General features: G+C 42.4%; 2 protein-coding genes and 1 non-coding gene across 9 annotated transcripts; 1 reads left to right on the top strand and 2 right to left on the bottom strand.

Moving 5' to 3' along the window:
• Positions 1–1281: 1281 nt before the first annotated feature.
• LYSMD4 (LysM domain containing 4) lies at positions 1282–10539 on the bottom strand. Of its 6 annotated transcripts, none has more exons than XM_049811727.1 (4): positions 10489–10539; positions 8853–9140; positions 4330–4678; positions 1282–3425 (listed from the first exon to the last, which is right to left on the bottom strand). In XM_049811727.1, exons 2-4 carry the CDS (start codon positions 9123–9125, stop codon positions 3214–3216), a joined length of 834 nt encoding a protein of 277 aa, XP_049667684.1. In that variant the 5' UTR covers positions 9126–9140; positions 10489–10539; the 3' UTR covers positions 1282–3213. The 6 variants fall into 6 exon arrangements, with proteins under 6 accessions (XP_049667684.1, XP_049667687.1, XP_049667686.1 ...); XM_049811730.1 differs by lacking the exon at positions 10489–10539 and adding an exon at positions 9963–10168; XM_049811729.1 differs by lacking the exon at positions 10489–10539 and adding an exon at positions 9440–9941.
• Positions 10540–31113: 20574 nt separating this feature from the next.
• ADAMTS17 (ADAM metallopeptidase with thrombospondin type 1 motif 17) lies at positions 31114–229598 on the bottom strand. Of its 2 annotated transcripts, XM_049811684.1 has the most exons (23): positions 229473–229598; positions 228378–228742; positions 218143–218308; positions 201872–202044; positions 190577–190660; positions 189819–189976; positions 183491–183534; positions 152951–153056; positions 132520–132660; positions 131056–131206; positions 116659–116760; positions 114833–114978; positions 109472–109638; positions 106632–106759; positions 95939–96059; positions 87727–87807; positions 79399–79556; positions 74981–75140; positions 72254–72389; positions 59065–59269; positions 54491–54643; positions 38630–38807; positions 31114–35416 (listed from the first exon to the last, which is right to left on the bottom strand). In XM_049811684.1, exons 1-23 carry the CDS (start codon positions 229540–229542, stop codon positions 35265–35267), a joined length of 3345 nt encoding a protein of 1114 aa, XP_049667641.1. In that variant the 5' UTR covers positions 229543–229598; the 3' UTR covers positions 31114–35264. The 2 variants fall into 2 exon arrangements, with proteins under 2 accessions (XP_049667641.1, XP_049667642.1); XM_049811685.1 differs by lacking the exons at positions 31114–35416; positions 38630–38807 and adding an exon at positions 41750–41936.
• On the top strand, positions 157209–157269 carry LOC126044167 (U6 spliceosomal RNA). The gene has a single exon (XR_007507602.1). It is a non-coding gene; the product is annotated as a U6 spliceosomal RNA (small nuclear RNA).
• Positions 229599–242872: the final 13274 nt, after the last annotated feature.

A 242872-nucleotide genomic window follows, 5' to 3' on the forward strand; every position in this document is an offset into this window, starting at 1 on the left:
CATTCACATTTACTGTCTATTTTCTTGTGTGCCTTATAAGATGGCTTTGCTGACTGTATCTCAATAGTCTTTATTTCTATGCAGGTTTTTAAACAGTACTATTACTGTTTTCTTTAAGAAAAAAGCTACGTAAGGGTTAGAGTTTGTATTGAAATTGCACCAATGAATTTTGAAAAAACCCAACAACTAATAATCAATCTGTTCTTGAGAACTGCTAGCGGGACTGTTCACGTGTTGCCCCAAACCCTGTAACAGACTTGGCAGAACCAGTCTTTCCACAGACCTCCCCTGTCAGGGTCAGAATCTCATGCCGTTCAATAAATGGGAATCCTGATTTTTAATAACAAGTAACTAACTTTGGAACATACTTTTTTAGGAATTGTAAAAATGTTTTATAAAAAAAAAAAAAAGACATAGCACAGATATTTCAACAGGTAAAAAATACTTTTTTTAATTAACTATACTGAATGAAGTTGCAAGGGGATCCAGTCCTCATCTGAACCCATTCAAGCCTGAATGATTTAAGATTTTTATCTTTGTTGTGACAAATCACCTATCCATCTTCGAGCTCTCACTATAGTATTTAAAAACACACGTTATCAGGGATTCGTCAGAGAAAAAATGCTTTAGCCTTTCCTTTCACTTAAAGGACACTAATGCATCAGAAACTTGCGAATTACTGTGCGCACAAGAAATACATAGTAAATAAGGAACAAAATAACTCCTAACAATTGATCATGGGAAGAAGTTAAATTAGAATGTGAAAGAAAGACTTAATAAATGTAAACATTTAAATCTTAGTAGAAACTTTCTTCACTTTGCTGTGCAAGAGAACACTGCTTTGCTATATTTAAAATGGCTTTTTTAAAAGAGATTTATGTATTTGGTAAATGTTTGTAGTCAACAGTTCACAAAGAAGCTGTTCACGGTTTAATGCTGATAAGCCGTTTGGCGGCACAAGCTGGACTTTGTTGCCATCCTTGAGACGAATCTTTTAAGAAAAAAATAAGTTAATCTCAATTTTTTTCCCTGAATGTGTTGTTTTTTCTTCAATATACAATAAATATTCTAGTGAACTTTTTATCAAATGGTTAAGAAAATGCTAGAGGTTGTTGTAAAATATTTGTATCCTGCATTCACTAAAGTAAAGATACTGGCTTTTACTGTGTACTCCAGCCTCTCTCGTGTTTGCAGAGCGAGTCTTCCGCTGTGGCACACCTTTGCCCCCCTCGCCGGCTACCCGATTCAGTTCTGAAGCATTGGTTTTAACCTGCAGCAATGATTCTTTTAATCAATATGGATTTTGGGGGGATACATATACCTGTTACTACTTCAAATTACAAACGGATGCCCTGTAAGAACCTTCAGAAGCTTGCAGGAAGACCTGGGTGAATTCTGACTGGTGAACTGAAGGCAAGCCCTTCCTTCCCTCCTCCTCCTCCTCCTCCTTCTGCCATTGCTCCTGTCCCTTGCTGCAGGTGCTGCCCTGAGCCAGGCAGGCAGGGTGCTGCTGGGAAGCTGGTGGGGCAGCTGCAGGCAGAGTTGCAGGGTGCAGCACTGCCCTGTTCCCCTCACTGCCCTGCCTGGCTGGCTGCAGTTCTGCATTGTGAAACGAGCCATAAGGAAATGGCATCACCCCACAGGCTCCCTGCAGCTGGAGGGGGCTCTGTGAAACAAACAGCTTTTGCAAAAGAAAAAACCTGGCAGAGAAAGGTGTTCCGAATTCTTACTTTTTCTAGGGTCAGGTGGAGATGCTGCAAGGCGCTTGTCTGTCCAAGGAACACGCTCAGCTGTGCAACACAGCATAGGCTAGTAGTGGAGACAACAAAAAGCACAAGCTGCCTGGGGTGGGTAGTGCCCCTTGTGCTTTTATTTCATTTTTCTTTCTTTGAAAATGTAATAATTCTTCCCCCCGCCCCCACCCCTGCACAAAGAAAGATACATTTTCTTCACAGAAGAAAAATACAAGTTGGGGGTTTTTTTCAGTAGAAGATAGAGTCCTTGTTTACAAAATTAGGTTCCCTTAGGCTTTCCTGAATACTTTGTTTTAAGGGCTGCAGGAAACACAGGTTATCATTGTAACATCCCAGGGTTCTGCTTGCTTGGTGTGGTGTTCCTCAGGTTGCTGGGAGGCCTCAGTCCTGCCTCCCCCCCCACCCCCTGACGCAGATGCTGTCAGGCTGCTCTTCCTCAGGGAGAAGCAGATCATGCCTGTACACCACAGCTCTTGCCCAGCTTCGCCTTCCCTCATAGAGCTGTAAGCAGCACTAAACCTTTAAAAAAAAAACAAACCAAAACCCACAACCCATAACAAAAACCAAAGCAGCAACTCATGAGTTCCCCTGCTGTGACGCCTTGCCATGGCAGGGTCAGCACCAGTCTGGCCTTGCAAAGGCTGCTGCCCCTGCTCCTACTCCAGCAGCTCTTGGTGGCAGCCGTGTCCACTGGTGAAAAGGCTCAGGCCAGGCTGCTGTCCCACCAACAGCTTAATGGAACCGATCCTGGGGCAAGGCAGGAGGGGAAGCCAAACAACAGCTTTTTCCACCCACCCACCAGCCCTGTGCCCCTCACCCTCAGCAATGACTGCAGCTGCCAGCTCAGCAGCAGGAGACCAGCCAAGCCCTGCACCAGTGGCCCAGGAAAGGGCCAGGACCCTTCCTGAAACAGAGCCAGCTGCTTACATCATACATCACCTCATCCCAGGCCAGGTTTCATGCAACTGCACTGCAAAATACCTCAGGGTTTGGTTCTAGGAGAGCATTTACCTCTGTGCACTGCCCCTGAATTTGCTGAATTAAAGTTTTGAGGCCAATTCTTCCCTGCAGCAAAGCTCCCCAAAGCCTCATTTCCTGGTCACTTCTAGCATGTAGTTTTTACTGATTTGTCCTAAACAGCACCAACCTAAGGCTTACCTACATCTCGGGACACCACCAGCAGTCTCCAAAGTGTCATTGTTTTTTCCTACCCACGCAGAAGCTTTTCCATGCAAATGTCAGCAGTTCACAGAAACCCTTAACAATCAGCAGCTTCACAGTCCCCATCCTACAAAGGATTTACACTTCCTTCTGTGACTGTCTAAGGTAACGCAGGGCTTTCCTCCCATATGTGGCAAATGAAATGGCAATGCTCGCTCACGTGAAGACTACACACAAGGACACTCAAGTCCATGACTGAAATGGGGTGTTTGAGGTGCGCCATTATGGATTATCTTTTTTAAAAAAAAAAAAAAAAAAAAAAGTAATACTGGCTAGACCTCCCCCCCAACAAACGAGCCTTTGAGCAGCATGTACTACGTACCACAGGCCTAATGCTACGCTCACGTCCTCCTCCAATACTCTTTGGCCACCTGCAGTCATGCTGAAGTACTGGCTCTGGACAAGCAGTAAGTACCCTGGCAACAGCAAGGATTCTGCAATGAGCTCCACCTGCAGAGACACTGGATTTCAAGAGAAGTCTCTAATGGATTTCATCAAGGGGAAGAGAAGAGATCTGGGCTCACCCTTCCCAGCAGTGGGCTTGAAGCATCCTAATAAACACAGCTTAAACATTTGCTCAAAAGGATAAAAAGCTGAGGTGCTGTCATTGTCCTTGTGCCATGGCACCCCCAGCTTAACATGCTAGAAGTCATCATTTTAAGGTTAAGTATGCCAAAACCACCATGGTGTGCAAGAGATAAAAAATGACAGTTCAGAGAAATAGAAGAGTCCCCGCTTCTACTCTAAGCAAAAAGTGTTTTCTTAAAATGCAAACCCCCAACTTTCCAATCACCACATTAATACTGCACTCTTTATCTCAGCAGCAAAGGATTCACTTCTTAGAGAAGGCATTAAGAAATACCTGAAGCAACCAAGATGAGTAAATTGCTACAAAATACTTTCTCTCAACAGAGTTCATGAGTGTTAAGCCAGCTGCCTGATGATCTATCTTTACAAGCAACAAAGCATCCTCATTTTTCCATAAAAATCGCATCACCTCACTTTCAGTCAAGTTCAGGATTACAATATCAGCTACTTAAAAAAATAAAAATAATCTGTATTGTTATCCCCCTGAACACACTTGAGGCAGAGTCACTGATGTACAGGCTCCTGCACCGGGAGGAGAGGCTGTATTTGGCTTTCTCTCCCCCTTAGGATTTTTTTTGTACAACTGAGCTTTGTGGCAATTTCCTTTCCAATCCATGTGTTGAAATATTTGAGGTTAGTGTTGTGTTAGATGTATGGGCCACTAGGCCTTGTGCTTTAAAATAGATGATATAAAATACTGGCAGGACAATTCCTATCAGAAGCATAATGAAAACTGCATTCCACCACTGGATTCCACAGTCCGCACCATTACTAGTCTCCTGCTTCCCTGACTCAGGCAGCGGCCTCTCCAGTGCTTCCATGCCATACTCTGCATTTAGCTGGACCTCCACCTGCACCGCATCCTGAATGCTCTTGTCAATCCCCTTGAAGTAGTCACTTAGGTGTCTGCCATCAGCAGAGCTGCTCGCACCTTCATCAGGCTCCGGTAAATCTACAAGCGTCAGGCCGGTCTGGGAGGGCACAGTTGAGAGTGGCCTTAGTTCTCTGCCCTTCTCTGTTAAGAGCCCGTGGGTCTTCACAGGGATCTTGATGGACTTCAGTGCATACAAGTCCTGGTCCTGGATGAAGTTGTTGACACGTTTGATATCTGCAACCTACAGAATCCAAAAGGGACACGAATATTAGTGTAGGACAACCCAGTACTGAAGCAGGAAGTAGCTACAAAACTAGTGTGCAAGCAGTGGTCAGAAAATAAAAGCAAACCCTGGCTACAAATGGCTTAGTGTTCTGCAGAGACTTCCCAGCTGTTCCAGGGACACTCCAGGTCCTGCAGGATAGAAAGTCCCCTATTAAACCAGTCTGTCTATTAAAACTCCTTTAGTGCTCTTGTATCTCTCATATGCTGTATTTTGCTTAATACTGTTTTTCCTTCCTTTTGCTTTCTTTAGACCCTTCTCTCACTTACTTTCTAATCCAAGTTAAGGCAAGCAGAGTCTTTGTAACAGATCCTTTTAAAAAGTTTTCATACCTTAAACAATGCATGAGTGTTTAAGGTGAGATGACAACATCAGTATGAGCAGGCAAAACCCTCCCTCTGCTCAGAAAGTGATTTCAGAGTGAACAGAGCTCCATCTTTGGAGCATACCACAGTTGTGAAAGCAATATCACAGCCTGGAAGAGAGCAGGCGAGCATCTCCCACATAGACATGGGCATCCTTTGCTCATGTTCCCAAGCACCACCCCTCTTCTGCACGACTACAGCTCCATACAGCTCATTTCTCCACAGTTGGTAAATGCTCCTGCTGAAGGTATGCTTGAGGCAATAATCTCTGTGCATCCATGACCACGTCTGGTCGTTTGTGTGTAGGGTTCCCATCTGTAACTGGTATTCCCACCCAGCTTGGTGATGCAAATAGCAGTAAGAAGAGCAAGAAAGAACAAACCATACATACAGCCTAAGTCACAAGGATAGCCAGTATCAAAGAAAAGACAAAGGCAAGACAGCATTTCTTCACTTAATGTTAAATAAAGAGAAGAGAGCTTAATACAGTGTCCACTCACAACCACCTAATAAGTACATGAACTTCTCAGTTGCCCTAAATCCTCTGTCAAAGAAAACAAACAGAACTGTCAATGTGTGCGTGGAGCTCTCCAAAGCAGCCAAGGAGATATAAAAGAACCTCAAGGGAAAGGTTGGAGGATGCAAACCAAAAAAAGCAGCAAGACCCCAAACCACAGAGAAAGGCAACACGAACAGGTTAACCACCCCCAATACATCATACAGAAGAGACACAGTACGAGGACTGCACTTTCAGAGAAAGTTTGATTTGTTCTTTTAGAAATCTAGTAATTCACTGTATGAACAGCATTCACTGCACCCTCACAAGCTTGAAGCTGCCAAAGAAACTGAGGAACTAAAACCAAGAAAGCACTTCCTAAGCAAATGTGCCAGTGCCATCAGCGCCAAAATCATTGACAGCTCAGGGCAAAGACCTCCTTTTAAAAGACAACACACGAATACACTAGAAGGGAGCTCAAACATCTCCTTTGCCGTTGCAAAAATGTTCAGGGATATCTGCAGGCTATGCTGCTGCCAGCTGGCTGCCAGAGGCAGGGAGGTACCACCCCCAGCAGCGAAGGAGGTGCCAACGGGAAGGCAGTCCTCCCTTCCCTGCGGGGAGGCCCCACAGGTTGGAGGGCCATGCAGCGGACCACAGGAGAGAGGAGCGGCAGCAGCTCTGCCTGCGGAGCTGCCTCTCTCCGCGGATCATCCCTCCTGCCTGTACAGGCTGTCAGGGCACCATGCGTCGAGCCCATCTACCGTCCAGTCCCTGAAAGGCCAAAAAGCAAGACTCTGCTGAAAGGCAGAGAGGAGATAACGCCTGAATCTCACGCTTATTCTGCAAAGCTTGAGAAATCTGAAAATGGGAAGCTTAATCTAGATCCTAATCTGGTGCCCCTGAGGTGAAAGGAATCCTCAGTTGCTGGTTCAGACTCCTCGCAGCTTGCCCCAGCGTAACATCAGGACTTAAGCCCTGCAAAATTATGTAGTTATGAAATAACAATCATCTCACCCAAAGCCTCCTAACTGAGGTGATGCTTTAATTTTTGGTTTTGTTCCAATGAAAGCAAATTATTGGGACAGCAAATATCCCCTGCAGTGTCTGCAATCACACACTGCAATGTTGTGCTAAGGCTCTAGAAACAGAAAGTGGAGCAGCACTCAGGCAGAAACAACAAACAAAGCTGATGGGAAGCCTGCAAGAGCACTCGGCTGCACAAGCCTTTTAGGCTTATTTTCTGTACTCATTTTTTTTGGCTGCAGCAAGCTCCTCTTGTCCCAGCTAAGAACAATGCCAAAAGCAGGCCAGGACTATAAATGGTCAAGAGTAAAAATGAGAATTTTGAAGTGCTTTGCATTTCTGCCACGTTATCTGTAGCACACACAAAGCTATTTGTTGCACTGTCTTAATACTCCCACCCCAAGCAGGCCCTCATGATTCTAAAACCAATTACAAGTTCTCATTGATTTCAAGAAGTTCATCCTGGATTTTTTTAAACACAGTCGCATATATTTGTGGCTACAAATCTTCCTCACTGATGTCCTGGTAGCCTTTCAGGAGCTGCTTAATTATGCAAGTAAAACAAAACACATGAAAATTGATCAGTGCCAGCCTGTAAACAGACAAATACACAATTCTCCAATAATAAGGATTTCTGTACCTCCTCAATTTAATTGGAGCAAGTCAAAAGTGCCCTTTCTGGAAGGAAGGGAAGCAGTGAGAAAGGTTTTTTTCCTGTGGGCAGAGAACACTGACTACCTGGTACCTCCCCACCAGCTTGGTTTCCCCACTGGACAAACCCAGCAGCCTTCAGCAGGGCAGGCAGGGTAGATCTACCTGCACCTGCTGGAGCTGAAAGGCTCCAGGAGCAGGGCAGCAGGGGAGGCAGATCAACAGTCATGGCAGGGATGGGACCGAGTCCTCCTGAGTTACAGTACAGGGGGCATGGCAGGTTTTTCCATGCCACAAAGCAGAAGAGTTGCTCAGAATCTTCCTCCTTTGAGTTCACCGAACTGCTGTGATTCTGCGTAAGTGGCAACAACAACGCAATTGCTGCTGCCTACAGATGAGCATATAGTCACAATTGCTGCAGCTCTGCAGTTCTCAGGCTCTACCGGTGCCAATCAAGGCCTATTCAAGTCCTACCAGACTCGCTTCTTCACACGCATCAGGCTCATCAGCAGAACCTAGAAGGGTTTCTTTTTTGTTTTGTTTTTGTTTCTAAGGGAATGGGAGGGGAGGAATTGTCGCAATTCCTCTAAACCCTCTTGCTTCAGCTGCACCACACAGCTGTTGTGTTGTTAAGCAAGACAGGCTGCAATAGTTTGGCAGCAGTTGAGCCAGTACTGTATCATTATCCTCATCCAGGTCACTGTCCAATTGTTCGCATCATGGAACTTTTTAATCACAGTCTAGCTCACAGATATACGAGGCTCTAAAAATACAGCTTTAACTGCTGAACAACGGGGTACATCTAATGTTCAGATCAGGTAATTAAACTTTTCAACAGTTTTTTCTATAAAGCGCTCTTCTTTTGAACAAAGAAAACGTATTTTGTAGTATGTTCCAACTCCAGAGAAAATGCACCATGCACATGCACTCTCTTCTGCCTGCAGATGGCTGAACGGCACACACTTCTGGGTACGACAGCCAACAATCAGAACCCACATGCACAGACAGCACCTGGACTCTGTGACCTGGACTTTGGCATCCCTCCTTCTCCAAACTGACCCGTGTTAGACTTAGACCTTCCTTGCAATATGTAAGCTTGTAACTTTCAAAAAATAAATGAAAAAAAAAAAAAACAACCACCAACCCCAAACTAAGACCCCATCAGAGTGGCATTTCCTTGTACTGTTCAGTTTGCTTCAAAAACTGTACGCTCCTTGAGAGCAGGGCTCTGATCCTCATTTCTGTACTCAGCTTCCTACTTTTTGCCCTCACTTAAATAACTAAGTACAAGTCACGACTGCTACACTGCACTTAGTCACCCAAATTAAACAGGAAAGCAGGTTATGCAGGGTGTGGGGTTGACAACATTTTCCTACGCTGTTAGCTGAAGAACTCTGTTTTTTTTTGTTTTCCATCTTTCTCCACCTGAGTTTTACCCAGATATTGACCATTCATGAAATACACAGGCAGGGCAAACACTTTTCAGTGTCAAAACTATTAGACAACAGCATGCCTTCCTGTAATTCTGGATACTAAGGTACATGTGCAATACCTCTAAAGTAATTAAAACCAAACAAACAGAGATAGCTCTTACTTTACAACCATACTGCAGGGCTAGCTTGTTAAGATTATCATCCTCTGTAATCTCTCGTTCAAGAAGTACCACATCTCCAACTCTGTCCCGAGAAGTGCTGCATCGCTGCTGTTCCTTGCCTCTTAGTCGCAATTCTGTAACATTGAGTTCCTCCTCTGATGACTCTTCCGAATCAGATCGGCCACTGGGAAACACATACACCTGCCTACCCGGGTAATTATGGATGGTGACAGGAGCCTGGAAGGATCTTGTCTGGCTCTCATTCAGCCTCATCTTTTATACCAGCACCTAGAACAAAAACCAGACATTTTGAATTTCCTTAATACCAGTATTTATGTCTTAGCATGTAACACTTGGGAGAATGGACAAAAGCGCACCACAGTTGCATATGTGCACACATGCCCAAAGCTTTCCTTCTACCCAGATCTTCTCAGGGGCAAATCCAAAAGATACCATTCTAACAACAATGACAAGAAATATCAGAAAGGTTAATGTACAGAAACTTCAACAATGGGTAGATTATTTTCAAACTGGTTTTTTTGTCTACCTGTGGACAAACCACTACATAATACTACTTTGCTACACACCTTAAATGCAACTTTCTGTAATTTCATTAAAAAAGCAGCAGAGTCACTTGATCCAAGTGTCTTTAATTATGGTAATAAAAAAAATCCATGGAACCACATCAGATGTCCTAGCAATACACAATAAAAACTGACCAAAATTATCCTTTATGTTACGTTTCCAGAAGTCCTTAATTCTCTACACTTTAAGAACCCACATTTTAATTTCATGGAAATTAATTTATTTTTTTTTTTTTAAATAAAGATAGCTCAAGCTACACTTAGCTTCAACCTGAATGACAAGGCCATTTTGTTGTATAAAGACAAGAACCTGCCTGAGCACTTTGTTTTAATTATTGCTAGGCCTACAGCGGCAAGTTACTAGGAAGCTACTTTCTTTTTTCCCGCCCCTCCCCCCCCTCCCCCCTTCAAAGAAGTAAGTTTTTTTTCCTTCGCGCAGGTAAGAAAACCGCACATTCTCACAGAACTCCATTGACCTTAATATCCTCAGTCTACCCATAAGGAATTCTTACGGTGAAACCACTACCATTTTATGGCATTTCATTAGCACCGAGCACGGCACCCACAGGCTGCAGGCAGGGTCACGGCTGCGCCAGCAGAGCTCCAAGATCTCACACACCCGGCGACCCGGGTGCCGGCACCACAGGGAGACAGGGGCCCGCCTCCCCGCCACCCTCCCCGCGGGACGGGCTCTCCGCTCCCGGCACCGCTGCGGGGCTCCCTCGGGCCCCGGGAAGCGGGAGCGGGGGGAGGGGGGGGTGGGGGGGGTCGGCGCGTCGCTCGCGCCAGCCCCGCGCGAGGGCCTCGCGCCGATCCCCTCAGCGGGGGCCCGATCCCCTCGGCGCCTCAGCGGGCCCCTCTCCCCTCACCGGGGACGGACACACACACACACACACACACACACCCCCACCCCCGATCCCCGCAGGGCCCGCCCCCCTCGGCGCCGGAGGGCCCCGGGCCCCTGACCCGCGGCGGGCGGGCGCTGCCCCTCTCCCCGCAGCCCCCGCTCCCCGAGGGGCGGCCGGGCCCTGCCCCGAGCCCCCGGCACTGACCCGCCGCTCGCCGGCCACCGGCCACTCGCACCAACTTGGCCCCGACTCTCGCCCAGCTCTCCTCCCATTGGCTAGCAGCGCCGGAAGGCGGGACCCTCAGCGCCGACTGGCCAATGGGCGGCGGGGAAGGGCGGCGCAGCGAGGTTGGTTGAGCGGTCAGCGCTGGAACCTGTTGGCCGGGAGGGCGGTCCCCACTTAAAGGGCCCGCGCCCCTCGCCCCAGTCCGGGCGAGAGCGGTGCCCGAGGCACTGGCAAGAGCGGGCAGAGAATATACATCTGTACAGCCCTACGTGCGGTATCATTGTGATAATATACATTGTACTGACTATGCACACAGTTCTAATAAAATTTCAGTTATCCCACGGTCAATACATTGATCATAGGCACGCTTATATCCCGCCTACAGCAAACTTGCCCTAATTTTGGGAACGGCGGGGCCCTGCTGGGAGGGTGGCGCGGTCAGTCCAGGCCTTGGACTGCCCTCCCTTGCTGGGCGAGGCTGGCGAGGGCGTGTGGACGCCGCTCCCTTCCAGCCGCGCCGCCCCACGGGCTCATGGCATTTGGCCGCAGCTGCGGCGAAGCCGGTGCTGGCAGAGAGGTCGGTGGGTCTGATGAGGTGTATTCTGCACTGGTATGTTTTCCTTGGCCCATCCTGCCTCGTGGCTTATGTTTAAAAAACAAGTTCAGGACAAATCTTTAACAAGTTCCACATGCAGAGCTTTTCTGGGCTGGGGCGGGGAGGAGAGGAGAAATATTTCCTCATAGCTGGTTGCAGGAATTAACCAGGCACCGCTCACCCCAAGGGCGAGCGTGAAGATCGCTTGCGAGGGACAGCCTCGGGGCTTTGCTCAGAAGCGTGAAGGGCTGCTGGATGCTCTTTACCCTAAAGGAGATGGACAAACCTACTTTTAAATTAAATTAAAGCTGAGCACGGTTGCTGACTATCCCTTTGCCTTCTCTCATGCAGTCTGGGTGCTGGAGGCAGGGAAGGCAAGAGGGGAGAGTATTTCCTCTCCAGCTCCTGCTACTACTAAGTTAGATGCAACACCAGCTGACAAATGTCACACACTGGAGAGGAAGGAAGGCTCCCCAAGCCTCAATGTTACTTTTTTTAAGGAACAGCCATTGCTTCCTCACCGCTCTTGCTTGCCCACACAGCTTTGTGGGGCTGAGTGATTTCAGGAGGGCTGGAAGGGCGGTGGGAGAGTAGCCAGGCAGGACTGTGGCTGAGCCCAGCTCCTCCGAGCAGCGAGCCATCATCCGAGCAGGTATTAGGATTTCCTTCTCTCCATCCCTGGGCCAGCTTGTCTCATGAGCAGAAGATTTTGGGGCTCGGCCAGCTTATGTACTCTTCTGACCCAACAGACGATGGATTTAGTGTGCTGGAGAGGGCTCTACAAGCCTGGGGACTAGATGAGACGTGCCAAAATGCCTTCGCTGAGACACTTGTAATCTCTCTGTGACAACTGGGGTTCAAAAGTTACAAGTAATAATCAGGCTTTGTCAAACAAATACAGGTTACTCAGGGTAACCTGCTCAATCCTGGAAAATACAACTGCTAAGGTGATCTGGAAATGCGGGGGAAACAACCAGACTTTGCTGGCAGAGCTAAGTCTGGGTTGGCTTACTTCTCCTTAACTGTCATTTACTGCTTCTTATTTTTCTAACTTTTAAAATATCATGAAGAATTATTCATTGATCTCATGGAAAGACACCAGGAAATGTAGATGGGAAATTGCTTCATCCTCCAGCTGAAAGATCCTTACAGAATCCTTGTGAAAAGGTGTTTTTCTGTTTTTCTCCCAACTGTTAGGATGAAACAGCTGTTAAGACTATCAAGCAAAAAAGCTTTTAATAGTTGGATTCAAAATCACTTCCCTTCTCGGATTTGTGTACACAAATCATAAACATGGAAGCACAGAAGTACTCAACTGGCGTCAACTGATTGCAAATAATTCAAGCTCATTTGTCCATTTGTACAGGCTGAGCTGGACATTTGCTTGCAGTCCTGTCCTGGAAGAAATGTGTGCAGTGTCCAGAGTACCATGCACAATGTAATGGGTAATCTATTACTGAGATTTAAACATCCCTGCACAGACAAATCTGCAGGTTTCTCTACTGTCTCTGATGCATACTGACCTCTTTTCTGTCTGTCCAGAAAGTCTTCCAGCAGTGCTAATGGAGAAAGAATTAAAGCCTGAGAACAAAACCCGCCAATTTAGTGCCTTTCAGGCCTTCATTATCAAGTGGAAAGGACAGAAGAAAGGCCCATTTCAGTTCTTTTTTTGCCTTCATAGGCACTTGAACTGTCAAGTTGCTTCCTGCCTTTTATGGGAAATTCAAACAGCTCAGGAATTTTTTTTTTTCTAACTGTCTGTGGAGGACTCTGCAGCAGATCATGGAAAGGTCCTTCACCTTTCTTACTTCCAGGAACCTGACATACAACTCTAGTGGTGCCTAAATAGGACCTTGATGAATCTCTGCAAATTCAGTTCAGGCAGGACACGGAGAAGCTCCCAGCCTGTTTTCTGGTGGTTCCTAGACCTACAGACATTACACAAACATAAAACACCCCAGCACTGTGGCAGCACTGTTTGCCTGTAGCAGCAGGACCCCAGTTACCTGCTGCTGTTGTGGTCCTGTGAAATGACTCTGCTCTCCCTCCCAGCAGTCTGCAATAAATCTATGCTGCAAAAGGATCACAGTCCCTTGTGAGAATTTACTGCTTTAAATATGTAGCGTTCTTGAGTTATAGGGCGTTACAAGATTCCTTTTATCTTGGCCTAAAATTCAAATGGCAGATGTGATATGTTTTACCAGGCCTGAGTAGGGAAATGACAGGGAATTAGTGACCATTCGCTGAGTGCAGCCCTGCCCCTTCTGCCCTCTGGGACCTTCAAACTATCATATTTTACCTTAAAATATTATAATTGTTCTCACTTCAGCAAGGAATCTGCCTCTAGCAGAGTGGGATAATTTCACTATTGGGTAATTAATCCAGCAAGGATTTATTACACTGAAAAAAAGCACCACGACTGGATGCCTTTCAAAATGTTTTAGATACCTATCTGCTTTTTCCAGGCTTTTTCAGTGTGAGCATCCTCCGCTAATCTTTCCATTTGCAATAGTTGAAATTCAGCCTTGTGTCATTTCCCAGCAGCTTTTGCTGACTCCCTGGCCTTTCTTGAGCCATTTCACTTCGCAGCAGAAGAGCTCAACTCTGCACCTCAGAACAGCTTATCCTTCCTGGTTCTCTGAGCTCGACTGCTGCCCACCTCATTTTGTGTAAGCCAGGTTTGTTCAAACCAAAGTAGAGAGATGAGGTGGCATGTGAGCAATCCACAGATACATCATTTCAGACCCTCAGCCAAGTGAACTGAGGGATGCGTCTGCTCAGTGGCTTTATTGCTGCCAATGTTACTGCTTCCCAGAGGCCTTGCCATGCTGAAGCTCAATTGATGCAAACTGTGGTCAGTATGAAGAATATGATAATGCTTAACAAGAAATAACTGTCTGTTTTGTAGGAGTGCTGATGTTGGCTCTGGGCCAATTGCATGGATGATGTCATCATTCCAAATAATTGGAAAAGTTTTGTTGTTAGCAGATGGATTGTGAGAGCTGCAAAGTCACAAACAAGTGAAGTCTGTCTCAGAGCTGAATGGTTCAGTCATTATACACATTCAACCAACATAAGGGTCATATGTCCCCTGCATTTCAGGAAGAAATCCTCCTACCTCTGACTTATGTCAATGTGGAGGGCAACAGAACTGAGAAAGTCTGCTCATGTTCGCTTAATCCAACGTAGCAATGTGTCCATGACGCTGGGCACCAGCCAGCATTCACATCGATGCAAGCTCCTTCCCAGGGAACATCAGAGTTAATTACTTCATGATAAAGAATCAAAGCTTTAATTAAGGTCTTGGCTGGGGCTTTCCAAAGACAGCATAATCTAGAATAGGGCTCTCCTCTTTTGTCCCTGAGATTCCTCTATGATCTTGCTCAGATCCGGAATTGCTGTTCTCTTCATCAGTTTGGTTTTGCCCCTCTTTTTTCAGGCTCACTTCAGAAGTGTCGCAAGTGTCAGACACGTATTCCTTGTGTCTCTCTTTGCTTCTCTTTAAGCAGCCTTCTAAGCTCTGCAGTAAAATCTATTATTTGGATTTCCGATCACTCAGCGATAGTCTGCTTTCCACCCTTGGGAAACTAATAACTTAACTTGCAAATCGCAGAAAGCAGCTCCAGTCTCTCTTGCACTGGTATTCAATGAAGTCGCATGCCCAGAGATGGGCCATTTCACACGTCCATGCACACGTTGCTCATCGGTGCTAACTGATGCTCAGGCTACAGCTGCTCAGGCTGGCATCTGATGGCTTCCAACTGTTCAGGACTAGTCGGAGTAAAAATTGCAATTAATAAATCACCAGGACCATCATTAATTGTGACTTGATCCATAATTTGGGATTAATAAAAGCAAGACAGAGTGAAATCATTCACCCGTTTCCTTTGCCATCTTGGCTATTAACAATAAAAAAGTAGAATATACAACCAATAAAAGAGGAAGGAGGGGAGCCTCACAAGTACTGAACTACCATCCTAACACTATGTACAGCACGAGTTAAAGAAATACTTTTTGAGCATCTGCCTCTTAATATCAACCAATTACTCCTGTTTAGCATATACAGGGGAAGGCTCCTATACAGCACTGTGAGGCAGCAGGAATCTGCTGATCGTTCTAATATTGCTGAATTATTAAAAAAATAAAAACAACAACAACAAACAACAGAAAAGATGAGTATTCCTTTCTATCTTTATTTCATTGTTTCCTAGTGGGAGACTTGGAAGGCAGCTGTAGCAAACCACACCGGCGTTCAGGACATGGCATTATAGAAATTGTGATGCCTCTATTGCAAGTAATTTATAAATGCTGGGCTTTGCTCTAGTTTTGGACTAATGTAGCATAACCAATTTCAGTGAAGTTGTCCCCTGTGCTAAGGCAGAAGTATGAGCCAAATACAACAAAGTAATACTCTCCCTGGTGTCCGGAGTGACTAGGCTTATGTGGGTACTGTATGTACATTTGACTGAATTATATATATACACAGCAGTAAGTTTAAGAGGTTGATGCAGTAGGCACACAACGTGGGGAAGAAAACCTCAGTTAAATTAAATCAATTATAGGTATATATTTAGTATAGTTAATTGAGCTATGGAGGTTAATCTTGAGTGCACGTTTGTAGCATCGGGTTACACCTTGCCTCTTTTAATGGTTTCTCCTGTTGGAAGAGCTTGTCTCCCTCAGCAGGTTCCAAGCTTAGCCATGGGCAACTCCGCATAGGAGCGCTACTCCTGTCATTGACTGCCCTGGAACTTGACACTCTCAGGAACAAGCTGATGGTTTATGTATGTGGTCGCATCTGGAAAGAAGCACAAAGCCTGTGTCTGTGCTGCTGCGCAGGAGCAGCCCTATGACCGGGCTGACAGCCAGCTTCACACCTTATCTGCAGGGGCATCCCTGGCTCAGGGGTGACCCAACCTGCATACAGCCTACACCTTCCTTATTCAAGGGTACACCCAGCAGCAATGTGACACCCAACCCAGCAGCCCCCACCCAGCCCAGCCCTCCAAATGGGGGCAGCATGTGGCAGACACTGTGGCCTGTGCCTCTCCTCAGGTAGGACCCTGCTGTTGCCAGCAATGAGAAGAGGGATTCGTCATCCCTCCGAGTCAGGGTGTGAGGTGCTGGGTACCCTGTACCTCTGACTTCTTCCAGGGCAGAAGCACAGCTCTTGCCTCCACCCTCACAAGCTTTTTCTCCTGTTTGTAACATAGCAGGTGTTATAATAAAGACCCAGCTTCATCATTCATCTCCAGCTCAGACATCATATTACTCCCACCTACAACGACTACATTTGCAACTCTCTCACGTGACTCTTAGGAATAAGACTTTTATCTTGGGAACCAGAATGCAGATCTAAACAGCACTGCTGTCTCCTGGAGGAGATAACGTGTCTTTGCTCAGAGACCTAGTTCTGTGCTTGCTCTCTATCACGCAGCACCATTTGGCAGGGGCTGCCTGGTTTATGTGAGAGCAGACGCTGAATTACTTCAGAAAAACAGAGACTTATTCTTTATATAAAAACAAATGACTAATTAAAAGTGGTTTTAATTTTGTAGTTCATATTTTCTTGGGATTGTGCCAAATTCTGGAGTCCATACTCCACACCCTGTCCTTCTGGAGGAATTTGGCTAGGGAAAGCACTGTAAGATTTGTTCCCTTTCCTCTCCCTTACTCTTCAAATCCCTCCCCCTCGCTTCTCCCTTCCTGCAACTGGTAAATTGTGAAGAACAGGAATGTTCCTGGGAAGAAACCCAGGCAGAATCGCATTCAGAACAAGTCAAAGATTTCTTACATAGCTGAAGCATGTGTTTGCAATCCCCAATTGCCGGAGCACGTAAGCCCTGCCAGCGTGTGTTGTTCCCTTCAGATGTTCTCAGAGAGCTCTAGGCAGTGTCCAGGGTAGTCTGTGGACAATCTTTAGCTGAGGCATTGCTCCTTGGCCCACCTGTTAATGGTGCCAGGGCCAAAAAGGCTCTCGATGAAAGGACGGCAAACAGCCAAGCCTACCTTTCCAAGAAGCTGTGTTAGTGGTGGTCAGAACCACTGGTCTACATGACCCCCCTGAGCCACAAACTGGCTCCATTTGGGCCAGTGAGAGTTTGGCTGCTGCTACCAACCTATCACCCCCAGGCTTCAGGCAGCTTCTGGGATTGATGCTCTCTACAATAATTAGCATGTGCAGCCCTGACAAGTACTGCTCAACAGAGAAGGACAAAACCATGAGATCCCTAATGGATGTCCAAAAGGTAAATTATGACTGTTGGGAAGCAGCAGATAGGTAGCCAGTAACTACAGCCTGTTCTCCCTTCTGCTTGAGAGGTGCCACTGATCCAGAAGGAATGTAACTCTTCCAAGAGGTGCCATTTAATGGTTCAAAACTGGAACCTGACAGGGCCAAGAAGGATGGCAGTGGGGAGCTGAGACACTGGTTGGAAAAACACAGCTTCAATGAATTTGCGAGGAAGATTTTGTCCTTGGCACCATGCGGAGCACTGTATATTACAGGAGCACAAATTGAGACCTTGCTCAAACTGGTGCTGATACTGGGGAAAGGCAGGTTGATGAAAGCATCAATTGTCTTTTCAATGACCTTATCATGTGAGCTCAGCCTGCCAAGAGCTGTCTCTCGCTCTGCGCTCCTCGTGGTCTGAGCCAACAAGCCTGAACACGCTGTGCTGATATCTGATATCATTCAGCATTGCGTGGCAGTCTCAGTGTTGCACATGCATCCTTTCAGAATGGGATGATGACATCTCTGTGCTTTGCTGTGTATTGCATGCCTCCATGCTGTCTCCAGCTTGTCTCACTTCCAAACATGTCCAATCTAACTTTTCAGTTTTTTGAATATAAGGTGCCCCAGGGAAGGCCCTGAGCTTGCGGGAGGAACAGAAGAAACAGAAGAATCTTCCAAAGCAAGACCTTTGACCTCAGTAGCTGAGAGTCTGTACTGTGCTTAGCCTGGCTCTCCTTCATGCTTGCCAATAGGGTTCCCACGTCTTTACTGGTGTGTGGCAACAATAATGAACAAGTAACACGTGGGGGCAGCAGGACGCTTTGCTTTCTTGTCCATCTGTGGTTTTAGCATCCTTGCAAGGGTCTTGCAGAACTGAGGTGCTCCAAGATTTGAGGGTCGCTGTGCTGGGCACAAGCCCAGAGTGACAGCTACAGCTGATCAAACTATGGGAAAAGCATGTCGTAGGAGAGAGGGGCTTTATGGCCTCATGGGACAGGATGTCAGCACTGAAACCTGTGCTTTCGTCATTGCATCTGGTCCTTCTCAAGTTCCTGCAGTCCCAGCCTAAGCAGTTCTGCACTCATGTTACAAAGCACATTAAACCAGCAGACAGTTACAGCATTGTCTGCAATGGCAAATACGTCTGGAGTGAAAATCCCAGGTCTCAGTTCAGATCCCACTGCATCCCACTGGACAAGCCTTGCTGAGCTTGTTGCACTACAGGCAGGATGGAGCCCAGCATGTCCCTTTCAGCGAGGTGAAATGAAAAAATGATGCTCTCATCTGACTGCACTGTGAAGAAAGATGCAGGGTTCATCTGATACCATTTATTCTCTTGGAGACTCTGAATGTTCAGGTAATGGGAAAACGCCTTGATCTTGGCTGTGAAGGTCTTAAAAGCCAAGTTTTCAGAGTAGGAACATTTCAGTCAGGGAAGTAGCCACAATTTACATAGTAAGGCTCTGGGTTTTTCTGGCAGGGCTATTCCTGGAACAGGGTGTCTTTTTTCCTGCTCTGGGTGAGCAGAACTTCAGGAGTTGCTTATGCACCTGATATTTGTCTGATTGCTCACATCAGTGCTCCCCATTGTGTGAGTAATGTGGCGTCTGAGTGTTATTGGCCCAAGCTGATGCTGAAAATGGCAAGAAATAAAAAATCCAGCAAGAGCCAGCCCAGTCACCAGAAATTATGATGGATTAATTATAATAAGGGTTGGGAAACAAAACAGCCCTATGCTCCATCGGTAATTTAAAAAAAAAAATAAAAAATAAAAAATCAGATAAATGCCCAGTTAGGAAAAGCATTTTCTGTAGCTGAGGCTGCTACTTTAATTGGAAAGTGCTGTTAACACAACTGCCTGACCAAGGCGAGTGCAATAGCACAGCAGGGCTGTTGCAGATATGCAAGTAAACAGCTGAATTGCATCTCTCAGCTTCAATCCGCAAATTTCTGAAGCCAAAAGAACAGCTTTAAATTTAAAACTTCTGTTGGAGCTCATGCTTCAGTTGGGCTATGTGCCAGGACATGCAAAGACTTAGGGCATTAAGAGTCTCATGTAGATGAAAAGACAGTGGGGAGTCATTTGAGTTGGCTAGTAATGTACTAAGCTATAGCAGGATCTGCCTTCATTCCCTTTAAACCAACTTGTGGGAAGGAAAGTTGGGAAAACTGACATTTTATCACTTGTAATTGTTACAGCAAAAACTAAGGCTAAGCATGGCCCTGATAGAACTCCTCTGTCCTGCACACAGCCCAACAGAGGGGTCCCAGCCCCAAGCTGGCTCTGCCCTTCCAGCAATTGGGCTGTGAAGTAGCCCCTGAAAATGCCCGAAACCACAGACTGACTACCATTTTAAGCACATATGAGCTGCTCAGTTGGTTGTTGCTTTCTATTCACTTCAAACCATAATCTCAGGCAACCTTTAACCACAGAGTAACAGGACAGGTTTGTGTTTACCCTTGTTCTTCCAAGGAGCTCAAAGTGCTTCACAAAGCTGCAGCCAAGCAATGCTACAGTGGTACCTCTGCTATTGCACAGTGGTTCCCTGAGCTACAGGGAAGTAAACGGATTTACCCACGGCTGCACAACATGTTAGTATGTCAGCACAACGCAAATCCCAGCTTTCTGGGAAGCTGGGGCGAGCGTGCATTAAGCAATGAAAGATGTGTCTGGCTGTCAATAAAGACTTAGAAAAGCTGCAATTGGAAACTGTACAGCAACAAAGTGACACAAACATTAGCAGCATGACCACCAGGTACCAAACAAAGCACAGCTAACCAAACCAATTTCTTGTAAGGAAAAGGAAGAAGAGCAGAACAATGTATTTTACTATGTGGGCTGTGTCCCTGCTGGTTAATGCTGCAGCTCCCTGTGCAGGCAGGCCTTAGATGGACAGGCTGAGAATAATTACGAGGAGTCTATGCAATCCTTTGCTGGGACTCTTCGCTGCCAGAAGCTGCTTTACAATATTCTTAGCCGTTTCCCTAAGTATCCAACAGATTGGACAAAATTAAAGAAACATGGGTCTTGGGCTCCAAGGCTACTGGGAAGTCACTAATCGGGCTCCCAGCTGAGCTGAATGCAAGGAAGAACATTGTTAGCAATAAACACAGACAAATCTTCTCTAATTGGAGCCATGGAATGGGTATGTGCTTCTGGGGAAGCCTTCACCTTCCTTCTGGACCACGTTCCCTATGAGGAGCAGGGTGCCAGTTGTCAGTGGGGGCTTTTATCATAGTGCCAGGGATGTTCTCAGATGATAGGAGAAAAAAAAGACACACCAAAAGCTTCATAAGCAGAAAAATCCCACTCATAGCCCTTGTTCTGGCATAGGGTACTGGTCCAAAGGGGGAGGGCAGTGTTTCCACTTGTTTTGAGGCTAGCACTAGGAAAGTCTCCTAAAAGCCGAAGGCCAAATGCTGATCTTTCTCTTCAAGAAACAGTCCCAGGGAATGGGCCAAAGACAAAGCAATTGCCAGCTGCAAGCACAGCTCACATCTCATGTACAAGAGAAAGGCCCCATCCTGCAGCCATGCCTGCATACACCTCACTCTGCACAAGCAAGCAGCCCTCTGTACAGAGCTGAGCTGTGAGCTAAGGACTCTCCTGCCGTCAATCTCCAGCCCAGGCACAGTGCCCAGGCAGCCAGGAGACCAGGATGAAGGGCTCGAGGTGAGCTCGAGAGCCGACCCTTCATGGCTGCAGGAGCCCTCGCCCTTTGCATGCCCGCACAGCTGGTGGGCAGGCAGCCTGGGGACCTGTGGAGGTGGGGGCCGGGCTCACGGGCCCACAGTCCAGTCTCACCATGTAGACATCAACCTTGCAGGAAAGACTTTGTAGGTCCAAGGCCTGGATGCAAGAAGGGAGATTCACCATGGTCTCCTCCATGAGAACTTGGCTCCGGGGTCATGCCCATGAGAAGACTGTCAACATGGCATGTGGGTGCATGGGAGAATGTTGGCCATGATGCTTGGCCTTTAAATCTGCCAGGATCCTGGGGAAGCCATGCCAGGACCCTGTGCTGCCTCTTGGAGTGCTAAAATCAGAACAAATACAAAAGGAAAAAAAAAAAGAAGGAGGAAGATGAACTATTAGGAGAATTAAAGTGACAAATGAGCAGATGAAAGGTAAAGTGTCATCTTTCTTTTGTGCTCACAGGTGGGACTTTACCAGCAACAGAATGAATACTACAGAGAACCAGGCAGCAGTGGATCAGATACCACCCCCCCACTCCTTCCTTAAAATTCAAAACACACAAATGCTGAGGTCCTGCTAAAAGCAAAGCACTGTCCCCTCATCTCATCCTTATGTGTAACCCAGAGCCTGTGGATAGCAGCTACAGTGAATTAACATGAGTAAAAGTAGCTGGACTGAATTTGCTAACAGAGAAAAAAATTACAGGCATGTTGTTAAGAAAGAATGAGCACTAATTCTCTGTGTTTATTCTAATTCATTTTGATTGATTGTGCTTGCCCTAGAAAACATGAAAGCTGGTGGGGAACATATTAGCAAACAGAATAGAAGAGCAACAAGTTGATAGTTTAGAGTTCATGCAAACATGGTGCCAGTCACTGAACCAGAAAATAAAAAGTTGGGTCAGAGGCAGTCACTAAGTTGAGAAAGGATCTACTGATAAGATACTCTTGGGGAACAATCTCAGAATGATGTGAAAGATAGATGGGAAATGGTGCTGCAGAACTAGGCTAAGCCATCAGGAGATAATACTGCATCATTTGGGTTTTTTCTTTGCTTTCCTCCTCATTCTTCCCCATTTATTACTAGAAGAAAGAGTATTTTTGCCTGTAAAAATCTTTGTGCCTAAAGAGGTAACACTGGTGTGCACTCCTGCACAGTGCTGAACTTCTGGGTTCAGCTTTGCTGAAGCTTTGCTTCAACTTGCTGGAGAAAATCATAGTAAAACTATTAGCTATGGACCTCTATATGATCCATATTACCTCGACTTTAAGTGTCAACACTTACAAACTCCTTGCTTGTGGGAAAAAAATATTTCACAATGGTTTCCACTCACCAGAAAGCTGCTCTCTCCAGCTACTCTTCATGCCTTTTTTTATAGATGTGATGCGTTTACAGATGTTCCCAGAAAGGGGCAGTAGAGACCAAACCCACACGATTAATAGAAAGAGACGAAGAGACGTCCTGATCAGGGAGAAATATAAATAAAGAGTGAGAATTATTTGCAATGTTTCTTTTTCTTGGCATACAGAGGCTCCACCATGTGTCCATTCAAATAAAAACAACGGGATCTGTATAGGCCAAAATGGGGCTGCTTGTTATAACACAACAATCTCAATCTACTCTGAGATCCCTTCCTTCACCTGTTTTTTGGAGAAGGGCACTAATCCTGCCCAAACATGGATGCTGTGTGGGTTGCAAGAGCTAAAACAAGGGTGTGTAATGCCCTATATGCCTAATAATGCCCTAATGCACTATATAATGCACTATTTAACACTTATGTCACTACAGCAACATGGCAACCTTTGAGTTGGCTTAGTAGCAGGGGGAACAATAATAATTTGGGAAAGGTTTATTATCAGGCTTACGAGTACTTATACCACAGCTTGTCATTAACGCAATTTGGCTTCCACCTAACCTTGAAAGAGAGGAGACAAGAGAAAAAGGGGTGCTTATAATATCAAGATTCCCAACAGTTCATGTTGGTGTGAAGGTATGAAGCAGGGAAGCCCATCCCTGGACAACCTTTACAATCCCTTCAGACTCCCTTGAACCACTCAGAGTTAATTCTAGAGCTGATTCAAGCCACTGCCTGAAGCAAAAGGCAGTTATTTACTTGGAGCAAATCCTTTATGTTTTACTTCATTTAAGCCACCTATCCCAGCCCTGTGCTATTGCTTTATGCCATTTTCTTGCACTGTCTGTAATCCACAATGGAGGGGATGATTTAGCTGGTGGGGATGTCCAGGAGCTCTGGTTATGGAACAACACGACAGGCATAAACCATGCAGCCAGTCTCTTCCTCAAAGAGTTTCTGACCTAAGAATAAGATTTGAAAACATGAAAGCAAGCAGGGGGCAACGTGAGGTGTGAAACCAGCTATTTGCAGCAGAGGAGCTGAGGCACTAACAGCTTTATCAGGAAACCAAGAACCCTTTCTGGTTCTGCTCTCAGCATAGCTCTACACACCAGCAAACCTGGCTGCAGACTGAAATTTTGGCTTCCCCTGAAGCCAATGGCAAACATCCCACTGGCTTCAATGGGAGCAGGACTTCATGCCAGATCTCGTGCTTCCCATTCCTTTGCCGTAGCCGTGAGAGCAAGCTTCCCTTCCAAGGCTGTGTCTGCAGCTAGGGCCTTCAGGAGCAGAAGTATGGCTCTCCTTGCAACCTGAGAAGTATCAATGGGAAACAAAAGACTTCTTTTTAACAGAAGTGGTGATTGCCCTAGAGAACAACTTGCTCAGAGTTATGGGGCTCTCTGGAGTGCCATTTCTTTCTCTCTGAAATGTTTCCCTTAGTCTTTAACTGCCTATTTTCCCCTAGGCTTTAACTGCCCACAGGGTGCACAGCAGCTCAAGCACACAGCTTTTGGCTGTGAGGAAATCACTAGTGGGAGAAAAGGTATGAGCTGGGTTATGTAGCTAGCAACACTCACCTCTCCCAGTCTTAACATCCCTCATTCCATATCTGCTCACATAGCAGTACCTATACATAGTGTGCATACAGCAACACAGCAAACAGGCAGGAGAAGACTAAGTTGGCCCATTTCTGCTTTTATCATGACAGAGTTAATGCCTATTGGAGGAGGTAAAGAAAAGGATGCTGGAAGAGCTGTGTGCTGACCACACAGCGCTCTACGTTTGTTCTGGCACAAGCATCTCTCTGCTGAGATGAGCATCGTGAAATCTCCAAGCTATTTGTGAGGTGGCAAGGTCACAGCTCTCATTTCCTGCAAATCTTTGCTTTCCTTGGCAAAAATCAAGAATTTTGTTAGGGAAATCTTGGTGGGTGTTTTGTGATCAGTCAAGCACAGCAGATTACGTTACTGGAGGGTGTATACAGGACCTCCCATCTTCTAGACATACTAAAATGAGTCTGTTTGCTCCAGAAATTCAGGAGTCACCAGCATGGTGCTGACCACCTGTATTATTTCTTAGGCCATGCAGCATGTCTACTGGACAGATTGATGTCTGTACAGCTGACTGTTTGCATATCAATTCTAGAGGCAAAGGAAATTCTTCAAATCCCAGAGCACAAATGTGCACTGCTACAGAAAAGCAGGTGGAGATGTGCCAAGTTACAGCTCCTCAGTTGCTACCCCCGTGAAGAATGCCCTGCAAGGAAAACCGGAAAATATTTCATGAAAGAGTAAAGATAACACAAGGCTATCTGGCAAAGGGTAGAATTTAATATTAATGGCTTTCCTTTAGTCACTGTATTTCCTGTTCCTAACTTAACCCTCTAAAATCAGCAATGGTCAGAGAAGAGCTATAAATTTTTGCACATCTAAAAGGTCTTTCAGTGAAAGATCTCAGAGCACTTTGCAAATATTAGGGACTGCTGAGGGATGGCTAACCCCTGATGAGACTGCCCATGTAGCCAGTGGGCAGATGCTCCCTTGGCTGCAGAGGCCAAACACTGAAATTTGGCTTCTGCCCCACTCTGCAAGAACATCTTCCTTCTTTGTCTCCCAGTTCATCACAGGAATCCAGGAAACGAGATGAGCTGGGCTCCCCTTGAATCCATGCTCCAGATTCAGTGTGAAAAATGCCTTCCCCATGGACAGATGGGGAATAGATACACAGCAGTGATGTGACTGGTGTCATTTCAGCCCATCAGCCGCTTTAAGATCTTGTTCTTTGGAGGTCCTCAGTGTTACATGGAGACTGCTCATGGCTGTGCATGGCTCAGTTGCTGGTGTATCTAAACACGTCCGTGAAACAACAGTGCACTGAAGCTTGCTTTTAAAGTGAGCTGGACTAGCCCCATCTCCCCACCCTTCCCTGTGAACTGGTACTTGCCTGGAGCGATCCAAATATTAGTCAACACAGGGTAAGAGATGCACAACATGGCTCCTCTGAGTCCTGTGCTCCTTCGGTCAGAGGAGAACCTTCTGTGCCACCCACATCTTCCTTTAACCTGGCAGAGTACCTGAATTACTGAGCTGACTTGCCAAGAGAGATTTAGGCTGGAAACATCTCTAGAAAGATGGCTCTCATTAAGAGCTGAGGCCTGCAAAAGAGCACAATGCTGGCTGGGGCACAGAGCTGGGGAGAGAAGCGTTAGTCATCGCCTGCCTCATGTTTGGCCCTTTGGACAGTCTCCTCTCTTGCAAGATGCACTGTTTTGCCTGTATGACTGTTGGCAGAAGCTAATGAACAGAGATGGTTGAAAATTTTCCATCAAAACAATATTTCTGTTTTGCCAGAAGATAGTTTAAAAATTAAGTGGAAAAATTAGAGAAAGGACCCTGGGTTTTGGCTGACATTGTTGGTCAAAAAAATCCCAAACTTAAGATTTTTTAGTCAAAAATGGAAGTATTTGGGGTAAGGCAGGGGAGGAAAGGGGAGGAGACTGGCAGGTCTTAGCAATACTCTGAAAAACATCTGAGAAAATTTTGACAAATAAGAGGATGTTTTTGTCAATTTTTTCCACAGTGAAAGTTAATTCTGCTTTTAGAACCATTCTACGGGGAGGCTGGAAAACAAGCAAGCATATATGCTTTTTCTCTCTTATACATATGGCTACAGATACTCCACAGTTTATAGTATAAGCATAGGCAGCAGTTCCTCTAGAAGAGATACATAAGAGAGACCAGATCTCTCATAGGAGCTGCCCAAGAGCCTATTACCCAAAAGCTGTAATTCTCAGAAAGACACACACACACAGCTGATTCTGTTGTGAGTTTGTACAGCTGATGGAAAGCCTTGATAACCTCACAGTTGCCTTGCATACAAATAAACTGAGCCATGGGGACAGCAAGGGAAAAGGCACTGCTTGCAAAGGAAGGTCCTGTGCCCACAGCTGTTGCAAAACCATCCGTACTTAATAGTCTGCCAGCCACAGGCAATGTTGTTGCTAATAACATTGCAGAGAGAATGGCACATAAATACCTGCAAACACACAGAAAGCTGTTTTCGATCTTGCTTACACAATAATGTGGTTTTTCGTTTCCCCCTTTAAAATTGTTTCTTCAGCAAAACATGGTTGGGAAAAAACCCCCATCTGGAACCTTCCTTACCCTCTGGGAAATGTGACTAACAGCATTTCTTGGTCTCAGTGTCACAGTCCTGTCCTCAAGGTATTGTTGGCCACTGTTGTGAAACGATGAGGGGATGAAGCCATGAGCGAAAGCGGCTGAAGACGCCAGCGGTCTGGTAGTTCAGCAGGACCCTCCTTCCTTGACACAAACCTGGGCATAAAGCAGAGGTGATGGTGCTGAAGCCAACACAGTGCAAGTGGCACAGAAGGTGAATCAGCTCTGTGAGAAAATCAAGATGTGATATGTTGTTACTAGGCAGCAGGGAGCAGGGGAGGTTCAATTTATAGTGATTTCCTAAGGAATTAGACCATGATTGTGGACAGGATTTATATTTTAAACAACACTTAATTTTTTTAAAGGACTAATTCAATCTAGATGTGGATTTCATACCTTTTCTTTAATGAGAGCAGCACTGGGGGAAGCACGGTCAGAAGTACTGACGTGTCCTGGCAGGGGCTCCAACTGCTGCAACTCGCCTTGCTGACAGCCCAAGCTTGACTCTTGTCCCACGACAGCCCAGGGTTACAGTCCCGGCGACTTCCACCACAAGCAGCTCTGGCTCAGAGCCGCCAAAGTGATAAAAGACTTCTTGTGCAATCATCTCGGGAGGAAAGTTTGGTGCCAAACAAAGCTGCAGTCTGGTTGGGTCTTTTTGCCATTAGAGACAAAATCAAGGGGAAAAATACAGAGCTGGGGAAATAAATGGAAGCTGCAAAATGTTCAAATAATGTCTTTTTCAAGAAAATGAACCCTCCCCCCCAAGAATGGCTTGTCTGGCTTTGCTGGACAAACCGTGGCTGCACTGATCTTTGTGCAACCTAAAGATCCTGTTAGAGGACACCCCTTTTTCGCCGATCCATCAACAGTCTGAATAGTTTCTCTGCCCGTCTCCAGGATGGCTGCACAATGATGTTGTAGTATGCAGTGACCTTACAGAAACTGTCGGTGATCTTTCAACAGCTGATGTTTTTTGGGGTAGCAGAGCCAGCCATACAGACTGGCATGCTACCAGCGCTCTCCTCCTGCTAAACAAATGAGCATTTCCCTCTCTGCCAGCCAACATTCTGAGCAGTATCCAGGCTTGGGGCTGGATCTTGCAGCCCAGTTTCTGTAAGGGGCATCTCTGAAGTGATGTGAATTTTACTCTTTGCTACTTCCAGTAACACAAAATGTGTCTGAGGATAGAAAACCAGTGGGGAACATCCCTTTCCCTCCCCTGCCAGTGCAGTAACTGCAGTACAGGCTCACTCACTCGATTCAGAAGCAGCCTATGCTCATCTCCATGCCTTGTCAGATTGCTGCTGCCAATAACCCCAGCTAGCTGCTTTGGGAATCTGCCTTTTCCCCAGGACCGCCTGTGGTCTGCAAGCTCTTGAGAGAAGGACCATTTCATTGGGCATGCCCTTCCAGCATCCACATGTCTGGGTGTAGATTCAAAGTGCCATTGCACAAAGAACATTGAATCATTATAAAAGGCCTCAGAATAAAAACCATCCAGAAAGCAACACTGAGGAGAGTCATAAGGCTACTGCAGGAGTACAATGAGAAAGATATTTTTCTTCAGAGGGCTGAGGGAGGAGATTAAATGCACTTGAGCAGATGAGGGAAGGTATTTAGACAGCAAAGGTGGTGAATTTTCTAGTGGGTGCAAAGCAAGTTTGTGGGGGACAAAGCAGCTGCAAGCAGAACAGGAGGGGAATGATCATGCAGAGAGGGCAAAGCCACAAAGTGTGTCTGTGGGAAATGGAGGAGGAAGGACAAAGCAAGCATCTATGGAGTTACACTGAGACTGCTACTCCCCTGAGGCTCGGGAGAGGCTGGAGACACTGAGGATGCAAGGGCTCACCTGAAGACTGAGTTGTGCCAGGAGCTGGCCCCACATGCCGATGTCCTGTAGGTTCCACCATGGTGAGCATGCAGAGTTGCTCTCTCTCGAGTGGATACCAAGGCCTGTGACATGGCCCAAACAAGTCACACTGGAGGCTCCAGCTCCACCCTGGCCACAGAGGGATGAAAGGATGAAACACCCAAACAGGAGCCTTTCACAGTCAAACAAGAGGAGCCGAGGGAAACCACACATTTCAAGAAAGCCCAGCTGCTCCTCTCCAGCCCAGCGGCTGAGATGGATACCTACCCCAGGGCATGTGGACCCAGCCAGCATCTTAGCTGTGGTAACGTGCAGGAAACACATATGCAAGCCCCAGACATCAACTGCAGGACTCTGCTAATTGGGAAAGGCTGTCTGTCTGGCCACTATTTGGCAGACACGGCAGCTCTGACAAAATAATAAATGTGGTACAGTGCAGCCTCCAGGCATTCTTTGTGGGGTCTATCACATGAAAGTGGCATGAAAGGAGACGAGATGATGCAAGACACATGGAGGTCAGCTTTGGAGACTCTCCGATTACCTTCTGGGTAGTTACTGCTAAGGGGAGTTTGTGGTCCCTCTCTGCTTATATAGTCTCTCATTTAAACTCTCCTTTTATATACAGATAATTCTTCCCATCCAAAGTGAAGATGCTTCAGTCCTGCTTGTCCAAGGCAGTTACGCTGTTGGAAAGTCTCTCTCCAGGAAGACCAGCCCATTTCTAAAGACTGTGAAGAGAAGCCAGAGACATGATAAAAGGACAAAAAAAATGCATACAGAAAAGATAACTAGTCTTTGTGCATTAGCAGCATTTGAGGAACTCCTGTCTTCCTACTGACCTGCCTTCAAATCAAGATAAACAAAAGGATGCTGAAGTGCAAGTGTTATGGAGAAGTATTATCAGACATGTTCAGCGCAGGTCCAAAGTACCTGAAGAAGAAACACAGTTCAGGAGCAGCCTGCCCGTTTCTGGGTGCACTATATTCATACAGCAGCAGGACAACAAGTGAAGCCAGTAACTTGCCAGCAAGGAGGTTACCAGGGCTTCTTTTCTTACACCATCAGAAGTGTGAGTGCATTGAACATGACTGCATCCGGCACCGTTCTTCTCTGCTTGAAACTCCACAGCATATTGGTGTTTGTGCCAACACTCTTCAATAAGAAGAAAACATACCTTTCCCAATGGACCATGCAGAGTTGGAGAAAGCACAAAGGAACACGTGGTTTTCAGTCTACCAACAGAGCAAAGTCCTCCAACAGCAGTACTCTGGGTGATGCCTGGGGCTGATGCCAGGGTAAGGTGATCCATATTGAGATTTTTGGAAAGAAATGTCCTTCCAGAGAAAGCAGGGTCCTGCCAGCTTGCTGCAAGGGACCAAGAGGCAGCTAAGGCTGCCATGTATAGCAGGACTTGCAAGAGACTGAAGGAAACAGGTGGAGTTGGTGGAGGCAGAACTGAGCTCCAAGCAGCTGGGGAGAGATTATACTTTCTTCCTGGTACTTTTATGTCAGAGCACCAGAGCCATCTGACCCCACCTGCCTTTAATGATCTTGGCTGAGATGTCTTACATAAAAAGACAACTGAGATCACAGGGAAGGACAATGGCTTCAAATAATTTGGTTTCATGGTTAGAAGGTGGCGATTAGGAATAAGAGAAAAACAGCAAACTGCTACATGCAAAATAGGCAAACTAAGTATATAAGCCTATTGGATTTATAGAAGAGATATTGGCACATACCAGGAAAATTTCAAGCCAAATGTATGACAGCATTCCTTACACCCCTCCCACCCACTGCCATATCCCAGCTTAATGTGAAGCCTTTTGGCTTCCAAAGGCTTATAGCTATGTTTTATTGTTTAAACAGGTCAACAATTGCAATCATATGTTGACTCCAGGCAATACACAAACACGATGATGTGTTAATATACAGCAACACTTGGATGGAGTTTCTACAATTTTGCTGCTGTTAACAGTCATATCTATGATGGCAGCTGGGCTGGTATCTCTTCTGAAGACTAGGAAGCCTATCAGTGTTGTGCCATCACCAGGAAGCCAGCGTGAGATCAGTAAATGAGCTCTATTTTTAATATAAGTATAAACTCCATTCCTGGAAATCATTTTAGGAGGCGGACTCTCACATCAGCTGTACTTCGTTTTGTTTTTAAGGCTGCTTTAGAAATGTGCTGCTCCTATCTCCAAGAAGTGTCCTTTTATCAAGTATGGAATATGGATACCGGTGATGGCATCTTTGTACAACAGGATGGGAGAGGATCCTACAGGCTTATCTGTGTGCAGCTGTCTGCAAAAAACATCTTCACTATGCTGAGGGGGGAGTTAAATAGTACAAAGATTATGGCTAGTGCCTACAACAAAGACATCCAAAACACATGGCACTGAAGTAATTCTGTTTATTTCACACCAGGGAAGTGTGCAGCTAGGTTATGTAGATACCTTTCCAATGCATGGGACAGTTTTGCTCCAGTATAAATTTCCACATGCTCAGCAGTCTTCATTATCAGGTTGCGCCTGTGGAGCAGCCACCATTAAACATACAGCTAGTTGCCACTTCATCTCAGCTCCAACATACATTGAAAGCAACCTTTCTCAAAAGCACTTGCAAAATGTCCCCCCCTGCTCCCCCCCCCCCATGCTTTAGCTTCCCCACAGCCTGCTCAGGCATACACAGTGATACCCCAAACAGAGCCTGGCTCACTTTTTCCAGACAGGCATTTTCTACTGTTGTGTCACTGACCACAGACTTTGCAAGGCATTAATCAGGTATTAACATTCCCTGTGCTTTATTTTGCAATGTGACTGGGACAAGACCCATAATTTCTTGATTTGTTAGCACACTGGGAACTCTGAGATGCCAGAATTTTACTGACAAATGACCTTTTACACCTACCACAGCTATCAAACAGAAGGCCTATACTTAACCGAATCCTAGTCTCAGTCCAGTATTAGACAGATGCATAATGTACTACTTAGAGCTGCACTCCTTTCTTTTAATTTTCGTATTAGCTATTTGGTTTGCTTTGGTTTTTTTTTCAAGTTCAGAAACCTTATTAAAGTTGTTATGGAAAAAATAAATTTATTATTCAACATACTCAATTTTTTCAAAATGGAATGATCCTCTCTTCTTTTTTTTTTTCATTTACAACTGGTTCCATTCAGTTTGACTGTTTTTATCTTTTCTATTTATAACCAGCACCAAAAAGAAAATTACCATGGATACAGTACATATGCAAATTAGCTAATGGAAAAATATATACATTTCACTCTGTAATGAAAAACTTAAATGATATTATTGCCATGGAGAATATATCCCTGTATTATAATAAAATATCAAGCAATAATCGACTGCTAAGATTCTTTTCCACCAACAAAAAATAGCACCATACATGAGATAGTGAGAATCTACACTCAATAACACAATTGTGCAACTAGAAATGTACAGTACTTTAGTAACAGTACAGAGTATTGTTTACAATATGGAAATATCACCACTGTAATCAAAAGAGCGTCAATCTCTTACGAACAACTAAAAAAAGTATTGTCATAGATACACTGAAACAAACAGCTTGCTTTTCACCAGTATGTAGTAACAGAGGGCAGAGCATAGCTGTAAATTCATAGTTAAGCTCCTATAAAATGATACAAAACAGAAGTGCAGGAGTATTGAACAGAGTTAAACTTTTTTATTATTATTATTTTTCTGGCTATTATAAAATGGGAAGGTTGTCACCATATGAAGTAAGAGAATGTAATAAAACGGAGCTGTGTTGTGCCATCAGTTTTTAATTAATGTTGGTTTCTGATTATTAAAAAAAAAAAAAGGTTGATGCACGCTATTCTGTGGGCTGTGGGAGCAAGTGAGGTGTTTTTTTCAGTGCTCAGACATTCGAAAGAATTCCTTGTAAATTCATGTTTCCTTAGGTAGAACCCAGAACTTGGACCCAAGTGTTCTTTGAAGTCCAGGACCTAGCATACTGGGACAGGCCACAGGTCTAAGTAGCCTAGTATCCTGTTCTGGACAGGGGCCAGTAGTGAATTATTAGTGAAAAACATAAGAATTAAAATCCTTCCTCTCCGATGCACCTTTCTAGGAGCCTACCTTTCGCCTAGAGAGGATGACAGATCAGCACTGGAAGAAAAAATTATCCCTGCTAATTAAAAGCACCTTTGATTCCCATTCATAATAAATGCACCTGCTATTCTTCCAAGATAACAGAGAAGCCCGATGGCAAATCCTTCAGCAGCCCAACAGGACTGTTGGTAATGCCAAAAATGATCATCAAGGGGGTGGTGTTCATTGGGCCAGGCCACTTCATGTGCTAATGTTGTCCATTAAAAGAAAAATGGCAAACTCCAAACCAAGTGAAGGATGTAAGGGGACCTACCTCAACAAACTGCTGTTGGTGGCTGTGGTGGTAGGGAGGCAGCAAGGACGCCCACAGCCCTGCTGTACAGGCAGAGATGTGTTACTGCAGGGTATGACAGCAGGCAAGGAGGAAAACTACCACTGTGAATTACCAATATAAATCAGGTCCTCTGGGCTCTGTCTGATCTCTTGGAACTTTCTCATTAGCAGTTCATCTACCTATTAATTTGCCTAACTGAACATCACTGTGGTATTGCCTAAATCTTCCCTGTCGCCCCTGCCAGCAACATTTTCCATTGATTACTTGCTAAGTAGTTACACAACATCAGCGTTTGGGCTACAGGGTGGGGATAACAGAAGGAGGTCTGATACTGACTTTAAGATGCCAAAAGAACACCCAGTATAACAAAAACCAAGTTGGAATCATTTCCCTGATAGAGAAAATCATCTGAGGCATTGGAAAGCAGATCTGTTTGAGACAGGCACTTGAGAAAAAATCGTGTGCAAATGTGCCGTTGTGCATACAGGCCAGCTCTTGTGTGCACATACGCTCATTTGCACTAATAAGCACAGATGAGAATGTGAAGCCCACACAGGATTAGTCTGCTGATGAACATTAGCTCCCCGTGCTTGTAAAACTTAGCCCCTAATAAAATAACCAATGAGTTATTCCAGTGAGGTCCTGGATACTGAAAGGATTGTAATAAGGAAGAAAAAAGTTGGTTTAAAGATTTGTTAGGTACTAAGAGTCTTTATCCCTCCTTGCATCCAAAAAAATGAGACAACGGCAACAAAGACAACTTGAGGACAGGTGTGAGCTGCAGTTCAGACTGGCCCAGGGACTGGGGGTAGTAGCTGGGCTTAGTTCTGCACTCATCTCCAAAGAATAAAACAGTAACACGCAGTTCTAGAGCGAGTACAAAGCTGTAATTCATCCAAATGGCTCTGTTCATATCATGAAGAGTGGGCTGTAATTTAACCACTGCACAACTGACCTTGGACCCTGGCAAGGGAAATGATACATGTTGGAGCAAGATATGATAGGGAGACATTGATCTGTAGGACTAACGGAGGGGACAAACTCTGCCCAGGGTAGAGGTCCTGTTTCAAGTCTCACATCTCAGAGAGGAGTTTGGTTTAAAGTGCAGAGACATGGAAGATAGTATCATATATGCAGCACTTGCTAAGTGCTCTGATAGCACCAATGTGATAGCACCAAACCTGATAGCACCACAAAAGTAAGACAGGAAGCATTAAAATACAGTGAGCAAAATCCTAACCCTTACTGAAGGCAATGGAAGTCTTAGCCTGAGGGCTTCAACAAGCTCAAGATTACACTTTGAATGTCTTGGATCCCTGACTACTTTTGACTCAAAAGGCTACATAACCTCAGATGTATACAAGAGCCAAGAGATAGGAAACACCTCTTCTGCTCTCCACTCCATCCTTCACACAAAGGTTGTTCCAAATCCTGTTTCTGTACCAACCCTATCCAATTTCATGGTCCTCTTAAAAAAACCCAAACCATTCAGTCTCATTATCTGATTGACTTGTAAAAACTGGAGAGAGATTAGGCCAAGCAATCCCTCAGTGAGCTCTACTGGATGAAATGATATCTGGCTTCTCTCATCTCATGTAAATGGTACTTGCTTAAAAATAACTATCTACTGCTGTTAGTAAGCTTCCATTTCATTAAGCTCAGAGAAAAATTGTTTCATAAAAGAAACAATATTATTCTGGGGAAAAGGGAGAGAGGATTGTTTTTTAAAATTAGAAGGAAGAGCAGTCCCTATTAGTTGCTCTAAAAAATATGACTTGGAATGTTGGATATAATTGTACTGAGTTTTCTGCAGGAATTTCAGAGATGTCCATCCTCTGCTATCAGTTTTCGTAAGCTTTTATAGCAAATCCTCTCTTTAAGTTAAGCCTTTCATTTATGTGTGTGTCCCTCCAAGCCCACTCCACGGTGGGATAACTGTTGGGAATTGAAAACATTAGATGAAAGCCAAGATTAAAAGATTAAGTAATGTCTCTACCTTTGCTGAATTATTTTGCCAGAGGCCTTCCTTCATGGAGGTACCCATAGCCTTAGTCAATGTAATCACTTTGCAACTCTTGTCCTTTTCTTTAATGGTAGCAAGCCATCCAGTGGCTGGTGATTTAATATATTAAAGTAAAAAGTATTAATGAAAAATGTAAGGATATCAAAATACGATAAAATGATTGGCTCCTTGAGATGACTCTTTCTGTTTGTTTTTTTTAAGGTGGATGAGTGGATTACTTTGGTATCCAGTCTGTAGAATTAGTTTCAAGTCTTATTAGGTATGCTTTGGAATCCACCACATTGTAGCAACTCATGAAGTTCCAGTACTCAGACCTACTAGTCCGTGATTTACATACAAATAGCTGTAATACTCTAAGAAGTAGCACAGGTTCATTAACTCTTCTGCTGCATCTTGTTTGCATAAAAGTCTCTGCAAGTCTGGCAACAGCGCTGATACCACCGCATGTCTTGGCACAGATTCTTCTCCCGGATCACCCTGCAGTACACTGTCCACTGGTCGCCTGTACACTTGTACGTGAGAGCAGCTTTGGACAAGAAAAGAAAGGAGAAACTAGCAGATTAGCCAGAGAACAGCATTGCAGGTGTGATCAAAATCACTGCATATGAGGGAAGAAAGGACCGATCTTGCTGTTAGCACTGGAGATCAGATGATGATCTTTCTACCAAAATATCAGGCTCTTGGAAATGCTCGCTGCAAGGGTGCAGCTGGACATGACTGGGGAGCGCAAGCCTCCTCACATTGTACCTGTTTTGTCTCAGTGACAAATAGGCCTAGATGAACAAAATGCCCAAAGCACTGGCCTAGATTTAAGTCCATGAACACGGCACAGCAGTCAAGGGGAAGCTGTGTGCTCCCAGGGAGAGTGCTTTGCTAAGGCACATTTTCAGTAGTGGCCATCATCCTCTCGGTGGAAAACATTTTTACAGAGGAGCAAAATCAAACCCAATTTGATGGATGTAAAGATAAATTAATAGGAAGTAAAAAATAATACTTCTTAATGTAGTAAAACCAGTAGGACAACAATTAACTACTGCGAGGGGGGGGGGGGTGGGGGTGGACAGCAGAAGCTCCCTCAGACTGACAAAAGGTTTGTGCAGGGGGGAAAGACACTGTTGCTGAATCTGTTGACAATATCATTAAAGGCTCATACATGCTTTTATAAAAAAGTAATGGTAGCAAAACTGTACACTGGATAAAAATGCACACGTATAGTGAGTTCTTTTTATGGTATGTGATTTATAAATTGTATGTAGCATTCTTACAAATTCTGTGATAACTGGAAAATCTTCTAAACCAATATTGTGGCCTCTGAGCTTGGGAAAAAATGGTCTGATTAAAGAACATTAAAAGGTGCTGACCCAGCAGCATCTTGAGTCCCTTGTTCCTCATCTCTGCTGGATGAAACCAGGAAAGGGTCTTATCCTGTATTTAGCTGTGAGTCTCAGTGCCAAGCACCAGAAAACAATGGCAGCAAAACTGGTAGGAATGTTTCACTGAAACTTTGTTCAGTTGGACAAGAAACAAAAGTTTCACAGAATCTGATGAAATGAAGTTGCACTGTCCCAGAAAAAAAAAGGAACATGAAGCCAATTTAAAAAAACCTTATTGTGAGAAAAAAATTGAGTGGAAGTCACCATCCTAAACAGCGGGAAGGTAGAGCTATTTCTGAGTCTGTCAGCAGTGGAGGGGCTTTTTGGGAGGGTTAGATCTGCAGCACTCCCCACTAGCTATGGTTCCAACCAGGCATAGAAAATGTGATGTAGCTGAACAAATTACACATCTTCCAAGAACACCTGAGATAGACCTTATAAATCTGAGATAAGAGACTTTATGTAATAGAAAGACACTGAGCCACAAACAAAGCTAGGACTGTAATATTTTAGAGGTCCAAGGTCCCTCATAGGTTGTGAAGTAAGACAGAAAGCATGTTGAGGAAGTAATGTGGGTCAGGTACCTGGGGGACAGAACCCCCCCCCTCGAAATGTGTCTCCACTGAGGGACACTGGACACAGATGTAAAAGTCAGGTGAGGTGAATTCCACACTTAGATACTTCTGAAAATGTTAGCTGGGATGAAAAACATTCTGGAGTGGGGATAAAGCAGTGTGGGTTTTGTAGACTACTGGAAATTTTTTCTGTATAATTTCTTTTGGTGAGATTTCCATTTCAGGAAACAGAAAATCTTGTTTAAAGATAATCGAATGCAAATTGTGTATAAGCAGGAAGAGCAAAACACTCAATGATATATCTTTCTGCTAATATCAAATATCATTGTTTCTGGCCCTGGTGATTCCAAGCCCGGCTGAGAAACAAAAGCATCCCAAATTACTTGCAGATTACTTTCAGCAGGAACTTGAGCCGCCTCAGTCTTCTAAACATGTGAGTTTTTTATTGCTTTGTCCTAAAATGTGAATTAGGATGGATTTCTTGTCTCATCAGTGTATCAAGGGCTTACTTCTCAAATGAAATGTTTTCCTTTCACTATGCTCTTAGTGCTAAAATATCTGGGAAGTACTCTCATATGTTCTTAAACAAAAGAGGTTAGAAGCTCCTCAGTATGACTGCATTTGCAAGGATAAAATTTCCAATATTCTTTTAAACATCTGTTAAACTTTTGGGAAACAAATTTCAGTTCAGAAGCTTCAAGTCCAGTCCTAGTTTAAGTGTTATTTAATACTGGACAATGCTATTAGAAAATGGTTCTCTATTACTTAGCAGCTCTGCCTTTTCATATGTATTAGAGGCTTCTTAGCCTACAAGACTAGCTCTGCTGAGAGGGTGGAGGCTGTTCTTTCTGGTAAGCTCTTAGCAGCATTGTTTACATCCCAGCCTCTTGTACTGAAAGTAATGGGAGGCACAGATGAGGCTGTGTCAGTATAGCTGATGGCTCAGTTTAACTTCATCTTACTGGTGATGATGTGTGAAATGCAAAGAAACCAGCTTGGTTCTTGGAGCTGTGGCTGAATACACAGGGCTGAAGTTTGGAAAAATATATTTTTATCCCCTTATAAACAGAGCAAATATGACGTGGAAAATCATGGATTCCCACAATTTTGTATTAACAGAAGCATTCTTAACTAGAGACATTTCTTACATACAGTGTTAAGGTGTTTTGAGAGACAGATGGCTTATCACCATATTCGCATCTCAGCAAGGTACACAGGAGATGCAGGTGGGGTGAGAAGGACAGTGGCAGAAAATCAAAGGGTTCACGGAAAGAGGCTGGATGCTCTCTTGCCTCACTGGGCAAATCAATTCATCAAAACACATCCCTGTGGCAGCAAATGAAAAGGAAAAAAACCCCTGTGATGCTCTACTTTTCAAGGTCATGTACTTTTCTTGGGGCATGGATGAATAAATTATCATACTTTACACTCACTGTAGCAAAAGCAGGGTGTTGAAGGTGTTTGTGATGGAGAAAGATATGCCTGTCAGCTCCCCCACCTCTGTGATTAGTCAGTCAATCACCCACCATTTGTGTGGTCCTGTTGGTCTCAGTTCTATCCACTGCTGAGCACTCCAGCTTAGGCAAAGTCTGAGGCAGGGATCAATGGATACGAGAGGACCTATCCACACTAGACCTTCAGTCTAGAGCCTGACTGGGGGGGCCTTCTCCTAATTTCTGGTCCTGGGCAATCCTCTGAAGCCCCACTTTTATCACACTGGGCACACTGGGACCCTGGGCTTTGTCTGGTCCTTCACAGGTGGCATCTTTCCCCCAACACCTCTTCACTTACCAAGTCTGGGCGAGGTAATTGTGTTGACGTTTATCTTCTCATTGCAGACCTCTTGGTGGCACTGCCTGTAGGCGGCTGGCTTGGACAGGACAGGGCACTCATTGCCATGGCGCCCGGTGACTTTGTGCATACACTGGACCACACGTGACTGGAGGCCTTTCCCACAGGTTGAGGAGCACTGGAGAAGAGAAGGCAGTGAGATATGGTCCAAGCAGAGTGGCTTCCAAATCACATACACACATACACCAGAAAAATCACTGCCAGAGCTGAAGTGTGCAGCATACTGGCAGCTCACTATGGTGCTATGGACTCAACAACAGGTTCATTGTGTCAGCGAGGGACCCTTCATACAGCTGTTGCATTTGTCCATGACGATTTTGCAGCTTCAGGGAGTACTATGAGCAGAGGAACTGTCCTGGCACAGGGAAGGAAGCTGTTGTCTTTCTGTCTGAACTTGCTCTGAGTCCATCTACGCTGACTGCCCCTGTGGATGCCCATGACATTCAAGCAGGCAGAGATGCAATTCCTTCCACCAGCCACAAAGAGGCAAAGTTGGAAAACGTATACTGCTTAATTATGGATGAGCAGCTTCCACCTCCCTCTCCATGAGGGACCCAGTAGTACTGGTTGTCTTGGTTTAAAAGCCCTCTCCAAGGCTTGGATGGCCTAACAAGGCTTCCTCCACAGACAAGATGACCACTGCCAGGCACTGATATAAGATAAAACCAAGGATTACAGCAGAGGCAGGCAGCTCCTACTGCATGCCCAGACTTCTAGAGAAGCTCTGTTCCAGTATACGAGAGAACACATCAGGTATTCAAGTATGCACTCTCATCTATCCCTGCTAACCGTCTGGCACTTGTCTGTCCTCCTGGGAGCAATTGCAAATTGTACTCCACGAGTTTTGGCTTCTATTAGCCAGGAGGCCCAGCCTGTTTATACGCTCTCTTTGTTGTCATACAGTTGGAGTCCCTACCCCTCCCTCCCTCTTCCTCTGGCCCAGTCACTTGTGATTTACAATGTCCTACTTGCATGCTGTTCAATTTTAATAAAGCAAACACAGTGAGCACAGTGAGGTGCACCAGCTGGAGTTAATAAAAGAACCTTGTATTTAAAATAAAGAAACAATGGGTTGCAGGACTTTGGTAACATTCCTATTTCTGCTAAAGCCACACACAAGCAAACTATGGGGGAGAGGAGGAGGTGGGGGAAAACTCAGGAGATATAATTAGGATGATGTCAAAAAGATCATGTTTTCTGTCCTCTGCTGTTTCTGAACAAAGTCAGTGCAATGGAGCTCTCTCCCTCAAAAACACTATCGCCTCAGAGTGTTACTTCTTAAAAACAGCATGCCAATCATTGAAGAAGCTCAAAAGATGAGCACCATTGGGCTGGACTGAAGTCCAAGTATGAAGGATGTCTACGCAGTGTGGATGCTTGTAAGGCTAGGACCCAGGGGCAAAAGAACATATGTAATATATATAGGCCTCCACCTCCCCCACCTATGGGGGAGAGCAGAGCAAAGCTGTGGTCATTTTGTTCTGGAAGTATCACAAGAAACCCCTGCTGCTTCTCAAAGACCATCTGATACAAGAAGTATAGCTTTGTTCTGGGTAGAGCACAGGGAGCTTTTCCTTCCTGTGTGGATCACCAAAAGGCCTGAGAAAAAATGGCCTCAGATGAACAGGACCATGTAAAATAGGTCTGATGGAGTCCTGCTTCAGACAACCCAGTGCAGAAATACATTTACACAATGTGAACAATTTATTTCTGGGTAGGAGGACTTGTAGGATCAGTGAAGCCTATTGTAAAAAATAACATAGACTGTTTATCTAATTTTCTTCTTTAGTCAGTCACGTTAATGACTTTATTAAACAGGTTTCTTGTATGTGGTGTACTTACTGAATTTGTATTTGCTTTTCTCTTAATTTCCCCCCTATATTTCACCTGCTCTTTATTCCTATTAGCCTATTTATTCCTAGTGCCTTTCTCTAGGACTGAATTTCTCCATTCAGAACAATCTCTGGCTCAGATCCCTTCTGGACTTTGCCATTAAGCCATCCTGGTGTGCAGCTTACCTCTGTGTTTCCAGCTATGCAGCCCCCTTCATGACCTGATTATTGTATTCTGAAGGTAGCAGTTGTACTATATTAAAATTGTACATATATTTCAGAACTTTTTTCTTAAAATAAATAATTGTTGGGTTTTTTTCCCTTTACATCCTTCTTATTTCAATTTAGGGTCAACACACTAGTTTACAACAGATTTGTTTGCACTTAGATTTTCAAAGGTTGAATTTACATCAAAATTTGGTCACTGCCTATTAATACCTCAACCATGGTTATGCTATTTAGGATGATGCTGAATGAGCCCTTCCTTTGTATGCCCTACAGTGAGCTCTTCCAAAAAGGAATCATTTAAGTCCTTTATTTAAACCCCCTTTATAACTTGAGCTTCTGCAGTGAGATCTAGATTGCATTAGTCTTTGGTGTCCCTCTGCTCTTCCCCAGCACTGTGTGCCTTCAGTGATTTCTACCAGTCTGGAGGCCAGTCAGGCATGGCCATTACATTTGGATTTAAAGTTAACAATTTTTATCCTGATAAATGCAACTATTAGGTCCTTCCACTTCACTAGTCATATGCAACCTCTAATCCTCAGGATTTCAATGGCACTTTCAGTCTTCAGAGTGCTTTACTAATCTTAATCCTCACAAAATCCTTTGCAAGGGGAGTGAATTGTACATCCATTTTACAAACAGAATAGCTGTTACCACTCAGGCATAAAATAACTCATCCAGGCCATGGGGTTCCTTCACATGATTGTAACATAGTGAGTCTGAAACCTCTGTCTCTGGCTTTTAGGCACTCCCTGTGCTTATGAATGCTCTTAACGGAGGGGGGAGGGGGGAGTGGGGGGCACGGAAAGAAAGAAAGAAAAAAGCATTTTTTTCATAAGGTGAATAAGGTTTTCAGATACCAACATACAAACACTCACCTACCTTTGTCTGTGTTCCTGTCTCTGCGTTTGTTAACCAGCAAGGAGGGCAAGCAATGAAACTTTTTCCACAGACACTGCCAACTCCAATCCTTAGGCAAATAACAGCAGAGTTTTTGCCCGAAGCAGTTTTATTCCTTCTCCTGGGAGACTGGGATCATCACCTATGCTATGCAATTAGTTTTTCACAGCCAGGAAGACAGATTTTAACATCTTTCTTGAACTCTTTTGGGCTTGGCAGCTAAAGGAAGGTTGGACATCTGGCTTATTTTAAGACGAAATTTTCAACTCTGTACTTGGATAGTCTCTTTCCTAGGAATTTCAATAGGAAATAGGAATAGATACAAAATACATACAAAGGGGGAATTGTTACTCATGCTGCACTATGAAAAGAGGACATCATGAAAAGAGGCATAAAAATCAAACTCCAACTGAACAGCAAATTCCCATAAATACCTTCCCTCCTACTCTGGACAGCTAAATGCATTGCTACAGTCTCTCTGTTCCCAAATACTTACAGAGCAAGTGAGCATATCCACAGAACAGTTTTCAGGGCTAGATTCACTCTGTGCCCTCTGATACAGGATGCTCAGACTTGGACACAGGTCATGAGGAGTTTGAGTAAGGAAAAGTGCTGTGGCCTTCTGGCAAACAGAAGAATTTCCAGGCAGCCAACAGCTGCCAGAGAGAGTGTATCGCTTGTGGCGGTGTGTGCCCTGGGCTGCAGGCGTAAAAGTAGCATTACAGCCCAGCACTTGATCCAGCTTCTGTTAGAGCTGGTACATTTCCACTGTGCAGAACGCTGGGAGGCTCCAGTGCTGCACATTGTAACTGCGCTGATCATATTTAAAATGTGGTTGATTGGACACTGGACTTTTTGGGCAAATATTGAGTTCTAACACTGGTAGTAACAAATATACTGCCAAAATTGGAAAAGCCTTTACAAGTGTTGGTGTAACTCTCAAGAAACACAAATGTTTTGATCTATGATGGAGTAAAGTGATCTGTGAATGTGGAGGACTGCTTTTGGAACCTGGTTCGGAGGTGTGTCGATCTCTGCCTGCCACCTGAGCTACTATGCAAGTACTGAGAGAAAACCCACAAGCAACTTGCCTACTCTAGGAAGCTGGGGACTTCAACAAGTGGTTGAATAGAGATGCTGGTGTCAAACAAAGAAGTGTTTTTTTCCTTCCACCAGGCATTGCTGGTGATACCACTATCAGAAAAATGGATATGCAAAATTCATGTAGTTTAACCATAATGCACTAAACTGACAATATAGCCATCGTAAATTGGAAATCCACCCACATGCAAAGATCAAAGGATTGTTCAGCACTGTAAAAAAGAGGGGTTTAATGAACAGTTACAAAAAGCAAACCTAATGAGAGCCCTTGTAACTCCCAGTTCAAACACTGCTTGAGAAGGCAAAAGGAATACAAAAATGCCTCCATTGACATTCTTTGGCAGTAACATGCAAGCCAGTGGGGATATCCAGAAGGAAATAAACTCACAAATTGTCAAGGCAGCAGCTGCATTCATCAGCTTAAAGAAGATTTACTCACTGAAAAACTCCAACCTTAAGACCAAGCTATGATTTTTCAACTGGAATGCTATTTCCACCTTAGGATACTGATACGAAAGCTTGAAATCTACCAAAGGTGCTGACAGATGTCTAATTGCTTTGAAAGCAAATGCCTCAGGAGAATATTAGGTATTAAAATAGAATGAATTTACAGTAAGTGCTGAGATCAGTCGGGGACTTCAACTCCTGATCTGCAAAAGATATCCAGAGAAAGACAGAGGAGTAAGAATGAATGAAGCCAGGGCAGGGCTGCTGTTGGGCAGCTGGAGGAATGCATAAGACAGACCAGTCCAAAGAATCCCTGTGCTGAGGCTTAATGGCGACAGAAAAAGGTACAGGTTTACCACTACAGAGGACAGGCTGTGATCTGTTCAGGACTGAATGGGATATTGAAGCATTGTTTATGGCTTAGCTGAGGGCTGCCGACTAGGCAGGGATGCATTCAGACCACAGGTCACCTTTAAAAATGTCACTTTTCTAGCCTCTGAGAGATAGATGTTTGTCTTTTTTGTAAGAGACTTGTTTTTTCTAGCAGAAAGGTCATAGTATCCGTTCAGCCAATCCTGAACGTACTCCAATATTAGAAGGCTGATCTGTTGGAGGGAGATATAGTTCAAGATGACTGTTATAACTAAGCTGAAGGGAAGATTTTTTTTCTTTATTAATCAGACTGCAGTCATCTGATGTTTAAAAATACTGGTTTGTCCCCAATTTGCTGAAAGTTGCTGAAGCCAAGGATAACACGATGGCTAAAGCTCCAATATTCAGAGATAGAGTTGTGCTTTACTGACTTTAGAGTTCAAGTATTTCAAGGCGCTAGGATAGGGTAGAGTGTTTTTCCCCCCAGGGCTCTTATTTCTTGCCTCTATGAAAGTCAGAAAGAAAGCAAGACAAATTCCTATTAATAACATTCTAACACGGCATCAGAGATGAATGACAAATGTCCTGTGATTGCTCCATTCCTGAGACCTTAATAGTATACATGTGTGTGCTCTGAAAGTCAGTGCTCCGCACACCCTAACATCAGGCTTTTTCTGAGTATCACTAATTTAAACTCTATAGTTATAGCTGAAAAGCAGCATGAAATATGCTTTCATAAACACCAGGTCAACTTTGACCATGGCATCATGCTAAAGAAAGAAATCTCTGTCTTTTCACTGATAAGATCTAATTAGCCCAAAGCAAAATGTAAGCTGTTTTTCAAGCTTCCTTGTTCTTTTCTTTTCTTTCTTTTTTTCTTTTTTCTTCTTTTTGAACCCCAGATCTGTAAAGAGAACATATCTGGTCTTGCTTACAACCATCTTTCATTTGGAAACTTTTGTGAAATGACTGATTTGTTTCATTTAGTCAAGAAAAAATGCATACCCTTCAGTATGGGAAGAAACAATAAATTATAGCAGAAAATGCTCATGGTTGATGTGACAGTATCTTAGAAGGAAAAGAGAGAAGCAATCTTTGCAAACTGCCTACAGCTGTGCTTTCAAACTGCATGACCCTAAGGAACAAGACCTGACCAGTACATCCAGAATGTCTCACTGCATAATTAAGCTTGGCTTTGCAATTCTGAAAAGTTCCATTGTGTACAGAGAGTTCAGAGATTAAGAGCTGAATACATGAATATTCTGGATAGTGACAGTGCCCCTAAGTACTTGTACAATGCAGCCCAGGTGCATGCTAATGAGGAAATGTCATTTAATTCATTACACCAATCAGGCAGGATTTACTTCTCACAAGCTTTCAAACTGGATTTCAAGAACAGGATCAAGCAGAGATGTGAAAAGGTATGGTATTGCCTATAGAGTACCATATTCTAGCATGCCACCTATAGCGCGTGTGCAATGTTTTGACCTGTGGCAGGTACAACGTGGAAATATTCGCTAGCTTATTCCACCTGAAAAACTGCAAGGAAATGATGCTGAAAAACACCTTATGTAAAAGGCATAATCAAGCTAATTTTCAGTAAATTAGATAGTAATGGACAACTATGTAACCATGGGATCACATAACTCACCTCAGGCTGACTGCTTGAGACTTTACACTGCTTCTACAACACTGTGTGCTACTTATGCTGAGCAATGTTTTTATGGGCTACGTGAGCTATAGTCCTATACTGACTCTTGTTGCAGATGTTAGCCTGAAAGAATATCTTGGGAATGGAAGCTCCACTGAACACATATTTTAGTTCTTCATCAGTTAGTCATCAATGTTACCTAAATGCAATTTATTTAAAAAAGTAGTTAAACTAAGGACTCCATTAGGATTACTTAACTTCAGCAAGAGGCTGCTCATCTCTGTCATCTCAGTCCTGCCTGAGCATTCTCTAGGCAAGGAGCTACTCAGCTTTGAAGTGTATGATGCTGAACTAACACTGAATTTCACCTCTTTGCACAGTCAAACAAGGAATCACCAGCAGGCTGATACTAATTGCTCTTTAAAGATGTTCTGGAAGATTGTCACCTTAATGCCTCAGTAGTCATCATAAATCTCAAAAGGCTATTGAAAAGACTGCAAAATTATAGCAGTCCCTGCTAGCGATACATATTGCGTGCTGTAAGGATTCAAGGGGCAAAACTCTCTTCAGATGAGTAGTACAAACTTTAAATGGTGAATTACCTACTGTTCATATTTTTAAAAACATGATCCTAGACACTGTAACATCTGAGTAACTCAGAGAAAAAGAATGCCGATATTTGAACAGGCTTGTCTTTCATGCTTTCTTCTTTTTCACATTAAAAAAAGAGTAAAAAAGTCATGATGGAATTCTATTTCCAATCCACTGATCTTGGTGGGAGGCTTTAATTCTCCTTCAAAAAAAATGCACTTAATGAACTAGGCTTTTAAATAAAAAGTATCAAAAAGGAAAAGTTATTCTTCCAATTAATAGCATCACTGGAGGCTGCATTGGAACATGAGACAATAACACTGTGACAGAACGTGCTCCACTTCAAACAAAACTCTGATGAATATGGTCTTTTTGTAGTACATTCTCCTTCACTAAGGAACCATCAAAATAATTTGTACTATGGATGTTCCCAGAAACTCCAGCAGAGATGAGCTGTGCAAATAAGGAGCAGTCATTGCCTCAAAGGCATGAGAAGGACTTGGTTTCTGTAGCTTACAGTCCCCAGGGGAATGACATAGCCAGCCAGCATTGTAGTCGGCATCTCTTCACTTTCCATGCCTAGGTTTCTAACTACAGCTGCATCGACTGGGGCTGGCAGTTAGCACAAGTCTAGATAGAGGCTCAACCTTGTTTTAGTGCCATTATACAATATTTACACCTCTGACCTAAAGACGTTTCACAGATGGGGGGACAGAGAATCCAAGAGCAAAAGGGGTGGGATTCATCTTACTAAACTAGCTCTGTTTATGTTCTCTTTGTAGTTAGCAGAGAGACATCATGGCTTCAAAGGGCAATTCAGCCTTTACTAAGCAAAGGAGATAAAACTACTACCTGGAGCTGCCTGTCTTGCAATGACTAAACAGAGCCTAACAACTGGCTCAAACACAGCACCTATGTGTCAGATGGCTAGGACTCAGTGATGTGAATTCAATTAAGTGATGGACCCATGATCATACAGAAGTCTGTAGTTAATAATACGAGCTGAACTCATATGAACTTTCCTTTCTTTCCTAAACTGCATATTTCCAGTGGAGGTATGAAAACTATATTTCTAAGTTTGTCCACAACAGAGCGATCAGTTCTACTTGGTGGTACAAGGCAGTAGAAGGACCTTGGGCTGGGCTTTAAGCAGCCAAGGTGAGAGATTTGTGAAATGGCAGCAGGAACACAGAGATGTCTCCCCTCATGTCTCCTTGTAGAATAAAATCATAAAGAGAACAGAGAAACCTCCAGCACACCCTGCACTGACAGTGAAGATGACAAAAAAAATAACCAATAGCCTTGGAGCTCTGTCATATGTAAACTGCAAGCCATGTGCCAGAATTCTTCATTTTACGCTGAAATCTTTGGCTCACTGAAGTCACTGGGAGTTGGCCATTGATTTTGGTGCATCAGTGATTTGGCCCATAGTACTATAAACAAAATTGATTTCACTGCAGCAGAAGAGAGGAGTGTTTTCTCCTTTTTACAACAAACACTAGCTTTCTCTCACACAGAGATCTGTTCTATTCCATGCATTTTCTCAATGAAGGTTAAACTAAAAGTGATGGTTTTAACTCATCACAACTCAGAAGGGTACCATTCTACTTCAGAAATGCAGAGCAATGGCTTTCCATCTTCCTTTCTAAAGGGCTGCATGAATTTTTTACTAGGATACTGGCAACAACTTTCCCAAATTGAGGAGTGTCCCTGGATGATATAACCAATTTTGGGCCATTTGTTCTCATCCTCTGCAGCATGAGGTATTTTGAGATAAGCTGTTGGCAAGAAAGGCTGTGGTTTGCACATCAGTGATCACGCGCCAGAGGAACAAACCGTGGGGAACCACAACTAGCAGTACAACTTAGAGCAGTCCATAGGGGCAGTAGTTAGGTTTAGGACACTGATACTCTGGCTCCTGGTTCATGCCTAGGACCAAAGAAGCAGAATGTTTGAATACTGCAGCTTGTTGGGTCTTCTACTGTCACATCCAGCTGTATCACTTGCTGGAGAACAACTGATTTGCAACAGTGAGGCCTGTAGACAATCTTCTAACATTGGTTCCTAGGAATGGTGCTGAATGCACATGAGCAGCCATAAATCCTGAAGCTGTTTGCTGAGCCAAAGTGAATAAGCAGCACAAAAGGGTCTGTCAGTTGCAATGCGCGACTGCAGTTTTAAGCCACCATTCCTCCCATGGAGTTTTCTCTCAATTCAACAAGAAAAGTTATTTTCTCCAAGGTAGAAGAAGATTAACTTGGTTATGATCTTTATGAAGAATTAACAAGTTGTCCATAGTTTATCATAAACAGATGGCAGGTCAAGCCATGAATTTGTAATGAATGTTAGAACAAAGGACAGTTTTCTTCTATATTTATAACAGCTTTCAATATACCTCTCAAACCACAGCTGTCCTTGATTTACTCCTCTTATCATGTAATATGAATTAATCATTAAAAGTGAGGCATATAGAGGATTTTGTTGATGTTCACAAACATTTGGAACTCAGTAAACATGCCTTCCTGGCACTGGAAGATTGTAGAGTATTTTTTTGAAAAAACCCCAAACCAAACCCCAAACCCAACCCCAACGTGTTTTTTGGTATACTGCAAGGCTAGGGGTTTTATCTCTTAGAGAATACAACCTACATTATAGTAGGTTGCCAAAATAATTAATTTGCAATTACAAACTCCTTGTTACCACCCATTGTGATGAATGACTGCTGATCTTTGGTATGAAACACCTCAATGTCTGGCACAAACCCAGTATTTTTGTTATAGGAAATTAGATTTTTTTCCTCCCTATTGTTAATATTCTCCTGGGATGAGAACCCATAGCCAGCATTTCATAGGCTGAGCAACATACTGTAAAGAAATTGGCAACTCTTGATGTCCAGGGAGGGCAGGTGGCTATAGGTAATTTTTCAGATTTGCTTTATCGCAGCTGACACTATTTGGCAACAAGAATATTGTTTAACATCACACTTTGCCAAGCTGATCCTTACTAGTGTTTTCCAGTTTCTGGAGTGTACAATCTTTCTGAATTCATGAAAGTTGTACCAGGCGGTTATATGAGATGTAAAGTGGTAGAAAAAGATTTCTCCTCTACTTTCTCTCCTAGTTGAAACCCAGCTTGACATATCATATATTTCTGTTTTCACCTGAGAGCATGAATCTGTGATGGTTCCTACAGAAGACCCAAAGATCTTGCACTGTCTGTCAGGTCAGATGCTGATCTGCATGGCATTGACATAAGCCTGCATTAACTTAACTGGTCAATTAATCTGGATTTACACTAATGTAAGAGAGACTGATATCTAACACACTGTGCTGAGTAAGATCCTCGGCTTGTTGCCAATGGGGAAGAATGAAGGACAGTTACCCTGGATTTACATTGGGTTATCCGAGATTAATATAGGCCTTAGTATTTACAGAGAACCTACTGTAACTGTGAAAAAAAATATGGCAAAGCCAATATATTACAAGGCTTCTATGTATCTTTCTTCTTCTAAAAATCTTTTCATTGGGCTATGTAATATAATAGGTTAACAAGCTAAACTGTTGCCTGAGGGACAGAAGTTGCATGTTTAAACTTATACCCACAAAGCTGAAAATGCACCCTTGTGAATTTCAGCACTAATGATGGAGCTAGTGTATCTTGCTTGTAATTCTACCTTCCTTGATATAATACCAGTTAAAAGGAGAATAGTAAAAAAAATGAAACTGGGAACCATGAACCATTCTGTGCTATTGGCTCGAAATACAGTACTTCAGTCACAGGACAGAAATAGACTATGTTGAGGCACATAAAATAGTGAAACAATTAAGTAAAACTGTAAATGGAGAAAAATCCATAAAAATCTTGCAGAGAATTGCTCCTGCTATATAATCTTGCCTCTTCAGTTATACCCTAGAAGAGTCCAAAAGCCAACTGGAGAAAAGGAACTCAAAAAATACAGCCTTGGCCTGTACCTATGCACCTGAATGCATTCCCTGCTACATTATTACTAGAGCAGAAGGGGAGAGAGCTTAGGACATGGCGGGAGCCTTGGGTAGCTAAAAAGTAGTCCCTAGTGCTGTTCACCTTCAAGCACAACTGATCTTTGTCACCACCATAGCTAGCCAATACATTAAGCCTGTATCTCCCTGCAGCAGGCCAGCAGTGCAACCCCACATCATTTGGGACATATGTTTTCGACCAAATGAGTCAAGGTAGACTTCTACACAGAGTCCTGCAGCTGCTCCCTTCAAGTGCAGCCTAGAGCATGTGAACCGTACAGACTCAGGCTATGTGTCCTGCTAAGCTTTCCAGAGAGACACATACATAAAGACACATTCTGTTCACTAGCTGCCTGCATTCTTCACAGGAATGTAATCCTTGACATAAAGTTTGTCAGCAAAATACAATTCATCATGAAAGAATGAACTACTGTCTTGCTGAAGCATCAAAAGGCATATTTTCAGCAGCCTAGGAGTCTGAGGCAAGTATTGGGAAACTGAACAACTTATATTTGTTCTTTTGACTAGCACAACTACAACAAAAATGTAAAAAAGCTTTGAGTGCTAGAACATTTAACAGCTCAGATTTCAAACAAGGAGGAACTATTTCAAAGTAGAAAGAGTGTATGAGATATTTGTTTCCTTAACTGAATGCAAACTGGATGTGGAATTTCCTTTTGGAGGAAACGATTGAATGGGAGATGGTTTGGATTCCCATTTGTATATTGCATCATATATTAAAAAGGACGTTATAATGAATTGCAATTCTGAAGAATCCAGGCGAGGCGACAATAAAAAAATTATTTCAGGATAATACCTTCAGTGGTCTCTTACTGTGCCATCTATCTTTCAACTAGGTTCAAAGACTCTTGGGCCAGTAACAGTTTAGTTATGTAACTCATAATGCTGCATTGCTGTTAAATGCTAAAAATTATTATATCCCTTTAAGATAAGGGGTTTAAAAGAGAAGTTGCAGTAGTGCAGAGAAGTTTCAAGTTTAATAGCGGTGGTAATGGAGGTTACACATGGTTCCTAGTAACAGAACAATACTCTGTCTTTAGAATTATGGTACACAGTCTTAATCTCAAGCACTGGACTAACAAAGGTAACCTCAAAGACATTTAAAATAACCTTACAGACCTGGCCCTATGTGTTTGCAAAGTGAACTAGATATTCCCCATGCAACACTTGAAGTATGCTGCACGTACATTGCAAATACACAAATTTCACAGCCAAGACTGCTTGCTGAATCTGCTCAATTAGCTCCAAACGCTTTCCACAGCTATAATACGCAGTAAGGACCATCTGCAAATAAACCTGACAGAAAATGGAATAAAATTCCTCTTCTTCAGAGCATGGACAGGCAATGGCTGCAGAGCCATTACTAAGGCCAGTGGACAAGGTATTGGCTGGTAGGTCCAGGTTGAAGATCAGCATGGCCATGCCTCCAGCCCTCAACTCTTCTACACAGAAGTGGATCCAGGGTCTAAGAACATAAAACCACAACCTGCCTGGCATAGATTTGGAGATTTTACTGCTGCCCACCCCACTCTTGTACCTTCTGAATGCAACAGGATCCAAGATCTGATATAGGATAACCATAGTCATTGCTGTCAGACACAAGGTAAGTTGTTTATATAGGGCTGGGAGCTCCTTAGGGAAGTGATCTGTCTTCTCATGCAGAGTCCATGTATTCATGTATAAAAATAACAGTCTGTCATTACCACCCAAATGGCCTGTTCTATTTACAAGTTGTATCTGGACTTGACTTTTTAATGAGGTTTTGCCTCTTTCTTACATGGCTTCCTGGTATCTTCAAATGATCTTGGTTTGGGAAATTCAGGATTGGAGGCCAAGTCACCACGCAAGCTGTTTGCACATAAAGCATCAATGCCCCTTATTTTAATCTGTGATAATTACTACTGTTAGTTAAATCTTGCTTCCCTGATGACTCTTAACAATAAATAACAAATGCACAAGGCATTAATTGCAAAAATTTGTTGCTTGTTCTGAGATCAATTTGTAGTAATAGAAAAAGTTTCCATCTTAGTCAGCACAAAGCTCTCTCACAGCAATTTTTACAGCACCAGGAACAAATGTTTTACAATGGAATTTTGCCCTGGAAGTATGAATTTTAAAGAGTTCACTATAATCTAACTGCCACAGACTGTGTTTCTCCTTAAAAGAGGAACTGTTTTAAGCTGGAGAACACCAAAGAGGAGTTGTTGATAGCTGTAAAAGCTCTCCTCCTAAGTCTAAGCCCTGCAATAAAGCTTCTGGATCCTCATGATGAAAATACTTTGCTTAGGATTTGCGAAGAATTGAATTCCACACCAAACATTTCAGCTATCTGGGTTTCTGGGACAATACATTTTCTTCAAAGAATTGTATCTACCGTATCCTTTTCTAGCAATCCAGTGGTGTCTTCTGTTTACCCCTCTACTTAGAGAATAAGAATCTAATTGTGCGACCTAAGTGCCCAGTCAGAATTAACCAATATGTCTAGAATTTTAAATGCTCATTATAAACCAAATCTAAGTCCAAGAACATCCTGCTGGACTCACACAGGGTGAAATTCCTGGGAAGCAGAGAGTTGGCACAAGCTCTCTGCAGACAGAAGCAGGCCACATATGCAGCACATAAGCTTTTGTGCCCTTCTGCACAGGGAGGACCCTGATCCTGAGTTAAGAATTGCAAATAACAAGTGATTTTGCACTGATCCTGTCCTGCTCACATGCAAACAGTATATCCATCAACAACACTATTTACCAATGTATGATTGCAGCCTTTCTAGCAGTAAGCCAATATCTTTATCAGATTGGAACCATTCATACAATACTGAATTTCAATCCATATAATGTGATTACACAATTATTTCATATTCCTCCCTATAAAGAGAATCCGGGTCAATTTGCATGCCAAAATGTTTTAAAATTCCACAAATAAATAAATAATGTTATTTCACCTGTTAACACACGGGAACTGTTTGTTTTGGCCAGCTTGCATGGACTCTGTGTGCCAGGTATGAATAAAATAAAGTTCAATACTCTAAACATTCTGTGATACAAATTCCTGGCTCAGCACAAATACAGACTTTTTGTATGTGGCAGGTTCTTAATGCATTCTCCAGCACTGACACCATTAAATTCATGTATCTATAAGAGAGTATATCTATAAATATTTGTAATTCCTAATCACAATGTAAAAAAAAGTGATTGCAGATAAGCCAATTTGCCCATCATGGCCCTCTATTGCACTGGATTTTGCTTGTTGGAGTTTGGGTTTTTGGAAAGCAAAATGCAACTACTGTATCCCAGTGGTTTCTGCACATGCCGTACATTCCAGAACACAAAGTAGACTTTCTGTTTAAAGAACAGCACAGTTACAAAGATAAGATAAAACCAAACTGGAATATAATATTCCTGGGAAATTTTGGTTCTTTATGCAAACATGAAGTCAGTAATGTAAAGGATGCTTTATGAACAACACTGGCAAAGGCTGAGTTTCTCACACTGCCAGGCCTCCTTCCCAAGCAAAACTATCTATTCTTTAAGATCAGAATGTAAATACAGAGCAATCTCTGCTCTGGTTTAATCCACTGCATTCAGGAATTAATTCCACTGATGTCACTGGAGAAACTAAGTTCAGACAGGCCTAAGTGAAGGTAAAATCCAGCCCTGAGGAAGGGACTGATGGTTTTGGCTCTGCCTTTAAATTCATGGCTTTCTTTCATTTCAGGTGGTTGGAATAAGTCTAGGACTGGACTATGATGTGTAGGTCCCAGACTAGCATGAAATTCAGCTGCACAGCTCTAGTCTTGCATCTGTGGTAATAAGATAGTGTACTGTCTGACTCTGCATGCAGGACCTGCATGAGGCAGAGGAATAGAATTCAGCTGTGAGTGCTCAGTTAACCTCTGTTTCTATGTGAGCCTGCTAGGGCTTCCTCCCAATAGTATTCAGTTTAACAACAGCTCTGCCAAACCTTCATATTTATCACCTGTGAGGTAAGAAGACTAAGGTCCAGCTCTCTTCTCAGCTCCATACTGATGCTTTGAGGGAGACAAAACTCTCACCACAGCCCCCTTGTGAGATTTCCCTTTTTCTCAGTGACTAGCTTCCTAACTCAAAGTGCAAATTTTTAACACATATTTACACTCAAGGAAACCAACTTTCTGCTGTTTTCTTTTTAGCTTGCCCAGGCTGGGCATGGGACACATCCTTAGTTCCCTGCACTCCTGGAAGATACTGCTAATGAACTCTTTTCTGTAGAATTCAGTCTGCTAGCCAGAACTGTTCAGAGTTTGCTTTTTGAAATAGGAAAAGCAGTTTCAACATTGTTTATAAAGTAGGTTTTTGACAACAAGAGTCCACCTGTGGTGGGAATCTTGTGTAGGTTTTGCCTTTGGATGGTTAAGCTATCAATTAATACTCATTTCTATCCTGTTTGGAATACACTTCTCTAAAACTTGCTGGGTCATATCCACAAGACTGTGTTGCAATGTTTGGGATATAAATGGCATAAGGGGAAAGTTTAAATCCCAGCAAAACCTCCAATAAAAACCACTTAAACCGTTCCTTTCCAAATATTTAAAGTGCAAATTAACGGAGACAGCACATGGAAGCATAGCACTCTAAACACCTTTGCACTCAGAAAGAAAATACCATGTAGTGTTCACTGTTACCTTAGACCAATCGCCTGTTTTCCATTCGTAACAGCCTGTGTGATCCTCGCACTCTTCCTCATCTCTTGGCCTGGTGGCAGCATCACATTTTCCTTGAGAATTTGTGCATGTCACTGTTCTTTTCTGAATCCCCTTGCCACAGTCTGCCGAGCACTGCAAAAACCCAGGTATTTGTTTTCTGTTACATGATGCCTAGAAATGATAACTTTTATCTTAGTAGCATAGCTAAAAGGAAAAGCTGGTTTTATGAACACAGAGGAAAACAGATAACCCATAAGATTTTTCTCCCAATAATCTAAGGCCATCTCAAACATAAAAGAGTAATTTGAAAAGCATGATATCTGGTTGTGAAGTATTTTACTTACAAAAAATGGTAATTCTGAAAATCAACTTTCTTTGAAAAATACCAGCTGGCATTTTGCTAGAATTGGTGTTACAGATGAAAAAACCACTAAATCTTGTGTTTAAGAGCTCATCATTCATACTGAAAAGAGACACACTGAGATTTACAACACATAACTGCCATATCCCCTGATGTATCATGGGAGTAAAACGATGGTGATAAATGCATTTTTAAATCACCCTAGCATGAGACCACTGTTACAAACACATTTCTGCAGTAAAGTTTGTACATACCATGGCAAAGTCACAGTTCCCACACATGTTCTCATGTGAAACACATACATGACCTTCACTCTTTGATTTGCCATCTGCTCATCCTTACGTTAGTTCTGAAGAACTTCAAATGTACAAAGGGGATAGCTCAGGAGAGGCACTATTCAGTGAGCCACAGTGTTGTGATCGGCTTCCAACCATGGCCAGCAAGCTAGCCACAGACATTAGCAGGGATGAAAGACAGACTTCTCAACACCAAAGGCATCAGCAGGGACTGTTTGAAGTCCTCTGAGAAAGCAGCAGGCTACCAAAGCTGCTAGAATCAGTTGCTGCATTAAAATTTGATTCAAACATTTGGGCACTCTAACAAACATTCATGCAAGTGAGCACAAATTACCCACAAATGTTTTTGTGCCTGGGCACTATGAAGGTAGCTTCTAAAGAGCAGGGATATCTGGTCACCCATTTGTTATTTCTGCCAATGGTTGGCTGGAAATTCTGTTTTACTGAAGAATTCGCCTTGATCTCATTGACATACTAGGTGGGAAAAGGACACTGGCATGAACTGAAACAGAATTTGGTTTAAATAACCAGTTTGGCAATAGAGTAACAGATCTGCTGATGCTGTCACAGCCACGTAAGTGCATGCCACTACACAACAGCATAGCTAGTCTCTCAGCTCTTCATTTTCATGCCACTGCAGTGGTTAAGAGTGAGAAATTTTCTTGAAGAGCCACTGGGGACAGGTGGGTGGAAAAATGATATATATACCAACTGAGATAAAAACTAACCTCCTCTAGCATGTCAAGTTCTCCCCTTCAGGGGATCAGCATGGAAAAGACAGTTGATTTGACACTGAATAAATAGTGAAGATATGAGATATTCTGTGAGGTCTTTTGAACATATTCCAAGAAGCTTCTCCATCCAGGGGGTCTATGCTGGAAACAAGCGTCAGCTTGATATAAATTACATCAAATGGACAAATCTCAGCATGCCTGTCTAACCGTCTTAAAAACACAATCCAGGCAGTGCTGACCTGCTGGCCTTGTTAAGGACATGAATGACAAGCGTTTATGAGCTGGCAAGCAAACAGACATGCCTTTAAATACTTCAGAGCACTACAAAGTGACTTCTTGAAAATCTGGGAAACCTTCCACTTAATTTACTATGTGCTGCTCATGGCATGACCTCCTTACGGATGTAACATCTTTGTAACAAGCACAATTGTATAGTTCTGCTAGATACGGGGATTAATTCTTCCAGGCTTTGCAGAATTCCAGAAACTGCTTTGCTGGACTCCTCAGAGCGCAAGACTTGCCAGAGATCCCAGGCTGGAGCTCCCTAAATGGTACCTTAAAGCCATGAATTTGCCCCAAGTTGTATAGACTTTCCCAAATTATATATAATTTTCCACAGTCCTCAGGGTGGACTGCTCAGGGTTGCACTCGTTCATCTCAAACTACAAAGCACAATATATAAAATCTTTCAAATGGTCCAATTTACTCAAAGTAAATCAAACTGAAGTGGGAGTATTTTTCACAGTGGGAGAAATCTCTAGGTGGGTTTTACAAGCAAGTCTGGGAAAAACACCAACTGTTTGTTCTTCCCACAAGCTTTTAAGTCATTCACAGATTAATACTGCATATACTTTCCTAGACAAAACAGCATTTGCAAAAGGTTTCCAACGGATCTTTGGTGGTCACATATAAATCACCCTCCTCAAGAGTTTTTTTCTTTCCTCAAGTCCTCTGTTTTCATGAAGAATTTCTTAAAATATAGATTTTACAGAAATTCCACAACAGAGCAGTCTACAAATTAATATGTGCAGTCCCTGAGTGTCCAGCTGAGGTCGTACGGTCTTATTTTATTAACAAATTACTTAGTCAAATCAAGACAGGTTTTGTAAAGGAGCAGCACAACTTTGCATTTAAGACACAGCTCCTTTATTTGAAGGAAATCCATATTTTTTCGTACTCTAGTTCCCTAATAGTAGAAACATTCACCTTTTTCTGACAGTCTCTATTTTTGTCATTAAAAATGGGTTGAGCAGTACTTTGTCCAAAACAATCTCAAGTGTTTGGCAATAAAAGGGGAACGTAATTTTTTCCACAATGAAGATTGGATTGGAATTTGCTTTGAAAACACACATTTTTGATTGGGGACCAGACATCAATGTGGTCAACTGTTTTTTTGTTGTATAACCAAAAAGTTCAAAAACATACGTGAGAAAATTGATTTATAAAAGGATACCACTACTGTGATATTTAGACCACAACATCAGATTAAAATTTTAAGGATTAAAGTGATTACCACTAAAGAAAGTCCTAGTTATGAGAAGTGTTCAAACTGGCAGAGCATCAAATGTGTCCCGGAGTCAACTGTGCTACATAATAGCAGAAACGTGCCAGAACAAGAATGAATTTAAAATCATGAGTGGGCAATTACAGACACGGCAAAAGGTAAATAAATTTAACAAAGGAAAAGTAAATCAGTTATTGAAAAAATGATCTAAAAATATTATGTATTTGCAAATGAGTTACATGGTCACAAATACAGAAGATTTCCACTTTGGAAAAAGTCTTCTGTAACTTGACTTACTCCATTTCATAAAAAGGAGAGAGAACCTAGGACTGTTAACAAAAGGCCCAAGTAAAAACTCTGCATATAAAACAGGTAGGAACTGCATCATAAGAACAGTCTCAGCTATAAACAGTTCAGCTGGTTCAGCTGTAAGAAATAAAGAGGGCATAATCTGAAACGGTTACTTCTATAACACACAAATAAGACAACTTACTAAAACTTTGGTGTGTTTCTCCACATTTGAAATGAAAGAACTCAGAAAGCAAACAGATCTCATGCATTAGTGAACAGATACAGTGTCCTAATGAAAGCAAACACTACTCTCACTTAACTGTCATCTCACTTGCCAAAGATTTCCTGTTCAAAAGGTAGACAATGGAATCACATTGTGTTTGTTAAGAGACACTGTTCCTCAGTGCAAGATCCCTTGTATCCTGAGCTTCTGCAACTTTTAAGCACATTTCTAACAATAATATTTTGCAAAAGCTCTTTGACAATGTTTTAAACAGGAACTCACTGTTTCAAAATAGAGATGAATAACAAGGAAAGATCCTTTTCACAGAAATTACTGTTGCTGGACAGTCCCATAACACAGCCAGTCTGGAATGAGACTGGTAGAGCTGTAAGCACTACATCAAGAGTGAAAGGATCTTCTCATCATTCAGATGAGCCTAACACATATCATGTCAAAACCAACAGGGACATGCTATTAGGACTGTTACTCACAAGGTACAGACAAAGTTGCTCTGTATTAGCTGAGTCCTGGTCGTGAACTGTAGGCATACTCCCAGTTCACTCTTGCTAAACAAAACACAGGCTAACTGTCTAGACCACACATTATTTATATCTGAAATGCATTTATAATATCTGAGAATAATTTCTTAACTCTGCAACCATGTGAAGATGTACCTTTTATAGAAAGTATAACCAGCTTTTCCATGTTCTTGGAATTACATGAAAGAAAGGTGGATAAGGCCCAAAGATTGTACATTCTCTGTAACATGCAGATGCTTGATAAATCTGGTATTTGTTTCATACTGCATTTAAATGGAGGCAGAAGCCCTGGTGGGTTACTATACTTCTGGCCTCAGGTCAGTGAAATGTTTTTCCTTGCTGGTCAGAGTTTTCAGATGGAAAGATATAGTTAATATAGCACGGTATCTAAAACCTACCTTAATAACTCATCTGGTATGGAATACAAACTTCAGTTCCAAACTGATCATCTCAACAAAAGACAGTCCTACCCAGTGCCCCAACACCATGAGGCACTAGGTATGCTGACATGAGAACATGCTCAATTTTAAGCACTTAGCTGGATTAAGGGCCAGTGTATCCAGAGCTGCACGCAGTCTGGCTTCTTTCTTGAATCAAGTTCCTACCTTTGACCACTCTGATGCTTCCCAGATAGAAAGGCAGTCCCGTCCTTCACAGCTTTGTACTGTTGTTGGTTTATTGCCAAGGCAGTAGAGGTCTCTTGTGTTAACGTAGGTGCCATTTTGCAACTGATAAACACAAGTCACTTCCCGGTGCTGGACACCTTTCTCACAAGTAGCAGAGCAGGGACTCCAATGGCCCGTCACCCACCTGGGAAGGAGACAGAGAAAGAATGTTAAAAACCTGCTAGGATAAAACATTATGCTTCACTTAAAAACAGTGAGAAATGTGCAACTCTTCCTAGATTTGTGGGTTTTTCAGTGGTGCTGTATTGCCATCACACTGAGATCAGGTGCCTTTGGAAGCTGAAATGTGTAAAGCAGAAAAGGGTATGTATACAAGTGAATATTGGCTTCTGTTTCCACACTAGACAGAAACACAAACTCTGTATAGCTCCCTTTAACCCTCAGTCTCTACAGTGTGGGTGCATTTTTCGCCCAGGTAAAGACAGACTTGTCTGGAGACCATCCTATCCCACAAATATTGTTGCCTTTGAGAGGTACATGGGAAAACCACTGCTACGTCTGCACGCACATCTTCACTGTGCAGTGGAGCTGCGCAGAGAACCTATACTTACTGTGTACAAACTGGGATGGTGCTATGGCCAGATGCCTAGCCCAAAACAGCTTTCCTGCATCCAGCACCAGAGTCAGATTCTCTAGCCCTACATTCTATGACCTCAAAGCATACAAATCCTCTAGATCCCAGACTATTCGAATGCAAAGATATCTCCTGCCTCACTTTTAGTTCACCCTCTCAAAGCTGCTGGTGAGATTTCACTTTTCATAGTTGGGCTTTCCAGGTTGTTTAATTGGAATCTCATCTGTTTGAAGTTCATGGCAGTAGGGACCTCAAAAATGGAGAATAACTGGCCATGTTCATTCTTAGAAAATCTGAATTGCATTTAACTGCCAAGGCTCAAGAAGTACTTACAAAGACAAGATTTTTCCTATAGAAAGGATTCTACAATATTGTTTCAAAGCTCCTGTAGCTCACAAGGATGTGCCATAACCCAATCTGGATGGGGGCAGGGGCATTTCCCTATACCCATCGTTTCTGTGAGCCTTTGGGATTCATTTACTTTGTAAGCACATTTCAGTTGCCATTTCCTTCCCCTTTGATCAAAGTGTGCTGGAGACAAATACATGGCCTTTTTTTGTTGTTTGCTTTGTTATGTCTTTAAAGGCTATTTGGCAAACACGCAGCACAACATTGTGAGGTGTTCAGGTTCCTCCAAAGTAAGGAACGCATTGCTGCTGTGAGCAGTCTCCAGCTGTGGGCATGCAAGGGAAATGAGGCATCCTCACCCCTCTGTCTTCCAGCTCAGTGTAAGGCCAACTGAAAGGCTCCCACTGACTCCAGCAAGTGCTGGAAGGACCACTGTGGTTAGAGCCGGGCTACAAGGCAGTGAATAAAATGTCTAAGAAGAATGTCAATTAGGAGGTATGTAGGGAGAGACAATTTTTTCCTAAAGACAAGCAGCATCGATCTTTACACTTCCTGCAATCTGTCAATGAGGAACATGCTCTCTGTAATTACAGGCATTCCTATATGAAGTGAAAGACTGGAACAATAACTGTGTAGGTGCTGTGCACCGGAAGGCTATCATGCCTTTCTCACCAGGTAATTGACCTTCTAGCCTGTTATTTAGGACTGTCATGTAGATTAGTATCCTTATACCATGAATCTTTTACTTGTCACCAAATCCTGGGCTATCTATTATGACAAGTGGCTCAAATAAGACTTCTCAAAAACTAGTCTGCTCAGAAAAACTATTTCATTTTGCTGAAGGCTCCCATAGTCCGTGTAGAGCACCATACTTGACAACTTATTAACCACGTTTCTTTTCAAGTTGCCATGTAAGTTCTCCTAAATGAATCAAACAACTGTTTCCCATGTTCCCATTCCCAAACGGGGAAAAATCGGTTCAGCACAATTTGTAGAAACATCTTCACTTGGTGCAATTGTCATGAATCCATTTGTCAAATGCTATGACTGATGATCTGGTGTGAGCACTGATGACTGCATTGAGAGTGAAGACAGAAGCCATTTGGTTTGAGCAGGACAGGATTGGGCAGGCTGGCCACCTGTCTTTTGTGGAACAGGGCCCCAGTCAAATGTTTCTGTGTATTAAAGTAGTTGACACATCTGCGAATTTCCATTGGCTAAAACAGCTGGCAAGACACCAAACATGTTTCTCTAGACAGTAGTTCTGGTGCATCTCTATGGCTGAGTGCTTGGTATTTTGCTTACGAAATGGGAAAATGCCAGCTGGGTAATCGAATACTAGGGCTGAAAGACTGACAAAAATAGCCTTGAAGTGCAGAAATCAGTGTTCCTGAAAATTAATAGCCAGGCTCCCTTGATATCAGCTGGGTTCTGTCCTGTCAGAGCAAATGTGGAGGGAGTTATCTATCTGGGTGAAGGAACTGCTCAAGAAGGGCGTGGAGGGGGAAAGAGTGACTTTGCTTTATGAGATGAATGTGACTCACAATGCCAGCAACAGTTTCTGTACAGGCTCCACTGAACCAATATTCACTTCAGCACTGTACTCTCACTGTGATCTACAGCTACTGGCAAAAGAAGAAGGGAAAGGGACTGAAAGCAAAGGAGAAAGATAAAAACACATTCTTGGCAGAGGCTGTCTCGTGAGCTTGCATTTAGGATGGGCAGCACGCAGCGTGCCAACTATTTCCAAGATGCCTTAAGAAGTAAGGTTATAACTTTCCTTTCAGGAAGGAAAATTCCTTTCCTTTTTTTTTTTTTTTTTTTTTTGTTGTTGTTGTTGTTGCTCTTGTGGAGGGGAGAAATTACCTTGTTTCTATCTTGTTCACTGGTCGCTAGTTAGTGCCGCTGTAGCACAGATACTACAGAGCGTAACTGGAAAACTGGCACAGAAAAAACAAATATTATCATCATCATGAGAAGAATGATTGCATAGGGCATGAGCCAAAACCCAGGGAATCAATACAAAGCTGTGCCTGTGGTGAAAATGCAGTCTCCAGCTTTTTTGTCAGAGTGGCATCTGTATGGCAAGCTCCAGCTACCAATCTACTATATCGTTGATCCCTGATCTGAGGCCAATGGTTACAAATAAGGTAGGGCTATGCTGTAAGGGATCTCTGAAACTTCACAGCCCACTCCATCCTACTTGTGACAACTGCTGCTAACATGGAATCAAAATACTTAGAAATTAAAGGCTATTATAAAGTGGTGGTTTTAGTTTCATATCCAACAGACAAGTAACAGATTAAATGTTTTAATAATAATAATATCAGTAACGTAGGCTATTTTCAAAGGCATCAAGGGCATGATCACTTTGACCACAAAATTTCATCCTCTCAGTGAAATCTCTGCTTGGTTCAATGGCTTGCAAAAATAACCTGGCAAACAAGTAAATGTGAGTCCTACATGCAGTACTGGCAGTGCCCTGATCTTCCCCCACAGTTCTCCCAAAGCCCCCTTCACAGGCAGCTGAAAATATTACTCTAGTGCCTGTAAGACACAGAATCATGGCAACTATATTTCAACATCGTTCACAACCAAAGTGGAGAGACAAGGGATTTATGGATAAAGTGATTAAATACAAAAATTCCTGCGAGTTTCATATTTCGTAAAGGAATGCACAGCAAGGTATTAGCATAATTACTATCTGCAAGTAATATACACACAGGGAAGAAAAATGTGATGTACAAATAGTATCACATTATGGTTACTATTAAATTACACTACAGACAGACTTCCCTCTCTACACTGCCATTATACCTTTTGAACACACCTGGATGTGTTTAAGAATGAGACTTACTTTTCATTTTTTTAAAAAAATGGTATTTTCCTTATGACAATGTAAAAAATAATTCCAGTGTTCTAACTCAAAACACCAAGCTAGCTCTGTATTATTAACTAAGCCAATTAACTGTCGTACACTAAGCCCTGTGTACATCATATAGAGCATTTGGCTTCCAGTGATGTTTTAAGCCTGTAAACTGATTTAAGGATTGCTTGACACCACAGTTCTTTTCAGTTTGGTCTTTCCCTCCCAGGTTACAATCTATCTTCTGTTGGACCATGTGAGTACTCTAGCTGGAGTCCCTGGAGAGCCCCTCATGTTTCCAACAAGCACTGATTTATGTGACAAACACACTTATCTTTCTCACAATCACAGGGATGGCTTTATCCATGGTATTATTTTTTGTAATCTTACCTCTATAAACGAATCAAGAGCTAGATGATCCCTGCTGGTGGTTAGAATTAGGAAGAAAGTGATGAATTCTTAAGCACAGATTTTTTAACCTAGTCAGTGGCTGGCTTTCTAGTTAAAAAAAGCCCAGAAAGGTGTTTTTTTCTATAGCCTCAAAAAGCTGGGATGGGCATGACATGCAGTCTGTGAGGGCTGTTTTAAATCTTTGTCTTCTGAGTGTTCCTCAACCTCTGACCTCTCACTATCTCTGCTGAGGAATTGGGAGTTCTTCTTCTAATCTGCTTTGGCAACACTGATCTGGCAGGCCCCTGGAGCAAACTTGAAATATCTTTTGGAGGTTCAGTTCATCATTTGATCTTTCTATAGTCTGGATTAGTCATTAACCTTGAATTATCCACTCTACCTACTTGCCTAAGACTCACACATTTTCTAGGAAAAAAAATTGTCTACAGTGCTATGTACACAAACCCAGGGGAGATGAATGTCTGCAAATGAAGACTTGTAGCTGAGGATTTCGGAAAAAATACTATGAAGATAAAATGGGTCAAGGCTGAAGGATGGGGTGGAGGAGTACAATCAAAAGACATGAGGTCACTTTTAAGAGATTTATAGCCTCTTATAACATAAAGCCATTACATATTCTAGGGTAAATATTGCAGCCCATTAAACTTCCCCTGGTTATTTCTGTCTCGAGCCCTGCAGAAGACCTGTGCCTGCAAACATGGTTCTGTTCTGCTAACTAAACATCCATGACATATTCACACATGCACTCACTATCTACAGGGACTGTGATACTTTTGTTCTCTCCCCAATGGTACAGTGAAATTAATTTCCCTGCTTTCACAATAATAGCTTGGATGTGACCAAAGACACATTTGCAATAACACAAATTTTTCTATTTTTATTAAACCTGGCTCTTTACTACAACTGGTTAAGAGCCTGTACTACTGCTGAATAAAGTATCAGAGGAAATTTGCTACTAAACAAGACATAGCTAGTCTGAAAAAGCACTTGTGACAGAAACTGATCTAAAGCAGTGTAATCTGAGGGTTCTATTTCTAATAGATTTTATTGCATACCTTGTGGTTTAACATACATTGTTGCACTAATGTACAGCTGAGGATAACTCCATGTCTAGTTAGCACTGGTTGTCTTTAGCACCAGTTTGTGATGCAAAATCATGTCAAAGTCACTCTTCATTTTCTGAGGCACCTGGGTGAAACTGCGGCTCTACTGGTGTTAGGCAAAACTCAGACCAACTTGCAGTAGGACCAGGATTTCACACTGGATAATTTTAGCAGGGAGAATTGGAAAAGATTTCTGAGAATCAGTCACATGGAATTGACAGTCAGATATTTTTTGCTTACAGCTATCAAACTAAGTTCATGCTTGAATATGTAGAAGCAAGAAAACACTGTTTACAAATGGACTCATGGTTTCCATGAAATATGCATAGTCTGCTATTGTACCTTTCTCTCCCTACACACTTCTGAAACTCTCCACCATATCTCTGCATTACTGGGGTCAAAATGATCAGGTGAATCTTGACTTTTGGGAACAGGTTGTACCACACCCAGTCACTAGAAGGGGTTTTTTTGGGGGAAAAAGTACAAGGAATCTAGTAGAATAATACAGCTGCTGATGTCGAAAGTAGGACTCCAAGACTAACATTCCTGTCTGATTGCCTTTATAAACAGTGCTCAGTAATTTTCCAGTACAGTAGTCATTCTGCTAACAGACTTGCCAACTTTCACTCACACAGGTTTCTTTTTTTTCTTTAGTGATTATCATTTTGACAGCTTTATTTTTTTTAAATTTCCCACCAATTATAAGATCAGCCATCGGACAATGTTTTATAATTTACATGCATCTCGGGAAGTTTTTTAAATGGAAGACATTGTATTCTCTCTCCTCCCTTCCCCAAATTGAGCAGATCACTCAGTTTTGGAGGACTCAGTGTGGCATTGGTGTGAGTAGGTGTCCTTCTTGCTGGCAGCTGCCTCACTACACTAAGGCACAGAATATCAGCACTCTCAGAGCCCTTTTGTAGCAAGTGACCCCTACCCTGATCCATGGCTGGTGTATCTTTGATGGGGCAACCGGTGTCCAGCTCCATTCCCTGCCTTTCAAGGAAGGCAGTGCATTTTCCTCAGCTCACACCACAGGATGCAAACAGTGTGAAGAGCATTACAGCAGGCAGCAGTAGGACTGAATTTCACAATTAAATATTTTGCTAGATTACCTTGCTAATCCTTTTTTTGTGGGTAAAGAGTGCACTTGGCCTGAACAACCTCAAGCCAAAGAAGCACAGACCATTTAACATTTTAAAACAAGGCAATGTTCAACCATAAGGTTGTTGAGTCAAACATTATAAAGGAAAAAACTGTGATGTAAGCCAGCCTGGGTGTTTACATGAAAGGTAAGAAACCTGTCTCATGACTCCATGTGAAAATTTATGCCAAATTAACTTCTGTTCTAGCAAGTCATCTTGAATTATTTGATGTAAATGTGTTTAGCAGTAGCAAATAAGCCCTCCTCATTCTACTCTCTGTCTGTTCCCAAGCATTCTCTTACTTCTCTTCCAGAATTGCTTTCTTGAGTTGAGTTGCTGGATTTGCTTGAAAATCTCTTTTCTGTCTTTCAGTAGCTAATTAAGTACTAATTGCCTGTTGCTGTACTTCATGAACTGCCTACAACCTGGAAAGCATGTGATTTTGTCTCCTTCTAGTGGATGGTGATAACCAGATGTGCCCAGAACGGGACATCAGCTACCCACTCACAAAGGTGCCCAGAAGTGTCTCAGGCTTTCTGGTCTACAGCAATTGCCTTCTAGTGCTGCAACACCTGCCAGAGACCTACTACAGCTGCCCACCACAGAGGATGGTTTCCCTGAAGAGCAGCCACCAGGGCGCAGCATTGCCCGCTCACTCAGCCGCCTGCAGCCACCGTGTCTTGCACAGTGTCCAGCACAGTCCTGGCAAATTCATTAGGCTCAAACCGATTCTGGAGATCCCAACTCCAGTTTTGGGAAGTACTTCAAAATGAGCTCTTACGTGGTGCCTCCTTGGATCAGAGGGTGCTAACATTACTATTTATGCCAGATTTCCAGGCTAAAATGATTTGAAACCCTCCCCATGGCTGTTCCTTCTTTTCTTCTTTCATGTAACCAAATTCAAAACACACCAAAGGAGATGTTTCTTAGCACAAGGCACAGATAAGGTTTTGAACTTGTTGCCATTGACCATTACGGATGATAAACATTTGTACAGGTTCCAAAAGCGTCTGACTGCATTAATGAAAGAACATACCCATTTGGAACCATTAAATGTCTAGCTCAGTCCCTTCAGTTAACAGACACTCCCAATATGTCCCTCCAGTTTAGTGTAATTTCCATACAGCCCTGCAAGTAATTTGCTAACATTCTCAAGAAGTTTTCCATCACAGTGCTATCCCCCAAAATTCTACTATTTGCAAGACTTTCACCTCACAAAATAAATTCAAAACTGTTCTGCTCCCCATCTACCTGTGATGATAACACAAACAAACACGGTAAAACAGACCAGAATGAGGGAGACAGACTGAGTTCTGTATTCTTAGACTGTTAAAGAGAGCACTGTCACAGGTATATGGTGGAGTCTAAAGGGAGAGGTCGACTCTCAGACAGCAAGGGTCATACAGATAAGCACCATGAGCTTAAATCAGGCCAGGAATCAAAGTAATGGGGACTATCAACCATTGTGCACTGAAGCACTATGCTTTGAGTGGTCACTAGCCTTTTGGGCAGGTCGGCAAGGTGCTGAGCCAGCTGGGCCCTTGGCTGACTCTTATAACTGGCTTCATTTTTTCCTCAGCAGGCATCATTGTGTTGCGTGAGCCCTTGGAGAGCATGGTGTTGGATTCCAGTCCATGGATGGAAAAGCGAAAGGGGAACAGAAGAAAGAAAGAAGTGATCCATGTAACCACAGAACTGACCTCAGCAGCATGCCAGTTTTTAGAGTGGATTTGGAAGGAAACAATAATCAAGGACATAGTGGTAAATGGATGCAACATAGGTTTCCTCCAGGCAAAACTCACTGGCTATATTTCTTCAATTAAAATGCTGCTTTTCCAGACAAAGGAAATGTGGTAGATTTAATCTACTTGGTTACCAGTAAAGAACTCCTTTTTCTGCACTGGAAATGCTTATGTAAGTCGGAGAAACTGGTGATATGCTGGGAAACATGGATATCAATGCATAATTTGTATGGTAGGTCAAAGCTGGCCACAATGTAGTGCTGTAAATGAGTATCAGGTATGAAGGGAATTTAGATTAGTTACCAGTGGACTTCCTGAAAGATCTGTCCTGCATTTGATCTAATTCAGTATGTTCATTAATGACCTTGGCACAAAAAGAAGAAAACTGCTGAAAAATTGAGGAAAATGCTGACAATACAAAGTCTAGAAGCATTGTCAATGCAACAGAGGATTAGGATGTCATACAGGAAGAACTGAATAACCTTGAGTACTGCAATAACAGAGATAGAATGAAAATTAATAGCGTACAGTGCAAGGTTGTGTGCTTAGGGACTAATAACAAGCATTTCTGTGTTAAAGTAGGATTCATATGTTGACACAAATGAGGAGGAAAACATCTAGAATGCCTGTAAGCCATAAATATGATGCAGCCATGAAAAAAGCAAAGCATGTATCAGGAGAGTTACTGCCAATGAAGACAGGAGAGTATGAATGCAACTGTGTAAGGGCTAGATTGGACTGAGACTGGGATTCTCCATACAATCCTGGTCACTATGCACTCAAATTATGAATTTAAATAATGTAAATTAGAGCACTAGTAGAGAAGGTGACCAAGGGAATGAAGAATTGATACACAGTCTCTGATCCAATAAGAAGTTAAAGAAAAGTAATGGATTTAGCCCAGCAAAACAATGGAAGGAGGAGATCCACTGGTTTGCTGGATCATATGGCACTTGGCCCAAGGCAAAGAGCTGGGGAGGGAAAATACTGTATAAGCAAAGGAGCAGAGCTGATGCAAGAACAAATGGCTGAAAAATGACAATGAATAATTAAGGCTGGAAATAAAAGATCCTGACCCACATGAACAGCAAGGTCACGGTATAGCCTTCCAGTGACGGAAGGAGACTGTGGAGCAAAATCAGTTTATGGAAAGGAGTCTATGACAAGCTGCCAGTAGTAGCAGAAAACTAACCCTTGGACTCAGGAGATAATTTCAAGTCCTAAACAGTGAAAATAAGGGCTCAGGTCTCCTGTGGTTTTCTGTAGATGAATGCAGGGATTTCTGGCTTTTATGCTGCTGTTAAGCATCTGTGTAGGAACACCACATATTCAGCAGGTCCCTGAAAGAAATCAACCTCTATTAAAACCTATTACAGCAAAGAGGAGGAAAATTAACAGTGTTTGCATACAGGCCATTACAAGTCTAACAGTTGGGAAATTTCATGTGGTTTTGGTTCTTTTCCTGCATTAGAGGGGAGCAGTTTCATATTCATAGACCCAACCATGCATGTTGAAGTGTGTGGCCACTGGCCGACCTATGTTTTCAGTAATAACAGCTGATGTGATCTGTGATTTCTGAGTCTTGTGCCAACATGAGTGCTGGGTTTGCCTATATATTTGGGTTGGTGTTCAGTGTGCTGGAAACAACCCATATGCACCGCATGCAAGAATCCAGATTCCATCTGGTTACAGCAGGGTTTTGTAAAAAATATCTAAAGAGCTAGGCAAAGGATTAGAATAAAGAGGTGCTAATAGGGTGCAGTTGGGACAGGAAAGGAAGCTGTAAAGAATTTAATGGAAAAAGAGGGTCAAGGAACATAAAAAATAAAATAGGAAGAAAAAGAAGCATTTTTTTAAAAGGTGAAAGAGTAACAATAATAAAGAATGAAAGATTCTTTTATTTTTGCCAGTTTCAACAAAACCCTTAAGAAAATTCTCTTCTCTGACATTTAATTTTAAAACATGTCAGTGTATCCAATCCTTTTTTCAATCCTGCTTTGTTTTTTTCAGATGCTGTGTTGCAGTTGCAGAGCTCTAATCTTCTCCTTGGCCTCATGAAACTACTGTCCCCTGCCCCAGATTATTTGGCTCTCCCAAGAGGTGGCTGAAGTTCAAAGGGATATATAATTTGCAAAGCACTTTGGGATTGTGCTGGAAGAAAGACACTGTTATTAGTACCGTACCCTTTTTTTCTCTAGATCACTTTATATATATAACGTGGGTTATTATTTTTTTATTTTTATTACAATCTCAACAGCAATAGCCTCTTCTTCTTCCTCCATTTATACAACATGATCTCACCACATCCCAAAGAATTTGCAATCCAGATTATACATGGATTGAGAGAGGAAGCAAAGAGAGTGTGGGATAGTGAACTAAAGTCACACAGCATATCCAAAAGAGAAATAAGAGAGTGGGTGTCCTATGACCCAGTCCTGTGCTGGCCATAAGACCCTTCCCTAGAGATAAATTCTCAGTAAGGTGATTCTTTTAAATTTTGAGTAAAAGTGTAAATGCAGTTTAAAATGCACAAAACAGAACAGGTTTACTATAGAAAGGAAAGCATTGTTCCTTCTTCTGAACTCAGGTAAAGGGCTTAGGTCTGAGTGGAAAGGGAAAGGACCTTATTGTAACAAGATGCTACAATAATTTTAGTTGAAACCCTAAAACAAATTCAGGGCTCATAAAAAAAGCATTGACATGGTGAAAGAGAATGGTTTCTTTAAGATGTTCTTGGTTAGAGAATATGCTAAGCATGCATTTCTAATATCTGGGTGGGCAAACGCAAGTGGAAATTTAAATTCTACAGAGGCACAGGGAATGTGCTTCTGAAAATGTTTCCAGTTAAAAGCATGTTAAGTGTGAAAGTGTAGTCCACACGGAGGGAGTGAGGGAATGTGGTCTATCAGATCATCAGCAAGGATTTTGTGGCCTTTCCGGGTACTAAGCACATTTGGTGTTTGCTGTCATTGCTCTGAAAAAAATGGACCAATAAGAGTGTCACTGTGCCAGTGCTAATTGCTCCTGGGTATAACTGTGCTAAATTGGGGCTATAAATTGCCTGGTAAACCCACAAAGAAGAAGAGATACCTTGCGATAGCATTAAGGGCTGGACCTGAATCGCCAAAGGAACACTATCTGGATAAAGGAACAGATTTTCTCAGGACATTTTGTGTGATTTGACCTAACCCACTGTCACTGCCCTGGACAGGCAGCAATGCCATGGTGAAAGTGCACAACAAAGAGGAGACTTCACCAAGGGCTCAGTATCATGGAGATCCCCCTGAGAAACAGCACTGTGGGTCTTACAGCTCTAATAGAACTGATGGCCAAGACTTCCCTTTGTTGCTCTCAGCTAGTAGAGGCAGAAGCTCTCCACTTCTTCCAGAGCTTTCTAAGTTGCTTTTCTTCATCTCTACCAGCTGGAACCTCTCCATGTACCTGTCTAGGATCACTGCATTCTCCTCCCAATGGCTTCACAAAAAGTCTAGAAGAAATATTTCATGCCAGGGAAGAAACACAAGCAGGTGTTCCTTGTTTCTATCTTTCTGAGAGAATGACATGACAGAAATGCCAGCATCACTGAATTTAGGAAACTTCCTCATGGAAATGACAGTTTTTTCCTTGACGTCATTGGGAGTTTGGCTCTCCTTACACACCGAGAAGCACAAGGGGTATCTCATTATACCTTTCAGTACCACTGAAAGCGGCCACAATATTGTACAGCAGCAATAATAGGCAGTCCAGACAGAAAACGAATCCTGAAACAGCCTAGCCATATTGATGGATTACCTGACACTGGATTTCCCTGCTTCAGGGCACTTTAATCAGAGTGGAGGTCTAATTAGAAGGAAGTGTGCTATTTCTCATTTCCCCTATTGTTTCTGCCAGCAGGATTAGCTTTGTAGGCACATTTCCCTGGCTTGTCTGATTATACATGATGCAACAGCTAGCAGGTTGTTTTGAATATGCTTTTTTAGATATTGTTGAGCTTCATCCTAAATTGATTTTATGTTCTAACTACTATCAAAAGTGGAGCATCTACACTACTCCACAAAGCGAAACATTTTGGTAGAGCAAGAGTGAACTTTTTTGTTAGCAAATGAACAGAACAAATTAATTTGCCTTCCTGTATTTTGTCATTTTGGCCAGAAAGGTCTTTTTTATACAACACAGATCAAAATTAATTCAGCTGAAAGTGCTTGCCAAATTAAAAAGTGAGCTTTTTATTATTTTTAGAACTTTTATTATTAGATCTCTACTTACCCCTACTGATGCAGAAAAGCACCCTTACTGAGGAAAGCATCTAAAATGTGTTTCATCATAGTTTCTTGACTTCAGCAAGATTCAGGTATGTTTCCAAAACTATGCAGATATTGCTAGATGCTGTACAAACTTCACGTGAAGAATAGACACTCCTTGCCCAGAGACTCACAGTCTGAACTATGCTAATACAGATCAGGCATGCAACACAGCAGGTCAGATATAGTAGCTTAAAGACTGTGGTTGTTTCTGAGTTTTTTTGTAGCACTGTTTGACAATTAATCAGACCCTACTCAGTGCTTATTCAACAAAAAAAGGTTAGATATGCAGTCATTGCACTCTTGCCTAACTTTATACTGCAAGTTGCTCTGTCACCCAGGAGGCAGACAAGGGGAAAAGAAAACAATCCTCAAACAATGCATGAAGGCAGCTTGAATGGAATCTGGCCTTACTGGCCACAAATTAAATGGGGTCTGAGGTAATGAAAATCTGACCTGCTCAACAAAAGGAAATTAATATTACAGTGGGTTACTGTGGCTAACAATGTGTCCCACTACTTTTAGACATTTTCACCATGTTCACCATATGGAGGCTTTGGAAACGGGCAATTTGTGAAGGAAAAGGATACTGGGTTATATTATTTTTTAACTCCTTACCGTGATTGGCAGGGGTGTGTGTTACATTTCCTGACCTGGGGCTCAGGGCGATTCACTCGTTGGCAGTTGCTGTCATTCACCAGTGTCATGGTCTTGTTAATAATTCGAGTACAGGACACAATGGTTTTCCGTTCACCTACAATAAAACACAAATAAAAACCTACAAATAAAAAACAACTCTGAAAAAGGAAACCAGTGGCTAAGATCAAAACCATGTCAACTCGTTAACAAAACCTCAAAAGCTAGGAGCTCCCTGCTATCTCTACAAGATGTAACCTACACAGACCTACCATCTCTGCAAGCAATCTTATTTCCCACTTCTGTCTTACCTTTGTACTGTTCTGGGTTTTTTTGGAAAAGCTACAAATCTTTCCCCAATAATTGTGAAATTGCTTCATGGGAACAACATGTTGGGCTTTCTCTTTCTAGTGTTTAGGATGGAAACAATCTGGAAAACAATTTGCTTTCATTTCTGGTTCCTCCTCCATGTGTAGCTGTGCCCTGTAATCAGCTAGGACAGATGCTCCAGCTATGTAAGCTGAAGCCCCACAACCATCCACCCCTCAGTGACTGATAATGACAGGACAGCTGCCTCTTGCTGTTTCCCATTCAGGAAGAGTCAGTTTGAAAAGGAGTGGCCAGGTTCAAGAGTGATAAACTGGGCTCGTTCATATTTCACAAAGAGGTGAAATTAAGACACCAAAATAAAGTATTTCTATCTTCTGGTCTTCCAGATATACTACTTTAAAAACCCTGCCAGTGGGAGACATCTTAGTAGTCAGCTTTTCTGACATAAACTGTTTGTGCATCAGGAGTTTCACTGCAGCAGTGTGGTCCTCAGGGTTCAGCCTTCCACTGTGTGACATCAGGAAAGCTGTGCTGCAGGGTGGCATGACAATGACCAGATGTGACAAGGAAAATGCCATCCCTGCACCATGTGACTTTGCTTTACTGCTAACTATTTTGGTTTCTCAGATCCTCTTCTTAACGCTGAGTCTGCATCAACTTAAGTTTATTCATGATCTGCAGCAGATAATAAAAAATAACTCAAATTCTGTTAATAAAAAAAATGTAAAGGTCTGCATGGAAGGGAAAAGGCTCTTCATAGCTTGGATAAGTAGTAAAAGCATCTGACAACCAAAATATAAGAGATCAATTGCTATCCAAGCTACTACTGTTGGGAGCCATGTTGCCAGGTACTGATTTGATTCAAATATGTGGCAGGCTTGCAACACAAATCAAAAGAGCCACAAACAAATTTCATACTCATTCATGTGAGGGTTTAGTGGCTCTAAGAAATTACTGTTTTAAAACATGAGCAAAGTAAGTGTCCATTTTAAAATGAGTTCTATGTACAGAAAAAAAAAAATAATCCGTGAATTCAGTACACAGAAAGCAGTGAGCCTTCAAATATGAAGATGAGCACTCTTTCTTTGTGTCATACCATATGATAAATAATTGGGTCTGCTAGTGAAGAAAGACTGGCCAGAATGCATGGAAACGATCCATTTTCCTCAGGGAAAAACCTACATCTTCCAGCACTGAAAATTCAATGGACAGTGGCTGACAAACCAGTCTCTGGTTTCACAGGCATCAATTCCCCCCAGGGTTTCAGCAAATCCGCCTCAGCACATCCTAGGGATCATCTCAAAAGTGTGATTTGCAATGTGCTCATGTACTCCCAGAAAGTCCACCCCACATTAAGAGCGTCTGATGCAACCTCCAGGAGTTGTCACAGCAACACTGCCCCTGTTTCAACCATGGGTGTCCTGGTTTCAGCTGGGATAGAGTTAACTGTCTTCCTAGTAGCTGGTGCAGTGCTATGTTTTGAGTTCAGCATGCGAAGAATGTTGATAACACTGATGTTTTCAGTTGTTGCTCAGTAGTGTTTAGACTAAAGTCAAGGATTTTTCAGCTTCTCATGCCCAGCCAGGGCACAAGAAGTTGGCACAGGACACAGCCAGGGCAGCTGACCCAAACTGGCCAACAGTGTATTCCATACCATGGGACGTCCCATCTAGTTTAGGAACTGGGAAGTGGGGGGGGCAGTGAATCGCCGCTCGGGGACTGGCGAGGTGTTGGTCGGCGGGTGGTGAGCTATTGCCCTGCGCATCATTTGTACATTCCAATCCTTTTATTACTACTGTTGTCATTTTATTAGTGTTATCATTATCATTATTAGTTTCTTCTCTTCTGTTCTATTAAACCGTTCTTATCTCAACCCAGGAGTTTTACTTTTTTTTCCCGATTTCCTCCCCCATCCCATTGGACGGGGTGGGGGGAGTGAGTGAGCGGCTGCGTGGTGCTTAGTTGCTGGCTGGGGTTAAACCACGACAATGGGGAAGGAAGTATCTTTCAGTGAACATGCCTGAACACCTGCGAAAACTCTGCTCCAAGAATGTGACGGAGGCTTGAGATATGGGGCTGCACATGGCGCCTTGAGCCATCCATGGAGCACTAATCCAGGTGCAGTTCCAGCCTACGTTAATGAGCCGACAAAGCAGTGTCCCTGCCAAAACACGGGGTGAAAATTAACTGTGGGGATGTGGATGATAGCTGGGAGAGCTGGTGAGAATGAGCTCTCATTTGAGTTCATTATGGCAACATCCATTCCCATGGCCAGTTTCCTTCACGCTTTGGCAACACTGTCTTCTGCAGGCACCTCTCTAATGGCTGGTGTCAGCAAACACCATACAGCCAGTCCCACCAAGCTTCCAATGGCCTTACCTCCTCCGCACTGCACGCTACACCCTTCCCATCCACTGTGTGTCCAGATGTACAAAGAATCCTGCTGCTTTTCTGGCTCGCTTCTGTTTTCAGCAGTATAGTTTACAGGAATGGTGTATTCATAATGAATTCCATAATTCTGGTCATGAAATAACAGCACCTGGTTCAGCAGGAAAAGAAAGGCTGTTACAACACACTGTGTTCTGGAAAAGCCAACAGACTGCAGAGACAGTGATGCTGGAAATGCTGTCTCCAGCCAATACAAAGTACCTCATGAAAGGCAACCTAATCTTTATCTAGAAACCTGAAATTACAGTAGTATTGGTAAAACAGGGCATCTGTGGGAGCAATAACTGCTTATGATTTGTGAATATTTAAAACAGTCATGGAGATGTCTAAACCTGGAATTCGGTGCATAAATTTGTTTAAGCCTCAAATGTGATCAGCAGGCCACTGGCTATCTGAACAGAAAATAGTAAGACAACAGGAAGCATTAAATCAGCAGTTTTCATATAATAGCTATCTCGTTGAGCATCTAGAGTTAAAAAGTCACTCATCATACTTGTCCTACCTTTGTTTTCTAGAAAGCAAGTTGTCTGCAAGCCTCATGCAGACACTCAGGCTTATGGTTGGGGACCTTTGTAAAGAATGGGGAAGTTCTGGGTTAACACTGTACTGTTTATGGATCATGGTCCTGGGCAGCCTGCTCTATGCTACCCTGCTTGAGCCAGGGTTTTGGATGAGACAACCTCCAGAGGTCCCTTTCAACTCCAACCGTTCTGTAATTCTGTGAGCTGCAGCATTTACTGTTGCATTTGAGTTGGGCTGCAGCAGTCCATAGTTTGAAGGCAGAAAAGTTTATTAACACATCTGAAGGAACAAGGTGATCCTTCTCAATGCAAATACAACTAATGCAAAAAGAAGTTACATGCCTCCTGGGAAATGTGGCACTCAAAGTGAGCATGACTATTCCTGCTGACAAGCTGTAGGAGCAGGATTTTATTGTCTCAGAAACCTCAGGATGACAAGGAAAAGCCATATCATACAGTGGCTGGCTACATATATATTTTCATACCCGGCATAATGCTAGAGGAAGGTGAAACCTGCTTTCAACAGCAGGCTGATATTTCCCATGGAGTTACAGGTGATGTTTCTAGTGTTATTACTCCAAAATTCACTGACTATTAACAAAGACAGAGGAACAGAGAAAAATGCTTATTTTTTCACTACAGGCAGATGACAGTCTGGTCCTATTTTGATTTACATGTTGGGCTTCATTTGGCTCTCACTTCCACTGGCTTGAGTCAGAAGTGACTAGAAGATACCTAATGGAGTACAAGCTCCATGGAATCTGAGTTACCACACTATTAACAAATGACATAGAAGTACTACTGTAATGCTGATGGTGTGGCTTTAGACTTACTTATACTTATTATCCCATAATCTCAGCAACATTAGACAGGTGAATTCTGCTGGCTCTTGTCACCTACTGAAATAGGAGCAGCACATTATCAAATAAGATATTTTAAGTAGGGCTATCATAAGTGAAGCAAGCAGCTGCCCAATTAAAAAAAAAAAATTTGCAAATGCTATTTTCTCCCAACAATAATTGTTTCCCATTCAGATTTGCAGAAATCACTCCTACTTAACCAATAATCTCACTAAAGCTGTCATAAGCTCATTTAACCCCCAAAATAACCATATGTGCTAAAAGAAGGGGTCCAGCTTGCAGCCACCGACATCCTGGAGGTCTGTGCAGTGAATACTGTGGGGCTACACAAACTGAGCACCCATGAGTTGCTCTGCACAGTGCATAAACCTGGGCAGAAAACCATCTTCCAGAGGATGTGGGGAACAAAGATATGATTTTGCTTCAGCTACAGAAGAAGCCTTACTACCAGAGCTGAATACCAAGGTTGAAACTAGCCAGTCATCATTACAGTTTCAAAGATGAATGTTTTTTTTTTTCAAACACAATTCCAAATACCAGGCAGTCAGAGGCAGAGAACTCAAGTCCTCCTCTGGCTTTGTTTAAGTGCATGAGATACGAACAGCTTGTTCTACAGAATTGATCAATCAGTCTTGTCTAAAGCATCTTTATGCTCTGTAAGTGTTTGGTTGTCCTCTGTTGCTGAGAGGAGGTCTAGCACAGGCCTAGTTACACAAACATTAATTCCTCCAAGAAATACACTTACAGCAATGCACTTGGAGAAGTGCCTCAAGTATTAAAAACCAGCTCCTAAAAAGAAATCCTTATTATCTCAATATGGGTGCAAGACTAGTGAATCTAAAGACCCATATGAAACCAATTTAATGCAATTTTGTAGCCATATATAATTGGGGTGTGTGTGTATGTGTGTATAATTGGTTTCAAATGCAGGTCACAATGGACTGACTGAAGCTTCTGGCTCTTTGTCAGTCCAGTGTATTCCACCACTGTTTGAACAACAGTTTTCTATTTAGAGGTAACTGGTAACCATCCTGCCTTTCTTGCTTTGAAAGAATGAAACCCACTACCCTGTATCAAGGAAAAGATTAATATCTGATTTGAAGAAAAGACTTCACGTGTGCTTTGTTTATGACTGGCAGCGATTTTAAGCCACATGTTTTTTTAATGGTCTGGTAACTTTTACTTTCCTCCTTTTTAATCATTTGTGGGGGGAAAGGTAAAGAAGGAAAATTTTTTCTGCTCATATCTGCTTAAAATGCCAGTCTGTACCTAGAAAGGATACTCATGGAGAACCTAATAATCACTAGTTTCCTGTGTTAGTTAGTTACTGCTTAATGAAGGGAAAATGAGTATTTCTTTAAAACCAAAGCTCTACTGATGCTGAAGTTCACAAAATGCTGCTATCAGATTTTACTGCAGTACACCCCAAGTAATGCCCTGGGAGGTTCCAACAGCTGGCAAAGGAACCCTGCACAGCATCTTCACAAATGATACCTGTGCAACTCCTTTTTCTTACATGAGGTTAGGAAGACCTTGGCAGCACAAGATACTTTGTCAGAGTCCTGGTTTCAGGAGGGAAGGCTTGTGTTAAGGCCAAAGTCAAGCAGGAACTAATTTTTCTGATGATGAAGGTGGCTCCTGTATACACCTCCTTTGTGTGGGCAGAGCTTGAATTACACGGCTGAGTCCCAAACGTGCACCACTGACTATTTCAGCACTAACCTCTTTGAATCCAGCTTTATGCTGGTCTGTATGTGAACCTGGTAAACTCACTCATCTGTCTGAGAAAGCAGAGACAAAACACCTCATGTTCCTATGCAGTATATTTTGACACAGAGAAAGTACTGACAAAGTGGAGTAGTATTATTATCTTTTGTGTGTGTGTGAAAAGTTCAAGCAACTTTTGAGCTTTTCAGACTGGGCCATGAAATGTTGCACAATGAACACAAGCAAGCCAAAAAATTCAGGTGAGGAAAGGGAGAGACTTCGGATTTTTAACAGTGCTTATAGATAGCCTTCAGTGAACAAACGTGGCAAAAACAGCACACAGAAAAAATGTAACTGGATTAAAAAAATACAGGAAACAATGCATACATCTGTTTCTATGCAAACCTTACTATAGGAACTGTAAAGCTTCCTGCTGACTTTCAACTAGTAACACATATGAGACAGGCTTTATTACAGATATCTTACAGATAGAAACGTTAAGGTTACCACCAACATTAAGGGACTAGCCCATGAGTCACCCCATCACCTATTAGTGACAGGACCGTGACTACATTCCTGTTCTTCTCACCCCTGTGGACTTCTTACTCATGTTCTCATACAGCAGCCATATGACTGTTTATAAAATAACATGCCTGGTTAACAGAAGGACTCTGTTGAATATTAAGAAAAACTTTCAAGAAGACCTTAAAATACAGAAAATTGAAAAAACAATATAAAGAAAGCAAGGAAAATTTCTGTCTGTAACTAAGAAACTACAGAGGGTCAAATTCACATGTACCATCTGTACATGCCAAATCTGCAACTCTTCTTTTAGACCAACAGTGTATCTAAACACAGAATACATTCTGACATTAGCTGAGAAAATATTTCATCAAATATCCTTTCATGTGTGTGAGCGAGTATGTCCATGAAATAAAGAAGGCCCCTGGAAACCTACATCCTCATAGAATGGACCTGTCATATTGTCTGCAACAATTTACAGGAGTATGCAACAGTGTACAGGAGTGGACATGAGCTTACTAGGACACTGCATGTTCTCTGAGAATAGAGCATCATTTAAGTAGGAAGCTGGGTTTCTCCAGCCCTTGCAATGCTGCAAAAGAATGCAAAGACAGGCACTACAGCATACCTTTAAAAAACTCTGGTGAGGAAGCAAACAATCAAAATTATACTTTCAGCTAGGATATAAACCCTTTATGTTGCATCACTTAAGAAACACAAACAAAGGATATAAAGTTACCATCAAGTGCAGTGGTATTTTAGTTGGTCCTTTGGCAGAGATTTTCTCCCATAGACCCCTTCGCACGTACCGGACAGTAGTGCCTGCGATCTGAAACTCACCAGGAAGCTCAATTTTCCAGTCGCTGTTAATGGATCTCTTACTGGAATCTTTTAAAGCTGGAATGAATCAAACATCATGGAATGATATGTAAGTGAATTTGTAATTACAATATAGACTATTGAGCTTCTGTCTCAGCTCACCTGAAGTACAAGATGCAGTAATGTTGTAACAGACTTGAGTTTAAAGTATACTTTTAGCTGACTTGTCATAATGTTTCTAATTCAGGCATATTCTGTCTTTCAGGTGATGAAGGCATTTCTAATTATATTAACATTGCTATTAAGTAACAATAATGTCATATAAACTGGTGTTGCTAAGGTTTTACTACCTAAAGTTATTATGTTCTGCTTTCTGAATGAGCATCCAAAAATCACACATAGTCATGGCATATTGTTGAACTCAGTTAGGGACACAGCCCTGCTTTTGCAAAAGAAAGCTTGCAAACTGAAATGTTTTTCTTTGATTTTCAGTGAAGAGAGATTTAATTTGGATTTAAAATTAATACTAAAATACTACAGCATTGTGCTAACAAGCAAGAACCACAAAGTAGAAGTGACTGACTAGGAAAGTGCAAAACTTACTAGCCCATTTTCCTTATCCAAGCTGAGCAGAGTGCAGATTGTAAACAGAGAACATAATGTGAGAACAATCAGTTGCAGCCGTAATTCTTCCTGGAATAATCTCAAAATTATTTGTCAAGGGTTACATGGGAATCATGTAGGCATGTATGTAAAATTAACATGCCTGGAATATCTGGTATATTGGAAATCAACACTTAGATCACTTTAGGGATTATTCTCAAATCTAACTATTTAGATTTTGATCTTAGAAAAATGGATGGTACCATAAATTCGGACACATATACCAAATTGGCAGATGCGATGTAAGAATCTAATACACAGAGTAGCTGCTTGAGTATGACCTGAAGATACTTCTGGTAAAACACTTACACACTTACAGTGTTATACAGCTATTAAAACTGGTACTTGGGGTAAAAGAGTATGAGAGCACCAGTGGCTGTAAACCAAAGTCTGGTTTGCAAGGCAAGATCTGTATATTTTTATGTAGACTGCTGTCCTGGTTTCAGCTGGGATAGAGTTAATTTTCTCTCTAGTAGTTGGTATAGTGCTGTTTTGGGTTCAGTATGAGAAAAATGTTGATAACACACTGATGTTTTCAGTTGTTGCTAAGTATCATTTAGACTAAGTCAAGGATTTTTCAGCCTCTTGCACCCAGCCAGCAAGAAGGCTGGAGGGGCACAAGAAGTTGGGAGAGGACACAGCCAGGACACCTGACTCAAACTGGCCAAAGGGGTATTCCATACCATGTGATGTCATGTCTAGTATATAAATGGGGGGAGCTGGCTGGGGGGAAATTGCCGTTCAGGAACTAACTGGGCATTGGTTGGCAAGTGGTGAGCAATGGCATTGTGCACCACTTGTATATTCCAATGCTTTTGTTATTAGTATTGTCATTTTATTATTGTTATTATTATCATTATTATTTTCTTCCTTTCTGTTCTATTAAACTGTTCTTATCTCAACCCACAAGTTTTACCTTTTTCCTTCCAATTGTCTCACCCATCCCACTGGGTGGGGGGGAGTGAGTGAGTGGCTGTGTGGTGCATAGTTGCTGGCTGGGGTTAAACCACAACACTGCCCATCCTGATACCGACTAAAGTCTGGCAGCAGTTGGTTTCAGAGATTCTCATTCAGATAGTATGTAAGGAAACCTATTCTGATCTTCAAACATTAACATAAAATTCATAGATTATTCATCATTTTATCATTTATCTATTATTTAAACTCTCCTTTCAAATGTAGCAAGACAACTCTGCATTTTTTTTAGTTTCCAAACAGAACCACCTTTTGAAACTGTATTTTCCTAAATTTTCCTTGAGAAAAATATCAATCAAATCTCTGTGTTGATACACATGTGAAGATTTGCAAGTGCAAAATAAAGCTGCTCCTGAGTTTGTGTGTGGTCCACAATGCAAACATTGAACAAATTAACATTTAGCTGGCATAGTTGTAAAGAGAAGTCAAGTTACAAAGCAGAGACTGGTCAGTGGACAGAATGTGAACTTGGCAGATCAGCTTAATAGCCCCTTGTGCTCAAGCCTAGAGGGCAGAATATTCCAAAGTTGCAAGCACTAGCTACAAGCATAATTTAGAGTGGCCCTTAGGTTGTTCTACATTGCTCCAGAGGCTTTTTTGCAACTGGACAGGCATTATAAAGCTCCAGCATTGGAAATAAGCAGAACTTAGGGTCAGGACGCTTCCTGATGCCTTCTTTGCTCTCAAAAGGAAGAAGCGGGTGAGATACTATCTACCCTTGGGTTTGATGGAAACCAGGCCATAAATAAAAAACATCAGCAGACAAGGAACAGCCTGCCACAGCCACCCTCCTTTCAGAGTCCATGAGCTGGACACACATGTATAAGATCAGGTGCTGTAGGATCGCATCCATCCTGTCAGGAAGTACCTCTATGCATCAGTAAGGACAACGTAGAAAGCTCCACTGAAGAACGAAGTCCTGTAAGATGAATATTGAAAAAAGATACTTGGAGTAATATGTCCTTTCTTCCAGCATAACCTATTGCATTAGGATCACTGATATCCTTCAAACACTAAAAGACAACTCCAGCCGTAAGGACTCAACATTACTGTTGAGTCATCACTGCAAGTTGATTTAGGGGTTTATGTGTTTTCTGTGTTAGAATGGAAGCACAGTTATCCAGATGTTGATGTGATGCATTGAGGGAAGAGAAAATTGGCAGATCCTGTTCTAACAGAAAGTCCCAGGCCCCTTTGTGGAGATCCATGCACCATGATCAAATTTGCCCTGACGTCAGACAAACAGAATAGCCTGTGTGTTACTGGGCTTCCTTAGTTCAAGGTTAACTGTCTCTTTTGGCTAAGCCTTTAACAGGATGTTTTCTTAACCTCCAGCATTTCATGCTTATTTTATTCTCTTCCAGTAAAGAACACAACGTTGGCTTTCACTTAACTAAGTGTGTTGCAAGAAGGTAAGAGGAGCTGATTTAAAGCCTTTTCAAGTCAATAGGAAAATCTCCCATTGTCATCTCCTTGGATCAAGTCCCCATAGCCAGCAAACCCTTCTAGGTGTGCTTAGGTTATATATAATTATCTAATACGCTTACAAGACAAAGAACTGGGCTTCTGTCAACTGCACAACACAGCTGACTTACCAGTTGGGTCTAATTTACTGTGGGAGCATTTGTAGAGATACTGGACTATTCTACATAGACCTTCCTCTTATTCTAGTTGGCCCTGTCTAACACCTTTAATATAGCTATTACAATGAAGGTTCCCTCAAAAAATGAGGGGCCAGCAAACCTCTTACTCAAATGAGGTTTGAGAGGAAGGAAATCCCTGTTAGTTTTCTCTTTAGGGGGTTTCCTGAAGAACTGTTCTGCTTGGCTCAACAGGGAAAGTGCCTGGCTCCATAGATCCCAGAGGGTCTGCCAAAGGTAAGAGGAGATACCTGAAGTGATTCGAGCACAGGGCACTATCTCACAGCGGAAACTCATTTTTTAATTATTCCACATATAGTGCACAGACATGTTCCCAGGCACCTGGGAACCTCTGTGTTGTTAAAATGGTCCCTAGCATATCTTATGGCCCAGGTCAACTTGAGCTCTCCCAAACAATTCATAGTGTGGATCAGAATCCAGTACTATCCAGGGTGCCTTCTCAATAAGCAGTGTACAGGCAGCCCCTTCTCACTGGGGGCTGAGAGTCCATACACAAGACGGTCCATGACTGCTGGCCTCAGTGCCCAGGAATATTTCAGGGCACATTCAATTTGCCAACTGAGTATCATTTGTAGCATCTAACCTCTGGGGAAATCTGTGTGTGCCTGCATCTGTGTATGCCTTTCTGAGGATGTGCATTCTGGGGAGTTACTGGAGAAAGGTGGAATATCTTTCTGTCCTGCTGCACACAATCTTCCTGACAGCTCTCATGGGCCCATTAAAGGCTCCAAAATCAGGGTGAAGGGAAGCTGCAGGTATGGCTTCCCCAAGAGGAGTGGGGTGTATTTTGGGGGAACGTGTTTTCTGAGGAAAGCTCTCTTTGGCACATAGACTAGGGGTATGATGATGTCCTGGTATTAGCATGCTACAGCAATGTAACTCTGTCTGCGGCTTACTTCTCTTCCTGCTTTGTTCCTTGATCTACAAAGTACCTTCTGCAAACTTCAGACAAAATTCTGAAGCAGGATTGCTTTCCTCTGCCAAAGCCTAGCAGCTTCCAGGCAGATCAAAGCAACCATCACACTGGCCTTGAGGAGCCATGAACATGACTAATCAAAGCTGTGGATGAGATAAAACTATCTCCATGCAGTATGGCTGACTAGTAAAGATATGGCACATGCTCAAAACAGTGTACAAGAGCTTGAATGACTAACACTATGCTTTGGTTCCAGCTCGTCATCAGAGGAAGATAGCTTGCTGACGAAAACCGAAATGTTCATCTTTGTGGACCTCTTTTCTAGGTAAGATTTGATTTTGATTGCTGCAGGCACTGCTCCCTCAGTGACTGAGGAGACGGAGAGTTTGGAAACAGCCCTGTTCCTAAAGGTACTCCTTGAGGTTTGCAGGAATTGCACTGGAGACTCAGCAGAGTATTTGGGCCAAAGTGTTTTTGTCACTGTCTGTCTTCATTGCACCATCAGTAGGGATCAATGCTGCAGCTATAAAACCTCCACGTCTCTTAGACAGAGTACTGCTCTTACTCCAATGGCATTTGTCACACACAATTATTGCAGTCCTGGCTCTGCCTAACCCCAGAGGTGATAGTACTAAATTCAGTGGGCTGAATAGGGCCTTTTGCTCTTATTGAATGCTGTGCTTTTCATCCAAGCATTGCAGAAGCACTTTGCAAGACAGCAAGTATCTTTACTGCCATGTTAGAGCAAAAGCAAAGCATGCAACGAAGAACAGTTGACCAGCCTCCTTGAGAACTAAGTGGCAGAAGCTGAGGAGACCAGGATATACACAGTCTTCTCTGACAAAACTTGTCTGACTGGTGGAAAATCCCAAACAGGAAAGCAGCTGTGAGTCCTTTTTGCCAAGAAGTTTTCACTGATTTAAGCTAGCACCCACAGGATTTATTCTGCCTTGGACAGATGGCTGCAGTTCTCCTGGGACCCTATGCCTTAAATAGGGTAGCGAAGCACAGCTCTTTCTCTTCTCCCCACTGTGGGTGCATTTAGGTAGTAGCAAGAATCTACTGTTACATCTCTAAGCTTTTTCTGGCTCAAAGTTGTACAGAAGAGCAAAAGAAAAAGGAACCCCAGCGACAACCCATAACTTCTTTTTTTCTTGTTGGCTGGAAGACAGGAACTGACCAATCTATTTCTAAACCTGGCATCTAGTCAGATCTTTATTTCCACCTTGGGTCCCTCCAGCTTGCTTCCCAGCCTGTGGACACAAACTGCCGAGGCATTTCCTGTTCCAGGTAGTTTTTAACCATTACAGCCAGCCAAGGCAGCCAGCGTGGGTTGCCTGTAGGTGGAGGGAAATTCTTCAGGCACTGCTCCCAGCACATGCAAAAATGATTCCAAATTATGCTGGCTCATTTCCAAAGTGCTGTACCTGGTTCTGAGTAGAAATAGGACCTGATTGGACTCAACTTTGTCAGTGTAATTGAAATAGAAAATCCTTCCATACTCAGACCTGGATTTACCACGCATTATGAGGCCTATCAGAGTGACTGGATTTTATTTTCTTGGTTATCTTTTTTGTCCGACTGCTATTCTTCAGCTTAGGTTAGCAAGACTTTGGGTATCTTTTCTTTGTGTCCAGTGTTCCTTTGTGTCCTGGAAAGCTTCGAGAGGTTCTCCTGGCTCCTGACCATGAACCAAAGAGCTAAAAGGATTCAGAAGCTTTAAAACAGACAGATTTTTATCTACCTTTATGTGATGCACACAGGGCCAAGTCCTGCTTTCAAATACACACAGTCCTAATCTTCACCACCCAGTGGGGAAATACCTGCTTTAGTCAAGGTTATGTGGTCACAATGAAGGACAGTTGCTAGCTCCACATAAGACTGCAGCTATCTGCCAAAGCCCAAGCCCCGGACAAATACCCTTTGCAAATCCCACCAAGAGAAACAAAAAGGCTGGCTTCCAGAAGGCAGAATATTTGCAAAACCCAAGGAAACACTGGTTCTCATTGTTCCACCAGTGCTTTGCTATGTCAAACATCTTACGTGTAGGCGTAATCTTCTCCCAGCAAGCTGGCTGCAGCATTAGTGGAAATACTAGCAGTAGTGATATGTGCTTCCTACCAAGAAGTGGCACAAATGCCAATGCTTTTGACCTAAGGACAGCTGAATGACACGATTTGCCCTCTTTTTTCCCCTGAATGTGGAATGAAAGACAGAGAACAACAGTATCTTTCCCAGTGATATTGCCAACTTTGGTAGCATCTCAAGACAGAAAACCAATGGCACTGGACCTGAAATCCTAAGACACGATCACTATGTAAATGTTTTCAGCGGCATACTATATCCCAGTACTGGATATTAACGTCTCCTTTTGGCGGCAAAGATGGACAATTATAAGCAAAAGACATTGAAATCAGAAACCAAGGCAAGAGTCCTAGTCTGAGCTTTGCTGTTGACTCCCTGCATAGCCATGACCAAGTTGCAACACCTCAGTTTCCCCTTCCACAGAACAGAGAGCAACAAGCTTCATAATCCTCTCAGAGTTCCTACCACAGGCTTGATATATCTCTGGAAGCAATTACATCTTTCAGAGTGCTCTTCTATTCTAAAACCTTGCAGTGTCTCTGTTGTAAGAAGCTCACTTTGAGAGAACTAGAACATGCACTAGTGAAGAGTACCTAATACTTTCCAGGCTGAGGGACAGCTGGAACATGCATCAGTTCCAACCACTGCAATGAGAATATCAGCATGTGGAAGGGCTGAAACACTGTTTGATATGGAAGGACAAGAATCATGTGTTAATGAGCTCATCAACTGCAAGCAGAGCTTAGGTTTGACAATGCAGGGACCTATAAGCTGCAAAAGTTCACGGAACAAAGGAGGAAGTTTGGGATTTTCTCGTATCCTTTTGTTTTCCCACACAGCATAAACAACTTAAGAGAGACAGAATAATTCCCCTATTTATGCATGGCCATGGAGCTCTGAGTTTGCAAAGGAGGTTTCAATGTGCTGGGTGTTCTTTTGGGCCTTGGACAATTTTCCTTCAACTTCCTGCTCTGCCACAGGCTTCCTGTGTGAAAGCAGGTTAATGGGGCATTAGAGTTTCTGTGACTTGGTCTCCCTAGAAGTAGATGGGGGATAAAGCCCTTCATCTGTTGCACAGTAATGACACAAAAAGAAACAGCCCTAACATTGGAGAGAAGACGCAGAAGACCAGACTGACAGGTGTATATTGCAGCTGACTGGTTGCATTTTACAAAGGCCCTTCCAATCTTTAGTCTAAGCAATTAGTAACTGGACAACAAATTTGTTGACAGTCTCTGCCCTATAACAACCTCACATACAAATCTGACCCATCACCCACATCTAAAACTTTGTTTCCAACAGGGAAAAGAAGAGAGGAAGTCCGTTCCCCTCAAAAGGAATGCAGCAGTAGAAATGCGAAGAGGATTAAACAAATGGTTTGGCCTGAGAAAATAAGAGGCAAGTGGACTAGAGGCTGCAGCTAGCCCACCTCAGAGTGCAGGCTCAGGTCTTGGGTACAGCATCAAGTGAGAACCTGCTGCTGCAGGAAATGGCACAGGCAACCTCATGGTCAGGTTATGAGGGATATCAGCTGCCCTGTCCTGCCTCTGCTTCAGTGTGAGCTGGGCGCCTTCCTATCTGTCTCTCTGTCATTCCTTTCTCTAAATGCACTGTTCTCTTTCCCACTCCCTCCCAAAGTGTTGTATGCTCCTGGCAGCTATGTTCAACCCAGTGCCAAGTTCTGTTCAGGAACTCTTCTGTCTGTATAAAAGTATTCTCTGGTCCTTTCAGGTTGCATAGGGCCTGTAATTGTCATACACTATCACATCAAGCAAACATCATGAAACCAAGCCAGGAAAGCAGAGAGAGATTGGAACAAGAATGAAATCAACAGCCGCTTCCTGGCAACAACAAACCTGTCATCTTACAGGTCATTTAGAGAGGGGTCATTTAACAGAAAACAGAGCTGAGTTTTGAACCAAAACATTCTTTTCTTTTGTCTTTTTACCCAGAAAACTGTGAGCAGGTTTATCCTCAACCACTCTGATCCGCCGGGCACCTGCAGGGATCACAGCTGCTTCGATGTAACCTATGGCAACAGAAGAGCAGATGGATGAGAGCATGCCACAGCCAGCCAGAGGCATCAATCATTCAGTATCTCACCACGAAAAAAACAGCTCCTGCCCAGGTAGGGGAATGGTGGGAAACACTTCAAATGAGATCCCTGCATTGGCAGCCAAGTTTCACTGCTGTGACATGCATGGTTATGACTAACATTTCAGCCTGAGAAGAGGGAGAGAAATGCACATGTGCTGCTTAATTGTGACTTAAGGTTTGTGCTTGGGCCTAATTAGATTTGGTCCCTTTGAATCACCCTGGCTCTCCTGGAGTACTGACAGGGATGCATGAAGATCGTTCCTGAGCTGATGCAAAGTGTCACTGTCAGGAGCAACTCTGCACATCACAGAACAGATGTCTGTGTTTTGAAATGAAGTTTCCAATAGATGCTTGTGCTTCCCCATCTGAAAAATACCCTGCTCGAGGCTGTGATCAGTATCAGAAGGTACTCACTTCCACAAAACATTTTGATAATGCTAAAACTAAACAGCAGGAATTAGTGGGACAACTAAGGGAAAAAAATGTGTTTTCACTTACACTTCAGCTTTATACAAAAATTCTGGAGGATATAATGGTAACGGTCTCCTTGCATTGGGCTACTAAACAGAATTCCACAGCTCAGGTTTAATGCAACAACAGAGCTGAAAGTTTCTCAAGGACTGACCACCAGCCACCTCTGAACACTGCCAGCAGACACACATGCCAGATTAGACCTTCTGAGCATCTGACGTGGTAGGGAAGTTTTCACAGTGCCCCATCATATTTTTATAGAATTCTCTTGGTTTTTATCTTTCTGAAACTCTCTTGGCCTTTTCATGCTTTCTTCAACAACCAGCAATATAACACAATTATACCACTTTTGACTAACAGAATAACAGTAAGAATAATTAAGATCTACAAGGAAATGTAGCCTATTTTCCCCCGCCATGGAGCCGTGTGGAGTTACCGACTTGTTCCATGGGGTGGAAGTGGTACCTTTAAACTATAAAGCTGAGGAACATTAGGCATCAATTAGGCGTGTCTCAAAGGTCTGGGAGCCAGGCAGAGTTTCTCCACTGGCTTCACTGGACCCTGAATCAGGACCCTGTAGATGACACTAATCTCATCAAGACGATGAATTGATTCCTTCTAATTGGCCACCCAGTTTACTTTGCAGTGTATAATCTGGCACCTCTTTTGGGTTATTGCTCTCTCCTTTATTTTAGATGTTAAGTAGCTTATCCCGTATGTTCCCTCATCCCCTTTTTTCCTTTAAAGGACTGTGTGAATTTGTTCTGTGTCAGCCCTGCCTTCATGGAAATTGTGGGCAGTCTAGAGCAATGACTTGGAGAAGTGCTGGAACAGTGACCCCTCTAGCATTCAGCGATGTTTGGTGAGCTATTTTAGGGACAAGCGGAGCTGAATGGCCATGCTTCTGCTATGCTGATACGGGGGGTCTCAAAGGATGATGCTGATAGCCTCATGCATGAGGACTAAGTGATTTTTTTACCACTATGACATGGAGTGAGATGGACAGGGAGTTTGGGTCTCAGACTGTGGATTCATTTCTACCTGTCTGAACCAGCAGAGTGCCCAGCCCCTTTGTTGTGCTATGAATAAGGCTTTAGCTCTTGGGTTTCATGAGGTGCATTGGATGGATAGCTGATTTGGGCCAGACACACTCCCTCTTTCCTTGATCACTGTATGTGAATGACACTTTCCATTTGACCCTTCAGCTCAGTTGTTTTTGCACTTGTTCCTCCTTACTTACTTCTCCCTTACTCAGGATATCTCAGTCATCCCTTGCAGGAAAACAGAAAGAGGGACAGCAGAGCTGCAAACCATGTCTGTGTACAGAAGCCGGAACAGCGGCTCTCCCATCTGCTATTACAGAGTGGGTTTCACTGGGAAAAATCATTACTTCCAGGGTCAATTTTTTAAAGGCAATATTGAAATCTGTTACGAAATCAAAGCAAACAGATGTTGGATTTTATTCTAGACATTGCCAGGAGTTGGTTTTTCATCAGCTGAGATACCAAATTACAGTCAAAACAGAGTGTTTCAAAAATCAATCATCCTTACTGCACCCCATGCATCTGCATATAAACCCAACCAACAATTACCATCAGACACGAGCACACAGCAAAGGTGTGATTAATGACAGTCTGTCATGTGGAAATAGGCTTTATGACACACCTGAACACACCTGTTAGGAAGCCAGTTTGGAACATGCCCAAGTTTCAGGTAATTTAATGTACCTACTGGGGTACTATTTACTTTTTTTTTTTTTTAAATCACATGCCAGATACAAATGCCCAGAGCTAAATCATGCAGAGGTTGGATACAAAGTTACACTGAGTTTAGTGGAAAGCCAGTCACTAACTTCAGTGAACTTTAGATCTGTCCCCTGACCTAGCAGCAGCCAGGTGTGTGTCACACTGGTTTAGAGGTGAGTGAGCTGTGGAGCTGTGCTTGAGGTTCAGCTAGTGCCATAAATACGCTCTCATTTCATCACTGTGCCATGAGAGAAACACCACGTGGAAAAGTTGACTTTTATGTTACTTTTCACAATAGTAAATAGTGGAGTGTAAGCTATTAATAGCGTATTAGTTCTGGAGACTGTTTAGTTTGGTCTTACACCAGATTTTTCTCCTCATGTAATTTCTAATACTGATTAATGGCTTTGGGGGGTTGTATTCACAGCTCCTGAATAAGAAGAAACATCCTGTGCTAACTCACTGAGATCATGTGGCACAAACCTGACTGCTGACCTTTACTCTTCTGTTAGTGAACTGTGAACTGCTTTGCAGTTGTATGGATCTGACCTGTCCTTTCAGAGATGAAGCAGAATTCTTGGGCATGTCCCATCGGGAGCATCTTGACACCCTCATTCATTATTTCCAGCAATACTGTGTGAGTTAGTGGTCAAATCCTATTGCAAACATACTATATAACATCCATGCAAATTTGCCACAGGTACAAACTCAGATCACTACCACCACTCCAGTCTGGTCCTTAGAGCTAATGCGAGGCTTCTGGTCACAGTCTCTCTGATCTTTGAGATAACTGCACCAGAAAACACCTCCAATGTTTTCCAGGCAAATTTTATTAAGCAAACTGTAACTGTAGATTGCCAGAAAGATTATCAAATGTCAGCCAGTAAGACCAAAAAAAGTCTGAGTTGGCCCTGAATCAAGGACTCTCAAAGATCTGTTAGGTCTTAGGACAATTGTCTGCAATGCAGGGGTTTGCAAGGTTGGGCTTAAAGTTCAGCTTTAAATGAGGAACTGGTTAAAGACTGATGAGATTTGGCAACTATCAGGCAGTATTTCTAGTAATTTCACCCATAAATCAGCCTGTTAAGATGAAGCTTTGAAAGTACAACAGGAGAACTTCATTATTTGGTAATTTATAGTGCTGTATGTAGTATACTCCACCTTGGGAACAGTTACTTTGGCACGCACCAATCTTTCTGGATAATCTGCATTACATCAGTGTCTCAGGAATGTAAGACTGTGATTGAAGCAAATCCTAGATACAAATTATATGGTGTAACTCGTATTAGGAGAGACACCAGAACAAAGCGGTGGCTTTGTCATCAAGGAGATTAATATGTGAACAGTGGCTACTGTATCTTCATTTAAATGCTGGAGAGATTTGCAAGAGGAAAGCAGCTCACACAGGAAAATCCATTGTTAGCCATTGTTATTATTCCCAGAAAGAACGGAAAGTTTAGTGTGAACTTCAGAATGTCACTGATCTGCTACAAAACTGTTCTCCTAGTTCACATTGCAATGAAAGATGGACTCTGAGGTAAAGGAAAAATTATCCCATGGCTGAAAATACTGATCTCTGGGTACTGTACCTTCATATTTTAGCCCTGTACACATACGAAAATTAGGTGTGAGAAAGTCAACAGTACTCATCCCATTATCAAACTTTCCAAAAGTGCTTTGAACAAAGATCTCAGGGTAGAAGCCAAGGAAATAAGACTGCCCTGCCTACCTGCTGGTCATGGCCAGTACAGCTTCCGTAATATTTTAGGGATAAGTACCAGCTGGGCATCTCAGTTTCCATGACCCTTCCCACCTTGCACCTTTTGCTAAATGCTGGTTGTTGCAGTGGAGTGGAAATATGTCCAGTGGTAACTACGTCTCCATTTTCTGAATAGTTGTGACGATTCTCCATTGCTATTAGCTTAGAGAGTAATTCCTCCATCGGCACCTGTCCACTTCCAGCCATGGGATAGCTCATTTGGAAGAAAATCAGTTCACTGGAGAGCCATGGATAGATTTCAAAGCCTGCTACTATTGCTGTGAAGCTGGCTGCCGGGATTTCTAACTTGCATGTTCTGCCTAAACCCTTGTAAGACACCCCAGAGCTAGCCCTAGGGCTCTATTTTCTCATCATTTAGATGTACACCCTATGGACAAAAAAAGACTTTCTTGTGTTGGCCAAAGATGCTCCTAGCCAGCACTACAGCACTACTGTTCAAATATCCTTTCTTTTAAATATGTGCTGGACAAGTAATGCACACAATAAAAGCCTTCTTTTTCACCATCTTAAAAAAAAAAAAATTGCTAGCAAAGCTACACTCTTCATTTCCCAAAATGATAGTTACAACAACTGGCATATCTCACCTTTTTATGTTCTGCCATTAAAAAAATATCCAAATATCTGTGGTCCTTCTCTTGGATCACAAGCAAAGGGCAGCAATGAAAATCTTGATATGGCTGAGAAGAATCAAGAGAGACAGATGCAGGCCTCATTCTCAGTGCAGGTCTCTAAGCATTACAAGCACGGCCTTGGAGTCTGGGCAGAAGTAGTCAGTGATAAATCATCTACCCAAGAGATATGAGCCAAAGAGCTGTCCTTCATTCCTAGGTCCCCTGTACAGTGGCAGGAAGACAGAGATGGACTTCGGAACAAGTCTGTGTTTGGTTTCGAAAACTTACTTTGTGAAAATAGGTACAGGGCATGCTGCCAGCCAAAAGTAAACCTCAGTCTAAACAGCGCATTCAGCTGGCCTACTGAAGACAGCCAGCTGCACACAAGTGTATGTGATGTTCGGCGTCACAAAAAAAGGCTTTTGACCTCCTTCCCAAAAGAGAAATGGAATCCATTTCCCACTGGATCACCTTGGATCCGGTGGCAAGATGTGAACTGCTGGGCCTCCTATGAGGCACTTCAAATGTTCCATCATCATGGCCCACCAGGGTGGCAGAACCTCATCTAGGACATTAAGGTTGGAAAAAAAAAGAAATAGGTCAAGTTCTTTTTACTTGGGTAATGAAAATTTTGGCTTTCTTTCATGCAGATATGTTTTCTAAAAGAAAGGATCCGTACTTGATCTTTGACAAACCATGCTAAATAGTAAAAAGACTTGAAGTTTATCCATGGCTTTTGATACCAATCTCCCCATGTAATCCAACCAAAAGAAGACAAAGAACCAACACCAAAGAATGTCACCAACACCCATTGACACTGCAAACAGCATTCAAGTATCTTACACGAGAAACACTTGGGAACAGCCTTTGCCTTTGCCATCACACATGTGGAAACCTTCTTACAATGACTATTGGTTACTAAGAAACAGAAAGGAGTTGGCATGGATTTAGTTCAGTTAATAGGGCTTGACAACATAATTTGCAATCACAGGACTTATAGGGACCAACGCTGCAGTCAATGGAGTCCCACATGCAGAGCAGCTGAGGATCTGGCCCAAAGGTTGCAGCTGCAATTCCCAAAACAGATACCATTCCAAAACAATCAGTGTCTTGATGTTTGAAGTGTATTCTCTTCTGAAATAATAAATCAGCATACTTGACTCAGTGTGTTGGCCTTAACTTGGATTGCAGCAAATTCGTGGGGATTTGCCACTGACCTATGCAATCATTTACACATCCCAACCCTGAATCTGTTACCATAGTCATATTGTGTATTCTCCTTTGCCCCAATTTTTGTCAGATTTTTTTGTACATATTTGCTTAAATGTCAATTTAAAGAAAAAAAGCCAATTTTTCTTGCGTAACCTCATATTCACTTGTGATACCTCAGGCCCAACCCTGGAGCTTTGCCTACTGCATGAGATTCAGTAAGTTAACCTGAGGACCTGATTCTGCAAAACAGCAGTATATGAATAGAAATTGGTGGGAGTAACTCACAATGCATAAAACGTTTGGAGAATCGGGGCTGGGAATCATAAGTGAAACCAGCAAGTCTGTTTTCAGTGTCTAACATAAAAGAAATCCAAAAGCAGGAAAACATGAACAGTGAATAATTAAAAAACTGTAAATATTCTTTCCATTCTAGTAGGCTGGGATGCTCATTAGAAGAGTGTAATTAAAATGTTGAAAGCAAAGATAATTTTCAACCTAGAAGAAGATTGTTTGGCATATTGTGGATGTCACTTTTTAAAACTATTCCCACATAAAATTTAATTCCCTTTGAAAGTAATAAATCAAAACATCTAGTAAATGTTTATGAGATTATAATTGTAAAAACAATTATCTTATAGATTATGTGAGATGGGTAAAGGTGGAAAAATTGCATTGACAAAGCAACATTTTGACAGGTTTGCACTTCTGAGATGATCAGCAAAGAATAAAGATCAATAAAAGCTTGAACACTGACCATGATTCAGTCAGCCATCTCTTCTTACTAGATTACAGGGTGCTGGGGGTAAAAGCCTCCTGTAGTGTCCTGGCAGCCAGACAACCAGTCGAGGCTGAAACTGTTCTGTTCCTACAGCCTTGTAAAGTTACCACCCTCAAGCAGTCTGTCTAGTTGGAAGTGGGTGCAACCTCCTGGCAGTGACCCAGAAATTTCTTATTTATCTGCACAAGATGTTTTGTACTTTCATTGGAAAAGATAAAAGATAGTTACTCTTCAGGAGCAATTAAGAAGTTCCTGAACAGCTATAAAATCTGCTACAGAAATGGAGAATAGCTTTTTTCAATGGCTATGAGAAAATTTTCCCACCATTTGCATCAATTGCAAATGCCTTGACATAAGTAGGTGGAAAATAACTGTGACAAAAGAGTCAAAAGCAATAATGTAGGAAATCATTCAACAGGTTGGCCTAGCAATGCAACAGCACAAATGTGCTCCAGAAAGATGTGGTGCAGGTGGGAAATCCTACCTGAATCTCAGAGGAGGTGACAGATCACAGCTGGCTCCACAGATAAGGAGGAGGAGGAGGGTGCAGAGGAGGAGGTCAATGAACAAAATCAGAGCCTCAGACTTCAGTGCCGAGACTTTGATTAAAGGAAGCTGCTAAGCACTGGTGCTGCTTTAGTAACTGAACAGAATGGAAGCGTGTGCTTAAAGGGAATCTTTATGTGCTTTGCTGAACTCAGTCCTGGAGTAGCACATGTTGAATGTATTTCTCCACACAGAAATAGCAATTCTGTATTCACTGAATGTGAAATAATTTTTTCTGGACAATTTCTTCCTCTTGGAGCAGCTTGCAAGTCCTGAATCTGGCTTTCCCTCCCTTTGCCTGATGAGGATGTGTGATTTCTCAGGTTTCTCAGAAGCACAATACAGAAACTCTGGAACAAAGACTAATTCAAACACCAAGCTGTATATACATTAATGTTTAACAAGAGAGGGGAAAGTCTTAACTCTGACCGAAGCTCTTGTATCCTATACTGGATACTGTTGCTGGCAGGGAATCAGTAAAAACATTCAGAGGGGAGTGCTCTTTTATTTAGCTGAGATATCCTGATTATAACATGAATCATCTGCAACATGCATCACTGAGCTCTCAAAGAGCTCAAAGATGGTGCTGAAATCAGACTTCTCTCCCACTGGAAAAGATTGTGTGATTTTGTTTCTTATTTAAAATCAGCAGCACTGGTAGCTTTCAAAATGAGAAAAACAATTTCTTCATTCTGAATTTCAGACAGAGGCAATGGCTGGCATCCGGGCAACTGAATAAGAAGCAGACAGAATATCACATTTGAATTGAGTTGGGTTTTGTTTTGTGTTTCTTATGTGTTTACTAGAGCAGATGAGTCCAATGCTATCCAAGAAGAAGAGCTATTACTACCATTCTTTAAGTCTCCTCAAGCAGTTAAAAGAACCTTCACTCCACTAAAATGCTGCTGAGGGTTACTCACCCATCCCCTTGGTGTGGTTGAAGTCGCCTTTCACCACTTTACAGGTTTTGCCATCACCACTGCAGATTCCACAGCGATCCTCTTTGGCAGCTGAGCCAATGATTCCATCGCAGCCAATTTTCTAATGACAACAACCAGAGGTCCCCATTATTTTGTTTGCAAGGTTAAAGTATCTCTAAACATTGAGGTCAAAACTAAGGTAGACATCTGACTGAAAATCTGAATGGGAAGACAACACTGAATCAGGGGAGCACTTGTTTGGAATGGTGTTGATTTTGTTATTCAGTAACCCCCTTCTCTAACACTAAGAGCATGAACTTTGATTCAGAAGATTTAACTGAAGAGAGTTTCACAAACACTAGTTATTCCAGATATTATCACGGATTTCATACTAACCGACTCTAACTTCCTTCAAACACAACAGATTAAAACAATGTTTCACATTTGTATAGCAATTTCCATCTGAGGAGCTCAAAGACATCCCAGAGAAATGGACCACTACTGTGATAATTAGTTTAGAGAAGAGAAAAATGTGATTTTCTTAAATGAAAATTAACTCAAGTAACCTGAATCCTGCTCATAGCCCTTCACTACACAAAAATTCAGAGTGCTGTTACAAGCTCCAGTGTGCTGCTCACTGAATGAGCTCTGCTTCGGACTGAGATCTTAACAGGGAGTGTAACATTCAGTTCTGAATACAATTTTGCAATACCTTTAAAAAGACCTCATTAATCAGATGGCTCAAGATACCTGCAATGCAAAAGTAGTTCAATGAAAGCTGGTCAAGTTCATATTTGGCCAATCTGTACCATAAGATTGCTTACACAATTATGAAATTTTCCATATGCTTGCACTGTATTAAGCTTAGACATTCAATTGTAAAAAAAAAACCCAAACCCTAACACTTTCACCTAAAGCTTCACTTTAAATGGTATTTTCATAATTTTCTACACCTACCTAAACTTTTTTGAATAACAATCTTCAGCCTTGCTTCCACAGACAGGTATTACTACAATAATCACAGTGTTCTCCCTGTAGCTATAGAGACTGTCATGGTAATGTTCCTTATTCACAAACCATTTACAGGTTATGATGGTGAAGATTGCACATTTGTAGATCTTGAGGCTGATAAGACTTGCTGTCATTAGTCTCTATGTAAATTGTTTTCTGTCCATGTAAGACCCTCAAAGTAATCAGCAATTCATTCCTACAATATAAATTTCTATTGAAACAAGAGTTGCCATTATGCAAGTTATTAGCAGAGATTCTACTATTAAAAATAAGTTAAAGATTTATTTTCTGTAGATAAACAGTTTCTTGGCAAATGAGTTAGCAGGACTGTCACTAATAATACTTATTTGAATAAGGCTGTTGGGTCTCTCCCTTCCTTGCCTTACAATAAAGCCAGAGGAAAGTTGGAGAGATATCTTAGGGAACAATCAAAACAACAACCATTTTGAAAAATAGTGTAAGCAGGGAAATATTAAGAGAACTTGGGCTGTTTATCTAAGACCGTCTGCATGTAAGCAATGTAATTTGGACCTGAACTCAAACATTCCTCTTGTTTCAGAAGACACTGGCCACTGCTGAAGTCCAGATGTATTACAGGGACCAAAGATTGCCAGCGTTCAGAAGTGTTCCAGTGCAGTGTTTGTCTGGGTAAATCATTAGAGACAGACACATGCTGAGAAAGGATGATCATCCTAAACACATACAAGGAAAATGCTGCTTATTAACTAGAACAGCATGTGAGTTGGTGGACAAGAACTACAGGAAAAAAACTATATAAATGGGAGTTAAAGAAAGGTAGGAAGAAGACCATGGAGTTTCTGGCAGTTGCAGTTCTCAAGTCTAAACTTCACACCCCTGTCCAACAAATAATTTTGGGATATTGAATGTGATTCTGCCCCCAAAACAGAAGGATGTCCCAGCAGTTCTCCTTCCAGGAAAATAAATATGATTTATTAATGGGGTTGCTGAAAGGCAGCTGGAAATATATGCCTGCCTGCCACCCTGCTGAGATACTGGAAAGGCTGCATTTAATTTAAGACTCTAGTGCTATCTTTTATGGTACTGCATTGTTATTAGCACTATGTGAGCACACAAATGAATAAAGGGAATATAATGAGTCTTGAACCACACTTATTCCCAGTGCTACGCAAGGAGACTGTAGGACTATAACAGAGGCAGGCAAAGAATGGGGAGTTAGCAATCACATGCTTTGCATTTACGCTGTAGTTTCCCAGATAATGTAAACCAGTGCAAGCCAGTAAAGCCTCTGAAAGAGTAAGTCCCCCCCTCTTCTGACAGTGGGGCTCAAGACAAGGCATTTCCTCCCACGTTTACTGAGTCACTGACACACTTTGACTTGAGAGACCCTCTCTGAAGGCATGGGAAGAGCACCCACTGATTCCACAAATATAACTCCCAAAACCTTCGCTGTTTTTTACCTTTCATCTTCACCCTAATTCCCTGTGAGTGGAGGAACCGGGAATAGCCCTTGCAGCCTTCCCTTCAATGGCACCATCCGTCCCATTGACAGGACAGACTTTCCTTTCAATCCAGGGCTTGAGGATTAAAGCCCCCATCAAATTTGGGCCAGGAAATGGCTTCTTACACAGGAGAATCTTTAAGAGAACAAAACAGATTTTTTTCTTGGCTTCAAGATGAAAATTGGTGCATTCTTGCTACTTTATGAGGGAAAAATACCTTGGAAGCACTTTACTCTTGTCAACATAAACATAAGAGCCCATTTCTCCCTCCCTAAGCCTTTCAATAATTTCCAAAGTAAAAGCGTATTTAATAACAGTACATAATGAAACAGTTTTTGTTAAGATTTGACAATGGATTCCAAAAGCTGCAAAGTCATTTAGAAACACATTACAGTGACCACCTTGGTCACTTAGATCCTTTGAAACCTCCCCACATTGAAAATACTGCCATTCTTCAAACAAGTGCAAAGGGGAAGAGACAGAACTGGAAGGGCGAGGAAGCAAAACACAGTGAGCATTATCATTCCTCGGAGGAAAGTATCAGCCAGCAGTCCTTGGACTGTTAATTGGGAGATATGTCCAGCTTTCTCCAAGGTGAGAAAGCTCCTGAGATTCCAGCACTGGGGACCAGAGGCTTACGCCTGAACCCCACCAGACCAGGGGGAACATTTATGGAATCTGCACATCATCAGCTACTTGCTGACATTATGCTGTACACTACTGTCAATTGTTAAAATAGATAGAGCTGTCCTCAACCTGCAGAAATCTTTCCAAAAAGTGAGGGCTTAATTAACTGTATGTAAAGGGAAAATCCCAAATTCTACTGCTGAAAAGTCATGTTTTCATAGTGAAGAAACAATCCCTTAAAATCCAAATAGTTCAAGGGATTTATTTGATCTTTACCACCTCTAACTTGTTTTGCGCTGCTTCCTGTACAGTCAGCACACCAAGGTAAGGTGATTTTTTTAATTAAGAAGCACAAAGGCAGAAAGGGGAAGCTTTACATTCTGAAGAAAGACAGACCTTGTAAATAACATGCTGTGTGTTTTCTGACCGAAAAGTTATCCTGCAGGTGAGCAGACTGAGTTCATGGACCAGTCCATCCAGCAATAGCTGGATACTTTCAGTTCTATCAGTCTTGAATGGACTTGAATGAAGCAGTTTTGTATTCTTACCAACATGATCAACTAAGGAGTCAGCAGGACACTCTGAGCTCGTCTGTGTTCAGAAGGAAGAATAAAAAGTAAAAAGCCAGCCTGCTGTAACCACCATCTGTTCAGTAGTCTGTGGGAACATTTGCCACTGTCAGCCCTGTTCTTGGACTCTTGGAGCTTCCCTCCACCATCCAGCATAGACTTGGACAATAATATCCATAACTTTGGCAAAGGTACTGATGTTGACACCACCCAGGAGTTCCACCTCCTGCCTGTACTAGCTGTTGAAAGCCTGCAGTGCTGCAGTACTGCTATTCACAGCATCAATTGGACAAAGAGGAAGCAGATTTTAACCAAAGCCAGTCCCTTGCCCATATTAAAACATCGAAATGCTGGCAAGAAACTTAAAGATAGTCTTTTGGGGCTTCAAGTCCTCAGCATGGACAGTCACAACTATATCCACAGGTTTCTTAATGATCTTCAACCCAGGCAGTCTCCTACTCTGACACCATGTTTTGGAACTATTCATTGACCTTTAAATTGGCAGGTAACTGCATGTTTGCTGAGCCAAGGCCTGAAATTCATTCTCTCTGAGCTGATATCTCAGTCCACCCTTCCTTCTCTCCCTCCCTCTTCTTCTGATTTTTATAATTAAACATCTGAAAATACTGCTTGTTGGGTGGTATTTCCAGCTTCAGTCATTGCTGGCTCCAGCATAGGAAAACTCTTCTGAATACACATCATTTGGATTCTTCTGTGTGAACTATTTTCTGTATTGCTTCGGTATTTTTTAATGATATTTTTATTTGTGTTTTCAATGGCTGTGTAAGACCTCAATTGATACAGCCTGCGTGAGTATGTTTTGCTACATAAACACAATTATTTTTGTTATACACACCCACCCTGTGTAAGAAATGACATTGTAGGCTCACAAAAATGTAATGCTTCCCATATGCTGAACTAACTAGCTGTCTCAATGGATCAAATATAAATATTGATGCAACATGTGCCATTTTACAGATTAATCATGTACAGAGCATGCTGGTTATGACAGACTCATCTACATTGCCAATTTTTTGTCCATAATATCCAGTGTCCATTGATACCTCCAGGGAGGGACCACATGAAACAGGAATGTACATATGTGAGCAACTTGACATTCAGATCTGAGGGTAAGAGAATTCTTATTTCTTTGTTTTAAACACAACTGCACTTGTGGAGGATTATGGGTGTCTGTCAGGACTTGTACAGAAGGGTGAGCCTAGATCCCTAATCAAGCAGTTCATCTGTAAGTTACTTCTATTTCTGTTCCACAATAAATTTTGTGTGATGCATTGAAGTCCATGCAAATATCCTCCTGCCATTTCCCAAGCCTTCAGATTTTACCTGAATCAGAGCAGTTCTGCTGGAACAGGAGATATGCACTGCCTGTTTTAAATGAGCGTTATCATCTGCATTAGATACAAAATTACACTTGCCCATTGACTTTGTGTTTAGAACCCTTAGCAGTTCATGGGGTTGCTAGATACAATTATTCTTGATGACCACTTTTTCATATATAGAGTGTGAAGGTTATGTGTCAAAACCACTGTGTTCTGGCAGCAGAGCAGGCTATATGAGCGAACATGCAAGTAATACAAAACCTTTTCCCACCCCAGGAACTCCTTTGCCTCTCTTCTTTGTTCACTTTCTGTAGCTACCCCTTTCTGATCCTTCGAAACCAGCTTCATCTGATTTGACACCTTTGACCTGATTCCACCCTGCCTCTGCCCTGGCTTGTACAAATGCCAATAGGCTGCAGATACCAGAGGATTTTATATCAAATGCCTATTCTTTAAAAGAGGCATCTATCATGTCAGTTCTGGATTTAAAGATAATATTTATTTATTGGTATATGATATATCTGTAGCCTCCCTTCCGGTCAATTCTTGGCTGCTCAAGCCACACACAAAATCTAAAGCCTCCAAGGTAGATAACACAATGAATTGTCTATTATATGCTCTCTGTGGGTTAACATATAAGAAAAATAGGGGGAAACAGCAGGATTTTTTTTTTTTTCATTTGCCACTGTAAAGTACACTAAAAAAGTAGTAAGATATCAACAAAGACTTGTTTCTTGTCTCTATGCCTTACTCACCAAAAGCCCCAATACTATTTTAGGCCTCAGATTACATTACTACAGACCCAGAAATTGAAAAAAAGGCAATTATACAACAGGTTTCTGTAGTTCAAACAATCTTTCTGGATTTTGTGCACATACACTAAAAAATTTATCAAAGTACAGTGCTAAGCCAAGTTGTTCTATGAAGACAAGCTACCCAGTCTGGAACATCTTGTACCAGAGTTTGTAATGCAGGAATATGAATAATACATGGAAAACACTCAAGTGATGATGCAAAGCTAGAACTGCATGCATCAATCAAATGCCAAAATTGGGTACTGATTACGCAGAAAAGTGTTTGCCAGCAACAGGTCCAGTAGACAACTGCAATTTATCCTCTGCCACCTGTAGTCCTCTCCTGACACTCTGCCTATCCAATTAGCAAAAACTATTTCTGAAAATGTGCCAGTTTTCAAATTTGTGCTCCCCTTTCATAGAGTATGACAATTTCTTTTGGAAGGAAGTCATTCTATAATATTTTTATTGTTCCAGGACAGCCTAATGTGTGGCTTGTCATCATTGAGTGTACTGGGGATTCACCAGCAAGTTAAAAGTAGGCATGACATGACAAAACATTCATAAGAAAACTGTAGATAGAGCCAAAACATCTTCACCTCTTAAATTGTTAAATCACAGCAAAGACTGCCCTTGATCTCTAGCCTGGTTCTGCTATACAGGAGGTCTGTCTTTTCAAAGAGACCTTAGATTACATGCTGAAGTACAACCTGTAGCCCCCACTGGAAAGTTCTCATGCTATCATGAGTCTCAGACTAATCCTCCTTTGAGAAAAGCCAGCACAAAGTCATGTGCATCATAACAGTCGGCTGAGCAGCTTGTCTTCTCCCCACACCACTGCTGTATGACATGTGACACCTTTTTTAGCTCTACTTCTGCCAGCAGTTTTCTATTAACATTAGCAGCACAAACAGAGTAAAGAACTGTAAGAGGTTAGAAACTGCACTGCTTCCATGAATGTTGACTCATGAAATACACACTGAACAGTCTTGAGGAAGAATAAAACCCTTGGGGAATCTTCTTTTTGAAAGCCACTTGTCCCTTGAAGAGAAATAGGAGAAGATAAAAGCAATTTGAGTTGCAGGTTGCACTGCCCTACTCCATGACCGCTATGTTCATGCTAGAGAAAGCAAACGGTAGAAGCAGGCGAGGGACAGGCTACAAAGACTAGATGGGCACTCACCCTCCTCCTCCCCAGATGCATCAGACTGCTCTTGTTCTCCAGCTTGCTATGGATTTTTTGTCTCTGAAAATTCTCAGGAGAAAAGAAATTCTCCTTGCTAGGAGGCTATGTGCATTTCAAGAAGAAAAGGTCAAAGACCTATATACACATTGAACAAGGCATCTAGTTTGCTCAGAAGATGGTAAGGATAAGTGCATTTGTCATTACTCTACAATGTTTCTTCTAAAGGCATAACTTTGTAAAACTCCCTTCAATTTTTGAGACCAACTCCTGAAGCTCTTAAATAGCTTTTATTTCATCCTCATTCTGGCAAAATCCTATCAGCATCAAACCCAACTCTAATAAACAAGGACAGGACAAGATTGAATGAAGGCCTTATGATTTGTCTCAAAGGCAAGGAGCACGATTATAAGAAGTCTAGGTGACTCATGAACCCCTGTGCTAAATTTAGGGCTGACTTTCCTCTCTGGTGCTTCTATGCATGACCGAAGTATTAACCAAGTTTATTTACTCCAGCTGTCTTCAGGTGTAAGTGATAAGTACAGGGATGTTGCTGCTTATGAAGATTTTGCTTCAGGGATAGTGAGGCTGACACCAAAAGGCTTCATTCACACTGTTTAGACTGGAGCTCAGCTCACAGCTTTTTAAAATGAAACTAGCAAGTTCACAAACTACAATTGAAGGAAAACTCTCCTCCCTTAGTGTCCAAATGCAGTTAGGATATTTTTTCCTGCTTCCCTTCTCAACGCCCCCCTCTCTACTTGCAAGAACAGCTTTCTTCTTTGCCATGTTCATCTACATTCATTCACCATGGAACAATGATGCATGAGTTTCATTTAAGAGCATCTACTGCTGAAGGGGAAAGAGCTATTACATTTTCTTGACTAGATGTTCACAGGCAATGGTTACTGTTAATTTGTCTGTTACACTGGCAATGTGTCATTCCTGCCTTTGAGAGACTTGAACTAGAAGGAATACACAAGAAAATAAATAACTGTAATACCACCCTCTGATTTCAGCACTTATTCTCTTCTCCAGGCCCCCTGCAATGCTTGTTGCCAGGCTTTGTCTACACTGGGTAAAGGAATAAGGAGAAGAGTAATTAAATAAATATGCCAATTAAATTGATTTAATAGGCAGCTAGTTAGACAAGTATCTGCGGCAAATGGGGTACACTGACACATATGGCAATTCTCAGCGCTAAACTGCATATAAGTCAGAAGAGTATTATAAATGAGTTCACAAGGCTTTCAAATCTGCTCGGCTTGAACTGATCATTTTGCATTTTCTCTCAGCCACATGCAAATGGACTGAATGTTCTGCAGCTGTCATCACCTCTTTACATAGTTAAAGGCAGTTGCACCCAACTTAGAGTGCAATTTGCTTTTCATGATGTACCTCCAAAGCTCTGTGCTCATAAAGGTTTTCATTTGGAGGGGAGCTGCTACTGCCTCTCACTAGAAGAAGAAAACGTACATTGCCATAATGTCTGATGTACCATTTGTGGCTGATCTGAATGTTTGGAGCACTAAAGCTGGCCAGCCCAGTGTAATGGTCAACAGCAGACAGCTGGAGGTGCACAGCTGGCCTTACTATAAAAGTTTATTAATAGATTTTTTAGTTTTTTCAGATACAGCTGAAAACAGGGAAAAATTAAGTAACTTGGGATGCACCATGAACCCAGCTTTATGCAAGGCACTTTGTATTAAAGAGCACATAAAGAATCAAACTCATGCTGGCTCCCCAGCAACCTGCTGTTTAGATTCTTCATCTTAAATTAGAAGGACTGAATTAAAAATGCCTCTTCAGCAGCATTTGGCAGGAAACAGTGGGAAGTGTCTCCTGCAGCAGTGCAAAATTCAATCCGGACAAAGATTTTTCACTTATCTCGTCACATTGCTATCAGTAAAGCTGCATTATGCCCCCAAAACCTCTCTTATACCCAGGTGAATATTGATTGTGTTCATCTATCTCCCTGCCTGGAAGGCTCAAAGCAATAAAAATTGATAGTTCTTAATCACCACTCACTGAAAACAGAAATAATGCCAAATTTGGTGTGTCTTGTGCCCCCAGGGCAAACCAGCATATCTCCACTGAAGTTAGTGGAAGTAAAGGGTGATGCTAGAAAGCTGTTCTGATGGATACAACAGGCTGGTTAATACTGAAAAGATGGACTCCTAGCATACGATACAAATCTAGATGAGGATAAACTTAGAGGAAGAACTGCCAGGAAGAATTCAGCACTGGCAAGGTTGCATAGCCAACTAAAGTGTCTTTCACATCACTAACGTCTATGCAGCAAATTTTGAACACACACTACCTGATTAGGAGAGAGAAAAACCACTAAGTGCCTGTCTGCCCTGACATAGTGTCCGTGACAAATGACTTGAATCCAACTGCAACTCATTGCTAGGAGCATCCATTCTGAATGACTTCCTGTAATTTATGATCTTTAAATAGACACTTTCTTGTCTCCCTTCCCTTGTCCAAACCTTAACTCTCCAGTTAGTAGGGGTCTATACAACTCCACTAAGTTTTCAAGGTATCTGAAACAGCAGCTCTAAGAGTTGGCCTCCCTAAGCATTCCATGCACTGCGTTATGTTGTGTAACAAAGATCTCCCACGCCTAATTTTGGTTCCATATGTAATTTGGCTAGAGAAGTAATCATCACTGCAATAGTATAAGCCATCACACCTTTACTCCAGGAAAAGGGAATCAAATCCAAAGACTCTTGAACAGTCATCTTCATTTCCATTCTTTACTTGTCTGACCACAGGCAGAAGGAAACAAGCATGTTCAGAGTTTGGCCAGTCCATCCAGGGACAACCAAGGGGACATTAACTGTCCCACTGCAGTACAGCAGAAGGAAGCCTACTCTACATTCTCTCTGGTTTGCTCTTTATGTGACCCAAGCAAGACAATGCAGATGAGAGGCAGAAGAAAACTGGCTTGGGCTGTGCTCTGGGCTGCAGGATCTGCTCCTTTAAACCCGTATTCTTTATTGTGTAGAGCTTTAAAACCTAGTTTTTGGGAGGAAGGGAACCTTTTCTTACTGCAAGGGAAACAGGCCTTTCAAACAGTTTTGATGGGTCCCTACAGTAACTCACCTTGGCATTACATAGCAATACAGCCAACAAAAATCACACAGGGGAAGCTACTGGCTCATGCAGCTGCAGAAGCCAAGGAGCAACTGGTATTGAAAAGCTTCTTCAATATTTCTAGGCAGGAACCAGGTAAACCTGAAAAGCATTATGATGCTGGCAATGTAACTTCTGTAACAGGCTGGTGACAATTTGTAATCCATTATGCAGCATCACTGTTTTTTTCAGTGATTCCTCTATTAGCCAAAACGGAGCAGTTAAGCAAGCCAGATTTCCACTCCCATATGCTACCCTCACAGAAGTCCCTTCCCACCCAAGCCATGTGATGACTACACACATGCAAATGTGATCATTGAACATTCCCAGCTGTTCAGTAATAATCTCATACCTCGGGCATTTATCATAATTCTTAGACCAAGACACAGGGCTGTGGAGCGCTTGTAATGGGTCTTATAAAATAGGGTTGCCCTCTCACCTCAGAGACAGCCTCCCAGCCACCCACATGGATGCGTGTTCTTTTAGGATACATACAGCTGCCCCAGACTACACATAACACTAGAAATAAAACAAGAGAAAGTCACTCCACCTGGCACTTGCCATGTACACAGAGGTCGGTCTCGTAAGGCCCACATGGAGTACCATCGAGGACTCTGTCTGCCACCAGCACGGGGGAATCCTTTCCCAATGGAGAACAGAAGAGCTCACATGGTTTATCTGGGAAAAGAAATACAAAAGCAACTGCCTTTAGGAACAGGACAAACAAGTGTTTGAGACAATGGTGATGCAGTCTCTACATTCATTGATTTGGAAAGGTATCTGTTGATATTCTCATCTTTAAGGGAACATGAACCTTTCAATTTAAGGCCTGTCATTTCCCCATTTTAAATTATCAATATTCAAAGGGTTACATTGATGAGATTTTTTAAGACACAGAAAACCATTTAGTCAGTACGCTTCTATGTATCTGTTTTTGAACAGAATATGTTTGTTACAGGGAAGATTCAGCAGCCTGATATGAATGACCAAGTCACTGTGTGAGCATCTCAGACTAAATTCAGGCTAGTGTCGTGGTTTAACCCCAGCCAGCAACTAAGCACCACGCAGCTGCTCAGTCTATCCCAGCTGAAACTAGGACACTACAGCCAGTGATTTTAGAAGAGCAAGTTCTCCAGGCCATTTCTACACTTGATGGACTGACTTTTTGCATCAGTTTGGCAGTGAGAACACTTGTATACATAAATTTAAAGCATTCTTGCATACATGTTACCTGCTATTTCCTTAAACTGATATTTGTGGTCCTATCAATATTTCTGTCAGTAACTATGCTGCTAGAATATCTAGAGAAAGAACCCCCAAACTGATTTGAAATGCATCAGTAAAGTTGCATTTTTCATCCATGTTAATGGCAATTGTTATATTATACATTTAGACCTCACTTTAGAAAAGCTACTATTGTGTTTAACTAGAGGAGTTAAGTAAAAAAGCTTTTTCAAATATTTGTATTATTAACTGGCAGCATACAGCAGATGTCAGGGTTTGCTGACTGCATTTGCCATATGTTTAAGTAACAGATATTTAGGCAATGTAATGTTTTTCCTTTGGAGCCGACTCTGCTACTCACGGACTTGATCCAAGGAAGAACCTATAGACATTCAAATGGAAACATGTTTTGTTCTGGATAGTCAAGTACCTCTGCTCATCAGACGAAAGAGAGAAGGCTTGCCAATACATTAAGCTAAGTGGCATAGGCATTTTCTAAGTTTCCAGTGCAATCAAAAACCTGCAGTCAGCTCCCACCTGACTAATACATGTAAGCAGAGTTCAAGCACAGTGGAGATTAGCTCAAGGTTGATTTGGATCTGTGTCTATTTAAATGCTTCTGGGTGTCATGCTTTGATATGCTGGAAAAAGGTACTCGAGAACATTGCATGGGTGCTCTAATACGCTTCAAGAAACAGTGATATTGAGATGTGAAGCTGAGCTGCCCTCTGTCCATCTGTCTTGCTTGACAGAGGAACTACAGGCATGTTCTGTGGATGTTCAAACTCCCTGCCATGTGTCTGATGCAAAGCAAATTCACAGAGGCTGGATTTTTATTTCATTTGCAGAATGAACAGAGGATCTGGGAAAGCTGTTGAAAGTGCAGCTTGTGCAGGAAACTGCTAGTCTGACTGCCTCTGGACAGCCTCTCTTTCTGCAGCTGTGAGATCTGCAACAGGGCAGGAGAGGTTTCTAATTTGCATTCATGGAAACTGGGGCAACATGGCTCAGGTGAGTGAGTCTTTGCTAGACAGCAGGAACAATGTTAGCTACTATCTTTTAGCAATAGCTTGTTCAGTCTTCAGGTGACCAAAAAATGGCATATTCCCTTTCTGTGGCTGAATGAAGTTCCCACTGCAATATGCTACTAATTCTAGCAGCATTGATCAGAGAAGATCACTGAATTATCTGGGTTTTTTTCTTTTCTCTCCTGTTTACAGATCCCTCAGCAACCCATAGTTCATGATGGGAAATGGAGAAAGGAGTAAAACAGCTCACTCCTGGAAAAAACTGGGAGAGTTTTCTGTGACTGAAATTAGTCAGTAAAGTAGCTCTGCAGTATACATTCACCCAGCAAAATTCCCTGGGGAGCTGGGAACAGGGGAACAACAAGCAAAACCATCCTGTCTCCTGGGGCATCTGAAGGAATTGTGCTCTTGGAGGGTCTGCTATGGGAACTGAAATGCTGCCTGTACGCTTGTCCTGGTGTCAGACCTAATTTGTCAGTGCTAGCACAGGAAAGGGCTTATCCAGTGTCTGGTCTTCTGGTATCAGTTCCAACACCACCCTCCTCTGTTCAAGCATGTCTTCAAGATGACCAAATGAAACTAGCCTTATCTGTTTTTCAGCAGAGTGCAGCAAAAGATGTTTGTTCCTGCAGAAAGGACATTATTATGATCCTTTTTCATATTGCCCCAACATCTGGTTGAATAGTAGATGAACAGCAAGATCCAGCAAAGGAAGCATTAAAAGAATGTAGGTAGGATAGGCAATCATGCTGAAATGCCTAGAATTAACACACATCCAAAATGTCCCAGGGATTCCTTCTTTTTTTCAGTTCCAAATTATTTTGAACTTTCTAATGTTTAAGTTCCCATTCCCAAATACCTGCGTGTTCAGACTGGGAATCAAGTTAAGGCACTTCTCCCCCAGCATTACAAAAAGATGAGTTAAGAACTGACAGCTCTATCTTTGTTAAGAATGCTAGAAGGATAGCAGGGCAGCACCAAGAACAACTAATTGTACTTGCCTTTCAGCTGGAGCTAAGGGGAACATACTGTAGCCTTCTCACCAACAAATGGGAGTATTGCAGATGAAATCAAGATGGGTTGGGAAGCTGCAGTGAAAGAACAGCAAGGAATTACAGAGGAAGATGAAAAAACTTACCATCAACGATGACAGCTGTCAGGAGGCTTTTCTTCTTGTTGGTGTATCTGTCGTGGGCCTGGCACTGTTGGTCCCTGAAGCTTGGCACTCCTTTAGGGCAGGGCAAGTTCTCACACACAGTGTGCTCCACACTGGCTCCCCGGCAGTTCTTCCCGCCTGGCCCTGGGCTGTCGCAGGAAAGACAAACCAGGGTCAGCAGGAACAGCACAGCTTCTTACAGGCACACCTTTACCTAATTTTCTCTGTCCAAGACAACTCTTGAAATGGCAGGAAGGATCCTTCCTCTCAGATGTTCCTCGCTGGAGGGCAAATCCTGCTCTCAGTGGCTCTGACAGAAGATTATTCAAGTTCCTTTCTAGATCTATAATTGGCTTATTATAACAGATGCTCTGGAGTACTTCAGAAGCATGTTCTTTTGTAGTAACCTACACACAGATCAATAAACAGGAGCTGCTTACACACTGCACACTTCAGATAAGAGGTAATCCAAAATACTACTCACCTGTGAGCACTAAGCAGCCTTCTTAGAAGATACGAGTGTCTAACTGTATTCTGGTCACAAACCAAGGGATGTGACTAGTTTTGCACTGCTGATCTAAATTTCTTCTTTGACTTCAATAGCAATTCATTCCTGTCCTAGCCTGTTTTCAGATGGAGCAGGTAAATGACTGAGAAAGAATGAAGAGAATGTGTGTATGTGTACCAGGAGTTTCAGAACATGACTTGAAGTAAGGCACTCCCAAACTTTGGGTTCTACCGTGACATTAGGCCTGAGCTCTGACTAACTCTTCCTGTGACCTGGGACAAGTTCCTTAACTGATGGTGACTTGTGAGGGTTACGCTTTGGAAGGTGCACTGAGCATGACACCTAAAGTCTAAGTATTATTTATATTTGCACAGTCAGGCAGTTCAGAAGATAATCTGTGGTTCCATCACAAATACCAAAGTTAAATATTTACATTCTTAATGGGGAACCTAGAGGCACCAAGGTTATGTTACTGTGCCCAGGATCACACCAAATACCCAAGGCAGAGGCAGGCAACCCAAAATATTTCACCTTTCTCTTCTCACCATTTGCTTTGACCCTGCTTCAAACACTCTTAACAATGGAGAGACAGCAAACATCTCTTCAGCACACGTCCTCTAAGGTTCTGCCTTCAGCAGTTTGAAAAGAAAATAACATAGAAGTAGCTATAACCTGTGCCATAAGTAGGGTGTCCAGAAACAAATCTGTGCAGCAGATAATCTCCATCCATGAAAACCATGCCATTTTACACATTTGTTTTTTAAACATGCAGGAAAGGCCACTAATCCAACATCAGGATTAAGCACCTGCAAAATCTATTTATTCTTATTTATGATTCCCTAAAGAAGGAAAACTCAAACTCTCAACAATAGCCTATATTTTCTTTGCAAAACAAAACACAAACAAAAAACCCAAGTAAGCAAAAGACTTAGCCATCCTAACAGATAATTGCTTTAGCTATTTGTTCATATTCTCCTGAATTTGTCACTCACCTATCTCCCCAGCTGTCATCAGCAAAGACAGATAAAGTAATGTTCTTACTTTTCTTTAACAGATGGCTATAAAAAGCAACTCCAGCCAAATTCCAGATTTTAGCAGTATGACAGCTCATTCCAAAAGCTTCTTCCCCCCTCCCTCCCAGAAGAACAATGAACATCAGGCTATATCACTCAGCTAATTAGAAACCAAGGCCCTCACTGTATATCATTTATCTGTGTAAGTGGTCCTAGCAAGAGTTGCCCTGTTCGTTTACACACTGGCTGCAGGACCGGGTCTTTGATTTCCTAGCTGTTCTGGACTTGATGAATTCAGCATTCGGTGCAACAGAAACATGATTCTGCACAGAAGAGCTTTACACCGCATTTCAGCCTAGATCAAATTTTTACAGTAGCTCCGTTAATCCCAGAGTGTTTTGGTTGTGTTTTTTTTTTTTAATGGAAATGCTGATCTCCAATGACACTGTAACCTCACAGAGAGTCACCAGAAGAACAGCTTGAACAAAAGCCTGCTTGCACTGCTAACACCTCTTTTCTGCCATGGATACGTGCAAGGCAGCAGATGTGCTGAGGCTAACCCAGAAATCTTTCGGGAGGATTCCATCTGCTGCCTTAGACTGGATGAGACAGACACTCAGTCCAGCTGACTAGAAACATGACACAGGCTTCTTTGCACATGAACCCTGCACTTACATAAAGACTTTAGATACAGGAACTTTGGTTTCAGCACCATCTCTGGCTACAGCAAAAGAGATGTAGTCATTGAACGTAAGTGACTCTGTGCATGTTTGCAGGTACATGCACAGGAAAATGAAGGGGAAAAAAAAAAAAAGAAAAAAAAAAAAAGAAAGCAGTCAGAATACCCAAAGAGTAACAGAGCACTCTCTTGAGAGCAGGGTATCAAGCTGATGGCCATGGAACAGGAGACACAGCAGGACTACTATTTACTGTGCTCATCAGCAGTTGCTTTGGCTTTAATCTTGAGATGTCATTAACTTGTGAGGGACTTTCTATGAGCTTGCCAATGCAGACTGGAAGCAAGCAGCTCTCACTGTTGGTAATAATGGTCACTGGCAATACCAAAGTAATAGCCAAATCCATTAGGAGACAGAGACTTCCTAAGCACCCACCACTCCCAGTCAGTGGGAGCTGCAAGAACATAGTGCCTTTTGGCCTGCTCTCCTCTGCTCAGCCCTTCAGCAGCCTGAGTTGTCTTCCCTTCGTAATTATGGAGTAAAGTGAACTGCCTCCTCCTGATGTAGTTTCTCCCAAATTTAAAGAGTTGGATGCACTCATCTCATCAGCCACAAAACAACAGAGCATCCCACAGATCTGGGGGATGTTTCTACTCCCAGTAATCCAACAAAAACCAATATACCCAACGAGATCTTCCTGCCTCAGCTCCCCTCTGTCCAACAGCATCATACTTTATTTCACAGTATGTTGCTGCTTTCTGCTGAACTAATTCTAGTAAAACACTAGTAGAATATACAGCATCTATTCAAGGGGTTCAGGAACAACCAGATAAACAGACATGGACAGGCAGTCAGAGAAATGGACAAGACATAGCTCTGCCATGCCAATTATGTTCTGCTCTGTTACTGTTTGGGTAGGGAATGCGAAATTACTGACTAATCTTTTACTTAACTACCTATGTAATAGTATTTCAGTATTACAGGCCTCTTGGCACATTTAAACAGGATACTGAGGGTTTTCATCATGCAAGATGAAGAAAACCAATGACAGTCACTCTCTCTGGTCTCCCACAAACAGTTACCTAGCACTTGTTCATACACCTTTCTTTTCCTGCTTCACTCCATTTTTGCAGCTTCATCTTTGTGTCCCTTCCACCTCTCCAAATGCTGAGGCCAAGATTTTGGGCATCATCTCTATCAGATTCTGCCAAAGAATCCAAAGGAAAAGATCCTTGTAATCCCAGGTCCCAAGCCCTGTATAATATGGGCTCTAGCACTGCCTGGGATTTCCAATAAATAGTATAATTCAATCAATGACACATGCCTGAAACAGTGGCCGTGCGAGATCTCCCGGTAAACAACTTCACTGCCATCTTCCACTGTATTTATGCCAAGACAATACGCCCACTAATGGAACTGAAGAAATCAAAGCCCATTTATACTACTGTGGCCCTTTTACATGACAAGAGGGGACTGGAGAAGGGGTGGAGATCTCATTATGGTGTTCTGTTTAAGCCAGTGGTTTTCTCTTCAATCCCACTGTATAACAATAGTCCAAAGCCTAGACAAGAACGCAATGCAGTACAACTCAAAAGTCTGCACGTGCAAACTGGCTCATGACACACTGCCTTACAATCATTTGGAGGCAATGCATGCAAATACTCGGAGAAATTATAGAGAGAAAAAACCAAGTCAAACAGTGAAGCAACTGGTTTAAAAATACTGATAGTCCCACAGGCTCAAAAGTCAGCTGGCAGGAATAGAGACTCCAGTTAAAAAAAAAAAGTCCCAAGACCAAATATATATAAAATAAAAGATAAATCCCTTAGCCAATATTTTTGGACAGTGAATAAACCAGCTGCAGAAGTGGACTGATGCCAGGAATTTGAAGTAAAAGAAGATCACGTGTGTATTCCCAGTCAAGAATGTATATGAGCAAGAGAATTTTAAAATCAGTGTGCAATCTTGGAGGGAGCATTTCCTGTAATTTAAGGAATGATGATGAATGGATTTAGGTTTGGTCAGCACTGTGGTTAAAGAGACTTTTTGTAGCTGACAGCAAAGAAATCAGCTCAGTTCCTTGTTCAGGGAAATGAGCTGGTAAAAATCAAGCCTTGACATCATAGACATGCAATTGCAGTTCAGCATTATTTAATGAGAGGAACAAACAAAAATATCCCTTTCACATGAATACAACTCAGCAGCAGCCACTGTGTGCCTATCCATCATCAGTCTTCAAAGTGACTATGTTGCTAGCCAGAATTTCACCCCCTATTTAAAAAGTTTCCTGTGCTTTGTGGTAAAACCCTTAAAATATGAATAAAGTTAGAGATACAAAACTTGGAGGGCTGCTCTCAAGATTGTGAGCACCCTCACTCATCTCAGAAGCTATAATACACACAAACAGGGACGGTCAGTTAGATGACCACCATGGTAACCTGTTCAGGCTTCCCATAAGAAGAAAAGACTTCCAGATGTGCCTCAATTGATCTGAAGGATGAAGGATGGCACATGGGAGATGATAATACTTACATTTCTTCCTGAATCAGAAAAAAATCCAAGCCCACGCAGAGATCATAGGCTTATTTGTAGTCACTGTGCAGGAGCTAAACAGCACCCACTGCACTCTGTGTGCAGAACTTTCCTTTTCATATGCAGCACATCTTGATGTACAGTATATCTCAAGGTGCTTTACCAACACAGTTATATGACACTAGGACCACTGTCAGCCACTCTTTCACTTCCCAAGCCCAGAGCCAGCACTCCCTGCAAAACTGATCTCTAAGACATACTGGCTCAGTTTGGTCTGTAGATCGAGCTCAACTCCTCCTCATTGACTGCAGTGCTGGAGAGGAAATACAGTATCATTTTTTTTTCTGCCACACTGCACGTTTTTAATTCAATTGTATCTGTGTTTGAATTGTTGCACTGGGGCACTTCCAATGGTAACCCTTCAAGCCACTTCCACAGAACCTACTTCACTCCAAGTCACTCCAGGATTTTGACCTGGTCCTTGCTGCTTGTGAATATGAAACCTCTCATGTCCTCTGCCCAGCTCTACTGCCTGTTTCTTCCCTGTACTCTTGCAGCAAGGGTTGTCTAAGTCCTACATGCAAAAAGAAATCAGCGTGATGTTAAGACTTACGGGGGATTGTCGCATTTCCGCTGTCTGAACCGCACTCCTGTGCCACACGTCCGGCTGCACATGCTCCACTGACTCCACATGCTCCAGTCTCCATCAACGTGCTCAGGGATGGGAGTTTTACTGACACACTCCCCAGCTCGGCACCACTGAAATGCAATTGTGTTAGCACAGGATGGAAAGAAGCCCTGATCTTGCAAACATTCCTGCACAGGTGGACTTAAAAGGATGCGTGAGAGATTACAACAAGCCCGTGTTTAAGTTTCTAGAGATTCAAGGCTTCAGTGAGGTGGAAGGAGGCGAAAGGGACAAGTGAAACGTAGAAATTTAAGTGTCACCCTCAACAAACCCCTGAAAGGAGTTCTTTCATTAAAAAAAATAGTCACAGAATTGAGCCCCTTGCTTTATAAAGCAGATAGTAATCTAAGTGCTAAGAGTTAAAGTCACACTCTTCACAGAAACTGAGTCCAAGAAATTATACCCCAAAGCAATGTCTTCATCAGCAGTACTCCCAGTATGTACAAAATAATTGAGGTATTTTGGACCTAACTTGGCTAAAGCCCCAAACAACCTTTGATTCTAACAGGTTGCCCTGGCTCCTGACCAAGAAGCAAAGTTGGCCTATTCTGCTCTGTCCAGGATATGATACAGTAAGCACTGCTAAGCAGTCTTACAAAAGAATCACCAGGACTCCTGTAGTTAGAAAAACATATATCTAAAAATATTCTGTCTCAGGTTCCTTGTCATGCTTTCCAGGACCCAGCTTTTCTTGTCATTGTTTATCTTTATTTGCAAGCAAAGAAAAGGTCTCTCATCTTTGATTTTAGCAATAAACTTTTTAATTTTACCCTTTCTTACCTTCCCAAACATACAAAAAATATTAGAATCCAAAACCAGGAAGTATGGGGCTGGCAGTTATGAAACCAGTCAAGTTCCTTTGTAGCCTAAGAAGTTAGCGGCTGCACTGGAGAATCAACCACATACATTTGTGAACCACATAGCACCTAGCACAGCCAATCTCAGAGGTTAAACATGTTCACCTGAGTCAAATTCTGTTCACACTCTAGGTCAGTTGGGAGGCAGCAGCTGAGTCTCAGTAATTCTCACCCTTATGGCACTGAAGCCAGTTACTGGAATGGTGATTTTCACCGGAGGGAGATCCACTAATCCAAGAATTTATCTTGTGTTTCTTGTAACAATTTTCTGCATTGACCTGGACTCTAGAAAGTCCACATATGCCTTAGCCATCTGAGTATATACATACAGTACAGCAAATGATACTTCAAATATAACATCGCTGAATTTGAGCTCAACACATTTTGAGCTACTTTTAGAAACTGTAAAGTTTTAAGGTAGCTTCTTTTTCTTTCACCGTCTTTCTCCACTCCCCAAATGTCAGCCTAAATTCTCTCCACACTTTCTACCTCAAATATAGCCAAGAACACTACTACCTTAGCTTACACTGAAAGAACGCTCACTCATGAAACACCACTGGCAGCAATGAACAGAAGTGACAGGAGTGAGCTACTGCCTAATATGACTCGCAGGGTACTCAGTCTGTGCACTTAGCAGACTAAGGCAGGGGTTTTCCTGCAGTGTTTGTAGAATGCCTAGACCACAAGAACTTGACTACTGAGGTCTCCAGAGGCTACTGAATACACGTAACAAAATCAGAAAGACTTAACCCAATCCAGCTGTTAATTGAGCAGTTTCTGTAACAGAATCAGTATAAAATGTGGGTTTATGGCAAATACTGAACATCTTGATAACATTATTCCACAGACAATGCTGGAAAAAACAAAGTGACTGCTACTAAGCATTTTGATTACCTTGTCTGCACCACATTCAGTGCCATCCAGAGGGGGGTCCAACTTTGTTTTACAGGATGTATCTCCTTCCACCAGGCACCAGAGCCCAGCACACATCAAATGCTGTAATCACAAAGTAGTTATTACTTTTGGAGATGTCAGCTATCATTATGGGATACACTTCAAAGCTCAGGCAGTCTTTCTCAAGTGAAACCAGAAGCATCTAGTTGGTTTGGGAGCAATTAATTTTTAAGGATAGATTGGCATTAAGTGGTGGGGTTGGAAACATAAAAGCGATTGATGGATGCCATTGTCAGGAACAAAACCCACCCAAAACAAGAAGTGCATTTTTTAAACAGATTTCTTTTCACAAAAATAAATCTGGGCCATTAAAAAAGAATCCTATATGGGAGGCCAAGATGGGTGCTTTGGAACTATGCCACATGCTTAGATGTCCAAGCTGCTCAATTACTTGTATTTTTTAAAAAGTTACTCAAGTAACACAGTCAGCCCTGCTGGACCTGGTGGTAGCTATAATCAGCCAGCAATGCCCCTTGAGAGAAGACGATCTTAAGGCAGAACGAGAAACAGGAAAGGATTTCATGGTGTGCCATGCAGCAGAAGAGGAGCTTGGTGACAGGCAGAGGCAAAATTAGTAACGGTTTGGTGGTAAGAAGTAGCTGCTAGAGACCAACGTGCTAGAGAAGGTGAAAAGTGAGATGTGAGGGTAAGCACAGCAAGAGGTACGGCACATCTCGCTACCAGACTTGAAACACATTCTGGGTATCATTACTCAACACTGCTGCTCTGCTCAGCCAATGTGTGTTGCAAGGATATTAATGCTGACCATACTTGAGTGATCTGTCAGGTCAATACATTTTCAGAATTTGAGAAAAAGAACCAGGAAAAGGGGCTTTACATTGTTAACATTTTCCACAGCATCCACTGTGCTTTGCATTCTATGAAAGTGGATGATTTCAATACAGTGCTACAAATCTGAGTACCAAAAAAAGAGAAAGAAGGGTTACATTTCTTTCCACTATTGTTCACATTTCAATGTAATGGTAATAAGATGAGAAGCCTGACTCTAGTGCCAGCTGGTCTTGTCAAGATTTATTGCACCTCATTAAATAGTTGAGTCAACATGCTTCAACCTTATGGTTCTTTCACAACGTAATGTAAGAGACTGTGGGTGCATGTGTGTTTTGTGTACATGCATGTTGGTATGTCTATATAAAATAGATCTGTATGGCAGAGGGTACAGACGAGAGAAATCCCAATACCAAGAGTGATGATGTAGAACATACTGAAACAAAGTAGCAGCAATATCTGAACCCTGTTTTATTTCCACATTTCTTTCTGGAAAAAGGATTTTGCACTATTTAAACCGAAAGAACATTCACAAAAACTAGAAGCAGACAGCACAATTCAGCAACATCCGTATTAACCACAACACAGAAAGTCATTGTCAAACAAACAAACAACAGCAAATACACCAGGGAAGCCTAAATCAATGAATTTTCAAGACATTTTCCCTGAACTAATAGAGCATATGGGAAAATACCAGACTTCAGTAATTTTGACTAAATGACTGTGAATAATTAGTGCTTTACCCACAGCTCTGAAAGCACTTAAGCACCAGTTAGCCACAAGAGTATCACATACTGTTTTACAGATAGGTATACTGAGGCAGAGCAATTGGCAATCCAGACTTTTCAGAGCTTACTGAGAAATCACTTGTGCCACACTGCAACTCCCAGATTCTCAAAACCCTGCCTTCCCTGGAGAGGACTAAAATCAAAAAGTACATCAATTAACTGTCCATAAGTGTTACAGAAAGAACACTAATCTAGGCAATAAACCATTTAAACTGAAAAAGCTTTTCCTCAAAATACCAAATTACAGCTCTGGAGGATGCTTGTTTTCCTAGTTGTAAATCTACCGTACCCTTGCATCTGGTTTAACTCACTGGGATCTAAAGGTGATGGGTTATTCTTTGTATTAAGAGTACACATATGAATGATTTAAAAGGACTAAAAAATGGTTAAGATATGTTAAAAGCATGTCACAGACCTAAGTGGAAGGTATCACAGAAGGTTCTAGCCACGGTGGCAGGACGTGCTACATGTAGCTAAGGACACAATTAAATGCAGTCTATGAACACGATAGACTTGCTAAACTAACAGCTTCTTTGCCATTACGAATAATTGTATTGGTGACCTATAAATGTTGTTACTGTTAAGCCAAGTTCAGGAATTAGCTGACAATCTGGACTCTCCCTCGATGATTGTGGACAGTGACCTTGTGAAGGTGCTACGAGCAATGCCTCCTTTCAAACTGTGGTTGCGGAATACCAATATGTAAGATGAAGGGAAGCTTCAGAGATAAACAGTGCAGATAGCAAGTATTTCCACTTTTCTAGGCTTCAGCCCCTCTCTTACATATAACCACAAAACTTCAGAGCAGAGTGTGATGAGAGACCCTCCAGCCTGATCTCTTGAGTGACCCAGACAGACATTTTGCCCCGTGGTTCCAGAAGGAAACCCTCTGTTTCTGCTTTCTCTCAGAAGGACATCCTGGCTGAAGATGTAATGGAATTAACTACATCCCTAAAGTTGTTCTAGATGCATATGAACACCATTGATAAACATCTACGCATTATGCCAGTATTTGTTAAGCTTCATCTTCAAGTCCCTGGATCTTAAGCTGCATGTAAATTAGTCAGGGTTAAATTCTCCTCTTTGATGTAAAACTGGGAGGAGGAAGGGAGGAGGCGGGGGAGTAGAAACAGAAAGTCATAAAAATGAAGCAGCTTTCTGTACAATTTTGGTTGCCAACCAGAATTTCTCCACAGGCCACAAGAACGTGGAAGGTGATAAATCCAGCTAACATGCCCAGGTATGAGCCATGGCCTGGTGGAAAAAACAGGCACAGCTAACCTCCAACAGGTGTGTCTGTACCAGCGGAACTACAGAACTAAGCCCAGCCTATGGATACAGCAGGTGCAAATATTCACATACATGTGTGTGTATATATATGTATATGGTTTTGTGTATACATACATGTATACACAGACATGCACACACACATGTATTTATAGGGAGATAACAAAAGGAAAAATCTCTCTTAACAACACCAACCTTTCTGAAATTTCCCATCTTTGAGGTATGGAAAACATAGGATTTTTATAGTATCCCTGTGTTTGACTCAGAATACTAAATGCAATCATATTTCAGGAAACAGTTACAGAAAAATCTGGTAACTGTGCTTCAGCTCTGTGTTCTAGTGCCACACCACTACAAAGCTCAAACACTCGTTAGCGCAGTCCCCTGTATTTAATACAGCATTCAGATACCCCAGCAAAGATTAAACCATCAGCTTTGGTATTGTATGTTCCCAAGATATATTATCATGTTAATAGCTCATTTCAAAAGAGATCATATATCCTCCTCAGCTACAATAGAAACCCAAACAGAAATCCCCATTAAACAGTCCTATAGCTAACCAGTTGCAGTGATTGACTTTTTAATAGTTAAATAGCCAGCTTTGTGGGGAAATATCAAAGTGAGAAATGGCAGGACTTGAAAGGAAGTTGCTTGTATATGAGTGGCAGTTCAGAGCTTACATTGACATAGAAGAAGCCATCAAAAGAGCTGTATTACTGCTAATTGTAAATTCAGCAGCCAGCTTTTAGACAGCAGGTCTCTGCCTGCAAAGTCTTCCCTACAGCATTCAAAAAGTGCCAGTTAGGATTTTCCAATAATAGATATTTTTCACTGGAAAAATATTGATTTGTTGAAACTGTCTTTAGGGAAAGGTCATCTTTGGATCAGCTCCCAGTCTGAAATATTTCCAAGCGCAAAATAAAATTTAAAAAAATGAGTTGGCTGCTGAAAAGTAATTTTTCAATAAAAATTTAATTTTTTTTTTTCTTAAATTGAAATGGTTGTTCAACTGAACCCTTAAGGAATTTATACAGGCAGGAAAAAAAATTTTAAAACTAAATAAAAATGGAATTTTTATAAAGGTGCAAATCTTAGACTCTCAAAAAGCCCCAGAAGATAGGAAAACTTGTCTGCACAGCTGTTAGAAACCAGTCCTGAGAGACGTCACAGTCTGGAAATTCCCAAACTAGAAGATATCTGCTCGGCAGGTGAATGACGCTTCCAATTACAGGTATTATAATGGCATCTATTTGAGAAAGGGGCCTTACTGTGCCAGGTGTTTTCTCTTCCTCAGAGAACTTGCAATCTAAACAGACTCCTGGGAGCTGGGAAATAAAGGAAGCTTTATCCCTCTGTTATAGGTGGGAAGATGAGGAACAGAAAAGGATTAAATGTCTTGCTGGAAGTCTGCTGGGACACAAGCAAAACCGCTTCTCAGAGCTCTGCAGTCCTCCGCTCAGTGTCAGAGCCACAGGCTCACACTGCCTGATCTAGCCAAACTTCAGGGTAAAACCAGAAACAAGTCCTGGGATACTCCCAGCAACATGTCTGTCTGTGGGCCTTCCCACCTTTCACAGCTTTTCATACTTTTTCACAACAAATACTGTTTCTGAAGATGGTGTTTACCTTACATGTAACTCCATCCCATATGTGTGCCAGCACAGACTTGCAGCGTGTGAAGTGCTACGACCACTCACATGTAGCTCTAGGGAAGTAATCTATTTTAGGTTCTTTTACTCAGTGCTGCAGCTGGAAATGAGAAGCCAGAAATAATTCAGCCAGCTCTTTGCCCACAGGCAGTAAGTCTAGAGTCTCCTAGTTTCTGGGTTAGCTATTGCATCACCACTGTTACTAAAATCAGCATGATTCTGCCCAATGACCTCATATGGTCTCAGTGAGAAAAAAGGGCTCACAATACTTCCCTGTCTCAAAGCCTCAGATTATTACCTACAAGGGTGAGCTTCCAAACCTCCAAAGTGTAAAGAGAATCCAAAGAGTAAAGATGTCCTTCCCACCAAGGAACTACTCTACCAAAGCTTGCTCATTCCCTACAGATTCACTCCCTCACCTTGGATTAATCCAAAAAAAGAAACACTTATTTCTCCTAAGAATTAATTTTTCCTGATGCCTATAGTCCACTGGAAAGAGGAACCTCTTATTTCTAGCAGCAGAGTTAAAACACCATGAAACCAATTTTGCTGTCAAAATCAGGGGATTATGAAGAAGGACTTAGAAAGAGTAAATATCCTTAAGGAAGAGAAGCAAGAGACCACATAACACACAGGCATGCTTATAAATAGGCTGGCTTTCAATGAAGTATCAGATCTCTTTTCTTTTGCCAAGGTTTTGGCTTGGCATATAGCTAACCATGAAAGAAAACATACTCATAAACAGAATCCTAATTAACACCTATTAAGTACAACAAACACAATTTACACACGTTTTCCTGTTCAAAATACTATGTATATGTTCTTGAAGCCTCACAGTATGCTTCTGAGGAGGAATTCTTTACACAACAAGGTGAGAAAAACAATGCCTCCAATTTCTACACTGTTGCTGCCTTTAATTTTGGGTGCATAAACAACTGACAATCTACAATGGATCACAAGGGACGTGAGTACTGGTGTTTGCCACTGCTATTAGATCGAGCTTCTTGCTGTTGAAAGCTAACTGAAAAGTATTCAAAATCAGAATCCTGTAAATTGGAAGGCACTTTTGAAAAGGAGCCATGTGCTGCCCCAGACAAGGTAACTGTGAAGCTTGGATACACATATCAGTGGCCAGCTGCTGACCTTTCTCTAGAGCTTACATTCCAAGGAACAAGTGCTACGTCCAACAGTGGAAGTATCTATCTGTCCAAATGACAGACCTGATCCAAAAGTCACAGGAAGGCTTGGTAAAGAATCACAAGGACTATCCTAGAATATTCAGGCAACGGTCAATATCCACTAACTTCTCATTTTAACAAAACAGGGCAACAATCCCACAAATTCAAAATGTGTAATTTTATTCATTAATGACAAAGTAGAATTGATTTATTTACTGTTGTACAGAAAGCATCTCAGACTGTATTATAAAAACCAATCATACAATCATCTTAGATGCAAACAGAAAAGGTTTCTTAAAAAACATTTCCCTATTTTCACTACCTAATGATCACCTTGTTCCTTCAGAACATACAGAAACACATGTGCATGTTATGCTTTTTGGATGAACAGGATCAATAACCTGCCTGCTTAGAGCCAACAAACAAATATAGAGTTGTTTCCCCTTTATATTAGTTTTTTCATCAGTGTAACTCCATTAACTCAACGAACAGCCTCTTCATCAAAACTTGTGTGAGTGGAAACTCACCAACATCAGACACAAGTGTATAAAATCAACAAGACTGTTTTAACTCTTGAGGAAATAGTCCCTGACAGTTAAAGAACTCTTAAGGAAATGGTCCTTGAGAGTTAACTGCTCTCCAGTGCTACCCTTTAGCTTGTAGAACAGTACAAAAAATTCAACAGTCATTTCCGAGATTTGTTAATGTTCTGTATCAGAGAAAACAAAACAAACTGAACCCAGCAAACATGAAGGGTGTCACGCTAGGTTTGGTTCTCTGAGCTAGATGGCCTGATATGCATCACTCCAACTACCAACACATGGATCCCATATGAAATGTACCCTTATATATATATGGAGCGATACCAAGAGTTTTTCTGATCTACGACTAAAACACAAGAATGTTTCCTCTTTGCCTTTCAGGGAGAAAGACAAAATATCTGTCAGCTCCCCAAACAGTAACTTGCCGTGACACACTGCTCACCACAGACAGATTTGGATGTATAAGGTCTCAATGAAATTAACTGGTTATAATCTTCAGTCAAACAGCCTTTCTAACAGCAGATGAAAGCCAAAGGATTAGAAAAATCCAGAACTCCCATGTTTTGACAATGTTAGCAAAGGGAAAACCAGGCTATTCAAGAGCTGCCCAAAACACACTTACAGACAGGAAGATGAGCCCTGACCCCTCTAGAGCGGATGCAGCAGGGATCTTTTGCCAAGTGTGCCATCATCTCTCATAGTAAAACTGCTCCTAGGGCTCTATGAATGGCTCTGATGGCTCATGATAGATGATAAGAGACAGCGAAATGTAAAAATTCTTCTTTTGAGAGGCATTTTGCCTACTGCAAGCTCTTCACCGTTTCCTGGGAGGAAGTTAAACTGGAATTAATTACTCTGACACTGGAAATGTGCAATGCTGTATCCAGAAATTGTTCCAATCTGGGGGAGATACAAGAAAGCAGTGTTTTGAGAAGTGAAGAGTGGTTTGAGATGTGTGACTGGAAATATTCAAGGAGGGCAACCTTTCAAAGCTGAAAGAAGTGCAGGGCTTCTGGAAAATCACGCAGCTTCCCTGAGACTCAAAATCAGATGCTAAAAAATGGACACAATTCAAACCCATTACTTCATTTGAAAATTTAGGCTGTGATTGAACCTCCTGAACATGCATCAGGATCAAAGAAAAACTGCCAAAAGCAGCAATGGCAGGGTCACTGCACAGAAATGCAAGTATGAAAGGCTAGTAATGAAGGTGGTCACAAGGAGCTCAATAAACAAAAATGGATCCTGCCAGGCAAGGAGTGGAAGACTCCCATACTGCCAGAGAAGGCACAAGTGAGTAGAAATCCTTCTTTTTAATTGTACATTTAACTGTACCAGTTTTAGCAATTTCTGGTGCTCTCAAGGCAAAGTAAATGCTTTCTCCACTGTCTAAAGTATTTCTTTGCAGTGCACCAGTTCTATTTCATTTTTTCATATACCTGGAATTAAAGTAGTAGTCAAAATAAAGAGATTGGAAAGGTAGTATTAATGAGACCACAAACTAATTTTACGGCAAAGCAGCCTATGCTAAATACCAATCTTTTCAGTGCCTTTATGGCATTCATGAGACCAGCTCCTGTGGGTCTATGATTCACAGACACATAGAAATTAAAGTAGAAAAAGATAAGCTTTATCTACCTTCCTAACAACACAGAATTCTTTCTTGCTCTATGTGCTTTTCAGCTCTGCTGAGCCCAATTTTCACCATCTGAAATGAGACAATTCAACTGTATATGTTACATCAGCAGAAGAAATCATGGAAGCATCTTTATGTGGTCAAACCTGGAAGAAGTAGAGACATGTGGTACAAGGCACTGGAACAGAGTCACTGCTTTGAATTAAATGTTAGAAATTTTGTACTTTGACTTCTTATCAATTTCTACCTCAGTATGATTAAAAGAGCTGTAGCTAATCAACTATATCACAACCACAGAGCAACTTAAGAGCCTGAAATTCTGACCTTGCACTTTGCAACATCCACCTCTTATTGTCTTCAGTGAAAGTAATGTTCACTCAGTAACTTCCAGTGAACTCCTCAGGCCTTAACACCTGATTGCAGGATAAGTATTGATCTTTTAAACAAGAGGCAGTGTTGTCCATTAAAAAAAAAAAAGAAAGAAAAAAAAAAAAAGAGAAATTAAAAGAATGAAATCACAGATTGTGTTTCTGGGCCATGGGAAAAGAGAAGAAAGGGACAATAAAATAAATATAGATATGTACGCACAATGTTCAGATGTGGTTGTGAAGATTATGGGAGTTTTCTCTTGAAGCATTTTGCAGATGGGAAGTTCCCAGAAGGCCAATGGGAGAGGTCTGAATGCCCTTCAAGCTTGTTATACACTATTTTCAGGCTGATACTCAATTGTATTTTGGCTAATTTTATTAAGTTCAAACTTCAGCTGTAGATGCCACATCACAAGGCTACACTAATTCTTTCTCCCTCCCCTCATGTCTTAATAAGAAATGTAGGATTTCCAAGTTCAAGTGCTTGATTCTTAATAGGCACTCTGTATTATTTTAAAGAGCTTATTATTTTTATATTCTTAAATTTCCACATTGTATTTTTATAATTTTATTTTGATTCCACTCTCTCTTTTTATTTTTCTTTAAACCACTGCACCAGAATGTGTTTTGACCATCTTCCAAACTGAAACACGTACAAAAATTTCTGAAGCATTCCAATAATTGTAAACTGGGCTGTGCTGCCCAGGCAGGAACTCTGCTTCTCTCTCTTTCTTTCTCTCCCTTAAACAAAAAGTACTTCCACTGAAAATAAAGAAAAAAAGGTCTTTTTGCAACATACAGAAGCAGTGAAATAGGACACTTCAGTTTCATATGAAACAGGCAACGTGAAAATAGTCTGAATTTTAACAACCTATATTAGGAAAACTATAAAATATAGCATGGCAATTAAGTAAATTGTTACCTTTTCCTCTAAAAAAGAAAATCTTCTCATTTTATTTTAGAATTGCCAGGCTTTTATCCTGCAAGCCTCAAGAAAACCAAGCCCATCCTTTTCCAGATCTATTATTATTATTATATTTACAGAGAAGCTGAAGTGTGTAATGGAAAATTATGTAGACAAAGTCCCTGGTTGTACACAAAATGACAATGCAACCTATTATTTTCAGGATAAATCAGCTCTCAATCTAATTACCATGTTCTTGTAAATATTCTATACATTACTAAATAATAGGGCTTACTGTCCTTGTCTGGATCTTGCAAATGACTCTGCAAAGAAAAAACAGACAGAGGCCCATTGATTCCCATGCATGGAGTCCAAGAGTCCATTCCACCAGTCTCTTTGCAAGATCAAGACCACAGAGAGACTCACAATTGCTTAATTATATTCACCACCATACCATCAAATATGAAAACTGAAGGGATACATAAAATCCACTTGATTATTACAATTGTTTCTTTTCCTTTACTTTGTCTTTTGGTTCCTCTCCTTTTTCATTTTAGCCCCGAAATCTAGTCCGTCTCCTTTGGCTTGCAATCAACTTTGCCCTCTTGTTCTGTGCTGCTGCTCCGTGGCTTGTAGATACTGGGAGATACCAACATCTGTTAAAAAGCAACTTGAACTTCAGAAAAAACAGTAGAGCCAATTCCAGCTGTTTTAATTTTTCTAAAAGCAGTGTCATGTCAAAATGTACATGCCCAGTTTCCTCTGACTTGACAGTGTCCCTTTTTCAGAAAAAAAATCAATTTGTAGCAATGCTAATCTCTTTCCACATGCCATTTTAGCCTAAGCACATTTTTGACTCAAAACAATACTGAAAGATAATGGTTATGTAAAAACCCGCAAAAATGTGTTAATAATAAATAAGCCAAAAAGCATATAAAACAAAAAGCCAAACACTAGATACAAGAGATAGAAATCACATATTTTCCATAAATATAATTTCAGTGCAAAAGCCTCTGTTAGTAGGCATGCCAGTCTGAAAAAGAAACCCAGTGTTCTGATTAAATACACAGCATATTTTCATGTGAGTTTATGAACAATGCATTTTTACGCATTTCTGGTGGAGAAATACCATCTCTGCTTTCTGAGAGATTAAGCATAAACCATCTGTGCTTTTCCTCTCACTGACAGCACTGCTAAATAAAGGGGACAGCAAAGAGTTAAAGTCTGCTCTCTGCAGAAGTTTTCATCACTTGAGTGGGGTTGAAGCTTTTTTACTTCCTCTTGTGTAGGGGTCAAGCAAATTCTCAATACTTGATTCAGAGCACAGTGTGGATCTGAAGAACAGAGGTCAGACAGGTTGAATTTCCAGTAGTTTGTACAACCTAGCATGTTAGCCCTGGAATCATGTCAACATGAGCAATGAGAATTCCCAAAGATCTCTGTGTTTGGGGTACACTGATAATGCACTATGCAGAGTCAAAGGTGCATTGCTGTTTAGTTTTTTCTACAACTCATATCACGATTTTGCTCAGAAATTGAGAATGACAGTCATCTAATTTCTGCTAAAAGTAGCTTATCTCCCTCAAAGTAAAGATCACTGTGCAAACTCTTAGGTGGGCCAAAAGCTTTTCCAGCACTGCAAGGGGCATGATGTACAGCCTCCCACCTGAAGACAGGCAGCATGTCTGGTATGCTAGAAGCGCATTTGCATGTCCTGCTAGGTAAGCATTCTCATTGATGAGACAATGCCTAGCATTCGCAATGAGAAATATTAACAGAAATCACCACGTGAAAGCACTTTTGATCTCTTTCATATTACCGGAGAAAACTATGTAACTTAGATACAAAGGGGGAACTACTGAAGGGTCTTGAGATATTCATTATCATATGTGAAATCATCTCACTTGAGAACTGTCCAACTTCTATTTTCTTATTCAGTTCCTCAGATCAAAACTAATTCTTCCATGGAGCCATGAAAACATTTATTTGCCTGATGATGAGCAAGGACTCACCCATCTAACACTCAGGTTAAAGTTAACCCAAAAGCAGCCACCCAGATGTATCTCAAACCAATAAAACTACGAGCAGAGGACACACCAAAATGGACTTGCATTCCCTCAGGGGGCTGGCATTTATTATTCATACAGTATCATAACAGAAACGGTGCTTTTCAAATAAATAGAAGTTGATCATTCCCTGCCTAACACGCATCCAGCCTAAAAGCCTGGTTCCACAGCTCCTTAAACAGGTGACATGCACTAGTAAACCTTACCTAAAGATCCTAAATTATACATCCTGGAGGTCATAGATTACAACAATAGGCTATAATTAAGCTGATTATCATATACTCATGCTGTTAATTAGTTAATATTTTTAAATTTTAGTATATTAAAATGTAGATGCAGTGTCCAAGCAAATTAAAAAGGAACATCAAGAGGTATAGTATATGTAAAGCTGAGCCTACCTCATATGTTTCCATTTTTGTTCTGCAAATTTGCAGCAGAATAGCTGCAGGATAGCTGGTTTGGCAAACTTACAATTCTAAGAGCTAGTATTTCGTACTAGGGCATCTGAGTTACTAAAAACAAACATGGACAAACAACGTTGGAGATGCAATCTGAAATATCCAGATAAGGTTGAATATTCATGGATCAACTATCTAGTTGGACCAGTGTCTGACGTCCAGCCACTGCCAAGCATTTAGGCACCTGAATCTCTGAAGGCAAAGGAGACTACATTCCTTGAAAAATTTGGGCTTTGATGCCTTCAAAGAGATTACTGCACAGAAAGTTTCTGCAGTTTCTAAAAAATGTCAAAATTTTGGATTAATCTAATCTCTGAAATTTGCTCTACAACCAAATTGTATGGCATTTTTGAACATAGGTCCTCTAGTTTGCCTGATATAATTATGTAGCTCAGCTATCTCCAATGAAATGTTATAATGTAACTCTTTTATTAAATAAGAAAATGGACAGTAGATTCATGTAATCATAAAAAGATTGAGCAGGCTCATTTCCTGAAGTTTATTTCCTTTTTGTAACAAATATTTACTGTCAAATGTTTATTACTTTTACATTTGGATTTTTTTTAATACTTTATTGAATTAAATATACCACATTACCATTGGCTAAAAGAGGAGACAGCTATATTTGCCAATAATTTCTACAGCTAATGCCAGTGACTAGTGCCAATTTTTTTTTTGGTTCATATTTTTGTAGATAGCTTTGAGACTTAACGATACAAGCATTCTGCAGATGAGGCATCAGAAACACAAAGGTGACAAGAACACAAACTTTGAAGGTTTAAAAATCAAAGCTGATCATTTCCTCTAAAGAATTTCCTTTCATTGCCTTCAAACGCCAATTTAGAGTAGCATAACAGGATGCAAATATTTACTTAAATATTATTACAGTGTGAATGCTAACTCTTAACACATATTTGTAACAGAAAAATATTTCTAAATAAGTGATTGCAAATTGGTTTTAATCTGCTGAAATTCTACAAGGCTTTTCATTAGAAAGTACTGAAGTCCTCACAAAATATGCTTTTCTTTGGGAGATACTAAAGGAGTGATGGAGGAAGAGCACAGTTTTCATTGTGTTCTAAAAAAGGCAAATAGTAAGACTGGTGAAAAATCTTGGGGGACACAAACACCTGCCGTCTGTATCTTACAGAAAAGAACAGTGCCTGTTGGCTTGTTATTCTGGCAAGCAACTCGTCCCTGAAGCAATTCCAGACTGGACATGCAATTTCTGCATGAGAACTGCTGACCACCTACCAGTAGGCTGACATTCTCATTAGGCACTGGACAATCCAGAAACAGAACATTTTTTATCACAACAAGGGAAATAGCAAATATCTATTCCAACAGCAGTCAAACTGGGTGACACCCACACAAGTGGAAGAACTTGAATCATCCTGGGTAGATCTGGGCTTTTCTTTACAGACCTATATTCTAATACTTTGCTTCCAGTACAGTAGTCCTGGTGGTCTGCATTTTCTTGATGGAGCTGGAAAATATGACCTACCCAGATTCTTTTCTTATTGTTTTATATTAGCTAGTTTCCAAATCCAAAATAAATAAAACAGCAAATGTGAAACTAAGAGCATGTTCCCAGGACTTGCATGTATTCAACAGTTTTAGTAATTTGGCACTTAGAAACCTCAGTTATCACTGATCATTATTTTCTTTGTTAACACTGATTTAAGATCCCAAGATTGTTCAGAACGGGAACAAGGGACAACTGAAAAATACAAATGGCTACTTAATGACAGCAAGAAACCTGGCTGCTTCATGCCTGTTTATATAGGACAGAATGCTGCCAGCTGGTGCTGGTGACAGGACTCAGTGCCTCATGACTTTCTCCTGGATATCTCCGAGGCCACAATGGAAGTAAGCATTTCTCCAGTCCCTATCTAAAGTGGGATGCAGACAAGCTCAGGTCAGAATGAAGACGTCTAATTGTATAAGACCTTAGGAAAAGTTTAGCTGTCTAAATTCCAGAGGACAAGTCAGACAGCCTCATCTCAAATATGACCTACTTCTAGAGACACCAAAAATCAGTTTCCATTTTGCCAACCAACCATGTGATATAAGCCATTTTGCACCCAAATCCTGAAAAAACATCATGTTGCTTAGAAAACACACAGGAAGGGGCCTAATTCTGCACAAATCTCTAAATGGCCTCATCAAACAAGCAGTCATTTATATTTCCTTGGCACAGAGTTAGAGTCAGCTCCTAAGAACATTGTAGTGGTCTGAAGGTGACGTGTATTGAAAGAGCCAGACAGTCATTTAAGCTGGCTCTGTCGAAGTAGGCAAGCACTCTTGTGAGAAGAGAGTTTCACCTCAGCTGAACTACCAGCAAAACAATCTCTACTGAGCATTTCAGCAAAACAGTGTCAAAAGGGAACTGTCCCTAAATTAAGACCAAGTACAAACAAAAGTTTTTCTGGGTTTGCTCTAGGAGATTAACAAGACCAGTATGGGGAAAGGAGGAGGACTGCATAAGTATGTGCTGTTGACATAAAGGTCAATGGGAGTTTGACTACTGATTTTGTATCAGCCGTGCTGAACACACTGAAAATCCCATGAACTAGTTCTGAGGAAAGTACAGACTCCTTTTCTTCCCCAGTGCTTGACAGCATTATTTCTACCTCCCACCTTGTTTCCAGGTGCACCCCATGAGCTCTTACCTCCATATTCTTACAGAATGTAGCATTGGTCCCAAAAAGTATCTGGCATTGTTCATCAGCGCTGTAGTGCATTCCAGGCAGCTTGTGAGGGAGCCGCACCGCGTATTGGCTTCGGGGGTCTGTTACCAGCAAACAGGTGCTGACCTTGGACCTGTGGAGTGTAAGAATTAAATATGCCTTTAAGGGAAAGCACCTTTGAACTCGAGTGTTAGATCACTGCTGTAGAGAAGCTGTTGTCCTCTTTTTAACAGGGAATCTGATGACCTCATGTGAAACAGTGATCATTTTTCCCAGTATATATCTGGAAGCTTTCTAAACCATTGAAAACTATGGATAGAAAGGTCCTTGGGAACTCATCCTTGGCCCCAGGCCTTAAAGCAGAATCGACTATTCACATCATTCTGGGTTAAACATTTGTCTAAACTATTCCTAAAAATCTGCTGGAGACTCAATACTGCCCTTAGGCTATCTAGTACAAAGCTTCAAGAACCTTACAATGACAGCTAGAAAGTCTTCTATCATGTCTCACCTGAATACCCCTAGCTGAATTTTAAGCCCTTGACTTCTTTTCTTAACCATCACAGACACAAAGGAAAGATTTTTCCCTTTGCCTTCACAACAGTCTTTTACAAATTGGAGTATCACTTTGTCATCTCCCCTCTATTAGGGACCAGAGTTCAGATGCAACTTCTTTTTCAACTTCATGCCTTTAACATAACAGTAGATATCCCATTTTCTTTCATTATTTTCCTTTCTCTCCCACCTCTAATTCCCAGAGTGGGGAATTTTCCATGCTGAACCCACTTCTAGCAACAAAGCACTGGCCACTGTGCCAGACACTGTCAGAGAGCTGCACTGTAGGTTTAAGACCACAGTTACAGAGTTCAGACAATTCCAGTGCTTGCTAGAGTACATGAAAGTTAACAAGCAGCAGGACAGAAATCCTTCCTCAACTGTTGAATATGATGAACTGAAATATGGGTGCAGTGGGAAAGAAGTTCATAGTGAACTGTTTAAGACCAACACTTACTGAGGAGTAAGACAACACTTCAGAATTACCACTGGGCAAAGTAAAGTTTCCATAAAATAAAAGCTATTGAATAACAGTAATGACAGTAAAAGCTACAGCACCAACCTGGCAGCATCCTTCAGCAGAGCTTTTTTCAGGCCACCTACACACAGATTTCTGTCATTGCAAACATGAAGGGCATTTTTTGTAAAATGAAGGTGATCTGGGATTGTTTTTAAGAAGCTATCAGTACACTGACAACTGCACATAATTCTTCTACCTCTCTGCAAACCTCAGTTTCAAAGGAACTACTGTAATGGAGACAGATTCAAACTTGCACACCCTAATGACACATGCACACACTTTTTCTTAGGAAAATTGTTTAGACTTTCACTTTCAAATAACATATTGGACTCTTGCCTGATAAGATTTTTGGTAATCAGCACAATCCTTACTTTAGGAAGTTTTCAAGGTCATCACGGCTGCATGAAGACCAGGAAAGGTCACTTGGGTTCCTGCCCTTCACCCATTCTCCGGACATAATATGAGACCTCCCCGCACAGGGTTGATGATCATCATCATGGCTCATTCCCATGCTGTTTGATTAAAACAAAACAAGACAGAAAAACATATCAAGTTTTGATATGGGTTTCTCATGGGACTTAGTAATGATACTCTTATCAATTAACAAGTCAAAAACAGGCTGCACATATAACACAGAATCATTCACCTACTGCTCTGGGCACCTGCTTCATGAATAAACTGTAGGTTCCTTTAATTTATCCATTGCCTTTGTGTGTTTGAAACTTTAAAATGTGCTTCTTATGAACTTCCATACCAGGAAATGTAACTATTTGAGGGTTCATGAGATGTGAACCTGGAGAAGTGATGTAGCACAGCTGAAGGATATCTGCTAGAGTATCAAAGGTAGTATTTACTGAAAATTTTGGATTGCTTTCCCAAATCTAGTGGTTATGGTCCCTATAATCATACTGAGAGAATGGTCAACAAATTAATACTAGAGATGGACCAATTTTGTTGTTGTGTCAGTGTGAATTTAAACAGCTGAAACCAGGACAAATAACTGTACTGTTGGGAAGAACGTCTCTCTAAATTTGTGGTATTGTACAATCTCTCTCTCACCTAACTTTGAAGCTGATACTTCTTTTAGTGGTGGGTTGGATCAGATGACCTCCAGTGGCCCTTCCAACATAAATTACTCTATGACTCTATAACAGCAGTGCCCAGATAAGAGCCTGAGGCAGAACCAAGCCCTCATTTGGTAAGCACTGTCCAAACAAGCATCAAGACTGCCCCATGCCAGTCTCAGCAAGAACAGAATGAGACCTCCTCAGCAAAACAAGCCATTAAACAAACAGCAGATTGTGTAGTATAAACATACATGTAGGAATTCAAAGACATTCTGTGACATTCAGAAACAAAAAAGTATTACTTTATCCTCCATTCAACTTCCCACTCAGGACCCTTCTATCATTAGTGGAGTTTCTACCATTGGGCTGTTACAGTAAATGACTGTTCAGAATAAATCCCTGTTGCCACTATAGAAAGAAGAGGCTTCTCTGCTGGAGGTAAGCCTTTGTGAACAGCCTTCATGGTGGCAAAGAAGGGATAAATGATGTGACCAAGTTCACCTGCTACATCAGTGAAATGTCAGAAGTCCTGACTGGCAGTCCTACACTCAGTCCATCATACCATGCTCCCTGGCAGCAAAACTGAGTTAAGGGTTTTCCATCCTACTTTGAAATGATCATTAAAACCATTTTTTAAACTCATATGGAATAACAACATTTTGAAACGTTAACATTCTTCCTTCAATTCCAACATGAAATGGAAAATGGCTTTCAGACAAAAGGTGCCTTGTATGGCCAGTGTCACTTTCTAGCAAAATAACAGTCACCAATTTGGGGCTGAAAACACAGATTAATAGGAACTCACTAGGTCTCCAGCTGGCTGGACTGAGCAAGCCAGGAGCAGTCCCTTTAAATATGGTGTTGGACTCTTTAATGCATGCTATTTCTCTACAAATCAGAGGCTCCTGTTTGCTTTCTGACTATGCTCTTGGCTTTGCTTCTCTCCAGTTTTGGGACTCAACTGTTCAAAGCCTAAACACAACATATATTTCTAGTTGCAATGAACCAAAACCAGCTTCAGAAGTTTGATAATTATGGCTTAGATTAAACTGCCATCTATGCTATTTTTAGTTTAAAGTGAAGATTATATGGTGGAGTCTATTATTTTAGGTCTATCTCCAGGGACATTGTTATTTCTAGTGAAACTACATTTAACATAATTTTTAGAATCAGAAGTTCATAGTTATTCTTGTTTTTAAACCTTTGTGGGTTTTGAACACAGCAGAAACATTAACATCAAGCACATTTTGTTTGATGCACGCAGGAATAATGTAACAGTCTATTAGTAACTGTAACTTCAAAACAGTAAAGAGTGAAATTCCTGATCCACTGAAGTGAATGGGAGTTTTGCCATTGACTTCAATGGAGCCTGGATTTCACTCCAAATATTTTACCCATGTTGTTTCTACACACAGAGAAAACTCTTCACATGCTAGGAAGCAAGTTCCAGCAGTATTCCTCCAATGCAAATAAGCCCATCTAAAGTTCGTATTCCTAAAAGTTAGGAAAGGAAGAGCTAAGTACCATGAAGCAAGGTATGTAAGATTGCTGGAAATCTTCCAGAGGAAAGTTTGCCCAGAAATGCCAGTTTAGAACACTTGTGGGCATGCTGTGATTGAGTTAACTTTTCTAATGGAAACAAGGCAGGTTTCCAAGGTTGCTTTCAGCTTGCTGCCTTATGACTCCCACACTGCTGAGACTCAGAGTTGGGTCCTTCAGGATTCTACTCTGTCAGGGCTTCTGTGGGATGGGACTTGGCAGCCATCCCATTCTGGCAGCTTCCTGAACAGCCTCCTGGTAGACACCTCAGTTCTTCTACTTGAAAAGGGTGAAAACAAACCATCTTCCTGATTTTCCAAGTGGTTTAGGCTCCCTGACTTTACCTCTTCCACAAAAGTCTAGTGTTTGGCCTAGAGTTGTTAATTAAGAAATGCATTAGCTTTCTGATTAACTTCATCTATTCTTTGTTAAATTTGTTGGAAGTGGGATGTTTTTTGTTGGCAAACAACAAGGGCAACAGTTACTAATTAGTATGTTCCTGTCCTTAACTTTATTTTAAACCTGACCTCATGAAAGATGTCTGCCTAGGAGAAATGCTAAGGCTAACATTCATTACTCAGCTTTGATTCTGCAAGGGTGTTTGAGGCAGATAGAATGTATTGTCTATAAAGACTGAGTCAGAACTCACATCTCAGAGTTACTTACAGGCTTCCTCTGAAATTCATGCAATTCTTACGTGTGGAAATTGGCCCCTTTCTGAAAAATTCCTGATTTCTTAACAGAAATTCTTTAAAAAGTCATAAGCATAAAGTAATTGAGCCTGAGCTATTAGTATAAAGCAAAGCAGCTCTGCTAAGTAAAAAGAACCATGTCAGTTTATATTAGCTTGGGATCTGGTCTTAAGGTACACAGGCAACCTCTGCTGGCCTCTCTGTGATGAGTTTCTGGTAGAATGAAACCAGCAACACCTTTAGAGCCTGTTTTAATTGGCAGTACAGAATTTTTCCCAGCATCTACTTTACCTTACAATGACTCACTTGAGGAAAGGATTAAATGACCTGCAGGACTAAGGCATACCCTAGCATGCTAACACATTCTTTTCTGAAGTTCAGGGGTCTCCAGCTACATCAAAGGGATCAGTTTTTCCTAAAACACATAGTAAATGTAATGCCATGCTGATTCTTTTCACTAATGAATAGTCCCTCTCTTTTTTACAGAAATAATTGGACAGAGCGTTATATGTTTGTACTAAACAGCAGTGCAAGCGCTGATTCAGTACTTTGTATTTTCTTTGTGATCATCTAATCTTACCTGCTATTCAGAAGTTCACATGGAATTAGAAGCAGATAATCAGTCTCTTGAAATATTCTGCCCTGAGAAGGAGTTCTATTCTTACATGAACAGATCTTGAAAAAAGAGCTGATAAGAATGTCTCTTAGATTAGAAGTAGGAATGTCAAAATGGCACTAGATTACCCTGCAAACCCACTGCCCTCTGTACTCTAGGAGTCATAACTGTCCATTTCATCAGGAGCCACAAACACATGCTGCATGTCATCCTTTACACTGCAAAGCCAGCAGAGCCACTGCAGATGAGCAGGACTCGATTTCCCTTTGTGCTATTACTACTACAGTCACTAGCTCCATTCTAAACACAGGGTAAATTCCAGTCTTTGGTTCATCACATTCTTGTCCTGAAGACAATGAGATTCCACAAAGGCAAGCAAGAACAGCTTAGACTGTCAGCTCTTAAACTCCTTTCATTCTATTCATTCAGAGTAAGCACAACAGGACTCTGGTTTCACACCCCAGCTTCTTTTCTAACATAAATAATACATTGGTTATCAAAGACACTAAGGCGTCACTGAAGGAGTCCTGCGGCATATTTATTGTTGCTCATCATATGTGAGTCCAGAAACAAGGTGACTGACCAGTTTGAGTTCTGACCGTTAACATAATCACAGCAAGGCAAATTTTATCAGGAGTCACAGGGAGGCAGCAACAACAGATCTCTTTGATGCTGTTTTTTGTAGAACAAGATTTTAAAGTAGCATTGCTATGAATAAAAAATAGTATGCAGTCTCTCAAAGCCCTGGCCTCTCTGAAGTCTGTGCTCCTTTCCACGACACTGTTCTCCATCAGAGTCTATGCAGCAATCAGAACTGGGTCAGGACACCAGAATTACACTCTGGGCCTGAGCTGGCCAATTTCTTGTGTAACCCTTCTTAGCTAAATGCAATTAACAGCCATTTGTTTTCCCACAGCAATGCCAAATAAATGCTCTTGCTTTGTTTGTTTCAGTCATTAGTGGAGCTTCTCCTTTAGACAGTTAATGTAACTAAACTGCTCTGTTTACCCTTGGTGCATTTTCCAGTGTTTCCTGTTATTCTTTAAAAGACTGAGCCAAGGCACACCAAAGCCTGTGGAAAGTCTCCTACTGTCTTCAATACACTGTGTGTTGCACCTCCAAGTTCTTAAGGTCATGTATACAAATATTCATCAGAACCACTATGACTCTCAACAGGTTTCCTATTAAACGCCCCAAATCCGAGTTAAAGGATAACACCAAGGGCTAGGGGAAACTGATTTAGGAGATGCTTTAAATTTTTTCAACAGCTGCAACTTTGTGGCTGGTAACAGACCACTTGAGAAATCCCTAGCATTATTATCATACACTCCACCTCTGGCAGGGAGAGATTATGAAGTAGGGGCAAGAGGCAACTTTGATAGAGAATACCATCAGCAGTAAGAGAAGAGGTTTTCTTCATAAAAAGGCAGAGAGGGTAGCAAGAGAAAGAAAAAATTATGAAGAAGGGAAGCCTGAAAAAAACACACCCAGAAGTGGAAACACCATGAGCTTCTACAATCCCTCTGTTTCAAGCAAGCACTTCCGCTGGCTGTTACTAAGAGCTTCTCCACAGCTTCCCTGTGAAAGCCAAGCCATTCCATTTGTCTGCAAATAATTCATGGTGAGTCAAATGCTGGTTCACTTCAGAAATGAGTGACACTCAGGACTAGCAAGGCTACCCAAGGTGAGCTGACTGTCACCCCAGCTGCTTATTAAACATCTGCACAACACACAATTGATTGCTCTCCACTGGCACTAACCTCAAAGTCACATTTCTCCAAAGGACAGCGAGGCCGTCCAGCTACCAAGAAGGAAATGAGGACAGTGGTCTGTCTCTCACTTCTACAGACAGAGAAATCCAAGGTAGAGTCTCTCTTCTCCTGAAGAAACAACTCACTATCAGCTGCAACTGTGTAAGCTCGGCAAGACATTAAAAAGAAAAGCTCCTTGGGGCCACTTGCCCTGCAGACCAACAGGGACTCAAAGAATTGAGCAAAGGTCCTGCTCCAGCAATGTCCCAAATGCAGAGAGGGACAGGAAAAGGCAATGATATCTCTTGCTCCAAGTGAAAAGCTCAGTGAAGCCACTAAGATTTTTACACTCTTGGCTGATCTTTGCTGCAAAGCCTGTTTTTTCTACCTGCGTTTATAACAAGTCTGCGGATGTTCTCTGAAAGGCTCGGTTTCTGCAAGGCAACAGTGAATTGCTAAGAGCTATGTGCAGTACCAGGAGTTGCACATCACAGCAGGGTAGGTCACTACTGACCTTCTCAAAAGAGCATATGAGAGAAGTCATTCTCTGACCCAGCTTGCCATGACTCACCCAGAGGTAATCCAGCATTAGCTGCAGAGCCAGGATTAAGCACAAGACTTCTTTCTAAACCCCACTAGAGAAACATAAATGCAAACGGAGGGCTGACTAGAAAACATCCTTGTATAGTGTGAGAGGGAAGGGAGATGGGGAGCTGTAATTTATCTGTACCGGCATTTCAGTGTGGGCAGGATGACAATGCCCCATGGAAAGCCTGCTATTTAGACACGCTGTGGGCACAGATGTCATCTGTTAATCCATATGAAGGACATAATTGAAGGACATAATTCCTCTCCCTTCCCACTTCCTATTGTGTCTCCATGCATGGTTGAGAAGGGAGTCCCGTCTCTATAGTTCACCCAATCTCAGCCACAAAGGAAGATGCTGGTATGGAAGGAGGTTATACAGGGTGTGTGGCTGACAGCTGAGAACATTGAACATGGCCATTAAACTCAAATCAATATAGGTCACTAAGCAGAGAATGTACGTCAACAGTTCTCAGCAGCTACTGACTTGGGCTGGATTTGAACCAGTAACTTAGAAGTGGGAGACAGTATATCACATAATCAAGCCTGTGAGCTATCCAGTCCCAAATCGAGTTCAATGTTAGGAATTTTTATTAACATTTGAAATTGAAGCTGCATCACTGGAAAGATGCCTACTTCTGAACTGGTTCAACATGTTTAACATTTCAATATAAAATGCTGATATCTTGCAAGTTATGAGGTTTCCAACCAGTTGAGAATAAAGGCTTAACAGAGGCAGAAGTGAAATGGGTTGCTTGTTAGAGCTGGAATTGTAATTGGAGTTGCAGTGCAAAATGAGGACAGTAAGTTTAAGAGAGTGACCTAGGAAGGTGATGCATCTGCAAAGCAACCGAAGAGAGGCAGAGACAGCCAGAGGGGTCAGAAGGGAGTCCAAGTGAGGCTTGGATGGAGGGCAAACTAACAAATGCTGGGGAAACGCTGAGGTGAGCTGAGCTGGGGAGGAGGCAATGAAACAGCTTGCATAACCTTCTTACAAAAACAACAGTCACTAAGCTTGTTGGCTTAATGGAAAACAGGCTTTTTCACCTTATGCTTTTCAAACATGTAAACACAGTTGCTTAAATATAACTTGACTACTTCAGAAGCTGTCAGGAGGGATTTTGGGAAGCTGTGATGAAGAGAGGTAGATGACCCTATTTAAAGCATTTGAAGCAATCAAAGATGGTCATTGTGTACATAATGTTATCCAGAACAGGGTGTTCAGGATGGGTGCTGAGCTATTGATTTTTTTTTTTTAATCAGGAGAGACAACATTAAAAGGGAGCCATGACTACCGGACTGTCGTTTTCATAACCAAATTTATGTCACTCTCCAATAATGAAATAACAAGATATTTTGTATGGTTATCTACTCATCAAACAGCCAAGAAGTCAACAACAGCGAGTGAGAACACACGAATGCCTATGGTGAATAACAGTGTGGAAAGCTGTGGTTTATTCAGCTGCATGACAGATCCAGCCCTTTATGATATGGTTTTCATTTAAAAAGAATTAGTTCTTTTGCCATGGAATCTGGAAGGCAGCAAGCATGAGCCTGTGCCGCAAGGGACAGATAGCACACATGAGAGACTGACATGGCAGGAACAGGCAGGCAGTGTGGCCTTTTACTTGCTCAAGCATTTCATCTAAAAGCTTGCTGCCCACGTGGTCCTAGATACCTGTAACAGAGCTGGCCAAACTCTACTGACATCAACGACAGTCCTTTTATATGGTTTGACTGAAGTTAGACCAAGGCCATGAAGAACAGCGTGAATCATCTTATGACCTTCTCCCCAGTAATATTATCACATGCTCACACTACTGATGACTTTTTCCAGCAGACATTTGCTCATGCAATTCTCTCTTGAGAAGCCTTGCCTCTTTTGCAGAGTGGCTGATTCACAGCAGGGCAGGCATCGCCTGACGTATTCAAAGATATTTGGTAAGATGAAGGAACCCAGTTGCGATGCAACTCAACTGTTCCGATGGCCTGCCTCCACTGCATCAAGTTTGTAGGATGTGGTCCCAGCATAGCAATCTTTTCCTGAAAAAGCTTCACAGTGTTTCTGGTAAGAATCAGCAGGTTCTGAGACTGCAGGGGGTAGTGTACCTTGTGGCAGAAAAAGGACTGCTCCACCGAATACAAAGTCCTAGAAAAAGCTAAAGCTGATTGATATATGTACAAATAAACTTGGCAGAAACTCCACATTGAAGAGGTAGCATTACCTCAGGAAAACACCTTTCTTCCTTCTGATCGTAATGCTCACTCCTTTCCAAGTCCCATGTAGTATCTAATACAAATCTTTAAACATGAGAGCTGTCAAGCAGAGTAGTTCCAGCAGTACGCATTCAGACTCAGAAAGGAGTATGATGACACAGCATAGTGTAAATCATTCAGTACCAACTCTCTCAGCACAGGTGGGGTCCTGTCCTGCTTAGAATCCATCTTTCTGAAAGAAGACTTTTAAAGGTGCAAAGTAAGGTACAACTCTCAGTTATCAGGGGTGAGCATGTAATGGAAGAAACAGCCTACTCCCATACTGCATAAGGACTCAAAAGTGGCCACAGTGGTCCAGTCTGATCATGCTGATGCAGCAGGGACTCACCTGAACCTACACAGGCAATGGAGATGTGGGAAAGGCTCATGCAATGAATCCAATCACATGACCACTGCCCAACATCACATGGGAATGACTGCCCAGGGCTAAAAATGCTCCTTCTCTGCCCTCACACCCTCCCAACAGGATGAGGAGCTCTGCACACTTACAGTAAGTGTGCTATCAGTGAAGATACACTGGCTACTTCACATAACCACAGCTGAGCTGTGACACCAAAGGAAAAATAAAGTTATCTGAGGGCCAAAGGATAATGACCCTATGAAAATGTATGCACTAAGCTGTTTCCTTGCCCTCCAAAAGATTTAATCCACTTCTTGGACATAAAAAATGCTCGCTCTCTCACTTCCTTCAGCCTGGTTTCAGAAAACAGGGAATTGTTGCAGAAGGAGCACAGTGACTAGGAATGAAACAGTGGTGGGCATAGAAAGGTCGCTCGTTTCTCTTTTTAGGTGAGCAGAGGCTGCTGTGCTCCATCTGTAGCTCCTTGTATGCAGAAAGTACCCTCGTGCATCACAGAAGTAACATGCTGAAGGGTAATAAGCTGTTTGCTTTCAGCACTGCCTGAAGTGGGTGAGAACAAGGCCTCAGAAAATGTGACATGCGTTTCCTCAGAAGATGAAAAGGGAATATAAATTGTAGGGTGGAAAAAAGACAAAACCCTGGGATAGTTGGGTGGGATTTCCCCCCCGCTGGGGAAGAAAGACAAAAGCTTAGTAAGAACGGCTGATGGGTCTGTCACTCAAAATGTTAGCAACCTAAGGGGAAGCTCTTGCATGCAATCACTTGAGTGAATTTTTCCAAAACTCCTGTGAAACCAGTGAAAGTCTCCAGTCAAGTACATTAATGACTGAGGGTCAAAGCTGAATGAAGAGATGCAGCATGAGACACCCTTAAAAGAAATGCAAGGAGAAGGGAGAGATGGTGGAGCATATTTGCCAAATAGGTGCAAGACAAGTAACCACAAATGTCCCACGCTCTACCCCACCAGGAAGCCACACACTGCCGAGCACTGGGGGAACTGGGGCAGCCTGGGGAATGCACTGTAGGAGTCAGGAATGCTGGCTGCCTTCCCCACAATGGGGGATGAATTCTCCATTCCTGGAGGTGGGAATGAGGAGAAGGCCAACATCAAAAGACAAAGAGGTGTGAAGTAACTGGAATATATATAATTCTACGAGCATCAAGTCTTCTGAAGTCACCAGACAAGCCAGTGGATACATGCTTTATGGTTCCCAGAGCAGCAGAGGTCCTTTTCACAGTAAGAAATATTTTTCAGCCTCTTTCCTTTATTCTTCTTTCTTGGTTTATGTTGCAAATCACTATGGGCTTGCAGATTCAGTGCAAGAAGAAATCCATCCTATGTGACCCTCTTACACTGGTTCACCAAAATGACAGGTGACTGTAGTGGACAGCAACAAACCTGCATGCTCTCTTTTGCTTGCAAGAATGAAGAAAAAAAAAAACAAACCAAAAAAGTCTAGAAAAAAAGTTGCACAGGAAATGCATGATCCAATTCTTTTAGTTGCAGTTATAATCTAGCAATGGATCGGTCTCCAGTAGTTTAGCTGAAGACATTTGCTTCAGCTGAAGACATTTGCTATAAGGACATGGCATTTTCAGTGGTATCCTTGTCACAGCCACTTCCATCACTCAGGAGTGCTCCCCATCCTTATGGAAACTTTGTTTCCGGTAATGCTCCTCCTATATACCAGCTCCCTAAACTCTTGGGATTTTTCATAGTGGTGCAGCTGGGAAAATAATTCATAATCCCAGAACCATCTGGCCTTGGCTGTTCATAAATGATTTTAAAAGCTCAGCATTCTATCTCACTTAGTCTCACTCATTTGATCAGCAGGGAGAGACTTGATATCAAACAGGAACGTTGCAAATTATGGCTTGGTATCAAAGCAATTTTGAAATGATATGTTCAGACCAATTCTGAAGTGGAATTCTTTGGGAAGTAGGTGTGCCTGGTTGCCTACAAACCTCGAGGCTAATGAAGCCACCGAGTTTGCTTTCATATTGTCTAAGAATGCAACATGAAGAAAAGTAAAATGCAACTTGAAAAGAGATACTCTTGCTTTGAATAACTTTGGCTTGAACATGTTAATGTGAAGACAAATTACAGAGAAACAAAAAAGTCTGTTATCTTCATAAGAAGATATCTCTTTAGAGGGTCTTTAGATGATAAGAGGTGCAGCATGCATGTCATTTAACTGATGACAGCTTTCTGGAGACCACATAGCAGTTTTTCTCATGTGGTTCTGTTCATTATACTCAGAGATGCTGCTTGCAATAATGCATTTGGCAAACCTGGTAAGGTTACTTCAATAAACACCATAAAAATATCAGCATGAGCTGAAGGTATGTATTGTAGTACTTAAGATATAAGAAGAAAATATGAATACATTTTTCTAAACAAACAAGTTCAGTTTTTTTCTTCAAATGGAGAGAAGCCTCAGGATCATATCTGAATTAGTATTGAAAAAATGTCAATAACAGTGAAATAATGGAGGAAGCCGTAAAAAAAATATACCAAATGGAGAGGATGACACTTAAAATGAGTAGACGGGAGTCGATACTTCTGCACACAAGCAGAAAAGCAGAAGATAAAGTCATTATTATAATGATCCTGTAGGAAAACCCAGTTTGCCACATTTCTTTAAAGATACTAAACCCAGGCAATCTGCATTTTTATAAAAAATTGACCATCGATGACCACAGTGGCTCATGATGGATACTAGGGAAGAGCTCTGCCCTCTTGGGCTAAATCTATCCCATGTTACATAGCAAGCAGCTTTACTTGAGATAAAGGAGGCACTAGACAGGAAAGAATTTACCCATTGAAAGGTGCTAGTGGCTGTGTTTTCAAGAGGAAGAAAGGAAGCTATGCTTTTGCTCTGAAGTTAAGATACTTTTCCTAAGAATAAAGACTACCTAAATTAAGCAGTAAACTGTTTCTAAGGAGCATTTCTTTATGCTGTCTAGTTTTAATGTATATAATTAAAATGAATATTTAAAATGCTAGATTAGAAACCTGACACTTCATTAGCTATCTCCAGAGTGACGCCAGCAAACAGCAGGGTGGCAGGAAGGGAGCTCAGCTGGTAGCAGCTGAAGAGACAGGCAGGCTTTGGACTCTCACTGGCATGTGAGAGTCAGCTACCAGTGGTTGGACATCAGAAATTTCCAGAAGGCCAAACTGTCCCATATGTGGATAAGATCTGGCATACAAAATGAGTGTCTCAGTGGACTCTGGAGCAGAGAAAGAAGGTATAATAAAAAAATACTCGTTTTTAAGGCTCAACACCCTAAGCTAATTAGAACCCAGCAGGAAGGAAACTTTTCAAGCAAGTGAGAACAAATCATTATGATCAGACTCCTTTTGCTTTGCTTTGTTTTACCTAAACAAGAGCAAAGGCAGAAAACTGAGAAAACTGAAAACTGTGGATTATTCTTCTCGGTTTTGGAAACTGGGGTTCAAGTAAAGACATAGATGACAAAACTCCCTCCTGGGTTGGATCCAGCAATGGAAAGAGGCCCAGCATCTGATGTGGGGAGGATTTTGCAGATGGAAAGGGATCATTGAGAACAAAGAAGGCCCCTCTATTTCACTTGTCTAGTAAACTCTTTTTGCTGAATTTTATTCCCCAACACAACTGTTGGCCAAGAGGCAGCCAACCTTGTTCCACTACAGTGCAGCCTTTCACTGACATAACAGTAAAGGGAACCACATTTTTAGAGGCAACAACATTTCCAGTGGTGTTGCTGCTGCTGAGTTACTACTGAAGGCTTTTCCAAATTACAGTCCAGGATTTATCACCTTCCCCAGCTCTGCAGCCATTTTCACCTGGAACCTGTTGAACTCAGCTGGCCAGGCAGACAGCATGGGTTACAGGCTATTGGAACCCAACTGCTAGTGGAAAAGTAAATAACAAATGATTATTTGGTAAATGGCACTTGCAAACCTAATATTTCCTGTGTTGGTGTGTACTGTAGAGATTGCACAATGGGGACTTGCACTGTCCCTGTGTTTTGGGTCACTGGGTACACGAGGCTGTTGCCAGCAAAGCCAATGAAGTATGAAACTAGAACCCTTGTAGCAGGAAGCATATGCAAGATTTGCCAAATCATTACGGCCCAGCTATTTAACATGGCCTTGGCTTACTCAGCAGAATAAGGCTTCAAAAAGAAAGACATAGCTGGCAAAGCCACAAAGCTATTGATTAAACGAAAATTGTGTTGTCTGAGAGTTTCTAAATGACTGTCGTTTGCCTGTCTGGTGCAGTTTTATTAAGTAAAGCTGTACAAGATGCTCAAAACCAGAGAAATTGGAGGGCCTGCAAGAGAATGTTGCTTCACTAGGGATTACACAGAGATCCTTCACAAAGCATAGAGTAAAACCATAGAAACCCTTGCCCGAAACCACACTAATGCTTGCCACTAGAGTCCAGAAAGCAATGGGAGGCGGACATTCCCACGCGCGGTTCCAATGTGGTTACAGTCCAATACTGTAAATAACTATCAAACTTGGAAGATACAAGGGTGAGAAAAGATATGCATGGCAGAGGGAAGGTATACCACCACCACACTAGGATTAGCAGGTTCAGTAACCACATCTGTACATATCTTGCAGTTTTACATAAAACTAAAAAACCCCACCTAAAACCAGGCATATTATCCAGAGTCTGGTACATGATACTACTTGAACATCTCCATTTCTCCTTCCTAATCTTCTTTTTCTCTATGTGATTCCTCTATGTCATTTTCTTTATCTGATTTTTCTCTATGTGATAGCCTACTGTCATTGCAAAAACAACTTGCCCAAACAAGGTTAATACAACAGGGATATTCTACTTCTGGGATTCAAATTAACTTACTCAGGTATCATGTACTGTATTATGTTGGGCAAAGACACCTTCTGTTTAGTGGTGCTCCTCACTACCTCTTCCATCCATGCTTGTAGAAGTCTCCCCTGATTTTTTTTTATTTAAGTATGTTTAGATCTGTATCTGTCTTTGATCTCTGCTTTCTTTTGACTAATTTAGGACACAGTTTTCAGAAAGCTGTTACAAAGCCACTAATATCAAACTACTCAGGTATATAATTTTTTTTCTCTAAAACAGACCCCTTGGTGTGTTACCAAAAGTGGAAGAAGCATCTCCTGAAATGTTAGGCTATACCTAGTTCTCTCTCAAAACCAGAATATGTTATTAAATAATTGCTTTGACTAGATCATACTGATTCTGATGTACAAACATATATGATGAAATACTCAGTGCTCCATTATGTCCTTGAGTTGTACAGAGAAGGGCAACTTAACTGTGAAAATGTGCTTGCAATTATCTGCGGAAGAAGAATGAAACCTGGGAGGAGGGGAACAAGAAAAGGGAGCCTGGGAACAGAGAGAGACATTCCGCAACAGATTTACAACACAAATGGCAGAAAATAAAATTAGCAACTCCAGGGTGGGTACGGACTGTTGCCAGCATTTTTGGCCAGCCTCAGGGTATGTCTACACGGGAGTCAGTCACTCCCAGTAATCCTGAGACTGCAATATACTGGAACAGTGACATACTCCTGTGAGCTTTAACATGAAGAGTGCTGGCACTAGTAGAATATAGCTGGGGCAGTCACTGCCTGAATCAAACTACCCAGCTATGCAGGAAGTCTTTTTGCAGCAACAAAGTGACTAGCACCTGAGCTTGCTAGAGTAAAGCTTGCATGTGATTGCCTCTGGCTCCAGTCCTCACTGGGATCCAACTGACCTTGATTTTCAACCCCTGCAAATGCAGACATGCGAGTTCCAACACATTGTCTTTTGCAGCATGGTCAAAACAGCCACAGAGGGTTTTACAGAGGCACAGAGGGAACCGTGCCACATCTCTCCACCACAAGACAGAATTTACATCCAAACTGCCGGCAGCGCCATTGGAGAGGTTTATATCAATTCACAGGACAGATCCTGTCAGCCACAGACTGCATCCCTGAGCCATCACATAAATGGATCCTACCTTACAGGCCCACAAGATGGGCACCTCTTTGCAAGGTCTCTCTATGGTAAAACATTCATGCACAGGAGTGAATAAGATGCCTGTGGGCATGTGTTAAGCTAGAGTCTTTAACTATATGCTGAAATACTATCCTAGGCATAGAAGTTTGGCCTCATTTGGAGGACAAAGGGACTGGAGTGAAAATTGAAGTTGTCAAGATAAACCAGAAACTGAGACTTTGGTGCTTCTACATGTTTGATTCTGCAACTTTAATAATGTTGGTTTTAATGCCTTTTGGGATGTAAGAAGTAATCTGAGGACAGATTGCTTCCTGGCAATTAATTGGTGTACTTTTGCAATAGCAATGAAGAAAAGCATTCCACAGAAATTCAGGTCAGGCAGAACCTGCCTGATAAACGTGGGATTAACTCATGCCTCTGCTACTCTTCATACAGCAGTTGCAAGGTCTGCCTTCTTTTCTGTGACTGATCTTGCTGTCAGTACCATAACATTCAAGGATCCAACTGGTTGCTTTGCTCATACTTCTAAAAACCAGCTCTTTACAAATGCTATGAAGAAAACCTTGCATTTGTCATCATTATAATGCAGGTGGTCAAAAGAGCAACACAGAGCAGAAAAATAAGTTCAGATGGGAGCTTTTTTGAAAAATAGGGTTTAAAGTCAGCCAGGATAGAAACTACTCAGCTGCCTACATTGGTAGAGCCGTGCATTCAATGCTAGACTACAGTGAGCTGCTCTAAAAAAGACAGAAGGGGTTGGTTTTTTTCTTTCAAAACAGCTTCTCAGCTCCCACATCCTGCACCTAAATGTTATAATCCCAGGATAAAATGAGAGAATTTGTAGCAAAGGTCCCCCCATCTTTATATCATTTCCAGAACCACTCCCCTTGCACCACCACCATGATTTGGCTGGCTGGTTCCATTGCTGCCAGCACTACGCTGACTGGAATCACAAAACAATACAGACTGCTTAAGAAAAAAAAAAGTTTTATATCAGCACAGTGTGTACTTTGCAGCACTACCTGACTGCTCAGATCTGTGTCCCATTTACTGTGGTGGTCCTCAGCTTCCATGTGAAACTTTTCATTTTTGAAACACATTATGACCAAATCTTTATAAATTGCAGGGTGGGGAAGAGGGGGGACTGTTAATTTCCCGTTTGTTTTAGGAATTAAGCTTGTATGCCTGCACCACACTGACCTGTGTAAGTTGTCATGGCGTTATTCTGTACCTTTTGGATTTGCTCAAGACATGCTCCCCTTCAGCCTGCAACATTTTCACATTCTGCCTTACAACTATTTGCATGACAGAATGTCTCTGCTGGGTGCTGCACTAGACAGATCAGGGAAGTAAGTTTATTCACAAGTCTATTAGCATAAATATCAGGCCACAAAAGGAACATCCAGAGAGTGCTTTTCCCTCACCTGCAACACCACTATGGCTTGAGACACACCACAAAGGCCATACTTAATTATGCAGCAAGTAAGTATGCACCCTAAAGTAACTTTAACCAAGCTACATCTATCAATACTTAACACCTAAAGCAAATAATCATACTGGGCAGAAACCTGCCAGTTCTAAACTCTTATCTTGTCTGATTCCAAACCCAGAGCTGCTTGGTTTGTGCACTATAAGCTTTTTACCTTTGGACTCATTTTTGTCCTCATCTGTTTCAGCTTCAAGTTTGAGGCCATGCGGTTTCAGACTGTTGGCAACAGACTGCATCTTGCTTATTGTCAGTTGATTTTGATTCACTTTCTTAAGGGCATCTGACATGGCGTGGCTTTCAGCCATACCACCTCCGGCTATTCTCTCACCATCTAGGCAGTGCCAGGTTCCGCTAGCTCATGAATGGGAATCTTCCCTCCTCACCCAAGCCTGCGCCCCCCATCCCACAACAGGAAAGCAGAGGCTGTTGAAAGAAACAGGAATGGCAACAAAGCTGGCATTGTTGTCCTGAAAAACCACCCGCTTCATTTAGGGGATAATGGATATAAGGATGAATCCCAGCTTTTGTTTAAAAAACTTATTTGCCTTTTTCTTTGGAGAATGACTTGAAAATGGTAAAAATGTCACTGCTGTAGGCAAAATGAGAACCAAGGGAGGGGGAAGTGGCACTATTTTTCTAAAAGTCACAGTTGTTCAGGGTGGTCTTTTGGGGTATGAATCTCAGATCAACTTCCCACTGGTGCAGTTCATGGAGGAGGAGGGAAGCACCATTCAGGACCCGTTAACAACAGCACGGCATTTTCAAGCTCTTACTGATGGAGTTGCCCTGCTAGCCCGAGGAAAGATGAGAGTAAGAAAGTGTTCAGCATATTACGTTGTTTATAATATGAAGACCTTGGACTTACACTTTTTAAGACTTCAGGGACCACTGTGATCTCTGTGTCTTCCCTTTTGTGTAGGTCAGAACACAGTACTCCACCTAGCAATCCCTGGATAAAAACCAACTGTGGTTACATTAAAGTGTGTTAGTTTAAAAGACATCCACTACTGACCATGCTGAATGAAGGAATGAGGCTTGCTGAGGGTCCTGACTTGTATAGTAAGAAGTTTATGATTTGCAGCCTCATGACATATTCAGTGGTCTCTACCTTGCCTGTTGCCTTTTTGTAACAGCAAAATTCATCTCCTAGACTCTTTGTAGGAAAAATTGTATCTAAATATAAATGGATGCTCCCTTTGTGTCCATGGATCAAAATTATTGTTCCAGATCTGAAGATATAAATACAACAGGCAAAAGTTTTATCACTCACCCATCATCAAGCAACAAGAACTCTATAGGTTAAACCTGAAGATGAACTTTTATAAGACCTATAAGCGTCACCCTAATGGACCTATTTAATGATGTCTCCATGTTTTCACAGTGCAGCTGTCCATAATTGTGTTTTTTGCAGTGAGTCCAAATGACATTAGTGTCAGATTAGAATCTGACACATCAATTAGTAATCCATTCACTTTTTCCAAAGTCTACATCAGAAACTATCTGTGAATGCCAAATTGGGTTTGTGATCTCCACAGACATTTGTTAGTCTTAGGGCAAGAAGTCATAAATCTCAGCTTTTCTACACTCATAAGGAAATCAGACTTCAATAAAGCTCACAATTATGGCTCTCCAAAATTTATATTTTTGCCAATATGGATATAAGGGTTTTTTTGTGATTTTTTTTAATTAAGAAACTTGCACCTAGTTTTCCTTGGTTTTCATTTTTAAACCTGAAGCTTATGTCAGCTTCTCTGTCTTCATCTCTGAATGGGTTTCCTTACATTTCACTTTAAAACTATGAGTTTGTAGGTAAAGTCTGCAAACAATCCTTCTATTAGCACAAGAAGTGCTGAAACAGGACTGGTCAGAGCATCCTGTTGCAGTTCAAAACCAGAAGAATAAGGAGAGGCCTGACACCTAGTAAGGTCAATGAAAAGAGTCCTGTTGACTTCCAGGCCAGAAGGGCACCAGTAAATGGACCAGACTTTGAAATAAGTAACTAGGCCACTGGTAGGTGACAGTATAGAGGGATGATTTTGATCTTCAGGTTGGGTGGTGAGAGAGAGATGGCATTTTTTCCACTCTGTTCTGATTTGGCACACTGGGGTTTGATTATGCATGCTTACAGCTGGGCTTAAGCAAGGGAAGAAGGGGCAGAAGGGCCAGAGGGTTTGCACCAGTGTGTGATAGAGAATTGCAACTCATTGTGAAACAGGCTAACCTGGAACGTGTCCCCAAAACACCTGTGGCAGCAGAATCCTGCCAGCAGCTTCTCTAACCTAATCTAGCTGGCTGCTTCAGTTGGAGCCTTCCTGGTTAACGTGCCTTCTGAGAGCTACATTGCCTAGACCCAGACACCTTTGGTCCTTAGATTAGCTCTCACACACCCTCCACGCCCCTCCAGTACTCAAGTACTCTTCCCAGTCTCTCTTGCCTGAGCCTGTTCTAGTCTCTTCTCTCTCAGTAAAGTGGCTCATGAGGCAGCTCTGTTAGAAAATGCAGTCTCCTTTGTCATTTGTCCTTCTTCACCTGCAATTTTCATTTAAGCTCTCCATCTCTCCCCACAATGGGATCTATGACTCTTCTGAAGCCAAAGACTCTCTGCACAATAGCACACTTCCTGTCCAAATCCTCCAGTGTACTGAACCCAAGCCACCCTCTGTCAAGTCCTTTAGACATCTCATACCCACCTCTTGAAATAGTTTTCCAAGATGGAGCCAAAGAAAGAGAACCAGCGGAGAAAGGACATTATGGTCTTACTACCAAAATTGTACTCAGAAAAGAAAATGGAGTTTGCTATTTTCTGCACAGATGGAGAGCTGTATCCAAAAGCATTACATCCCCTATTTATGTTGTGGATTTTTTGCAAGGCATTATTAGAAGGAAGCTTGACAGCTCTGCTGAGAAACTTGGCAAGCACCAGGACAGACCAGTCTCACTCTTTTACACAGCTGGATTTTCTGCAGCTCAAGTATTTTTCCCTCTTGCTTTTGGCCCATCCAAAGATGAGTGCTGAATTTCCCTTAACATTACCCACAGGTTAATTTGTTATTAAGTTTAGGCTCAGTTTAACATCTTGGCATGCAATTTATATAAAACCAAAACCAAATGTCCTTCATTTCTGCTGAAACCACCCTTGGTTTGGCTCGGCTGCCTTTGGTGTCACTGGAGGGTGAACAGGAGATTCATTTTTGTCTTGTCATTTTTGGTAGTAACCTAAATATCCTCCATGCAACTTTGAAACACATTGCCATAAAATAATTATTTGTCATGGAATGAGACTGGCCAGAATCTGAACATGATACATTGGCTCTGACTTAGCTGTCAAATACTTGTTACTGTAGGAAAGGAAGATACAACAGACACATATACTGTAGGAGTCCAGAAGGGTGCAGACAAAATTTATGCACAACTTCTTACTAAAGGAACAATGATGGGATTTCGCACCTTCCATCCAGAGAGGCTAAAGGAAGGAATACCTGAAAATCCCATAGGTACAGCCCTTGTCCCTGTATAAATTTGTTCCTGGTCTAATTCTATACCTTACACAGTCTAACTGTGACACGGTGCAACCAGAGTGATGTCAATGGAAAGGGAAAAAAGCTCATATGTATTATGAGTAAGTGAGTATTACACTTAGCCTGGAAAGCAGTGGATGTGGATGCTGACCTTTGGGTTAACACATTAACTTCCCTAAGACAATGCGGGTGGCTCTTCCAGTAAATTTTGATTTCTTCTGTCCATGGGATATTTACAGATAGCTTTAAAAAGTCTTCAAGGTCACCTGCAGAAAGTACTCAGTAATCTCATCCTGCAAATTTCTGTCTGACTAGGAAATATCATGTTCTTTGCTGTTTTTTCCAGTCAGTGTTCAAAGTGTGATAGTTAGCTGTGATTGAGCTGATAAATCAAGTTCTATAATTTCTTTCTGTTGATCAAATAATACAGCTTAAAGGCATTTCCAAAATACTGATGTTTACAATTTTGCCACAGTAGATTACTTCACATACAGAGATGAAAGCATTACCGAAGTATTTAACTATTAAAATTCTTGACATAGACACCTGGACTTCAGAGAAAATTGAGCAAGTTCAAAGATTTTGCAGTTGATGTTGTTTTTGTGGACCTATTCTACAGCATAAACAAAAGGAGAATTTGTCTCTACTACCATGAACCATTTAAGAGAACGAGGCGTCTTTGTGCTACTCAAAATCAAAACATAGTGTGGAAAATAGGGGAAGATCAAATAGAAAGATTTATGTGCTGAAATGAATATTTACATAAGCCTCCTAAAAATTAAGTTATTTATCAATCTTCTAGATTTATGAAATCATAACAAACATGCCACACTAGTAATTTAACTTGTATGGCTTTGAATGGAAGTATGCTACAGTGGCATAAGTAAAGAAAGAAACAGAAGGACAAGTTCTTACTTGTGCCCCAGTTCATGTGCAATTGTAAATGCCAGATTGAGACCATTGTCTTCAGCTAGAACACACTTTCTCTTGGCACTGCAGACACCTCCCAGGTAAGCAATTCCTGCAACGGAAACAGAGAATACTCCCATCAGAATCAGTGAAACAGCTCATTCACTCAAAATATACAGCAGTAACTCAACCAAAATGGTGAGAAACAAGCCCAGTATGCAAAATATCAGAGCATTTGAGCGCAGAGTTTGCGCACAAAATCATCTATTTTGTTCATCATCCTATTGAAAAATCAGTCCAGAATTTTGTCAGACAGCAAACAAGTTAAACACACTCACCACTGCTTTCATTGGAAAATATATTTCACTGACTCAAAAATTCATCTAAGCTTATCTATTAATGCTTTCTACTACAATGATAGAAGATGCAGTGAAGTAGCCTTAACAAGCATTTAAATGGAGTTCTCCCAATTTTCAGAATAAAGCTGGGGAGAAGGAATAAAACAATAAAAGCAGAGACTTTCTGAAAAGATCTTACATTTTCCCTTATTTTCATACTTATAGCAAGAGTGGAAGAGTCAGAAAAGCTGGCAAACTCCTGATGGTGATTCACAAAGCCAACATAGGTGGCAGAAGTCTTCTATGACTTAGTGGAATTCAGGATTTGATCCCATGGACAATTGCACAGTACTCTCTAGGCCTGTTTGTGTGGGCACCACAAACAGTTGTAGGCCAGAGTCAAAAAAGGAATTCAGAAGTTAACAGCATGAAACTTCTGCTATGGAAAAACAATAGTCCTCATATGCCCTTCCTGCATCCAGACTGTGCCCTGCAGAAAGTGCCATTGTACTTGGAAATGCTGTGAAGGCAGCACAGGCCACACACAGGGCAATTTGCTGATGAGATTTTGTTTCATCTGCCACCTAGAAACCACAGTTAAGCCATTGGGAGTTACGCACAAGAGTTAAAGACAGAACCTAAGGATGTCTCTATTTATACAAGTCCTCCACTGCTAAATAAGCACCTCTCAAAAGCCACACAAACAGTTCAAGTGTGCATACAAAACAAGATTTCCAGACAGCATGCAGCAACCTAAATGCCAAGTTCATCCTGCCACTTCACACATCCTTCTGCCATGCTGGAAGAAAGGGAAGTGTAAAGACCTTCCACAAATGCCTTTCAATTTTTTTCACAGCAGATACATTTGCTTACATTTAACAGAAAACAAGAAATCTATTTCCTTGCTGTAATGCTGTTCTCACAGAGGGTTAGGTAGGATCTAGCTGCCTTTAATGAGTAGACCACAACCATGCAATGGAGACATGATCTCTTTTCCCCCCCGCTTCCGTCAGAGTTGACAAAGCTGTGTTTATCAGGGTGCAAATGGTATAAAACTTTAGACCTGGAAGAAGTCCAGTTCTGTTTTATGAGTTTTGACAACAATATGGATATGGATATTTGCTGCCGGGGGATCCTGCACGGAATGAAGGATGGGCAATAGCCTTTTAATTCAGCACGAGCAGCAGAGTGAAGGCAGTGCAGAAATCAGACACTAACACTTGCTTACTTTAAAAGTGCTGAGTGTAGAAGACCAGATTCATACCACACGGAAAAAAATGAAATCAAGATTTAGTCTTTTTAAATTCATGACCATAGAAGGCTGGATTTCAGCACTCTTCTTAAACTGACTTGGTTTTTACTCGCAGCATAGTCATAAGGATGTCAAGGAATTGTTCAGGAAGTAATATGTTACTTTGAGAAAGAGATTGCAACCTCAGTCCACACACCTGATGGCCTAATGAATGGGTCATAGAACAGAATTTCAACTGTAGGTGTCTGCAGTGTGTCTTGGGCTATAAACATGTCTTCTGTTTCTTTTAAAGATCACAAAACATTTCTGCTTGATTTCTGAAAGGGAAGTAGATATTTCTCCTGATTTATATCTGCTACTATGCACCCTTATGGTGACTTACAAATAATAATGCCCTCACCAATAACAGTCTTTTGCTTTCAACCCTACTTGGGATCAGCAATTTCTGGGAATAGTTTTGGCAGAAGAAAAAAACTGTTTGGAAAAATGTTAGTTTATTGTAAAATCAACAGCAGAATGTCTGAGATTAAGAGGAACTGCCAGATTTTGGTTAAAGGGAAGCAAAAATTGAATATTTGAGTCACAGAAGCTACAACAATTAGGGGACTCAGCAAACCCTCTTTAGATTTGTGCCTTTGTACATTTTTGAATTTTTAAATCCTCTCCCAGCATGCGTACATGAAGAATGCTTCATGCCAAATTGCTAATCCACTCCATAGCCGCCTCTCCACTGGAGCATACTGTGCTGTCACAGAAGACAAAACTGTGATGGTCCATCGGCTGCTGGTAATCCTGATCCCCAGCTGTGAGAGAGGAAAACTAGTGAGGGCTATTGAGTTCACCTTCACTCACTAGCTTGCCCAGCGCAGGCTCTTCCCACAACAGTGTGCTATGACTCTGTGGCACAACCACCATCTACTCAAAAGTCACTCCCAGAGATCCTTCTGCCTTCTGGGGATGAGGCAAACGTAGCTCTGTAATCAACTGACCCAACTAGGCTGAAATACACTTTTACTGAATGGGGAGGGATATTTTAGTTACCTTTCAGCAGTTTTAGGTACAGCTAACACCACAGCAGGATTCTTACTGGAAGTGTTTCATTCCTACTACTAAAGCTGATTATTCCGCCTTTATCTTTCATTTAACCAGTGCCAGTATATATCTCAGTTGTATCTGACACATGAGGTTTTAACTGAGAAGCAACAAAACAGTATTGCATCTCAAGATCAGTGGTCAATGAGGCAAGCCAGTTTAGCTTGAAATGATTAATGCTAATTTCCTTCTGATAAATTTCATAAAATGAAGCAGAGTCAATGTTTGATGTCACTTGGAGATGGAAGGGGGCAATACTTCCATGTTTGGGAGCTGTGGTATAGCAAAACAGTCTAGAGTTCTGTCCACATATTAAAATAGGTTAAATAGCAATTAAAATGTCAAATACATTATCTCAAATGGTAATTCTTCTGGAGTCTTTGTTTAGTGATTCTAATCCCCCAGTGAAACTGACTGGCAGTAACACTGGTCTGTGCTAAAAGCCTCATTATTCAAAGGTGCAAAACTAATGATTAAAGACTTGTACATCCATCAGTGGCTGAAAAAGAAGTGACTGTGGCTCAGTTACAGACTCCCAGTCACCTTATTTTTATTAGTTATTTTCAATGCTTAATGTGAATCCTGTGTGGCCATATTATAATATTTGCAGTGACCCATTTAAAAATGTAGACATCTAAAATTAGTTTATTATTACAATTATTAAAGACTTCTGTTGCGGTGGAGCCCAGGGATCAGACAATATAGGAACAGAAGTGGACTGGGCAGAGAAACTCATAATTCTAGAAGAGCAGACAGCAGAAAACTTTGCAGTACATGAAATGAACCCAGTAAGAATTCCAGCTCGTGAACTGCTGAGTGGTTATTAACAAGAGTCATTCTGGAACAGCAAGCCAGTTACAACAAATTTTAAGCCTGAAAAAGCATGCTTGTTTTTGAAATATCAAACTATAGTTCTATCAAACTATTTCCTAAGACTATAATTTTCTTTTGGACCAATATATTTTACCATTAATTCTAATGAAAGAATATAAATAGCAAATATGCTATTGTCCTGGTTTCAGCTGGGATAGAGTTAACTGTCTTCCTAGTAGCTGGTACAGTGCTATGTTGATAACACTGATGTTTTCAGTTGTTGCTCAGTATTGTTTAGACTATAGTCAAGGATTTTTCAGTTTCTCATGGCCAGCCAGGGCACAAGAAGTTGGCACAGGACACAACCAAGGCACCTGACCCAAACTGGCCAACGGTGTATTCCATACCATGGGACGTCCCATCTAGTTTAGGAACTGGGAAGGGGGGGGGGGGGGGGGGGGGCAGGGAATCGCTGCTCGGGGACTGGCGGGGTGTCGGTCAGCGGGTGGTGAGCTATTGCCCTGTGCATCATTTGTACATTCCAATCCTTTTATTACTACTGTTGTCATTTTATTAGTGTTATCATTATCATTATAATTTCTTCTTTTCTGCTCTATTAAATCGTTCTTATCTCAACCCAGAAGTTTTACCTTTTTTTTCCTGAGTTCCTCCCCCATCCCACTGGATGGGGGAAGTGAGTGAGCGGCTGCGTGGTACTTAGTTGCTGGCTGAAGTTAAACCACAACAGTCCATTTTGAGAGGATGGTTTGAGATTAGCATGGCCCCTGCGCAAGGATGACACGCAAATTCGTGAAGCGTTCCATATTTTGGGAAAACCACCTGCCTGATCATGGTGTCTCCCCTGCCAGGTAAGTACTAACCGGGCCCGACCTGCGCTTCCAGAGCTCGGCCGTGATGGCGCTGCAGGAGGCGAGCGAGGCCTACCTGGTGGGGCTCTTCGAGGTTTTCAAAATGGCCTTGGTTGTGTCCTGTGCCAACTTCTTGTGCCCTGGCTGGCCATGAGAAACTGAAAAATCCTTGACTATAGTCTAAACAATACTGAGCAACAACTGAAAACATCAGTGTTATCAACATTCTTCGCATGCTGAACTCAAAACATAGCACTGTACCAGCTACTAGGAAGACAGTTAACTCTATCCCAGCTGAAACCAGGACAGCTATTGATCTGCAAACATAATACAGTTCTTTAGTAAATATATCTGAACCCTTAAGATAAATGCAACTTTTTTGTAACCCAATACAATGATCCATATAATTGATATACAGAGAAAAATAAACCTTTAACCAACAATGATTGTAGTACAATGCCTTAGTAGCTGCATTGATATGATTTATTTTTTTCATTGGGATGAATGGAAACTGCTGTTTGCCTCTTAAAATTCCAGAATTTTACCTGAGCCTTTCAAGTCTGTGGAAATGGAATAGAAACTTCATAAAATCAGTCTTGTTTGTGAAAATCCTGGCATGCTGTGGTTCTACCAGCCTGGGAATAATATAAGAGGAACTTTTCTTATTTGGTAATTTTGCTTCTGGCCCTGTCTGGGAGACAGGTGTGTGAAAATGAAAAATAGGGAAGAAAGTTGAACTGGTTGGTTTGGGATTTTGGGGGCTTGTTTTATTTTGTTTTAAAAAACCCCACACTTCTCCCGTGCTCATGCAAACACACAGACAGTAGATTTCTTCAGGGAAAAAAGTTCTTATCATTCCAGATACACTACTAACTGTCAGCAATATCAAAAAAGGTCAAGCAGGAGCATCAGTGGTAGAGGGAAAGGAAAGCCAATTAATATTTTGACTATTACTAAGTGTGAGGGTTTTTTCCTTTCTCTCATGAGAAATTGCATAATTACAATCCATAACTTCTGTGCTTGGGTTTGAACACGCAAAGCTATCTGCACTTCCACAGCAAACCTTAGGACACAGGCAACTGTGTAAACTCAGATTTATCCAAAAAGTTGTCATACATAAACAGTTTGCAGCTGTTGGCCTTTCTGCCAGCTAATGAGTCCTCTACTAGCAATATCTCTAAGGGGAATGATTACATTTATCCTACCAGCTCAGCTAGGCATTAGGATATTACATACTTGCCACAGTGATAGCCAAAGCTGGAAGAAGACAAGTTCTGGTGCATGGGTTCACATTTCATCCTATTCGAAACACCCGGGGCTTCCTTCTGATGACTGTGGAATATTCACTCAGCAAGTGGTTTGTCCAGGTACTCCAGCTTTCAACTCTCTAATGTCTTGTTTTCCTTGCACTCCTAATACTTTAATCTCTTCTTTTGCCAGCCACCTCTGGATACAGAACTTTTACTTGATTAGAACTTGGCTAGCTTTCCTCTTCTCAATGTATTTGCTGTTGGGAAGGGAGCCAAACTTGAAGTCCTGAAGTCTGCTTGGCACAGATGGAGACTCACTGCATATCCACATGCACAGAGCAAACCTCCCATTACCCACCGTTACTAGTTTGGTGTTGAGCTGATGTTTTTCTCATCCTTCCATGATTTTCAATTTGTGCACCTCACACATTGCCATCAATTACACTCTTGTAGCCTCTCTTAACATCCTACATAAGTAAAATCAGGAAACCCTAGAAGTGAGTCATGTTCTGCCTTTCCGTTCAATGGCAATGATATGTTTGACAGAGAAGCCCTGCCTGTATTTACACATCAAGTCAGTCACCAAGGGAATCTTTCAGTGCTTTTGATACTTACAAATTAAAAATACTTTTCCTTTTTATAAAGCCTGCATATAAAAGGTTCCAAATTAAAAAACATTAAAGAAGTACCCACTAAACTGCCTCCAAGATAGGTAAAAACACAAAACCTGTTCTACAGCTGAATAAACAGAGGTCCCAAGAAGTCAGCAGTAGTGGTGAAAAAGAACAGTATCCACAGAAGGACCCTCTCCAGCATGTACAGCACAGAGAGGCTAAGGTTGTTACCATCACTGTCCTACTGAGCCTCCAGTTCCAAGTTCAGTTAACAGAGATCATCCAGAAGAAGCTAACAGGGTGAGTTGTTCCTTCATTTTATGAGAATGTTCTAATTCAAAGCCAGACAAGCAATTTTAGTGGCACAGATTAATTTGGCTTAATGCTGGATAGTCATCTAGATGCCAATTTCTGTTAATCTTGCAATAACAACATGGTTTCCATTAGAGTTTAATATTCATATATGGAAACTGTTTTCCTTCGCAATAGTTTTCATTGTCACTGTATTTAATGAAAACCACTCTGGAAACAATACACTTATTATGAATCACAAGTACAGGAATTATAGTACAACTATCCAATGCACAAGAGACAGCTACAGTCAGGTACAAATACTGGTCAACAATCATGCAAAGTGCTGTACCCAGTGCAAGTCAAAATATTTTGAACTCAAGTATTTCTATAGGAAGAGCTTCTGATGCCACGGACCATCTGAAGGAAAGGGCTCCCAGGCACTGCAAGAAGTCAGCCATAGCCTACTTCAAATAGGCCTCCCCATAAGTATGCCTTTACCCTTAAAGGGAGTGGGAAATATGAAGTAAACTCAATCTTTATGTGCCTGAGAAAGAAATCTACACTGACAATAGGGACACCATTTTTCCTCTGTTTGTACTTAATCAAAGAACAAAGAATATAGCCCATTGTCTGCCTCATTCTCTTGATGCTATGCAAGAGACAAAAATGAGTCCAGGCAATAAATCAGTTCACAATTCACTTGACCTTGTTGAGTGGCAGAACATCCACTCCCTGCTGAGGACTTAAAATTCCCTCCAGGGTGGGAGGTGGTTGAACCATATCAAGGAAATAAAGCAACACAGGACTGGTCCAAATAAAACCCTCTACACAGGACTGTGTAGGCACTCAGGTAACAAGGGAATAGTTAAAGTAAAAGTCCTCAAAAGCAGTTTGTAATTCCGCAGAATTTAAGCTAGAATACCATCCAGGCAGGTGTACTGTGTATACGACTCCCCTACTTTTAGCTGGTGGAGGAAAGTAGTGGAAGTAGTTTCCAGCACTAATTTTTTGAGCATTGGTAAGCCTATGCCACTTCTGAAGGCAGAAGATGATCTGGATTCCTAGGAATCCCAAGAAACCTCTAGCTAAAGGCACATGAGGTTCACTCCTCCAACTCCACAGCACACATTTTTTTCATACAAAGTTGTCAAACTGGTATCTAAGTCCCCATATATATTCCTCCCTGTCTCACTGAGAAACTGGCAAGTACTACACCAACTTTACAGAACAGTGAGCTAAGACACAACATTCAAATAACCGGTAAGATCACACAAGAAGCCACCACTACTTCTGAGAATACACATCAGACCCTGACTTTCTGTACCTAGACAACTTGTTACAAATGTGCCCATCATCACAGAATCTTCTTCTTACTTTGGAGAATCTACCCTATCCCAAATTTCAACATGACCCCTATAAAACCCTGTTCCTTGCCTCCAAACAAGCATGACCTGCAGAGATGCAGAATGCTTTCCCAGAACTCAGTGTACTCTGCAGCTGGACACCTCCCCTACAGGACTGACTGTTGTCCTGTAGTGCCCAATAAAATCTCTTCTTCCTTGTAAGTCTGAAAACGCTGTCACTTCCAGTATACACAACTGCTGTCAGAATCCCAAAAGGCCAGCAAGAAAAATAAATAGCTGAAACTCAAAGCATAGTTACTTTCTGAATCTCTTGATTTTCATTGTACACACCCTGAAAGACTAACAAATAAAATCTCTCCCTGATATTCATAATACTAGCTGTGATGTTTCTAGAGCAAATGTAATACTCCTCAGTATTGTCCTAATAGCACAAATGAATGAAATACACAATACCTTTTATAGGGGATAGTTTCCCGACCACTGAGAATACTTAAAGATACTTGGTACCGAAATACTGCTACAGCACCCAAGGGTCTAGTGGCTGGCCCTGGATAACATTTCACAAGACCAGGGCTCTAATTGTGAGAGCCAGATTCAACCACATGCCTTAGTCTTTGTGAAATGGCAGATTCATGCAGATACACCCAAATCTTAGGCATGGCACCACTGAAGCTCAACAGAACTTCTCATTGACTCTTTCAGACCACACTGAACTCTGTGCAGGAATTCACTGCCCTGATTTTCAAACAGATTAGCTGACATCTAACCAGGGTTTGTCTATGCAAGTTGCTCTACTCTGTACCTTTCTGATAAAAAGGCTTTTGTGAGGCTAGACCTCTTCAAGCCTGCAAAGAAGGCAAGATTCAAGAGGCCTGGAGCACAAGAAGCCATGAGGAGTATGAGGGAACTGAGGTTGTTTAGTCTGGAGAAAAGGAGGCTGAGGGGAGACCTTATCACACTCTACAACTACCTGAAAGGAGGCTGTAGTGAGGTGGGTGCTGGTCTCTTCTGTCAGGTGGCTGGAGATAAGACGAGAGGAAATGGCCTCAAGTTGCGGCAGGGGAGGTTTAGGTTGGATATTAGGAAAAATGTCTTTACTGAGAAGGTTGTCAGGTATTGGAACAGGCTGCTCAGGGAAGTGGTTGAGTCACAATCCCTGGAGGTATTCAAAAAGCGCGTAGACAAGGCACTTCAGGACATGGTTTAGTGGGCATGGTTGATGGTTGGACTCAATGATCTTGAAGGTCTTTTCCAACCAAAATGATTCTATGATTCTGCAAATCATTAGAACTCAAAGGAGCGCTTTTGCTATCTTCTTTTTCCTTTTGTTTAATTACCCTGCAGAACAGTAATTAATGGAACATGTGGAATCCCTTCCCTTCCACAGCATGGCCAACTCTCAGCTTTAGTTTTCAGTCTTTCTGCAGGGCTTTTATGTTTTCTGGGAACCATCCTGTGGTTTTCTAAGCTTAATGGATGAATCATTTATCTGTTCCTTTACATACTTGCCCACACACAGACATTCCCCAAGATGTCAAGAGAACTATTCTAATGCTACTTGCGTTGGATTTACACTGTGCTAATTCACTGATTTAAGCTTAGTCTCTCCCAGTGTACAAGGGGCTGCCCAGACAGTTGAAAAGCACTAGAAATCGAGACCTCTCATGACTAGGGATAGTTGGCCTCACCCAAGCTAGTAAAAGGTTGCTTCAGACAGAAAATGCATTGAGATGAAGAAAGCTGACAGATGTTCTAACATCTTTTTGGCCTAGAAGAGGCTTTAACCAAGGCCTACAAGAACATGCCAGACAGGCTATTAACACTGCATTATGCCAGCAAAGAGCAGACCACCTTTGGAAAACCTCATAGGTTTGGCACGGGCATATTTGAAAACCACATTCCTTCCTAATGCCATTCAACAACAATTTGTGATCACAAGCATAAACATTCACTACACTGACCACATCTGAGGAGAGGTATGGCATTCACAGTAATTCAAAGAAAGCTGGAAACAAGTATACTGGTTAGCCTCATAGAGCAGATATACATCAGGAGTGACACAGGTATCATGGATCTTGCCTTGGAGCAAGGGAATGCATTAAAAGACCACCTGAAGTTCTTTCTAGCCTGAATTTTCTAAGCTTTTATGATAAAGCACTGTGATCTAAGACCTCAGCAAAGGAGATAAAAAGAAATACCCTGTTTATTTGACATCTGCTCTTTGTTCAGCGTGACATCTTCTGTACCATTAACATGGCTCCTCCCTTTCAGCAAAACAGTGCTTCCCTAGATGACAGCACATTAATAAATCCTCTCCATCTAACCTGACATGAGGAGTGGCTTAATTAACTGGAGCAGAGGAAGCAGGGTATCATCTACATGTTTACTCTACTTTGATATGCTAACAGCCACATTCCAAAGAGCTTCTCCTGAACACACCCCAGCAACAGGAGCCCGGGCTGCTGCTGAACGCAGATCTCAAAACAGGCAAAAACACAGTTCCTTTCTGCATTCCTGTTTCTCTAGTTAAATATGAAGGTTTGGATATTTAGTCCAAATCAAACCACCATTCCTGAATGTAGATTCCCAAACCCTGGCAGCTAATTCACCATCTGTTTATAGACATCATTACACAGTGCTGAAAGTCTCCATGCTCATGCACACACATGGAAATACATGGGCTTAATTACTCAAAGTAAGATATATTAGAACAGCTGTAATCCCGTTAAGAGAGGCAGGGGAAGAGCTAGCTAGGTGGATCAGAGAGAATCCAGATTGGATTCAGTTGGGGAGGCACTGATGGACTGGATGAGTCAACACATAGTTCTGGGAAGTATACAGAAGCCTGACATAATTCAAATTTATTGAACAAGGGAGAAAGACAGATGGGAAGAGATTAGGGAATGAGAAGAGACAAGGACATTAATGTAGCAAATGGAGATAATATGGGTTTTCCAGAAGTCTTCAAGAAACATGACTTTGATCTCGTAAGCAGCAGGGAGTCACTTCTGTGAGAGGCAGGGGTCAAGGAGGGCAGGAGACAAGATCAGAAGGGAAGATGAGCTCTCTGACAATTTCTGTGTGTACCTACTGCTGGAGAAAAGTGGATCTACAGCCCTGGGTCATAGGTCTCTGGCATCATGGGTTCACCTGAGGAAAGATAGGAGCTGGATTACAACAAGGTGTGATGAGAACATGGAAGTATTCAGGCAGGAGGGCCTGTGCCCTAGTTCGGGCAAAAAAATGGCACTTAGCTTAAGGAAAGGACAGATGTTAGAACTAGTATAGAAACAAGCAATGGAAATCAGTGGGATACAAGCTATTGAAAGAAAAAGGGACAGTCAGGTTGTTCAAGGGTATCTTACACCAAAAAGGAATCGGATTCAGCAGAACTCAGGAGAGATCTGATGCTTTTGAAAGACTACAGGAACATGTGAATGTGAAATCAAAGAAATCACCAACAACTGTGAAACCAAACTGTGAATCAGGATTTGGATTCTGGACCTTGAAAGTCACCTCTGCCTGGGGCTCAAAGACATTTGGATTTGAGTGTCTTCTCTTGGCCTCATTTTGTTAAGTGGATGTAGACTGCACTGCAGAGATGAACTGGCTGGTCCTTTCTACAAACTATTGTAGAATTAAGCAGGATCTTACCTTCTCACACGCATGCAAATATTGGCATGCTAATATGTAAAAGACAGGCAATCTACCAAGGCAACAGGAGTACTCAGCACTGGATTCAGGATTTGTGGAGCTGTGTGAATAACTGTTTTTCACTTCAGTGGCTGAAGCAGAGAGACACAGGATAGAAATTAATCCACCTCTCTCCCCTGCTAGATGGCTTGACAAGAGGAGAGAGCTTCACCTGCTCCTTTTCTAAATAGCCTTCATGAATCTCACCCTTCAGTTTCTCAGATGTTATTAAAAATCAAAATTATTTCAACATTTCAGTATTTTCATTTTGACCGGTCCTATTTTGTGAAATAGGCCTGAACTCAATAACTGCTTCAGTGTCCCCTAAGCTGCATCATTCAGGAAATAATTAACTCACCAAAAGAAAAAAAACACCACAACTCTACCATCAGAAGGGAAAGTGCTTGAGAGCTACTATGTCCCATGCTCACCATTCTGCCACATACCTATGTTAGTCTGCTAACACCCATCCTGTTCTCAGGATGGGTTCCCATCTGAAGGTTGTAAGCTTCCCAGAAATGGAAATACAACCCTGGCATTGCCTGCAATAGCTGCAGCTTGGCAAACTGTGTAGCATTCCAAAACCAGCTTTGAGACTATTATTGTCTTGCTTTTTCAGATTAGTTATTCTGTGACTTCCAGTTTTAAATTTGTCAGTTTGTCCCTGCAACTCATCTGAGCCATCTGCTTCAACAGAGGGCCTGAGTTCAGAGACAGTGAAGGGGAATGAAGAAAAAGATCAAATCAGAGCTTTTGATGAGACTGCTAAACAAAGAGGAACATGGAATTCAGCAGCAGGGATCCTGGAGCCTTCAAATTCCTCCAGTATCTCCCTTCCAGAATGAAGAGACAAGGTCAAACTTGGCAATAAATCAGAAAAAATATTTGGAGTCTCTGTACCAAACAGCATCTGCTTTAAGAGCAAACAGTCAGGGTCCAGCATTCAGTTCCCAGTTTTCTTCTTGTACTTGCAAACACTAAGAAACTCATGACGCTATTAAAATAAATTAAAAGATTCTTTTAACAGTTGCAACGCTCTACTGAGCCATGCCTATCTCAGCCTGCTATGGTGTTGGTTGGAGGTGGGTTCATGAGCAAGGATCAGTCCTGCAATTGTTAAACAACATTCAGCAATGTGTAATGAACAATGTTTCAGTGTCTGGAGAGTTTCAGCGCAGGCTGCTGAACCAGACAGTTTTGGAGATGGCCGAACACCTGTGCTGCTGATGAATGGCATTCTTCCACAGCTCTCAATTAAATTCTTTCCATGTTCTTAAAGAATGATTAAGCAATTCTTACTCCCAAAAAGTGAATGAATCTATACTTTTGAAACATGTTAATATTTAAAGTGTATTTTATTTTTAGGCACTGTATGTGTGTCAAGCTGTTCTCTTGGCAAAATAAGAGCAGCTCAGGCGACTAGCAGAGCAGGCCAGCAGAATGGGATGATTCACAGTAATCAAACTTTGAACAGATGCTTTTCCAAATTGCTTCTGTGATACTTCTCAATTACAGCTCCTACATCTGACTTACAGGGCTGTCTAAGCTCCTGGCTTCACTTTGTCAAGCTGCCAGCCAACACACGCACTGATAAACTTATTTAGCAATTCTTGATTCAGCCCTTCTGTTTTAATTCTTTGCTGAGTGCTGATTTAACCTCACAGCCTGCCTGACTCGAGAAAACTGACAAACCTGGGGTTTGTGCCTGATAATATTAATAGGATTGAGCTACTCTGTTGAAGTCAGAACTTGGGCTGAAAAGCTTGTATCATGCAAGAGAATGAAGCTGGTGCCCAATACCTCAGCACTGGCTACTACCTCTGCTTCCAGGAGTAGGGAGTGAAAATGATCCTTCCACGTCGGCAGGCAGAAAGAGGAGACTAAGGCAGTGCCATGGCCCTGTTTCCCTCCTCATGCAGTACCACAGTCAGCACATATATTCTGGCAGAGCACGACAGCATGGTGGAAGGAGAGGTGACAATAAAAAAAAAAACCAAACAAACCCTAAACTTACTGCAAAATTAGTGGCTTGATTTCCTACTCATTTGCACTTCCACTTAGGCTTTCTGATGTAAATGTGGGTCATGCAATTTTTCCCTCAGTGGCAGCATCAAAGGGAGAGGGCTTTCTCCTCTACTCAGTTTCCTAGTTTTCTGAAAACTTTCAAAGGCCTAATATTTCTGAGATCTGTACCCTCAAATTTGACTCAAATTGGCCAATGGGTTAAAAAGCTGTTAGGGAAAGAGTGTCATTGGGGTAGACAGACATAAGCACAAAGCACACACACTGCGTACAGACACTCACCAAATCAGGTTAAAATGACCATTAACCTAAAGGGCCCTCCTCTGGGTTCCCAGAGCTGTCCGTTCTGACTTCCACCCCACAGGAAGGGAAGGACCCACATGGTACTTTGCACAGACATAAATACATCACAGCACCAGCCTGACAGAAGAGAAGTAATGGCTAATTTCAGAGGTAATGTAGCTGGAGATATTTTTAATATGTCCTGAATCTACTTTCTTTAGTACCTCTTTCTCTAAATTACTCAAAAATAAAGCGTCACATATAAAGTAACACAAGCTACAGAGAAATTTTCACTAAGAAAAAGCCCAGTGTGAGCTTTTCTCACACTTAATAAAAAGAAATCTCTCAGGTTCAAACCTGAGCTTCTGTGAAACAAAACACAAATTTGGATGAATACCGCTGAGCTCCTTGCAATGATTGACAGCAGCCAGAAGAGTCCCCGGTGCCTCACAGACACAAGTCAAGGCACAGTCCCAGTCCTGAGGCCTTTATAGTCTGAATTCAGAAATGACAGCACGTGAGGCTCACAGGGGGACTGCATCTGCAGGCAGCACTAAAGAAACTTACTGTCATAGTATCCTGCAGAAGCCAGTGGGACATTTTCATGCATGTGTTTCATGTTATTGCTCTAGGTCTTTGTGCTAAAGTATTCAGGACCAACAAGGGGAGAACTGCCTCTTCTAGTCTCACGTGCTTCTAAATAAAACAACCCTGGGAAGTGCAGAAGCTCCTATATACTTGTACACTGCAGAGGTGAAATTTCCAGTTCTGAATCAAATCTGTATGTCCCTGATTGAAAACCGTGCTGAGTCAGCACCATGGTTTGATGGGGTTTTCTCAGCTGTCAAGCCCCAGTCAGTAAGTGGCTCATGGAGAGAATTTGCAAAGGTAGCAGCTGTACTTTCCAGCTACACAGATAGGGTATTTTTGTACAAGCCTGCTTTCGTGCCCAGTGGCAGTGGCTTCCTGTCAGCTGCCATGTAATGAGATGCATTTCCAACAAAGCCACCTGATTAATGACAGCATAAACAGTTTCATGGCATTCACAGAAAACAAGCTGAATATGTACCTCATCCGATCTAATTGTACCAGCTATCATAATCACCATGGGCTTGATCAAAATCTTACTGAAATCAATAGGAGTATTACCACTGGCTTTGGAAAAGGCACATTAAGCCATTTCCTGGCTTCTTTTACTTAGTTCCCACCCCCAGAAGGCTGGTCTTTTTCTTTTTCACTTCAGTATAAAGCCAAAAAACTGTATTTACTTAGTGTTTAGACCATGTTGTGGCTCGCAGACACTGCTGCCTGAGTGGATATTCTGCATCTCTGAAAACACACCAGTTCATTGAACAAATATGGACTACAGTTTTCCCATGTTTGAAAATGCAACAAGCAACACAGATAAAGATAAAAATAGAAAAGAGAGGGGTTGTTCTAAGACAGTCAGTCAAAAGTTATCACTTTTAAATCAGTCATTCAAACAAGAAAATCCCAAGGATCTAACCATCACAGCAAACACGTCTGCACTGCAACACAAACTGCAGCAGTCAAGAGTTGGGGCCCATCATGGAAGGGACCAAATGCTCTCAGAATCCAGGACCTTTGCTCTGAGCCAAGAGCATTGCACCCTTCCCCATTCCTCAGTTTCAAAGAGACATCCCAGAGAATGCAAACAAGCGAGAGGGCTGTGCCAAGAACCTCGTCTCCTCACTTTGTTCCACAGAGGGAGAAGGGAAATGGGAAGATCCAAGTGAGACAGATAAATTCATAGAAAAAAATCTGGGGCAAATCAGAGAACATTATGGAAGAAGGAAGTGAGACACAGGGAAGAAGAGACACAAAACTGAAACATAATTATCAGACTGTCATGAGGTAAGTGACATCTCTGAAAGAAAATGACAAAGCTTAGGACTTCAATAGTCTTAAGCAGTATGTTTGTGTCGCAGGATCTGAGGCCCAGGTTCAGGAAAGCATCTCTACTTCAGATGCTGCTTAAGTATGTGTCCAGATACAAAAGGTCAGGCAAGAATCACAGGGAAAACCATCTGGAAGGGCAGAGCAACTCCAGCGAACAAAGCTGCTTTTCTGAAGTCCAAGTCAACGGACACTTGTAAGAGGTCATCAAAGGGATTAGAAGGAGCACGAGTACTTCCCCAGAACTGATCAGGAGTCAAGACATAGAGAGAGGTATAGTCAGGATTTTCATCCATACTTGGACCCAGACAAGACCAAGGTGGAGATAGTACTTTCTCTCTGACCAACAGACTAGAAAATCTATAGCTAGAAAAGCAGACAAACTAGGGCATAGAAGATAGGAAACATGAGTCTACAGGTTTCTTAAACAGAGATATAAAATATAAATTCTAAATAAAAATCTAACTTCAGTCTTTTACTTTTCTCTCATTTCAAGAACAACAAAGTCTGATAGACTGATGGATTCATTGCAGAGCATCAGTTTAATGTTGCAATAAATAAAAACATCCACACGGAGTTTCTTAACTTACTGGCCAGTTTTCTTATAAATAACTGCAGTGTTTACTCTGTTTGTCTACTACAGTGCAAATATTGCTGTACTTGCTAGAGCTTGATGGATGACATTATTAAAACCAAGAAGTAAATCCTCAGCAGAACATTAATGTGTACCCAGCAGTCTAATTATGGTCAGGCAGAGCCTTAATGCAAACAGATCAGGCAAAATGGCTACACAAAAATGTATGACACAACTACACAAAACCAACAAATATCTTCAACCTGCTGACTGCTCATGACCACTAACTAAAGTAGAAATACAAGGCTAATTCCAAGCTAAGCAAACACAGAAATCCTTAGCATTCTGCAAATCACGCTGAAACAGTACAGAAGGAGAAAGATATTTGAGGGGTTGGGTCTAGGATTTATTTTTTTTTTAATTTTAAAAAGTTCAACTTGTTTCTATCAGCTGATCTAAAAGGTAAAAAGATTTGTCAAACTAATTCAGATAAACACCTTGCAGATTATAGGTTTCTGAACCTGAAACTTAAAAGTGTATATAGCTGAACCCCTGTGTCCAATTAAAATTCCAGGGGTTCAAAGGACAATTTATATATACACATACATATACACATATAAACCTCAGTGAGAACTAAGCTAAAATTTCATGATGTCCTACAGTCACCTTCCTATCTAAATTGGCAAGAACTTGATAAGGAAACCCAATTATTTTCTACAAGGAAGATCTGGTCAAATTAAGGTATGTAAAATTCAAAGTACTCTACCATGCACTGAGAGACAGTAATATTTTTCCAGAATGGGCATTATCAAAAGATGTATACATTCACATAAATAGATACAGAAGTGCAAACACATGCACAGATATATTCACTTATTTCTGCATTGATCTAACCAGGAAGCAACAATAAAAAAAGAAAGAGGACCAATTTCTCTCTAGTCAGTATCCCAACCCAGAGAATCATTATACCTCTTCAAAATAAATAATTGCTCAGAGGAAACAGAAAACTAAATCTTAAGCCTATCAGAGCCACTGATCACAAGTGCCATGTTTTATTCACTCAGGGTTAATGAAGATGGGTGTAATTTCCCATCTAGAAACCCACGCAATCTGCAAGACAGCCAAAAAGCCAAAAGATCCTACAAATCTAAATCTTTCACTGTAAACCAGTGCTGTTGATTATTAACGCCTTCTCTCTCCCTAAGATGTGCAAAAATGCAAAATCTTATTTTTGACCTCATCAGCCTATCCATTTCTCAAAAGACACAAGCCCAGAAGCAACCTTTGTTCCCTGCAGTATCTAACTAAAAATTTTGAATTGGCAGCAATATAATGGGCCTTTTATCAATACTTTTCCCAACTTACTCTTCAGGCCACTGAAACCAATTATTTCTCACGGTCCGTGAGCACAAATGTCAGACTCTAACTACTGCAATGAAACTCCATCATAATCTTTTAGAAAAAGCTAAGAATGTGAAGCCCACTGCATCTCCCCCTTCTTGTCTGTTCTGGCAGGAGGAGTCTTCAAGAATTCCAGCAAGTCACTGAGCCATGATCTTGCTTCCTTTTCCAGAAACTATGTTGGCTTTCTTTTATCTCTTTTTATCTGTTAGCCCTATTTGCTCACCTCTACTCATTTAAACTTTTCCAAGAAATAAGGTTAAAAGAATTGTTCTGGATTTTCTGGACATTAAACAGAAAAATGCAAATCTGCTGATTCAGCAGGCCAATCCTTAGCCGAGCATTATCTCCACACCAGATGTTCTAAGGTGAGGCCAAAAGATGACCAAAATTATCCAAAAGACATCAATTCTGAGCAAATTATGAAGTTACCGTCTTATCTTTGGAAACAGTCTCCTGGGGAGTAAAAGAATCAGCTGGGATGGCTGACATGATTACTGCCTGTTTTCTGCATCATCCTTCTCTAGAGTTTGTTGTCAGGGAGCAGCAAAGGCAGGTGCTGCTCCAAAAGGGAAGGGGAGCTGAAGTCGAGCATGATAAGGCAGGTAGACGCAGTGGCCTCACTGACAAAGGCGCAGTACCACTTCACCCAAGCAAGGTGAGCAGAGAGGTTCTTAGCAGAGCTTTCTTGAAGTGCTTTCCTCAAAGCTGACACCTGAACCACTACCTAAGTTGGCCCAGGCAGCCAAATTCCCAGGAGGGCTGGGGAAGCACTCAGGGCCCTGACATTTGCCATCCCCATAACGCAATTCCATCCTGTGTCCCCCTGAACTGCCATGGTTCACAATCCTACATGTTAGTGCAAAATTATATGATAAATCATCTTAGTCTTCTCTAACTGCTTCATCTCAGCTTCCTTGGTGCTTCTCTAACTGTCTTTTCCACTTCTACAAGCAACAATTACTGAAGGAAGTTTAGCTCCTCAATCACTCACTTTTTATGACCTACCATTTAATAAACCGCAGGATCCACAGTGTTGAAGCACAGAATCCTTGTCCAACAGTCAAGTATAAAGGATTAAAAAGAGAGAATGCTGAAATATGTTGGATTTTTATTTAGATGGCATGATTTTTCAGGTGTAGGGTATCCAGATAAATTTGCATTTAACATTTAAATTCACTTCCACTATCAGCAACAGAGTATTTATGCCACTTCTAACGGCCTAGTTGAGACCTCCAAGTAGGTGAAATTTGCTCACTTTTTCATTTACAACTATAGCACAAAACAGTCACAGCTGATCAGCTTAGAGTCAGGAAACTATTAAATACAATTATATCACTTACAGTTTGCTGCATTGGAACCATTACTCAAGTGTGGGACAGAACCTCTAAAAATAAGACTGTATTTTTAGATGCTTAAATACAGCTGTGACCACAGATCATGAAGCAGTCATCTTCTTTAGCCCCTCAATTTTGCTGAACTGTGAATACAGCGCAAATCTAACTATGAAGTGGGGTGTCCCTGTAAAATACTGATTTTGCCAACAAAGCGTAGGTGCTTCTCTCTAACACGTGATGTCTGTGCGTTCTTGGGTCAGCTCAAATTTTCATCACCTCTCCCACAGCACCTGCCATTAACATTGATCTTGTATGGGATCATAGCTGGAGCACACTTCCTACTGCATTTTCAGCATGCTGGTAAACACAGGGAAGATCTTCAGTGGTGCAAAGTCCTGTTACGTGCCCAATTCCTATTTGCATTATGTGTAGCACAATCACAAGTGAAAGACTTGGAGCTTGTGCTGAGGCAGTAGGAGACCTGTTAAATAAAAACGAACAATATTCCAAGGACTAAAACTGACTTTCAATCTACTGAGTGAACTTGGTGTAGCAAAATCCTTCCAGGACCAGACACCCCGCAAAACAGGCTAGGTATTATACTAGGTCATGTTACCAGATGGTTAACCAAAGTTGAAAAAAAAACAAATGGAAATCAGTGCAGGTTAAGCTTCCTTCTTGGGGACAGGGTGGGGGGAATCTTTATGCACACTTGTCAGTGCTGTTTTCTTGGTTATCACTAGTAAAATCTTATCTCTATGTTATTTAAAATTTGCTCTCAAAATTGCATTTAGTCTTGGCAGCTGCAAGACAAAAGAAATGTAGAAGTACAGTAGGCAACTGTCCTTCATTTCCTTCCTTTACTCTTACATATCCTGTGTGGAACTGGAATGCTTCTATTTGATTATCCAGTGGAGCAAATGCTACAATGAATGCAATCATGCCTTATTACCCTACATGTCTGTAGCCTATTGCACAGCTATGTACAGATGTTTTTACACAGCTTATTTTTTTAGCTACAGGGTCTATAAAACAATAGAAACTATCTGAAATGTTTTCAAGCCAGCAAAGGATAAAGGCACTGTAAAGCAGTCAACTGGATAAAAGCCATCTTATGTCTGACAGGAGGAGAAGAAAAACCTCAGAGGTTTCTCAATTATAAATGCGTCAGCTTTCTTAAACAATATGTGGCTGCAGTCTGCAGCAAACTGACCAGGCTGGAATGTGTAAACAGAAGTAAAAATAAAGACTCAAGCAGTGGAAAGAAGAAACACAAACCTCTGGCCAGTTGAAGGGTTGAATCATTACTTTACTGACCTGAAGAACTGGATGCTGCCCAAAGAAGCTGAGCTTCCACTGGGAAGGCCTGAGAAGAGGTAGCATTGCCTCCAGCTGAGGGGCCTGGACAGAGACCCAAGAGCTGTGGCTTAGCCCCCAGCCAGCTCTGTCCTTTGGCATGTCCCTTCACATCTCTAGGCTTCATTTCCTCACTCAGTACAATGGGGATAACAGTTCTGATCTCTTTGGTAAAGAGCTTTGAATTTTACTGAGGAAAAGCCCTATTTACAAACTCATTTCCTTCTCCTCTCAATAAATTCTTCTCTACAAATAAAATAAAATGCAAAAAACCCCTCAATGTATTGTTTAATGGCACGGGTCTATCAGGGAGGCACTGTGAATTAACAGGTATGGCACTGGATTGGAAGTCAGGATGTGCAAAATCTGTTCCCTGCTCTTGGATAAGAAACAATGAGCAACTGCTTTTATGGCTTCCATGTTTTCCCTGTCCACCTGGTTAGAAACATGTCACAGCAGCAAATTCTGCTTTCTGCTGCAGAGAACCTTGGGTTGGCATTTCTAGCACAGATAACAATAGCAAGCAATGGGTTATTTGTAACATACTGACAGCAGGTTTGACACTGTAGAAAACAAACATTATTTCTCTTTCCACAGCCTTATATTATAAAAAAGGAGAAAGCAGGATGCGCTATGCAAGCGGAAGAGATGATTTTATTTATGTTCATTCTTGCGAGAATCCCCCAGAGAAACAAATCCTCAGCAAGGGGAAGTGATGGAACTGGGGTGTGAAGCTGGTGAAGCAGTGCAGAAAGCATGTAAAATCTGCAATCTGCAAGTCTCCATTTACATGGATGAGGCAAGAGACAACAGCAGAAATACTGTAAACCCCAAAAGACAGACATGGTCTGTCCACAGACCTAATATAATGAGATTGTTCTGCTCATGTCTGCCTCAAAGGCTTCTCAGCTTCACACACACAGTGGCAAGGAGCAGTTCCAGAGCTTTTCTTGACAGTTGTTTGGCAGTGTGTGCTTAGCTGGACATCAATTAGGCTTCTGCCGTCAGCTTGTCTGTTTGCAAACACAATGACCACTTTAGGAGATAAACAGCAGAGATACCTTTAAATTGTGATTAAATAGTATTTAGCCATAAGCAAAGCCTTGGTTCTTAGGCAGTGTCTCACAAATCATCTCTAATTTAGAAAATAATAGGGGCAGAAAACTGCCTAGGAGATAAAACTATGATTCAGAAGTTCTAGCATAGTATATTTAGGTAAACCAAAACCATAAGAACTGCCTGTCAGGCAAAAGAAAAAGAAACACTAAAAAATTATGTTTCTGATTGTTTTTTACTCCATGCTAGCAGGAAAATTTACTGAATTTCTTCTGCGGCACACTATCACATAAATTCATTGGGAACTGTTAGTTAAAACAGTAATAACGAGTCCTTTTCCCCACAATGATTGCATGTCAAAGCCCCAGATGTAGGAAGGGGGCAAGGGGTAAAAAGATGGGGAAGGGAATGTCTAATGCAGGTATCTGCCCTTTAAGCTAGGAGACTGAAATTCCCAGGTGCTTTGTGTACATGTCAATATAATTTCACACAGACATAAATGGCCCTGGAGTGGAATGCAGCACATGTTTGCACCCGTACCAGTCAAACTGCACAATGATTTAGCGCATAAAGTGAGTTATGACATGGAGTTGAAATGAAAGAATAAAGTCAGAGTATCAGAATAAATATTAACAAAGTTGTGGCAAATATTTTCCCTTGTGACATACTCCTTTTAATAAAGGCAACAGAGGAGCTTAGTTACACACCAATTTGACATTACGCTAAGATTTGGTCTGGAGTCCTGGATGCCTGATGGGAAAGTACCATAACAAAATTCTTGTAGCCAGTGAGTTTTCTGAAGATATCTTTCATTCAAATAGTAATCAGCACCCACCTTGTACAACGACAAGATGTGATGGCCTGAAGGATATTTACTCAGAAATATGTTGCCTGGTAAAGCAATACTATGGTTCCTTTCCACAGCATTTTAGACAGTTCTCTTGTTCATTACCATGAGCTATTAATAAAACCATGGGAGAAGGTAAAAGTTTTCAAGCTAAGATAAGCTCAAATGTCCTGCACCAACTTTGGGTCAAGTCACAATAAGGAAGACAAAAACTCTGGCTTAAAGCCTTACTGGAGGGTCAGGAAAACAGAAAAGCAAGATTTAAGATCAGCAAACCAAGATTTAAGATCAGTGAAGATATGCAAACAAACAAAAGCAGGGCAGTAAACTGATAAGAAGATTTTGGACATACTGCCTTACAGCTGACAAAGACTTATGTACACATTTCAGCAAGCCAGCTTAAATATCTATGAGCATTAATTACCAATAGCAGTTTGATGGTGAAGGAAATGAAAGGCCAGGTACAGAGCAGGAAGTGTGTTACTCCTCCCCCCCAGCAGTGTTTAGTTCCAAATTACTAAGAACAAGCTAGCTTCAAATATACACCACCACTGTGAGGCCCATTGTTTTATCTTGTGGGATGGGTGCTTACTAACATGACAGACAGATAAATAATTGGAAAATAAAAGTGCTTGAAACACATTTTGGGGCTACAAAAGGAGAATGATGTATGGAGGGGAACTAATAAGGAACTGCTGGAGGTTTACGAAGAACAGAGTGTAGTAAACGTAGGGAAATTCTATGACCTTAGTGGGCAAGCCATGCGGTTAGCATGATGGAAGACAGACCATCCAGGCTTCTCCAGGGAGAGCAGCCTCTTGGTGTCCAGGCCCAGCTGAACAAAGAGAAGATGAAGGAACAAAATTGAGCAAGAACTTCTAAGAGCTCTGAACTACTACCCAATAGAAATAGACCCTTGGCAAAAAGGCAAGGGAAGGGGGTTAATCATGAGAGCAACTGAGGGTCTGTGATACTTTAGAGCTAGGGACTGGAAACACATGGAAGAGGGAACAATGACAAACATACAGAACATCTGTCACTAACGCTCCCTTCACTAAACACTTTCATTTCTTTAAACTATGCAAGTTAATTCTTGCCCCCAAGGCATGAAACAATGTGTTGAGATAACTAGAAATTCAGTCCATAACTCTCACAGTTTAATAAATTTTAAGAACAGAACAGACTGATCAATCTCTTCTTTTCTACAAAAAGGCCTTGCAAAGGGACCATATAAGCTCCAAACTAAGGGCAGCATCTTGTGTTTGTCTACTGCGTCTCTTCCAGAAAGACAGTCATTTTTCAGCTAAGGAGACCAAGAATCCACCGCTGTCCTTACTATATGGAATGAATAAAGACAAACCTAAACAAGACTACTGAGCTGCAAAACAAATCCAAAGGCAAATGAAATTCAATGTTCTACTTTCCATAACAATAAACAGAAAATAAGTCTCTATAAAACAATATCAGCACTTCACTCAACCAACTACATTGCACACATTTTAAGTTTTCACATAAATCAGTGAGAAAGTTGATGCATTTAAAAATAAATATGTAGTCTGTTAAAACTGGCATGCCCAGCTTCTTTATTTTTTACAGAGTGGATGGGTATATATGGCCTTTGTTTGTATTTTCTGTCTTACTTGTCTTTCCAAAAGCAAACTGGTCAGCTTCACTGTGGTTTCTACTGGGTTTCATTTTCTGACTATCACAGACTATTGTTTCTTTGCAAGATTTTAAAATATTTCAGTGATTTTGAATGCTCAAATAGCTTAATAGACATGTCAACTGATTTTCAGAAAGTACAAAGGACCATCCTCAGGATATCAGGCTTTCCAAAGATGTCTCAGGTACCCCAAAGCAACTAGCCTCTCTAGAAAAAACCTCAGCCAGTTTTTTGACAAAGGCCTAAAGGAGGGTTGCATGTCTCAGACAACATGTAAGAACAAGACCAGGATCCTGACCCCCTGAAATCACTAACAAAACTCTCACTGAGTCCAGTGTAAGCAGGATTTTCCTCTGGTCTTTAGCCTTGAGCCTGCGAACAGCTGGGCAAACGTGAAGCAGCCTGGCTGAAGCCATGTCCCTGAAACAAGGAGGAAAAGCGCACACAGGACACTGAAGTGAGGAAGAGCAAGGGTTACGGCAGCAGGAATTCCTGATTATTTGAGTGGCTGTGCTCATCCCAGTGCTTCTATTAAAATTTATGCAATCTTATATTACACTCACTTGGCAGACAAATTTTTTTAGTGGGAATTTAGAAGAGGAGAGATTGCTAGCTGGTGAAAAGAAATTGGAAGGCTGTTGTGGGCAGGGTGGGGCCTGAGAGATGGTAGTGATGAATATGCCCAATAGCACAGTTCTGCACTGTCTGGGTTGTGCAGACGAGCATTTATTCCCTAGCAACCAAAAGGCAAGGGAAAAAGTCTTCCACTGCACTGTACCATGGCTCCCTTTAGTTTCATAAAGCTAGCAGCCTGAGTCTTCATTGCCCTACACAGCCACAAGTGACATAAAAATTTGCAATGCTGCGAGGTCCCTTCCTTTCACAAACACCAAATCAACTTGACAGTGTTTCTTTAAGGGACATTTTAACCTACAGTATGTTCATTTTAATGCATTAAAGTGTGTTTGATTTTAGTCTGAAGGACAGTCCCAGCAAGGCTGTGCTAAAGCCAGGCACTGCTTCTCTAATGAATTGTTTTAAGCAGCAGGTATTTCTATTTATTCTGGCATCAAGTAAAAACCCGCCCTGGAATATACAGAAACATTCAACACGAACCACTATGGAAAATGTTTTTAATGTGAGAATTCCTTTTCTTTTCCACTCACAGCAAACCAGCTAGTCTTTTCCCTTTCTTTGGGGATTAATTCTTTGTTGTGACACTGTTAGGAGACTGGAATCAGTATTACATAGGGAGGAAGATTTAAATGAACAGTACAGGCAGGACTGACCAGTTACTTGCTGTGGACAGGACACCACCCGACTGCGGAAGCAAACGGCCAAGGAAAAGGTAAAAATGTGCAGTCCTTTATTCAGGTGTTCTATGTGGAATAAAAAAGGGTTGAAATCTACTTGGAGACACAGACCAAATGCTTTGTTTGCAAAATGTTGCAAAATATTTGGAAACACTTTACTATGATAAACTCCTAAGAAGAAAGCAGGGTGTAGCTACAAAGGGAGGGAAATTGGCTAATAGCATCATAATATACAGCTCTCTATGGTACTTTTCACCCATAGCTCTCTACACACTTGAAAGAAGGAAAGGACTAAGAAATGAACACACTGGTACAGCAGAAGGATGTCATCTTTGCAGTCATCCAGCAGTGCAGTGGCAAAACCAAAACCCAACTTCCCCATTCACGTATCAGTGTTTGGAAGGCTCAAGAAAAAGGACACAAATTATGGAAGGATTTATAATCTTCAGGACTCTCAGTTAAGTTATCTTTGAGCCCTTTAATTAAAGACAGCCAGGAGATGGGAATGGTTTTCACAAAACATTGATTCACTTGTGGAAACAGTCTGGAAAACCATGTTTCTCAATCACCTCCACTCTGATGCTCAGTTTTCTCCAGGCAGCTATTCCTTCTACTAAACCTGCCCATCTGCAGTATGTACACTATACTCTGCTTTCTCTTCCCTGACATCAAGCCACAGAAAAGCACATGTGACTGCAGCAGAGGTAAAGACATTTTTAACCAGGGCAATTTAAGGATATTTAAGACACATTCTCATTTTCCATTTCCCAATTCCACACTGCCCCCACTTTTATTATTAGCTGAATACAGGGAAGCTTCAGCCTGGATCTGGGGTAACATGTACACTGAGGAATCAAGGCCAAGCTTTGCCTTGAAATATGCAGGATCATTCCTAACTAACCGTAAAGCTGCTTATTTGGCACTAGCAGTGGAAATATTGAACGAAAGGGGCATTCTCAATCTGCTTATGTCACAGAAAGGTTGGATTCTGACAACGTGCAAGGCTCCAAGCTGCAGCCTGATATTAATAGCTAGACATTAAACTCTCAATTTGGCTGGCTTAGATGCAGCTCAATTGGAACAAAGATTTTTCTGCAGGAAACGGCAGATCTGGTTAGAGTCACATCACGAGAGATGAGTCTGAAGCAGCAGCAGACTGCAAACTTTTTGACCAGTGTGTGACAAGGCTGTGTCACACAAAGCAAACCATCCCTGTTCAAACTGCACAGCATATTGGAGGTCCCGCAACTGAGGCTGTTGAAACACAGTTGTTGCTAATGTATTGCACACAGGCATATTGTTTTCCTTCTGTCCACCTCCTTTTGAATCCATTTGTTCTTAACTTAGACAACCAAGTGGGGCAATAAGCATTAACAAATTATTTCTTAAACAAATGTGGTTCTGTTTCTTGATGCAGCCAGTGGGGTATCACCCCACAAAGACATACCTACATATTTTCACCATTTTTGAGCTTGTTTCAGCCATTATGTAACCTTCCACACTACCTTGGCAGCTGGGCCAAGAAAATTTGAACAAAGTCCCCAGAGCAACTGGTTTCAGTGAGGGGCCCCTGCCAGAATACAAATACAAACCTCCTGCTGCTGTTTTCTCTCTGTGTCTGCATGGCAGGCAAAGATTCCAGACAGGTTTTTCAATATGGATCTTTTTGAGCACAAATGAACACCTCTTATAAGCCATTTAAACTTCATAATCTCACTTCCGAACAACAGCTGGGCCTCAATACTTCCACCAGGGAAAGTTTTGCTTCCATATTTCTTACAATATAAAGAAAATCAAGGCACTGTCACTAAAAAAAAACATTACCTACAGCATTCTGAGTCCTCTTATTTCAGTACACATAATCTAACAGATTCTTTATAGTCTCTTAAACATGACTAAGCAACATTAGATTCTGGACTTGTATTGCATCATATACTCAAGGACATCACGCTGCTTTGTATGAGAACTTCTTAAGCCACGCAATCTCCTGTAGCTTTGCACTCAAAATCCTCATTTCACAGAGGAAGACAGAAGCATTCAGCATGTAAGTGACTTGCCAAATGACACACAATGAGTCAATGCCAGAGCTGGGAATAGAAATCAGGAGTCTAGAGTCCAGATTCTCTGCCTTATATAGAGCAGTAGCCCCAGTCTCCTAGTTTAGGAGAGTGCCTGCTCACCAGAAAGATGTTTCTTCCTTTACAGGATGGCAGTGTACCACATTGCAATGGCCAACTTTATCCATAAGCAGGTATGAAAACAGATATGCATCTGCTGAGACCATGTTCTTCATCTATAAAGGTGAAGTATAAGATGAGAAATGAAAGCAAGTTGCTGTTCTAGAGAATTTTGGGGAGTGCTATAACCTCAGCATCACCATCAAGACCAAATGGATGTCACTCCTTGGACTAGCTTCTTGCTTTTGCAGGCGGTCTTGCTGATTTGGAGGGGACAATCTGACAGCTGGAGTGAGGAATAGGAATTTGGCAACAAAAGAGACGGCTGAAACATCAACATAGTTCTTCATAAACCAGTATGGTATACGAATGGGCATCAGCCTACTTCAACTGGTGCACTGATACTAAGCCCAAGTAAAGGCCATGTTACATTGCATATATATAGGGCATAGAATGCTGGCTACTAAAAACCTACTTCTCTACAACCGACACCTCTTTTTCCCTGTTCTGACTAAGGAAGAAAACTGGAGGATCTTTCACACAGTTAAAATTTAGTACTACCAACACCAATGACTTTCTCAAACCAGGTGCATGCCACAGATGTACATTCCTTAATTTATTCTTCCTCTGCTGTGAGACATATGCAAATGACACAACAAGGCCAAATTCCCTTCTGATCTAATATCTGTAATATGAATGGATTACATATGGGCTAACTTTCATCAGTAAAGAAAAATCACATAGTTATATCACCAATACAATACCTTTGGCAGAGAAAGAGGAATGAAGCTAATAGTGCTACATTCATCCACAGAAGGCAATGATCTCTATATAAATCACAAGTATATAATATATTCAAGGCATCAGACACATTGTCCATAAATAACAGATACTGTCCTCTAGGCTTAGGTTACACATAAGGACGCAGAAACATGAAATATCTGTTTTATGGATAGCAATCCATTAAAATCCAGCATTCCAATTTCATACTGCACCATTGCATTACTCCTTAGCAAGCTGATGAACAAAAGAATTGGTTCTCTTTTTCAGGCTCTACCTCCAGCCACTATGCATATGACGTACTTCTCAAGGCAGGGACAGATGAGATATCAGAGTGCAGTATAACTTGAGTGGACTTCATTCAGATTGCAGCCCTACCGAAATAGTTCCTTGTTTTATGGTTTTGAATAAAACTTTCAAAATATGCTAACAGTATATACAACACAGAGTTAAGGGCCTAAATTGTAGATGATCTGAAACAACTGCAGTAACTTGCCAGCTTGGGTACAGACAATAATGCTTGAAAATTGATGTTATCAAAATATTTACTTATTTCAACAGTATTTAAGAAAAGATGGTATCATATGATGGAGGATTTCATCTGTACTCAGGGATAAGGCACACTGCCTCTGGGTTCAGGCAACAGAAACAGCGGGGCATAGAAAATGCATAAGTGAAGATGCTAGTGCTTTGCTGCCACATAATGAAACTGTTAGGGGAGAAGGAAGGAAAAGTAGGATTGAAGAGAGCAAAGAGGCCAGACTGGTTTTATCCCAGGAACATTCACCTTGTAAATATCTTGGAAAACTACACTGAAAAGACTAACAAATGAGTTTAATCTTTATTGCTCTGATCTTCCATTTTCTCCACTGCAGCCACAGCCTGCAGCAAGTTGCAGCCCAGGAAAGTACTTGGGTATTGTAAGAACAGAAAAGAAGTCATAAAAATATTTCCTTAGTCATGTTGTCTATGGTAATATAATTCCCTGAATAGAGATCTTCAACAATACTGTCTTTAAAAATGGAAAGAGCTCTGACCTTAGTCAGCATGTGTCTTCCATCAGCTTTTTTTTTTTTTTTTTTTTAACTTCTTTATTGTATCTTACCACAGTCATGTTCAGATGCAGGTACACAGTATAAAAACTTTCCTCAGTGCAAGTGTGTTTTCCACTGGACACAGAATAAATGCATTGTGAGGGATTCCGACTGGAAAGAAAACTTGGACGTAGAGGACAGTCCTTTTTCATGTTTGAAAAGAAAATGTATGCATTTTCAGCTCTGTATTTCCTCCTTTCACCTGATCAGTCTCCACAACACAGAGAGGGAAGGACCTGCATTCTGAGATGAGACTTCTGTAGGTACTTTCAGAGCTCCTACTGAAGGCACTTTCTCCCACGCTCTTTCCTCATCACCCACTATTGTCAGCATAACAAGCCCTGGTCTGCAAGTGTCTCTCTGAACACTGGAGTGTAAGATCAGCTGAAAATCAGGATCTATTCCAAGTTTACATAGAATGTAAAGGGGCCACTTGACTTTGAGGCAAGCCTAAAAAAAAAATAAATCACGTAATCATCATAGAGAGGATGTTGAGCTATGCCTCCAAACACTGCTGCTACTGTGGTGATTAAAAAAAAATACCAGGAGAACAGATACAGTGAAGGTAACTGCTAACCTAAGTTAAATACATAAATAAATAAAGTATTTAATTTGTGGGATGTAAGGACCATGTGTATCCAGGGTTTCAATAAGACTAAAAGTGGTTAGGAAGTAGGAGCAGGAGGCAGAAAAGCAGATTTAACTTGGCTATCCTACAATGAGGTATTCTTCTCTGATGTCTGAGTGCCAGTTTGATATGGGAGTGTTACACAGGTTCTTACAATGGGAAATATATTCATTAGTTAGCAAATTCTTGGTTTAGGTGAGAGAACACTGAAAGGAGCATCATACAGACACACCGAAAGACAGTTTCTTAACCTCCGCTTATCTAATTCTACGTCCGCTCTGGAGTAGAAATACTAAGATTACTTCCTGAACTCAGAGACCTCCGGTGCTTAGAAGGGGTTAATATTTAATGGCTTATTTATAGTTCATACCTTGCTCAACTAATCCATATTTGCATCACAGAGCTATACAGAATAGCAAAAGTAACATCACAGCAAACCAAAAAATGAAAGATTGCACAGAAACCTCCTCTTAGCATAGAGTTGGCTATCAAAATACTCTCCCTTACTTCTTTGACTTACCCACAGTGTCACAAGGCTCGTCTTTGTGTACGCAGAAATCTGTCCTAAAAACAAAAACAGAACAGAAGTGAAATGTATCCTGTGCCTCCAGACTTCAGGCTAGGAAAAAGCAGTGATGCATGACTCGTATATCACCGGTATTGAGGTTTGGGGTTTGTTTTGGTTTTTTTAAACTGCTGTGCAGTCTACCTCATGACAACACAGATAGCAGCATTGATTGCTACTGCAAGATTACAAGCAATTATGTGAATCAGATGCACATACTACAGTCCAATTTAACAGACTTAAGATTTAGCATGTAAAAGAGTACTGCCTCACTCTATGATGTCAGACTTCTTCAGCCACTGGATTAAAACCGAATCTCTTATTTTCACAAGGGAACTGTAACAAAAAGGAGCAGACACCCTGTGATGCAACAGCACCATCAAAAGTGGGAGGAGGAGATATGTGGGGACACTGCCTGGAGACCCAGAACTGATCATGTATACCCAGAAATTCTCAGTTCTTCAGTTTTTTTCTTCTTCCACTAGAATAGAAAAGGACAAGAAAGAAGCAGGACTAAACAGAGAAAGACAGATGTTGACAAAAAAGAAGAAAGACATTTTCAGGATTTGCCAGGTAACAGCTAGGTGAATTGGCTTCAGCTAAACTTATTACAGTCAGATTTGCCATTTTATGATTTGAATGCAACACAGGTTCAAGAGACTTCATTTGGTCTCTGTTACTCCCCCAAATCTCATCCAGTCTCCCCATTTCTCATCAAGGCAGGAAAAGATACTACATATGCCACTGGCACCCACAAATCAACCGGGGATCCATGGAGCTGTATTAAACAGAAACAGAATAAAAACCCTTGAAGCTCACCATCTAAGCAATGACACTTTACGTGAGAAGATTTTGTAAACGAGATTCCTCATGACAGAAAAAGCGGTGTGGGAGGAAAAGTATTTTATAACTAAATTAATGGTTTGAATACATTTCAATAAGCACTGAGACCTAAACTTTTAGGGGCTATCTTTACCAGAACTACTTTGCAGTGCAATCTGCTATAAAGAGGAGCTAGAGAAAAGCATCACATGTGCTAAAACATTTCAGAAGTTCCTTAACCCAAGGGAAGCTGAGGAACCATAATCTCTATCATTATGGCTTTCCTCACCCTGTGGGGAGGCTAGTGAGAGAATCATATTAGTACATTTGGAGTGTGTCATTTAAAATGCCTGAGTCCCCAGTGGGACTTTGAGGTTAAGAGTTTGGCAGGGGGATGATTAAAAATACTTAGAGAAAGTTAATACTTAGAGAATACTTAGAGAAAGATAAATACTAAGAAAAAGATAAAAATAGATAAATATTAAAAATACTTTCTTCTTGAAGAAAAAATATGAAACTAGGGTTTATAGGAAAAGGGATTTAAGGCCTAGGACTGTAGCTGATGAACCCAAATCCTTCACACCAAACTCCTTTGAAAGTCACAAATCAAGTTGTCAAGGGCTTAAAAGGAGAGGAACAACAGCTATTACCAGCTCTTGTTAAGCAGACACTGAAAACTAACCATACTTCAATGTAGAAAAAACCATTACAGCCATAAAAGTGTTAAAAAAAATCAGATAGGAACAAAACAAAATCGGAAGCTACGACCACACACCAGCCCCAGCTTTCATTTTTCACCGCAGCCTTACTGTGTCTCGCCACCTTGGCATTCCAGCCTTTCCAAAGACGACTAATGACAGTCTCCTGACGGAGCTGGCACAAGCATGCCTGCTTGAGTTCCCAGAGCCAACTTGACAGAGGTTTATTTAAGGACTTATTATGTTATATAAACTGGTAAATCAAACAGATGCTTTTCTTGTGACAACAGATAGCCAAACTATTAGTAAATGGCAGGAGGCCATTGCTAGAAAAGCATCTCTCTTCAGGGGCTGGCCAGCTCTGCAAATAAAGCACAGCAATTTTGCTCCTTGCACTGTTGTACACTGAAAGCTGTCTGGCACTTCCAGGCAGCTCCCTGGAGAAATTACCACCATGCCATAAAATGAGGGGTCTTGTAAATGATCCTGCACAACTTGCAGACTTTCCTACAGAGGTAGAACAATCTTCGTCTGTAAAAAGAGTGTTGTGATGCTATCTAGTCAGGGAAGACTTGAAACAAGTCAGCAAGAAGAACTGAATGCAGCTGCCCAATTCACGGCATGCAGGCCTGCAAGTATGAAACCTCCTCAGCCCATCCTTTAAACTGTCATAAACACAAGTCCAAGAAACACCATCCTTCTATTCAAAGATTGGGTACCAAAATGCTAGGATTTAAATCATCCAGACCTATTGCAAACTTTTTACCCCCAAAATCTGTGGCCAAACAGAAAAGCACATCCAAACCTTTAGGCACAAATTAACTTGGCGGGTCTCAGTCTTCTTCTAAAGGCAAGAAGCCACCCCATCACAAAACCTGTATACTGAAACTCCTACAGTCCTTTCCTGGCAATCAGAGGGGAGACAAAGACTGAAAAGGCACCAAGAAAGATCTCACCTGTGGAGCAGTCACACCAGTGAGGTAAGATGGCCCCATCATGGCATTGAAACTGATCTGCTTTTACTAAGGTTTCAATCACAGGTCTCTGGCACATTTTTGAGCTTAACTGCATCTGTATTTTTGAAGGGAGAGCTTGACATGGATGATACTATAATGACACTCCAAGAATATAAAAAAGGTATCTTAATATTCACTGTGTGTGCAGAGGTCTCTTACCACAGAGACATAGTTTTGTTAGCAGAATCCTTTATAGAGCTATGTTGGAATAAAACTCTTACTCCAGGAGCTGCAGTTCAAATCCAACATCTGACCTTATCACACTAAGTCATGGATAATATATTGAAATCACACACTGAGGCTGTGAAGCAATTTTACTCTTCACTTTTAGCCACTGACTGAATCAAGCAGGACATGTGATCTCACCTTCTAGGGACCTGTGAAATTCTCCGTCATTATCACTTGTGGTACTGAACAGAGTGTTTCTATTAGCAGACTTAAACAATTCTTCTAAAAAAATGACAACAAGTCAATTGCTTTTGTTCAATAAAAATAGCCAGAAAAGAAGAGCTCAGAACTCCTCCTACAGTCACTCCTCCATCTGGCTCACATGAACTGGAAAAAAATACCTAACAGTGCTAAGTTAATTCTGCAATTCAAGTCCTTCCTGTAAGAAAGAAGGACAGTAGTTGAACTGTGCAACATGAATAAGAAGTATTCTGTTTAATGGACACTTCCCAGCATCCTTCAAATGACATCTTTTGACCAGTTTAACCCTGTAGGGTCATAAAGCTAAAGGACAGAGGAAACTGGTACAGTCAAAAACCTGCCAAAAAAAACTTTCCACATCCATATATACATTTAGTAGCACTATGTGCCCAGTTTCCTCGATGCACATTGAATTGCTTCATTTGCCCATTTAATGGGAAGGCAAAGGGCTGGAGAGATGTGGAAGGGAGGAGCAGGCTGCAAATGGAATAACCACACCAGTATGTCAGGAAAAAAACGTCTTTGCTTAATGACAGCTCTGAATTCTGTTCCTATCAGTGTTTTTGTCATTCTTCACTCTACTATCACATCACCTATAAAGTGACCCAAACACCTACAGCCAGGAGGTGGGGAGAACATGAGTATGTCTGAAGATTTCCTAAGGAATGCAAAAGACAGAAGATCAAGAGGGGGAATGTGTTTCAAATAAGACATGCTTCTAAGATCACTAAGATACAGATTCTACAGACAGAAGTTATTCTGGTCAGCTGCCCATTAAAACATGAAGTACATTATCCATAGATGCCAGAAATCTGAATTACTGCAAGTTCAAAAACAGAACTTGAACAAGAAAAGTCTGATGACTATAGAGACCACAACGCTACACTCAGACCTTCTGGGCTCTTAATAGATTATTCCCACTGTCTCATTTATTTACTGGACAATTGTACATCTTATTTCACAGACACAAAATGCCTCTTACCCAGAACTCAATCAGGTGGATACTATTAAAATCCAACAGAGGGGATATTTGCCACCTAGGTAATCTACTTTTGCATACAAATGAGTATATGGGGAACATCAGTTAGAGGTGAAGTTTCAAAAGGCACGCATGCCTTGGTGTTTGAAATGAACACAGCCAGATTGGAACCAGAGGGATTTCTTCAGAGGTTGACCCCAAAGAATCTGTTTCTATTCCTAAAGCAGCTGCAGCTGCTGAAAATTCAGCTTCTGCTTTTTCTGGCGCAATTACTTCTGCTGGACATGCTGTTGCTCCCATATCCTCTACCACTGGTCCATCTGTACAGTCTGGGGAGGGTCCAGGGACACACACACACACTTCCAAAGCCAAGAGTAGAAAACCTCATTTTCCTGATGCAGGAATTGGGCTGCCGGGCCAGAAGTCTTCCAAGCAATGCGACATCCTCTATGCGGCAGAAGCGGGATGGGTTAAGGATGACAAGACATAGCAAGAAGGAAGGAAAAAGATTACAAGTACACATGCTGGCCTATCAAACAGGAAAAACTCTGCTCTTATGCACAGTAGTGTGCTCCCTGGCCTGAGCCTTTCTCACAAAATCCGAATCTAGTTTCTAACCCAACTGAAGCTGTACTTCTCCAGCTACTCTGACTGCAAAACCCTACAAATTCTTCCTCAGATGCCTGAGTCCAACTTATTTAGCCTGACATTATGCATTCAGTTTTATAAGCTGTGGAGAGACTGCACAGATTAAATGCTCCGCTCATTCCCTCCACCCTGTGCTTAGAGCACATCAGAAGAGATTCTGTATGCTCCACTTGTCATGCAGGACAACTGGATGCCCAGATGAGTTTAACAAAAATGTTAGTTATTTATTTAGGCCCTGATCCAATGAAGCACATGCTTAACTACAACCAGGATGTGCAGCCCATTGACTTCAAAAGAACTATTCACCCTGTCTAAAATGTTAAGTATCTGCTTAAGTGCTTGGTTGGACTACACTGAATACAGATGAGAGGGAAGGATTTGGGGGAACTGCACACATGTCTGTGAAGGTGCATTCTTAGGCACTTTGCTGGCCCCATGCCTGCCTCACCAGCTATTTTACTTAACACTCACCAAAATCCCATGGATAATTTGCAATGTGACTATTAACAGAATAGATTATTACAATCAGAATGGCAGTTTATGCAAAAACATATATTTCTACTTACATTTTTGGCAGAGAAAAAAAGGTGAAAGAGGTGAGCAATACCAAACTGCAATACAGATTTCTTTTCTCAAATTGGGGAAGAAGGGGGTAGGAAGTAGTGTTTTCTAGCACGTACAGCATCCATTTTACACTATATTTTTGTGCTCACTTTACATATTTAGAGATCATTTCTATAACAATGCATTCTTCATTTACATCTTAAAATATGCAATCAACTTAAAAGACCATGAATTTGCTACTCAAAATTTATGGTAACTGTGAGGAACATGGGACTTGTATTGTGAGGTTGAGCTCAGGTAGTGTAAACTTAGAGGAAAAAGGACTACAGGTTAATAGGGACAACACCCTTTTTGCTTAATTTATTTGGGCCATACCCTGATGTGTTTAATACATCAGTAGGTACAGAGCTGCAGGCTGCAAGGAATTTTGCTTAAGTATTCATACACAAATTATTTCACATCTGAAATAAATGCAGCAGTTTTCAAACATACAAACAAATTAAGAATGGCACACCTCCTCTATCTCAGTTGTGATAGAGGAGGGGTGTTAAAGTGGTTATTTCCTGGGGCAAAAAGAGAGAAAATTAATTTATTTTATGGTATTCATCTCTCACTTTCTTTAGGAGATAACTCCCTCACGACCTCCCCACTACTGACACACTGTCTGCTCCTCTCAGACTGTTCAGTTGATTCATGCCTACTTACACACAGAGCACTTGTTCTCATCTGCGTTCTCAATTCCACAGCTTCTTTCTTCTAGGAAGAAGGCCTTATGCTCTAAAACCTCATCTATTTTTTTTCCATTTACACCCACTGCTGTGAGAAAAAAGTATCTCCTGTGCTACAGCCATGTCTTGCCTGTACCCTGACTACAACATGATATAGTGACCATGACTACAACAATGCTCTGGTTCAAAAGGAGAGATGCTTTTGCACAACCTTTTTAAGTATACACAGAAACAAGAAAAATCACTTTCATCTGAGGCATCTGAACAGCATGTAGGTAGCAGATGTATCATCATCAACAGATCTTTTTCTTAGATTACTACTAGACCAGATAACCACCCCATCATTGACTATGGGCCATTATTGGTTGAAGTAAACTGATAAACCAGACCTTACTATACCTGGTTACAAAAACAGCAGCATCCACAGGAGGGGTGTCATCCCTTGCACCTGGAACCTGGTTGTTACCAAGGTATTTTGCCCCGCCATATTCTTCATTTTGCCATTGACAAAAGCTCTCCAGAGACCTCTCTCCATGATGCCCAATAGACAACTTCGCCTTTTGGAAAAAAAAACCCCAAACAGATACAAAAGAAGAAATATCAGTCACATTCTACATAAAGCATTAGACCTCCGATGAAAAATCAGAGGCTCAAAGATATAGATGTGATAGAACAAAAAGTACAAAATCAGCTTCATCTGAGCAGGTGAACTAGGGACTTTGGAATCCACACTGACTCCTGTCATTTGATCTAGAGAACAAACTCCATCACCTGGCAGCAGTCATAAGCTTCTAATTCAGCACTACATTCAAAAGTCTTGTAAGCCTGGAAGTTATATATTTGATACCAGAGCCATATAATATTTAACTTCTGTAACAGTTAACTCCTGAGACTGGCTTGCAACTTTAAGCAGATAAAAATTTACCAGGAAGGGTAAATGAAAGGACTGTAGCTCCTTTCACTCCCACAGCCCTCTATACTTTTCATATTTAATACTGCCTGGTGAAGTGTGGCAGGCACTACTTACAACTTGTTTGTGATCACGTGGCCAGGCATGCCCCACTTCTCCCTCCCACCCCAGCACAGGGATCCTGCCCTGCTTGTGAGACTACCACAGTACAATCACAGGAGCAAGGTAAAAATGAGTTGGAACTCACAGGTCGGTTGCGAAGGAGGACTAGTTTGGTCACTCGAATGTTGACTTTAATTCCAAGACTTTGATGTTGAAACATGTTGTACACCTGTCAAAATGCAAAGAAAACATCCATAGTACATCAATAACAACACCAAGACCTAGTAATAGTTGAAGGAACTAATTGTGACTGAAGTTAGACATTTGTCCTTCAAAAAACTTTCCCAAAACAAACTCAAATGGGTTACATTACTATACTCAATAAAGCAAAGAATTTTTAAGAGCTACTGTGTTACCACTCTAAGAGTTCCACATACTACAGCGTAGCTAAAATACTTGCAAAACCAGAGTAGGTTTGCTCCTACCATACTGCCCTGGGCCTCACCACATAACCAATTTGTCACAGACTAATCTGAGCAAGTTTCAGCATTCAGGGAGAGAAAACATTAGAAAACAAAACAAAATAAAAAATACACAAGCTAGTTGGAGAAAGAAAATACTTTTAACTGTAGTAAACAAGAGAAACAACAAAGGAGCAACAAAGGGAAGGAGAGAAATATTCCAAGGAACTCTAAACATAAACCAAAATCTCAGGAACATGGACATACGTTATGAAGCATCCATCTAATATGGATCTTCAGCATTTAAATATCAGAGATAGCTGAATGCAAGATGAAATAATGGTGTGTTTTAGACTTCAGGAAATAGAATGGAAAAGCAATTTCCCTCTGTTATTTTCATATCTTATATAAGAGAATAGTAATAAGGCAGCACATAATGACACAAGCCTCAGGAAATACAAAAATAGCACCGGAAACTACCTTACTACTTTCTCCAGATTCTGCATTCCAGCTCAGATACTTCACCTCATTTTTATAGGTTAGAACACAAGATCTTAATTGATGCCAGAATTTTATTCCACTCATTTCTCCGTGTACAAATGCTTTAACTAGACTATATCAAAAAAGGTGAGGGAGTGGTTTATTTTAAAAAGGTGTAAAATACCACATAATAACCTTTGGATGAATAATGTATTCCCTACCCAGTCAAAAAAATAAAATCAAGGCCACTGAAGAGAGACTCTTGACTAATGGGAGGCAGGATTTGGCTCCAGGTAAGCTATATTACTTACTCACAGCTCGTTTGGCTAGAAATATCACACAGGCTCAGCTAACTTCCTACAACAAACCCAAGACATGGACACATTTTGGATATCATGTTTTCAATGCTTGGTATTTTTCCTATTTGTGCAAATACTCAGGAATGTGCTCAATGTAAGAGTGTTCTTAAGCTCTTTAGTGTTTGGGGTTGGATTTAAGCACACACGTAAATGTTTCCTATAATTTAGGCACAGATTGCAAAACAGACGCTACTCAGTATTTGACCTACTGACCTTCACTATGAGCACAATAAGCCATTTATCTTCCCTGCTGCTGGTATACAAATGCATAGAAGTGCTGGTACTATTTGGTTAGCTCCAGGGTATGTTGGTAGAGTAGTTAAGGCCTCTCACTACAGACCTGGGGGGATAAACTTGACACTTGCAGAGAAGAGTTCTGACAGTTGACCTATGTGTAAATGGAGACCTGGACATTCAGCTGAGAGGGTCAATGGGGCATCATGCTGATCAAGTCAATCTCTCATGTACCATTATAGACTTTAACAAACATTTGCCTGTAACAGATGCCTTTGATTTGCCTAGCTCGCTGCTAGCTCTGACCATCCCATAAAGTTTCTACTCATATAATGAGAGCACAGCAAATAGGTTCTTACATTAAGTCTCATGGATGATAGTGCTTGCCTTTCTATCAGAGCAGACAAGCTGCCTGCCTCCAGACCCAGCACAGAGAGATCCAAACACCACTGACTTGAAAAGGTAGTTTTCACTGGCAAAACTTGCATAGAAAGAGCCAGCTGCTGGAGAATTTAACATACCATTTTGAAGGCTGTCATCCCTTCTTTCTTTTCTCTTGTGCTCTCTGTCCTTGTATTTGCATCCATCAGTCATCTCAGAAGAGCTCAACCTAGCTAGCAGCAGCCACAATTGGACACTAATCCAAAAAGACACTAGGCATGCAAAAGAGGCTTTACTTTGCTAGCTTATTTTCTTAAATAGAGCCCAAAGAAGCCCCAGATGGGTGGTAGTTTGTGTTGCCTAGAAGGAACAATAACCTTTCTCTCTGCTAAATAAGCCTGACTGGTACAAGTGGCTGTTCTACTTCAGCACAACTAAAGCATTCAAACACAACCTACCTAGAGAAGAGACAGACCTCTTCTCATCAGAGATCTGCTCCAGCTAACTCTGCTTCCATCCCCCACTCTAACTACCTCGGAGGCTGAACCAGACTTTTCAGTCCATGAGCTCTGACTGGATTAAAAGGTAGCCACTTGCTTCAATGCAGTCAGACCAGTTCCTTTGCACTGCAATCAGTACTTTAATGTGTGTACAGGTAAACATACTGTAACTTGCCTGACACCACAGTGCTGGCCTACCAGACTCTGATAATGACAGGTTGCTGATTATCACTGTGGCACAAATCCAGGTGTATTAGCAAGAAGTGTTTCTCCCGGTGTTTTAGGATAGACAGTGTGCTGAATTTTGAAGATGTGGTGCAAGCAAAAGCAGGAGCACATATTCTGACCATGCTTATGAGTTTAACTACATGAACAAATCTCTAAGTAGATGATTTATTGCTGGCAAAAGGCAAGAAAGTACAATAGCTGACAATACCCACATGTTGGGGTAAATAATTTCTTAATGAAATTTCAAAAATTTTTCTCAGAGGTGGATAGACAGTTGCCAGAGTAACAGTAATTTTTTGTTTGTTTGTCTCATACAACTCTGCACTGTTCCTCAGAATTTAAAGTGCAATCATAATAAGCGCAGCTGAAGAAGACATTAGCACTGTGATTTAAGATGGTCCAGCACCAGAACCGCAGGACACTGTCAAAATACCATATGTACAATTTCCCATCGTCTTTCAGGAACCAATTTGAAGAGTGAAGAGACATCTCCAGCTTCATCTGCCTCCACTGATTCTTCTATTTCTTTCTCTGTTAGCAAAAAGCCCCCTGTATTATACAGTAAGGCCTACACAGATTTAGCTGGGAACTGTTCACAACCCACCCACAAATAAACTTGTCTTTCAAAATGAGCTAAGATCTGCAGGCAAATTAGCAAGAAAACAGACCTGAAAGCGTGCCTACAAATTGGTCTGCACAAACATCACCATCCAAACAGCTCTTATTCATTAACCAAGTGTCAGCAGGATGTATACTCTCATCACTATACTGAGAGGACCTTCCCAATTAAAAAAGTGCAAGACAGTTCTGCACAAGCGATTTGCTCTTGCATTTAGCCCAGACATAGGACTGTGAAATGGAGACACAGAGTTTGAAATTGAGAGGCAACCAGCCATATGGCACTTGAGCTTCTCTGACTAAATGCCAGCCAGACCCCACCCAGCTGCTCTCTCACAACCCCTCCTCAACAGCACAGGGGGACAAAATAAGATGAAAAAGCTTGTGGGTTGAGATAAAGAAAGGAAGATCACTTACCAATTTGTCATATGCAAAACATACTTGGCTTGGGGACAATTTAATTTACTGCCAATTAAAATAATTTGTACATAGTGAAACAAAGATAAGTTAAAGCAATGCCTTCCCCTCACCTCATCCCACTGCTTTTTCCTAGGCTCAACTTCACTCCTCCATTCCTGACTCCTCTACCTCCTTTCCCCTTACCCCAAGCCATGCAGGGGGATGGGGAATGGGCATTGCGGTCAGTCCATAACAGCTCCTCTCTGCTGCTCCTTCTTCCTCACAATTTTCCCCTGCTGCAGCAGGCGTCCCCTCCATGGGCCACAGTTCCTGTCAGGAGAACCTGCTCCAGTGCCAGCTCCTCTCCACAAGGCCGCAATATTCTTCAGAGAATAGCCACCTGCCCCGCCATGGTCTCTCCGCAGGCTGCAGGGCAACCTCTGCTCTAGCATCTGCAGCACCTCCTCCTCCTGCTCTGACCTGAGTGCCCACACAGATTTTTTTCCTCACTGCCAATGCAGCCTTTTGCCCTTTCTTGAATACATTTTCACAGAGGTGCCAAGAGCTTTCCTGATGGGTTCTGCTGTGTCCTGTGGTGGGGCACTGCAGATCCGTCTGGAACCACCTGTGTCCAGCATGGGGCAGCTCCAGGTGTCTCCTTAGAGAGGCCCCTGCAGCCCTCCACTGCCAGCTGCACCCACTGAAAACCCAAACTGTCTCAAATCATGGTCTCTAAGGCTAGAAGGAACCCCAGTGAGAAGACAACCAGATCTTAAAAGCCTTGGTGAAAAAAATAATGAGATTGAGTTCAGCACAGGTTATTCACAGCCATTTTGGCAGCACACAGCCAGTGTTAAACCAGACTGTGCAAGGTAGGTTGCACCCAAAGGAAGCATTATCATGGAACCCACATGTCCTTAAAATAAAAGAATTCAAATCCATAGATCTTTCCCGCTAGGAATTGGATTCCATCATGGCAGCAATCACCTTCTGCCCTTCTCATCCAGCCTACAAGGAAACCATCACCCATAGATTTGGTGTGTCAAAGTTGTTCAGACACCACATCCAACTGGCTATTATCGGCACATGAGCTAACAGTGCCAAGTGAGGTGGCTGAGATAATTGGTACGGGGAGGAAGAATGGGATTTCCTAGTGCAGATGTTCTCAGATTTCCTGCTGCATGGGCAGCATGCATTAATAGAGAGATTGACTCAGAGACACCTCCCTTCCCACTTGCAATACCGTAGGCCACTCTACCCCAAGCCTGCAATTGCATCACACCCTTGAGGCTGCTGTGACTGCTTCCAACAGGGGAAATGTAAAGCTATTTGGGGTATTTTAGAACCTTTTAATAATATAAGGCAGCTGGGAACATAAGCATCAGACACAGGAAACCCACTAACACACTGCCGTGGAACAAAATGCAAAGGTTTTAGGACATCACCACAGTGTCAAGAAAGCAGCTTGGCTGGAAGAGCAATGTAGGTTCTTGGTCGCTAGGCTGAAGGAAAGGGTTGTGAAAAGTTGTCAATGTGGCTGAAGTGTGGTTATGATCACTGGTTGCCCTGTTGCAGGTAAACTTCTATGCTGTATTGATCTCTACTCTGTGAGAAGTCATCAAGAGTAGAGAGACTGAGCTTTGGAAACACAAAGAGGTATGGTAAAGAGTCCTACAAAACAGACAGAAAAATGGAAGAGGAAGTGCAGAAGAACAAGAAGAAGAATAAAGCCTGTCTCTGACATCTCCTTTCTTCGTCTGCATTTTCTTGACAGAGCTTTACTACACAGACTGCCCCAGAGAAAAAAAGAAAAGCTTGAAGCCTGAACCATCCTTCTCCTCCTCCTCTGTTTGCATTCCTCCTGCCTTTCTTTCTCCTTATAGCTTTGACATGGAAGGGACAGAATAAATGCAGCTTTGGCATGAGCTGTCCGGGCCTGCCCCAGCATGCAGAAAGCACAACCTATGCATGAGGAATTGGGCTAAGAGAGGAACTAAACTACATCAGTTTAATTTTTTTTAATTCTCAAGAGCTTCCTCTGCAGGTGGACAGTAAGAGGGAGACGTGGGTGTTTCAGATGTTTTGGAGTTCAGAACAGCAACCCTGAGGGCAAATTGAGCAAAAGCCTCCCCATTGCCTTGGCTGCTGGGTGACGTTTGGACAGCAGAAGCATTAGTCAGGTTACTGAGGTTGTCTTTCACTTGTTTTGAAAAGTGCTATAGGATTTCTAACACCCACCTAAAGCCAAGCTTTCAAATAACCCCATTAAACATTATGAAAAAGAACATATTCATGGCTCTTTGTAAGATACAGTTGACATAACTCTTTCTCCTGGGGCTGCTGGAGAGAAAAGAGAAATCTGTAGACAGTGGTCAAGTACTTATATCCTTTTCCCTTATGTCCCTGTTCCCCCCACGAAAATTCCAAATCAGGATAAGGGAGCCAAGTATCAGTGGCAGCTCTGGAGCCTTTATGTGCCAGCCCCCAAGAGCACAGAGGTATAAATCCATCAATGCATGCATGATATAAATAATTTTATCTGCTTCTTTAACATAGAAAAAACTCCCACAGGGAAAACCCAAAATGAAAAACGATCTGCAGAGTGTAAAGTAAGGCTTCAGAGAGTAAACCAGTATTATTCCTAAAGAACAACACAAAAGTTTTCCCTCTTAATGACATCCAAAAGATCACTAACTTCAAGTTACTGCTTGCTGCTGCAAAGAGCTTCCACACTAATCGCATGGCTTAACAACAGCTGCAGGAGAACTAACACGTACTACAGTAACTTATCCCTGCATGCTGTATTCTCTCAGAAAAAGGCAAGCTCAAAACCAAGCTTGTAAGTTGTAATTTATTCCACCCCCCCACAATGCACTTAGGGGAGAAAAAAAACCCAAACGACTCTTTTTTTTAGGTTTCACTACATTGTGGTCTTGGAAATTCAGACATCTCTGTCCCTAAATTCTCAGAGGGTCAGTCTGAGTGGGACTTGGTTTGCAAAGTAAGCTCTCCACAATTCAAGGAGCCAACATTCATAACTTGCTGTTCAGGTACTAGGTGAAACAAGTCACTCCTCATCATTAAAAACACTATGGCCATGGACAGAACTCTCCAAAGGGTCTCATACCTCATTTATCATATGCTTCAGAATTATTTGAATCAGAGTTTTCTCCAGGAAGCTGAAAGCATAAGCCATGAAAATGAGCCACAGTAGAGGCCAGTGCAGTTTGCCTCTCTATGAGGACAGGGAATCTCCTTTTTGTCTTATTGGCCATTTCTCTCAGATGAAAAGAAAACACGAGAGGAAACAAAAGCATGAAACTCCCGCAAGAAAGCACTGCATACATCATGCTTTAGTACCTGCTCCTGAACCAAGCCCAAAATGGCAGCTATCGTAAGCAGATACACAGGGAAAAGGAAAAGAGAAAGCCAATCCACTGGTCTTCTAGTTGCTGGTTGAGAAACCTGAAGTTCAGTTTAAATGAAGCCATTAAGTGTCACAAGAGCAACACAGGACTTCATAAGAAACAGAACATCCATCCGATGAGAAATTATAGTTGCCAGATGCAGACTAACAGAATGGGTGAGCAAAATAAGCATGTCTCACCACAAAAGCACTTTGTTTTGGAATTTAGAGGAAGCTCTAAACACTGGCAGCTTCTGAAGAAGGGTATGAATAGATGCACTCAAGGCAAAGTATGCAAAGGGGAGACAAGAACTGATATGCAAACACTGCAACACCATGCAAAAGCTCAATAACAAGGGAGTTTAACTTAGAAAAAATAAATCAGCACCTATATTTAAGTAGCTGGTTTTGCATCTCTATAATTCTGCTGATATCTCTCCCTGTCCATGCCCTTATTATATCCAGCATACCCATAAACTCACTGCCTTGCTAAGGCTGCATATGTACATGGTGGCATTTGACAACTTCTTTATCAGCTTGGTTTTTTTAACATTATCACAAAGCCATCAGGAATCACCTGTTAGGAAAATCATACTGAATCAAATACCTTGCCAGAAAACAAGAAAAAAATTCATTTTAGAGGTGGTGACTTAAAATAAGCCAACTCAAAGTCCTGGAGCCATGCTTGTTCCTACTCATACATTAGAGAGTACCTTAGAGGGAAATTCTTCCATGATCTTGGAAAAATCTGTCTTACAACTTCAAATATTAGTTTAGTAAATGGAATAGCTTGAGCTATTAGTAAATGGAATAGCTGTAGAGCACCTCTACAATGACATTCAGAAAAACCACGTACCTTTAATGTGAATCTACTCTCTGTTCAGGGGGATGGTCAGAACTACAGAATATCATTAAAAACACAGCATTTGCATTATGAAGTACTACCTGTTATTTCTGGGTTGCAAAAGGGGTTTGCTGTGTTTCTTAGCTGTTATTCTAGAGGACGGTGGTGGGGGTTTTTTCCCCTAAGATTCTCATTTACCAAGGGAGCAATAAACTGGTATTTTGCAATGCTGACATTTTTCCCTTCAGAAATTCTTGTAACATAAATAGATATTAAATACTTTAAGGCAGATCACTTTATTTAAAATGTCTATAAATATAAAAAGCATTAATAAGACCTCTTAATGCTTGTTTTGTGGTTTGACAGTAAACTTAATGGCTTACAGAGAGGAGTTAAGTTAATATACCCCTGACCAGTAACGTTCTATTTGCTTAAATGCAAGCATCCAGGCCAAAATTAACATTCTGGTTTCTTTTAGAGCCAGCCCGCCATCCTGCAGTGTAGCTGAATAAGCACTGCCTAATATCATGGGGCAAATCCTGTCTCCCAACTAACAGTCACAGAAAACTGACAGAAGTCATATCAAGGCGGGCAGGAAACAAACATCCCAAGCAACCAGGAGGCCTTCATTTGCGTGGTTACATAGAGCACAACTGATCCTGCACCAGAGAAGGATGTAACAGATGTTGCCCAAAGGACTTAGGGCTGTGCTATTCCTCATACCACAGTTTTACAGATGAGAAACTACCACACAAAGATGCACCGTGGCTGGTTCAGGCACTACCCAAAGAGTGTGCCTAAGCGAAGAGTTCAGCTAAGGCCTACCAAAACCACATGATTATCCTATCTCTCTTCCTGGAATACATTTTCTGAATTATTCTTCAGCCTCTTTTGCTGGCATGAAGATCAACTTTCATTATGGCAAATGGAATGTTAAAATCCCCTTTGATTTCCTTGAATTTCACCTTGTTTTATAGCTTCAGAATAAAGGATTTATGCAATGATGCCATCTATATGTTTGCCTATTATTATTCCTCAGTTATCTTCTGATCTTGCCAGCCACTCACAACCAGTTTCCTCAGGGAAATAGAGGCCTGAACAATATTATATTCCTACAAGTGTGGGAATGTAGGTGGCCAGACAAAGGAGACACACTCTGTCAGTGCTCCTCTGAAGGCTGAAAAGCTGAAACATAAATACAAATCCCATCAGAAATCAGAAAAACCACATGGGTGAGCCCCTAGGAGCAATGACTTAACAGTGGGAAGCATTTCAGCTGGACTTCACACCTTAGGAGATGTCAGATGTGTTCCTCAGCCAAGAGTCCACTTCCATGTGCACTCTCTAGTGTCTAATAAAGGGGTGAGCTCACACTACAGCATCAGAACCTTAGCTTAAAAGTCCATCAGCCAAATCCATTGGAAACTAAGCTTCAATATTCGTTTAGTAAATGAGTTTAAAAAACCCAACCCATCTATCAGCACCTCTCCACACATATATATTCACACCTGGCAAGCTGATGTTGCCGAGATGTTCTGCAGTACTCCTCAGCCTGGACAGACAACAGTATTCACAGTCACCTTTTGTTTAGGACTTGGTCTATCAGTGTACTCAACCCTAACAATCTTCACAGGCTGATAAAGCTACACAACATAGAGATGTACTAATAGCTACACTGTAATAATTGACCTTATGGCATGAGGATCATCAAGACAGATGATTAGACATGTGTTTTAAAAGCTCTCACAGCCATAATGCCCTGTCCCAGCCCCAGCAGAACTGCAGGGCACAATGGCAGGTTTTTATTATCTCACTGAACAATCAGTGCAGAACAGATTTTTAGGAGGACCCCTGGGCTGCCACTGCAAACAAAAAGCACCAATCACCCCTCTTGATATCTGAATATGCATTTCTGTCAGTTCAAAAAGTGACTTGAGAAGAAGATTTGTTCAGAGCTGAACTTACGTTCTGCTTGCTCACTGTAAAACTGGTATGTGAATTTAAAGTTAGAGGAGTGTAGCTTTGAGAAGAAAAAGGCTCTTGTGCCCCCAACACACACACCCTTAAATGCAGGAAAGCCAGTAAGCGGACCCTGAAGTGATGGTGACATGAATGGCTTTGTTGCAGGAAGACATTTCCTACAAACCAATCCAAATAAATGTAGACACAATGAAGCCCTGTTAAGTGACTATTGTCACAGCGTGCCAGAAGGCAAAATAAAAGGTAGAGGAAAGGGACACAGAAAAGCAGCTTGTTAATGGAAAAGACTTGTTAAACAAACTCCCTGCTTAATCAGCAAAGCATTTCACTACAGGAGAGCTCCCTCACACCAGTGCTTGACAAAAGAATACAAGACCTCTTAAAAAGCTGTTGTCCCATAGCCGGATTATGCACTGAGCATCCCTCACTCAGCTCTTCACTGGGAAGCATGACCAGTCAATTACCATTAAGAACTGTTAATTTTTTCCAAGCCAATTTGTTGCTCATGAACAACAGAGCAGCAGTCAGAATGAACTGTTCCTGGATATTACAATAGCATGGGCAGAGGAATACAAGCTTCCTCCAAGACTTCCTTGTGCAAATGCCTCTGGAAGAACCCCTGCCATCTCTGAGCACAGCTTTCAGTGTCCACATCCAATTTAGCCTTTATCTCTTTATTTGCACTGCCAACAAGTGAGTGATTGAGCATTCATTGTGAGAGGCTTTGTGTTCCCTTATCAACTGAGACAGAAGTCTTAACTACTAGGACAGCTAACAAATTAACACCCACACTTCATATGAGCTTGCAATTTCAAAAGGGTCTCCTCACTCCTGGCAGATTGTCTGCAGAATTTCTAGAATGCTTCTAAAGGCCAACTCCATCAACTATTCAGAGGTATGATCAATGCCACTCCATGTAGCACAAGAGGTCCTGGGGTAAAGAGGATGGGATCCGCTGGCAGTTTGGTGATAAGTTTGCCATGTTTTCTACAGCAAGGGAGGCAGCCATTTTCATTATATAAAAATCAAAGATAAAAAGTGTTTCTAACTGACTTAAAGCCAGGTTTTCTGCTGGAAATCAGTATGACTGCTGTCTTCAGTAACACTTGGACTGCCCCCTATTACAATGACCCACGGATTCATTTCTCTTATGAAATAGGTGTGCCATGGAAATCTTTAGGAACCCAAGAAACATCATGTCAGACAAGACCACCTATCCATTCCAGGATACTCTCTTGCAAGGTAAACCATAGCAGTACAAAAACATGGTAGAAAACACTACTCCAGAACAATTATGGAATGTTTCCTAACTGAAAACTTGCAATTTCAGTTTCAAAGAAGCTTTTTATTGTGATGTCCTTAGGCAAATACAGAGAATCACAAAGATGGGGGAGAAGAAACACATAACACAAGAAAACCAAAACCTTTCCTCACACCTCAAGGTCAAAAAGAGTTACCCATTTCAGCTGTCAAGGAAGCCAGCTTTAACCTACACTGGATATGATCTGTTTACTCTTGCTTCTTCTTTTGAGAGTAAAGTGCCTACTTACCATATTCATAACTGTGAGGATGAATCTTTGGGCAGCCTCTGCACCATGGTATTGGACCATATCAGCATCTGCCACCACCAGAGTTTCTACTGTGTACTCGTTGGTAAGTCTAATGGCGTTTCTTCTCTCCCTCCAGTCACTGGTTGATTTCATTTTCTTTTGTCTCTTCTTTTCTAAAAGTCAAAATACTTATTAAGGCTGGCAGATCATAATAAAACATTTATACTCTTTTCAACAAACATTCTTGTGCACATTCAGATTGCAATGACCTTTAATTAAAGTGTTCTTTGCTGATTAAAAGAAGCAACCAAGAGGTTCCACTGCAAATACATCTGTACCTCTGTGTGCAGATTCATATGAGACCACCAGATTACATGCAAATAGGAAAGAGGATGGGAAAAGAGAAGTCAAGAAAAGCAAAAGATTAACTGTAATTCAAACCAAGAAGTCATGCTTTTGCAAAAATCTCAGAAATTGGAAATCTGACTTGTGAAAGGAGTAACATTCCACTATAATGAAACACATGCAAATTAAGGAAAAATCTGTTGAAGAAAACTTTAGGATAGGAGACCATGCTTTGGGATGCAATGTACACTCTAGACTCTGCAGGTTCTCCTTAGCCAGGGAAGTTGTAAGATATTCCTGGAGTCAGTATTTCCATCAGTTGCATTTTCACTTGCTACCAGCATTATTAGAGCAATGTAACAGAACACAAGGTAGAGTCTGAAAAATTTTAAGCTAAGTCAGATTGTTTTGGAACATGCATTATTGGCCAAATGCAGAAGTCTCTGGATGAAACCCAGAAGTGCAGAAGGTCAGGCTAGATAAGACTTTCTCAAGCTTTCTTTGCTCATTTATTGCTGTTGGCGTGAGCATCAGCACCAGCAGCTGCAGTCACCAGCCACCTACATGCAGAGCTCACATGCCTCTTTATTGTGGTATGTGTACCAAAAGCAGGGGACTTCCTAGACCAGCTGATCCTTAATGAACTTAAGTTACAAGAACCTGTGAAAAGGACCCATTCCAAGAACTAGAAAGTGAAGCAGTGGTCAGCTACCATTAACACAAAAATTAAAACACAGAAGTTAAACCTTCCTGCTTCCAAACTAAGGATCTAATGTATTAGTAATTTGTCCTCTTCTAAACCTGAAAGGTGAAATGTGTGTCACAGCTCAAAGGCAGATGTGCAAAGCAGCTGAGGCATGAACAAAGGAAAAATTAAGTTCAGATCTGAAATTGAATCTACTCACTTCGTTGCAGTCACAAAAAATGTATTCATGTTTTCAATTGTAAAGTGAAAGAAAAGCAAATGAAGTCATTAAAACAAAGTTATTTTGCAATAAGAAACAAACTTCCAAGATTCACTGAAATTACATCTACTTACTGCTCAGCCTACAATATACTGTGCATAAGATACTGACACTGGTATTAATGCTGATTTCTTCCAATGAAGAAGGGAGCCAAACACACAACAGGTCCTGAAACAGCTTAAACACAACATTCAATGCAAAAGTGACGTGGGATAGACCATAACGGATGATCAGACAGATACCTCTTACATCACACTACACATGCTGCTCATTTCCCAGAGCAGAGAATCACATTTTAATTTTCTGTAGATTTAAACTTGAGACCCTCTCTTAGCAAAGGACCATTCTGCAGCAGGCAGATCTGAGTTAGCATTCACTCATCTTGTTTTTCCACAGACTGTTTACCAGCTCCCTTACATAATTCATCGTGACTTTCCCTTCTTTCCCAGGCTGGTAAATGCACTCAGATCCAGATCACCAGTTTTCCTGACTGACCCTCTTGTATTCAGAGTGATAAACTCCATCAGCTGTAAGTCCCCCAAAGCCCACCTGAAATGGACTCCTTGCCTTCTGCTTATTCATACATTTTCTGTCTTGTCAATATGCATATTGCAGATGTCCATCCCATATTCCTATTCCGAGTAGTCTAGCAGTCATCCAGTATAGCTCTGCACATGCTTTTCTGCCTAAGGCATTGACTGTAAACACTCGGTACATATTTTAAACTGAGAAAACAACCATGAAATTTGATTTGAATCTTTTTTAAGAGTTTGGAAATATCCCCCTGGGTCTAAAAAGACAGGCAGGAGCCCATGGACAAGCAAAAAATGAAAACTTGGGGTGCTCATAAATAATGAAAGCTACATGCCAGCAACAAAGATGAAAATAACCAAGTTTCAAGGCTTGTTTTCACATGGACTGCAGGACGGCTGCAGAAAAGTATGCAGTCACAACAAAGCTGCCACAGAGCAGGGGATCTCTATGTTTCTAAGTGCTTTAGAAAGGCAATGAAATAAAATGGAGTGACTACACCAGAAGGAACGAAAGATGAATGCACCTTCGATTTGCCAACTATGAAATAGAGATGACTTCACCAAACTTCTGTGAAAAAGCTCTTATGTTTGTCTGTTTGTTTATTCCATTTCATTCCATTCAACTACCCATCCCTCCCTCTGCACAGCCACGCATCTTTAGATGTGGTACTTTGAAGGTTATCATTTAAATACCAGGGGAGAAAGCGGAGAAAAAGGAAGAGAAGGTAAATCATTCCAGTAAGAACATTGACCTTTTGGGTTTTGCTGCTAGCAATCAGAACCTTCCTAGAAGTAACAGCAATTCCCCATCAAATTCTTATTTTGGTAATTCCCTAATAAATTAAAAGTTTTCAGCTAGTGTAAATCTCCTGCCTATAGAAAAGTTGCTCTTATCAGGGGGCTAGGCCTAGACTCACAGAAATCTGGGCCTGACATTGAATGAGCTGTGTAAAAATGCTTAAGTGGAAGAAAATAAATTAGGAATACTCTGGGTTTTCACTTTAAAAAAAAAAAATCATCTCCTTTCTGGTGGAAAAGAAGCCACTTGTGTCAGAGGAGGAACCCACGATGCTAGACTGTAGCTTGCACTCCAGGGAGAAGAGGTCACATCATGGTCATTTGCCATTTGCCCAGCGTGGTCCCTTCTCCAGAGGCAGATGAAGGAATTGGCGAGGCTTTGCTGATTCCACTCGGCCCCTCTTTGCAGAAGGCAGCTGTACAAAACTCTGAAAGGTGTGATTTCTGGATAGCAGCAGTGTAAAGGGACTCCTGGCAAATTGCTGGGTAGTCTTGGTTCACACAAAGCCTCTGGCCCCCATTCCTCCATGAGTTTTACTTGAAGCTGTGGATTGGCTGCTTTCCACTGGGTGGTAGGGATTAGAGGTTGTGTGTGGAAAACTACCACCCCACAGACTTGCCTAGAAACACAGCCAAACTGACCTAACTTAGAGAATCTGAGCTCTTACTCTCATCCTCTCCCTCACATTGTCCAAGTGTAAGCTTACCAAGCACTTAAAACAGGCAACATGTAATGAACTCAAGGGAGCCTACAAAAAGCTCAGCTGGTCACCGATGATAGACTACAGAAGAAGTAAGGCAAAGCAACACAAGCTACTTGAACAGAAGACTGAGTGTATGTCTCTTGTTTTTTCTTTTGGATTTCTGTTTTCAAGTTTGTAGCTCCTCTACAGGGTAATGTTTCTTTGTTCTTTCTGTCCTTTTTGTCCTTGCAGAGGGCTACTTTCAGAGTGGTCTCTATTTGCACCTTCCTCCCTGCCACACATGCAAACAATTTTCCAGGATAATCAAGCTCATGGCGAAAATGTAACTATCATTTGCATGTACAAACCATCCCAAACAGAACAAAGGAAATACACGTCCCATATCACAGCCATTTGACGAAGAGGAGAAAATGATCCAAAACCAATAGTAAAAACCCTCTTTAAACACATCCGTAACTCATACCTGAGGTGAGCCAACTTTATGGAGGTCAATCAGAAAAACCCCATCTCTAGAGCCTCACTTCAGCAACAAGCCAGCACGGAGAAGTCTCACTCCTGCCCTGCATGACTTATGGGCTATGGGCAGAGAATCCCTCCATGAGTACATGAAACCCCAAACTAAAATAAACATCAGCCATTAAAACAAGGATTAAATGCTCAGTGGATTCTTTATTTGAACAAACTGATGTTACAAATTTTGTGGTGCAGATGTTAAGTGTTACTGTGAAGGCATAAGAGGCCATAAAACATGGGCAGGAGCCTGTCAGAGGAGTTTACATTGTGGGGAGCATACATAACCAAACTGCATGCTATTTTAGGAGTCAGGTGTTCCCTGCTTAAGAGGTCAGAGAATTTCATGTGAAATATGAGCTGAAACAGTCAATCTACAACACAGCACGTATATGCTGCGGGTGACTAGGCACAAGGGACATTACTCTTTTGCCAGCCACTTTGACAGTGTGTTACACAGTCTATCTGGCCAAATATTCCACAAAATTCAGAACTGTTACGTGATGGGAGAAGCGCGATACACTCCCAGATCCTCAGTATAAAATGGATGTAACATTGCACAAGCTCACTAGCTGGCTTTTATTTACAGGGTCTTACCTTTCCTTGGCTAGTCACCTGCAAAGCAACATGATCATATCACTTTCTGCTGTCCAGCAGTCTTTGAAATCTTCCTCAGAATAGCAAAAAAAACATAGTCCCTACTGTGATCAGGAGCACAACAGAGCTCTTCTGAAGCCTCAGTAGAAAACTCCTTATGTTCAGTGCTTTTTATGGCAACCCAACAGATGTACAATTCCAATGGAACCGCCCCAAATGACCTTTTTCTACTACACACCAAAAGCCCTGTCTAGCACTGTCTGTTTTTTGGCACATTCTTGCTGTAACTGCAGAATGCTGTCCTGCTCCTCCTACCTCCCTTCCAAAAGTATTTCCCAGACTCATCTGAAAAGCAACTTCTCCTATAGCCTTCCACTTTTTTTCTCCCTAATCTTTCCCTTTGTAATTTTAGCTACCTCATTCTAGTTAAACCTACTGAGAGTTTCTGGATGCAGTTCAACAAAAGCCACAAATAAAAGTAAAATTGCAGAGTCCTTTCTGCTAGGCCAGATTTCTCCCTAGAAGCTCTTCTCTATTGCTGCCTTAAAAATGCTCTCCAGTTCTTCCTCAGGAAGCCCTCTGCTAACTTCCCTCCACCCATGACCCCTTTAACATCTCTATACCCTCACATGGAGAGCTATCTCTATTTTCCTTTATGCTGTTACTTCAGCAACATAAAAAGGAGGAGACAGTATGCAAGTGGGGCAAACAGCTAACATTATCTCTCCCAGGAGTTTCTAGAGAATCTTTCACTGGTACTCCCATTAGGCAGGCTTTATTAGTTTCACTTAAAAGTAAAAATCACCACCTCTCCAAAGCAAAACAGAGAGGAAGAAAAAGGAGATCTTGCACACAAACCAAGCCTAGAAATGAAAGAAAGCAAGTTCTTGAGGTATATGCTTACTAGTTAACCTAAAACGATATGTCAGTCAGAGGAAGGCCAAGTTTCCTGAATTATTAGAAGGACAGGATGCCACAAAGTTTCTCTGGTACCAGTAGTAGGATACAAACACCTCTCAAAAGGCTATCAATTCTGTGTTAAAAAGATCATTAGACTGCATCTGTGTCTCTTGGGCACTGCTATTCAACCTAGATACTGCACTAATTCCAAAGAAGTTTTCAAATCTAGCATAATGACTTGATTTCATTGCAAATCCAGAAGACAAGGTGTAAAATGGAGCCCAGGAAGGAAGTGAAACAGAAATGGGAAGTCAGCAGCAGCATTTATATCCCAGGACCAGACCAAAAGCAAAACCTAAACAGAATACAGGCAGGCTTCTTTTTTAGCTTGAATTAAGATCAAAGTGTGCTGGGTTGAAACACAGAGAAGAGTGTTTATTATTTAAAAACACATCAAGAGAAATATGCTACTGTTAAATCAATCTACTACTCTTCTTTGGATCCGACAGCAGAGCTGCTTCAAAACTGTTTATTGAACAGCTTCTTCAAAAGACTGCACAGCATCGCCATGGTGGATGCCCACAAGCTGTACAAGTCAGCAACCTTGTTTGCTTGGCCTGAGGATCGAGTTGCTCATGATTATAATCAGGACAAATTTGAACAGGCTTAGAGATCTGAGACTTCCAGGATGACAAAACATTTGCTGCAGCAGTCAGCCCACTGAAGGACATGTGCTAACACAGCCTGAGCTGAAAGAGCAACCACAGATCACGGGAGAGCTCAGAGCTGTGAGATCACCACAGGCACATAAAGGGGACCAGTTCAAAATTCATGGACACAACCAGAAACATACCTTCACTGCCTCCTGTGGTCTTTACACCCATAGCTCTGTGCATTGGTTACCTTGCAGCTGCCGCTTTCATCCATACAACAACAGAGAGATTCTTTTCAAAACACTGATCTCCTGAAGAAAAAGAAAAAAAAACAACCAAACAAAAAAAACCTACCACACTTCAGCTGCAGGGCCCTTGCTCCACACAGCTGCTTCCTTTACATCTTTCCTGTGGCATCCACCTCAGAGTAGACACAAGCAAGGATTGAAGGAGGAAGCTAAGAAGGATAGACACTATTAGAGTTTCTGCCACAGCTAGCACTACCCAATCTATTTCCAGCCATGGGAACATGGAGCCCCCTTCACCTCTCTCAGGACACAGCACAAAATTGTCCCTGTGCACTGGTCTTTTATACCTCCATTAAAAGCTTGAGATTTCAGATTTACCACAGCTAGCTGATGCCAGTGGGTAGTCTTAAATTCAGGGATTAAAAATGGTTGCTCACTCAAATCACAGCTGATAACAGACTGAGAGCTGTCCTCTCATTTTTAATGCCTTGGCCTACAAAATGATTATGCACCCCCGATTTCTTTCTGACTAGAATGGCAGACAAAATCATGTGTCAACTGGTAGGAAAAATCATTGTGTAGCAGAATGAGCCATTGCTCCCTAATCCACCTCCCAAAAACATTTAGATGGGTTTTTTTGTTTGTTTTGGGTTTTTTGTTGTTGTTGTTTCGGTTTGGGGGGGGTTGGGTTGGGGTTTTTTGTTTGTTTTGGTTGGTTTTGGGGATTTTTTTGTTTTGTTTTTTACCAGATCACAAGTTCATGACTATTTGTCTGGCACAGCAGCAAACAAGAATTTCAGACAGAAGTCATGAACCCTGTGCTGCATCTCAAAACACCAGAGTTTTTATTGCAAAGATTGTTATCCAAATTAGTCTGTGGCTTCGACACATCAGTTAAAGCCTTTTTCTTCTGCAAAGCATGCTGAGTCGTCAACATAATGCATCAGGACTTTGTCTTTAATGTCAGGCCTGTAAGACAGCACAGGATAAGCACTATGATCTCCGTCTGCTCACTGGTTCAAATTGTCAGCTGAATTTCAAAGATTGCCACCTCCCGAACTATGTGCGCTCATCTCCTTTTAAAAGGACACCTTCATTGTAGGCTTTCCATCCAGCTAGAAACAAGGACTCACTGATGTTAGACAGAGAAGACAATTTAATGTTACAGAAAGCAGGCACAGTGAGCATGGCTTAATGGTAATACTGTTAAAGTGGGAATGGAAATATCTGCTCTGCCACTCCCTCTTAGCCTCTGTGCCTCCATTTCTCATCCTGCATTTGATTTTCTCTGTTACTAGCTGTAAATTCTCTGAAGCTGAATTGACTTCCTTTGTTTGTGACAGACACACAATGATCCCAACTTGCTTGGGGCCATGGGAGAAGATCCTGTAACACAAACATAATTAGGTCCAAGTGATAAGGAGTGATGTACGTAAGACTCTGAACTCAGACTCCTCAGTTTTGATCACTTAAACTCAGCAGATGTGAGACCAATCACAAAGCACAGCCATAACCCACTTCAGGGCTTTAGAGACTACAAAATGCTTGGCTGCAGTTATACTGTGAAAAATGGCATCATTGGCCTCCAGGTTTACTTTATTTTAATGAGTCTTTAGCGAACATGCTTAGTTTGCAAAGAATGTTTTTACAACTGCCAGCCTTACCAACCCATCCTGGGCTTTGGCAGCTGAACTCCAATTGCTTCTGCTGAGGCTGGAAGAGCTCCGGGACTCACCAAACCCAGGGCTCCCCACCTACAGTCTGACCTCACCATTTACACCTATACCTTGAGAGAGGTGGCACAGACCTCCTTGAAAGCCAGGCAATTTACTTCTGGTGATTTGCAAAAGCCAGTGAAGAATACAGGTTCATCTCCCATAATGGTGCTGACTCAGCAGGTCAAAGTGAAGTAAAAAGTATCATAGTAGTTATTTTTAATCCCTAATGTATACAGATATGTCAAACTACACAGGGAACAGATCAGCTGAGAAAGAAACTGGCAGTTTAGAGGAACTTTCAGATCCAAAGGCTCTTGGTACCACTGCCAGCTCAGAGTTAGTAGCCCTAATTTGCAAATAAATAAGCTGTTTGAGAGTTAGAGGTTACAGACTAAATGGCCTCTAAATTTCTGGGCCTTCAGTCTTGGGTTCACAGTCTGGGACACCTATGACTGATCAGTCATAATTACAAACTACCTCAAAGGAAGCTTAGAGTTTTGAATGGAGGCAAAACCTGCCCCCAAGTGTTCCCATCTTGGCCACACAAACATGTAGGTGCCCAACGCTTGGTAGCTTTTATAAGAAAGATCCCAAGGGATCTACTGAAGGTCAAAGGTCAAATGAATTGGGAGCTAAGGCCAACAGAGGCCCAATTCCCAACTCTTGGCTCTAACCCCAAGATACGATTTATGATGATATGGAAAAAAACCAGAGACAGCTAAAAGGTAATTGATGTACCTTAGTCTCCTTGGAGCCACCTGTCTGCCTTTCTAGCCAGAATGACCACTTGAATACACATGAACATCATGAGACAAGGACAGCATACACCAGACAACCTAGCTCACTACCACCTGCCAGTTTAGATTTCATTAAGTTCCAATGGAAACTAGCACTATGTTTTATTAGGAACCAAGTGAAGGATCAATACAGCTCTACTGCGTGCAGCTGCTCTGGAAGGGGAAGAAATCCATACTTTACACATATCTACATCTCCTTTTTTTTTGGTCTCTGTTGCACCTTGACAGTGAAGGAAGAAGAAACTGGAGTCCCTCCTGCTTCACATTATCCATGCTGCCCTCATGCTGAGGGCTGCAACCAGAACAGACCAGCAATAAAACTTCACTTGCTACATGTGATGGAAAAAGACAACTTCTGAATGGTAGACTGCTCCAAAAGGCTGCTGTTTACCAGCCATAAGGAAACAATCACACACTTACAGGGAAAATCCAGACTCCCTGTTTGGAAGACCAGGGAGCTGGAGAAACAAAGGGATTTATCCACACAAGTAAGACATACTCTCATGGGTAAAGTGCTGAATTTCTGATACAAGGAGTACTTCTATGCTTGCAAACACTTAATCACATTACATCTCCTGGATAGCCCATTGCTGAAATCCTTGCTTTAATTCTTCAACAGATGCTTCCTAATATGGACTAATACAGGTTGCATTACATCTTTCTATTTTTAGTGCACATTTTTTGGCCATAACAACTGCTATTTCAGGCCAAGTCAAACCTGCAGAGAAAACACAGCTAAGAGACAATGATTAAAGATGGGGAAATGCAACATAGCACTAACATGCGTTTAGGATTTATACCTGTTCGGGAATAGCATTCCCTACATTTGATACGGGCATACTAGCACTTATTTAAATTATTACCAGCTTTGATTAATTGTTAAAACAGATTGAGAAGTAACTATACAAAGCAGCAATGCATTGTTATTTTGTGAATTAAAAGGTTGATCTTACTGTTTTTTCATTATATGCTTCTCTCCATGCAGCACATTTGCATTAAATGAAAACTGATTCATTTAAACTGACAAAAGGGTTTAAAGAAAACCCACATTTAAGAGTAATTTGTGAGGTCTATATCATAAACATGAAATAACAACCTTCCCTCCAAAGACAAGCTGCTCTCTCTCATGCTCCTGGACTGTATTTTATATCAAATCCCTTCTATGTAAGGGGACTTTAATACATCACTGGAGACCTTTGGAAAAGTTATAACAGAACTTGCATTTCTCAGAGAAACAGAAAGTTTTATGACATGGTTAGAAGAGATTCCTATGCTTTCATAACATGGTTTGATGCCGTCCTTAACATTGATATTTTCTCTCACCAAGGAAAACTGAAAAATTTGCCCCATCCATAGACTTTGATGGCATAGGAAACATGCAAAATATGTGACCAGATCTCAGCAAATTAGTTAAACTACTGTTGTTCCATGATAGTTAACATAATGATATCCATTTAATGCAGGTAAGGGTGTGGGGGATATTGTCACATGGGAAGAGCTTTACTGTATGTATTACAAGGTCACAGAGAGACAGGGCAATGAAAGAAACCCTATCTCAGATGTTTTCTACCCCCATTCTTAGCTACAGGTGGCTAATAAAGGAGATGGTACAGCTCCCCTGAAGTCCTCTCTGGTCCGACCATTTCATGTCTACCATAAGCTATTCCTATGTGGTCAGAGATTGGTGGGAATCACATATACTGGCAAAACACAGATTAGCCCTGCAGCTACCTCTTGTCCCTACAAATAAATTGAATGTCTATTCATGGAGGTCTAGGCCAAACCCGATGGCACTGCAAAAATCATGTATGATGCATTAAGAGAGATCTCTTTCTCTCCCACCTGGCTTATCTGCAGATAAATTCTTATTTATATGTATTAAAACCTACAAACAAAACTCCCCAAGACTCCATTCTCTCTCCAGAAAGACCACTAGTCTAGGACCTTTGACAAGAAAGTCATCAAACTTGTTCTTTAAAATCAGAACAGTGTGTGATAGCAGGTTTGTGCCCCAGATGCAGCCCAGTGTCTAGAGATGAGAACCGAAGAAGTGTTTCACATCGCTGGTGTGAAGCTATTTCCCATGTTCCTAATGATGCCATGCTTCAGAGCAAATGAAACCCAACCATTCCTTCCTTCCCCCTCACAGCACATGCACCTGGAAACCTTTTAATAGGTTTTCTGTTTGCCTCACAGGGGCTCATGTTCATGTCTGAGCGGAAATGTGCATTGTGACTTGAACTCTTTCTCCTGCTGGATGAGAGGTGATAAAAAAATACTTATACACATATCATATGACTAACAATAGCACCTGGCCCATGGTGATGGGATATGTCCTTTGCTGATGGAGCACTTCAGAATTTAAACAAAGGAATTAAAACATCAGCCCTGAATCCACAGACCTGGGATTTTTTTTTTTAACCCATTAGTAGGCACTTTCAGATTCAAATCTCAAAGATCCAGTCATGCAAGACCCTAAGTACTTTCCCATTCCTGACTACAGCCAGATTAATCCTCTTAAACAGATTATTCCAGGAGAAATTTGGCTCCTACAAAGTTCTCCTGCAGCTCTAAAAATAATTTCGAGTGCTGTAGGACATGTTACGCCACTTAGACTAAAGGAGTCGTTTTAGAGATTTTAACAACCTCTTACAAACCAGACTGCTAGCATTACCTAGCCCCAAGGAACTGTTCAGCTCAGTTTCCCTCTCCCATGGCTGGGGTCTACAAGGAAAGTACCACGCTTCTGGGTGGAACACAAGAGGAATGCCCTTGGAAAGCTATGCTCTCTATCCCCTCAGTAGCGCTGACACATGCCACTTCCTGATTAGGTTCATTTTGCTTTCTTGAAACGCTTGCTTCCTCCCCCTACAAATACTCACACAAGTCATATCACCATGCATCTTTTTTTACAATCAATTAAGTTCATATATCACAGGACCACTACTGACAACAGAAATTTGTGATTGAGCAATTTAGCCCTGTCTAAATTCTTAAGACAAGATCAATAATTAACATTAAAATTTCAGTATCTGATGCTTTGTATTTTATTTGAATTCCAAATAACCCCAGATCATGCCAGTTACTGCTGAATTACAACATTTTAAGAAGAAAATACCTTTAGAGGTGATTCTTGTCTGTTCATAAAATACAAAAAGAACAGCGAAGGACTGGAAAATGCCCAAGCATGGCAATTCTGCAGCTTTGAAAAATACTCATTTTATATTTTATTTACACAGACATGTATTTTTCTGTTGTTGCACAATACAGGATGTGTATCTAAAATGTCTAGCGTGCAAATATTTCCCACGTATTTACAACCTCCATTCTTTCCTGCCAAGTTTTAGCCTGGATGAGCCAAATTACAAGCCACTGAAAAACAACCTCTAGTACAAATCTGAACAGTCCTTCACACTGCCAGTTGGTGTGTACCATAGTAAAGAGACCTTTTCCCAGGAGAAACTCTGGAAGCATGCCCCTAGATCATCATTTCCACACAATTTCATTAGGAATGGACCTTTTGTGTGTCAGAGAGGATTAATTTTTTTGTTTCTAAACTCCTTGTGCACAAAAGTTAATCCAAACCAGACAGGAGTCAATTAGGTCGTTAACGTGCTAAGCCTATTAACAGCCAGGACTTACATTTCTTTCCTGCAACAATGAAAAACATTCAGGAGTCTGCCTTAAGTGGCAAGGCCCATGAGCAATTTCATTATTTTATGACACGGCTACTTGAAGCGGTGGCTGTTTGCATGAGCAAGCAGCACTCCCCACTGTGCAGCAGTCAGGTGCTTTCTTCCCTTTTTTAGCACAGCCAGCCTGCAGTCAACACAAAGAATAAGCACCCAAGGGATACAAATTCTGTTCTCAGCTGTTCTGCAAACTCCTGTGTGATCCCAGGCCAGGGCAGGGAATCACACAGTCCCAGATTTTCCTCACCTACCTGCTGGGGGAGGGACTAAAGCTATCCTGGTCTCCCGCAAGACTGAGAGAAGCCCACTTTCTTAGCCCCTCAAGTAACACCAGTTAGGAAAAAAGTCCACTCAGAGAACAAGATCCATAGCCTTAAATAAATTTTACATCAGACTATTAATCTCCCTCTGCCTCAACCCAGAAACACACTCAGCCCATGTGGCCTGGCCACCACGTTTGCCTGAGCTGAGCTATGGTAGTAGTGTGTGCGCATGTGTGCATGTCTGTGCTCTTAGCGCAACAAATATGAAGAACTTCAGTGACTTTCCTTGCAGTAGGGACTCTAGTTCCTCAGGCTGTCCATGGATTAGGAACCTAACAGATACGTAATTAATTTTGCTGACACACAGAGTTAAGTGCAATCACGCCATGTAAGAGCAAGGGTCCACCTAGCCTGTGCCATGAGGTCCCCCAAGCTCAGGACCTGCCTGTCAATCACCTCTGGGCCAACACGAGGAGGACAAAGCTTGCAGGGAGGATCCCAGCAACTGTGGGGTCTATTCATATTCCCTTTTGGACAAAGCAGAGAAGAGCAGCATGTAGTGGGTCCCCAGACACCTTTAGGAAGCAGTAGGTGCTACCGGAAACACTTTTCAGTGTCCCCTTTTAATGTCTTATTTTTACTGTTCTGATACCTTGGTACTCACTCACCTCCTCTTTTCCATTTATGATCCCATATAATTACCCAGTGTCTCCCCAATTTCCTTTCCTTTAATCCCTCTTCTCAGGGAGGAAATTTCAGTTCTGCCAAGGACAGGCAGCACCCTGCCTCTAGACAGAAGGTCAGAAGGTTCAGTGGCAAAAGGATGAGGCAGATTTCCTGGACTGGTTTTGGTTCAGTTCAGCTTTTAACTAATGCCTGTCTTATTTTACAGTGTAAGAATTCTGGAATGCATTTTCTTTGAACACAGTGCTGCAACACCTACAGTACTTGGCTAGGAAATCAGAGTGGTGCTGAATTCTGATGTTTCCTCTAAAAAGAGACATAGGGGATCTGTAACTCTAACCAGAACCAAGATTTCATACTCAGAGAATCAAGAAGATTGGCTTAGTCTGAACCCATGAGAATGATAAACCTGCTGAACTACTAAGAGCTCAACTCCACAGAGGAGAAAATAAAGGTCCTGGCTACAGGATTTACCAACAGGCAATGCCAGCTAGAAGGCAAACTTATGAGCCAGCACAGGTCATCTCTGCTGGTACATAGGCTTGTTTAAATAATAAAAAAAAAAAAAAAAAAAAAAAAAAAAAAAAGATAGATACAAAAACTGAGAGATACAGGCAAACTTTAAGTTCATGGCTGCCTATTCCAGTCAGTTCCTTCAGACCTCTTCTTCCACTGCTGTTCCCAATAAGGAAGACTTTTGTGCCTCCCGCTGCTGCCATGTCCCTTTACATCCCTCAACAGCATTTGTTCCTGACCACTTAACTGTTGCCATACTAGCGAGTCTTACTCTTGTACCGGTTAAACCTGCCAGTCCTGCTTCCCATTTTGTCCCTTTGGCAGCCCAGTAGAAGACAGCATAGATGCCTTGCTATGATCAGTGAATAGTTAGCCATGTTCTCTTGAAAAGTCATAGGAAATAACAATATCAACATCTGTTTTATTATTATTAACACCAAACAAAAATACAAAAAACCACTCAAATGAAAAGGGTGAAGACAGCTGCATCTTTTCAGCATTTCAGGTGCTAAGCATTAGAACACCAGCAAGGTTTGCAGCAGCTCACAGGCACACACTCTAAGTGCAAAATTATAGTAAAGCTACTGACATTCTGTTGTGCCTTGGCTGGAGAAAGGTGAAAGACAGGAGAAAAATATTGCCAGGAGGACCATCACCAAAGAACTGGATCTCCTTACTGTTAGTCTCCCATTCCAATGGAGACTCTAGGGCTTAAAATCGGATCCACAATTATCACTTTTTTTTATTTTATTTAAAAACCAACTTCAACATTGTCATGCTGGGTCACAACGGAAGACTGATAAAAACTGATAAACACCACTAGCATCTCACATACCTATGGAGACCCATAGGAGTTAAGTCCAGGATCCTAACACTGGCAAGGTGTGTCAGCATGACACTGGGAACTGAATCCAGAGCGTCAGAGAATGTCTACTATCAGCTGCTAGACACGCAATTTAAATCTAAATCATTGCCATTTCTCAGGAAGCTGGTTCACCTCCCAACTCTTGTTATATTACAGAAACCCCACTGAAACAATATATCTCATATTGCTAAACTATTTAAGCAGAAAAGCACTAGAAATTGCTTGAGAGGTTGTTGTTTGGTCCAAAATAGCTTCACACATGCGGGACATCTGTATCCACAGCCAGTGTAACAGGATGGCAGACAAAAACTGCTCAAGCACTCAACCACCTAACTTACACAGGATCCCTACTGTCACAGTTGTAGCTCCTTCAATATCCAATCTAGCTAAATTAAAGTTAACCTAGGGATACCTATATGAGTTGCTGTCACATTTTGGACTCCCAGACCTCAAGCCTGGGTTCACAGATCTTCAAGGAAAGCCAAACACCTTAAAAGTTTCTTTGCGATCTCTATGAGCTAATTCCCTCTAACTTAAGGCGGGGGGTGGGGGGGGGGGTGGGGCGGGGGGGAGGGGGAGTTCCATTTATCTCACAAAACCTTAAAGCAAACAGTTTAAAAGTTGCCAGTCAAAGAAACAAGAAGCCCTATAGCATGATAGCTAAAGCTTAAGTTTGACAGGTCAAACTCCAGAAAGAAAAAGCAAAATCAAGTCCCTAGTTAAAAAAAAAATTACCTTGCTGAACTACATCTGGCAGTTTCAAATGCATATAAGGCCATATAAAAGCAATAAAAAAAATAATAATACAAAGTCTGCCCAGTTGACTGTGTACCCTGATACACTCTATTATGGATCGTGTGCTCTGCTAGACAGAAGTAAAAATGATGACATATGAGAAGCTGAAAAAGAAAGCAAGTTGTTTTACAAAAGAAACTATGCATCTCTTCCCCTCTCCAGATATCTTTTCATCCTATTATGAGCTGGATCCCTGGAGCTGGACTCCACAGATGATACTTCTGATTAAATTATAAGAAAGTATCCACGTTGACGCTTTCCACATTCTGAAATGCAAGTATCACCATTCTATCCATGCTGACTTGGCACAACCCTAGTAGAAAGGCAAGATGAAAGAGCACACCTTACCACTGACTACAGTTTCAAAATTTGGGCCTTTGCTAAAAACATTGCGAATACCTTCCTGAGCAGTGGTCACATTGCATGGTTAAAGCAGAAATTTACTCTGACCCATCATCAAGTTTATGATCTCACAAATTGAATGTTACAGCATATATCCTAACAATTTTTATACTTGTGATGTGACTCCTGCTTGAAGTAGCAGAAGGATTCATTAATGCATGTCATTTTTCACTAGCTCCAGCTGCCTAAATGCTTGAATTACAAAATACAGACATATCTGGCAGAACAACAGTTAAAAATATAATTGCATATTCATGGCTGCTCTCTTGAGCCACTTCAAGCTCACCTGCTACGACCTTGCAGTGCTCATCAGGAATGTGTGACTTCATGGGATGGCTTGATTTAGTGGATCGTCTTCGCCTGATGAAGTGTTCTTTTCCACTAAATGAGGTCTCTGATGTATTCACTGGTTGTATTAGCATGTGCTCTGATCCAATTTGGATATAGCCAACCTGTCCACAAAAGAGAACAAAAAAACACCCCATCAGTTTGGTATCCTGACCTTGTCTATCAATGCAGTCTGAACCTAGACCATTTCGCTGCAATCATTATTTACAGCGTGAGGAAATGAAAAGTGATTATGATCATGTTCAGTCTGCATCATGCAGACTAAAGAACTTCATCTGCTTCTCATATTTATTTTTTGTATCACTGAGCACTATTTAGAAACATTGTGCACTGTACATGTACAAAGAAAAGGTGGGGGTTCTTGTCAACACCTTTCCTTTCCCTTCTTTCTCTCCCTCCAGCAAGAGCATCACTCTAGCTGGAAGCCTAAATACATATGTCTTGAGATGCTCAGCTCACATGAGGATGAATAAATTCTATTAACAAAAATCCTTTCATAATCACCTTTCTAATTGCCAGCTGGAACTGCATTGTTATTAAATGGCATTTACTATCTCAGTAGAGCAAAGAGGTGAGATTGCCTGCAAACAGGACACCGCCTGTGTGTATCAGTGTTGCAAACAACACTAAGTGAATTGATGTCCTAAGTATGACTTGTAGAGACACCTACATTTTTTTGGTGTGGGGATCAAATACCTCTTCTTGACTACAATAGGGGTCACACAGTAAGCACTGCTCTCCCTGCAAGCCATGGGTTGGGTTTCAGAGCTCAAGCTAGGAATGGACAGTTGTACCTTCCCAGTCACGAGATTTTCCACCATCCCTGGAACAAGTAAAACACAAGGAAGGCAAAGACCCTGTTTAAATAACAGTAGCCTCCATAGGCTACAGGTCAGAGCACTAAACCCCTGTCTGTCTTGCACCAAGTCCAGACCTTACAACAGGGCTGGCAAGAACATCTTTGGAAGGCAGCTTCTGCCACAGGAAAGCCCTCCTCTGCTTGCAACCCAGGGTTTTTAAGGTTCTTTTATGCCTTTTCCACTCCTTTTCTGGCATGAAGACAGTGAAAGCAAAGATATCACCTTAAAACTTAACAAAGCCTCCAGGTTTAGTAATCAACACTGAGGTTATAACACATTGGAGAAAGTGAGTAGGTACAATGAGGGTTTCTTTCTTACTTTTCATTGTACTAACCCAATGATTATTTGTATTGCAATTAAAGGTCTCGAAATACAGCTCTTTACCATATAGCCCCGAGAAAACTCTCTAGGTCTGATCCTTTCTGCTAGCAACAGAAGGCCTCATTTGGCCTGCCAGGAGGCATCAGATTGTGCCTATGGTACATCTTATAGGTAAAGGAGCTTACAAAGGGGTCCTGCTAGGTTGCATGCCTGTAACACCCATTCTATACATATAAAGAGAGACCAGACTTCCCCCCCACTCCCCACCCCGTGTTCTGTGCCAGCCAGGCAACCATCCAAATAAATGCTCTGCACGTACATGCAAATACTATATATTCAACAGCTGACTGTACTAATATGATTTATAATATACATTACATACATACTGTATATTGTACATTTCCACACCTCCCTGCCAAATTCAGTCTTCACGTACACCCAGGAAATCCCTTTGGCCTAGTATTTCCAGCAAGAGAAATTTCTGCTAATAGAAATGAGAACTCTCCTCTTTTGACAGCCATACTAACTGAACAACATTCAAGGGAAAACATAATCTCTCAGAAAGGGTCACTAATTTCAAAAGTGCACTTGGAGAAAAAAAAAATATAAAAATCAGTCTCTCTATTTGCCATGGCTGCAAAGACGACAGTAACAATTAGTCCCCTGTCTCTAAAGGGACAGGAGACGCCTCTTTTGGGGTCTTTCAAAAGAAACCTTGCCCCAAGGTCAATACTGATTAAGTATAAAATGCCTTGATACCTCCCAGAAGGGCTTCCATTTTTTAGGAAAAATTGACATTATTTCTTGGCCCCACAGAATGCATACCAGTTTACAAGACCCACTCTGCCCTGGAGTTTCCAAAAGGGCTGCCTCTTCATTTAAATTACAAGTTGGGCTTTGTTAGAATTGTTTCAGAGACAGCAAAAGCTCTAGTGACTTATTCTTCCAGCTTCCTTTACGATGCTCTCCACTACTTCCCCTCCTTGTTCCAATCTTCCAGCTGGGAGGTAGCCCCAGCCCCCTTTTTTAATATAAGTTTTAATTATTTAGAAGAAGGGTTGTAAATCTGGTACCATGGTACTAAAAGCCACACCAGAGCTCCTGAAAGACTGCCAACCATTTTTGTTGGTGCCAAAAATATGTAAGAAGTAGTCAGTTTCATCACCACCCGACACTATCCCAACTTTCTGGCATCAAGTGTGAAAATAATTTAAACCATTGGAAAGGACTTATGTTTCACATTTGGTTTGGAATTGTGAAACCTATGGAGGGAAAGAGCCATGCGTCTTCACCCTGGAATAGGTTAAGAAGCAATCTCCAGTTTAATCTGACAAGCCAAGTAGAGTTTCAAGCAGGAAGGATTTGCAGGATCAGGCCTGTAAAGTATTCCTAGGGAGTTAAAATTTTCCCCAAACTTGCCAGTTAGGTTCTAAAGAGTCCTCAAACCTGTTGGCCCAGATGAGATCTTTTGGACCTGGTAACCTGAATACTCTGGTCATTATTTTGCTTTTTCTGCAAGAAATGCATTCCTCATGTTGCTTCCCTCAAACCCTCCAACTACCAGATACTATACTGTGCAAATCTCAGCATGAGATATCAGACATCAGCACTAGACAAATACTCTATGCTTTTCTTCTCTAGTCTGTATGATGTTCAGGGACTGCAGAAAGCTGGATTTTGAAGACAAAGAAGTAAAACAGAAGACCATGTAACTGTCAGAGCTATTTTTCCCACATCTCTGGAAATCATTCCAATTAAATAAAATGCTTTGGATCTGCCAATTCACATTTGCCTGGGGAGATGCATATCAAAAGCTGGGATACTCCCTCTCATGCTTCTTTCACTGTGAGAGCCCGTATGAACAGAACCTGCCGCTGTGCCAGACCCCAGTATCACTCAGTGTCCAGGAAAGCAGCTGCTGCTCAGCCCCACCATCCCAGAGCACCTGAGACACAGAAGTCATCAGGAGCCCAAAAATTCATAGGGGCACAGAAGTTCATCATCATCTGCATTATTAATCTAACCTGGATTTTACAGTTAGTATGACAGGGCCATATAGCTGACAGAATCATGCAGCTCAGCTAACAGGAAAGGCTGAAATGATTTCAGCCTCAAAAGGCAGACAACCAAACTGACAAGTTTATTAAAATAAACAATAATCCACACTTCCCACTACAGCCCCACTCACCACTGTGCTTAACGGTGGCTATATCTTTCATATTACGGATATTTCATATCCTTAATTTAGAAGTCAGCTCAACATTGCTCACTAGCAAAAAAGGCCCTGTTCTTCAAACCACCAAAATACTCTCACATACTTTTATCCAGAGTTTTACACATACATTGGTCACTTGAGCAATCTGCTCACTCTCTAATCTACTCTTGTACTACCAGTGGTTCACTCTTCTTCCACACATTATCTTCCTTGTCACTGGAGCTTTTCTTCGGCTAAATGACAGCAGAGAAAGGAGAAAGGTCCTCACACCGTATCACTAAAATTACAACCGTAACAATGGGACTGTTAGTGCTGGCACTCAAATAGCATTTGTAATCACATGGCCCTGCTTCGCTGGCTTCACTATTCTGTCTCTGTCCCCTGGTAGTACTGGTGGAGCTACAACAGCTCAAGGGCTAACTCGGGACAGGAATCCAAATCTTCAGTGTTGTCTGCACGTGGTTCTGGACCTTCCCACACATTAATACTCTCCAACAGTTACACTGTTTTTCCAGCTCTTTTTATTTTCACAACATCTTTGAATGATATCTGTGAAATGCTGAATCTTTAACAGATTTTTCTTTTGCTCCTAAGTGTTCATTAGTTACATACATATGAACATGCTGAAAAGAGAACAGTTTTAAACATCTGACAAATTCCATTCCCTTCCCAATTTCTCAACCATTACACTGTAAATCTTAGTTTAACCATTTCCTCAAAGTTAAAAGGAAGTTAATATTTGAAGTGATGAACAAAAAACAACACAAATACAGTTTAATAAACTACACGTGGCTTTTAGCCCTGTCCTTATTAACCATGCTTCAGCTTTAAGTTAGTTATTATTTACAAGTGCAATTCAAGCAAATTTAAAACAAAAGCTTTAAATTAGGTCTTGCTCTAGTGTCATTTCAGGTTTACACTCAGTTATGAAAGCAGATCATACCTAGGAATGTCTGACTGCACCTCTGTCCCAGCCTGCCCCAGCCTCCGAGTCTGCTAAAACAAGGAAACCACAACATGCTCTCCCTTTTGTCCACTGTGGAAGGGGAAAGAAAAATCCCACCACAAAGAAACGGAGTACAGTAATTTTAAGAGATTTAACTTTTCAGCTCATGGACCAGCTATGGATGAATGCCAGACAGCTCCTCTCCCAGACAAGGGAATTCAGCAGAGCTGAAGGTTTCCTCAGGGGAAATTGTATCATCTTATAATCCTAGCATGCCTCCACTGCCCTGCTTCACATAACAGCAGAGGCTCTTGCAGTCACCTGAAGGGCAGCACCACCCTGTTGCACACAGAAAACACTCACTACCACTGGACAGAGACTGAGCTCAGCAAGCTGCAGGCATCTGCTCTAAACCAGGCATCATCTCTCTCTACAGTCAACGAAGAAAGGCCCTCACCTTCAAAGTGACAATTCACCAATTTAAAGTACCTAAGAAACAGGACAAACCATCAGGGGAAGTGCCCATCTTTATCAGTCGCTCTCCCCTAGGTAACTACAGTCAGGTTTAAAACCAATAGACTGTGGCCTATTCTGTATTCTTCTCTTTTCCCAAGGACAATGCAGATTTACCATTGCACTAGGAGTCCTTTGAGATTGCTCATTCCCTGGAGGCTGTAGTCCAACCTACTCAGTTCTCTTTGCCCTGACTGGCCTTCCATATTGGATCCAAAACCACACTCAGACATCCAGTTCCTGTGTAGGCACTTACACCCACCTGAAAATCAGTGGGAGTTCCGAGACCCTAGAAAAAGCTATGCATCCAAACAGTGTTTGTATCTGGCACCACAACATCACTTGTGAACAGCAATGTGGGCAATAGCAAGGGCAGAATTTCCCAGGTACTGCAGCTAACTAGGAAATAAATTTCTGGCATTTAACCTTTAGTACCCAAATACACACTCGGGACTTTATAAAAATCAGCATTTTCCCTTATCACCTCCAGCAGACTTACAGCACCTCTGCCCCAACCTTCCTGAAAAAAGGAAACACTTGGCTGACACAGAGTTCAGATGGATGCTCTATCGTCTCTCCTTGCCCATACTTGCCAAAGCTTGTCTATTTCTACACCTTCACAAAGTTTGTGGATGATACCAAGTGAAAGGGACACACCAGAATGAAGAGCCACCATTCAGAAATATTTTAACAAGCTGGAAGATCTGTCCACCAGGAGTTGCATGAGGTTTAACAAAGGTAAATGTACATGAAGCTTGGAAGAAAAGAAGCCCTTTTCTTCTCTGCATAGATTGTATGAGACAACACTGCAAAATGTTTAAGGTTTCCCAACTTCCAGCATGCATTTCTTATGGTGTAGTGTGAAAACTTTATATGAACAAGCCTGAACAGGAGGAATCCACAAGCTCTTCTCTTACCTCAGCCAAGAAGGACAATCCACTTTAACTAGAGACTGGCCAAGGAGCAGTCCTGAACCCAAAATCAAAGATTCCAGATTTCAAAACGGAAGAGAAGTTACTTAGAATTAAACCTCTGCCTCTAAAGTCATCCCAGTGATTTTCAGCTTTCAGATATGGTTTCTGAACAGACAAGAGTTTTCAAGTTCATTTGTAAGTCAAAACCTAATGCTCATTTTAACATGAACCTGTGACCCTCTTAAAACTGTAACTGTTTCAAAAATTTAGGTACAAGAATATTGAAAAGCCTACGCCAGTTTTAAGGTACAGACGTTGCAGTCCAACTGACTGCATAGCAGTCCAGCACTTCAACATGTGAAAGTGACCCTAGTACCAAAAAAAAGTAAAAAATTAATATATTAAATGAAGCCTTTGGGAGTCCCAAATTTTGCAGAAAGCTTGAGGCAGCATTTTGCCTTGTAAAACCAGGAAATTAGTCTTCTCAAAGGGCACAGGACCCTGCCTATCTCTCTTATCTTGGGTCCGCAGGACTGAAAAGCCCTGCTAGGACTCAGAAAAAGCATCATTGCAGTCACAGCACAAATATGTGGTGCTGAAAGGGCCTCCTCTACTGTGCTCTCCAGGCTTCATTTGAAAAAGCTCTACAGAAGGTAACACTGCTCTGCCAAACTTTGCTAGAGAGGGTAAGGGCAGCACACTGAGAGCAATAGTCAAAACGTAACTGTGAAATTGCACCTGAAAGCAATGGCTAAGTAGTTCTGAGTTGTATCAAGCGAACTGGAATTTCCTTGCTGGAGAGAGACCTAACATACATCATCTAGGAACTGATCTCAAAAGCAGAGACTTTAGTCCACTACACAACTCAACTCAAGGTAACACACACCATGGCCTTACACAAAGCTGGAACTTTCCAAAGAAGAGGCAACTTCCTGTATTCTAGCATTGGCCAGAAGAGCTACAGAATTTTGCTCCTGCCTGTGTCTCCCAGCACCAGGAAAGGACAGACCAGTCCTGCGGTGTGGTCAGAATCCAAGTGTTTACACAACTGCATTCCCCAGAGAGGATGCAGTCCTACCAAGTTGAAGGCAGTAGCACTTTCCAGGAACATAGTACCTCTTGTCTACACTGCAGTTCCCAGGTTGTCAAGAGGAACAAATTGGAATATCCTCACATGCGGTACTTTAACTGTGCAGATGAGACCTTAGGTACACCAGTCCTAAACATGCTATGGCCTGCTGTAGCTACAAGAGTATGGCCACCCTTCTTGATGCAATCGCAAGCGGTAGGAGGAAACTACAACAGACCACATACTGGTTAACGGCAGCATCTGCGAGCAGAGTTTAAAAAACAAAACATAACCTTTAGATGCCACACTGGGAATCTGATATCTTTACCAGGAAGCAATTGCTTGGTCTGGTTGTAGCTCAGTTTTCATGCCACTGTGTCAGGGATTTTGTTTTTATTAGAACTCCACTTGCCGTGATCATTTTATATCACTTTTTGTGTGATTTATGGCATAGTTGAGGAATATGATTACACAAAGTCTAAGTCAGCTGGAGATCAGGATACAGTATTATTACCTACTCTACTTCTTAGCAACCAGCTTTTCTGAATGAGATGTCCTGATCATCCAGTTCAAGTCTAACAAGCACTCCCATACTGGAGTTTTCAGGAAATCTCCCACTGCAGCACTAGCACTACTCAGGAGGAAAATGCCAGGATAAACAGGCTGCAAGGTTTCCACTACCAAGGTCTTCTAGTTCAGCGTGCAGGCCTCGTCCATATCCCCACCTGCGAGGCTGTGCTGCTGCTGCTGAGGGCAAAGCTTTATTCTTTCCGCTGCAAACAGGGCTTAAGGAAGCAGTGGGAAAATACAAGACCCACTGTAGTGATGGTCTTGGTATTTTAAATTGCCAGACTAGGAGGCAAAAAATTTGGGCTCTGGAGTCACCTGATCTCAGTTCCACTCATGGCAGATTCAAGACTTCCTAGATAATTTGAAGCAAACTCTTAATTCCTCTGATCCCAGAAAACATCTTACTACTAAATTGCACAGCTTTCACTACAAGTATGCTAATTTAGCACGACCACTGCAAAAGGCTGTGTAAAAACCGTAAGTGGGCTAAAATCTGATATGTTTCATGTTTAAGAATAGATTTAAGAAGCCAAAATGTCCATTTAGCTAGAATAATAAGGTCTATCTACATGGTGATGTGGATCAATTTAATGAAACCATTTCAAAAGTTAATGAGGTTCATCTTAAGTTTGGGTTGATCCTAAAGACACTTGAGTCTTCTGTTCTCTAGTTTTCAGTTCACAAGGGCATTATAAACCTTAACTTGCTTACATGTATCATGTGCCTGCTCTTAGCCCTTTTCCCGTTCCTGGTGATTATCTGAATGAAGAGTAAATGAATGGATTCCTCTAATACAAAAAGAGTACCCCAACACGCAGAAATATATCTCTCAACACATCTGCCCACACCACTCTCAGCACTCCCAGGATCAGATCCACAGGCAAAGGCAAGCCGAGCTTTACCAACACTGCCACTTAAACATGTGGCAGTATGGGCTATGGTCCCCAAAGGGTGCCACAAACGAGTAGCTTTGACACCGATCACTTTTTGATCCCAAGTTCATCTAGCTCAGTTAGGTCAGTTTAGTTGTTGCTTAGAATTCACGTGATACAAACAAATATTGCAATATTGCAGCTTATATTTGCGGAGTAATGAACAAAGACTAACAAGTCCTGTTTCTTTTCCAACTTTTCTACTGGGAATATCGCCAATCTTTTTCACTCCCCCTCCTCCATTCCCTGATCTCAGGCAGTTAATACTGTGCCTACAACTACATTCCTCTTTTTAAAAAGGTTCCTTCTCTGCCTGTTTGTGCTTTTCAGCTCTGCTGGAGTAGGTAGCTTTGGAAGCCCAGCACTTCATGAACAGGATTAACAAAACGTGCCTAGTGACAAAAGCGTAGAGCTGTTAGTGATTTAAAGCTTGAACCAGAGATATCAGTTTTAAACTCTGAGAAAGCCCTCAGTGGTATACAGCTCAATTTACAGTGCCACTCAAACACAGCATCTCAGAGCCTTTTTTTTTTTTTTTTAAACCTGAGGCACAGCGCCCTCATATGGTTCAGGGTGGAAGGACAGAGCCCCAACTGCAGAGCACATGCAGTGCTTCTTACTGCAAAGTTTAAGACCAAATCTCCATCACAAGGTCTGTACTGAGAAGTTAAGCACACATCCCAGGACCATGTACTGGGAGTCTATGCTTAACACCTCGGTGACTTTCTGAAGTAGTTTCAGGATATCAACAATAATTACAAACTAGCCATCATCTTAAGTGTCTAAGTCTTGCCCACTGAGAAACAGAAAGGATGTTCCACGCAAGACCACCTCTTCTTACCAGGACGCTCAGAGGAGAGCCCTGGCCCTGTGAAGCCACCTGAAAACACTGCAACCTCAGGCAGAGAAACCCTGACACCTGAGGTGTGAAAAGTATCCCTGAGAGGGATGGTTCCTCCAACCATGCCAGAGTACCGGGTGGCCCTACACCACAGCTCCCACAAAACACCCTCACACACCAACACCAATTGCACCAGCTGGGTGGAAAGGGCCAGCTGAAGAAGAGCCTGCTGTCCCCAGGCTGTACTGCTGAGGCCATGCACAGCTGCTGGCAGAGTGAGCCAGGCAGGCAGGTGACCAAATCTCTCCCAGTGGGACCCAGCCACCAGCCAGATAGATGCAGAGGTATAGTGACAAGAGACGGTCCATCAGCCAGGACGCTCCTCCACAGCATCCTCAGCCCCGGCCGCCCATCCGCAGCGGACATGCTGTAGCTGAGGCCCGAGGCCCCTCAGGCATGGCTGAAGCTGGGGCAGCTCCCCCAGCGGAGAGCCGGGGCAGACCGCAGACCCACACTGGGACAGCCGCGATGCTCGCCAGGGCCCGGAAGGTGAGGGGACGAGCAGGACAGCGGGGAAGCAGGCAGGAGGTGCATGGCGCCGAGGTGAGGTGTGGGCACGGCTCAACGGCCGCTTCCCGCCTCCGCCGGGCAGGGCGGCTGGGGGCAGCTCCCGGCGCACGGAGCCAAGGCTGACAGGAAAGTCTTCACGGGGGACACCGGAGAGGGTCGCCAGGGCCCGGGGAGGCGAGGGGACAGGCAGGACAGCGAGCAGGAGGTGCGCGGCGCTGAGGCGAGGTGTGGGCACGGCCCAACGGCCGCTTCCCGCCTCCGCCGGGCAGGGAGCGGAGCGGGGCGGGGGTGGGTCGGGCAGGGAGCGGAGCCGCGGCTGACAGGAAAAGCCTCGCGGGGGCGGCGGAGAAACTCGCCGCAGCCCGGGGGGACGGTCGGGGAAGCGGCCCGCGCTGAGGGGAGGCGGGTCGGGGTGGCAGTACCAGCCCGGCGCAGGTGCTGAGGGAGGCGAAGGAGTCGCTGCGGTTCAACACGTGTCCCGTGTAGAAGCAGAGCCGCTCCTCCGGGGGCCGCCGGGGGCTGGGCGTCCGCCGCGCCTCCCCGCGCCGCTGCTCCACCACGAAGCCCCGGGCGAGGAAGCGCAGGTCGCGGCGGAGGTGCAGGTAGAGTTCGGCGCCGGCGGCGGGCAGGCGGAGCAGCAGGGCCTCCGCCGCCGCCGCCCGCTGCCGCGGCAGCGCCCGCCGGCGCCGGGGGCCGCCGCGATCACCTCGCAGGGCGGGCGGCAGCAGGTGGATCTTCTCCAGCACCACTCGCTCCGGGATCACCACTTCCAGCTCCGCTCCGCCAGCTGCAGGCGAGAAGGAGAGAGGCTCAGGCGCTCGCACCCCCGCGGGCCGGTCCCGCGGCCCGACGGGGCGGCCGGGGGCCTGCGCCCCGCCAGCCCCCGTCCCCCCCCCTCCCGTCCCCTCGGGGACGCCCCGTCCTGCCGGGGCGAGGACAGCCCTGCGCTCGGATTTCAGCGCAGATACTCATGCACTGGAAATTGTGAACAGGCTGCAGAGACAATGGAGCCAGCGGAGGAAAGGGATTTATTTCTCTCTCTCTCTATATATATATATACACGCATATATTAGAGACAAAAATGTGCAGGGAAGAGAGGAATAAAGCAAATGCTAAAGCTACTTGTATCATTAAAAAAATATATAGCTCAGACACAAGCATCGCATTTCACCAACCCCAATAAAAATCTGCAGGGAGAAGGGGAAAAGCAGAGCAAGCCGAAGCCGCAGCCAAGGACAGTCAGCAGCTTTCCACATGAAACGTTACAGCAGCAGCAGCGAGAGGACAGGAAAAGAAAATACAAAAGCCTGGAGCAATTCATCCTGCAGACTGGGACCGCGGCCACGCAGGGGATCCGGTGCATGCCCTGCGGTCTGCGCCGGCATGCTGCCGCCCAGGGCCGGCGCCCACCGCCCGCCCCGCCGGACCCGCGGCGCGGGGCTGCCCGCGGCGAGGGCTGTCAGCGCCGCCGGGGAAGGGGATGCCGGGCGCGGGGAGCCAGGGGAGGGAAAAGCTACCTGTGCCGGCGTCCAGTCCCCAAAGCAGCAGGCAGGGAAACACGAGAGGCAGGAGGCAGCCGTCAAACATCTTATGGCAGCGGCGGGGCCCAGCGCGGAGCGGAGGCGGCGGCAGCGGGAGCCCGGGCCGGACTGAGCCCTCCCCGCCCTCGGAAAAAGTAATCAGCGCCGCCGACAGCCCCGGCGTGGTGGGCGCCCGGCCACGCCCCTCCCCGCGGCCCCGCGCTCTCATTGGCGCGGGCACTCACCGGGCCACGCCCCTCTCTTCCCCATTGGCTGCGAGCTGAACGAGCTGGGCGGAGGGTTGGGCTGCGCGGGGAGGGGTGCACGTGGGTGGGGGCGGCCGGCAGGGGGCGCCCTCTCCTGCCCCGCGCGCGGGCAGGCGGACAGACACACCCCCCCCCCCCCCGCCAGAGCCGGTGCCCCCCTTCCCCGTGCCCTGCAGTGGGCATTTCTGCGACCAGTTCTCCCAGGCCTGCAACTGGTTTGGTGCCCAGGAAGCCGTTGGAAATACCCTAGCCTGAGGCATGGGAGGGCTGACAAAAAGCAGCCAACTGGTGGTCATCTCCGTCGCGTTTTCTGCATATCCTTTTCTTCATTACTAAAAGAATTGAGACACTGCTGCAGAAGCTGTCTTGAAAAATTCACCCGTTCCTTCATTTCCTGCAGCCTTTGCCACCGCCACCTGAAATACTGATCCCAGGACTCAGAAGACCAGGAAAAAATGGGGTTGGCAATATAGGAGCGCACAAAGATTTTAGGCAATGCTCTTGCATGTTCCTGGAAGCACTCATCACATGGATGAAAACAAGAAATGAGTGCATAAAGCTCAGGAGATATAAAAAATTATTTTTACAGTGGTGGACAAGAGGGGGATGCTAACTTAAAGCAGGGAGGACAGGTTGTTCAAGCTAGTTAAGAGGGCTGTTTGGGAGAGAAAGGAGGAAACTATCTGCCAGCTCCCTTTCCCTCTGTGTGCAGAGGACACTCACATCCTCACCCAGGTGCAACCAATTCCCATTTTCACTGAGATCCTGCAGCTGCAAGAGCTCCCTTCCTAGCTGATGGTTGGGTCTCATCCTGCATGTCTTCAGCTGCCCAGGGGTCAGGAAAAGTCAGCTTGGTCCAGGGGTTGTTGAGAGCAGTAGGGTGATTTCCAAGAGTAGAAAGATTTCCGCTGTCTTCGGTGGGCTTTGGATCAGATCCTGTGCTCCTGGCGTGGCTGAGTCACAGAAAGCAATAAAGACCCAATGCGTTAGCAGCTTTAAACTGCTGTTGCCCAGCAGGGCAGTGTCCTAGAGTTTAAACTTCTGCAAAAATCTGCAACTTTGTTACTGAAATTGTATAAGAATTCAAAGGAAGACCCATAAAACAGTGTGAATGACTCCGGCAGATCTCAGTGCAGCACCTACACAAGAATTGTCCAGAGTTGTACTGACAGTGGTAATGGCTCCAAGTTGCAAGCAAGGGGAATTAGATTTGGATGCTCATCCCTGAGAGGGCAGGCAACTGGGGTAGTGCTAAGAAAAGGGCTGACTGAATCTAGGAAAAGGACTGGTAAGAGAGATGAGTGGGTTAACACCATTTTCTCTCTTTCAGGCATTGGACAGGCAACAAGAACCATGTTTTCTTTGAGATCTGCTCCTGTGAACAAGTAAAGAGGCTGTTTGAGAGCCAGAATATTAGAGCTGCCTCCAGCCCGTCGCCCTGCTGGCTGTGCTCTTCCTGGGCATCGAGGTACACCCTGTGGCACGTGGCAGGCTGGCGTAGATCTCGGAAAGACCTACCCCACACAGGGCCTCTGCAACACCGTACAGGCATGAGTGCACGCAGATGTCCCACCTCCTACTGCGGTCTCAGTGAAGCTCATTGTCTCTCCAGTACAGTGGCACTTGGAGGATGTCACCAGCAGTCAGCAGCAAGAGTGAAACTGAGGACCTGCGACCAGCTCCCAGCAGACAAAGTCTGGGCAAACCAGGACCCATAGCTCAAATTTGCTTTCTTAACATGAGATCAGGTGAGATTTAACAGCTCTGTGTTTTCCTGTCTCTTTCAAGGCTCAGTCTGCTCTCTAACAAGAAGTTACCAAAGCAAAAGGACAGGCCTAGAACCCATTCAAGTGAGACAAAAACTCAGTTTGGAACTGACTGCCTTGCTGTATGTCAATAGTGTAACATTACATGGTTAAAACAAAACCTCAGATCCTGAATTTCTCTCCTGAACCTGTTGTGAACCAAAAATTTCAGTGCCTTCCTCCAAGGCCAGGGCCCTGGCTGGCACAGCAGCTCTGGGGAGCCGCTCCCCCACACGTCTTCCACCCGTGGCAATCCTCCACTCCTGAGAACCAAGAGGCAGTTTGATTTGTGAACTGCCAAATCTGGCCTGAGACCCAAACAGTCATGTTTAAACCCAGACCACCAGCCGTCTTCATTTGCTAAGGGATCAAAGGTGGTGCATCGTCTCTTCCCCCAAAAAGGTTTGATGAGGGGGCTTAGATTTGCTTAACTTTTTAGTAGATCCTTTCTCCCACCTTCCAAAGTCCTCTGCCAAAAAAAATAATAGCAATACAGAGAAAAAATAAATTTAATAGTGAGGGGGAAGATGGGCACTAATAAAGAGAAGTCTAACTGCATGGAAGGACTCTCTCAGTGACTGGGCTGGCCAGCATGGACTGCATCAGGGTAGGGCTAGTCCCTGCTGAGCATCGCAGAGTTGCAGAGCATCTGGGCAGGGGCCCAAGAGCCTGCAACACCCCACAACGGGGGCAACATCACAGGCAGGCCTTGGTGTTGGCAAGGGCTGGAGCCGGGAGCAAGGGACAAGCCCCAAGAGGTACCCACACAACAAAAGAGGAAACTGTCCTAGGACCAGCAGTGTTTTTATTGAATCCAAATCCCAAAGCTCTAGTGAGACACAGGCTTTCTTTATTAATTTAACACCATGGGCTTTTCAGAAATGCCTTGAAGTTGTTACTGATAAGCATAATGCATGTGGCAGGAGGGGGCTGTGGTCCTGTTGTGGTGATTGCATTTCCCCCCTGCCCCCAGCTCGTGTGGGGGGCTGTTTCTCCTCCTCTCACCATCATAGAGAGTGGATTTGGCCCTGCAGTTTCTAGGAAACAAGCCCTCTCCCCCTCTGAAACTTGTGGGTTTTTTTTTTTCAATTTTAAATATACGTGGAGGAAGCCAAGTTTCATGGCCATTATTGCACACTTAATAACCCTTTGGAGACTGCAGACATGTGTTATATACATCTTCCCGTGCAGTCATTTGGCTCACCACCTGGAAAATGCCAGCATGCAAAGGGTTAACTTGGCCATTACTCAGCCTTCTCCCTTCTCTCCAACCACCCTTCTCCAAACTCTTCCTGTCCTGGTCCTAAGCAGGCAATCCTAACTTCACAGGTGATGCTCTCCTGTCCAGGACACTCAGATGCCTTCCTTGCTCTCTCTGCAGCTCCTCGCCTCACTGTGATCTTTGGGTAGCTGAGATTTCCTTCCCTGCTGCAGGCTGCACCTGCCCTAATGCTGCAGAGTTTGGCCAGGCTGGTCAGGCACAGACCTGGCGGGTGTTGCGGTTAACCCATGCAAATGCTCCCCCAAAGAAGCCAGAGACAGCTTAATGACAAGTAGGGACCAAGAAAAGTTCTTTTGTCATTTAAAACAATCAACCAAGTAAATATAAGTAGTTCTATAGGTGCCAGAAGTGGGTTTCCTACCAATTGGTCTTTCACAATGAGCCAGAGGTTTGATCAAAGCTTCTTCCCTGGATAGAGGGTGTTTAAGGGTTTGCTCCTTCACGTGGAAGCTCCAGTGTCTAGTACCATTGAGGCAGCCCACAGCGGAGGCATTTACAAGTTTTTTTCCTTCCAGCAGCCTGAATTCTCCCAAGCCTGCAAGAGAAAAACTCCCTCTGGGACATCTCTGTGAGGTCTGGCTGAAAATGGACAGCCTGTTCCTGAGCTCGTGGGGATAAGGAGCAGAAAGAAAAGCAACTGTGATGCTGGAGGCATCCAGGGACAGAGCGGAGCCACCAGCCACCTTGAGGACCTGAGTCCTCAAGGGAACATACAGCCTGTTTCAGTTAAGGTAAGTCCATGGCAGGAGACCTATCCCTTTGTTTCTCCTAGCAGGGAGCTTTATTCATGGGCTGACAAGCTTTCCCTTTTGTCAGAGGGAGTTTGCTTTGGTTGAGTTGCATGTGTCTCACAAACAGCAAGTGCACTGCATGAGGCTTTCCCTGGAGATCTTCCCTCCAAACACTTCCCTTTGCCTATCTCCAGAGGCCTCACAGCTTCACCCAGCTGCAATGGGGAAAAACATCCTATTTCCATGGAATACAGAGGAAAGAGAAGAAAAACACTCCTGTGGGACAGGGGCCGAGGAATGGAGTCCTGAAATTCCAGGTCACTTCACACCTGCCCCCATGAGAGTGGAGGTCTGGCTACAATTCCACACTGGTGCCACTACTGTCTGTACAAAATTTCCCAGGGTATCTTGCTGCCTTGGCGCAGGTGTTTGGGGAGATCAGGCTGCAACACTGTCAGAACAGAAGATGACATCGCACGCATGCTGCTGTGGGTGAGAAAAGCCAGGAATATAAAAGAACATGCTCCCCATTGAACAACACAGCTGCAGGGTGCCAGGAGAATCCGCTCTGTCCAGTGCAGGCAGCACTATGGTGTAGAGAGATCAGAAACATTAAATGTACCACCACCTCCATCCAGACCATGCTGTGATTTTTAAACACAGACAAGGCTAGTCCCGGGTCTGTTTGGTATCTGAGAGTTGCACATAGATAGTCATCACCGAGGCAATAATAATCAGTCACACGTCACTCCCCAGGCATGCAGGAACAAAATGGACAAAGGAAAGAACTGTAGTTGTTTGAGGCTGACCCTAAAGTTCAGTGAGGCTTTTTATGAAGTCCAATGTTGCCACCTTTGATGTTATCAGAAACCTGGGAATAGCTGGCACTATCTTTTGTTCTGTTTTATGGTTTGTTTGGGTTTTCCTTTCTGGGCCTTGGCTTCTGCAATTATGAGACTGATTTCTCATTTAACTCCATCACTCCGTTTGACCCCATGACAGGCTGGGAATTGCAAGCTGCGCAAAGCCTAGAGACCGATTGCCCAGGAGCAAATGAAGAAGTTCCCAACTACAGGATTGTTTAAAATAGTCCTTTCTCAAAAAAATGATGCTGTTGATTTCTTTTTTGGTGTGGAGGCAGATGTTCTGAATGCTTGCTGTTTACAACAGCAGAGCCCTTCATGCAGGCACCATCTCCCTCTTTCCCTGGCACTGTCCTTCAGCTGGTCAGATCCCATATCTGGTGTTCCCCTTCTCTTTCTCAGACATCTCTCTTTGTATCCAACACCTGCCTTGGACAAGGATAACCTCCCCAAACCAAATATATCATATAAGGCTCCTCCTCTGCATATTCCTTGCAACAGGGCACAAGAAGCCAGAGGAAGAGATTTGTAAGCCAAGAAGGTGGTGCATGGCTTGGAAGAGAGAGAGAGGTGACGCTGAGGGGTTGCATAAGACAGTACAGCTGTCTGCGTGGATGTCTACAGGGGCCTGGATGTGGTGGCCCAGTGCAACTGCACAGACCTGAAGTGGCTTCTTTCCATCATGAAAGTACTAATAAGGGAAGCTGCTGACTTAAAACACTCTTAATAATGTTTTCCTATTTCTTTAACACCTCTCCCTTGAGCACACTCTCCTCCCTTCACAGCGTCTTGGCCAATTACACTTGCAAAGCAAACAGAAAACTCAATATCCCCACGAGCAGGGATTGCTGGGGGTCAGGGGCCCTCATCAAGCGCTGTGGTGGGGGCTGCAAGGTGGGTCACAGCACAGGGGCCTGCACATCTCCAGCCAGCAAGGCACTTTCCCATCCCAGAGAGGGGGGGGGCCACAAAGAGGCACTGCAGGGCTGGGGTGCCCCTCCTTGCTGCCCACCAGAGCTGCAGGGCCGTGACTGAGCGGGGGCAGGGGGGTTGCACCGAAGTGGAAAGGGCTGTCCTCCAAGCAAAAGCACCACTGGATGGTGGCACAGAGCTGAGGAAGGACTGTGTCCCGACAAGGCCAAGCCCCACTGGCCCCCCCAGCCTCCCCAGCCGGGGTCTGTAAACATCCATTTTCTCTTGTGGAAGTGAAACAGCCCCAAGCCCATGTGCTCAGGTAATTGTTGTCTAACCCTTCTTTTGTCTCATATTCAAGCTGTTCCCAAGCTGCCCTCAAAGCTTTGTCAAACCATTTGAACTACCTTTTACACAAATTTATCAATCAAAAACCTCAACCTTTTATCCATAAGCAGTGATAGGACCAACAATGCAATAGCATTCAGAGTTACTTTTCCCCACAGGACCAATCCTTTACTCAAGTTTGTGCACATTTTCCTGGTTGCTCCCGTTTTGGAGCTGTGCAGAAGCATTACTGTAATGCTGCTTTCAGAAGCAGTACAGAGTTCACAGCCCAAACCCTCTGACTGCCTGGAGCTTTTAAAAATTAACAGTACAGTTTTGCTAGCCTTCTCCCCAGACTTGGCTGCTCTGCAGTTCCCGCTCTCCGAACTACTCAGTCTTCGCACTCCCTCCCATCACCCCCAACAGAGTCAGCCAGTTCCCCAGTGCTGTCCCAGGAGGACAAACAGCCCCAGCAGGAAGGGAGCTGTGGCCACTCAGCCTCCAGCACATGCTGTCCCACAGCCTTTAGTATGAGCTCCACAGTCTGGAGATGCAAACTGGGATGTTTGGTCAACTGATGTTGCATATCTATGTTAGTTGTCTAGCCAAGGGTCACTTGGAGCACCTACCTGGGGAAACAGCCCCGCATTTTGGGCTCTTGAGCTGACCTCAAGCACCAAAAGCATCTTTATTCTCAGGAGACAAAGGAGCAGGGTGGGCAGGGTGTGCTGTGACCATCGTACAGCCTCTTCTGTAATGTCATGCACTTTGATAGAGTCTGTGCAAGTTACACTCTTCTAAGCAACAGCAAGGGCTGCCTTTTCCTCCACAGCCAGCAAGGAAACCCGACTGCCCACGTCAGCAAAGTCTGCTCGGAGTCACTAGGTAAGAACCGGCCAGATGGAGGGCCAGTGCAAGGTCTGGAGGGAGCAACCCTTCTGGAGTCTGAAACACATCCTGCTCTTTAATCAACAACAGCTACCAATACCTCATCCCAGTCTATTTGGGGCCAATATTGTCATTATTTGCAAGGTCATACAGTGAACCAAGAACAGAATCGGGATCCTCCTCTGATGCTAGATCCTCTCTCCCAACAGAGCTGGCAATAGACTTTGGCGTGGTTGCAAGTATTTGTTCATAAAAGCAAAATATTAGCATGACTCTAGGACTCATAACTGCCTGCTTCAGACTTTCTGGGCTGGACACACACAAGGAATGAGAGGAGATGCGTTTCAGTTAACCTGCTGGCAGTAAAGAGTTTCACCAGCACCGTCTGTGAGCTGTAATGGAGGAAACCACCCCAACAGCTGGGTACCAGCCCATGGCAAACTCCACGCACAGCGAGATCTGGACGGGCAACCTCAAAGCTTCAGGCTTTGCTGGGACAGTCAAGTTAAATCCAGCTGCCTCCTGGCTCTGAAAGAGGAACCTAGAGAAGAGCTGGGATCAGATGGGAACCATGGAGGCTGCCACCCACAGCCTACAGCTTCCGAGCACCTCCTGTTCATCCACAGCCGTGCATGGAGAGAGCTCAAAGAAACACTTCATCCCACCATCAAAGCAAATCAGTTCCCAGGTCTCTACAAAATCATGGCTGAGTGCAGCCTGACCATAAGGGTTGTGCCGAATGGGATTAAAGAAGCTTGTTTAGACCAACAGATCCCTTTTTCCTGCTGACACTCGACGGGAGTGTGGGAGCACACAGGCTGTTTGCTTGGCTCAGTGGGCCTTTTCAGCCAGGGTTTAGCACAGCTGTGGAGCTACTGGGTTCCTCAGCACCGTTTTTATGGAGCCCAAGTCCAAAACTTCCTCCTGGCAGGAACCAGCCACAGCAGCAATAAAGGAGGAGGTATGCACTGTGCTCCCCAACCCCCGAGACCCTGAGATGTCCTTGGGGGAGAACTGCTAGAACTGCTAGATTTTGGTCTTAGTTGTTTGTCTCTCTGGTCTGCATTTATAAAAGGCCCAGTTTGTCCAGCATTTAACATTCTTTAATGAGGGCTTCAACCTGGGCCTGCAGTGACCCCTACTCATTTGCATTAAGGAAGTTTGGGAACAGCTTTTTATAGCGAGCACTTTTCAGTGGTGCTTCCTGCCAGTGCGCTGTGGTGGTTTTGGGGTGGTTTAGGACAATGTTCTTGGAGCACCAAACCCAAAGCTCAGCCTGTGCCTCTACACATCATACCTGTCAAGGCGATGTAGCCCCCATTCACTGAGCAGCATGCCTCGTACCTCATCTTTTCCAGCACACAGAGAACACCCAATTAATTCATCCTTCTGCCCTTGTAAAAGTTATTGGTGGGGGGATGTTGCCAGGTGATGCAAGGTGGGCTGTTCATAGCCCTCAGCCCACGAATGCAGGTGTTCTCCCTGTCTCTGGTCAACCTACTCAGTGGTATAGTAATGGGCCATGTTCTGCGGACCGGCTTTCCTCAGGGAGCTCCCATCCTTCCTAGGTAACAGCACCAGGCTGAACACAGCTAGGGTTAGTATGTGGGGGAAGGTGCCCTCCCAGTGCATGCTCACAGGTGGTTTTTTTCTTATACAAACCCACTTCTTGGCATTCCCAAATCCTTGGATTGCTCTGGCCATAATGCTCAGCCCCTGTTGGATTTAAGGGGCTTGGGATGCAACTGCTCCTCAGTTTCCATCTCCTTTTCTGTTTGGGAGGTGATGTCCCACTGCTCCCTCCCTTGCATGTGCACACACTGAGCCTGGCTGAAACCCTTCTACACTCAGAGCTTTGCTTTATTGTTGGCAACGGTGCAAAACACAGAGCACCTCATATGCTTGGGGTGGAGCAACTGTCCCCTAAGGTGGAATGGCAGTGTAACCTTCATTATTCTGAGAGTTTTATCATCCTTATTTGCATTACAGACATTAAAGATCTAGGTGAGAATGGGACTTCACTCACTAGCAGCTGCACACTCTGTGGCTTGACAAATACCTGGTTTAAATAGACAATACAAAAAAGTACAAGCAGTAAAGCAGACTCAGAGAAGCTTTTAACATTCTTTCTTCTCCAGCCCTTACCCCAGATACAAGAGGTACAGCTCTGGGTACCAGGAGAGTCAGCAGGAGAGCACTGCGCCTCCTGGAAGAGGGTTACTGGTGACACCCAGGTAGATGCCAGCTCTTGGGATACCGACACACCAGTCCTCTGGACTGGTACCCAAACACTCGCTCTCAGTAATATTTGTAGTGCTTTTTTACTGGCGATGTACCAGACACTTGTTTCACAGTTAGGGACCAACCAAGTGGAAATTACTAGTTGCAAGAAACAGTTTTACACTCCAATCTTCAATAGAATCTCTTTGTTTTAAAGGGCAAAATAGATGGACAAAACCGCCATATCGCACTGGTGTCCGAGCAGGGAGCAGTGTCTTGCTATTGCCACCTCGTGGGCCCTTGCAGCAATAACCAGGTAACCAATACGCGCGTTTTTAATGCCATAGGTACTCGAGCTTTCTCATCGCTGCATGCAGCACGTACAGACCAGCACTGCTGCTCTGGGCTTCCAGAAGGGAGCTGTCAGCCAGAACCGGGGAGAAGGCCCGAGACACATTTACTTCCCGTGTGTGAGACATTTTCTCCTTGCCCCATGCCGGCTGCTTTGGCCTGGAGACCAAAAGCACTATTTGCTGTGAGTTTTACGCTGGAACCTGTGGTTCTGTCATGCAATAGGACAGAGGAGCATCCATTCCCTCAGCAGGCAGTAAAATCCTCTCTGATGTGTAAAATGGAGAAACTTAGAGGTTTCTCTGTTCTCAACAGTGTGTTACAGAGCAGGAATTTGTCTTCCTCTCACTACATTCAGTGAAAGGAGCGTGGCCCTTCCATGGCCCAGAATGAGGATGACCAGCTGCGGGCTGGCAGCTCCACTGCCTTGTGGAGCTGCTGGGACCCTGCGTCTGTCAGGATGCTGGACTAACCTCAAGCTGTGGCTAAGCTCTGATGTTTGCTTTGGATAAGTCCCTAAACGTTAAAACAAAAAATCATTGCCTACAAGAGATCATTGCCCGTATTTGCAATCCACAGCGTAAAGACATGGCAGGGCTAGCTTATGATTTCCCTCATGTCAACCATGTGTGCCAGGGCAGGGGAAGGGGTAAGCATCCCAGCTTCCCTCTTGCTTGGATTTAGTGTCAGAGCAGAATCACAACTGGGTGCAGGAAGGGAAACTGCAGCATAAAAGTGGATATGGGGGGCAATTTCCAAGTTCAATAGATGCTGTGCATGCCCTGCAGTATAGTATGAGTTATAGGACAGTCCTCACTTCTGGCAAAAGGGGCTATTGCTACAGCGTCCTGTTCTCTGCTCAAGTGCTATCCTTGCAGGATCCAGAGGATTTGAAGGGGAAAAAAAAAGCTCCAAACATAGAAGTGCTAGTGGACCTCACTGTCCCTTGCAATAGGGAAATGTATGAAACATTCTTTGGTTGCTGAATAATTCCTCCTTTAAAATAGCAAAGGAACTAGGTAGGATTTGCATAGCCTGATAAAATTTAGCACAACCTGATAAGATTTAGCACCTGCTTCCCACAGATTCTTCTCCTGAAATACTAGGACTTCTCCTGCATTGTATGCAGCCCATGACATAACCAAGAAACTTACCCATACGTGGTAACACTAGAAAGGCCTTTTAGCAGCTTTCGTCTGCTCTTTGTTGAAGGAAGCAAACATGCAAATCTTCTAGGAGCTCTTCTAGGATTCTTGGGGAGTCTCAGTCAGCTAGGAAAAGCACAAAACCAACATTGAGATTCAAGGGGGAGTCAGGCTTGCCCAGGAACTGGAGGTGAACCATGGGATCATTGCTACCACTGCAGGTCTGCTGGCCTCCACTTGTGGCTACCCTGGCCCAGCCCCAGCTGAGTTCCTCCCTGTCCCTTCAATCACATTCTGGGAACTTTCTAAAGGAGTGTTTCCCAGATCCTGCTGCCTTTGCTCCTGTCTTGGGAACTCATTGTCTGGGCTCAATCTGAAACCGCTGGTGCTCAGGGAAAAGGAGTTGTCCCGGCTACAGTGTTCATCTCGGAGTCCAGGCAAAGCTAGCTTCTGCTGCTTGGAAAGGGCTGATCTGCAGTATTACGGAACTACTGTCTTTTTCCTCCTCCTTCTTCTCTTGGGGCTTTTTTTCTTCCTAGCCTTGTTACTGCTTTGCTTTGCGATTCTTGGTGATGTCAGTTCTGTGTTTAAACTGTTGCTGTGTTGCCCCAACCATTTTGCTCCAGTTTCTCTGCTCCCTTTTCTCCTCTGACTCAGCAGCACTGTCATACACATGTGCTAAGGTGGCTGTGATAACCACAGCTTATCGTTTGCCTCTTCCTGGTAAATTTGGCCTTGGAACGCAGGCTTTAGCATCAGCAACCCAGTCTTTGCTGGGATTTTGAACAGCACAGGAGACAGGAGGCAGACTGCTTGCTGAAAGTGAAGTTTCTGGCTTGAAAAGGAAGGGACTGCTTTCCTGGGGACATCTTCCAAGAGATACATGCCCAGTTTGGGCAGATGCAAAGGCAGAGCTGTGTTCAGGTGAGTGTCCTGCAGACCCAGGATCTCATTTTCTGGGGACGATTTTGCCCTGGGCTATAGGAGGAGGAAACATTGGGGCTATGTCTTGCTCCTGATAGCTGGACAATGCAGTGCTATGATGCCCTTATTTTGTCTGGTCACTTGAGGTCTGGATCCAGTTCTCATCAGCATCATGGGAAAAACTCCTGTGAATTTCACTGGGAATTTAATCATCTATTTCACTGCTCAACTCTAGCTTTTTTTAGACGAGCTTCTTTTGTGGTAGGAAAAATATGGATTTTTTACCACCTGAAACAACTGCCTGGGAGCTGTTTCTTCCTGTCCTAGCTCAAAGCAGAGTAATATTCTATGGCTGCATGGACATGCTTCTTGCACTTCAAAGTCACTGTGGATAGGGTTTATACTTGTTATTCCACTTAATGTTTCTGACTTTGAAACGATTATGGGGTCTCCTCTGAATGCTTTATGGGGTAACAAAACTCCAGAAGAACAGGGCTCTTTCCAGCTGAATAAATAGAAGATATTTTCATAAATCTTCAGACTATCGGAACATCAACATTATCCTACATGGATTGTTATGACTTTGTATTTGCAGAGTCGTACGTTGAAGCTTAGACCTGTGCTTTCAGCCTTGTCTTCTACTAAGCTAGAAACTTCAAGTAATCCCACAGAGGGTACTTCAGGTAAATAAACTCTCAGAGCCCTACTTGAAGTTCTCTGTAGTCAGGTAGAGTGCTTTGATCACCTCCATTTCCTTGATTGGGAATCCCATTGTTTGACAAGGGATCAACGTCAGGGCTTTACCTCCTTTCTGCTGTTTAAGATCTTAACGCACACGGGTGACAGGACAGAAAGTGAAACTATTTTTTGTCCTGCAGGAGTCCTAGTTTTCTGGCTACTGATTTCCCCTCTCCCCCATTATGCCCCAGTACTTTATTAAGTTTCACCTCTCATGTGTGACATACCAAGTAGCTTACACTTCAGTAGGCAAGCATGCTACCTTCGCAGAACGTGCAAACACGTTGTTGTACAGGAGTAGTAAGACAATCTAGAGCTGCAACCGTTCACAGTAACACCCTTCCTCCCCCAAAACGTGTTTCAGAGCACAAACCTACCTCTACCTCATACCAGAGTGGGAGAGGGGTTACCCTGGGCTGCTGGTTTGGTATCCACCTCTCAAGCTTTTGGTGCTGGCTGCTCTCAGGAGTGAGCGAGAACTGCTCTGACCTTGTTTGGCAACTTCTATAAACCAAGCAGCATCATGCTGAAATATGGGGACAGAGTAAGAGAAAACACTCCCCACTAAAGAGCTGAGAAAATAGCCTTTTAATGAGTCTTTCACACCTGTGTCTAAGAAAAAACCTGTATGATTAGTTGGCCAAGCCCTCTGCTGACTTTTCTTCTGATTCATGAAGCTCTGCTCAGGAAGGGTCAGCTACCTCTCTATGACGCTGGTCACTCAGAGTGCCACCTTGCTGTCTGACACACATTGGTTACTCTCTGTCTCTAAAGCATGGGCATCAAGTAGATTTCATAAATGTCATAAGCAGAAATCCCATTCTTAGTGGGAATACAGATGTCCTGTGTGACCTTCCACAAGTCAGAGGTTTTAATCCTCTTCAAGGTCCACACCTTGGGCATATAGGCAAGAAACAAAACCCTGGCTCCATATGGCACAGGCAG

The sequence above is a fragment of the Accipiter gentilis genome, chromosome 10, assembly GCF_929443795.1.
Source record: "Accipiter gentilis chromosome 10, bAccGen1.1, whole genome shotgun sequence".
In the NCBI taxonomy this organism is placed as follows: domain Eukaryota; kingdom Metazoa; phylum Chordata; class Aves; order Accipitriformes; family Accipitridae; genus Astur; species Astur gentilis.

Bases quoted from the DNA above. Each gene is read 5' to 3' on its own strand.
- LYSMD4 (XM_049811727.1), bottom strand. From the start codon at position 9,125: ATGAGGCTGAATGAGAGCCAGACAAGATCCTTCCAGGCTCCTGTCACC. The intron at 4,679-8,852 runs GTAAGAGCTATC...TGGATTCTGTAG, and splicing joins CCCTGCAGTATGGTTGTAAA to GTTGCAGATATCAAACGTGT. The intron at 3,426-4,329 runs GTGCGGACTGTG...GTGTCTCTGCAG, and splicing joins GAAGCAGGAGACTAGTAATG to GTGGAGCTCATTGCAGAATC.
- ADAMTS17 (XM_049811684.1), bottom strand. From the start codon at position 229,542: ATGTTTGACGGCTGCCTCCTGCCTCTCGTGTTTCCCTGCCTGCTGCTT. The intron at 54,644-59,064 runs GTAGGAACTTGA...GGGTTTTTGCAG, and splicing joins AAGCATCAGAGTGGTCAAAG to TGCTCGGCAGACTGTGGCAA. The intron at 38,808-54,490 runs GTAACAGTGAAC...TCTCTTCTCCAG, and splicing joins AAACAGGCGATTGGTCTAAG to TGCTCCTCAACCTGTGGGAA.